Source organism: Bicyclus anynana, chromosome 11, assembly GCF_947172395.1.
Source record: "Bicyclus anynana chromosome 11, ilBicAnyn1.1, whole genome shotgun sequence".
NCBI classification, from domain to species: domain Eukaryota; kingdom Metazoa; phylum Arthropoda; class Insecta; order Lepidoptera; family Nymphalidae; genus Bicyclus; species Bicyclus anynana.
The window spans coordinates 14,441,905-14,730,262 of NC_069093.1; the positions used below are offsets into that span (position 1 = coordinate 14,441,905).

Here is a 288,358-nt window from a genome sequence, read left to right on the forward strand (position 1 = left end):
GATTACATTTTAGGTGCTGATGTTTACTTAGTTATTGTTTAAGTGCATAAGATTTTTTATTTGATAATAAAGACATTTCAACTTGAAACTGTTATTCTTTCTATTGTTTAATTTATTATATACAATTACTTGTTACTAAAATATTGTGCTATTATATTGTTTTTAATATTTTCACAGTTCAGCTTTTGGGGACGGAGTGGTTTTAAAATAAATATTTTTAAAAATCTGTTTAAATTAATTAATTAATCGACAGAGTTTATAAATATCTGTTTAAATTAATTAATTAATCGAAATGGTTTTTAAAAATATTTATTTTAAAGCTATTCCGTCTACAAAAGCTGAACAGTGAAAATTTAAAAACAATATATTAGCTTTGAATTTCCCGCGTTGGCAAATTGTTTCAATGGGGGCATTCCACAGATGGCGGTAATTTTAGTGCCACTTTTTTTGTATGAGGTTGGTATTCTTCTCCTGAGTAAATATGTTCCTTGCTGTGACTCTTCACTCTGTGTCTGTATTTTTTGTAGAATATTTTTAATAATTCTTCGAAATTTTAACCTTTTCATTTCAAGTCAAACATGGATACGGGTAAAAACCTAGAACAACGTACCTATGACGAAGTGGTTAAGAAGTCTACACGCCCAGTTTTAATAGGGCAGTCCAGAAAGATTATTTACAATGTTTACTGTTTCATGAAAAAAGAAGCTGAGAAACAAAACGGTAGAATAAAAATTATATCCAGAACTGCTGAGGCCACGCAAGTAAGTTTCAACACGGTACGCAGAATTATACAGGAATCGAAAATTTCTGACGACTTTAAAACTCCAGGTACAGTTCGAAGATCAGTTAAACCCATCACTGGCTTGAGTCCCTCCAATTTAGAAATGATTACGCAGTGCATCCGTAATTTTCAAAACACTCAAAGTAGTGGGCCCACCATTAGTAAAATAATGTCCAAATTGCCAAATTTTAAAGGATCTGAATCAAGCCTCCGTCGAATATTAAAACAACTTGGATTCAAATGGACTCAGGATAAAAAATGGACTAAAGTAAAAGACACACCTGCTAAGACCAAAGCTGCTAAGACTAAAGCTGCTAAGATCAAAGCTGCTAAGGCAAAAGTTGCTAAGCCAGATCCTGTTTACACGGACATTAAAAGTGTGACAATTAAGAAAGAAGTTGCAGATGTAAAAGTTGACTCTATTGACAATGGACACAACACCAATCTTATTGAGAGTATCTACTTAAAGGTCCCAATTACAGAAGAGACTGAAGTTTATCCAAGTAATGATCATGACTATGTTACAGAATATGGTACCATTAAAAAAGAAATTTAAGATTGTGATAGTCAGTCAGTCCAAGTGCTGTGAGGCAAAGACATTGTATGAATAAGCATAGTAAAAGCATTTTGATGAAGCCAAGCTGACATCAAGCCAGTTGCTGGAAGTTTAGGCTAGCAATATGGATATTTTATTATTCTCCAAGTCTTAGTGTTACAGTTCTTTTCATGTAGGATGGTGCGGGTGACAGTTCGTATCAATCTTGAAAGTTATGCATGTATTATAAACATCATACAGGCGACTGTACCCATGCTATCTGAAAAACACTAGTAAGTGTACAGTGTTAGTTATACATGATATCCGTATTACATAATACAGTGTAAACTATATAATGACACTAATGGGACTGTACAAGTTATTGTTAAATGGAAAGAAGAAAAATGTATGAGTAAAACTTTTTAGTCAGTACACAGTGATTTTCTTTTACTGACCATGTTTACAGTTTGAAAGTTTGTGAGCAACTAATAATATGATAATGTCTTAGGTTCATCAACTTATTAGTCATGGTCAACAACAATGCACACAATTCCAAATTCAAAAAGTACAAAATTCTTAAAAAGATTTTTTTGTACGATGCTGACAGTCAAGTTTATTATTATGAGTTAGTATATAGGGATAAAAGAGCGTACACAGCTGTGTGGTTTTCACTAATTATGGCAACCTAAAAGGTAACAATCTGGTACCCAAGAGATGGTACCAGACAATGTGGACGTCCAACAAAAAGGTGGGAAGACGACGTAAACCTAACCCTGGGGCCATGCTGGACCATAGTTGCGGCCGACAGGGTGCAGTGGAAGTAGCTGGAGGAGGCCTATGTCAGGAGACACTATGAACAGTGGGACATAATATTCAGATCAAACACAACACTCATGTAACAAAACCCTGTTTGAAATGAAAGGCTATTTATTTATTAAAAGGTACTTTTTATTTATTGAGAGTGAGTGTAATGCTCATATCATTGTATGGAAGGCAAGCTAAACCAATCAAAGTCATGTGATGTCTAAACTTTAGTGAGTTTGTTGGTATACCTATAGAGTGAAGTTGCATGGAGATTATACTATATTATAAAAAAAGCCAAGCCCAGCACAAACTAAATACCTACATTAAAAAGTAAGAGTAACTGTTACTGTAAAGTTAATGTTGAACTGGTATAATACCTATATTCTATTTTTTTTTTATTCTAGACTATTTTTAACTAGGTACAGATTCTTTTATACTTTTTTTACTTACTAAAGTAATATATTATTCTACAGAATACAATATTACTTTAGTTACTGCTACCATTATTAGCTACTGTTAATAATGGTAGCATACCTATGACATACCTACATTTTGTTTTGTGTTGGGGTCTGGATTTTTTTTACCAGTGATAATAAAATTCATCTGGCTGAGATTGTTGTGGGGGTCTGTGGGCTACTTCTCACTCTCAAACTACATAGCTTGAATTTTAAGTTTACAATCTCCATATTTTTAAAATAATGTAAAAAAATACAATTGTTTGTACACCTATAGGTACTTTGAAATAATATTAAAACTGGTGTTTAAATATATATTGAAAAATAAACAAAGTATCCTAAAATCTCTGTTATTTTGTTTTATTTAACTCTTATGTGTAAGTGTAAGTAATATTTATGTACCTACATGCATGCATGGCATGCATGTCAATACTCAATATTACTTCCCTAAAGATTAGAGAATCTTTGCCCTACGGCCCAAGGAACACACTTAGGTTAAGGCCTTGCCTTGCCCAAAGAATACAATACTCTTCCCTTTATTACCTTGTGTATCTTAGATAAGTTGCCAAAATCAATAGGCATGCTCAGATACGAATTTTTGATTGGTTCATTCGAAGTGACGTAATTTTCCATGGAAGATGAGAATGAGGAAGTGCGGCAAAATTCAAAAAACTCAGAGTGTGGCAAACCGCTAAAAAGATATCCTGTAACCATGGTGTAACGCGAATACCAGTGTTGACACTTATATTTAGCTTGTAATAATTTATATTTAAAATTAAAAACGAATTTATTAATTTTTCTGTACGTACATAGTACAATTCATTGTTTTTCATTCATAATTCACATTGTTGGGCATGTACAATGAAAATGCGGCAATTGATTTAGAGTTTGAGTCTTAACAGAATTTGATTCAAATACATACGTACCAGTGTACTATGCAATTTCTTCCATGTATTGGTTTTGTGTCAATAAAATTTCTTTATTCTCCAACTCACATAAGTTTTCTAAAGTGTTTTTGACAATATCGACTCCTACGACATCCCCTGTCCTTCTGTTAATAAAAAGAAAATAATAATTAATAATTCTATACTATAGATTGGTTACGTCCTACAAAATCAGCACAGAAAGTGATCATGATCACTGATCCGAACAATAGGCTACAAAATTTCTACCACATTTTTACACATGCACTGAACGTGTTAAAATCATAGAGAAAAATACTTTTTGATTTGTATACCTAAACTTATTCTACTAATCTGTGATTTGTATTTACGACAAAAAAAGTTTGGGAATTTGAAATATAAACGGTTTATTTAAATCAATTTATTAATAATTGTGTAATGGTTATTTAAGAAATTAAAAAAATTTAAAGAAAAGACAAAACACCTTGTTCAGTTGTTCGAAAACACGGATTTTTTAACCTCTGGGGGTAGTTTCAAAATAGCTTTACTATTGAATTTTTTCGCCCTTGCTGCACGCAATACGGTCGCCGATCATTATTCAAAATTATTTCAGTGTAGTGTTAAGTGTAAGATCCCGGCTGGGGATAACTCTAACAATGATAGATTTGTTTATGCCGTTTCGCTCTATTTTCAAACTTAATAACGTGAGCACCGACAACAATGTCTTCCGAATGCATTATATGTTGACAGTCACTATTCTGTTGGTGTTTACTCTGCTCGTCAGCACGAAGCAGTTTTTCGGAGAGCCCATGCACTGTGTAAGCGAAAGCGACAAGGATCATGATAAAGAAGCCATGAACAGTTACTGCTGGATATATGGAACTTATACATTGAAGAGTAGACTCGTTGGTAAGCTATAAACGTATTGTGTCTTTTGATAAAAAGACCTATCGTATTACTTAACTGGATTGTGTACTTTTGCGAAAATTTAAATGTCCAAAATCTAACCTTGTAACAAATGCCAATAGAATTAACTTAAGTAGGTATTTACTCTTAATACTTTCTATTCATATTCGACCATTGTTAGATTCTTATTAGAAATGTTGTACTGACAATATAATAACTGTACTTTGCAGTTAATACAGTTAAGTGACAATGTTAAATAACTGTTACTGGATGGTTTACCAGTTTATAGTTTTTGGTCTTCTTTATCTACATTTGTTAAATACTCATAAGTTATTGTTTCACTGACACCTGATTGTTAATCATTATTTTAAGTGAGATATTACCAAAGCTGAATGCACACACACACATTGCATTGTAGTAAAAAGAGCTTTTATTTTGGGCTTCATCAATCTCATTAAAAAGTCACTCTCAAACTCAATGAGTGCCAAACACAACTTCTTGGCACTCAATCCAAGTAGTTTCATTTGCAAATTCAACCTTAAGCTCAATGCTTAAGGTTGAACTTGCTCTGACTTTGGGATTTTATTGAATATTGGACTATATTTAAAGGTCTTCTAAGTATAATTTTCTTACCAATAAAAACTGTCAAAGCAAAATTGGCCAGTTTTTATGTGAAATTTTCTATACTTATGTGTCCTTTAATTGTTTTTAAGTGAAATTTTCTACATTTATGTGTGTCCTTTTATTATAAGAGGGCAATGTGGGCTGTTAAATAAGTATTCTTAAATCACTATCTACATCTACACTATACACACATCACTACCTAGCCCCAAAGTAAGCATAGACAGTGATAAAGGTATTAAAAAAGCTGATTTCATTATATTTATTTATGTACTAGCAGACGCCTGCGACTTTGTCTGCCCTTAGACCACTTTAATTTAACACCCTTTAGACCTTTACAGTAGTATCACTGTAAAAATGGAGTAACTTCTCCCGTTTTCCCAACATTTCCCTTCACTGCTCTGCTCCTGTTGATTGTAGCGTGATGAAAAGTAATACTGTTACCTGCCCAGGAGTATGAAGTATAATTCTACCAAGTTTTGTTAATATCCGTCGAGTAGTTTTTGTCTCTATAATGCTTGCAATTTTGGCATCAGTATCAATCACTTATCACCCACAGATAGTTATTTTGGAAATATATTTAATGTACCGAATTGACCTCTTTACAGATTTATTATAAGTATATATAAACACACCCAGACACTAAAAAACTCATTATGCTCATCAGATTTATAATATATAGAATAGAGATATTATTTCTCAGCTGTGGATCTCTAAATATGTATCCCTTTAAGCTAAGCCTTTATCCTTTTAATATTTAAAATTTGCCTAAAATGATTTCTTAATTTTTAGGCAAGATAGGCAAGGACATGGCATATGTAGGTGTTGGCCCAGACAAATCCCTAGACGCTGAACAAATAAAGCACACTTACTACCAGTGGGTGTGTTTTGTGTTCTTGGCACAGGCTGCCATGTTCTACACACCGCACTACCTCTGGAAGATTTGGGAAGGTGGACGACTGAAGGCATTAGCATCTGAATTAGGTTTGTTATTTTTGTGTAAAGTATGATGCTAAATATAAATTACAGTCTAACCAATTAATATACATGAAGAGGTTATGGAACTGGCTTCAGATTCTGAGGCTGTGGTTTTATGTCCTGAGTTAGGCTATGAAGTATCTTGGAAATTTTCAGTAAAAGTCTTCTTTTGCCTTGTCATGGGGAGCATGTGTAGCTGTGTGTCCTGGGGCCTTAGCCATGTGGCACATTGATTCCCTTTCTACAAATGCTAACGCTTCGACAACTAACAAAATGTATGGGAAAGACAGATCTAATTGATAACTTGATCACAAGACCTGTTGATGTCATTCCCATACATTTTTTAATTTCCCAAGTGTTAGCGTTTGTAGAAAGATAATCTATGAGCCACTTGGCTACAGGCTGGTCGTTAAAATTATCAAACATCTGATAGTGGTAATGAAAGACCTGCATTTAGTGTAGTGTGGTGGGTTTATGCTACATATACCCTATGAGCTTTGAATCCTCTGCTTTGCAAACAAGTTAATAAGCTTTTAATGTGAGAATCTGTACTGGAATTAGCTGCAAGCTTTCGAGTGCACTTCATAGATGTATAAATGCACTGCTTACCTTTAGGATTATTTACAAACCTGTATTGAAAGGATATTCTACTTTTAATACAATTGGTACATAAACAGAAATATTTATAAACATGGATTAAGATTTAAAGCTCAATTTTGATCAAAGTAAACTAGACCTAATCACTACTACTTAAAGTTCATTTTACTTTGAGGTTTAATATCAACCCACGTTTATAATTAAAATTATTAATGTACCGCTGATAGTGCCAACCCTAGTTGGAAACCTTGTGCACACCATTGACTGCAAGCTCTTGCAAATAAACTTTATACAATAAAATTTCATGGATAATTGTTTCTTGGGCCCACTAGATGCAGTAGTGATCTACCACTGAACAACTTGATGATGCCACAAGATCAATATGATGGCATGACTTACATATTTACAACAGTAATATTTGTTTACAGCTAATCCATTGATATCTAAAGACTGGTCGGATGGCAAGCGCTCCGAGCTGGTCACCTATCTCACCTATACCAATCTCTACACTCACAACATGTATGCTTTGCGGTATGCTTTCTGCGAGCTTCTCAACCTAGTTAATGTGGTAAGAAAATAAATTTTGTTTTTCACTTCAATTTTCCAACTTACTTACTTACTCCAACAATTTTGCCTTATGTTGGAGATCTTAGGTAATCTTAGGATAGTTTTTTATTATTTGGAAGGAGTAGAATCATCAAAAAAATATTACTCTGACTAGTCTTAAAATGGTTTGATTCAAGATGGAAGACATAACAAACCTGTGCTAGAATCGTTATCAACTTATATTTGGCTCACTGCTGAGTTCGAGTCTCCTCACAAAATGAGATGGGTTAGGCCAATAGTCCACCACGCTAGCCCAATGCGGATTGGCAGACTTCACACATGCAAAGAATTAAGAAAATTCCCTGGTATGCAGGTCCTCACATAGGTCAACGTTAGTTTTGTATGGGTGTTCAAACAAAGTTACAAATATCTTTGTTATTTGTGTGTTTATGTTTATAGTTCATTTATTGAAAAATGTCACATTTAGTGTAAGGAAGCTAAAACTGTATGAATTTTCATCTAATTACGATAAAAGATTTTAATAAATTAGTTAACCTTGACCTTGTTTATCCGAATGTATCATAAAAATCAATGTATTCAAACCTAGTCATCATCCCCATTTTCAATTATTTTCAGGTGGGCCAAATATTTTTACTAGATCAGTTTCTGGGTGGAGCTTTTCGTGACTACGGAGCGGCTGTCACAGCATTTACACATGTTCCAAAAGTGCCAAAGGACTTTCTGGACTTTGACGCAGTCAACCCGATGGACAAATACTTCCCCAAGCTCACTAAATGCTGGTTCAGGAGCTATGGGCCTTCTGGAACTCTGCAACTCAAAGATAGACTTTGCATTCTGCCCCTGAACATTGTTAATGAAAAGATTTTTGTATTCCTCTGGTTTTGGCTTGTATTCCTTGCATTTTTATCAACTTTGGCCGTTTTGTACCGTATTCTGATTATATCCATGCCACCCCTGCGTACCCTAATGATTATGGGCCAACTTAGATTTGTTAAGAGGAGAATTATATCGAAAATAGTTTATCGCATCAGCTTCGGTGATTGGTTCATACTTCATTTGCTGGGCAAGAATATGAATCCGCTTCTTTATAAAGAATTGATTATTGAAGTCTCTAAAGAATTAGAAAAGAGACCTAATAATATGATATAACTTTGCTTTCTATGTAAAAAAAAATTATAAAAATTCAAAAGTAAAATATTTTTGAAATATAACTTTAGGTATTTTTGTTTTAAGTATAAAAGTTATATTAATAAGTTATGTATCAAAGTTAAACTTTGTTAAAAGAAATTTATTTGTCTGTGATTATTATGTTTCAAAGGAAGATCTGTTTTAGTTCAAAAAATAAAATTTACTTATGTAAGATATTAGTTAGTTCCTAAATGAATAAAATTAGTTTTGTTTTTGAAACATTGTGATAATTGCTCAAAAAAAGACTGAAAGCAAAGAGTATCACAAATACAAATTAGATCTGTATTTTTATAAACTTTAATCAACAATTTAATTAAAGAAAGCACATGAGGTGTAAAAAAATTCTTTAATTTTTAATTCCATAACTCAAGTAAAAATAGTAAAATTCAGATTATTTCATACCTAACTTATTTTTAAGACTGTTGATTTTTGTAGATTAAAATTGTTGATAGAAGTCTAGAAATTATGCTAAATATTGATCTCATCAGTTCACTCATTCATTTTCAGTATTGAAAAATTTGAGTATTTTGGGAATGGCTGATACTATTCCTACTATATGTAGAATAGTATGTAATACTGAATTATATTATGAAAGTACAAATGTTTAGATCTCAGATGTGTTCACTAATGTAAAGTTTAATTAAGTATTATTAAATGTAAACTATATTACGGTTATTATGCTACAAGTTGTATATATTTAGGTCATAGCTCATTGAACCCACAGTCAATACGTAGATGTGCCTAGATACTATAATACTCCATACATAAGAGCATAATATGCTGACTACAAGAATGCCTCACCTGAGTTCTGACCAACCAAAGGATGGTGAGTCAACCACCAGTGTTAGTGATTGTTTCACATGCAAGGACAACACATAGGCTTTACTAGTTGATGGTTGTTCTGATCAGCCACAGGTCAATCCAAAGAGCTATGACCTTAGGGCCAGTTTCACCACCTTTTGATAAGTGCTGGATAACTTATTCACAAATTTTGATTATACCAGCTCTTACTCTTGATAAAAAATTTATTACTTATTAAATTTTACAAGACTGAAGTTGGGAATTCTCAGTAGTTAGAATTTTTATAAAACAGTTACTGCTATAAGTATACTAAGTACATTAATCATTGTAATGGACCAAGTCCAACTTCATTATTAATAATCTGAACTATTAATTTCTACACATCCTAAGTTGTTATGTAATAATAACTACTCAGTGATTCATAATTATTTAATTACTTAAGAAAAGATGATTTTGTTTTCATTTCTTCTATTATTTTTTAATTTTCTTCTAAATTGCATAGCAAACTAATTCAGTTTGAGATTTAATATTTTTCTATTAAAATTCAGCAATATTTTTACTGTGTTTTATTTTATTACAAAAGTCCTATTCCACCTATATATTACTTAAAATTTACATTAATGTTCATGTTTTACAAGATTCCAAGTGAAACTTACAGGTGCAATTAATGCCTAGCAAAAAATTCATCATAATTGCAAGTAGGGATGCAAATATCTTAATGGTATTAATCATTATTTTACCATGTTTATCTTAATCGAATCCTCTCACCAAAGGATGGCTGGGAGAGATCACTTTAGAGATAAGGCTGCCTTTGCACTCTTCTTATAATATAACTATTCTTATATATTATTATTCAGTTTGGTGCAATAAGGAATATATAAATAAAAGTTACTTCATACGTAGTACTTCAGCACATAAGTGCTGTGTGCAATGTTAAAAATTTGCATACATTACATATAGTATGGAATGCCTGAATGCTTTCTTTCTGTACAGGCTCTTTGTGGTACACAGATAAAATCATGTAAGTTGAACAGTTTATTTATTAAATTAAAATTATTTTATTCTTTAAATCTATACAGGCGTAGCAAACCTTTTTATGCCTAATTTAACATTTAAAGTAAATGATAAAATTTGTTAAGATGATTTGTTACCCCTGTCCCTTAACATTGTCACACAATTATCCTGAACATCCTCTACAACCACAGTGTACACACTCAACAATCCTTCCTTCTTCCAACTTGCTCTTAGGTACTCTACATATACAGTTGGTTGCAAAATTAGTGTCCCTTGTTTGTATACATCTCAGACAACACAAGTTTTCATATCCTGTTTTCTTCCACTTGGCAATAAGATTTGCATCAGCAATTTTCTCATTGAGACAGTATTGGTACAGTTCCCTACTGATAGCTTTTCTTCTGTAGAACAAATCATATATATAACGAGATTTTTGATGGTGTATTTTGAATATTGGCCAAAGAGATTCTTGCTTTCTTTTCCCTTCATGAGGCTCTGTCTCAGCTGGAAATGCATAAAAATAAGGTTATTTATAACTATTATACTGGGATAAAATAATATGGTTGAATTATTACTATTAATACCAGGACTTGTTCCTTATTTTTAAAGTTATTGGGTTCTCTTAACAGAGTTTATCTAGGACAGTATTATCACCTAGCTGCATAGGTGTTTTGAAGGGTCCCAGTGGGGATAACTTTGTGGTCTAATAGTGTTGGAATAGCAACCGTGCACTAGATGTGGTGTTCTCAAACATGTCCCAAGAAGCTACTAGTTACAGGCAACATAGGATCATTGTGTTTGGAAGTCCCACAAAAGTAGACAAAGCAAGAAAGTATACACTTCAGAATTTTTAAAGAATATACATCGAACAAAAATACTAAATAAATACTACAAAATCATGCAGTATAGATACAAGAGCCATGATAGCCCAGTGAATATGACCTCTGCCTCAGATTATGGAGGGCGTGGGTTCAAATCCGGTCTAGGGCATGCACCTCAAACTTTACAGTTGTGTGCATTTTAAGAATTTAAATATCACATGTCTCAAACAGTGAAGGCAAACATTGTGAGGAAACCTGCATACCAGAGAATTTTCTTAATTCTCTGCATGCGTGAAGTCTGCCAATCCGCATTGGGCCAGTGTGGTGGACTAACCCTTCTCATTCTGAGAGGAGATTCGAGCTCAGCAATGAGCCGATAATGATGATGATGATAGATACAAAATACTGTGAAAGGACTCCAAAAGGGTCTCCACTAACTATTATCCTGTGTGATGTAGATGAATACTTGGCATTAATTAACTTGGTCAGTCTCTACAGACAAATTATTGTTACTTAGTAATTGGCGTTAAATAGTCAGAACTTTTGAAGAAAAGGGAGGATACAGATTAATTAAACCATACCTTCACGCATTTTCTGCTCTAGCTCTTCGAGCGTGGGTTCGATCAGCTCCCATCCATCTGGAGGTGGTTTACGGCTTCGGCGGACCTTAGGCATTGCTACACTACTGAAATATAACAACAGGTCGATAAAAAAGCTGTAACTTGTCAGTAATATTGTGTTTTATCAATTATTAACTTACAATTTGCAAAAATGGGAACTACAACTTATTTTATTACAAACTTACCAAGCTTCTGTAATGAGAAAGACCAATTATATGTATTTAACTTTAGTGTAAATAATTTATAATGTATTTTCAATATGTTGTTACTATTTATCAAAAAGCTACAATTTAATATAAAGTATAAACTACAATACAATTTATCTTTGAATACAATACAAATTACAAAATGCAATGCAAAATTGTCAAACTCAAACTGTCAAATGTCAATGTCAAATCATAGACAGAAATTACTCTCCTCTATGGAATAAAGGGCGGAGCAGAGCCATACAGATCATATTTAAATAGTCTATCTGTAGTTTGGCTTATGAAAGTAGATTAAAATCACCCGGCAAATTTAAATTTCGGAGGGCATTCCCAAAATTATAGTGCACCTCAATTTCATACTTACAATTTACAATTTATTTTTTTTATATAGGTAGTAATGTTTTCACGCGTTTACGTTTTGCATTCTAAAGAAAAACTTTAATGGAAAATATTAAGGGCAAATGAGGGGGAAATAATATAATAAGTACAAATTAATTCGTTCAGTGGGATAATATATTACTCTCGTAAATAACCTAAAATGTAAGAGTAATAAATAGAACAAAAATCTGCATAATATCCTGTATATTGTGCAGATTTTCGTTCTATTTATTACTCTTAGATTTTAGGCTATAGACGAGAGTATTCCATTTCCATTCTTGTCCCATAATTAATGGATAAAACGCAACTGGTAGATACACCACCTAATAATCTAAAACTAATTTTATTATTTTCAATAAATCCCTAGGGTGACCAAGTTGTATTTTTTTTTTCGGATTTTTCAAAAATTTTCATCTTGAATCAGATTTTTCAATACGGTAGCTACTGTAATTAAGATTTTAAAGATCTAGTTTTTGTTAAACATTACGAATTAAATTACCAATGTGCTATGATACTACCTTTATAAATATTGTTTTATTTGATTTGTAGAAGAAGCTTTGAGCGCAATAATTATTTTTGTTTCTTCTCATAACAACTGTAACGTACCCCACTTCGGGTTGGTATTGACAATTTCTTTTTGGGGATGAAACCCTAATCTGGACTCGAACCCAGAACCGAACTCAAGATCCGTAATCAACCACTGGACCAACGGAACAGGTATTAGTAACAGGAAGAACAATTTTAGCTTTTGCAATTTATGAGTCAGTATATAAATATACAAAGTTGAACTTTTTATTACAGTGATATGTAATAGTGTCGGTTTTATTTATTACATGATAACTTTTAATAGGTAACTAGCCAGCCAGTCAAATTTTTCTACCAGATAAGTGCCAGATAAGCACAGATTGGTTTCTGGGATTCGAATCCGAAACCTCTGACAATCGATCAACTAGTTTTCACCGCTGCACCACTGGCCGCCCCAAAATGAAACTACGAAGACAATAGATATTTTCATAACTTAGCTCGATCGATTGGCGAATTTTATCCAGTTTTCAATGACCGTCATAATCAGTTTACCTGTGTAGTGTGTATGAATAACGGGGCTACCTACCTATACAGCGTTCAATGTATGTCACGCGTCCCTTTCTCGTTAACGAGTTTAATGTATGTAAGACAGAGACAGGGATACAGCTTTAGTGGAATGCGGAGCGCTCGCGCAAAGGCTCAACACGACGTCACACAAGCAAGCCAGTCTTTCATTCGATCGCGGCAGTGTTGTAGCTGCAACGCACTGCGTCTCGGATTACGAAAATATGTGTTAAAAACCAACAACCACAACAGTGTTTGTTGTTAAGTGTCGGATTGTGTTGTATTGTGTGCAAAGTTTTGTGTTATGAAGCGTAGCTGACGGAGGTTTTGAAGGAAGACCGGGTCTATTTACCTGTAAGTTATACCTACTTATTAAATCTTGGCGTACGTGTTGGTGACGTTGTGGTTTTTGCTCCTGGAAATCCTTGTCTTGGAACTAGTATTTACTAGTCTGGTGTTATCGCAACAGTTTTTATATTCGTCACATGAAACCAGCTAAGAATGTACCGTCAGCGATTGGCACGTTCTCAGGTAGGTATGTCTATAAACTGGATTTTACTGGCAGATATATCGCCTACTTACGAAGTTTAGTTAGAAAATATTTGAAAAATGTAGCGTTGAATTTGTTACGCAAAATATATAGAACTAATTGGGTCAATTCCGTATTTAAGTATATAATTAATTACTGTGTTCGAAATTTAAATAAATGATTAAGTAATTGACCTACCTACCCTCATTTATTGAGATTTAGTTTTGACATAGATTAACTGCATAAGTAGGCCGTACTACCTAAGAATTTATGTAAACGTAGTGTACTCCAAGAATGTAATTAATTAATAGAAACGGTTAAATGGCTCTGATTTGCTGACAATTGCGAACCTGAAGTGCTTAACGGTAACTTAACGCGGATTAAAAGCGATGTCTGAGGTTCGAACTTCACGGTTACTTGAAGAGGGGGATAAGGGGATAATGTTTTCGATTCCGTAAATTTTAAGTCTAAACAATTTTTTTAGATTCAAATTGTAGATAAATGCACTAGGTATATAGAGTACCTACGTACTTCTATGTACATATGGAATAGGTAGGTTACAATGTTTGTGATATTTTTGTACTTAAGTACCTACTAGGTACAATGCAGAATAGTGGTGGGATACTAAACGAAATGTTGCGTATCAATATCAGGTTCTTGTAGCTGTATATTATAATATAGGTAAGTAACATCACAGATAGTTATAATCATATCATAGATAGTAGAAATATGATCCTGTCACGTTTCAAAAATCCGGATTTCCGTTTTGGATCAATTTCGCACTTTTTAAGTAGGTCCCTATTATGCTCAAGACAAGGACGGAAAGCGGGTGACGATTCTAGGGTATTTAATTTTGATTTGATATTCGTATGACATTTAGATTCTGCCGAATGATCAAAGAAATATTGATAAAGGAAAAATTAAATGCTGATTATCTAGTAAAGTACTTTTTCCTTGTCAGTTAATATAATAAATTTAAATAAATTAGTCTGAAATCCAAAAATATCATCATAGAAATAAAATTAATAGCAAAATTTGAATGACGGAAAGACATAGCTCAATCGACAGAAAATTCTGATGAGCGATGTTAGATGAAAGAGGGAGGAATAAGCCTCACTTTATATGATGAAATATACGATTATGAAAATAATAAAAGTAGACCGGTTAATAAAAACACGCCCAAAAGGGTCCACCCCTCGGAGATTAAATAGATAAGAACTAAATAGTTATAAAATGCAAGGCTTAGAAATAAGTTAGTTCTAGTAAGTAGGTACGTCTCTAGATAGAGTGAAATATATCAAGTGTTGGAGGTCATTTAAAACACTCAGAGGTAAGTAACAAGTAACCTAAACATAATATAGCAAAAAGTGATAGTGCGTGTTCCGATTTTAAAAGGACCAACCTGTTTTGTCGAATAACAGTCCATCGAAAATAAAAATAAGAAAATTAGCAAAGCAAAAAGCGACGGAATATTTTTGCGAACCTACTGCGTCGGGTCTAGCTGTTTTTCGAATTATCTAACATTCTAAAAACGAGAATCAAGATTGTTATTTGCCTATTTTCAGCTTAACCACTAAGCCGAATTTTACGAATTATAGCGCAGAGATATAAGTACATACTATTGGGTTTACCTTTCATCTAAGAAATAAATAAAATAAAAAGATCAAAAAGTTAAAAAAACAGTAGCAGGCTAGAGATGATGCATTTAAAATTTGTGTTTACGAGATAAAATCGACTCCTGTTCTGTTCTGTTCTATTCTGTTGTTATAGACGGTTATAATGTTACCCATGTTACCAGAGGCATAATAACAAAATCAAATTAATTAAAGTTTAAACGCTATACAACAAACATATAAACATACATTCATAGACTGCTAAATCGTTCGGTATCAGATCCCTACATGGCATTAGGCGTTTTAATCAAGAAAGAATCGTAATCGAATAAGTTCTTAAGAAGACAATATCGTAGTGTAAAAAAATATCCGGATTTTAAAAAAGAAGCACGATTTTATGTTCATTTTTGATCATCCCATAAAATTTTATATTTTTATAGACCTCAACCAATTGTTTTTACACTGCAATGACCTTCACTGACCACACTACCACTACACAGATGTATGATACCTAACTTAACGTCTACCTACTAATACGTTGACAGCATCCACAGTAATAAAACTTAGCGGGTCACGTTTTTCAATCATTATTCATTCTGCGATAGCTAGGTATGGCTGGAATGTTACCATTGATTCTAATCAACGGTTAAACAGTTAAAGCCTTATAAAAAATGACTAATTATAACGAATATAGAAAGTAGTTTAATTTAACCGCTCAATTGAATATTGTATTTAAATAAATAACTTACCAATTAGATAACTATGTCAAGATATTAATTTTGCTGTCTAGATATTATAATGTAGTCTAGTTTCGAGTCTAATATCGTACAATGGACGATTTGGAAACTATTGGTAAAAGGGTAAAATAAAAATTTTCAGGGTGAACCATAGTCGATGGTCTTGAAATTTCGAAAGTTGTACTTAAATACTTTAAAAGACTCCCAACGCCGACTGTAGATGTAGTCGCCCGAAAAACGTTCTTTACGTTCCTGACGATGACAATGCCAACGGCCGACAACGCTTCCCAGGCAACACAAACAAGCTACACAGCGTCTTCGCCGGCGAATACGAGGTCCCCGGACCCCGATATCTGACGTCACACGGACGTGTGTTTAACCCAAGATTTTGGGGGCGCCCGGATTGATCTCAGAGGAGACGCCCTCATAAAGTCATTCCGCCCATATCTCTGCCTTCGGGCCCCATAAGACGATATTCTACGCTCGCCCAAAACCCCCGGTGACGCCGCCGAGGTCCCATTAAGGAGCCTACAGCACTTACACAATCAGGAAAAGCAAACCGTATGCCTTTACTGTTATTAGCCTATTTAACTACCCACTATAGGGCCAGGCCACCCTTCTCTATGAGACGGATAGATAGGGCGATAATATTTGACTCTTTAATATCATTATCAATGATTATTAATGTAAATATTGAAACTGAGTTAGGGTCCCGGTACTTTGGTTTACCGGGTTGAGAATTTTTACTGAAAATCTTAGAAGAAAGGATAGCTCAGTAACTACTTTAAAGCACAACCATAGACTCGAACGAACCCAGGACTTCGACATCCGAAGCTAACCAACGAGGCGCTAGTTTAGCCTTCATATGAAAGAAAAGGAAACATTAAGTTAACTTTCACGTGATTTAATAATTTTATTATCAGAGTGATTGTGTAACATTTCGTAATTGTACTAATTAATGTCTAACAGCTTATACAAATTGATTAATTAACTTTTAGCGTCTTAATTGCTACTAATCGGCGCGTTAAATAAGTGAGTACGAGGTATCGCCTACAATAGAATTCAACGCGTCAGCAGTCCCTAATCTTGAAAATAATAGTCTTAAGCAATATGTTACAACATTATCTGTAACTTACTCCCGGGTTCTTCTTAAATCAATGTAATATATTAAGATTTGTGCATTAAAGAAAAATATAGATTAATTATATGTCTTGGCGGCGCATTATGAAAATCTCTATTTAAACATATAATATAATGATATTACGTTATACCTACTGTATTCTGCCGTTTTTACTGAACTACGTTCTACGTATTGCGCCTCTCGTCATATCCAATACGATGCTCTAGTAAAGCTGTTTCTACAAAGGCTTCGAAAGATGAAGGCACACAAATAAAGTTGTCTAATTATAATATGCAAAGTGTGTAACTTAACTCAGTTTCGACGTGTATTAATTCATCTATACATGTATTATTATTTATTATATACTAGCGGACGCCTGCGACTCCGCTTGCGTGAAATTCTTCATTTGCAAAACCCGCGGGAACCATGGACGTTTCCAGAATAAAAAGTACCCTATGTTCTGCTCCAAGGTCTAATTTATCTCTGTACCAAATTTCATCTAAATCCGTTTAGTGGTATACCCGTGATAAGGTAACATACATACATAAATAAATAAACAGAATATTTAAAAATATGATGATGCTCTGTGGTTTTCTGTCTACGTTCTGTGGTATGGGTGGTGATAGTGCTGACCTGTAAAACTCGACGATATATTCATAAACAATTTATGTTACTAAAACAAAAACTTTTCGACATTTGACCTAAGGCTACGCAAACCAGAATCCGGGTCAAATAATAAAAAAAAACGAGAAATAAATCTATTCACAATCAAAGATAATTGTATGATTCATCTTCCATTATAACCCTACCCCGACAGCTATGCAAAGGTCACGGCCCACGGCGCACACGCTCACGATAGCTAAGTGGGTAATGAAATTGATGAGGAATGCTATTATTTACTCAGATAAATAATGGCGGAACGATCAAGCAATACCTACCATGATTTGATACTTTCGAGATTCACACTTATTGTATTGTCTGACATTGACATCTAAATAAATGAAAAAGATGAATTAATAATAGAGAGATTTTTGTGCCAGACTTCAAGTACCACAATACTCTGCAAAAACTAGAACTACCTATCTGATATTAAAAAAACCTTTTTTTTATTACTCTGTCATATTAACGGATTTAAATATGATTTAGATTAGGCTTTTTGCATAAATATTTTTATGAAACAGTTATTTTTACGTAAATAATTCCGTAAAGTAAAAATGCGCAGAAAATTTTAGATTTTTGTGCGAAACCGATCTTAGTCTTTTATTTTGAACCTATTATTATGACAGTGACAATATCTCTTGGTATATCTTATTTTCACTAATAAACAACCGAAATAATTTCGTCGTCATCAACCCATATTCGGCTCACTGCTGAGCTCGAGTCTCCTCTCAGAATGAAAGGGGTTAGGCCAATAGTCCACCACGCTGGCCCACTGCGGATTGGCAGACTTCACACACGCAGAGAATTGAGATAATTCTTTGGTATGCAGGTTTCCTCATGATGTTTTCCTTCACCGATTGAGACACGTGATATTTAATTTCTTAAAATGCACACAACTGAAAAGTTGGAGGTGCATGACCCGGACCGGATTCGAACCCACACCCTCCGGAAACGGAGGCAGAGGTCATATCCACTGGGCTATCACAGCTCGAAATAATTTAATAATAGGTACGAAATTATATATTATTATATCAGCTATTTACGAAAAGAACCTCACTAAACTCTTGTCAAAACTGCACGTCTCGTATCTATCTAGCACAAAATGTTTTGTAAATTAATATTATAATTTTTTCCATTATTATTTGCTAAACATTATAATATGCTCAGCACATAAATATAATCGTGCGCAGACATAGATGAGTCATTGAGTTTTTTGCAATTGTATGCAATTAATAAAATCTTTGTACGTTCACCGAGTATCAATGTCAGAATAACAATATATTTAATTATATAAAATCCAGCAGACGCCCCGCTGTTTCACGTAGTTACCGTGGGAATATGCGGATAAAATATACCCTATGCTGCTAATTGAAGATATAGCTTTTTATTGGTATAAATATTTTCCAAATTAGTTCAGTAGATCCTGAGATTACCCCCTACAAACTTACAATACAAACTCTTTCACTTATAAAGAGGTATAAATGAACGTAAGGTAAATTAGTTCAGTAGATCCTGAGATTACCCCCTACAAACTTACAATACAAACTCTTTCATTTATAAAGAGCTAAAGTTTGTAAGGTTGTAGGGTATTTAGTATAGAAATAGTAAAAACATATTATGAACACACTAGCGGACGCCCGCGATTTTTCCCGGGTAGAATTCAGTTTTTCACTAAACCATTTGTTTTTCCGGGATGAAAAGTATGTGCTAATCCATGGTATTTTCTATCTTTGTTTCAAATTTCAGCCAAATCGGTTCAGTAGTAGCGACGTTAAAGAGTAACAAACATCCTACAATATTTATCATTGAGATATTTTAAAAGAGTTACCGATTACACTTTTTGTCAAAAATCAAATATTTTGTTTGTAAACATACAGTTTAGCAATAAACCGTGTAAAACCATAGGTACTGCTAGAATATACTAAGTGTGTGTAGGTACAAATTACTTGAATTTAACTTGTAACATACAACCATTTTCGTAACTTGTAAGTATCTAGGTAGATAGATATTGTTTTATTTAGAATAAATAAATAAATGTATGTTTTTTTTTATCTGTTTATCGTACATACTTAGACGCCCGGAAATTATTTTGTATGTCTTCGTCATCAACCCATATTCGGCTCACTGCTGAGCTCGAGTCTCCTCTCAGAATGAGAGGGGTTAGGCCAATAGTCCACCACGCTGGCCCAATGCGGATTGGCAGACTTCACACACGCAGAGAATGAAGATAATTCTCTGGTATGCAGGTTTCCTCACGATGTTTTCCTTCACCGATTGAGACACGTGATATTTAATTTCTTAAAATGCACACAACTGAAAAGTTGGAGGTGCATGCCCGGGACCGGATTCGAACCCACACCCTCCGGAATCGGAGGCAGAGGTCATATCCACTAGGCTATCACTGCTCATGTATGTATGTACATGTATTTGTATGTCTATATAGTATATATTACTGTAATCAAATCAAGTGCAGTTTTGCATGAGGGTGGCAAAGTGCGTTAAAACTTATTAGTTGGAATTAAATCTAGAATAACAGCTATTAATGATACTTTTTGCCATTCATAATCAATGTAATTCGCACGACAATTTACATACTTTATACTTACATACTTTTCGCAACAAATGAGCAATAAATGCCCTTTATGGTATGCATAGAAAGCTGACGATATACCTATATGGTCGCTTTCTTTCCGTTAATTACTTTGTTTCCAAAGATGCGTTTTACTCGCCAAAAAAAAATCAGTTTGAGGTAAAACGGAGAAGCCATTAGTGCAACGTTGTTGACGTGATGAATTTAGTAGAAAGCGCGCAGCGGCCGATAATAGAAAAGTGTTGTAACGGATTTCTCCGATACTTACGTCCGAGTATGTGCACGCATTTCTTCGAAATTGCCTTTTGATCTCACTTCGCGGTTTCGTTTATCGATAACGACAAGGTTACTAACATCTAACAGGAATAACTTAAAGAAGGGAATGGCATCCAAGGGAATATGAAGGAGTTGAGCGTTGTAATCGTCCTACCCAACAATAGCTGGCCTATTCACTATTTTAGTCTTTATTATCATCATCTCCTTTCCCTTATCCCACTTAAGTGGGGTCGGAAAAATATGTCAATCTTTTCCATTCGTCTTTATTACTCGTCATCTCATCCTCCACTCCCTACACAATATGTCCTCTTTCACACACTCCAGCCATCTCTTCTTTGGCCTTCCTCTCCTCTTATGTCCTACCACTTGCACATTCAACATTTTTTTTTTAGTAATAACTCTCCTCCCTCCGTATCAACCTATTAAAATAAACATCAAATCAATTGACAAAATGTCACCTACATATCCACCAGTAAGCGCCGGATGACATTTGTTATATAAAATCTCAATTACGTATATGACATCTTGCATACGTCAAAGTTTGTGAATAAGGTTTCATTTACACGAGCGGCAGCTGCCGCTATGAACACTTAGCCTACAGGGCGTGCAATTTTTGACGGTAATAATTACCATCAAATATCATCATCAATAACAACCACATAACAAAAAAGCGCAGTGTTGGCCGACCCCCCACCAGGTACCAAGCGTAGGACGATATCAAGCGAGTCGCAGGGATTCGCTGGATGCAGGCGGCTCAGTATCGTGATGTTTGGAAGTCCCTACAAAAGGCCTATGTCCTGCAGTGGACGTCCATCGGCTGATATGATGATGATGATGATGAACAAAAATCACCATGTCAACTGGCCAATGTCATCCACCTACTCACATCATAGCATACGAAATCACATGACTTGAGAATTACTGAAATGACGACCTTCTTGGTTTGTTACATACGAGTAAGGTTGGTCACAGTTAGAGAATTGGCCTGCTGCAAGCGAATTCACTATCTTTGATGTATGCTAGTTACTAGGTAGTTGATATACGAAATTGAGATTTTAAATAGCAAAATGTCATCCGGTGCCTACTGGTGCATATATGGTGGATAATAACGACCAAAATAGTGAATAGGCCAGCAGGAATAGGAATAGGAATAGGCCGTATTTCAAAAACCGTTGGCTCAACTCAAAAGAAAATTCTCATTTGGGTTATTAAGTTAGTAAGGATTTAATAATACCGGCATATGATTTTGACGTTAGCTCAACATTTAGATGGCATAAAACGAGTATTGTAAATTATAATACGTAAATAAAAATTCACATTAATTAACTCCATATTTCCTTATTAATTAAATAAAAATATATATGATAACAATGCAGAACAAATGTAAATGTATTCTCCGTTCGTTCACATAACTGAATGTATGTTTGAATCATGATGAATGATCATTGAAGGAGCTCTTAATGATGTCATCACGTTCGGAGTATCATGTGAGCATGAATAGCATCTTATGTATGCGGATTTACAAAAAGTATTCATAACTTTTAGTCTGTATGTAATGACTAGCGGACGCCCGCGAATTTGTCCGCGTTTTAGTTTTTCACAAAACGCGCGGGAACAAAGGATTTTTCCGGAATTAAAAGTAGCCTTTGTATTTATATTTATCCACAGTAAAGTCTATTTCCATTTCAAATTTAAGCCAAATCGATTCAGTAGTTGCGGCGTTAAAGAGTAACAAACATCCATTTATAATGTTAGTAGGATTTACGAATTGAATTATCCGACCTTCAAGATTTGTTTTGCAGACAGTGAAACTGACTGTTTAATTTATAATAATTATTATCCGTATAATTGTAATTTACAATTTAAACTTAAGTATTTGTAATTACTTTGGGGTATGTAATTAGTAAATCACTAATATCAGTGTTTCGCGGTAGTATTTAATAATGACTAAATATATATACTTAAATATATGTAATTTAAATAATGTTTATGGTGATAAAATATATAGTTAGTTGAACGCAGGCAAAGTTTGTACCTTGTACTACTTGTAAACTAGCAGACGCCTCGTGGCTTTACCCGCGTAGCTCCCATTCCTGATCCCGGGGATAAATGACACTCACAAATAACGTAGCTTTCTAGTGGTAAAAGAATTTTTATAAAATTGGTTTAGTAGATCCAGAGATTACCCCCTATAACACCACAAATGTTATAATATTAGTATAGATTATACATAATATTATTATCTATTATTCTAAACAATTAAAAGCTTAAAGATATTTAATTAAAAAGATTGCCAATTTGAATTGTAATAAAAATATATACATGTTTAGGTATTCACACAAATACCTGTAGAGTACGCAGTGCCGGATTCAGGTAACTTGATGTCAGGTAATTTTCTCGTAAGAATTAACTAGGTGACGGAAATATCGCTGGACATACATAAAAAAACATACATACATACAGCCGAACGTAAAGCCTCCTCCTTTTTGGAAGTCGGTTATTTAATAAGTGCCGTAGGTAGAATATATGCAACGTGAATATAAACGCGCGGCTTTTTGAAATTCCTCTGTGTTTCTTGTGCTTGTTTTCTCCGTAGTCTCTACCCTGCCCTAAACAATTGCATAAATAACTTATATATAAATAATCCATTACTAAAAGGATGAATTTAAAAATATGAAAAGTAATTTAGAAGACTTCTTAACAAAACTTAAAAAAATTTAAGTATAGAAGAAAATCACCTTATCTGTCAAATTGATACATATAAAAGAAATACATAAATAGCAGTTTTAGTATGGCAATAGATTCCTTCACGCTTCAATCCAAATAAAGTAGACAAAATTGGACCTTCATACGTCGGAAGTGACCGCCTTTGTCGAAGTCTTCCTTTACTGTATTTAGATATCGGAGATAATTTTTAACTGAATAGTAATATTTTAAATAGCAAATTAGATAATACATAAATTAAATATCAAGTGTCTCAAATGGTGAAGGAAAAACATCGTGAGGAAACCTGCATACCTGAGAATTTTCTTAATTCTCTGCGTGTGTGACGTCTGCCAATCGGTATTGGGCCAGCGTGGTGGACTATTGGACTAACCCCTCTCATTCTGAGAGGAGACTCGAGCTCGACTCCTCGACTCGAGGTTGAGAATGATAGATAACTATTACTACAAAAACAAGATTCTACATTTACGCAATGCAAAACCAAAATTTCGGTCAGTAAACAAGTTTCTTCGGCAGACGCGCGCCGACTCGTCAATCGTCACATGCGGACGAAATGTCAAACGAAAGCTGCCTGCTTTCTCGCGCTCCATTGACTATCGGCCCAGATGCGTCGCCCGTGTCGCAGCATTCCCGTTGTGTGCAGTGGCGTGCACAAGGTGTTTAAACCAGGGTTTTTTCAAATAAGATATGCTAGCCACAAACGGTCAATTATTCTCACGTTTCTGTAGCACCCACGACTATAATTGATCGTGTGTTGGTCACTGCGTACATGACTTGTATAGTATGCCGCGTGGGTACTGCCGTTTGCTTTTCAGAAACGTAAGAATAATTGACCGTCAATGGCGACCTATAGGTCGTACGTACATACCAAATCTAAACTCGTTTTCCTCAGAAAATGACAATTTTGTTCGTGAATTTGGGTACGATAGTAGTCTTTAAAGAGCCGTGATAGCCCATTGGATAAGACCTCCGCCACCGATTCCGGAGGGCGTGGGTTCGGATCCGGTTCGGGGCACACACCTCCAACTTTTCAGTTGTGTGCATTTTAAGAAATTAAATATCACGAGTCAAAAGGTGAAGGAAAACATCGTGAGGAAACCTGCATAGCAGAGAATTTTCTTAATTATCTGCGTGTGTGAAGTCTGCCAATCCGCATTGGGCCAGCGTGTTGGGCAATCCTTCTCATTCTGAGAGGAGAATCGAGCTCAGCAGTGAGCCGAATAACGAATGAACGAACGATGCCGTTGATAACGAACTAGTCCTTATGTTATGTTAATTAGTCTGAGTTTTGAAATCGCAGACATAAATTTATTTATAAGTAGCGTGGTATTTATAGGCGTAATGTTATTAATAATCATAACTACATAATAACAAATGTTAGGCGTCTGTTTGCTGTAAATTTTAGTTTCATTTCATATGAAAATTGTCACCATTCGTTCGTAATCATTTGAATTTAAATGTGGAAATATTAAAGGGGCCCAATGTAGGAATATTTGAATAAGTAATATGGTAATTGACTATATGAATACAAGATTGAGATTATAGCATTTCCAATTTGTCAAAATATATTAAATAAACTATACACTTTAATACTTAAAATTTCCTTTTCACAAAAGGAAAGCTTAATTTCGTCAAAGATTACGTAATTTAATATTTTTTTTGTAAGTCACCTTTATTAAAATAGGCTGATTTTCAATTGCACATTGAAAATAAAAACCGATCAACTTGAGGACCTCCTACTTTTTCAAGTCGGTTAAAAACACACGCTGTCTCCTTACCATATGAATGACCAAGCATTACTCTGCCGCTATGCGAGTTGGGCTTAAAAACATCGCTAGGTACTAACGATTTCTTCCTTCCACGTCAAAAGTAAGACGTAATATATTTTTATTCAATGTAGAACACAAGGTACAGAGATAACTTATAGCTAGCTAGAGTTATAGCAGAGAGCACCTTGACCGTAGCAGCGGTCGCCGGTCTCGTATCGCTGCCCCGCCATTCACCGTGACGGTACCACCGCCGCAACACTACTATAGCTTGGCAACTTCGTTCGTAACACACCCGGGGGCGTGTAGCGATGAATGAAAAACCGACGACTGATACACCTCACTTCCCCGCACGCACGATTTCAGACCCGCACAATTTTTCCCCCCGTCGCCCGCATATCATGGGAGTGTCATCAACGAACTTGCCAGACAATATACACTCGACCCGTCGTCTGATCTGTGTCTTTTATCCCAAGAACATTAAGGATTAGCGGACGTCAGCGACGCGTGAAATTCTGTTACAAATCCCTCGGGAGCCAAGGATTTTACCAAGGAAAAAAAAGTAGCCTATGTCCTGCTCGGAGAAATTATTTACCTCTCATCAAATCGGTTATTTAGACAGGCTTAATTCTGCATTTATAATATTATCATGGAGGTATGGAAATTGGAGAGGTGAGAAGAACCTCAGTGGCGTGGACAAAATGTTTAAGTAGGGTAGGCACTTTACTTACAAATTGTACTAAATGAAAAATTTCTTCCCCAATACAGTTCTATAAAGAGTCCTCACAAGAGGCGACGTTTTTGCATCTATGAAGTGCAAAAATGCAAGTGTCGATGAGTGGTTTTCCTAACTGATTATTAAAGAAATTACATTTTATTGACAAAATTAACATTTTAAAACTTGTTAACAAAATGTCACCTTTACGATGCAATTTCGTTTTCAACCTGCCGCCCTTTTTGGTCGAAAGTGGGACAGGTAAACTGATCGAGTGAAACCGGAAAAAAAACGTTATTATCATGTCGTTACCAACCCATATTCAGCTCACTGCTGAGCTCGAGTCTCCTCTCAGAATGGCTATTGTCATGTATTGAGACGTAATTTATGTTACTAGACTCCGTATTCTCTATGCTACATTGTGTTTTTTTTAATTTGATGTTAGAAGAAGGCTCGCATGATCGTGAATAAAAAAACTATCGCCAATAATACTAATAAATATTTTCACAGGACAAACTAGGAATAACCTTCAATGTCTTAAGTTCGTCATCCTAAAGTATAACTCGACCATATTTTTGCATATTTTTAGGCATATTTTTGCAATTATAATGATCATCATTGGTTAAGACATGGAGTTTAAATTCACCACACTGCCCCAATGCGGGATGGCGGGCTTAGAGTGAGACATTTGATTGTGTTAACCTATACAGATATTATCACATTTGATGTCTTGACGGGCTCTCCGAAGTATGGGGGTGTTACCAATTTAAGACTGCTTCTGAGATTTTTCGATAGAAAGAAAAATTAAATATGTATAGCCCAAGCCAGGACTCGAACCTAGAACCTGATCAGAAACCACATTGGCTTCACCACTACACTAACAAGACATTTTTGAATTTTAATATTAGTATGCACTTACAAATAAAAATAGAAATAACAACAACAACATACAAGCAGTAAAAGTTATCTAATTAAACGATGTAGAAAGCAAAACAGAATTCATAAATAAAGGCATCCATTTGCCGTCTACCAACTTTATTATCATTTTTTTAAGTGGGATTCTGTAAATAATACATCATATAGCTGAGAAAGTATAACATTAACTATGAAAATACCGTTAGGTATAATTTTGAATAAATACTTATTGACTTTTCACCTTATGTTATATTTTGAGAGAAAATATGTAAAACACCCAAATAGGATGTTAGAGATATATAGTTTTTATTTAGGTTCAAAAATAACGTGGTCTATAAATTATGTAATCTTTATAAATCTCTGTTTACACATATGTGTTTAAGTTTTTAGCAGACCACCTAAAATATAACGGGTAGTAACCTATATATATCTGGAAAACTAATTAAGACAAATAACATTATGAAAATCACGGATTTAGAAACCACAGATTTAGTTTATTGTAGATATTATTGAGCTGCGTTTAAGACCTATTTACGTTAAAGTTGAAAGAGATATCATCTCACTGCAATAGGCTCGCTTGGTTTCGGAATACAAGATTCAAAATGACCTTTTCGAAAAAAATCGTTTTGTTACAGAATATATAATGCCATATCTTTTAAATTTTTGACCAAAATTTCGGACAGGATACGACAATAGTCCAAAGGCCGGGGACCGAACCACGACATCTTGTTATAAGTCCGGCCCTTTACAGTTGAGTTATTAAGGCTTCAATTTTATAATAAGCAATTTAGTAGGCTAGTCGCCACTGCGCACTCTACAGTTCGTTTCAATTTTGAAAGTTTGCCGCAATTTACGACAATAGTACGTATTATGAACGTCATATAGGCGACTGTCACCGGATCCATGCTATCTAAAAATCACTAACTTGTTACACTATCCTTCTTCTTAATGATATGGTAATTATTTGACACGATCAACCTCTTGATCCTCGATCTCAAACAACTCAGTCGGCTCATTAAGCTTTTATAGTCATCATTAAAACTTCGCAAATTAATTACCAGCTCCTTAACAAGCCCCGATTATGCAACTCGATAACACAATGATCTTGCGAGTACTCTTGAATACTTTTACCGGTTCAGAACTACGTAAGACGTTACAATATAATAGAAAAAAGTTACGCATTAACGACCGAATAGAAAGTGCGAGAACATCTGCCATTTTCTAATTTGAATAGTTTTGTCTAACTTTTATAAAATTATAATAGCTGTAATATAATATAATATAAAAAAGTCATAACATATATCTGCAGAAGAATAGTGCAATAAACCGTCTCTAACTATCCGCTAGACGAAGTAATTGCGAGGTGACGACATTTTATTCTCTCTTGTTGATTTACGAGCTTATTAAATCACAATATGTGTAAACTTATAAAGCTGTATTCATTTATGGTATCGCGAAATGAGGTCTGAATTGGTGAAGGCCTTAAGGTTCTTGCTCTTGGACAATAAAAGATTTCAGTAGAATTTGTTTCAAAGACCAAAGATTTTATAGTATAGAATAGATATGTCACTAGCGCGCCGAAACTGAGGCGAACAAAAGTGGCTAATTGCCTTAATTTCATTGAGTCTCATTGTAAACAATGAAAGTTATTTAAACAAATACCTAATATTGCCTATAATGTCGAGTTGTGTGTTCGGAAAGTGTAAAAACTATATAGACACATGAGGCTTTTCACCAATGTTAAGCTTTTATTTAAACTGTATTAAATTTCAAGCTGAACTTGTGCGTATATTTTAATGTTTAATTTTATTTTAACCCACTTAAATAAATTAATTTTTTGCGCATCGTAATACTTACGTAACATCAAACTGGTGTTAAATCATTAATTTATGTAGATAATACATTATAGTGTCAGGTCAAAAGTCATCGACAACGAGAAATATTATCCGATATGCTACATAAATAAAGTAGAACGAAATTTGGAAATTAAGCTAGGTCACATGTTGTATCTCTACAAAGAGATATCTATAGATAGATAGATAGATAGATATATTTACCAACCTCTCTAACATAGTTGCGTTTGTAAAAATTTATAATTCAGAAGTCGTAGATTTGATTCTAAATTTTGGGCCAATTTAGGAATTATAAGGGCAGCTTCAATAAGCTGAAGGAATAGTAGTTAGAATAGCAAATTTTGAAATATATACATCCTATTTCTGCATAATATATTTCTATCTTTACGAACTTTAAAATGAATGCAAACACTTATATTCATTTCTAGCTGGCGCCGCGCGGTTTCACCCGCGTGGTTCCCGTACCCGTAGGAATGTGGGGATAATATATAGCCTTCCCCGATAAATGGGCTATCTAACACTGAAAGAATTTTTCAAATCGGAACAGTAGTTCCTGAGATTACCGCGTTCAATCAAACAAACAAACAAACTCTTCAGCTTTACAATATAAGTATAGATACATAGTTTAATAGAAAGGTGCATATTGTTCCGCAGTTCCTAAGAATTGTTAAGTATATAATACAGTAGGTATAGAATGAGGATGGAGGGCGCGACAAACAACTTTCTTTCTTGGCACATACTCGTACGAGACTCAGTTCGCGGAATATAAAGAAATACACCTTGTTTGATGATTATATTCGTAGGGCTGTCAACTTTGTTTGTGATTAAATTAACTATTACCATCCGCTAGTGATTAAAACATTAATTAATACGCGTCTGGCAAAATGCACGCGTGGATTTCGGTTTTTGAAAACCCTAGACCCGAGCCTTTTGTTAAACGGAATTGTTACAAGATTAATAACGCTATGAAAATGGCATACAATCTTTTTTGTAGTTCCAGTGATTAGTGTCAACAAATAGTCATGCTATAGCTTGAGATCCCACCCCATTTGAAACAACATGAAATCTCCATTTGGGAGCTATTATCCCTAAGCAGGGCGTCACCAAGAGATTAATACATCTCATACAATCTAATTCTAATAAAGTACTAATATTATAAAGAGGAAAGATTTGTTTGTATGTTTTGAATAGGCTCTGGAATTACTGAACCGATTTCAAAAATTCTTTCACCGATGGGAAGCTACACTATCCCCGAGTGCTTTAGGCTATATCCGTTTTTATCTCTGTATTCCTACGGAAACGGGAATCACGCGGGTGGAACCGCGCGTCTGCTAATACAATAAATAGCAGTACCTATCACCCCACCAAGCATTCATACTAAAACATAACTTACAACCTTACAATGCCCTGCGTCCGTCTGCTTCAAGCAAAGTCCACACACCGGTTGTTCAAACTTTACACACGTGTGACAAACTCTTACTGGAAATTCAAACGTACTTTCGTTGCGAACAATGAGAATAACGCTGTTCTTGTATTCTTTACGCAACTGTCCTTCCGGAATGAGGTTTTGTTGCCGCGTCGTATGAAAGCATGTTTCTGGTACATCTTCACTTTGTCGTAAGTTGTAACATAAACTAACAGTGTATTTCGTAGACGTTGTAGAGGCACCCCCAGGGGATCACACACCCGCGAGAGATTAAATTCGACACTCAGCGGCTGAATGATTAGTTTGTAATACACCTTAAACGTAGATTTTTCTAAAAATTGACCTCATGAGATCTCCGTATATTATGTTCTAATTTATGGCCAATTTATTGGGCCCGAGTTTGTATGGTGACTAACAACTTACGCCTAGATTCGTTAAACTGCCAATTTCATATAGGTTTGCCGCACATATAATAATATTGTTGACTAGCCTACGCCTCGCGGTTTCGCCCGCGTAGTTCCCGTTCCTATGAGAACACGGGGATAAAATATAGCCTATGACACTCACAAACAACGTGCCTTTCTAGTGGTAAAAGAATTTTTAAAATCGGTTCCGTACATCCAGAGTTTTACCCCCTACCACAAACTTTACACCTTTATAGTAGGTAGTATCAGTAAATTAGGTGTAGTCCACGTTTTTTTTTATTCTTTACAAGTTAGTTAGCCCTTGACTACAATCTCACCTGATCAAATCAAAAATCATTTATTTCAAGTAGGCTCAGTTTACAAGCACTTTTGACACGTCAGTTGACTATTTGTAAAGATTCTACCACCGGTTCGGAAGGCAGGTTCTGCTGAGAAGATGGTAAGTGATGATGCAGTCTAAGATGGAAGCGGGCTAACTTGTTAGGAGGAGAATGAAAAGCCACACCCCTTTCGGTTTCTACGCGACATCGTACCGGAACGCTAAATCATTTGGCGGTACGTCTTTGCCGGTAGGGTGGTAACTAGCCACGGCCGAAGCCTCCCACCAGCCAGACCTGGACCAATTAAGAAAATCTCAATGTGCCCTGCGGATCGAACCCAGGATCTCCGTTTTGTAGATCCACCGCGCATATCACGGAGGCCGTTAAAGTAATAAGCCGAACAGCAATATAACAGTTTTATTGTTACCTTGTTGTCCTTTTATTGCAAATATTATCTTGTGGGTGAGCAGGGAATTTTAAGGTCAACGTCATATTTAAATTTGTTTTCTTTAGAATACTGTGTTCAGTAAATAGATAATGTCACTCTTCATTTACTGCACAATTCAGTGTTACAAAAAGAATCTCGAGTTTAATAGCACACGGCCAGAGGCGTGAAGTGTGTGAACATGATTTTACAAAAAGCCCGTAGAGGTTAACACAGATTTGTTTCGTTCAAAACCGTAAACCTTGAGTTATGACAACACAGTAAAAGTCACCTTGGTAATGTATAACAGCTATTTAAACAGCTGATCTTTTATATTTTAAGCATATTTTATGTTTAACTACCAGATGTCAACGACTTTTTCTATTTTTTGTTGATATGACTTCTGTTTTCTTTTAGGCTATTTAAGTATTTTGTCTGATCTATAATTAAATCTATAATTTGCCTCGGGAAAATAACATGAAAGAACGTTAAGTATTTCCTATTGATGTATTTTCTACACATATTATTACTAATAAACTATTTAATAATAATTTATTATTAATGTCTATTGTATTCATTGAGCAAATCAAGATGAATATGTATTAATGTAACTTGCATATTTTTCAGACGTGTTATCTGCAATTTCATCTGCTACAGCTTATGAAACTATTGTTTTGACGTGACAACGTCTTATAATTCGATGGAGCCGGCTGCACATTCGAAAAAGATGGCGTCATACATCGTTCCCTTGCTCTAGGGTTGCCAACTTTTTTTACAAGAAATAAAGTATATTCTGGTCTTTGAAGATTATTAAACAGTATTTTAGAAAAACAAACATTTTCTTTTGAAAATGCAACCATTCCATCAGTATTTTCTTATGACGTTGCCACGTTCAACTATCGTCAGTAAACCGACTTTACAGACAAAAGATTTTTTTCTTATTCGAATGTAAAATGCCAATAGCCTACCACGCTGGCCCAATGCGGATTGGCAGACTTCACACACGCAGATAATTAACAACATTCTCTGGTATGCAGGTTTCGTCTCGATGTTTTTCCTTTGAGACGCGTGATATTTAATATCTCAAAATATACATAACTGAAAAGTTGGAGGAGGATTCGAACTCACACTTTCCGGAATCGGAGGCAGAGGTCATATCCACTTTGCTATATCTCGCTATATAGCTCGCTTTTCTTATACTGACTAATAAATAAATAAAAGGCATACAACTCAAGGATTATAGTGAATTATCAATAGCTTACTACACATGTGCAAATATTCCGATGTGTGTAGGATGTGCCGGGAAACAATGGACGTGGGAGCGTCGCGACAATGCGCCGTTAATATTGTACGTATATTACAACTATGGTCTATAGCTCGACGTCTAATATCGTTACTATTGTTCCTTAACAGTTTGGGTGATAGAAACTTTATTTTTGGCTGGTGGGAGGCTTCGGCCGTGGCTAGTTACCACCCTACCGGCAAAGACGTACCGTCAAGCGATTTAGCGTTCCGGTACGATGCCGTGTAGAAACCGAAAGGGGTGTGGATTTTCATCCTCCTCCTAACAAGTTAGCCCGCTTCCATCTAAGACTACATTATCACTTACCATCAGGTGAGATTGTAGTCAAGAGCTAACTTGTACATATACTAATATTATAAAGAGGAAAGATTTGATTGTTTGTTTGTTTGCATTGAATAGGCTCTGAAAGTACTCTGTACTACCTAAAAGTGAATAATCCTTACACTGTTGGGTGTAAGGATTATTCACAGATGAGTAGCTATACTATCCCAGAGCTTTGCTTTACGCTATATTTCCTCCCCGTATTCCTTATTAGCTTTAGCAATTATCATCTTCTTTTTGAATCTTTTGTCAGATTGGAAATATCTTAAATAGTTTTTGAGATATAAGTGAAAATCCAAACCCTTTTTTTATTTTTAGTTAACTGTTTTTTACTTATGCAATGGCGATTTTGGCCATTCTATTTATTCAAAAACTATCCACATGTGATTCCGAATCGAATGATACCTCAACCATTGTTTTAAGAGAAGAAAAAAAAGTTTTGACTTAAACGGCAACTACCCTTATACTTGATAGTTAAATGATGTATAATATAAATTAACAATTTCGTTTTTTTAACAAGATACTCCGAATTACGCACACTACGGTAGCGGTAGTCGTGCAATCAGAACCATAGACAAAATAATTAATTTTACAAGCCGATGTGGCAACGGTTCCGCAACTGATGCCTGGTTAGAACTGGTTGTGTCGCATTGACATTACTGGAGTGCCATTGCGAAACCAGAGTACACTTAGAACGTGTATACACTGAGAATTCGCGTCAAAGAGACTGACTCAGACCTTCGAATATTCCAACAGAGCTCGGCGTCCGCTAATATACGCGTCTCTTGAGGATTAGTAAGTGCTAAATGACGCAATAAGGACTAAGGCACGCGTTTTTTTAAAAAGAATTTTGGCCATATCTTTTAAAAATATGACCAATATTTCTATTGGAACCAGTCGGGAAAGACTGTATTAGGAGTAGATACGACTATAGAGCAACGAGGCGGGGATCGAACCACCAACCCTCGGTGATGAGTCTGACCGCACTTTCCGTTGAGCTATTGAGGCTCTATGTCACCCAGAGTAAGCACTTGCTCCAAAATTGGCGGTGTTGGTTGTAATGGCGTGCCTTGAGGAGCACGTAAATCACTATAATATTATCTCCAGCGTACATGGTTAAACTCAACATGAGATTGGCCCCTATTCATCATCATCATCATTTCACTGCAAGACATAGGCCTTTTGTAGAGACTTCCAAACATCACGATACTGTGCCACCTGCATCCAGCGAATCCCTGCGACTCGCTTGATGTCGTCAGTCCACCTGGTGGCGGGTCGAACACTGCGCTTACTAGTGTGGGGTTGCCATTCCAGCACTTTGGGACCCCAACTTCCATCAGTTCTTCGAATGGCCCCATTTGGCCCATGAGATTATTTTTTACCATAAATCCACGTTAACAACAAACCTTTCCTATGTTTTTAAATGTTATATACGAAATCGTAAATTTTCACAAAATGCAGGAAAATTATAACCGTTTGTCGGCATCATGGTCTAGCTATGAGTCTAGACTGGTAACTCTGTCGTGGTCGAAATCAAATCTCGTCAGCTTCACGGTTAATTTCGGCCACGCGTCGAGCTATAACGGGCCATTCACGTTACTGCACAGTAAAAACTCGCCTTTGTCGTCCGAAGAATCGGAAATAATTTAATTTAGACAACGGTATATTAGCTTTTTTGTCCATTTAGTTTTCAAACCATTTTTGTTACTATATTTTACTGATATGATACTCTCCATGAATTAGGGCGATACCAATTTCAAATGGCCTATAACTTTTTTACGAATCACGAACCATCTAGTTTTAGAATCAACAATACAATCTTGAAAAAAATAAGTTATTGAAATGGTTAGGACGATGGGTGTGAAGCTTGGAGTTTTAAAACTTAAAAGAGTTTAAGCTTTTGAGGGTGTAAATAAACTAGATATTATGCATAATACTGATTAATTTTATATTTTCTACAAAACTTAAAATAGTTCGTGTCATTTTGGTACTAATAGGTACAAGTAACAAATAACACTAATTGATAAACACTAAAAGGTAACAATTTCCCTAATTTCTTGATTCACATTCATATTTGAACATTGTAGAGTGAACTCCGGTTTGGACGTAGACACGTAATATTCTTGTGGGGTCTGGGTAGCGTTGCTATTTGTATTATTCAAAATAAACTATTTGTTCGTCCCTTTTTTGAGAGAAATAAAATAAAAATTAAAGAATTCAACTATTTATTCATTATTAGTAGACGCCCGCGGCATCGTCAGTTCAGTTTTTCACGAATCCTGCGGGAACCATGGCCTTTTCCGAATATCTAAAGTAGCCTATGTGTTAATCTAGAGTAAAATCTATTTCCATTCCAAATTTCAGCTAAATGGCTTCAATACCTGCAGCGGAGGAACAAACGTATACACAAATTGTCGCCTTTATAATGTTAATGTGACAAGATTTATTAACTACTAGCTGACGCCACGCGGTTTCACCCGCATGGCCCCCGTTGGAATACGGGAATAATATATAGCCTTCCTCGATATAAGGGCTATCTAACACTGAAAGATTTTTTCAAATCGGACCAGTAGTTCCTGAGATTAGGGCATTCAAATAAACAAACTCTTCAGCTTTATAATATTAGTTGTTCGTAAATATCAAATTATTCGGAGTTCGAAAATTCCTCAATTTTGGTGGGTACTTTTGTCGCCGATTTTGAGGGTATTCTACAGACTGCCTCACCGCGCTCGGAGCTGTGAGCGCCCGGCCGTCAGTCGCTCGCGAATTGTATTGTGGACCTTTCGCCTATTCGTCGGACAATTTTTCGCTTCGTATTCGCTGCCCGTTTATTCGGAACGGGCGATCAATTCGGGTGATAATAATCTTTTTTATTTATTATTTGACTTTGTTCGATATCGTGATAAAAAGACACGGTGTAGAAAGGCCGCGGCCAAGTGCGTGTGCGCGTCATCACCCACGTGTCGGCGTGGGAGCTGGACTCCAGCAGCTGGGCAGCAGCAGATCATCGAAAGGTAGGTGGTTTGTTTGAATTACCCTTCGTATCGGTGATAGGAGCCTGCCCATTAGAATGAAGGAAACCTTCGAATAAACTCCTTCCACCAGCACCCTACATTCGTTACGTAAAATACAGTCCACTAAAATCACTCCCCGGGGGAATCTCCCCCACATTTATTGGCCTTCGTAGCCAGATATTAAGTTTTCTTTATTCTGTTTAATCGAAACACCCCGCCATACACGTATTTTCTTATATTTTATAACCTAAAATCATTGCAATCGGAATTCGAATGACGCCATACCTATTGTTTCATTCTTTGTTCGTTCTTCGCATTCAAAGTTAAATTATACAGGTCAAGTTCTAGATGATCCATTTATTTCGTTAAAAACTGCATAATACAATAATAATAATTAGTGCCGCGTATATTTCGTTACTCATAAATAATAGGTAATATACTCATTCTAATAACTTAAGTATTCGTAAAAGTGATAATTTTTATTACGAAGTGAGTTACCTACCTACCTTACTAATTTTCGTTAGTTTCGCCAGTTATTATTCGTTCCGTTCGTATTATTTTATCTTAAATATATCGTAATTGTTTGTAATTGTTCTTTATACCTACTCGAGGTGTATTGAATTAGTTCATTTTAGTTCGTTTTAGTTTTGAGAGTTCGTTGAGTGAAGTAAGTTCGATCGGATTCATGTAGCATTTATACCATACGATACGATTACGACTCACGACATTGTTCGAAAATTTATGTTAATTTTTCATTTTGTTTTTTTTATATTTGAGTTTTGTGTTTTCGTGTAGTAAGCCTTTCCGTAGTGGGCACGGCAGTGAATACGCCAAGTTCGGTCAATAAAAAAAATATATATTTTTTTTTTTATTTATAGTTTATTAATTATTTTACAATATGACGGAATCAACTGAGCACGCTGCTTTAATGCATCGCAGAGGTTGCATCGAGCGCGAATTGAATACTATAATTGAGTTAGGTATGGAGGTAAACTCAGATGTTAATTCTTATCGAAAATTTATGGTTTCTTGTATGGGACTCGTTCGTATACAGGACCAATTTGAACAAATTCAATCGTCTATTGAAACTTTGGAGTTGGAAAGTACAAAGGTTTTGAAACCTGAACACAGCAATATTCGTTCGACTTTTAATGACTTAATTAGAGAAATTATGAGTATTAAATTCGGTTTAGAGGAATCTACTTCCGAACCAAAACCGGAAGTAAATCAAAATTTAAATTCAAACTATACTGCAGTAAAATTACCGCCTTTATCGGTACCACCTTTTTCCGGTGATTATAAAGAGTGGAATTCTTTTAGTGATTTGTTCTTATCATTAATCGATCGCAATAAAGATCTTTCAGATGTAGCTAAATTTCAATATTTATTATCGTACGTTCGTGGTGATGCTAGTAAATTGTTAAAAGGAATGTCGATTACCAGTAGTAATTATAGAAAAGCATGGGGCATTTTAGAATATAATTATAAAAATGAACGATTAATAGCAATGCAGCATATGGACGCTTTATATAAACTTCCAAATTTAAATTCACCGTCCGCCTCCGGACTACGCACTATTCTTAGTGGGTTCTTAGAAAACATCGGTGCCTTAGATTCTATGGGTTTCCCTATTGAGGAGTGGGACTTCGTGTTATTTCACATGTTGTATAGAAAGTTGGATCAAGATACGCGACTTAATTTTGATAAATCTATTGCAACAAATCAAGTACCTCGCTTTAGTGAACTCCAAGAATTTTTAAATCGCGAAATAATCGCTTGGGAAAGTTCAAGGTCAACATTACGTTCAACATCACGTTTTGATTCAACGCGTTTTTCAATAAATCAAGATACAACTCGTGCTAAGTCCTCATTTGTCACTTCTCCGGAATCTAATACTTCAAATAATTTTAAATCAAAATCTGGTAATTCGGTCCAGTCAAATTCGACATGCGTGCTGTGTAAACGTGGTTCGCATTCTTTATTTTCGTGTAATTCGTTCAAGCAGAAAAAACCCTACGACCGTTTTAGATTCGCAAAAGAAAATGGTCTCTGTTTGAAATGTCTTAAGCCCATGCATGATTTTATAGACGCATGCGCAAAAATTCGTTGTTCAGTGTGTGATGCTTCTCATCATTGTTCCATGTTACATTTCGCAAATAATTCAAAAACTACATCCGAAGATCTATCGAAATCGGAACTACCCTCAAATGAGTCAACGAATGTCGTCTCTTTGTATTCGACAGATGTCACTTCAAATCACAGTATGGTCTTAATTTCAACTGCTGTAATTTTAATTCGCGATTCTTCAGGCAAATTTATTCGTGCTCGAGCTCTTATTGATCCAGGTTCTGAAGCTTCTTTTATTACTGAAGATCTGGTTACTCGTCTTGGTTTAACTCGTCGTAAGTTAGGTACACCTATTCAAGGAATCGGTGATTTGACTACTTGTTCAAAGGGATTCGTTACGACCGTAGTTAAATCACACACCGCTTCAGGATTAGAATTTACTCTTCGCGCATTAATTCTAAAAAATATAACATCCGCTAAACCGTCAAATTTTATTGAGACAAAATCGTGGTCTCATATAAAACATTTACATTTAGCGGATCCAAATTTCAATTCGCCTTCATCTGTTGAAATCTTGCTCGGAGGAGATGTCTATGATGATATTTTCGTCGGAGAAATTATTCGTGGGCCTATTGGTACACCAATAGCCATTTCTAGTTCGCTTGGTTGGCTTCTTATCGGAAAAGTTGACCTTAAATTCGTTCGTAATCATGATTTGCATAAAATGATTTCGTCTTTCGTCGTCTCAGATCAAGAAAACAGTCTTGATAATTTAATTCGTAAATTCTGGGAAATAGAGTCTGTTCCAGAAAAAGTAGTCCTATCGCCTGATGATCAGCGATGTGAAGAAATATTCGTTCAGTCTCACAAGCGCTTGACATGTGGTAGGTTCATCGTATCACTTCCATTTCGGGAAGGGGAACCATCACTTGGTGATTCGCGTTCGATAGCGATGAAACGCTTACTTTCGATGGAGCGTCGTTTTGCTCGAGATGATCAGTTTCGTAATTTATATTTCGATTTTATGGAAGATTATCTTAAATCTGGCCATATGGAACTTGTCCAAAGTGATATTCGACAGCCCCACTATTTCATACCTCACCATGGAGTTGTGAGGCCTTCTAGCTCAACAACTAAACTGAGGGTTGTTTTCGATGCATCGGCTGCGACTCACCAAGGATCGTTAAATGATACTCAACTGATAGGTCCGAAGTTGCAGAACGATGTTGGAGAACTGCTTTGTGGCTTTCGTTTTCATAAAGTCGCCTTTACTGCTGATATACGTCAAATGTATAGACAAATTCTCGTAGATGAAAAACATCAAAATTATCAGCTAATATTATGGCGTACAGACCCTTCCGTTGAGCCTCAAGTTTTTAGACTGAAAACAGTGACTTACGGGCTCTCGTCGTCACCGTTTTTAGCGATTCGTGTTCTTCAGCAACTAGCTATCGATCATCAATCCGAATTTCCGGAAGCTGCTGAAGTTATTCGTCACTCTACTTATATGGATGATGTTTTAAGTGGTTCTGATTCGGTGGAATCCGCTATTCATCTCCAAAATCAACTTTTTGAACTTCTAAAAAGAGGTGGATTTGAACTTCGTAAGTGGTGCTTGAACAGCCCCTTGTTTTTACAACGTCTTTCTGATGAAGTAAAGGAGGTGGAGTCTTCAACAGTTTCCCTTGATGAAGACAGTTCAATTAAAGTTTTAGGCCTAGCGTGGCAGCCCCTGAAGGATGTGTTTGTATATCACGTAGAGCCTCTGCACGACAAAGTAACAAAACGTGTAATTTTGTCCGAAATTGCTCGCATTTTTGATCCTGTCGGGTTTCTAAGTCCAGTCATTGTTGCTGCCAAGATTCTTATTCAAGAACTTTGGTTAGCAGGTGTTGACTGGGATGCAGAGGTTCCAATTCACATTCAACGTAAGTGGCTTCGTATAGTTTCAGAATTTCCAAAACTATCCACCATCCACATTCCTCGTTTCGTTCCATCCTCGACTGATTGTTGTGTTGAGCTTCATGGATTTTGTGATAGCTCAGAAGCTGCTTACGCAGCAGTTATATATATTAGAGTTGTACATCCAGATCAAAATGTATCTGTATATATTATATCAGGCAAATCTCGTGTAGTTCCTTTGAAAAGATTATCTTTGCCGAGGTTAGAACTATGCGCTGCAAATTTCTTACCTTCGTTGTTTAAATTTATTCGTAAGTCGATAAAGTCCAAGGTGCCAATCGCTCGGGAGGTAGCTTGGACCGATTCAAGTTTCGTTTTATGTTCGTTACGGGCTGCTCCCCATAAATGGTCTACATATGTAGCAAATCGCGTCGTTTCGATTCTTAATATAGTCTCTCCAGATAAATGGAGACACGTTCGTTCATTTGATAACCCAGCGGATTTTGCGTCGGAAATTAAAATTTACAAACTGTGGTGGTTCGGACCACAGAGGTTGTCGCGTTGGCAGTTTATTCAAAATTTAATTCAAATTCACTGGAAGCAATGGCACATCCAATACTTGCATACGTTTCGAAAGCGAAGTAAATGGACTGAGAACATCGAGAATCTTCAAATCGGTACACTAGTTCATATAAATTATCCAAACGTACCTCCATTACAATGGAAGTTAGGCCGGGTTCATAAAGTGAATCCTAAAGATGGTGTCATTCGTTCCGTCACTGTTAAAACTGAATACGGTTTCTTGAAACGACCAGTTCATAGGTTGTCTCCGTTACCTATATCATATTCAGATTAATTCCATTAGTTTACTTAATTAGCTTCATAGTTTTAGATTCATATTCGTTCTTATTTCGATTTCTTATAAAATTCAGTTTCTATTTTCCTATAATTATTTTAATTTTTTTTTCTTCAATTTCATTCATTATTAAGCTGGGTTAAAATTCCATTTTAACGGTGGGCGGTGTTCGTAAATATCAAATTATTCGGAGTTCGAAAATTCCTCAATTTTGGTGGGTACTTTTGTCGCCGATTTTGAGGGTATTCTACAGACTGCCTCACCGCGCTCGGAGCTGTGAGCGCCCGGCCGTCAGTCGCTCGCGAATTGTATTGTGGACCTTTCGCCTATTCGTCGGACATTTTTTCGCTTCGTATTCGCTGCCCGTTTATTCGGAACGGGCGATCAATTCGGGTGATAATAATCTTTTTTATTTATTATTTGACTTTGTTCGATATCGTGATAAAAAGACACGGTGTAGAAAGGCCGCGGCCAAGTGCGTGTGCGCGTCATCACCCACGTGTCGGCGTGGGAGCTGGACTCCAGCAGCTGGGCAGCAGCAGATCATCGAAAGGTAGGTGGTTTGTTTGAATTACCCTTCGTATCGGTGATAGGAGCCTGCCCATTAGAATGAAGGAAACCTTCGAATAAACTCCTTCCACCAGCACCCTACATTCGTTACGTAAAATACAGTCCACTAAAATCACTCCCCGGGGGAATCTCCCCCACATTAGTATTGATTATCTACATAATTAGGGAGTACGTAATAATTACAACTACAAATTAGCTCATAATATCCGTATAACTAGATACAATTGAGCGGGTTACGAAGCAGTGGGTCGGAAATCAAGCGCTTTCCTGTTCGGCGACAAACCATTGTTCGTTGCGCGACGATTTTCCGCCATATTAACCCGCCCATTGTAATAAATCACTTTATTAATTCGCTCCACGTTCAAGCTAAACATTCACACACTTCTAAGGCCAATTTAAAACCTTCCCGATTAAGACAATCGCCTCACCTACAATGGTGATAATTTGATTGCAAATAAAATCCCAAACGTATAACATCAATGGCTAAACTCATTAGACTATACTAAAGTGACAAAACTAAATGTTGTTCCCTCCTTATCTACGGGGAACATCCCGAACGGGATAAAACTACCCGTACTTTAGGAATTTGTATGCCAAATAAATGGTTACCATCCTATTACCTCAATACAACCAACATTTATAAGTTCTATGCTTCAATTCACCCCTTTCCCTTGTCGGTCTAGGGCTAATTCCGCATATTCCAAATCAAGTAATTTTCAACTGTCTAATTGGTGGAATAAACACATCCCTTCCGATAAACTTAAGATGTTAGTAAAAGTACAGCGAAAAACAAGTCGGATGAATGAAAAAAAAACAGCCTGCAAAAAATTATTAAAAAAAAAATGGCAAATTTATTTTTTATTTTTTTTAACCGACTTCCAAAATGGAGGAGGTTCTACATTCGGCTGTATGTATGTTTTCTTTTTTATGTATGTCCAGCGATAATTCCGTCAATTATGGACCGATTGGCACCGCCTTCAAACTGATCAGAAGGTAGCACATAGGTAGGATGTTATTTTTTGCTTTTTAGTTAAAGTTATTTTTTGGTTGGAAGTCGGTTGAATTTTTTTTATTAAAATTTTTATTCTTTACAAGTTAGCCCTTGACTACAATCTCACCTGTTGGTAAGTGATGGTGCAATCTAAGATAGAAGCGGGCTAACTTGTTAGGAGGATGAAAATCCACACCCCTTTCGGTTTCTACACGACATCGCACCGGAAGGCTAAAACTCTTGTCGGTAAGTCTTTGTCGGTAGGGTGGTAACTAGCCACGGCCGTAGCCTCCCACCAGCCAGACCAATTAATTAAGAAAACTTCAATCGGCCCACCCAGGACCACCGCGCACACTACTGCGCCACGGAGGTACTTTTTAACCGACTTCCAAAAAGGAGGAGGTTCTACGTTCGGCTGTATGTATGTTTTTTTTTCGTTTCGAAGGGTTTAATTCCAGAGTGGTCCCATTTTTTTCATGTCAGGATCTGATGATGGCATCCTGGAGAAATCGAGGGGAACTTTCGAAAATCGTAGGGACGGCTAGTACGTTTGTTAATGTTTCCATAAGGTATTTTAAACCACTACAATTTTATGAAGGTCTGGAGTTGGTCTGATGATGGAGCCGAAACACAGACGATGGAACTCGTCAACGATTTACAGCAGGTACCTTTTGTTTGGGCTTGATTTATTTGTATTGATGAGAACTTTCCACCTAGATGGGTTGTGACTGTATTAAGGGTCTGATGACGAAGACGAAGGACAGTTAAGAGAACTCCTCAACGGTTCACAGTAGCTACCTTGTGTTTGGACTTGATAAATTTGTATTGATGAGAACTTTCCATCTGGATAGGTTGTGACTGTATTAGGGGTCTGGTGACGAAGATGAAGGAGAGTTAAGGGAACTCCTCGACGGTTCCTTGACCTTGTGTTTGGACTTGATTGGATGTGAACTTTCCAACCATATGGATTGTGACTGCATAGGGGGTCTGGTGATGAAGACGGAGGACAGTCACTTTACACGTTTTTCTGAATATTCATATTACGAGTGGATAAAGGGGGAGTGAAATTTTGTATATGAGTTAAGGTAGTATTTTTAAAATTGGGATTGTAGGACTAGATACTTATCATAAGAAACGTTTCAACTAATTGCTTATTAATTTTTGTTCACACTCAGTAGGTGTGCTAACACTAAAAATTAAAAAATAAAAATTTTAATAAAAAAAATTCAACCGACTTCCAACTGAAAAATTAACCTACGTAAACTAAAAAGCAAAAAATAACATCTTACCTATGTGCTACCTTCTGATCAGTTTGAAGGCGGTGCCAATCCAGTGTAATGTTTTAATTAAAGCCGTTTCTGAAAGAACCACAGAAACTTTGTAATTTAAACGGCTTTAATTAAAACATCACTGGCTTGGCACCGCCTTCAAACTGATCAGAAGGTAGCACATAGGTAAGATGTTATTTTTTGCTTTTTAGTTTACGTAGGTTAATTTTTCAGTTGGAAGTCGGTTGAATTTTTTTTATTAAAATTTTTATCAAATATCTCATTGGTGGAATAAACACATCCATTCGATAAACTTAAGATGAAAGAAAAAGTCCAAAGAGTGAAAAACAAGTCAGATGAATGAAAAACAAAACGGAACAACAAAAAGAATGAAAAAAAAATTTAGCCAAATAATTTACGTATACTACCACATTGCATTATTTAATAGCAGAATGTTTGTTTTTTTTTAGTTTAATTTTTAATGTAAGATGTACATTATATATCTAAAAGATGTAGCGCTAAGTTACAAGCCACTTAAAATTTAAAATCAAGGTTTAACATTTTTGTTCGTGTTGCGCAAAAAGTCGACTTATATAACAGCAGAGTGCTCGGATGTTTATTATTATTTAACAGCGCTCGTCCGCAAAGATCCACCGCAGTGACCTTTGTGTTGCGTAGCTGAAGTACGAGTATGCTTGTCAAATTGTACTTCCTTGACCAATTTTCTTGACATTCCATTGAATTTAGCGGTTATTCTATAAGTTAAAAACCTGGAAAACATGTTCAGTTACTTTCTACAATTTGAGATTTTTTAGGTCAAGAACATATTATTAATCGTAGAGATGTCTTATATTGATTTTTTTACGGCCTCCGTGGCGTCTTGGGTTCAATCACCGGCTGGGCCCATTAAGGTTTTCTTAATTGGTCCAGGTCTGGCTGGTGGGAGGTTCCGGCCGTGGCTAGTCACCACCCTACGGACAAAGACGTACCGATTTAGCGTTCCGGTACGATGTCGTGTAGAAACCGAAAGGAGTGTGGATTTCATCCTACTCCCAACAAGTTAGCCCGTTTCTTTCTTAGTTTGCATCATCACTTACCATCAGGTGAGATTGTAGTCAAGGGCTAGCTTGTAGAGAATAATAAAAAAATAAAAACATTTATTTCTCCAGATGAAAACCGTCTGTTGTAAAATACTTCCCGTGACTTCGTCCGCTCTTAGACCTCTTTAATCCGACCTTGTTGCAAAACCCGGTCGTAGTGGACGTATACTAACTATAAACTGCCTCGCTGCCAATTTTCATCTTTGTACATCAAGCTGTTTTTGATATTTCGTGATGAACTTTCGCTTTTTTATATTCAGATAGATAAGTTTAGACCGCGCCAAACTTTGAGTATGTTTTGACCACGAGGCTATAGCTGCGCGTATCCCATATAAAGGGTTCATACAATACTTGCATATAGAGTAAAGTATCTGAAGAATTTTCTATACTGTATTAGAATATAATAGAATAAGTATTATCTTGTTCTCGTTAACAACCATTTTGTAAAGAAAACTCTGTTGGTTGCAAATAAATAAACATCCTGTGCAATAGAAAAGGTTGTTAAACTGCGACTTGCAAGTTACAAAGATCTTGATAAAAAAGCTTGTCACGATGAACGTGCGAAGAGAATTAACAACAGACTTTTCTATGACTGGATATTCAAGCTCACTGAAATAATGACTCAGTAGATTTTTTTACTGTATGCTTTCCCGTAGGAAAAAAGGCAAAGGCATTACTCCGTACAGCCATGTCTTGACTCAGTAGAAATGGTAGTTGAAAAAAAGTGCACGACTAAAGAATGTGACAGTTACATGCAAAACTATGATAATAAGCGACACACATTCGAACCTTTCAGGTATAGCAAAGGTCAAGAAATACACAAGGCAACTATTACAAATAACCAAGTCTCTATTATGTTAGTGTTAAAGTTGAAAATGCTGCAAAAAATGACGAGTATTTACATTAGTTGCGTATCGTACTATCTTCATTGTTCCGTTGACACCGATCCAAGCTCTGGCCCCGATCCCACACTGAAGACTCTCTTATGCAACTATATTATTCTCACCCACTACATATTGTTGATTTTTTAATTGCACCTATAATTATAACAGATTGAGCGCTTTGTTTTTTTTAAATTGCTCAAAACTCACACTAAAAACATTTTTTTACACACATGGGCTTATATCGCACACACGTCAATTCAGTGGCGTATAAGGGCTTTAACTATGGAACGCATTATACGAACAAATTGTACAAAATGGAAAATTCCTTCTTCAAATAACAACTTTATAATGAGTTCTTTTGAGTAGCAGTGCAGTGCATTTTTGCATCTACGAAATGCATACAACTGTACATTACATAAGTTATGGTAAAAATATTTCTTATTCTTATACTAACTAATAATCACAGCAAGACCGAGGTAAAATTAAATAAGATTTTACCTCAAAATAAACAACAGCAAAATAAGTAAATTTTATCTAAATTTATTTTAAAATGATACTAAGATTTTAATGGAGTAATCTATTAAAATATACTTATATTCAGACTTCACACACGCAGATAATTAAGAAAATTCTCTGGTGCAAAGAAAATGCAGGTTTCCTCACGATGATTTTTTTTCACTGTTTGAGACACGTGATATTTGATTTTTTTAAATGCACACAACTGATAAGTTGGAGGTGCATGCCCCGGACCGGATTAGAACCCACACATATCCACTGGGCTATCACGGCTATAAATGCAATTGTACTCGTATAATAAAACTTATGTGGGCTATCGTAAAAAAGCTTACTACAATATCATTGGAATAACTTTTTTTACATGGAAATAGAAGTGAGGATTAAAATAGTGAGTCATTAGATTAACTACAACTCAACTTTAATTAACTGCTGTTTTCACTTTCGATTTTTATGAACAACTCCGCTAATCGGTTTAGGCAAATTTAACGGTTATTACATGGTTGTATAGTTGCCTAATAGTAATTACTCGTGGATATATCTGCACGTCATTTTTCATTTGTGAAGGCTGTTTAAGGCTGTATTTAAATTCTGATATTTATTATTTAGTTCTCACGTTGACGTGAACTTGTTGCAAAATAAATCACGGAGAATTTGTTGCAAAATAGAAATATAGAGCGAATGAAAATTGGCTCGAAAATTCGACAATATTTAGATATCTAATTACAATTGAATTTTGTCTAATATACATTATCTCGAGTTCCTATTCTTTTTCTACAGATACACATAAAATTTAATTGTCTGTATGTGATTTCAAAATAACTCTGTTGTCTCAAGTGTAGTTAATTACACGAAATTAAAACATAAACAAACATTTATTTTGGATAGAAGCAGGCGTTACTTTGCGGAAGTTCATTATGATTATATAATGGTTTACTTTATTTTACTATACTCCGCGAAAAGCCGACGAACCCATGCGACAATGTCACCCAAGTCCGACAAAATACTGGTGATGTTGACTGTACAATCTCCTGAGGATGCTCCGGTTTCGGGGTGAAAAGCACGTATTTTGTATTCAATCGTCCTTCATTTTTCAAGTGACATGGTACGTGTTCTAAAAAAAATACTAAAAATAATGTCGTTCAAGATTTTTTAAAACTCTACCCCTAAAGAGTTAAAAAGGGGTTGACGTATACATATTAAGTATATAAAACATGCAAAAATAAATATGATGCGGACGCAGTTGCGATCGTTTATTTGTATAATAATATAGATATAAGTATAAACATTATTAAAATACATACACTAAAGAAAAGGTTATAGATTATAGAAATAAAAATTTAGTTCATATCATTTTTGTAACTGAAGATACTTTTTGCCTTCTTGGCAATCATCATAATAAACATCGATAACGGAGAAAATATATCAAAAGTAGAGACTGCGGCTGATACGCACTCAGCCGTGAAACAACTGAATGAGCTTCACTGTGTAGTAAACACTCACAGCGGGTATCAGAATCTATGCCCGATTTTGTTTTTCAATATAATCCTCACCAGCACTAATTATGGCTTAGCAAACTACCGTTACAGGAAAATGTATTTTGGGGGCATAAACATTTATATAAAGCTCGAAAAGATGTTTAAATCGTAACGCACAAAAATTAACCAAAGTAAAAAGCATCGCTTTAGCAATAGTATAGGGTTTTTCAGATAGCATGGGTACCGTACCCATGCTATCTGAAAAACCCTATAGTTAGACAGTTCGTATCACTCATGAAAGTTTGCCGCAATTCACGATAATAGTAAGTATTATGAACGTCATAAGGCAACTGTCACCGTACCCATGCTATTTTAAAAACACTTTAGTGTCACAGTGGTATGGGTCACTGGGGAATGTTCGTATCTTAAAGTATAGGCACAAAATAAAATCAAACTAAAAAAAATTGTCAAGACAAAAATTGCTAGAATTTTCACCAACAAAAATAAACCTGTTGTTTTTGTTTTTTTTCATAAACCTGTTCATTTGTATTAACCTTTTTATGTCATTCCACTCCTAGATTTTTATTTGACTAGTTAATGTCCACGATTTCGTCCGCGTGAATTTGGCATTTTGACTATACTTACCGCGGAAACTCCTTGAGGGATCCTTCTATTTGGTTGTATTATATCTTCTATGTTTATGATTGTTTTGGTTGCTAGTAAATAGTTCATATCCATACATGCAATGTTCAGATCTTGAAACCATGAACCTAAAGTAATTCTATAGTAGTGAGAATAATTTCAATGGTAATTCGAGGCGGATTATGCTGCTGATTGGTAGCGGATTAAACGAAAGAACTATGTTCATACTTTCGAACACTAGTAATATTATAAAACGCGAAAGTTTGTATGGATGTATGTTTGTTTGGATGTTTGTTACTCTTTAATAATAATTAACGCCGCTACTACTGAAGCGATTAGGCTGAAATTTGGAATGGATATATATTTTACTCTGGATTAACACCTAGGCTAAAAAAACTCCACGGATTCCCGAGATTTGCGAAAACCTGATGATTTTGATGGTATGAATGTTTGTTGCTCTTTCACGCCTCGGCTGCTGAACCAAATCATCTGAAATTTGAAGTTAAGATGGATTGTAATCTGGATTAACGCGGGATTTGTGAAAAACTGAATTCCATGCGGACAAAGTCGCGGGCATTCGCTAGTTATTATATATGGCGAAGGACGCTATATTAATAAAATCTGTTAATCTATACAAAGTATACCATTGTTGTATTGATAAGGTCCTTAACCAAACGACACGAACTCGTAATGTATTCCGAACGCTGCACGCGTTTAGAAAGCCTTTCTTAGCACGTACGTTGAATACAAATGCAATTATAACCCGTCCCAACAAAAAGACGACGTTACTCTACCGAACCTTGAACTACATTGGTGCTTTCTTATTCGTCACTATTATCTATTTGTATTCATTAAAAGTGCGTCCACAGTTCCCTTTTGCCGGACGGAAGCGTCCGTTGCGATTGTTTACCGGATTCAATGAACTTTTTGTGGGTCGTTTTAGAATCGAGAGAACTGTTTTTACTTTTAAATATTAATGATGTTAAGGTCAATAAGCTTCGGAAATATGCAATGGCCGGTGTGTATTTAGAAATTCGCTGACTTTTATTGCCATTTTTAAATGGGGATATGGGAAAATATGACAGAAATTTGTTAGAGCCTAGCCTTGAATGCTTGCATGGAGAACATATTTTATAATTTATGCAGTGGAGACAGTTTTAAACCAATTTAAAAGGCAAGCACTTTTAAATTAGTTGAGAATAATTGAGTTTCAATTACAGTTATAACTTTATCTTAAAAATCAACACGTTTTTATTGCTTCGTTAAATAAGTTCATTTGAAAGTAAGGAGATAATACATGACCTTATAAAATACGTCAGTTACGCAAATAATATAATATTATTTAGTGTCATAATATTCTATAGATAGATAGCTATTGCCTATTAAAATCTATATATGTTTTAAAAAACTTTGTTTACACAAGTGACTAAATAATAATTAATTAAATTTGTGTTTTACAAAACGATAAGTAATATTATTTTTCTTAATATCTACTAATGTTATATAAATAACATTGGCCTCTTATAATAAAAAGATGCACAATCATGTAGAAAATTTCACTTAAAACTGACCAATTTTGCTTTAACAATTTTAGAATTATTGTTAAGAAATCCCAAATTCAGAGCAAATTCAACTTTAAGAATTGAGTGCCAAGAAGTTGTGTTTGGCATTCATTGAGTGGGGACGTTATTTGGTCACTGATTGTGCATCCACTTGTTAATAGAAGATCGATGATAAAGTAAAGTTTGTGGTGTTGTGGGGGGTAACTACAGAATCTCTGGATCTTTTACCGATAGAAAGCCACGTTTTGTAAGTGTCTACTACTACTACATTTTATCCACGAATTCCCACAGGAACGGGAACTGGGAACTGCGCGTGTGAAACCACGTGACGCCGGCTATTTAGCTATATCATTTAAATGTTTCGGTGGATCTAAGCTTTTAATTTGATATTGGGCTGTCCAAATCAAAAACCATATAGCCATAGAAGTGCAGAAAATTCTGATATATCACAATATTATACAAAAATGCACCCTACCGTTTATCCTCTTTTAAAGGTAATGAAGCGGAAATCCTCTACGCTAAAATTGAACATGTTGCCGAGAGTAACGCGTCGATTAGACACCGTGTCGCATAGACCGTGTCTGGCCTTTCACAATATCTCGCTCTACAAAATACCTAATCACAGAGTTTGATATAGAAATAACAGCTATACGTCAAAAATTCTCGTTATCGCATACGTGTTTTATCACGAAGTTTTGCTTAGTTGCATTTTCTTTGAATGCAACGCCGAAACCATCGATTGCGTTCCTGTTGTTTGTAAATCATTGTTTTGTTTCGATATGACCGCTGGGGCAATGTGTCGGTATATAACAAGGCCGTGGAGGTAAAGGGGCATCTTATATCGGTCACACATGGCGGTGACAACCCACTTGGTGTTTATAACGGGCTTGCTTTGCGTAAGTATTTTTTTTAAATGTTTTTTTTTTAATATAGGTCTATGCTTAAAGCCTTATTGATGCGTTCATAGTTGGGTATAAGCTTGGTTCTGTGTGCAGGTATGAAACTGTTTGGATTGATTTGTAGATCTCTGTAAATAAATTTGAATTTAACTGTGAACGCATGAGTAGCGAGCTTCCCTCTCATTCTGAGAGAAGACTCGTGCTCAATAGTGAGCCGAATATCGGTTGTTAATGATGATACTAATGTTATAAACAGGTGAATTTTGTGAGGTTCTAGGATGATCTCTGAATGTCATCATCATCATCGTCACTATCAACCCATATTCGGCTCACTGTCGAGCACGAGTCTCCTCTCAGAGAGGGGTTAGGATAATAGTTCACCAAGCTAGCCCAATTCAGATTGGCAGACTTCACATATATAGATAATTAAGAGAATTCTTAAGAATGCAGGTTTTTCCTCACGATGTTTTCCTTCACCGTTTTGAGACACGTGATATTTATTTTGAAATGCATGAGAACTGAAAAGTTGGAGTTGCATGCCTGGACCGGATTCGAATCTACGCCCTTCTAATCAGATGTCATATCCACTAGGCTATCACGGCTATAAATATAGGATGTACATAAAGTATTAGTTATTGGCTGATCGCTTTTGTAAATTGGCCTCAGAAAGTTAACATTGAATGTTACGTATGTAACACGTACAAGTATTCGGCCTTGCATCTATCCACTATACGTTTCACAGAGGATATAGCTGTTAAATAAGCGATTAGCCTTATTTATTAATTATTACGTATGGATCTATCGGATGTAACGTAGTATTAGGGAATGTTAATATTATCCTGCATTACACTAACACTTAAACGCAAAATGCAATAATTATATTATAAATTTATAAAACTTGTGTCTCAAACGGTGAAGGAAAAACATCGTGATACCTAAGAATTTTCTTAATTATCTGCGTGTTTTGAAGTCTGCCAATCCGCATTGGGCCAGCGTGGTGGATACCCTGACCTCTCTCATTCTGAGAGGAGACTCGAGCTTAGCAGTGAGCCGAATATGGGTTGATAATGATGATGATGATTTTGGTATATCAGTATCTTATAAAAACGTCTTATCATAGCTTCAACGTCATAGCTTCTTCGGCTACAGATTTAAATCTAGTCCCCATATTTATAAACATAGATTGATATAAAACTCAATTTTCTCCAAAGTAAAATGGACCTAATTACTACTATTTAAAGTTCACGATACTTTTTTAGCAGTTAAAATACTACACTCGTAATCCTGGGTACCTATCGAAGTTCGTAAACTTATTTCTCAACCTCACCTGACATAACCTCTTTCCGGTTATGTCAGTGTACCGATCAGACCATACGATCAATAGAATACGAAGAACACCTGTTTGCACACACACACTTACAAACTAACTATCACGAGTAGATCTTCAGCGTCGAATGTTAGACTCCGTTCCACGAAACAAGTCCCGTAGATGCGGCGCTAACGTCTTAATGGCGGTCTTATTGTCATTTGTGTAAGGCGCTTTAAATTTTCGCCGCGGGATATTTTCGTGGCGCGGTGTCTAGTCTGAAGATGACAATGGCTGCCATTTTTGGTAGACATTGTTTGTTACATGATTCATATTGTTGCACCTTCAAATTAACGATTGTATTGACATTGATGAGTAGGTGTAGTGGAAAGATGCCAACAAAATAATGTAATTATTGTGCGATTTTAAACTGATACGTGTGTTAAAGATTTAATGTATAATGTAATGTGTATAAGTATATAAGTTATATTTAAATGTAATACAATAACGTACGCTTACTTTGATGCTAGATAGTGATGTGTGTATTGTTTAAGTATAATTATTATTAATTAAGCGGACGAACGCGACTTCATCCCTTAGATTTTATTTTAGCCCTTAGACCTCTTTAATCCAGCCCTTAAAAGCAGTATCGCTGTAAAAATGGAGTATCTTCTCCCGTTTTCCCAATATTTCTCTTCACTGCTCTGCTCCTATTGACCGTAGCGTGATGAAAAGTAAACTATAACCTGCCAAGGAGTATGGAGAATAATTGTACCAAGTTTCGTTAAAAATCCGTCGAGTAGTTTTTGTTTCTATAACGAACATACAGACAGACAAAAACTTTACTGATTGCATTTTTGGCATCAGTAACGATCACTAATCACCTCCTGAGAGTTACTTTGGAAATATATTTCATGTACACCTTATGAATACACCACATGAATGGATCTCTCTACATCATCATCATCATCATCATTATCAGCCGATGGACGTCCACTGCTGGACATAGACCTCTTGCATAGACTTCCAAACAAAACGGTCTCGAGCCACGAGTATCCAGCGGCTCCCTGCAACCCGCTCGATATCTTCGGTCCACCTAGTAGGGGGTCGACCAACACAGCACCACCTCTCTACAGCTTTATTATAATTATAGATTTTGTCGTGATTTAATGTTATGTTTTGGTTCCAGTCGGCTGTCCAGGGCCAGTATTATGCGTCGTCATACCCGTCGTCCTACCCGTGCAACTGCGTAGCGCCGCCCGCGCCCGCCAGCCCCATCTACATATCGCTGCCCACCCCCGCGCCGATATGCGTCTCCCCACCCCCGCTGCCGCCTTTGATGATAGAGGTGCCTTTACCGCCACCGATAACAATATCACCTCCACCGTTACCTCCTATGTGTGTGACTCCTCCGCCTTTAGCTCCGATCACGGTGACACCTCCGCCGTCACCCCCCATGTGTGTTAACCCACCCCCTCTGCCGCCCATGTGTGTCACCCCACCCGCTCCTCCGTTGATGTATGTGAATCCTCCGACTCCCGATGCGATTCTTATCGAACTACCGTGTCCGGGTCCTATTATGATAGAGCTGCCGCCCATCATGGTTCAGCCGCCCGCGCCGCCGCCGGTGATGGTGCAGCCGCCCCCGCTTCCCCCAATACCTGTGCAACCCCCGGCGCCCGCGCCGATGATGATCCAACCGCCCCAGCCTCCCCCGATGTACATCCAACCGCCATCTCCTTGTCCTATCACAATCCAGCCTCCTTGCCCGGAGTCTATCTACGTGCAACCACCTCCCCCGGGTCCTCTGACCGTGCAACCACCCCCGTTGCCTCCAATTTGTGTCCAACCCCCTCCCCCACCTCCGCTCTGCATCCAGCCTCCCCCGCCGGAACCGTTCTGTCTTCAGCCGCCCCCGCCGCCGCCGATCTGCTTCGCCCCAAACCCCTGCCCAGCGCCGACCTGTGGCTGCGGGGTACCTCCGACGGCGTTGGTCGCACCGATATATTTATAGTACAATAGAACTAATATAATTACAATTATTAATAGACAGAATTAAAATGTTGTTTAATTGAACTATGTATTTTTATTTTCACCAACACCTCAACACCTTGTCGAATCTTTTTTAATACAAATATTTTGGTAGGTACATGTAAAAAAATAACTTGAAATGATAATTAAATATAACATAATATTATGATAAAATTTGAAATTAAACTGTAGGATTATTTTGATTACTTCAGTCATAGAATCCGTACAACTTGGATGTATCCCTGGTGTTTATTAGTTTAAGCTTATGATTTAGTTAGTATTATTTAAAAAAAACAGGGAAATTTTTCTATACATACATTATGCTGCTGACCTCTGAGCCCTGAGGTGAAAACTCAAGTCTTGTTGAGAAGGCCTATTATAGGGCTATATTCTTATCAGCACCGAAAAGCACTCGTATGAAGATGACGCTTTGTTAAGGAATTATGTCTAGTACGTAGTACTCGTAATATGGGATATATTTTACGAGTTTTCACGTTATGAGCCCAACTTTTGTCGAATTGTGACCCTTCGCCCATTAACCAGAGATCTAATTGTTAACCTATTTCATTATTATACTGGTTATTCACTTCGATAACACCGGTAAAACAACACTCGAACTAAAACAAAATATATCGATGGTGACTCTATAAATTAGCAGTAGTACTGCGGGCGACGGGAGGGGAAGAACTGCACGGGTATGAACTCGTGCGCTCGGAGCATCGCTACTCCCTCCCGGGCCCGCGGACTATCGGGGGTATTACGAACGATTTTGCCAAGCTATAGTACCTAATACATGACTGGCCGAGTCTTCTCTGTCATTATGTATGTGTTTCAAGAGTTATGTTTGTCCTTCAGCATGGCGGGGCTCGCGGAGTGGTCGGAGGGCGCGGCGGTGTGGTTCCAGCCGGCCGGCGCGCCCGCCCCGCTGCCCGGCGAGCTGGTGGAGCTGCACCGCGCCGCCAAGGTGCTGCTCGTCAGCGCTGTCGTCAACGGCCAGGTAATACTCCTTCAGCACCGCGGGGCTCGCAGTGGTAACTTATACACCACTAGCTGACGCCGTGCGGTTTCACCCGCGTGGTGTGCCCGTTCCCGTAGGAATACGGGGATAATATATAGCCTATAACCTTCCCCGATAAATGGGCTATCTAACACTGAAAGAATTTTCCAAATCGGACCAGTACTTCCTGAGATTAGCGCGTTCAATCAAACAAACAAACAAACAAACTCTTCAGCTTTATAATATTAGTATAGATAACTAAGGTATATTAGTATAGCTTTTTTTTTATTCTTTACAAGTTAGCCCTTGACTACAATCTCACCTGATGGTAAGTGATGCTGCAGTCTAAGATGGGAGCGGGCTAACTTGTTAGGAGGAGGATGAAAATCCACACCCCTTTCGGTTTCTACACGGCATCGCACCGGAACGCTAAATCGTTAGGCGGTACGTCTTTGCTAACTGACTGGTGGTAACTAGCCACGGCCGAAGCCTCCCACCAGCCAAAAGCTATTAGGATGAGTTAGCCTAAGATTCTTATTGTATCTTATTGTACCTACTCTCTTTCACAGTTACGTACTATTTAGAAAATTGCGCTGCCTTATGATTATTTAAAAACTACGGACACAGGAGTAAATGGTCATCATCATCCGTTGGACGTCCACAGCTGGACACAGGCCTCTTGCATGGACTTCCAAACAAAACGGTCTCTAACCGCGAACATCCAGCGGCTCCCTTCAAGCCGCTTGATTTCCTCGGTCCACCTAGTGGGGGGTCTACCACCACTGCGCTTTCCGGTGCGGGGTCGCCATTCCAGCACCTTAGGACCCTAACGTCCATCGGCTCTTCGAACTATGCGCCCTGCCCATTGCCACTTCAGCTTCGCGACTCGCTAAGCTAAATCAGTGACATTGGTTCTTCTGCGAGTCTCCTCATTTTTGATTCGATCACGCAAAGAGCCTCCAAGCATAGCTCTATCGCCCGCTGAGTGACTTTGAGCCTTTTAGGAGTAAATGGTGTGACAGCAATATTACGTTATAATATGAAATTATACAATAATTAAACAATAATTCCATTACGTGAATACGTGACTTTTAAAATCAATAAAGAAAGTAAGTTAATCAAACATTTCTCAAGTGATCGCCATAAGCATTAAGATGCGTTTATAATGGTGCTAATATACTATGTGACGGGGATATTTGTTAACTAGCATTTACTAATGGTTACCTAACTAATATTACCAGAATTCTTTTGCAATTATTATTTACAATATGTTAATTTCAATACTTTAGGTGGGTTTTGTTTTAGTTTTAGATAGGGCAAAAGATAAAGGAGTGATAACAGAAACAAAGGGTTTCAGGACTCATCACCGCATTATTGGTATTTCCTAGACAAGTTAAATATTATAAAGAGGTAAAGTTTGTGGTAATCTATGGATCTACTAAACCGATTTTGAAAGTTCTTTTACTACTAGAAAGCCAAGTTCATCGTGAATGTCATAGGCTATATTTTATCCCCGTATTTTCACTGAAACGGGAACTACGCGGGTGAAAATGCTGGGCGACGACAATTAATAAGTATAAATATTGTTACATACCTTATGTTTAGTGCAAGGGAACGAAACTTCAGTACATTGACTTTTGGACATATGAGATTATGCGGAAATAAATTAGTAGGTGCAGACTGTAAGCGTTTCACAATTTCAACTAAGTTCTACATAGTAAATTGGACTGGTGGTGTATTACAACCAAGGTACGATTTAGTGGTCCTGAGTTCGATCCCGGGTATCAAGAGAAAAACATTTTTGTCTTTTTTTTTTGTTTTCTCAATTCAAATAGTTGAAAAATCAAAAATCATTTAAAATTGCAGTTGACTTTAATACAAAAATATTCGTATGCGGATATAATGTCGCTGCTATGTCCAACGTTTTAACATGTAGATTCACTTCTCCTTGAAGTATTATATTCTATAGTTTAGTGTGTACGCGGGCTGGCTAGTTTGGCGCGTAACGCAAGAGCGTAGCGCAGGAATGTCGCTAGAGAGTTGAGTCCGACATTTTCCGCGCGCCACGAGCCGCTGGCTTGATGTCTCCACATTTTACAGCCCATTCATCTTTATTACGATACTTTTTAAACCTCGCAAGAAAGCTCAGCTGGCGATAGAGCGAACTATGCGTGGAGTATCATCATTAACAACCCATATTTGGCTTACTTTTGAGCACGGGTCTCCTCACTATATCATTTATCATCATTATCAACCCATTATCGGCTCACTGTTGAGCTCGAGTCTCTTTGAGGGGTTTGGTCAATAGTCAACCACGCTAGCCAAGTGCGGATTTTCTTAATTCTCTACGTGTGTGACACGCAGAGAATTAAGAAAATTCTCTGGTATTGAAACACGTGATATTTAATACATATTTAATGTGGGCGTTTACTAGTTTAATAATAAAATGTAAACACACAATATATGGCCATATAAATTGTTAGAATTCGCAACGTTTCGTGTATTGGCTGCCTGTTCTTGGTGCGTAACTCAACCACGCAAGGTCGCGCCTCAGGAATGTCGATAGAGAATTGAGCACCAACTACAAAAGAACTTAACTGCTTGGTAAAATATCATTGTCTACTTTGACTCAAAACGCATATTAGAATAAGTAAACTGTGATTTATATTGTAGCTAGCTGCGCCCTGCGGTACAACCCGCGAAATACGTACATACACGTAATTGTGTTAATTACGTGGTATTATCTAGTATCATCATTTTGAATTTCAGCAAATCGGTTAAGTAGTTGCGACGTTAAAGAGTAATAAACATCCATACAAACTTTCTCGTTTTTAATAATAATAATAATAATATCTTTAATAATAATACACATACACATATTAGTAGGACAATAATAAAATAATTACTAAATGTTTGTAGAGAAGGTCGCTATAAGGTTGTTTAACGCCGTGCCCTGTGAGCAGGGTTCAGAATCATTTGTTAGGCTCAATAGCTCAACGGTAAGAGCGGTCGGACTCATCACCGAGGGGTGGTGGTTCAATCCTCACCCCGTTGGTCTATTGTCGTACCCACTCCTAGCACATCACTAGCACTAGTCACTAGTCTATCCCGACTAGTTGGAGGGGAATGGGAATATTGGTCATATTTAATACATATGGCAAATATTCTCTTACTAAAAAAAAAATTGTCCGGTCAGCTAAAATTGTGAACGCGACATTGCAACGGCAGCGTACGAAGTTAGTTGTGGGCAGCATGCATGTCTAAATGTGAAAAGCGAGAGCAAGTACAATTTAAAAATAAAGTAACTTTATTATACCTAAATTTTGTTTTTTACTACCTGGTAAATTTATACTCGCACATCTGTATTTTTCTTAATAAAACTCTTTAATTATGATACCTATAATAGGGATAATGACTGTTTTTTAAATTGTATATAAATTAAGAGTATGCTAATAGTAAAGCAATTTTGTAAAAGGAACAGGGTATCTGCGATCATTACTTTCGGAGCTACAGGGATTTAAAGGGTCAGATTTGCGGCGCTGCCGCGGATCCCTGAAAAACGCCCCATACAAAATGGCACGAACTAATGACGTCGTAGATAATGTAATGATCGTTAGATTTGTATGTGCGTTCAAACAAAATTACTAATATCTTTGTTATTTGTGCGTTTATGTTTATAGTTCACATATTAAAAAATGTCACATTTAATGTAAAGAAGCTAAAACTGTATAAATTTTCATCTAATTACGATAAAAGATTTTTAATACATTTTGAAATTTTATAATCTCATTTATTTTGCAAATATCCAGACAATCTTTGCTTTTTATGTATAAATTAGTTAACATTGAACCTATTTACCGGAATGTATAATAAAAATCAATATATTCAAACCTAGTCATCATCATTTGTTGTCCTTTTATGGCGGCTGGGAAAGTTGGTAACCCTGCTTGTGTGTGCATATGCACTCCCGAGGCACAGCCGTCCTAAAAAACCGATAATAATGATGACGACATTTATATCTTGCGTAATAAAAATATTACTATTTAGATAAAAAACAGTTTGCCCGGGCAAATTCCAGTTTATTACACTTTAGTCACAGTATAACCAGTAGGTTGACTTCATACTAGAGGTCGAAACGCGAGCTATACCTACGCACCCCGAACGTTTTTTACTATTTGGTCACCTAGTGTGGTGGTAATACCTAGATGGCATCACCAAAATAAATATATGAAGGTCCTTCAATCATTGATCAGTATCAGCCTTATTTAAATCTACCAATCAAAAAACAACACGCATTTTATTGATCACTTCCTATTTTACTACAATTTACAACGTATTTTATTTGTCTATTTAAAAAAAAAAGTGTATTTACAATCACAAAACTAAATGGAAACACAAAGTTGGCAAATGTAATTAAAATGCTGGAGCCGGGCAGCCCTATCACATGTTTACGTGCCGCGTGGCTGTAGGTATTTATTTCAAAAATACGGCCGAGTTACTATACTGCTTTTTATATCTACTGTGCTTTAGTGGTCTAATTTATGAACCCTTCATAACATTTTCCAATTTTGTAACTTATACAGATAACATAGACCCGCTAATTACATTTACTAGCTAATCATTAAATTCTACTTAGTAATAATACTTAGAAAGTGCAGTCGGTAGCAGGACGGGTGCCGTTAACCCAAGCCTGTTGTTGCTCACCTTACTTAGTTATATGTGGCCAGCGGTTAGTTGCAGTGCAAGGTGCTTTGCGGTTACATCACGAGCTTTTACTACTAATTCATTACGAGTACTATTTAATTGAAAATATCGGGTTTCTGTGCAAAACTTCGTTTCAAAAAAAAAGACGTGAAAAGTGTGATGTGACATTCAAATTAAATGAGGAATTTAACTGGAGTGCAAGGGAGTCTAATAGCTGATTTGCTCATTATGGTACTTTCAATAAATTAGATGCTGTGTAGTGAATAGATCGGAATTCTGTAAACAACATAAAAGATTGAACAAAAAGTGCAATGTGACATTAAATTCGTCTGCATTCAAAAGCGCGGGTGGATTAAATTAACTACTTTGGGTACATGGGAGTTAAATAGCTAACTTGCTCATTATGGTATTTCTTTCATTGAATTAGATCAATGTTGTTGAGTGAATATTCGAAATTCTGTGTAAACAGAACACAAAGCACTTAAACTGCGCTTGTTTTAAACATCAAATCAGTAAAATATTTGAACGAAAAAAGTGCAATGTTACATTTTAAACTGTCGCCCCAGACCGCGAATGAGGAATTTAACGTAAATAATTTAACTTTGGGTGCAAAGTAGTTACACTAACTTGCTCGTTGTGGTAATTCTTTCATCGAATTGTTTCATTATGGTGAAGTGAATTGGAATTCTGTGCAAAACATCGAATAATAAAAAATAGAACAGAAAGTGCGATATGTTATTCGACATTCAAAACCGCGAATGAGGAACTACTTTGGGTAGAAAGGGTCAAAAAGGTGTCTTGCTAGTTATGATATTTTCATTAAATTAGATAAATAATGTGAAGCATTTTAGTCATATTTTATGTTTGAATGCTTCATATAGGTATAGAAGTCATCGCAAATTATGGAATTGTGAAAATATCCATTACGTATATATTTGTTCGGAATGAAAAGCAGGTGGAAAGTTATGTCTGCTAAAATGATTCAGTTACAGCAACAAAATAATTAGCGACTGACGCTTGTGAAAAAAGTATACATTCCGACGTGATCTATGTGAGACGCTCGTTACGTTCACTTTCACACAATTCGCAATATTTCAGATGTGAAATGAATGTTGCATCTTAAAAAACTGCATTGAAATTCTTTGTATGAAGTTGTACAACCGCGCTAGGCCAAAATTCTGAATCTATATATATAGAAATGAATTGTTGTTCGTTAGTCTCGCTAAAACTCGAAAACGGCTGAACGGATTTATCTTATAAAAGTAAGTAAGACTTAGTTGACGAATAAAGATTTTTTCATTTTTCATTTCATTTTCATCTTATCTTGGTCTTGAAATGTCCGTGGAGGTATAGGGAAGGTTTAAAAGGTGAGAAAAATTAGAATAATTGCCGGGAAAACCATAGAAACAACCCTTTTCTATTTCCCATACAAACGTTTAAGAGTCAAGGGGTAGGGTATGGTAAGGGTAGAGTAGTGTAGAGTAGGGATAGGGAAGAAGTGCACATAAGTCAAAGCGAAGCTTGACCGGGTCCACTAGTTAGGAATAAAGACAATAACCTAACAAAGCGCTGTGCTTGTGACACACAATTCTACATTAGTAGTCTAATATTTTAGTGAATCATTGATTTGTTTTGCTAATTTAAGACTACTGACTAAGTTAAATCTTCGTGATTGTACGTTGTATAGGGGTCACCGTCCTCCATCTTTTTATTCAAAAAACTAATATTAAAAGCCGTTATATATAAGTAAAATTAATTACTTACTGTTATTGTTTGGTTTTTGAGACACCTACACATTTGAAAGCTTATGTCCTAAAGAGGTTAGAGTATAGATTATAGTTGTCACTTGCCTTGATTCCAATGGGGTCGAAATTTAGACTTCGTTGACTCAAATTTTTGTATAAATTTCTTTCCCCGAAAGTTCTATCTCAACCAATTTGGTAATCCGTGTTGTATTCACCATGAGCCTTCATAAAACGCTGCTGTATTTATTTGCGATTTTCGCTAAAATTTTACAATTAAAAAACGCAATTTTCTACATTGCAAAAACTAATTCAGATATCTTTGATAATACGAGTAAGATACCTGTCTTTTCCTTCTAAGATACTTGTTGGACATTCTGACATATTGACTGCCAAATCCGATGCGTGTACGCTTCGCACCCACGCCCCGCTCTTCTCCCGAATCATCACCAGAATACGTCACTCCATCAGCAATACGGAGACAGAAGAGAAAGAACCCAAACACAATGGTAACACCGATTCTGAAGCGAAGCACGCGATCGAAATACGGAAGCAGGAAGAAGCGGCGACAGCTGTCAATCCCACTTCTGAGAGACATGTGCTTGGATGTTTTGATGTGTAATGTACGTGTGATATTAACTTAACCTAACCTAACCTAATGTAATAGGTATAAAATAGAATTTTATTGATAAGATTTATCCAATAATTAATAGAATACATAGAAGCGTGCTAGAGGATGTTGTACAACAGTGGACAATAACGGCTTTGGAAATTTCGGTAAAAAAATTAGTTTAGTCTAAAAGGTTGAATAAAGTTTAAATTAAAAGTATTTGATACTTACTAGATTTTGTTTGAAATGAATGGCCATTTGGTAAAATGGCTTTTATTTGGTGGTTATCTCGGTATAAAGTAGCATAAGATTCATCTAATGTTAAAAGATTACCGTTGCCTATAAACATGTAAGTAAAAAGACTAGAGGTTAGATTACTGTTAAATGCGGTATAGGACGAACGGAATTTAGCTTATTATGAAACTACCCTAGAAAATGTGCTTTTAAAAATCACAGATTTACTGACGTACATCAATACATATACGCCTTCAACCTCCTTTTTGAATTTGGTTAATAAACAAAGCCTTAATGAAAGCTCCGTCTAATGTCTATAGCAACAATACCTAGAGGGTCACATAACAGTACCTGTAGATGAAATTATAACTGCTTAGCATTACCTATTCACTTGACCGAGTGCTGTGCCGCAATGTAGTAACGACCACAAATTATAAGTTGCAGGATTTATTACATCACCACTTTAGCGAACACATCGACACTGGTGCAATCCATTACCTTTTATGCATTAGTTTATAAATATAATTGAGGAAGACGGTGCGCATCGGAATGTAAAATGCAAAATGAGAACGACTCCGACAGCGAAATCCTTTTAGTTGTGAGCTTGATGGACTGATACAATTGTGTGACTTAAACTTAATGTAAATAGACGGAGACTTTGCTAATAACTGATTATTTACATCACTGTATCATAAAGTTGCATGCTACGAGTATGTTTCAACTCGTCATTATTAAATAAGCATTATTACTATGCAATGCGATTCGACACGCTCTATTGATATTCTTTAGACAAATTAGAAAAGTAGTCAGAAAGATCTGTGCATTTTAAACTTCATCACTGTACTTTCAAATAGCCTATTCATTTAAGTCTTTATTATCAATCTATTAAAATATACATCAAATCAATTGACAAAATGTCATCTACATACTGTATGATATCCATCAGTAAGCACCGGATGACATTTATTATATAGAATCTCAATTTCGTATATGTAGCATACGTCAAAGATAGTGTATTGGACAGCTGAGTTGGTATCAACGTTTCACACAAAACGACCGTTGAATTGTTTTATTCAACGAGCCCTCGTGCACTCAGGACAAATTAAAACTTGTCAAGTATTTGGTATGTGCATGAATTCACAACACGCTATCGGACCTTCTCGGACCAAGGCTCGTTTGGAACCCTCGTAACTTTAATTTTTATGTTTTCGACTAATTATTATCACCATTGTCTAATAATATTAATACTTGACGTTTAGAAAGTGCTTGTAAATTGAGTCTAATTAAAATAATTTATGAATTGTGACTTGACTTTTCTGAGGTCGAGCAATTAACGTCTATCGTTTTCCATTAGTCTCAGTAGTGTGGCACTAAGTTATGTTATGTCATACGCAAGTACGGGACGTAATAATTTTCCATCTGGCTGCAGTTTGGTGCCAGACGCCGGCGTTGTTTCGTTATTCCACAACTAAGTCACTGGGTATTACGTTACGCTGTTATAAGTTATTGTTATAACATCGGTTTCAGGATTATTTTTAATATTTTCTAATGTAATTGCAATTGAAAAATATATAATACCGTACTATAATCATAGAGACGTGATAGTCCAGTGGATATAACCTCTGCCTTCGATTCAAAGGGCGTAGGTTCGAATCCTGTCCGCGGCTTGTATCTCCAACTTTTCAGTTATGTGCATTTAAAGAAGTTAAATCACTTCACTCAAACGATGAAGGAAAAACATCGTGAAGAAAGAAGCATACCTGATAATTTTCTTAATTCCGATTCCGATTTAGATTTTTTTTGAAGCCGAATATTGTATTAATGATTAGTATAATCATTGCCTCATTGTTTTCGAGGTTATGGGCCCTAGCGTGTGTACTCGATTCAGAGAGGTTGTATAAAATAAGTGATATTTAATGACAGCCACTGACGATCAAGTAATTTCACATGGCTGCAACCGATAAAACTGTTCGTGTGTTGGTCGCGATGTGCATGACATCAAGTCGATCGCTACTCACACACGATCAGTTTTGTCGAACAAAGCGCTGCAGGCATGTGGACTTTTCGGATGGTGAGTGGCTAGCATTAAGATAGGCTGATACATGTTTTTGTAAAATATAAAACTATGTTTTTATACTCGGATAAGTAGATATGTTAATTTATACCATAAACTAAATGAATAAAATTTAAAGAGACAACTTATAACATACATACAGTAGGTAACTGTCATGCATACTTCGTTAATAACATAGCTACGCAGTAAAAGAGAATCTCCTTTGTCCAAGCCTGTATAATAAATATTAAATAATATGAACCTTAATATCGTAAAGGGTCAAATAAGGTATAATAAGCAGAAAGTCGTCAAACATGTACAAAATATTCCGGTGATACCGGTTGACGCTGTATGAATATGTACCTATGTGGGTAAGTCAATAGGAATATTTACTAATTTATAAATGCAATACACTGGATTCAGTACAAAATACTAAGTAGGTACCTACCCTACATTTTTTATTACATATTGTTTAAAATATATCAATCATAAATTAGGTATACTAAGTGAACTGACACCCAAATACACAAATTCACTCATTGGAATGTTGCATAAGTTATACTTTTAATTAGAGAAAGGAAGAAGTAGGTACATAAGTCATTTTAACTTGATTCATATGTATTAGTGTTACGGTCTTCCTTGTTCAAGCATACACCGAGTATTTTTTTGTCTTTAACCCGAAATACCACTTAATGTACCCAATGTCTATAATCGATTAGTGTTATTATAAAAAAAATTGGTTGTTTGTAAAGTCGGTTTACAGAGAACGTGACAACGTCATAAGAAAACTGATGGAATGGTTGCATTTTTCAATAGAAAATGTTCGTTTCTCTAAAATACTGTTTATTAATCTTCATAGGCCAGAATATACTTTATTTCTTGTAAAAATGTTGGCAACCCTAGAGCGAGGGAACGAAGCACGACGTCATCATTTTTCGAGTGTGCAGCCGGCTCCAACGAATTATAAGACGTTGTTACGTCAAAAAACAAAGTACAATTCAAAGAGTTACAATTAACGCGGCCACGTATACGGTGTATAATTGGATTAGCTTTAGAGAATACAAATAAAGAAATAAATGAGCTATTTTGTCTTTTCCAGCCCCAAACCTTCGCCCTACAAATGGGTAACGGCGAAGAGGAAGGGGACCCAGTATGGCCGCGCGAGGAGCTCGGTCCCACCGGCGTGGAAGACATGACGCGCCTCCACGACCTGCACGAAGCCGCCCTGCTCTGGAACCTCAAGCTCAGATACGAACAAGGCCTCATATACACTTACGCGGGCTCCATCCTCGTAGCCGTCAATCCTTACAGGCCAGTGGATGCGCTATACGGCCTACAAACCGCCAGAAGGTGAGAAAATTGTTGTGTAACTCTATGACTATTGTGAGACACGCTTAAGTATTTATAAACGTGAAACCGGTCATGCAATCAACACTGCATGATGAGTTATGATTACGAGTCTGGAAACTAGTTAAGTAAATGATGTAAATAATTCAAAAATGAACTCACGTATTACTAAATAGTAAATACTAGTTTAAGAGAGTGTTTTTGTGCATTTTAGGTATCACGCAGCTGAGGCATTAGGGGACCTGCCTCCACATCTTTTCGCGATAGCAGCGGCCGCGCGAAGCTCCCTGCCGTATCCTCAAGCCATTCTGATTTCCGGGGAGTCGGGGGCTGGCAAAACGGAGTCCACCAAGCTGGCCGTCCAATTCCTGGCCGCAGTGGCGCCCGCTCCGCCTGGCAGAGCACCCGTTTCTGAACAGATTCTCGAGGCCGCACCCCTACTCGAGGCGTTCGGTAACGCCAGAACACCAAAAAATCATAACTCTAGTCGATTCGGTAAATTACTGGAACTTTACTTTAAAGATGGCGCACTAGCCGGTGCGAGGGTCGCACATTATTTATTAGAGAAATCCCGCATAGTCACCCAATCGCCCGGTGAACGGAATTATCACGTGTTTTATGAACTCTTAGCGGGGTTGGATGAAGAGCAAAGGAAATCTAGAGGCTTATTGACGGCCGAACATTATTTTTATTTAAATCAAGGCGGAGACTCCGGCGGCGCCGGCGCAGGGGCTGATTGGTCAGCGTTGTGCGGTGCTATGCAAGTTCTCGGCATTGGAGACGCCGAACGCGAGGATATTATAAAGGTTTTAGCGGCGGTTTTACATTTAGGTAACGTTTATTTTCATAGAAGACAGTTGAGACACGGACAAGAAGGTGTTCAACTAGGTGGCGGCGCGGAAGTGCGATGGGCGGCACATTTACTCAAAGTACCTGCAGAAGAGTTGGCTAGAGCACTCACAACGAGAGTGACAGCAGCGCGAGCGGAGCGCATGCGGTCTCCGCTGCCGATAGACCAAGCGTTAGACGCAAGAGACGCTTTCGCTAAAGCGCTTTACTCCTCCCTATTCAGCTGGCTAGTCCTTCGAATAAATTCGATAGTCCACCGAGCTGGATTACACGATGCTCACCGAATATCTCTCCTCGATATCTTCGGATTCGAAGACTTGGAAGAGAATTCCTTCGAGCAACTATGTATAAATTACGCTAACGAAACTCTACAGCATTATTTCAATAAGCATATTTTTAAATTGGAGCAGCAAGAATACCAAAAAGAGAGGTTGGAGTGGTCCAACCTCACGTGGAACGATAACTCACCAGGTTCGTATCTATTGCTTTTTTTGTCGCTTTTCCGCATCCCGACTGGAGACTGCACAGACAGAACTGCGCAGTCTACGACCGAGTATGTGGGGCTTATTCGTTTCTGTTGCTGTCTTATTAAATGTATTGTTTGTTTGCGTGTGTTTTTGACGTCTACGTTTATCTTTTAGTAATACAACTCCTAAGCAAGAAGCCCGTGGGTATCCTGCATCTGCTGGATGACGAGAGCAACTTCCCGCGGGCGTCCGACGTGTCGTTCCTTGAAAAGTGCCATTACAATCACGCTCTCAACGAATTGTACTCTAGACCTAGATTAGGAGCAAATGAGTTCGGGGTAAGTTTACCGATAAATAAAAAAACATACATACATCCGAACGTAGAACTTGCTCCATTTAAGAAATTGTTAAAAAGGAACTATATTAGTAATAGGTACGTGAATTATAGATTTCATGAACTACTTTTTATGTCGCATCTAGACCCTTTACACGAGTTGCGTTTTGTAATGTACTCCTGTAGATGTTTGCAACCTTATGGAGTGTTTTCAGTATTGGGCCCTGGACTAGTTTTATCAGGCTCTGACTAAAAAAATATAAGAATCGCTATCAGTGATCAGCACTGCATTATAAATTAAACCTATCTATATCGAGGTAACATTAAAAATAATTAACCGACTTCATTTTTCCCTTTAGATCAAACATTACGCCGGGCAAGTTTGGTACAACGTCGAAGGGTTCCTCGACAAGAACCGTGACGCCCTTCGAGCTGATGTGCTAGAACTGTTATGTAGTAGCGAAGTACCTCTGGTGGCAGAGATGTCGGCACAGCTCCGCGCGCAGCACGATATGAACAAAACCCTTCCCAGGGGAGCTAACGGAAGATTTGTCACTATGAAGCCCAGGACACCTACTGTTGCAGCCAGGTACTTATTATGTAGTGTGTCCAGACAATATGCTATAGACGGAATAGTAATATTAGTTTGCTAAAAGACTGGTTATCTTAGACTGATTACCTCTTAGGTCATTGATATTTTCAGTCGTCAAACCTTTCTTGGTTTCTGCATGAAACAAACGTTCATATATTTAAGAAACCAAGGCATAATTGAAATTAAATTGTTTGCTTTTAAAAAACTTTTTTAACCTAAATCGTATTTATTTTGGTTAGATACCAAAAGGTTTTAAAAAATTATTGGCGAATTTGAAACAATCAAATTGTTAATTAAAACTATATTATTTAGAAACGCATTTCTTGTGTGTTACACAGCATTTCTAAGGTCAGGATTGCCATTAAAGCTATGAATTACTTAGTATGCGAGGTAACAGTACTTGGCATTTGCATGCTTTATCGAGTCCTGCATACCTTTGTCTTCCATAAATAAACTTCTTTGCATTACCGTTTGTAAACGTAAAAGTAAAATTATATTCTTCTGACGAATGATGAAAATTATTATTATTATTATTCGTGATAAACTCATAAACTACTGATATGATATATAGATTGAGTCTCCCAAGTGTTTGTAAAAGTTGGAACATGGATATTCAGCATACTTTTGATAATAAGACTAGTACCTCCGTTTTACATGCCCATATCAAGCTTACATTTTACTCCTCAATTTCTCTGTACTGATGCATTTTTTGACTTTTCATTTGGACTTTTTCCCATAAATATGTATTCCTTATTTTATTCATCCTAGTCACAGTTTACTGATAAGTGTTTCTTTCCTTACAGATTTTCCGACAGTCTTCACCAACTACTGGAGTCCATGTCTCGTTGCAACCCATGGTTCGTGCGCTGCATCAAGCCCAACACAGACAAGACGGCGATGAAGTTCGACATGCCGTGTGTACTGGCACAGCTTCGATATACCGGCATGCTTGACACCATCAAGATAAGGCAGATGGGCTACCCTATACGGATACCCTTCCAGAGCTTCGTGGACAGATATCGGTAAGGATTAAGACTGATGACATAGTTAATAAAATTGTTTCTAATTCGTTTTTGGTGCAGTTGATGTGATTTCTATAGGGATAATTTTGTAATATTTATAAGCAATTTTTATTACAAATATATTTACGTTTTCAGATACTTGTTGAAGTCCATGCCGCCTCGATCCACCCCCTATAGAGAGATATGCAACACTATACTTACCGAGATGCCACCTACGGGAGCCGGTATGTATCTGATTATAATCGCTTGCAAAATCACTTCCAAAATGGGCGAAATGGGATGAGAGGGTACACTGATTCATATATGTAAAAAGATAAGTGTATGTATAGTTAAACCCTTAGGATGTCGGAAATAGGTTTACTAATAATAGGATTAGATAGGTGGCAAGAAAAAATACTGGCAAGTAGTATTATTATACCACAGTTATAAAAAGAGATAGATACCATAGTGTCTAAGACTTCATTCAAATGATTGGGGTTAGTAATAAATCGTGTATTGGTTATGGTAATGAACTATTGCTCATTCATAGAACGCCTACATGTTAGTAAAACGTAATTAGCTGTCGAGGAAATCCGATCTCTTTAATGAATAACGCCTACTGTTCATTGTAGAAAATACAATGGAATGACTTACCTATCCATAATGCTAAATAACTATGTTCTGATTTGTTTTTAGGGTACTGAACGTACGAAGTTTAATAATATTTTGTGGTTTTTTAATGTGGTCATTATTCCCCATTCTCCTCGAACAGTGAAAAGTTTGTACTAGGAATAGAACGACAAGGGTTGGTATCAAAGCCTCATCTCAGTTAGACTCAGGCTTCTGAGGCGTCAAAAAGAAAATAATTAAAAATGTTTGTCACACTAACTCCTAGTACAAGTTTTTTGTTTTGTTTGAAAGGGAAAGGTAAATTGGTCATGCTAAAACCATGGCTTCTTCTTTCCTAGGCCTTTTCCACACTTGGCCACTTATATGTAAATAAAGAAAAAACATAGCTAATACTCATATTCTTTAAAAAAAAACACTTGTTGCACTATAATACTGGAATACCACTAAACTGAATTACACCTTACATGTTTGTGGCACTAGTAACCATAGAAACTAACTGTATGTATGAGTTACTGTTCCAAAATAAACAGAATGATTTATAGAAGTTACAAATGAAACCCTTTAGATAAGATTATCTTATCTAGAACATAATTACATATTATATGATATCTTCGACATAATGACCTAAACAATTACTCTATCGAAATAATTTTGATAGAAATTATCGAAAGGTTCTATTATAGATCTCTTATCAGAGTAAATTATTTTCTTCATTCTCGGCTCAGTCGCGAAGCAATAGGCAATCAAAAATGTTTAAACTCATGAAGAAAATGAAATGGAAAAATGTTAAGAAGCACACTAGTGATTATAAAGCAATGGTGTTGAGTGAGTAAATTTTTTTTAGATATTTTAAATTTAGATGACGTGTCACCATCATCATGTGTTACCAGAATCGTAACTGTAGTATGAGATATTTATACAACTCTACAGCGTTAGTTTCGATTTCGTTACTATCTCTCTCTTTCTAACTGAAAAAGTTTAGATAGTAGATGTTATAAAATCGTTTCAGAATAGCGCTATTGAAAAATTTCAAATTAAGAATGTCAAGCGAAGCTTTGAAAATGTCCATATTACCTACTACCACTACTAACATACACACAGGCCAAAATACCTTTTCCGAGCGGCCCTCTAAGCCCAGGGCTGACTATCAGAGGACGTTCTCAGAGAGTCGGTGCTTCCATCTCTTAGACTGCTTCAGCTTTCGGGGCCCATCAGGCGATGCTTCTGCGCTCGTCCGAAACCGCTGAGGTCCCATTAAGAGATAAAATTACTAATAACAGAGCTAGTTAATTTATCTAGTTCTGTTGAGGGGCTTGCAACGACTCTAAGACATGACGATGTTTCTAATAAAGCGTTTTGGGTGCTTTTCCAGTGGGTGCAGACTTCCAGCTGGGTGCGGCGCGGGTGTTCGTGCGTGAGGCGCTACACCGCGCGCTGGAGCGAGGTCGAGCTGACAAGCTGCGCGCCGCCGCCACGCTGTTGCAGGCGCAGATTAGGGGATACTTGGCCAGGTGATTGATTGACTGATTGACTAAGTTATGAAATTTCCCTGAAGCCTCAAATGCACTACTCGCAGTGGCGTGCACAAGGCTTTTACTAAGCGTAGCCACAGGTACAATATATATAGGTAATAGGTATGCAAAATGAAAAGTTCCTTCTTCAATTTAAGTATAACAGGTTCGTATTCTTAATGACTCCACCTGGATAGGCAGTGCATTTTTACATATATGAAGTGCACGCCACTGACTGCTCGCCTCGACGCTTCGAAGTCGTGAAGTGAGCCGAGTAGTATAGTGAGGCGCTTCGTGTTCGAACCTCGGATCACTTTGTGTCCTTTGATTCGGTCAAAAACGACGACAATTAGAAGTTTAGCGAGGCAGGCGAAGTCTGTGAATACACTACTTTATTCAACCAACAACGCGAACAGTATAACACAGCTAAATTCTTTAAATTTGGTACTAGTTACTCCTATTGTGATGTCTCGTTTATTAATAAGGACTTTTAACGGAGGAGAAATTTGTGTAAATAATTTTAATTTGTATTGTATTGTGTGACAGGAAACACTACCAGCAAATGCGCGAGAGCGCCGTCCGCATCCAGTCGTGGTGGAAGGGCGCGCGCGAGCGGCAGCGCTTTGTTGCGGTGCGGCGCGGCATAGTGCGCGCGCAGGCGCTGGTGCGCGGCCGGCGGGCGCGCGCACGCACCCGCGCTATGAAGGAGCAGATGAGGAGGCGGCTGGAAGCGCAGAAAGCGGCCGCCAAGTAAGCTATATCATCATTAGCTCTCCTCCTCTTTTTATTATTATTCCGAGGGTCGTGACCCCTACCACTAACTTGATTGTTGACGATTTCGCGAAATGTGTCATGCTTTCCTGTTTCTATGTTGTGTTATTTTTCACTGTTTGTGAATACTGAATCCAGTGTAGTTGACGTGTTCAAATTATTACTTATTTATTTTCATAACATCTATTTGTTCTTTTCAGACGGCGAGCGGCAGAACAAAAGGCCAAAGCAGAAAGTCTACAGGTGTTAGAAGTACCGGCCGAGTTAGCTTTCATATTATCCAAGATCGACGAGTGGCAACCACCACACACCGATAAGAACATTTCTAAAGTAAGACTAGATTTATGACACATAGATAGTGTGCAGGAATCGTAAACCGTTTTATGTGCCCCGAAGTGGGAGCCCTCAACGCATCGACGCATCAACGCTACGATAAGTACGCTTGTGTGCGTATCCTCGAGTGAAATTAGCTTATCTCTTACATATTCACAGAAGTGGCTTACGTTAGAGTGAAAAATTGTTAGATGTTGCGGGTCTAAAGGTTATTAGTCTAAGGACATTGTATTGAGACGAGTACTGCGATATTTTCTCATTTCCATGAGCTATTGAAGTAGTAAATAAAACGTAACTACTTACTGAGTACTAGTGGAAAGCTACATTGGCAGCAAGTAACGTAAGCTATTTAAGTCCCTGTATTCCCACGGCAGTGAGTACTACGCTAGTGTAACTGTAGGGCGTCCGCTGGAACGTAATTCGTATTATGCGAAATGCTATCGCCTTTAACAGAGTGACACATATTATTAGACTATGTTACTCGCTGATAATGTGGTTTTCCATTTGAGAATTTTTAAAAATAGGTTTAGATGTCTACGCGTGAAAGTATATCAAAGAAATTTACATTTATAATATTAGTTAGGAATTAATGATTCTCTCTTTCCCTTTCTCTCTTTCTGATAGAAATCTCTTAGAATCTTAGTTTATGGCGTTTTCTAACCGACTATACTTGCAGGTGTCGGGCGAGGTGCACGCAGAAGAGGAGCGTATTCAGCTGCCGAGGGACTTGCAGCAGTTCGCCTTCTCCAAGTTCAGTTCCGTGTACTTCGCGGACGGCGGCCAGCTCAGCCCTAAGAAGCACCCCATCACTAAACCCTTCCTGTCCAAAGCTGCGGTTCGGTGAGGGTTATTTTATTCATCATCATCAGTTTGTTTTAATGGTCCACTGCATGGCCCAGTGCTTTTTTCTTATGAGAGGGGATTTGGATCATGACCATGTTTAACGCGGGTAGCTTAAAAATAATAATATTTTACTTTCTTCAGCAGAAGTTTGGCTTTCAAAAGATAGTAGGTGTTTAAATCAAGTCCCTAGGCTGTAATAATCATTGATCTAATATTACTCTTAGTTATAGGGTAAATAATGTCTGAATAAAAGATCAGGGTTTCGAAGTGACTCACCACGTTGCTCCCAATGTCTGTTGATCGAGGGATAATGTTTGACACGATAATAATAATTTTATGGTATTGCTGAAATGTTTGTGGGCTCTTCTTAGATAAAAGGCGTGTTTGGAACCCCAACACAGTTTAACAGTGGAGATACTGAATCTTTATTCAATACATACTCATATTGTTTGACTTCATTGTTTTAACTCATAAATTGAGTTGAGAACGCTATAAAAAGTAGAACCCAAGAAAATAACGGTTTTGAAATGTTTTAGGGATCAAGACTTCAATGATGCTGTCGCAGTTTTTAAATTGATTTTGAGATGGTGCGACGAGTCCGCTGCTGGGAACGAAGCCCGACAAAAGGTATAACGTAAAAGATCAAAAAGAAATGATATCACACTAAATACATTTTCATGTATACGCCTAATAACAAGGCAAATACATATTCCTCTAACTGTCGAAAAGTTGACTGGTCTCATGGTCATGGAGAGCCTTTCTTTTACACCCTTATTGGAAATTGTAGAACCGACTACGCCAAACATTGTAAGTTTGTAGATAACTTAAAAAAGTTAAAGTTGATAGCACAACTACAGCCCGCCTAATTGTAACCGAAAAACCATCGTCTCTATCGGACAGCTCTTGGTTGCATGTTGTAAGAAACCCAGAGCGATCGTTTCTGTTACTGAACTGTGTTAGGCGATGTATTTCCATTAGTTGGGCAATCTGCTTATCCCATAAATTTCTAACATCATCATATCAGCCATTGAACGTCCACTGCAGGACATAGGCCTCTTATAGGGACTACCAAACATCACGATCTTGAGCCGCCTGCATCAAGCGAATCCCTGCGACTTGCTTGATGTCGTCAGACCCTGCGCTGCGCTTTCTAGTGCGGGGTCGGGGGTGCAGCAATGGCGACCCCGCATAAATTACTAATGTAAGAGAATCATTGTCTAAATATGACTTTTGTTCCAGGTGTTAGCAGACTACATAGCGTCGCGTGGTCTGTCGTCCCGCGGTCTCCGGGACGAGATCCTGGTGCAGCTGTGCAACCAGGCGGGCGGGGACGCGGGGCCGCGGGTCATGAAGCTGCTGGCTCACTGCCTCGCTGCCTTCCAACCTGGACCTGCCTTGCACAAGTATGTACCCTTAGATGATGGCATAGCCTCCAGTAGGTTTAATATTCCCGCCACGAGATATCTCGTAACAAGTGACAGGCATATTGTAAACTCTTACGTTGCGATTGAACTAAAGAGTGAGCGATATTATCTATTCCGTCAATATATTTATGCAAGAAACGTATTTGACTTTCATTTAATCGTAGATTTGTTTAATAACAAACAAGAACCAGAATTTGTAGCATTTTAGTTTGCGTAGTTCATTGGTTCATATCCGGCTCGAAGGACTATGTGGACTGTATTTGCTGTAGGAGGGAAACAATGCTATGAGAATTAAAGTTTGCTGTGTTGCCAGTATATTTTTACTTATCTACACTAGTATTATTAAGAGGAAAGATTTGTATTTTTTATGTAACGAATAAACTCAAAACTAGTGTACCTATTTGAAAATATCTTTAATTAATAGAAATGTACATTAAAAGGCTATATTTTATTATGGGAAAGAGAATTTTGCGAGTTTCTGCTAGTTTATAATATTTTAATGTTAAGCCCAACACAGAACGTGTCGTAACTACTAAATGAATATTGCCAGGTACCTAGTCCGGCTGGTATCGGAGCGCACGAGCGGGTCGGAGCGCGCGCGCCTGCTGCGGTTGCTGTGCGGCGCAGAGGCGGCCGCCGCGAGGGTGTCCACAGTGCCGCGCCGCGCTCCGCCCACCACGCTAGAGTGGCGCGCCGCTGCGGATGGCGCGCGCCCTGCTTTGCCGCTCAGATTATATGACGGTAGGTAATTAAGTTTGACTACAGCTTGTTAACAAAAATTCGTAGAAGGTAGGAAATTTACGTGTTAATGTTATTTCCTATTTAAACATTTCTTTAAATTTATTACATTATACATACATTCGTATGATGAAACCAGGTCAAATTTTAGTTTTATAAATTGACTAACTATGTCAACTATAGTTTTATAAATTGACTAACTATGTCAACTATTATGTGATCATCGAGTAGCGCCAGTGGACGCCCGCGGCTTTTTCCGGTCTTAGACTGCTTTAATCCGGCCTTACTAAAAACTATCTCCCTGTCAAATTTCAGCTTTGTTAAAGCTTTCAAGCTGTTCAAGATTTTGTGATGAATGACCTTTCGCTTTTATATATTAAGATCAGAGGACTTTTTTGGGCTTTTCCTTTGTGAGAAATAAAAACATTGTTCATTGTGACAGACACGGTGCACTCGGTGTGCGTGGAGTCGTGGACGACGTGCGAGCGCGCCGCCGCCAGCGCGCTGGCCGCCGCCGGTGTCTCGCGCAACGCCAGCGGCTGGTCGCTCACCCTCGAACACAACGGACAGCTGACTGGTACGTCATTGCTTCATATCTTTAACCGATTACGCAGCACATGCAATAGAAGACAGAAAAAAAAAATGTTTTTTCTTTTGGAGTTTACTCGTTGAGAATCGATTTTTCATAAATATAGCCCCGGTATGGGCAGTAAAATTCGATGAACGAATGATAGCGTTACGTTTTTCTGCGCAACCTATTCTGCGCACCTTTTACCGAGCGCTGTTGGCGGGCGCGCACGCCGCGGCCTTCTGCTCCTCGGTTGTGCAACTTTCACTTTTCAGGCGTAAGTATTGAGACACACATAACGTATGCTGCGGGGCAACATACACCTATTTAGACAGTCGATCTGAAACAGTAAACTCCATTCGTGCGTCGGAGAGCTCATACACACTTCTTTTTTAAATTGTGTCGCACTTCACATATTTTGTTTTTTTTTTCACGTTTTTCCGACCTTGTGTAACGTTTTGTAGAAGAATAATTCCCAAGAGTAATTTACCGTTATGTAAGTGTGGACGAAAACATCCCAGCGACGTCTATTGTAGTTCTGATGCGTCAACCACCTGAGCAATTAAATACCAAGACTCAAGTATCAACATCAAACAACACTCTGTCAATATCACAAGCTTGAAAAGGTACCAGCTGAGCATTGTACTGCATGAAACAAGCAAAATGCTGGGACCATGCGACACTGATTTTGAGCTGTTAAAAAAGTTGAATAATTTTCCCACTTTCGCCACATTTTTCATTGCTACTTCGTTTCTATCGGTCATAACGTTATACTATGTAGCCTTTCTCGATGAATGGACTATTTCGAAAAATGAAAAGAATTTTTCAATTCCAACCAGTAAATTCTGAAATTAGCGCCTTTAACCAACCAACCAACCAACCAACAAACAAATAAACAAACTCAGTATCAGTTCTTATTCTTTACAAGTTTGCCCCTCACTACAATCTCACTTGATAGTTTAAGTAATGATGCAATCTAAAACGGAAGCGTGCTAACTTGTTAGGAGTAGGATGAAAAACCACACCCCTTTCAGCTCAGCTTTCGGTTTCTACACGACATAGTACCAAAACGCTAAATCGTATTAAGGAAACCTCAATCGGCCCAGCCGGGGATTGAACTCTCCTCCGACCTCAGTCTTTTTTTTTTTTTAAAGAATATTAGCCATTTTTTTATAATATGATCAATTCCCCTCCAACTAGTCGGAAAGACTGTGCTAGTGGGTACGACAATAGACCAACGGGGCTAGTATTGAACCACCACCTCTCGGTGATGATGCCAACCGCTCTTACCGTTGAGCTATTGAGGTCTTGTGATTCCACCGCGCATAGCACTGCGCCACGAAGGCTGTCAAAGGATTGAATTCTGTTACCAGAATGGGCGGGCTGCGAGTACGCGCTGGACGCGGTGGGCGAGGTGGAGACGTGGGCGGCGCTGGCGGGCGCGCGCAGCGAGCCGCTGCGGGCCTCCGCCGCGCGCCTGCCGCCGCCCGCGCCGCCGCCGCGCGCCTCCTCCGCCGACACCGAGCGCACCTTGAGGCCACAGGTAAACAATCACTATTTATTTCATCTTTTTTTTTTTTTGGAAACTCTGGTTTACATCAAGCGAATCGCAGGAATTCGCTGGATACGGGCGGCTCAGGATCATGATGTTCGAAGTCCCTTTTTTTATTCTCTAAAAGTTAGCTTGACTACAATCTCACCGGATGGTAAGTGATGATGCAGTCAAAGATGGAAGCGGGCTAACTTGTTAGGAGGAGGATGCACATCCATTTTTGGTTTCTACACGACATCGTACCGGAACGCTAAATCGCTTGGCGGTACGTCTTTGTTGGTAGGGTGGTAACTAGCCACGGCTGAAGCCTCCCACCAGCCAGACCTGGACCAATTAAGAAAATCTCAATCGGCCCAGCCGGGGATCGAACCCAGGACCTCCGTCTTGTAAATCCACCGCGCATACCACTGCGCCACGGAGGTCGTCATATATAATATCACGCAACTATACACATACAATACTTGTCTCATAATTAAAAAAGTCATGACCTACACTCCTACCACTACATTCTACAATAACATTTAAGCATAGAACTAACAAACTCAATCTCAGGAATAAATATAAAATCAATATTTGGCGACCACAGACAAAAACCTATGGAAATAAAAACATGTTATGTGAGGGTGCTCAGTTATATAACAATTTGCCAAACTCTATTAAGGAGTTAAACAACATAAAAGCATTCAAGACATCGATTAAATCCTACATCTTCACAAACTTAGACAAAATTTTGAAAAAACAATGTAATTAAAATTTTGTTACAATAATGCATGCTGTCTGCAAAAATGACGATATGTTAACTCTAAGTTAAGTGAACAGTACGTTCTTTTTTGGAGAAATAAATGTCTTTAAACCGATTTTTACTACTTTTTCATGGTATTTTTTTTTTATTTATTTATTAGGGAAAACAAACAGCTGTAACTTATCTAAAGTAGATAGATTAACTTAACTATCTATAATATATAAATATCTATTACGATCTGTCAGTAATATAAAATATTGTCACAGGTTCCGCCACCAGAACCACCAAAGTCACGTTCGCCGAGTATACAACGAATACTCCAAGAGTCCATTGACGAGAACATGTCGGATTACAACTGGAAGATGGAAACGCCATCCGAAAGTACGTGGAAAGAGCCAGAAGAATCCCGCACGCTGACAAAACAGAATGACTACTCCAGGAAAATATCTCACGATATCTTATCGCGGGAATCGGCGTTGAACGAGCGGTACTTCGAACAGACGTCAGACAAAGTGCGGAGTAGATCGTTAGACAATTTGTTAGGTGATAACCCTGCGCCGCAACCGACGAAGCTGGCTGATTTAGGGTTGTCACAATCACGGCTCAATGATAGATACCATTCCGTGGAAAGACTGGGTGGCGCCCCTAGCGTGACCAGTAGCAAAGGAATGGAGCCGGAATACGGGCAGCGTCAGATGCCCTCGCGGTACATAAAGTCGCAATATGCTGGAAAGCGGGCCCCGGCAGGCTCGCAGTCCAGTCGAGCTTATATCGAGAAAAGTTCGGAGTTTGGCGGTGTTCGGTGAGTAGCTTATTATTATTTTAATTAATTAACGACAATGAGCACAGCCCGAAGAGCCAATGGACGATGGGGTCCCAAGGTGCTGCTGTTGCGCTATGGCGACCAATCATCGGAAAGCGCAGAGTTGGTCGACCCCATACTGGGCGGACTGACGACATCGACCTGGTTGCAGACCTGGTGCAGAGAGCCGTTGGATGCTGATGACCAGGGTGTTTGGAAGTTCAAACAGACAGAGGTTGTTGTGCAGCAGTAGATATCCATCGGCTGATAATGATGATGATGTATCATGATGATTTGATTAAATTAGGAAACGATAGTTTTAAGTGTAAAATGTTTAAAATTAGGGAATACAATATGTTTTTTCTGTCACAGATCATCAGCAATGTCGGACACGTCAGAAGCTCCGAGCTTAGCGTCCCACGTACGTCGCGTTCGCGTGCCGAGCCAAGCGTCCGATGTCGACCAGTTCCTCGACGACCTGTTCTCGCCCGTCCTCGACCCGAACATCGACGAGCTCTCCGACGCACGCTCCCTCGCCGCCAGCATCAAAGGCGGCAAAGGCTACGCCGACTTTATAGACGACGTCCTCAGCTGTTCCTACAACGAACAGATAGAAGCTTTAAACAACCCTGAAAGGATGTCGCGACTCATCAAAGGCGGCGGACAGGAAGACGCCAAAACCACTAGCAGTAGTAGAAAAGAGTCAAACGTTGATTCCGTCGATGACTACATAACAAATCTTTTTGATCCCATATTTATGAATGATAGTCTGAAGAGGTTAACGGATGGCGAAGGCCTTTCTGGTGCCATAAAAGGCGGGGGCGCGACACCACGGACGTCGGGAGCGAACACTTCTGCGCTCAGCTTTGGCGCTATATCGCTGCCACCGTCGATGCCAGCGATGCCGGCCACTCCCGAGGCGTTAGCTGCTGCGTTAGGTCTTCACTTACCTCCCCCGGGCACAGTCGATATAAACGCTTACCACCAAAACTTACAACGGGCTTTTCTGCAAAATGCGATGGCTCAAAATCTTCAAATCCAACAACAGCTTTTGGCTCAAAATCAGGCTTTACAAACCCTATTGGCCGGTCAAGTTGTGGAATCCACTGATTCGGCGCCGACGTCACCGGTCCGCTCGTCGACCGTCGTGCACGCTCAGATACATTCACCTCCGAGAAACTCTGTCGTCAAATCCAGAAGAGAATCGAACGAAAGTTCGTCCACGGGAGCACCGCCCCCTCCTCCGCCGCCGATGCCTCCGCCGCTGCACGCCATGGATCCCTCTGAAGTTCGTCCTTTCATGGATCCGTACGGTCGCGCTAAGACGGTTCGGATAGGAAAATGGAGGTGGCCGCCGCCCAAAGACGCAGTCGGACAAGAACAACCGCAGGATTTTACCAAATTCAAAATGCGTCAAATACAAAGGAGGATCACTCCGCAGGCGCAATCCAATGGCATCGAACACGAGCCGCCGCGAGGACGCTCCCGCTCCGAGGCGTCCCCTGGTATTGATTGGGAAGAGTTCGAAGTCGACGGCCATATCCCGGCATCGAGAGAGCCACCTTCGCAAAGAACGGCGCGGCGAAGTTTTGAAATAGGAGCCCAAAGACCTTCCCCGGGTAGCGTCGGTAAACTCAAACTCAGCTCTGAAATGCGACAGCGCTTAGAACGGGTCACAGCCAATCATTCAGTCAGGAGCACATCGTCAGCAGCCGAGACTCCTCGCACGGTCAACAAATTGGAGGATACGAGAAAGTTGATGCTCGAACGTCAACTCGGCGGAGTAATGAGATGGGACGCTCCCCCTCCGCCTCTGCCTCCCGCGCCCCCCGGCCCGGCGCCGCCGCCGCCCATGACTCCCCCGTCACCCCCCGACAAGCCCGCCCCACCGCCGCCTAGTCAAGTCCCCGACGCTTCCTCTACGTTCGCCCAGTTACGTCGCGACAGAGACACATTTGGCGTGCATCAAAACAGAGAAGCTGACGATCGGCACGCATTCCTCGCCAACTGGAGCTCGAGAAGAAAAGACGAAAACGAATCGTCCCAGGGCGATGATCTAGCGTCTCGATTCTTGACTTCAGACCGTCGAGAACGACGGGTCAAAGATGACTGGGGAGAAGAGTCAGAGGGTAGAAGTTACAACGGCGATAAAGGGCCACTCAGTCGAGACGAGTGGGACTCGGAGTCCACGTTGGACAACAGACGCGATATGCGCGACAACTATTCCGGCAGAGAAGCTTCGGAAATATACGAGATCCATCCTACGAGAGCTGAAAGGAGAAAAGAGGAAAACGATATCGAAGACAACTATGAACGGAAACGTTCGTCCGTGTTTGACGATTTCGAGAGATACGACGGTAGGAAGAACTCCAGGGATATGTTAGTGGGTCGGGCGAGGGAGAGCCCGCGCTCTGAAGTGAGCGACAGGCGGTACTCGCCAGATGACGCAGACACGCTGAAGAGGACCGAGCGGCCGACGTTCAAGACGCACATGGCTCAAAAGGAACGAGACAAGAAGCTGGAGGCAGAGAGACGGCAGTCAGTTTCCACACATGTCACTGATAGAACGGAGCACATTGAACGTGAGTATTCAGAAACATTTATTATGACCACCCAACAAAATTATTTGCGTGTCTTGATAGAATTTCAAGCGATTTTAAGATTAAACAATGTAGTCAGCAACTACTAAATGAGAAGCAAACAATTAATATTATTCATTATATATAATTCAACGAGTTGCGAAGCTGAAGTGGCAATGGGCGGGGCACATAGTTCGAAGAGCCGATGGACGTTGGGGTCCCAAAGTGCTGGAATGGCGACCCCGCACTAGTAAGCGCAGTGTTGGCCGACCCCCCACCAGGTGGACTGACGACATCAAGCGAGTCGCAGGGATTCGCTGGATGCAGATGGCTCAGTATCGTGATGTTTGGAAGTCCCTACAAAAGGCCTATGTCCTGCAGTGGAAGTCCATCGGCTGATATGATGATGATGATGATGATGATGATGATGATGATGATGATGATGATGATGATGATGATGATGATGATGATTATATATAATAAATTATTATAATTGTATAAAAAATATTATTTAAACGGGTACATACTACGATAAAAAATATTTTTAATGTCGATATTTAAATAAGTTTAAAATCATTAATATTATTCAACTGTGCAACACACAAATTTTTCATTCACTAGTCACTTTAGTGAGGAAAATGGAAAATAGTACAGATTGATATCCAATGTATTGTTTCAGGTGATGCTCCCGCGCCAGCAGCGTTCCTACCGTCGGATCGCTCATTCCTCACATACTCACGAGTACCTTGGAAACTACGAGTGAGGAAAGAAGTCTTTACACCATTAGAGACGTATAATGATCCTGCCATACTTGACTTGCTGTATGCACAGGTAAGATACTGTTTATCTTTTATCTATACTCATAACAAACCATTGACCACCTAGGTATGTCATACAAGTTTTATTTTGATTCATTATTGGTTAGGGAAGATTCTTGTAACACAAAAATAATTTTAAAAATGTTAAAATCATGTATCAAATCAAATATACAAATAAAAACCAGCTGACTTAAGAAACTCCTCCTTTTTTAAGTGGGTTAAAGCCGAACATCGTGATAGCCCAGTGCAGTGGATATGACCTATGCCTCCGATTCCGTAGGGGGTGTGTTCGAATCCGATCCGGGGCATGGACTTCCAACTTTTCAGTTGTGTGCATTATAAGAAATTAAATATCACGTGTCTCAAACGGTGATGATGAGTTTATGATATTGAAAACCGAACATTCTCCAACAGATTGTGCACGATATAACATCAACCACGCCGTCGCTGCGTATCAGTACGTCGGAGCGTCGCGCGGGCGGCGCGTGGCTGCGCGCGCAGAGCGGGCCGGCCCGCGCGCACACCAAGCGGCAGGCGGTGGAGATGGCGCGCGAATGGCCGTTCTACTTCGCGCGGCTGTTCTCGGCGCGCGTCCCGCCGGGCGAGAACGCTGTGCTTGCTGTGTCGCATACCGCTGTTACTATTGGCGTCAAAGGTTAGTGCTTTATAGGGAAGTGGGCTTTAAGCTCGCTGTATGTGTGACGGTTTGTATCTCGGTTGAGACAGTTTTAGAAGTATTGTTTGACATAAAGTACTACTAGCGGAGGCATTTGTTGGCATCATCGACTGTCAACGTTCTGAACCCGTTCTGTATGCAATGATCTTAAGACGTCGAACAGACTACTTTAGTATTTTAGTCAAGTACGAACAACTTTTGACGGTAAATTTAAAAATTGTTTGAACTCGACTAAAATACTAAAGTAGTCCGAACTAGGCCTTAGTCAAACAGTTGCGGGCGGTAATTTTAATTTTAATTTATCGAATAATTATTATCACTATTATTTTAAGTTGAATATTACCTGACGTTTCGAAAGAGCTTGTAAACTAAGTCTATTTAAAATAAATGAATTTTGAATTTCTTTTGACTTTTTGTTTAGTACTGAGTTGAAGGTACTACCGCAAAATTATTTCGGTTGCCAATCAACATGGTTGTCTAGAATATTGTAGGCATTAAATCCAGGCTTTATATCACCGTCTTAAAAAGCAGATACTTCCAAAGAGCTGTTTCAAGATTGTTATAATCATAATTCATTTTATTACTTACGTTGCTGCTTTCTTCTGGCAAGGCATCCTGTCTTGAAGAAAGAAAGCAGAGTTGTTTGTTTTCATGTACCCTGTACCTTTGGCATATACAAGTTCCTTGGTTCGTTTAGTTGAATCCTAGTGTCATCCCCCAGGTCCGTCAGGGCTGATGACCCGTCGCTCGATACCGCTGGGCGGGCTGCGCGCGACGGCGCCGGCGCCCGCCACGCTGCAACTGACGCCGGCGCGCGACGCGCCCGTCACGCTGCAAGTGCCGCTCGCCCACCACGCTCACGCGCTCATCGCTGAGTTCGTACTGCAGTACTCGCAGGTATGTGCATTTACAGGTTGCTGAGAAGAAGAAGAAGAAATACTTTATTGCACACAAAAATACAATTATTAATTAAAACATTAAAAAGATAATTTAAACTTAGCATGCAAAGGCGGCCTTATTATTATAAGTAATCTCTACCAGGCAACCCCTGACGAGAGTTGATTAAATAAGCTGATTTATATTGAAATGAAATGAACTTTAATTGCCTTAATTACACTTAATAAACATACAGGATGGACATACAAAATATAAAGTCACAGTGTATTGCCATATAAATGGCGCGCAAATTTTACAATTTATATAATTGTTTGAGTATATATTACTTACCCACAATCATACATTTGTTTTTAATAAGTAATACAATTTAAATTTGAAATATGCATAAAATTATACATGTCAAAACGAAATTTAGTATACGTCAGAGTACATAAAACACGATAAATAATAATTAAAAAATAGAATAATTATAGATTAAAAAAAGTCAAGCATTACTCGTAATATTAGAATGTCAGACAATGATTATAATTTATTAGCAAGAAATTCATGTACTGAATAAAATGTTTCACTACACAGCCAGCGAAAGAGATTGGTTTTAAAATTGCGAGTACTTAAATCTTAATTGCGAGACTTAAATCAACTCAGTTTAATATTAAAAATATTAAACTGAATTGATTTAAGCCGCTTCAAGCCAGTTGCAAGGAGACATAAGATGCAGGTGTCTTTTTTGACTAAACTTTTCTGACTATTGTATTTATTATTAGTGTTTAATTTTAACTATTTTTCACTTAAAAGCCCTGACAGCAAAGTGCACATGAGTTCTGCCTTCGATTCGAAGGGTGTAGAATCCGGTCCGGGACATACACCTCCAACTTTTCAGTTATGTGCATCTTAAGAAATTAAATATCACTTGTCTCAAACAGTGAAGAACAAACATCGTGAGGAAAACTGCATATTGTGCTACAATGTTTTCAATTTTATATGTGTGTTAAATCTGTCAATCGCATTGGGCCAGCTTGGTGGACTATTTGCCTAATCCCTCTCATTCTGAGAGGAGACTTGTGTTCAACAGTGAGCCGAATATGGGTTGTTAATGATGATGAAGATTCTTCACTTACTAATTAACAGTCTTTCTGACCATCTGCAGATGAACGAGATAATTCATCAAATTTATAAAACAAGAGCGAATATTCTTTAAAAAATCTACCTACATATAAGTTTTAAATCGATTCCTTTTTCGTTAGTCCCACTACAACTCAACAGCAGCAATATGTATATTCTTTTGTATTTCTTGCACAAACTATAAGGAAAAGGACAACAGGCAAAAAACCATAAGTTTATAACAAAATTACCAAGAAATATAAATATAGATATCAGTGGCGGAGAGTCCATACAGGCTAATTCCCGCCGGGTTACCTTTTAAAAATCCATACATACATATTCATTATTGTAATAATGAATATACAATATGTATAGATGTATGACAAATCGAAGTTTGTATCAAGAGGTATGAATTTCCTTTTTTTTGGGACGGCTTGTCTTAGTCAAAATTCTATCCTTCGCCACTGATAGATATGTATGTGGGTCGAAAAGAAAACATCCTTTTTAGAATTCGGTCATGGATTACATAATAGATGGAAATACTTTATGAACTTACATAAAGTATTACAAGAATTTTTACATTTAAATAGGAATTCCTTCTATTGCAATCACATTACAGCACTAAACTAATTTACAACTTGGCTCCAATGATAATTTTATACTATAGATCGGTTACGTCCCTACAAAATTACTGCAAAAAGTGATCCGAATAATACGGCTACAATAGCGAGCCAGCGAGCACATATGCACAATTTTGTTTTGAATATATTTCTGTATATATTGTTTTTACACTTCCTGAACACACAACTCGACATTGTAGACGATATTTAGGTATTATTTGTATAAATAACGTTCGTTGTTGACCACAACTAACATTGAATTGTGTATAAATTTCCTCTTTTGAGCGCCTCATTTTTCATGCGCTAGTAACACATCTAACAGTATTTGATATCATTGCTTGGCTCTATGAGCATGTCCAACAAAACAAAATAAAGTTATTTCAACGATGATTCAGCTGAATAGAGTGAGCGGAGTGTTTGGTTAAATATTAAAATTGATATTTCCTACTTCCGAAGTTACTTAATACATTCGATAAGTTATGTAGCATGACAGGCGTTATTTTGTTTGTAAAGTTTTGTTAACGAAATTAATTTATTTATATAAGTAGCTCAATATGAGTTTTCTTATGTTTGTGATCTCACTGTTATTAGCCAGTTTATAGAACCCATTACAGTTCTAGCCTCTTTATAGGAGAGAATAGAGCTTAGAACCACAACGCTGCTTCAATGCGAGTTGGCGGGCTTAAACTGGCTTTTTACCCAGTGCAAGGTCCAGTCCCCATATTATAATCTAATATATAAAATTCTCGTGTCACAGTTTTCGTTGCCATACTCCTCCGAAACAGCTTGACCGATTTTGATGAAATTTTTTGTGTTTATCCGGTATCTATGAGAATAGGCCAACATCTATTTTTTATACCCCTAAGGGTAGGGTAGGGGTAGGGTAGAGGTAGTTGAAAGTTTACATCGAGATACACGCGGACGAAGTCGCGGGCGTCCGCTAGTATTATCTAATTATAGCCTAATACAATTATATTTACACTAGTTCCCGTAGGAATACGGGGATAATATATAATTCTTATTCCTATATCCTTCCTCGATAAATAGGCTATCTAACACTAAAAGATTTTTTCAAATCGGACTCGAAGTTCCTGAGATTAGCGCGTTCAAACAAACAAACTCTTCAGCTTTATTATATTATTATAGATATGAAAAGGTCTTAAGGTGGAGAAAAATGAATTCCATTTGTAATCGACAGAATTTCAATATGTTTAACTATATCATCTGGTGACGAAGATGAAGGAGAGTTAAGGTAACTCCTCGACGGTTCACAGTAGCTACCTTTGTTGGGACTTTATGAATTTGTATTGCTGAGAACTTTCCACCTAGATGGGTTGTGACTGAATTAAGGGTCTGGTATTGAAGACGAAGGACAATGAAGAGAACTTCTCGAAGGTTATTAGTATCAGTTTTGGTTACACTCAGTAGGTGTGCTAACACTAAAAATTAAAAATCAGTTTGAAGGCGGTGCCAAGCCTTCCGCCTTCAAACTGATTAGAAGGTAGCACATAGGTAAGATGTTATTTTTTGCTTTTTAGTTTAGGCTAATTTTTGAGTTGGAAGTCGGTTGAATTTTTTTATTAAAATTTTTTAAAGTGCACACAACTGAAAAGTTGGAGTTGCATGCGGATTCTAACCGACACTATTCGGAATCGGAGGCAGAGGTCATATCCACTGGGCTATCACGGCTCTCTAACTATGGGTAGGTACTTATAATAACAAAAATGTACAATTATTAGGTGTTATTTGTATGTTCGACTTCACTTTTGAAAGCACAAGTTAACTACGTATTATGAAACAAAACAGGATCGGTAGGTAATAAAGAATATATTACCGAGTACTTTTACGATGTTATAGCTATTTAGGTTGTTACGCAAGTAAAGTGGTACATATAAAGATGTCTCTTCGTTTCATATATAAAAGGAAACTAAGTACAGTCGGATGCATTCCGAACACAATACAAGATTTTAGGTATCAGCGGTGACCCCAGAGGCGCGTTGGTTTTAGTAGTGTTAGCCGCACCTTATTTCGGAGACGTCATAAAAATTGTATCCAACTATACCAATACCTTTTCGAATTAAAGAATTACATAATATTGTTCTCCCGACCGAGTTTCGGCTACAGCATCCAATGTGATGTTGAGACTGGCCATAGCAGAAGTTATTGTAGTGCACCAGTATGTTTGGAAGCACTGGTGCACTCTCTTTGATCTCATAGTCTAATTGTAGGTACCTAACTAGGGTTTACCGAGATCAAAGTAAGACAGATCAAAGACGACCGCTTCAGTGCTTTCTCAGGCAAGGAGGTTTCTACTTCCATTATTTGCCATTTTTTCCAACTCAAAGCTCCTACTGAGAAATTCTTGAAAGAAAAACTTATCATTCATCATCATTATCAGCCGATAGACGTCCACAGCTGGGCATAGGCCCCTTGCATGGACTTTCAAGAACATCGGTCTCGAGCCGTTAGCATCTAGCGGCTCCCTGCAACCCGCTTGATATCCTCGGTTCACCTAGTTGGGGGTTGACCAACACTGCGCTTTCCTTTGCGGGGTCGCCATTCTAGCAATATGGGACCCCAACGTCCAGTTGTTATAATTTTTACAGAGGAGTCATGGTAAATTGGTAGAGTCAATTAAAAATATAGGAAGCGAAAGTCATAGTAATTATATCCTTGATTTACACATGAATTAATACATGTTCCGGGAAAATCCACGTGATTTGTAAAGAACAAAGTTTCACGCGAATAGAGATGCGGTCATCTATTGGTTTTTTAAAATTGTAAAAATTTTCGCATTTTAATACAGCAAATATTGATTATTTAATGTAAGACAACATATATTTACTAATACTTAGTCATTCGAGAATACCAATAAATTTCGTAATTTAGCTTTAAGAACGTCAGCACTTATTCTTCTTTTTATTTACTTTTATATTCTATTTTCTATTCAATTTAAGGTAGGTAGGTATTCAATATGTTTTTTCTATGAAAACAGAACTGCTTTCTGTAAGATTTGCCAGTTCAAACAACCACCTTTTAAAGGTGCTTGGAAATTGATTTTACTTCATCATCATCATCATATCAGCCGATGGACGTCCACTGCAGGACGTAGGCCTTTTGTAAGGACTTCCAAACATCACGATACTGAGCCACCTGCATCCAACGAATCCCTGCGACTCGCTTGATGTCGTCAGTCTACCTGGTGGGGGGTCGGCCAACACTGCGCTTGATAATGCGGGGTCCTACTTAGGTAAAAGAAACTAATTTGAATTTTGGATTTCAAATGCACAGTTTCGTGACTCTTAACTGTAAACGCAAACTTTGGTCCTCCTTATTAGCATAGCGAAACTAACATTACACTAAACATTTGTGACAGAAAATATTCTAGAAATTCTCGTATCGCCATAATTTGCAATTCAATCGTACAGTTAATTAGTACGTAATTGGTACAGTTACATTAACAAGGCGCTGGGTACGGACGCTCAGCGGGCGTGACTGCGGCGTGCCATACACAGCCGTAGTATATCAAATCTTTGCAAAGACTAGAGTAAAAATAGACGCACCACTGGTTAACAAACTCTTGAAAAAATAACGACATATAGTTACATCACATCACACTAACATTATAAAGGCGAAAGTTTGTTTGTAAGTGTGTATGTTTGTTCCTCCTTTGCGCTGCGGCTACTGAAGCGAGTTGGCTGAAATTTGGAATGGTAAAAGATTTTTTTTTTTTGGATTAACACATACAATTTCCTTAGCGCATTCTCTTATTCTTCCACTCTTAGACTATGCCGACTCTTCCTATCCTGACTTGTCTGAAGAACAGCTCAACAAACTTGAGCGTCTTCAGAATATGTGTATTAGATTCATCTTCTGTTTACGCAAGTTTGATCACATATCTGAATATCGTGCTCGTCTGAAATGGCTTCCTATCAGACAACGTCGTAAACTGCATATTCTGTCTCTTTTATACTCCATCCTTTATCATCCTTGCACTCCTTCTTATTTAAAACAGAAATTTTCTTTTCATGGCTCAAATACTGAGCGCCAAAATTTGAGAGCTTGTACAAACAGTCGGTTGCATGTTCCTCCTAGCCACACTAAGTTCTATAATAAGTCATTTACACGTACATCAATTACTCTCTGGAATGGTCTTCCTTATGAAATACGTAATTCAAAGACACTGGGAACTTTTAAAAGTCGTTTATTCAAATATTACCTGTATAGTTGTAATTCGTAGGTTCTTTATAATTATTACTCAGGTATATTTATATATTTATTTTATTATATATTTATTTATTTATTTTATTATATATTATGTATATTTTATATTTATACATGTATTATATATAAATATACTATTTTAATTATTATATATATATTTTTTTTGTTGCACTATCCCGCATTTAATTACATTAATTCCTTTATCCAAAGGTTGTCTGGTAGATATTGCTATAAGCAATAAGACCGCCTTTGCACATACTTGTTTTCTATGTTTTCCTTTGTTATTGTTTTTGTTTTATTTTGTGCAATAAAGTATAAATAAATAAAAATAAAATAAATACTGTTCGTCCTGAATATACCCATGGTTCCCGCGGGATTTGTGAAAAACTGAATTGCACACGGAAGAAGTCGCGGGCGTCCGCTAATACCTACATAATAATAATAGTTCTCATTCACAGGTAATTCATAGAAAAAGGTGTAGGTAACATTGTAGAGTAAGGGGAACGAACAGTTTTTCGCAGAGAATAGCAGTATTTGCTAAAAACCATTTTATTGCATTTTTAATTAGTTATTGAAGTTATAAATAGAGCACGAATTCACCGTGGTTTTGAATCGTCCCAGCTTTAATATGTATCTCTATTTTCGAATAGTCTTTGGACTTAATTTAAAAATTAATAGTTTAGTGCATAAATAACAGAAGAGATTGCAATCGCTGTTTTCTGTTGCGTAACTTATCAAGTTGCATTTTCTACTTAACATTGTGGAGTTAATTATTTTGCATATTGACAGATATCTTAACATCTGTATTTTTAACTGATTCATAATTAACTAATTACCAACCTAGTAATAACTTCACATTACTATAATCGCACAGCCTATAAAGGCCGGAAATAAAACAATTCACGATTTTATTCTTTCTGATTTGATGAAACATGCCATTTTCCAAGACAAGTAGATTATTAGAGTAGGTAGGTATAGATAGATAAATAAATAGATAGATATACTTTATTTGCACATTTTAATGACAATAACAAGATAAATAAAAACATAAAGAAGAGATCGGCATACAAAAGACGGCCTTATCGCTGACTATCCGACACGACGCCCCGCGGTTTCAAGCGCGTAGTTTCCGTCCCCGTGAGAATACGGGGATAAAATATAGCCTATGACATTCAACAATAACGTTGCTTTCTATTTGCAAAAGAATATTCAAAATCGGTTCAGTAGATCCAGGGATTATCCCCTACAACCTCACAAACAATACCTCTTTATAATATTACTATAGATTACAATACAATATATAAATTACCATTTACGAATTTTACTGTTATTCCACGCTTGTAAATCTAAGTAAATAAATAACTAATAATGTGAATAAATAATATGAAACGGCAGTAATAACTGAGGACAGTTTTTACTCAGAGCTTGTTCTCTCTTATTTCCTCATAGTATCACTACGCTGTCAGCTCAAAGTAATTGATTATCTCAGTGGGTAGTTATTTCTCTATCCCTAATATATAAAATTCTCGTGTCGCGGTGTTCGAACTTGAACTCCTCCGAAACGACTCGACCCATTTTTGTGATCCTTAGCGTGATTGTCGGCCAGGGTGGAGAATCGGCCAACATCTATTTTTCATCCCCCTAAATGTTAAGGGTAGTCCACCCCTAAATTTTTTTTTTATATTTTTTAGGCAAAATTTTTTGTTTTTATTTTTTTATGACACAGCATACAAAAATACATACAACCCTAAATTTTCACCCCTCTACGATCAACCCTTATATTTTATTTGTTAATTAAAAACTATAATTTTTTTGGTAAAATTTTTTTTTTTTTTGATGACTTACAATAAAAAATCTCATAATACTTTCAATTTTTCACCCCTCTACGATCAACCCCTATTTTTTATTTGTTAATTATAAACTTTAATTTTTTGCCAAAAACCCTAAAATAGCCCTTTTCTTTTTCCCATACAAATGATTTGTAACTAAAACGTAGTCAATTTGAGCTTTATTGTTATTGTATAAAGTTCATATTAATAATAATTAGAAAACGGGGTAGGGGTAGGGTAGTGGTAGGGTAGGGGTAGGGTAGGGTAGGGGTAGGGTAGGGTAGGGTAGGGGTAGGGTAGGGGTAGGGTTGGGGTAGGGTAGGGTAGGAGTAGGGTAGAGGTAGGGTAGGGGTAGAGTAGTGGTAGGGTAGGGGTAGGGTAGGGGTAGTTGAAAGTTTACATCGAGTTTCACGCGGACGAAGTCGCGGGCATCCGCTAGTACATTTATATTATAGATTTTATACAAAGATGGCTGCAAATTGAGGAGCGAACTGTTATCAGATTTGATGCGCCAATTTAATAGTGTTCTTGAACGTAAATAAAGGCTTCCGTTAACAACCGTTACGCTGACCGACGAGCGACGAGTCTAGTCGCCCCCCGATCTGGATGCCTGCGTCGTGCGCGGGTTTCTGAACCGAATGGCTGACCATAGACAAGCGCGAACAATAACATTGAAGAGTTCTTTTTTTTTAAACCGTTATTTTGTTTTGAATGCTTGAAAGTATATCAATTCTATACTACTATTAATATGCTAACAGCTAAACAATAGACTGCCTTCTTGGTGAAGTGGTTAGTCTATATTCGGATTGCGTTGTCCCGGGTTCGAGTCGTGGATCGGCTGTTAAATATTGCGCTTTTCTTTCTAGTTTCTTTAAATTATCAGTATAATTTCTCAACCTGAAATTAGCTAATTGATGATGCTAGGCCCCTTACCTCATTATCATTGACATCTTTGATCTTTCATCATCATCATTATCAACCTATAGTCGGCTCACTGCTGAGCCGAGTCTCCTCTCAAAATGAGAGGGGTTAGGCCAATAGTCTACCACGCTGGCCCAATGCGGATTGGTAGACTTCACACACGCAGATAATTAAGAAATAAATGATGATCTTTAAATAGTCAAAATCATTTTCATCTTAAGTCCCCCAAGCAGTAGCGTAGTGGGTCCAGTGGCGTGCATCAGGTTTTTAAGTAGGGTATGCACTATAAGTATAAATTGGAAAATTCCTTGTCCAACTATGTGTTCTGTGGTCCAACATAGGTTTGTTTTGAGTCCTTAGGGTGATGTGGGCCATTAAAATGGACTGATAATGACGTAGATATAAAATTATAATAATATTTCCCGAAATATAAACAGTTGCTAACAAATACATTTCAATAATTAAAAAATATAAGTAAAAGTACACATTTACGAAAAAAAATTTTTTTTTTTTAGCGGCACTATAACTAGTGTCTCTTATTTCGTAGATATATAGTTACATATAAAAAAATGCAATATGTAACTGAATAATTAGTGTGCCTATGTGCGTAGTATTTGAAAGTACTCGCAGAAGACTTATTAAAAATATATTAACATAAATATTATGTTAGCACTTTCCCTTGAAAACTGGAGCATTTTGTTAATGAACAAACCTCCATAGGCAATTTCACTACGACTATGTATAATAAAAAGCAAGTAGACCAGCAAATCATAATATTTTAATATATCTAACACTAGATTGGTATCAGACTTTGTCCTCATAGTTTCACCAATAATAATCGTTATCAACCCATATTCAACTCACTGCTGAGCTCGAGTCTCCTCTCAGAATGAGAGGGGTTAGGCCAATAGTCCACCACGTTGGCCCAATGCGGATTGGCAGACTTCACACACGCAGGGAATTAAGAAAATTCTCTGGTATGCAGGTTTCCTCACTATGTTTTCCTTCACCGTTTGAGACACATGATATTTAATTTCTTAAAATGCACACAACTGGAAAGTTGGAGGTGCATGCCCTGGGTCGGATTCGAACCCACACCCTCCGGAATTGGAGGTAGAGGTCATATCCACTAGGCTATCACGCTCATTAATACTATCTTGGATTTCTTAATTTGTTACACTAAACCCACCAACCTATCATGATGAAGCGTGGTGATTCTAAGCTCCAATCACCGCATGTGTACAGGCCCGCGTCCTGCTGGGACATTACTTAGCTGATGATAATGACGTCATGACCCTAAGTTATACTTTAATGCTAAAGCCATCAAATATACATTAAACAGGGTCACACACAAGCAAATAAACGCCTACCTTCCCTTACATAACGCAGTCGAGCATCCGCATTATGAAGGGAACTGAGGAAATATGCAATAACAGTGAATGTTCGTTAACAGTTTAACGGTGGGGCCATAAACTTAACGCTTGTAAAATATAGTAGGTTCTTACCTACTATATTTTACAAGCGATAAGTTCCGCAAACGCTCAAGCGGTAGCAATAGCGGTTGTGCGATTTTTCAAGTAGTTTTTGTCGAAAATTTTGATTAACTTTCCGGTACTTAACAATTAATATAAATCAGCATTTTGCTCAGTTGTCATGCTTGTTGATTCAAATCTTATTTACCTTTGTAATATAAAAAATCTCGTGTCACAGTCCATGATCTCACTTCTCATAAACGGCTCGACTGTATGAATGTAGGCGTGAGAATAGGTCGTAAAGCATTTTCACCCTAATTTTTCGTGATGACAGAAAAAGGTTTAACGGGTCAGCTAACATATAAAAAGTGTTAGGCGACTTATGGACAAATTAACTTATATTATCAATATCAGTTCTAATATTTTATAGCAGTAAGTAACTAAGGAGTAATTTGTAATACAATAACGACAAACATCCCTATCTATTGTAACTGTTTTGTAGGACTGAAAGGAAATGAGAATACCTATGAATAATAATAAATAATGTGAGGGTGCTCAGTTATATAACAATCTGCCAAACTCCATTAAGGAGTTAAACAACATAAAAGCATTCAAGAAATCGATTAAATCCTACATCCTCACAAACTTGGACAAAATATTGAAAAAACAATGTAATTAAAATTTTGTTACAATAATGCATGCTGTCTGCAAAAATGACGATATGTTAACTCTAAGTTAAGTGAACAGTACATTCTTTTTTTGGAGAAATAAATATCTTTAAACCGAATAAACATACGCTGGCGATAACGAACATTGCTGTGGCCCTTCGTATTCTCGTTATTATGCCTATTGACATTTGGAAAAGGTAATTTCCGTCAACAGTTTATTTAGTGAATCGAGATGGTAATTTAGGTCAACGATTCTGTCCATTCGTGTTTATTTATTGTTCACAAAATTTGATTATAATTTCAATAATTTAAATTATAGATGCGTATGTATGTACTAAGGTAAAGATATACAATGGGGATGATGACTAGGTTTAAATATATTGATTTTTATGATACACTAGCGGACGCCCGCGACTTCGTCCGCGTAAATTTCGATGTCAACTTTACTACTACCCCTACCCTACTCTACCACTACCCCATAATCGCAAATCTTATCTCCATAAAATCCTTGTGATTATTAAATAATTTATTTTAATAAGGATTAAAGTTTAGTTGTATAAATAATGACGTAAACCTAAGTATATAAAATTAATAATTTTTAAAACACAAAAGGTACTATATCTGCTAATATATAGAAGATAGATATATGGTGTCGCGGACGTTTTTGTAGAACTTTTAAAGATACATAAAGTCTCTATACATTAATTTCAATTTTACACAATAGTTAAGGCAGCGCATGCGAATAAGTATGTTTAAGAGGATTTTCAGTCCGACCTGTATGACAAAAACTGTGATAACTCGGCTAATATATATGATACCAATATAAAATATAGCCTACTAGCGGACGCCCGCGACTTCGTCCGCGTAAATTTCGATGACAACTTTACTACTACCCCTACCCTACCCTACCCCTACCCCTACCCTACCACTACCCCAACCCTACCCTACCCAACCCCTACATCTACCCCACCCCTACCCCCACCCTACCCCTACCCTACCCCAAACCTACCCCTACCCTACCCCTACCTTACCTACACCCTACCCCCATCCTACCCCTACCCTTCCCGTACCCTATCCCTTTCCTACCCCTATCCCACCCGTACCCCTATCTCACGCCTATCCTACCCCTACCCTACTACTTCCCTATCCTACCCGTACCTCTACCCTACCACTACCCTACCTCTACCCCTACCCTACCACTACCCTAAACCCGGCCCTAAACCTACCCTACCCTGTAACTTCTCTATCTTACTCCTACCCTAAGCAAAATCGGTCAAGTCATTCAAGAGTGGTGGTATGACCAAGAGAAATAGAGACTTCTATGCTAATAATATAAAGAGGTAAAGTTCGTGTGGTTGTAGGAGGTAATCTCTGGATCTACTGGACCGATTTAGAAAATTGTTTTAACAATAGAAAGCTACGTTATTTGCGAGTGTTATAGGCTATCTTTGATCCCCATATTCACACGGGAACGGGAACTACGTAAATGAAAGCGCCGGGCGTCATATAGCGGAATTTCTGCGTCTTTTAGAAATTTTGTATTATCTCCGAAACTATTTAAGTAATTAACATACTGTAAAGGGCAAATCTTATCTCCATAATATTCTTGTGATTATAAAATAATTTATTTTAATAAGGATTAAAGTTTAGTTGTATAAATAATGACGTAAACCTAAGTATATAAAATTAATAATTTTTAAAACACAAGAGGTACTATATCTGCTAATATATAGAAGATAGATATATGGTGTCGCGGACTTTTTTGTAGAACTTTTAAAGATACATAAAGTCTTCATACATTAATTTCAATTTTACACAATAGTTAAGGCAGCGCATGCGAATAAGTCTGTTTAAGAGGATTTTCAGTCCGACCTGTATGACAAAAACTGTGATAACTCGGCTAATATATATGATACCAATATAAAATATAGCCTATAGCACTCCCCGATAATGTAGAATTCTACTGGTGAAAGAATTTTTGAAATCGGACCAGTAGTTCCGAAGATTACCCCATTTAAAAAATGTGACAAACTTACAAACTTACAAACTTTACCTCTTTATAATATAGCCTATAGCACTCCCCGATAATGTAGCATTCTACTGGTGAAAGAAATTTTAAAATCGGACCAGTAGTTCCGAAGATTACCCCATTTAAAAAATGTGACAAACTTACAAACTTTACCTCTTTATAATATTAGTATAGATATAGATAAAGTTCGTGTGGTTGTAGGAGGTAATCTCTGGATCTACTGGACCGATTTGGAAAATTGTTTTACCAATAGAAAGCTACGTTATTTGCGAGTGTCATAGGCTATGTTTGATCCCCATATTCACACGGGAACGGGAACTACGTAAATGAAAGCGCCGGGCGTCATATAGCGGAATTTCTGCGTCTTTTAGAAAATTATGTATTATCTCCGAAACTATTTAAGTAATTAACATACTGTAAAGGGCAAATCTTATCTCCATAAAATCCTTGTGATTATTAAATAATTTATTTTAATAAGGATTAAAGTTTAGTATTATAAATAATGACGTAAACCTAAGTATATAAAATTAATAATTTTTAAAACACAAAAGGTACTATATCTGCTAATATATAGAAGATAGATATATGGTGTCGCGGACGTTTTTGTAGAACTTTTAAAGATACATAAAGTCTCCATACATTAATTTCAATTTTACACAATGGTTAACGCAGCGCATGCGAATAAGTCTGTTTAAAAGGTTTTTAGTCCGACCTGTATGACAAAAACTGTGATAACTCGGCTAATATATATGACACCAATATAAAATATAGCCTATAGCACTCCCCGATAATGTAGCATTCTACTGGTGAAAGAAATTTTAAAATCGGACCAGTAGTTCCGAAGATTACCCCATTTAAAAAATGTGACAAACTTACAAACTTACAAACTTTACCTCTTTATAATATTAGTATAGATAGATATAGATTCAGGTAAATAAGGTCAACGTTAACTAATTTTTACATAAAACACAAAGATTGTCTGGATATTTGCAAAATAAATGAGATTATAAAATTTCAAAATCTTTTATCGTAATTAGATAAAAATTCATACAGTTTTATCTTACTTACATTAAATGTGACATTTTTAATATATTATAATAACTATAAACATAAACGCACAAATAACAAAGATATTAGTAATTTTGTTTGAACGCCCATACAAATCTAACGATGATTATATACCTACGATGTCATTAATTCTTACCATTTTGTATGGGGTATCACTATCAATATCACGCCTGGTGGTAATTATTTGCGAGTATTTTCTTATGCAAGATTTATTCAAAGTGCAAGTGATAACCAGATACGACGGCTTAGTGTGCTGGGTTGCTGCTGAAATTGTCATGCTCGGAATTATTCATGGCATACTTCACAACCCACAAAATAATCAACTAGTATAATTAGCTAAATTAGCTAATAACCTAGTCATAAATCAACGGCAGAGTTGTACAAATATAGTAATTAAAGCACTCATTAAATCCCATACGCACAAATGTCAACACAATGCCATTATAGAAAAGCCTTTCCATACCCCATGGCGCGACGTCCGCGCGCGCGCAGTCGACCCGTGACCGCGCACTCGCGCGCACCATGCCTCGCCCGCGCCTGTCCGTCGCGATGCGAGACAACTGGCGCCATCTGCAACGGGTGTACGGCTTGGAAGTCGAGGATGACTTCTCTCCCCCTCGCCGCGCTCCCAGCTTGGACTCCTTGATAAACTCCTCGGAAGGAGCCGGCTCTAGCGCCGACGCCTCCGCTCCCGAAGACTCCGATTCTGGAGCGGACACCCGCGACCCCGATCCCGTCCGCCGGAATAAAGCCGATCGTAAAAAGTGCCCGCAAAGTTTCTCGTCCTCCTCCAGTGGTCATATGGAGACTATACACGAGGAAACCACGGAACCCAAAGTGTCTGTTAAGGAGATTCTCGCACGGTTCGAGAATTTGACGGAAAAGATTGACGTACAGGTAAAGTGATCTGTTTATGATTGGGTTAATTTGAACCGAAAAGTGAATAATTCTTTTTCATCCTAGTGGTGGTTGTTGGATGGATGGATGTATAAAAACAAGTGTTTCATAAAATGTTACATCTCAGGATTCTAACCGTGTTTCAAATCTACAGCAGTAAAAAACCATGAAATGAAAACTAATGGAGGTCTATTAAGGATATTAATAATATTGTACACCTTTCTATACGCTAAATTAAAACAGTTTATGACAAATATATAATTATGCAAAATAACTAGACAAAGCTTTCCGGTCGTACAAGAATTTATCAAAAAAGAGACAAGTTGTTCAACTAAATTAGGTTAATTATTATCAACAATTGTGCTGTGAAATTCGAATTTTCGCGGTGATTTAATCTTTGGTATTTGTCATCTTCACTTCCGAGTCACAGAAACGGATGACTTAAACATAGCTTTCTTTATTCGTCATGACTTACCTTTAGTTGAATCTCAAGTCAGGACGGTCTCACCTGACAATAATTCATCTATACCAATATTATAAAGAGGAAAGATTTTTCCTCTTTATAATATTGGTATTGGTATTGGATTGATTGTTTGCACTGAATAGGCTCTGTAACTACTGAACCAACTTGTAAAATTCTTTCACTGCCGGGAAGCTACACTATCCCCGAGTGCTATAGGCGATATTTTATTCCCGTATTCCTACGGGAACGGGAACCACGCGGGTGAAACCGCGCAACGTCTGTAATAATATACATTAATATCTATATACAACACAATATCAAGGTATTAGCACCCTCGCCTAGAAGGGTTGTGGTTGATCAATTCTTACCCACACTTGTTTCATTCAGGCTTTCGCTTGTTGATTATGTTTTTGTGAAAACAAAAAACAACAATAAACCCACACTGGTTATTAATTTTCATTTGTCAATATTAAACAAAATTACGCCATGTTTTTTTTTCAATACTTAGCATATACTATAGCACCAAATATTGAAAGTCACATAAGAATTTCGTGCCTGATAAAAACTGTCCACCAAGTTATCGCGATCTTTTCATTTAGTAATGACAATGCAACATGCATTATATTATCAGTGTTATGTTATTCTTTACGTTTACATCATCTCTGCAACATCGATTGCATGAATAAAATTCTGAAGAAAAATAAATAATTAAGCCTTTTTCATGTCAAAAAATATTCATTTCACTTTCCTTTTCGACGTTCTCAATTCTCAAGTGCTGTTGCTTTGTCTTTAATGCCATCGATCTACTATACCTATTCCTGTTTTTATAGCGATTTAGGATTTAATATTATACTAGCGGATACCCGCGACTTCGTCCGCGTGAAATTTAGCTTTTCACAAAGCCCTCAGGAACCATGATTTTTTACGAGATAAAAAGTAGCCTATGTGTTAATCCAAAGTAAAATCTATCTTCATTCCAAATCGGTTTAGTGGTTGTGGCGATATAGAGTAACAGACATCCAAACAAACATCCATACAAACTTTCGCGCGTCTAATGTTAGTAGGATACGTTACCTTACATTTACCAGCAGATGCCTACGACTTTGTCCGCCTCGAATACGGTATTTTTAGATAACGTTTGTGCCCTGAGTACCTAATTACATAAGGTTTTATTATGATCTTCGTACATCTCAACGTAATAATTAAACAAGCATATTAGAATATGATTAATCTACCTGCTTTATGTATTCTGTACATTGTGTCAGAGACTATTAAAGAGGCAATTAAATGCAATTACGTTATCGGAGGATGCTGCAATGATGTTTATGTAAGACACGCAGTTTGCTGTTTGTTTTAATTCCATTCTTCATTTAACTAAAATACCCATAGACTATGATATAATATATTTGAGTTAGAGTAACTAACATTATAGTTTACATAGCTAGAATAATACGACAAAAGTGTAAAAGTAAAATAATAATGGACTTCACTTATTTATATTTAAAAAAGAGCGCCCGCCTCTGACTAACACTGGCAGTTGATCATGTTACGAGTATGTGCTCATATTTCCGAATTTTATTATTGATCCGAATTAGTATAATGATAAAAATCTAATTATATGCAAAGACGATGACATATTTTCAACCTACTCATATTTACTACTCTGTTACTCAGAGAATAATTGATTTATTTTGCTATTTCGAATCCAAGCAGTTCAACATCATTCAAATACGAACAAATAACATCCTTAGCATCCATTAATGAATATGTAATGTTTATTTGGCTGAAGTGAATATGGTAGAATGTAGAGTCAATATCTCCTCTGGGTGACGTTGATTCTTGGACAGTTTTGGAAAATATGAGTAATAAAATTAATAAATTATTAACTATTTAATACCTGATATATCTTCATGTTTCCAAAAAATCTGTGCCAAATATAAATGCACCTCCTGATCGTATTTTGAAGCACAACTGGCAATAGCACGATTTTGTCGGGTGAGAGACGCACTAGTCCATTCAACAACTTCTAACGCCGTCTAAAAAGCTCTAGCACAGAGCGAGTTACAACAGTTATATTCACATATCATCATAATCCTTAACAACCCATAATCAGTCCACTATAGAGCACGAGTCTCCTTTCAGAAAGAGTAGATGTAGGCCTTATTTCACCACGCTAGCCCAATGCGGATTGGCAGCCTTCGCACACGTCGAGAATGAAGAAAATTCTTAGGTATGCAAGTTTCCTCACAATGTTTTTCCTTCACCGTTTTTTCGAATTGGCCGTCCAAAAACGTAGTTATCTCAATTTGCCAATTTTTTTAGTTGAAACATTTTTGCTGTAGGGGTGCCATACCAATTTGATGAGCAGTAGTAACTAATGTCCTCTACAAACGCTTACCGCTCCCTGCAAACGTCAATTATTCAAACATTATTACGGCGCACCTGCTTTGACGCGTACGATGCGCGTGGACATGACCCTTCACTGGTCAAGGCGTACTGCTTTTTGCTGCGACGCTGTGTTAACTTGAGTATCCTTAAATTTAACATTTACTAGGTTTTTTCCTGTAATTTTAACCATTATCATCATCAACTGCCTTTGTTACTTTATTGTCTACAGTTACTACCATATTTCATACTATAAGAAAAAACCTGGCTGAGTTTGTTGTGGGCTCTACTCGGACCAAGGCGCGTTTGGAAATTTAATTTTAAGTTTTCGACCAATTATTATCTCCGATAGCTTATAATATTAATCCTTGCCTTTTGAAAGTGCTTGTAAACTAAGCCTAATTGAAATTAATGAATAGTGACAATTGACAATATAGATATGTTACGTGCCTACTAAATTACCGCAAAAATTGATCCGAATTTAGCTACTCCACTGAGCGCACGCATGCAAAATTTTGTGTTTACTTACATTATATATTTATGTATATATAGTTTTAACTTCCTAAACACACAACTCGTCATTGAAGATAATATTTAGGTATTATTTGTTTAAATAACTTTATTTGTTTATTATGCGACTAGAAGAAATAAAGACAGTTAAGCACTTTTGCTCGCCTAGTTTCGATGCGCTAGTGACATGTATTATAGTATAAAATCTTTGATTGTTGCTCATTTTCCTTCTTCTAGGAGTAAGGAATAGAAAGTATTGAGATATATATACTCTTTTATAGCCTTACCATATAAAATTTACTGGCCTACAGATTTCCTCTCGTAAAAAATATCTTTACATAATAAAGATACGTTTGCTCTCAATACAGTTAGCTAATACTTGTACTACGCAGGCCTACTTCCAGGTTTTTTAAAGTGCATCAGTTTTATAACGTTGTGGCATTGCCAGCATTCTGAGTAAAACATGTGTTACCAACAATGGTTATAGGAAACGGTGTCTTAATAATAACACGCGCGGAAAGTGGAAAAAAAAGAAAAACACATCACCCGTCACACACAATGTGTTCAGAGAAAGTTTCCTTTAATATTCATGTAACAACGCTTAAAATAAGAAGATTTGCCGCTAAATTACTGCGGAGTCCGGTTACCTAAACAGTGCGTTGGTGTTTAATTGAATTTTTATGGCATGTATGTATTTTAATTTACAAACCATATTCTTAAAATTTTTGCTTATCATTCGGTATTGTTTGTATTGGTAGAACAAAGCACGTTTTTTTCCTTGTTTTTATTTGTTTTGGATTGTGGTTGACTACAATGATGTGCTCTAAGATGCGGGATGAACTAAATTGCCTATTCACTTACCTTGAAGGTATTTATGTTGTAGGTACGTGGTAGGAAAAAAAAGACCTCCGGGAGGGCATTCCATGCTTTAGCTGATGTTGGGATGAGAAACGAAATGCTTAGTGCGTGTCAACTGGGTGTCAACCAAAAACCATCCTTTACGGCGTGTTCTATTATCTACTAGGTGTCTTCTTGCGCATTATTGTTAAATTTTATGTTAAGTGCTTTTTGATTTTGATTTAATTGAACTAAACTACTAAATCTAGTATAGATAATCCATAGTAAAACATCGTTGAATGTCCGTTTAGTTCAGTAGCGAGCGAAGGTCGCGTTTCGGTCAGCCATTGTGATGCTATCAATGGCTGATACACCGATGTGCCGCGCGCGACAATCGCGCGGGAATCGGACCGTGCTTCCGTTTCCTAATGTCATGACGCGGCTCCGTGTGAACGAGTACCATGTTTTGCACCTTTTCGGTAAATGCTGGTCATTCGGCGAATTTTCAAACTTGGAACACGAAATTTAACCTAATAAAAAAAAAGTATAATTGTAATCACACTAATATTATAAAGCCGAATCCGGATTCCTTTCATATCCTAATGTTTCCCTATCTTTTACTTTAGCTCAGAATTATGGTTAATCTGTGGAAAGCCAAAGAGAAGAGAAAAAAAAAGCCCAGAGTTTGTGTGTGTAAGTGTGTATTTTTGTTCCTTCTTTGTGCTGCGGCTACTGAAGCGATTTGTCTGAAATTTGGAATGGAAATAGATTTTACTCTGGATTAACACATAGGCTACTTTCATCCCGGAAAATTCGGATCCCGCGGAATTTGTGAAAAACTGTAAATTGAATTCAGTATTTCACAAATTCCACGGGAACCCCGGGCGTTTACTAGTAATTTAAAAAATAAAGTATGAAACATAGTATGAAGTTAAATGAAGGTCTATTTCCAACGCCCAAAATTTAAAATGGAACATTGCTCGAAAAAAAAAGTCGTGCTTTAAAAACACTGTCTTGTGATTTGGAAAGCATTTGTTGTATTTAAAGGTTATTTAAAGTCCGTAAAAAAACTCTTGTGCGAATGAGGGCTTAGAGTGCGAAGTGCGCACGTCAACAGACCTTTTTAGCTAAATTGACATGTTACGTAAGCCCTCATTCGCACGAGAGATTTTTTAACGGACGTTAAAAAAGTGTTCAAATACAATTTAATATAAAAAAACTCTCGTGTAAATGATGGCTATTTGAATTAATGAAACTTGAAGTCGCGTACTTCGTTTGTATATTTATTAGAGTATGTCAGCAGTTATTATCAGCGGTAAAACTAAAAAAGTGTTACTATCAGATACAGAGCACCGTTACATCGATTAAGAGCGAAATGCAAGCGAAATGAGAGATCAATTACTGACGTACTCACAACCAGAGGCGATTGGTGTCGCGAACAGTACACTGCAAATATTGTGGTTTCAGATCATGAGAGCGTCGAGCGACGTGCTCGTGCGAAACTAATTTTGACGCAAATTGCTTTCTGTTAAACAATAAATAATTAGTTATAAATATGTATATATATATATATCGACATTTTATTGTGATTTCAAAACGTAAATAAACACCAGTCTTGTGACCGCAACTTCTTAAGCGTGGTAGCTTATCAAAGGACTGGATACTAGCAAATTGTTTTTATTAACTTAACCAAAAAAAATTGGTAAAATATGTAAAGGGTACATCTCGAGCGGGAGGGGAGGGTTCGCAGATGCACTTCGCTAGGGGACATACTTAGGCATTATAAAATATGGTGCCTAATTATGTCCCTTATGTGTAGGTAAGTTTATTTTATATAATAAATTAACATAATTGTGAACTCGCCGTCCGTTCGTCCGTAAGTCTCGCCGTCCGTCCGTCCGTAAAAACGTTAAGTTTATAAGGATGGCTTTTTATGTACCTAATTATATAACACTTTTTTGTATTTTGTACAATAAAATTAAAAAAAAAAGCTTTAAAAACACACACACTAAACACTTTAGGGGTAAAACTTTTAAATACTCTTCTTTCTTACTAACTATGTAACTTACTTATACCATAGTTTAAAAAAAAAAGTATGGTAGAGAAACCAAGGTGTTTAAGAACTCATTCTCCAATAGTTTGCGTCTTACAAAATAAAAATAAACTGCAAATCCAGGAAGCTTTTTGACGGCCTCCTTGGCGAAGTAGTATGATTTACAAAACGGAGGTCCTGGGTTCGATCCCCGGCTGGGCAGATTGAGATTTTCTTAATTGGTCCAGGTCTGGCTGGTGGGAGGCTTCGGCCGTGGCTACCACCCTACCGGTAAAGACGTACCGCCAAGCGATTTAGCGTTCCGGTACGATGCCGTGTAGAAACCGAAAGGGATATGGATTTTTATCCTCCTCCTAACAAGTTAGCCCGCTTCCATCTAAGACTACATCATCACTTACCATCAGGTGAGATTGTAGTCAAGGGCTAACTTGCACTGCTTGCGCATGTTTACATAGTTCAATCCACACGCGCCTCCGCGAAGGGCGAGCATGCCATAACGCCAGCCACACACGGTCAAGTATTCGTCAAGTCCGCAGCGCGCTTAGATGGTAAAATGAAAAATATCGATTTACAGGTATAGTTATTGTTTCAATATATTTTTTCACTAACATCCCTAAGCACGCTGCAGACTTGACGGTAAACTTTACCGTATGTGACTAGCGTAATATCGTTTAGATTGTGTAACTTTCAATAAAATGCACACACACGCACACATCGACTTACATACACACTCTTACGCTCATACACTTACATTCAACTTGCGAATTTTTAAATAAATTTTGTACTATTTTTCTTATATGTGATTAACTTAATAATATTTTTCTATTTACAATCATTTCTTTTAAAAAATATTTTTCATTTTCACTTGTTATACCTACTTAATATTGCAACCAACTTTCTTTGTAACTGTATGTGGCCTTATTATTGTTTATTTTATATTTTTTGTACATATTTTGTTAAAAATGCTGTTAGTTACAAATAAATAAAATACTCAAACACGCGTCACGAAGCCACCTGTCACGCTTATGAACTACGATGAAGCTATTTGTGTTGGGTGACCGGGCGTGCTTGTTGCGTTTCCTGCATGGTCACATGTTATAGTTAACATATTTCTGTCCATATAACTGTTTATATGTGTCATATGTTTTGTTGTAATAATGCTTAGTTGATAACTGGAAAACCATCGCTCAGACTCACTTCGCAGAATATAAGAAAGAATTTGTTTCTTGCTATGTTATAAGCGACACGGCACAATATATTTTTCACATGAAAATAGGTAGTTTAACATCGCTACCATATGTTTCACACTGAAAGGCGGCGAAATAAGCATGGCTGTTCTGGACGAATTCTATCACAAAGACTACTTAAATAAACTACTACTTGAATAAATCGAGTTCCAAGATCCTTACACTCAAAAAAAAAAGATTCCGATGAATTGATAACCTTCTCCTTTTTTTGAAGTCGGTTAAAAATAATAAATATATCTACACATATCTATACTTCTATACTAATAAATAAAGCTGAAGAGTTATGTTTGATTGAACGCGCTAATCTCAGGAACTACTCTAGTCTCTAGTCTGATTTGAAAAATTCTTTCAGTGTTAGATACCCCGTTTATCGAGGAAGGCTATATGCTATATATTATCCCCGTTCCGACGGAAACGGGAACCACGCGGGTAAAACCGCGCAGCGTCAGCTAGTCTGGTATATCTGAGGTGAGATACCTAAGGGAGTGATATTAATCATCCCTAGATTCTCTTCCAATTGACCACTTTACCTTATTAGGTAAAATACCTTATTTTCTCGGTATTATACAAGCGAATCTCTAAAAACCTGGTAGCTGATTCAATAATAAGCATCGTGCACGAAAGTGAGCAGTCACGGTCTCTTTGGCGTGGCAATTAGCTGAACTGAAATTGTCAATTACTGGCGCCCTCGTGTGTGTACGTCATTACTTCCGAACGTTATGTTCTGTTCGACTGCGGAAATTACGAGAAAGTTCTATTGGCTTTGCGAGGGGGGTTTTACCAACCTGTTTATAAGTTGGTTAGTAATCGCGACTTCTATTCCCAGCTTCGAAGGGTTTAGAATTTTTAAATTGGGTGATGATCCTTGCGATTTGAAAGTCGTCGTTGACATACGTTTTCGTTGGTGCGTTATTCCATGTTTTGGCTGGTGGGTGTCTTCGGCCGTGGCTAGTTACCACCGGGATGATCCGTCATAGAAATCAACAAATTTCTTTTGTCACTCACCTAATCAAATCAAAGTATTTCCTAGCAATATCAAAGTACTTATTTTTAGAGCGTGGTGGGGCTTGGCTTCTTCGCTGTTCTTAATTTATACTATCTAAAGGTACTAATATTATAAAGAGGAAAGATTTAATTGTTTGTTTGTATGTTTTGAATAGGCTCTGGAACTACTGAACTGATTTGAAAAATTCTTACACTGTTGGGAAGCTACACTATTACATCTCCGAATGCTACAGGATTTATGCCGTTCCCGAATTCCCGCGGGAGACATTTGAGCAAGCAGTTCCCACCCAAGCAGATTGCTTGGGAACTCAAATGTCTCACAGCAGGAGGGTTGATTTTTTTATAAATTTTTGTATTTTATAAACATTGTTAAAAAGTAAAAAAAGGGCAAACAATAGATGAAAGACTAAAAAAATTATGTGATGAAAATAAAAATATAAAAATAAATATGATGAATAATTGTAGACAAAGTCGCGAGCATTAAAATATAATAATCTCATAAACCTGCAACCATAGATTGTGGGTAACAAGGCCAGCGACAATAAAGACAGGCAGTAGAACTATATCGCTGAATGCACTTACGTGCTCCGTGCGCGTACCAACGTCTTCCGTTCACAACAATGGCGGCTAAACAATAATCGTCTGATCGATATCAACACGTTTACAAGATGGCGGATAGCTTAATCGCGAATCTGTTAGATTTAAAATTATGAACTCACTCGTTTAGGTATCTACCTCAACCAACATGTTGCTTTCGTTTTAATCAAAGATCTAAAGATCTAAGATGGTATTCGTCATTTTATAAAGCTGAAGTTTTTTTTAGCATATACCTTACCTACCTACCTTAGGTAAGTACAGTAGGCAAATATGGACTTTTGACCATCGTGACTATGGGAGTAGAAGTGTTGACTCGCTTTAAGAAGACCCTCCTTAATGCCAGTTTAATTATGTATTTTATATATTTTGTGTATATTTTGTATATAATATTTTATAAATCATGTGAAATGTGTGTTATTTACACATAAATAAAATACGCAATAATAAAAAGTATATAAATATCACGTGTCTCAAACGGTGAAGGAAAAACATTGTGAAGAAACCTGCATACCAGAGAATTTTCTTAATTCTCTACGTGTGTGAAGTCTGCCAATCCGCATTGGGCCAGCGTGGTGGACTATTGGCCTAACCCCTCTCATTCTAAGATTATACTCGAGCTCAGCTGTGAGCCGAATATGGGTTAATAATGCTAAAAAAAATACCTACATCAAAATTATTTTTATGCCAAATTTCATTCAAAACGGTTTAGCGGTTTAGTCATGAAAAGGTAACAGACAAGACAGACGTACTTATAATATATGGATAATTTACATAATACCTAACAGAAGAACCAGTCTCTATAAGCTAACGATGACTATGTGAAAATAAATAGCATGACAGTTCTAACAATAGATACTTACAACACAATACTATACTTACATCTAATTGTTCAATAAAATATGTATTTAACTATTACAACCATGTTTTCTGCTATATGTCCAAAGGGCCTAGTGGCAGTTTGATACTGTCACTATCGTGTTAACGTAAACGCGAATTTCTAAAGAAATTGGAACAACGCCATCTAGAGGCACTACTGCACAACAATTTCATATAAATTCGCGTTTACGTTAACGCGATAGTAACAGTATAAAAATATTGAAAACTTCCACTAGGCACACTGTTGAATATCTTGTCGAACGCTTGCGATTTCGTCCACTTTTCAATAAAACAAAACCATAATATATGTTGTTGCTATTGTCTAAATAAAGAGAAAGACTTTTCCGATTTAATTTTAATATTAGTACAAAGTTAAATTTAGAAGCAAAATTAGATAACTTTTCTTGGAAAAATGCATAGTTTGTCAATTTCCTCTTTATATAAGTCTGCACCTTCTACGTATATCCCACGGAAATAAAAAAGACTACGCAAGTTTCTCAATCGATGACAATGCGCTTGCACACTCGCTTTCTTTATTCCAAGTACAGATGATGTTCTATTTTCGGAAGATGGTTTAGGTTTGGAGTTTGGTTGTAGCTTTGGACATGTTCTAGAGTTGCTCTATTTTTATTTAAAAGTTAATATTGTACATGTGCATGTAGTATGTGACGACATGTCAAAAAATATTTCAGAAAATAACAAAAGTAGGTGTTTTTATCTCCTTTATTTATAAGACTTAGTTCATTTATTAGGCGTGAATGAAGGTAGACATTTAAAATGTATCAGGGTTTCTCAAAGTGAGGTACGCGAACCCCTAGGAGTTCGCCATTCGACGGCAGGGGGTTCGCGACAAGATTTGCGTAACGGTGGCGTGATAACTGATACCGAGTCAGAATTAGGGTTAAAATTGTTCAAAATTACTTCTAACATCGAATCCATTTGCGACAAGAAACAAGACATTTCCTTTGGTACTTTATGTGTGACCTTTTATTTAAATAAAAACCTTATTTTGTTCAACAGTCAATTTTTTTTTATTTGGGGGGGAAGTGTTTCATTTGTTAATGAGGGGTCCGCTGTCACTTGGAAATTTTAACAGGGGTTCGTGGAACCGAAAGTTTGAGAAACCCTGATCTATATAAATCAAAACTCATTTATTTCAATAATGCTTAGTTACAAGCACTTTCGAAAAATCAGGTAATAATGTTATTAGTTATTAGTGATAACTTTATAGGTACTTATGTGAAAACCAAAGGTCACTCATCATAAAGTATCGCAAACCGTTTGACGTACAAAAATGTAGCTGACGTCCGCTAAGAACGGATTATGCGACAGGGCCGGATTAAGGAGGTCTAGGGCGGACGAAGTCGCGAGCATCCGCTAATAGATAACGATTGCTTTACTATAAAAATCGAAGAAGTAAATGTCCCGTGTATAATGTTTGATGTGTGTGCAATTCTCACTACAGTTGTAACGGTCAGTAAACGCGCAGTGTGATCGCTTGCACGTGGCGGCAGAACCTATCATCTTGCTCTGGAACAGTTGTCGCTAATGTGTTAAGATATTACTCTATCAATTGTAATTGACGATTATCCTAGCTATGAGTATGATCTAGCGATTATTTATTGTTCAAATATAAATCTAAATAGGTGGAGCTCAATAGGTTAAAAGGCCGAATTTAACACCGAGATTTTGCCGAGGTATAAATACAATTTTTTTCTAAAAAACCGGTGGGTCCCAAAGGCAGAAGGATCGAAACTCTCGCTGACTCCGCGAGGTTCCATTAAGGTGAAAGGTGCGCAGAATAGGATGCGCACAAAACCGTAACGCTGATATTCGTTCATCGAATTTTACTGCCCACATTTTTTTCACACCGGAAGCTGTAATGAAATGAAAAATCGATTCAAAAAGTAAATCCCAAAAAAAACAATTAAAAAAACATGAATAATAAATGTACCGACTAAACTAAAAAGCTAAAAATAATAACATATTACCTCTAATAATAACATTCTACCTGCTGATCAGTTTGAAGGTGGTGCTAACCCTATGATCGATACTAACATAAACAATAATTTTAGGTCTTGTATATATATACTCGCCGAGTATACCTAGGACACACAGTCTAGTTAGGTAGGTCCAATTTCGAGAAAGAAGTGAATCTTTGTTCAGTTTGTACTCACACACCTAGTAAAGCCACGTTCGCACTACAGACCTTACAGCAAAAACAATCACAAAAAAAGATGATAATTCGATTCATGCGTTTTATTGAATTTATGTACCTACTAGAAGATGCTCGGCGCTTTCATTCGCGTAGTTCCCGTTCCCATGGGAATACAGGAATAAAATATATACTATAACGCTCAGAAATACTCTGGTACTATCTGGTACAGAATTCTACTGGTAAAAGAGTTTTCAAAATCGGTTCAGTAGATACAGAGATTACTCCTTACAATATCACGATAACATAAACTCACAAAGTTTACCACTTTATAATATTAGTATAGATTTACGACTATATGTACGTGGTATATATTTATTTTAGGTCATATCGTGACCTGAACAACTTGTTATGATAGTTATCGTACTATTAGCATCTCTACGACACTCGTCTAACGGCCTCTATCTAGAGACATTTATAGTAAACTGTACTAGAAGACAGAGTTAAACATTATGTTATTTATTATATAGGTTTTTTCTTTAAATCTACTCCATTGGAGCAGTATACAGAAGAAAATAAGGCTAAGTATACACGTATTTAAAAAAAGGTTTTTTAAAGGTTTTATTTAACTTGTATATGTTATTGTGTTCTTTGAACTCAATTTTGAAGTAGATATCTTCAACCGATTGCGTTGTTGGCGGAATAGTTATTTTAATGCATTTCTACAATATGGAAATTTATCAAATGAAAGGGCTTATTAAGAGTAAGAGAACAGACCTAGCCAGCGATAACTAAAAAATAAAAAATAAATTAAAAGATTAAAAGCAAAAAACTTTTATAAAAAAAGGTTTTATTTAAACGCTCTTATAAGAACAAAAATATTTTTTTTCTTTAAAAATTTTAACTATCAACTTATAACCTCATGATACACATTTTTATGATAATAAAAGTAAAGTAATAAAAGTATACTCTTAGTTATCTAGTTCAATCAAATAAATTTATACTAATATAATAAAGCTGAAGAGTTTGTTTGTTTGTTTGTTTGATTGAACGCGCTAATCTCAGGAACTGGTCCGATTTGAAAAAATCTTTCTGTGTTAGATAGCCCATTTGTCGAGAAAGGCTATAGGCTATATATTATACCCATATTCCTACGGAAACGGGAACCACGCGGGTAAAACCGCGCGGCGTCAGCTAGCATAGAATAAGTTGTAAAAAAAGTTCTAAGTAACAAAAAAAATTCAATTCCATTGAATCATTAAACACGAACGGTATACTCATATAATGTGCCGAGTATTCGCGATTAATCGGAGCGAATGGATACTGCATAAATATTTATTGAAAAAAAATGGAAAAAAGTCGCCCAAGCGCGTCGGGCCAGCGCATACCGTCGACGCGCATCGCGGCGCGACCGCGCTGCAACTGCATCGAGAGAAATATTTTTATTCGATTTTCAAATTTTCTCAACCTTCCTCCGAATTCAAACGATAGAACACGATTTTAAAACGACGAAACTTGTAATTCGACTCGATTCGACGCGATTAGCGATTTTTTTGTTGCGTAATGTACGGAGAGTGAAGTGTTTTCGGTAAAATGGAAAACATTTACGGTGTTATACGGACGTTGAGCAGAAAAACACTGAAACGAAAGCCACAGGTAATTTGAAAACTGTAAACATTCGAGATGCATAAAAAAGGAAAATCAATACATGCTTTTTTATGGCAAAGCCGTTACAAATTCAAATATTCAGTCCATATCATTTGTCAATGTGTGGTTATTACATTTTTTATTTGCCTAGCCTAGACTATAACTATATACTATGGCCATAAAGCTTACAGTATGTAACTAAACCCATTAAGTGTAATGTATGTTGAATCTCTTTTATTATTCGGGTGACACAGATCACATTTTATGCAACAAAAAATAAATATTTGGGATGTTAATTACTGACAATTGTTACTGAAAATGTTCATATTAAAACTAGCGGACGCCCGCGACTTCGTCCGCGTGGAAATCAATGTGAACTTTCAAGCCCTATTTTACCACTTTAATTTCATTATTCGTATTTTTTATGATTTTGAAATGAAACAAATTTTTAAAACTAACTCTAAAAATTAAGGACTTTCCATACAAACTTTCAACCCCTATTTCATCCCCTTCTTATTTTATTTTCGCATTTAAAAGTATCTTATAACCTTTATGGTCTTAAACCGTGCCAAGTTTCATTTGAATTCATTCAGTAGTTTCAGCGTGATGCCCGAATAACAAAAAAAATCATATTATAAGTATAGATGGCGCTGGCGTCCTTTATGCCACGGTAACGTTTGGTGTTACAAATGGTATAAGTAAAATCTCAAATTGCGAATAAATGTATAGAATTCGACCAGTTTTATTATAAGTATAGATATCAATCAAGTTATTGAAAAATCTCAGCTTTTTGTTTTTTATTAGTAAAATAAATTGGAAATCAAGTATAAGTGTAGTAGTAGTAATTTGGTCGTTCAGACAAATCTTCAAGAGTTATCTACGAGTTTCAGGATATTATGTAACTTGTCATAATATGTTTAGTAGAATAGACTTTAACGCGCTTAGAGCTCGTTTTTTTGTCAATGTTTTTTATTCAACTTAACTTGACATAAATGTTACCGTAAGCAGCTAAACTACATTGCCTAAGCTTATTATTAGGATTATTTCTAGTGAATGTACGTCTGTCGTAGCTACCAAAAAAACCATCAAAATTATTATCTTGTGTAGTACCAGTATGTTACAACAAACATTTTGGTACTAATTTTACTTAGTGATGAAAGACGAGTTAGGTGTAAATCAAAAACTAAAGATATTTTGGGGATTTACTGCTCATCTATTGGGCCCCCCAATACAGGGCCTCTTCAAGACACGCTACGCCACTGCTGTCTGACCACTTTATAGCTCTTACACCATATAAGCTCGTTAACACATTTCACCGTTTCCATAATAAAGAAAAACAATGAAATGAAAATATGTGGGTCGATTATAAATTTATTTAAGTGCATCACGCTTTCATGCGCGGCTCGCTGCGCCGAATGCCATAGACAATAATTACTTTTAATATCACTCCAATAATAGACAATTACCACAGATAATCCTTTATTGCAATGCTGATTAATTTAAAATTGTTATTTATTGGGGACCTTCGCATATGTGTATTCCTATTGAATAAATCAATAAGACTTTTATATTTTTATGATTAGCGGACGCCCGTAACTTTGTCGGCGTAGAATTCAGTTTTTCATAAATCCCGCGGGAACTATGATTTTTTTCGCTATAAAAAATAGTCTTGTGTGTTAATCCAGGCTATAATCTATGTATATTTCAAATTTGAGTTAATTCGGTTCAGTATTAGTCGCGGCGTGAAAGAGCAACAAACATTCATACCATCACAATCATCAGTTTTTTACAAATCTCGGGTTACCATTGATATTTTTGGGACAAAGACACAAAGATTTTACTCTGGATTAACACATAGTAGCCTATGTGTTAAACCAGAGTAAAATCTATTTCCATTCCAAATTTCAGTCAAATCGGTTTAGTAGTTGCGGCGTTTAAGGGTTACAAACATCTAAACATACAAACTTTCACATTTATAATATAAGTAGGATTGCAGAAAAGAAATACTGGTATCTTTTAATATAAGAGTAACATAACAACATCAACGTGATAGTTAATATTTTACTAAGTACTATATTTTAAATGACGAAATTTCTCATTTGTTACAGATACAACCAAAACCGACTACCAACGGCGTGACAAATTCTAGAGAAAAGATAACAGAGAGAGAATCAAGGGATCTGCGAGACTCGCGAGACTCTAGGGAGTCAAGAGAATCCAGAGAGTCGAGAGAATCGAGAGAGTCGCGGGAATCGCGAGACTCTCGTGAAATAAGAGAGCTTAGAGAATCTAGAGATGAAATCGAAGTGGAAATTCGGGACAGAAGAGGACAGACGTCATCACCGGTGCCGAGAGAACGAGAGAGAGATCGAGACAGAGAAAGGGAAAGAGAACGGGAGATGCGGGATGAAAGGAGAGAGCAGTCAACTCCACAGCACGACGGCAGACATCCCCTACTTCAGTTTGCAGTCGATCATTTTAGACAAAGCCCAGAGTAAGTACTAGAGTTAAGTTTTATATTACTATTGGCTCCTGATAATTTTATGTTGGCAATACCGAACATCACTCTTGCATTAGAAATGCTCGTGTAACTTTATCAGGCGCTTGGAAACACTTAGCCAAAACCACGGTAAGGTAACTTTGAAAAATAAAACTGGGATAAATATGGTTTATCCCAGTTTTATTTTAATGAAGATGCTCGTATAATGTATATATTTATTATTACTAGTTACCCTAACGTCTCTAATTGAACAAAAATAATTTATTTTTTGCATACACAAAACAGATACTTAGTAAAGTACTTAAGTGTACCTACCTACATTTATATGTATATCCAGAACGCGCTGATAAACAATTAACAAGTATATTTAGGATACTTAATAGACCTATATTTTTGTTTTACTTATTAAAAAAGATAATTATCCCTGTATTAGTTAATAGGTATTCAATAGTCTATCGGATGAGGAACCTTACAGTTTTTATAAGTCCGACCCTTAGTCCGCGGAGACTACATTATTCATAGCAAGTAATACTGCTATGAATAATGACATTGCTTAGGCATGAGTGGCCCCATTTATTCGTCTAATTAAATTAAAATAATTAACATTCCGAATATTATTATTATTCCAAAATTAAAACTAATTCACAGCTCACAGTTAGCCAATACGCAATTTAGCAATGATGAAGAAGGGTCGGAACCTAGATTCGAACAGACATAATCCATTGTTATATCACATGATGTGGCCACTGAGCGGTGCATTGTTTGTTGTAGGAGAATTGCGTGCCGAATCCACGCGGAATTATATTGCGCATGCTAACTATGAAAGCGTTATTAGACAAGTTTATCATATTTATGGCTTGCTATCTTTTTCCTGTTTGAAAGGGTTAATATAATTTCAGCGGAACATCCTGTATCTCATAGCAAATCAAAATGAATTTTGCAATGATTGTTATTTTTATTATTCTTTATTTTATGATTAATTAATCGACGCCTTGGATTCACCCGTGAGAATACGGGGATATAGCCTATCATTCCATATTCGGCTCACTGCTGAGCACGAGTCTCCTCTCAGAATGAGAGGGGTTAGGCCAACAGTCCACCCCGCTGGCCCAATGCGGATTGGCAGACTTCACACACGCAGAGAATTAAGAATCGGAGGCAGAGGTCATATCCTCTGGGCTATCACGGCTTTGTTTACCTATGACACTCACAAATAACGCAATTTTCTAATGGTAAAGACAATAAAAAGTTAATACTGTAGCCAGGATTGTCTCCATGGCTCATCATCATTACCAAAAATATATAAAAGATAAATAATAAAAATTGTACAGCCGTGCAAAACTAAACCATTCTAAGATTAGATGACGCATTTGTACATAATATAAATAACAAGGCAAGTTCAATATTAATTTGAAAAAAAAACATACATTGCTACAGCCGAACATAGAACCTCCTCCTTATTGAAATTCAGTTAAAATATAACGACAAGAGAGATAGGAAGAGGTAAAGTTTGTGGTGTTGTAGGGGATATATCTCTGGATCTACTGATCTGATTTCAAAAATTCTTTTTACGTTAGAAAGCCACGTTATTTGTGAGTGTCGTAGGCTATATTTGATCCCCGTATTCTCACGGGAACGGGAACAACGCGAGAAAACCGCAGAACGTCGGCTAGGAGGGTTAGCGACCAGGTTCGCTATCACATATCACTAATATTATAAAGGCGAAAGTTTGTGTGTAAGTATGTTTGTTCCTCCTTCGCGCTGCGGCTACTGAAGTGATTTGACTAAAATTTGCGTAGGCTACTTTTTATCCCGGAAAAATCAAGGGTTCCAGCGGGATTTGTGAAAAATGGAATTCCGGAAAAAGTCGCGGGCGTCCGATAGTAAATAATAAATAATATCAACTTTAGAGTTTACTCAAGGTACAACAAAGCTAAGTTACTTCTTGAGAACTTTTACTCAATCAACTTGCCGAAAGTGGAAAGCTCCGATCTAGGACACGATAGATAATAACAATGCCAGTGAAAATGTGCGCGTTCGGTTATAGTGAAATATCGGGAAACTCGCGTGCCGGTTGTACCCGGAATTGTTTACTATGCGTGAATAATTTGCTGTAATAGGTACTTTACATTCCTTTGCTGGCATCTTCGCTGTATCTTCATTTTTTTTTCGTTTAACGTAGTATTTCAGAATTACTGGCTATAAAAAAGACAGTTTGTTGAATATGTGCAAGCAGATAGCCCAGCGGATATGACCTCTGCCTGGGGCATGCATACCAACTATTCAGTTATGTGCATTTAAAAAAAAAATAATATCACGGGTCATCGAGATATCAAAACATCGAGAGGAAACATGCATACCTGAGAATTTTCTTAATTCTTAACGCATTAGGCCAGCGTGGTAGACTACACTGACTTCTACTGAACAGTGATTCGAATATGGGTTGTTAATGATGAATGTTCCTTTTTTTCCGCGCTTCCTTATTGGTCCAGTGGTTAGACTGTTTGGCTTTGGATTGTGAAATCCTGGTTTCGAGTCCTGGGTCGAGTTACACACGGTAAAGGTTAGGAGTCACATAGAGGGTGATGGAACAAGCTATGCTCGGAGTATCTCTGCGTCATCGAATCAGAAATGGGGAGATCCGCAGAATCCAAATTAACGACGTATCTCAAAGAGTCGCGAAGCTGAAGTAGCAGTGGGCGGGGCGCATACAAAACGCATGTGTTGATCCCAAGGTGGACTGTTTACATCAAGCGAGTCGCAGGGATTCGCTGGATTCGGGCGGCTCAGGATCATGATGTTGGAAGTCCCTACAAAAGGCCTATGTCCTGAAGTGGACGTCCATCGGCCAATATGACGATAATGTATACAGAGTGTAGCTTATGATTTCTTAATTTACATTACCCGTGTACATACAGAGCGTGATCTAACGCACAGATAGAACAGTTCCACTGTTTCTTCACATTGTTCTGTAGCGATAAAAAGCGTGTAGCATTGTATTTGCATTCAATAAACACACTGTTCTAGGAATACCAACTACTCCTATTTCAGTAATTATATAACTAGGGTTGCCATTTTCCATCGTTATTTCATTTTTATGTAATAATTATATCGTATACCTCAATAGCGTAACTATAATAAACTTTCGAGAGATCTTAAAAAAATCCCAAGTTGAGAAAGTTAAAAATTTCAGTTTCAATGTTTAACGATTTTTTTAATGTTTTTTAGTTTGACACGTGTATAATAAGTTTTTGTGTTTTTTAGTTTGACACGTGTACATAATTTATTATTGTGTATTTTTCCTATTAAGATGTTGACTCTTTGTATTTATAGCAGTTACATAGAGCTTTTTATTTCATGAAAACTTTCCAACGTTATGAATGTGACTGATAAGTTTACTTGGAAGTTCTTATCGGAATTAGGATAAATTTTTGCCAAATTCAAAAATTTATGGTAAACTTTGCTAAAAAAACATTTCAAGCAACTTGAGCAACTCCTCCTCTTTGAAGTCGCTTAAAAATTTATCGAGTACCTTAAACTCTTGGTTTATAATAAAACTATTTATTTTACTTGAACATAAATACACATTTTTAATATAAATTTTATAATATTGTTGTAACTGTGAAGGAAAAATTCGATTGATATTGTTTATCCGTATTTGTTTTACAATACTTCAATTAATTTATACCTACTTCAATTAATAATAAATTTCAAAAAATATTCCATATATTTTGTTTCATTTCGCGAAACTAGGTTTCGTTACGTTTATAGTTTATAGAGTTGTAGCTCGTATTATAAAATAACTATGTTGGAATGGAATGGAATATCTATTGGGCAATTTGCCGCATACTGTGCGTAGGTATATTATAATATGTTCTTATGTACTAATTTCCACATTGCAGTCATTATTAAGTACCTATTCACTATTGTTTTACATGTGGGCTAAAATGATGAGTTAAGCAAAATGGGAAATTTTGCATTTTACATCATTAAATTCTTTATTTGTACATGACTAAAAATTACGTAAAAATAAAATAAATCAAGTAAACGAGCTATAAAAGGAGGATACTGAAAAGCGGCGTTATAATTCTCAGCGATTTTCGTCACACCATACTCGTACGAGTATATCTAATGTCAGCCACTGACGATCAAGTAATCTCACATGCCTGCAACGCTTGACAGCCGATAAAACTGATCGTGTGTTGGTGCTGCAGACATGTGAGACTACTTGATTGTCAGAGGCTGACATAATGAGGAAAAATTTGAAAGCTAACTTTGTAGAACAATGTATAAATCCGAAACTTAATATGCTTTCTTAACTTTTATTTCTTTGACTAAACTTAATGGTACTTATTTGCGTATGCGTTGGTAACTAGCCACGGCCGAAGTCATCATACATCGGACTAGACGAGAGCTTAATTTGTAAATATAAATTTTAGGTAGGTACAAGTAATGAACGCGCGTTAGTAATCAAACTCAGCAATTCTTGGGCATCATAATTATCAACCCATGTTCGGCTAACTGCTGAGCTCGAGTCTCCTCTCAGAATGAGAGGGGTTAGGTCAATAGTGCAAATTCTCTGGTATACAGGTTTCCTCACGATGTTTTTCCTTCACAGTTTGAGACACGTGTTCTTTAATTTCTTAAAATGCACACAACTGAAAAGTTGGAGGTGCATGCCCCGGAACGGATTCGAATCCACACCCTCCGGAATCGGAGGCAGAGGTCATGTCCACTGGGCTATCAAGGCTCTTAGCAATTCTTAGGCATAAAGCAAGCCAATTTGTATTGAGTCCTGAAAGTAGTATAGCCCTTATTGTCGTTTTTAAACGCGTTACTTTGATTCTTGGTTTGGTTGGCGTCTTGGTTGCTTTTATTTAATATTTATTTATTTATTTAATACACTTTATTTGTACACCACAAAAATAAAAGAAAACAAGCAAAACAGAAACACAAGAAAAAGTAGAATACAAAAGGCGGCCTTATCGCTTAGTAGCGATCTCTTCCAGGCAACCTTAGGCTTAGGAACTTATTAGGACAACTGTAGGTGGTGTGTACGTAATAATATTGTACATATACATACATACAAATAACTAAACACTAATACATAAACCATAATACACAAATTATATAATAATTATAAATATCATAAAATAAACTAATATATAAATATATCATTATGTCGTATGATAAATATTCTAATAAAATAAAATATGTAACTAGTGACTAAGATAATATGTTGTCTTAACGGATTTTTTAAACATATCAAGGGATTTGGATTTCCGAATGTCGACTGGGAGTGCATTCCATAGCTTAACAGCACGAACAACAAATGAACACTTATAAAATTTACTCCTATGGAAAGGCATACACAGAGTAAGAGCACGACATGTTCTTAGCTCTGATTGCACTCCCAGAAATGTGAATTTCTCCTTAAGATAAGGAGGATATTTTGGATTAAAGAGCACACAGTACAGAAGAGAAAGTACATGCTTTTACTCGTACGAAGGAGATTTTAGTGACTAATTTATAATACTTATAATTAAATAACATTTACGTCTCATTTTGAGGTGGATCCTTTTTTATAACTATTATAATTTCGACCATGGACTTCTACAATATTTTTATAGTGATAATTCTATTTGTTGAATTTTGAAGATTTTTTTAAAGATCTAAATTAATTTTTTCAAGTATCTTGCACGTCTCCGCCTTCTGTGCCTGCAGTTAAATATTTGAATTATCATAATTTATTCGATTGTTAAAAGTTCAATGTTAAAAGTGTCTGAATAGACAATTGATTGAGAATTGCAACTAAAATCTATTAGAAGTTAATTAGGTATCCACCTTACATCCCACGTAAAATTGTCGACTGTCACGCCTTCGTGCCTTTGTAAGTAAATATATTTTGGTAATGTAATGTTCATCATATTATAAAAGCAACGATATTTTATACTATAGACATGTTACGTGCCTTCAAAATCACCGATAAAAATAGTTCGATTTTAGCTACTCTATATAAACATACAGCATATATATAGCTACACGCATAATTTTGCATGTGTGTTTACTTATACATAAACATTATATATTTATAGTTAACCACATCCTGAATATATTATATTTATATATATATTATATATACAATATTTAGGTATTATTTGTCTAAATAACTTTCGTTGTTTACTATGCGACTCAATGAAATTAAGACAATTATCAATGAAATTAAGACAATTAGCCACTTTTGTTCGCTTCCGTTTCGACGCGCTAGTGACATATCTAATAGTATAAAATCTTTGTACCTATATAAGTGAATATTAAATGTCAGTCTGTTAATTCAGGATAACCGTGTTTTCTCTAGTGCCTATAGTTATTTATACGAAACCAAAACACTAACAAGCTTTTTTTATTTTTATCTGATTGTCTTTCTATTTGTCCGAGCTAATCTTTAGAACGGATAAACTGATTTTAGTGGGACCTTCACTGGAAGATAGCGCAACATATTATAGGCTACTCATTATCCCGAAAAGTCCATGGTTCCCGCGGGATTTTTACTTCAATTGCAACAAAATATTTTATGACTTACACATGTTTTTTATTAGGGTGTCCATTACAATCTACATACGTTAAGTAGATTTATTTAAATTAACAAAACATCACATAAGTTTTAATGTAGATTATATAACACGTGAATTTTTCTAATTTTGGCAAAACAATGCCTCGTAAAAAGTTTCTGAAAAAAAAAGTACACAGCCCTAGCCAGTCGAGCTGGGAACTCCGGTCGCGCGGAACGCGTTCAGAGTTGTCGTGGGAGGTCGCGCAGAAGATCGGTCGGCCATGCCGTGTGTTGCCGCGTCGCGCTTGACGCATAGAATGCAAGTATCTGTCAAATACTCACATACAGATTCCTCCGAGGTCTATCAAGGATCTATTGTCCTTTGTTTTTTTTTCCAATTTGTCGATCAGGCAAAGATCGGTGTCCATACAGCCTGTGAATATTGAACTCATGTGTTATCCTTCTTTTGAAAAATTAGGCTAATGCAAATGACGTTAGTTTTCGTTGGTATTGTTTTTTTTAAAACGCTGCATCCATTCAGTAGTGTAAATGTTCAAACGTGTATTTTCGATAGTGGAAGAAATTATTGAAGAAAAATGTATTTTTTTTTTCTTTGAGAGGTACATTAAGTAATATTGTAAGTACCTAAAGATAATCTAAGTGAAGAGTGTATTGTTTATTTATGTACCTACTTCATGTGAATTTACGCGTCTACGTAACATCAAAGTTATGTATACTTTGTCTTAACGGTAACGTATCTTATCCACTCGGAATCATAATATTTTATATTATTTATTTGTATAATTTCCAAAGTATCTCATTTATATTCGTCGTTCTTATTATTATAATGTATGTTATTAGAGAGTATAGTAAAACACGCAAGAGAAGATCTTGTATCAGTGAAAATATCTATCGCTTATTCTGCATCGATGTTTTAAAAATCGACAGTGTAAGTGTCAAATACGTGTAAGTACTTGTATTAGATCTATCTCTCTCTAACACTATACTATAGATAAAGAGAAATAGAGACGAATTCGAAATTCAAACTATCTGATGATAACATTGTTACAGAGAAGCGCTACCATCGCGCAAGGCATAAAAAATAGCAATTGCACGGCGCATTATATTGCTCATGCAATAACTGTCTGTTGATCGTTATTGTAGTAGAATTGAAGTTAATGTATCATTATTACAGTTAGCAGGTATCTAAACAAAATATAACAATTATATTTTATTGTTGTTGTTATAGTGTTAATGATTATATATGTATATAAAAAAATGTATCTTCGAAATGTATGTACGTGTATGCCCAAAATTTTCGAAGGACACCATTTTTTTTTATAGTAGGTATAAATACCGACCGGGTGATGCCCGATTTTATGAATTTGCTGAAACTTAGTATCGTACTAAGAGACCATAATACGAAGAATTTTATAGACTTTTTGTCGCGTAAATAATATCAGAAGGGGGTGAAAAGTTTGTATGGAAAATCCTTTATTTTTCAAGTTACATTTGTAAAAATTGGTATGTGTACTACCAGAAAAATACCAAAAGAAATCAAGATTTTTCAAAATTCAATTCAGTCATGTTTTGAGTTATATTTTTAGCGTTTTAAACAAAACATAATACACCCTTACATAAATGTAAAAATTACGTGTTTACGTGAGATTATGTATAGTTTCGGACACGAATCAATACAAACTGGCTGCTACACCGTTCATAAATTGTAACAAAAATGAAATGGATGTTATTTAATTAACGAGTTTCACATAATTTAAAAAAAAAGTACATTAATAAGGTAAATGTTATGATTAACGGCTTCCGAGCAACGAACGCGCGATTACGTTGGCGCCTGTGCGCAAAAACCATGATCATACTTTCGTTAGATAATCCAACTTTAGTTGGCGCCGGCCAGCATGCATGTTTATCTTGTGACGGTTCCAATCCAACGTCCATATTAATGTCACCATCATTATCAACCCATGCTGCTTTGCAACTGCTGAGCTCGAGTCTCCTCTCAGAATGAGAGAGGTTAGGCCAATATTCCACCACGCTGACCCAATGCGGTATGGCAGACTTCACACACGCAGAGAATTAAGAAAATTCTCTGGTATACAGGTTTCCTTACGATGTTTTTCCTTCACCGTTTGAGACACGTGATATTTAATTTCTTAAAATGCATAACTGAAAAGTTTGAGGTGCATACAATGGACCAAATTCGAACCCACACCCTCCGGAACCGGAAGCAGAGGCATTCACCGGGCTATTAATATATTTTAATGTAAAGCTGTATTCAAAAGCTTTGAAAAATTATTGTTTATTCAAATACGAGTGCGTTTGGGTTAGATTGCAATAGCTTTGGAAAGAGTAATTCTTTAAACATTTGTGTGTAGTTATTATTAGTTTCCGAGCAATGATTGTTTTCATTACGTTTTTGATTTATTTTCCTTTTGATGAACAAATGTAAAAACTGGTAAGTACCTATTTTTTTAATTTGCTGCATATTTTATGTATGGACGAAATTCTGATAGACACGGTGTCTACGGACTAAAGAAATAAATGTTTTTATAAAATATTAAATAATTCATAACTGTCGCAAAACCGGACCGATTGTATTGAACTTGGTCACCGACCAAGTTGGCACGTCTGTATGCATTAAAATGCAAAACTATTCGTGACTCCATTCCGTTTGGATACTTTCGCTGATTGGCGCGAACTGCGTTCAGTATCGAATCGGCGGTCCAAACAAAATGTCGGTTCACACCGAAGTGCAAAATGACATGTCGGGCGACAGTTTGTCAGAAGCTGGCGACGCCGACGCCGACGCTGACGACAGTGACGACATCAACAAGTACCTGTGAGGTTCTTTTTATGTTCACTTTGCTTTTTTATGGCGGTATTTTAAGTGTCGCGATTGGTTTTTGTGAAGTGGTCGGTTTGTTGAGCAAATATCGTCTCTCGAAGTTTTACAGTATCTCTAACGTAGAACTTTATGTATATTCAATGACTAACCGACTCTCCTATTTCACTCGCACAGTTTTAATTCCCGTGGGAATACAGTGATAAAATATAGCCTATGTTGGACGCTGACAGTTGTTTTCCATTGGTATTTTTTTAATACCGGTCCCATAGTTTTGAAGTCTTAACAACCAAAAAAAAAATGAAATTTGTACGTATTTGTTTTTAATTTAGATTAAATAATATTAGCTTAGAAAAATAAAATACTTGATTGTTATTAAAAACTTTACTATTAGATATTGTCGAATCAACATGTAAACATACATGTATGTTTTTTCTTGAAAAATAAAAAAAAATATCATTATTTCAGTGCATACCCATCAGCGAGCAATCGCAATAGTCATCATATAGTTACATAATAAAAAGAAAATAAAATGGATCACTTATTGTACTCCACAGTCGAAAGCCTCTTAATTTGAATAAATTCACTTCATTCAATTTATAAATAACAAAGACACTTTCTTTTTTTTAATTTTTGTATCATAATGTGCATTGTTTAATGTCCATTTATTCGCACTTCGGTGATTTGCGCAGATTCTTGAACTGTCACTGCTATCGCGCTTAAGTACTTATTTTTTTAAAGAATATATTCTTATGCCATATCACGTATACTAAATATCACGTGTCTCAAACGGTGAAGGAAAACATCGTGAGGAAACCTGCATACCAGAGAATTTCTTGATTCTCTGCGTGTGTGAAGTCTGCCAATCCGCATTGGGCCAGCGTGGTGGACTATTGGCCTAAACCCCTCTCATTCTGAGAGGGGACTCGAGCTCAGCAGTGAGCCGTATATGGGTTGATAACGACGACGATATGCCATATCTTTTAAATATGACCAATAATGCCGTTCCCTTACAATTAGTCGGAAAAGGCTGTGTTATGAGTGGGTACGACAATAGTCCAGCGGCCGGTGATCGAATCACCACCCCTCAGTGATAAGTCCGGCCCCTTTACCTCTGAGCTATTGAGGCTTTTCATTATTTAAGTATGTATTGAAATACCTTATCCTACAAATATTATAAACACGAAAGTTTGTATGGATGTATGTTTGTTTGTATGATTGTTACTCTTTAACGCCGCTGTTACTGAAGCGATTTGGCTAAAATTTGGAATGGAAATAGATATTACTCTTGGATTATCCCGAAAAAATCCATGGATTCCCGAGATTTGCGAAACCCTGGTGATTTTGATAGTATGAATGTTTGTTACTCTTTCACGCTCCGGCTACTGAACCAAATCACCTGAAATTTGGAGTAGATATAGATTATAGTCTGGATTAACACATAGGCTACTTTTCATTCCGAATAAATCCATGGATTCCCGAGATTTGCGAAAAACTGAATTCCACGCAGACGAAGTCGTAGGCGTCCGCTAGTAGTGTATAAGTGTTTACACGGTTTCATTCGCGTAGTTACCGTTCCCGTCAGAAAACGGGGATAAAATATAGCTTATGCCACTCACAAATAACGAACCTTTCTAGTGGTAAAAGAATTATCAAAATCGGTTCAGAGATTACCCCCTAGAATACCACAAACAATCTTTATAATATTAGTATAGACATACTCGTATTTGTACGTAAATGTGGCACAAAACGGGCACAGCTAAATGTACTATAAGTACATTACTACTTAAGTATTGCAACTTATGAGTACTACAAGTAACTATCACTAGTTGTATAGTAGTACTTATAGTAGTAACCCAAGAGCCTGGAATGCGCTCCGTTGACATTGAGGCAGGGACCGAATCTGTGACCTTTCCATTCAAAGACCACTCTCTTGACCATGCCACGACCGATAATTCTATACATCTATACCTAAGCAATAGCTTAGTTAAATATATTATTTCTCGGACTAAGGCGCGTTTGGAACCCTCGTAACTAACTATCACCGTTATCTAATAACATTACCTGTAATTTCAAAATTGCTTGTAAACTAAGCCTAATCCTTAGTAAATAAATAATTTAGTAATAAAAAAAAATTTGGGGTTTGTAAATTGGGGTATTACTTGTGTTTAATCTTTGTATTTATAAAGTTGCTGGTAAAAATGTATGAGAGGTGCTGAATTTTCAATACAAGAAAAACATTTACACTCATATATAAGTACTATAAGCGGACCCGGTCATGCTGCGCTTTGACTCATTCCCTACCCCTATCCTACTCTACTTCCACCCTACACCTACCCTACCCTACCCTACTCCTACCCTACTCGTATTTTCTCGGAAAAAGTCTGATAAAATAGAGTTCAACGCACATTTTGTAAATGTGCGTTCTGTCGAATCCGAAACGAATCAAATGAAGATTTTTTTATTACTTAAATGGAATTTTTGTTCCAAAATGTAGACGTGTTATTTATCTATATCTTGTATCTGACACCGGTTTTACAATTCAAGACCATGTATTACAGGTTGCGATGTAATACAAGTTTATTTTTCCAAAAATATCTTGCCCGGTATTTTTATAAGTTTTGTACATTCAGTGCGTTATCAACTTATCTACCTGACAAGTGAAGAAAGCGACTCCTTTATTGCATAGTCATCAAATATGCCACATATTTGCTACTATATTTGTACAGTGAAAAATACTTGATGAAATAAATGACTTTTTGACTAGAAAAGAATAAATCAGCCTTTCTACTAGTTACGGTACCCTCACTTTGTTTTCATTGTGATATGACAATGATCATGACATTCAATTTATAATTTATATACATGTATATTGGAAATTTAACTATGTATATTGAATAAATGAATAAAAATTTCACTTTTTTAGCCGAACCTTGGAAAATTATTAGGTCGAAATGTTTTTTTTTATAATTTTCGGGATCCTAGCCCCTAAGCGTCAGCCGCCATTTTGAAAACGCAGCTGGAAATTATTTTTCGACTCAATTGGCCATAACATACAACTCGCAACATTTTAATTCTATAAATTCATGTCGTAAAATCAAAAACGTAAAAATTAAAAATCAAAAACTGTGTCGATCATTTGAAATATTGATCGGGCTGATCTATACCTATCGCCCTTAACCATCAAGCTACTCAGGTATTGTAGCGTATCGGGCATGTTTGCCGACGCCAGAATACCAGATTATTTCGCTATCGTGAGATCGCGAATTGCGTCTTTTTGGTCCCGTATCCCGGAATTGTCGTAATGAAATCCTCAATGTATGCTCCGAGTATCCTGAAAACCTTATTCTAAAATATTGGCTTACCGTGCATCGCGACAGGAACAAGAAATAATAAAAAAAAATGTTTGCTCTCAGAAATGTCTATAGATTTATTATTTAATTGTTATATTTAATTATTATCTGTACTTATTTATGTATATTTTAAATAGGTGTATAACCTGAAGTAAATAAATTATTATTATTGTACATATGCTCAATGGAAGTGCACTATTTGTTAGTGCATTTCCATTGAGCCTATTGAGCAAGTGTTCTATTGTAGCAACTTTTTGACGGCCTCCGTGGCGCAGTGGTATGTGCGGTGGATTTACAAAACGGAGGTCCTGGGTTCGATCCCCGGCTGGGCAGATTGAGATTTTCTTAATTTGTCCAGGTCTGGCTGGTGGGAGGCTTCGGCCGTGGCTAGTTACCACCCTACCGGCAAAGACGTACCGCCAAGCGATTTAGCGTTCCGGTACGATGCCGTGTAGAAACCGAAAGGGGTGTGGATTTTCATCCTCCTCCTAACAAGTTAGCCCGCTTCCATCTTAGACTGCATCATTACTTACCATCAGATGAGATTGTAGTCAAGGGATAACTTGTAAATAATAATAAAAAAAAAAAAAAAAAACTTAACAGTTAACACCCTTCCGCCAGTCGAGTGCTCATTTGAACACAAATCGGTTACGCCTTGTAAATGCTAAACATAAGCGAAGTACTGTCAACAACTAAATGTTCTACGAACAATCGAACATCAACACATTATTGTATTTTTGATGAAGTAGGTTTACAACTATGGTTAAATATGGAGGTACTCGCAAGCACAAGTTATACTTAAAATATATTTATACCCTATTTTTTTTTATTAACGCTCAAGTTTTTCGAATTTAATTTTTTGAATCTATTTATCTGCCTGGTTTAACCCCACGTTATAGGAAAACGTATGGCTTAAACCCAACACGATCCAATGCGGGTTGACGGTGTTAGTGGAATAATCCTGTAACGAACCCCACGCTTGACTTGTTCCCCGATTCACGGGGGGAGAATTTCTTGGAAGAAAAAAAGCTCGATCTTTCGTAGCCCAAACCAGGACTCGAACCCAGTACCTCGGGGAACACGATCTGTTAGTGGTCGGCAAATAATTTAACACTATCACCTTAAGCCCGCCAATTTGCATAGAAGCAGCGTGGCGGATACTGCCAAGGGGGCCTGGCCCAGTAATAAGGCCGTTAAAATAGGCTGATGATGAATCATGTAAACATATAACTGATTGTACTTGCTCCCACAAACAAAAGAAAAGTTACCTATAAAATACTAGCGGACGCCCGCGACTTCGGCCGCCCTTGACCTCTTTAATCCAGCCCTTACAGTAGTATCGCTGTAAAAATCGAGTAACTTCTTCCGTTTTCCCAACATTTCCCTTCACTGCTCTGCTCCTAGTGATCGTAGCCTGCCCAGGAGTATGATGAATAATAGTTCCAAGTTTCGTTAAAATTCGTCGAGTAGTTTTTGTTTTTATAACGAACATACAGACAGACAGACAAAAAATTTACTAATTGCATTTTTGACATCAGTATCGATCACTAATCACCCGCTGGTAGTTATTTTGGAAATATATTTTATGTACAGAATTGAACTCTACAGATTTATTATAAGTATAGATCGATCGTAATGCTTATTCTCACTCATTACAGAAATATAAGTAGGTACACATTATAAGCATTTCAAATAGATTAACTGTACTCAACAAGTTTTGTTCCCGCGTGTACCTACAAACTCTTTGTGTCGTACGCCCGCGGTACAGTCGGCTCATTTTAATTGTCGTGAATATAATGACACAACAACACAACAACACGGATATAATGGCTAATTGTTCGCGGGCTCACGATGTAACCCACTACATAATCATTATTGTTGAAACGCGGAAAACTGCCGCTTTGGTGATATTTACGCGTGGGTTGTTACTAAAACATAAGCGCCTTTGTTGATATTAGGCTAACTCGAATAAGTTTATTTAGTTAAATCGCTCTGAAATATATTCAGATTATAGACCGTGGGAATTTTATTCGTTTTTGGCTAGTGAGAGGCTTTGGTCATGGCTAGGTAAAGACGTACCGCCAAACCGGACCCCCGTATTGTAAATCCACGGAGGCCTTCAAATAAAAATGTTATTGTTATGAAATAATACTTCATCTCATGAGGCTTTGGTCATGGCTAGGTAAAGACGTACCGCCAAACCGGGCCCCCGTATTGGAAATCCACGGAGGCCTTCAAATAAAAATGTTATTGTTATGAAATAATACTTCATCTCATTTTGCGAAGTAGGTATATTGTCCCAGTATCTATCAGAATCGTGGATTTTCTTTTGTTTTAATTTACTATTTTTTTTCAAGAATATTCGTGAATGACGTTTGAAATAAAATAAAAATAACCAAATTAGATGATGACAAAAATGAAAAATCACTGCCAATTGATGAAGTGGGCTGTATTTTGAATCATGTTTTATACTAGCGGACGCCTGCGACTTCGTCTGCGTGAAACCCTACTACTACGCCTATCCCTACTCTACCCTACCCCTACCTTACTCCTACCCTACCCCTACCCTACCCCTATCCTACTACCCCTATGGTAGGGACCATGCGACGGCGACGGAAGCTTAAAAAATGGAGTAACTTCTCTCGTTTTCTTAACATTTCCCTTCACTGCTCTGCTCCTATTGATTGTAGCGTGATGAAAAGTATACTGTAACCTGCCCAGGAGTATGAAGAATAATTGTACCAAGTTTCGTTAAAATCCGTCGAGTAGTTTTTGTTTCTATAAAGAACATACAGACAGACAGATAGACAAAAATTTTACTGATTGCATTTTTGCCATCAGTATCGACCACTAATCACCCCCTGATAGTTATTTTGGAAATATATGTAAACATGTACAGAATTGACCTCTCTACAGATTTATTATAAGTATAGATAGATTACCCTGGAACTGCAACCCTGCATAGCCACTAAAAATATTTATGACACTTATGACACTGTTGACTATTACTGCAATCACGAGTAAAAATTCATCCTAACATTACCCTTACTGTAATCACGGGAAAATATTCATGAAAGTGTAGACTTACTGTGGCTATTAAGAAAAACAAAAGCATGTTATTATGTTATGGACACTTCAGTTAACAGTTATCCACTTGCTAGTAGAACACTGCGAGGTAGAAGATGACACTCAATTTCAGCAAGTCACCAAGTAGTTTATGATTAGGTATTTAATCGGCGCGCGAGCATTGGGATGATAACGCGGAATATGACATTCGAAAGCTAGTTATTTAACTGGGCGCGTTGAGTAACCTCTTCAACACTTTTGCTTATTTATTATACTTTTTAAACCTTTTATGATTTCTAAATTTCGCACTTTTACTCCATCTTGTAGGGCCGATTTACGTTTATTTGAGCTCTACGGTTACGACGGTTTCTACGATTCAAAGAATGTTCTTTTTGTCTAGAGATAATGAATTTTAATAAATTTTTGACGGCCTCTGTGGCGCAGTGGTATGCGCGGTAGATTTACAAAACGGAGGTCCTGGGTTCGATCCCCGGCTGGGCAAATTGCGACTTTCTTAATTGGTCCAGGTCTGGCTGGTGGGAGGCTTCGGTCGTGGCTAGTCACCACCCTACCGGCAAAGACGTACCGCCAAGCGATTTAGCGTTCCGGTACGATGCCGTGTAGAAACCGAAAGGGGTGTGGATTTTCATCCTCCTCCAAACTAGTTAGCCCGCTTCCATCTTAGACTGCATCATCACTTACCATCAGGTGTGATTGTAGTCAAGGGCTAACTTGTAAAGAATGAAAAAAAAAATAGATATATATATTATACATTGTGCGTGTGTACATCAACATGCGTTACTAATAAAGCTACGCTTTCGTTTTGACTAACTCAATTATCCTAATTTAACTATATTTATACCAGTCGAAATTAAGCTATCCCTTATAAAATGTTATAAACAAAGCAGAGCTACTTGTATTTTCCGTAATTAGGGTAATTTAAACAATTGTGGTCCAACAATTCACATTGTCTCTAACTCTTTGCTCTGTTTAGAATTGTTCAGCTAGGTTACTATAATTTGAACAAATTTAACGCTAAAAGCTCTTTTGGGAATCACGAAACTTAGTAGAGCACTTTGCGTCAAAAAATATTTAAAACTACATTTCTTTATATTCTTTACAAGTTAGCCATTGACTTTACTTGTTGCCTGATGTTAGTAAACAATGTATCTAAACAATGTATCTAAATCAATGTAGTAAACTGCGCCATATATTATTATTATTATTTATTATTCAACAAACAACACATTGAAATTAAGCCTAACCATAGTGCAACACAAACCACAGTTAGTTTTACTGTGCACTGGTTATTATTGCATACAATAAATACAATATTTAGGAACAAACAGAACATTATTAACAAACAGAAGAGGATAAATACCAAGAATAATCATTATAGGGTAGTTAAAAAAAAGTGTGAGTGAACCGGTGATATATATGATCAACAAATTTGTCAAAAATCACAGACCACCTACTAAAATAATCCTAGATAAGAATCAAATATTCGTGTGACGAACGTGTGACGATAACTTTCCCATCCTGATGAATCAATACGTTTATAGGTATACATATAAATAAAACTGCCTGTCTGTGGTTTCAAAATAACTGTGTATTTAACACGATACTTACTAAAACATAATCTAGCGTTTTTAATTTTTTTGTGTATCTGTCTGTCTTTCTGTCTGTTATCTCAAGAATGGCTGAACCTATTTTAATGGCACTCACTGGCAGATAGAGGAGGTTATGGAGCGAAATATAGGCTACTTTTTATCCCGAAAAAATATATGCTTTCCCCGGGTGTTGTGAAAAGAGAATTTCACACGTATTAAGTCGCGGGCGTCCGCTAGTTTATAAAAATTCACTAATTGATACGCTGTACGATCGATCAATTGTCTATATTCTATATAATTAGTTATATTTTGCAAGGAAAATATTCCATGCACCTAACTGCAAACACGTGCATTTGATACGGATGATTTAACACAATCTCTTTTACAGCCAAACTTTCAACAGAAGGTGGAAAATTTAGATCATTATAAGACAACTAGGTACCTATCTGATATTCCTACTCCATATATAGGATACTCATTATTGAAACACGATGTAAACTTTTGATTAATTTTCTAATATTTCTATTTATATAATCATGACGGTGAATTATTCGTTTTCTCTTTGAATTTAGGAGCAAAACATAATTCTCTAATTTTGTGCAGTTTTGCTTAGTTTTTGTTTTGCGCAAATACAAAAGAAATTATTTGCATGCATCTATGATGCCTTTCAATCTCTTTTTATTTCAATAACATAGATTAGCTGACATAAGAATATCATAATACGCGTTTCGTTGTCTTGTCTATCTTTATCGTTATCATCAGGGCGGCCCGTTCGCCGTACATACGGCAGCAGGCGCTCCAGGCGCCAAATCCTAGAGGGCGCCTATATGGTAATTTATTGTCTTTATTTTGTGTGCGCGGGCGCCATCACTTCGCCATCCGGTGTCCGGGAGTATGGTTTTAGAAGTTATCGATATTCTATTACCTACTTCTAAAATCCTAGTCGACCGTAAACGGTATTGCGCCTGGTTTTCTATTGGTCACTGCAGAGTATGGTCGAGATCTTCGCGTTCCATACTTACTTTGGACTCACAATTGGCACATATAATTATTATTAGGAGCTTAGAGCAAAGGTGTCATAATCGGATCTCGCTCCATTCTAAAATTTACTTCGGGCCGGCGCTGATTACCATCATCGTTCGAGAAATTGGCTTTAATTTATAAAACTCCTTATCTCACAGATTAGAAATACTAAAAGCCGACTCGTCGCTCAAGAGCAAGGCGAAGCGCAACGAATGGACATGGAAGGCGCAGACGGACGTGGTGAAGTGGCAGGCGACGCCGCTGCGCGCGCCGCTGCTGCGCCTGCCAGCGGCTCTGGCACCGCCTGCGCTGGAGTGCTTCACCTGCGTCCACGCCTACTGCGGCGACCTGCAGCCCGCTGAGAGGGCCATGCATCAGGATATGACTGAAGTTAAATGCGTTTACACCGTCCTTATGGTAAGAACTAACTTGGGATTTAAAAAAATCATAAACGTCTGTCTCTAAGAGCATTTATTTATGAGAAAACAAGTATAACTGTTTTTTTGTGAGTCTGCTAATCGCCAGAATGTAGATTTCATTGTAGACATTAAAATTCATATTCTTTTCTAGGCTTGATTAGGACTATTACTTAAAAACTTATACAAATCTGAAGATTTTGTGTTATAACTGCGATCTCTTTCCGAAAGAAGATTACTGAAAAACAGAAACAAATCTGGCAAGAAATTTGACAGTTAGCTTCAATTCAAAGGTCAATCTTTGCCAAAATACTTAATCTCAAATGCATAGAGACGACTCTTTCAGAAGCACAAAATCTGAATTGTGTTAAGTGCTAACCAAGTAAAACTATAAGATCTACCTTCTATGTTATCCAAGTGATGTTCTCTCGCATGTCCCCAGCACTGCCACTCAGTACCGGAGCTGCGCGATGAGGTGTACTGTCAGCTGATGAAGCAGACGACGTCCAACCGCTCCGCCACTCAAGACTCGTGCCAACGCGCCTGGCGGCTCATGTCGATACTCGCTTCGTACTTTACCTGCTCAGATACTCTTAGGTACGTATTCTTTGGATTTGTAATCGATTTATTAGATTCGTTCCTTAAGTCTGCCGCATTGGAGCAGCATCGTAGTTAAATACCAAATCCACTTTATAAACGAGCTTTCCAGTGGGCAACTAGACCGATTAAAGACGTTCCTATTTTTAATCTGATCTTATTTGACAACTGATATAGCCTATGAATGATAACATTAATCAGTAAAATGCGCCCATAAAAATAATTTTAACGTTAAAATTATTTCATTCTATCTGTTTTTAAGAAGGACGATTGGATAAGATAAGTCAATGTAAATGTTTAAAAGTAAGCATCTAAAAAGTAGAGAAATAAATCTGATAAAGATCACAAGGTCTACTTTTTTACTTTTCTAAGTCAGGACAGGACAAGGAAGGAGTTTCTCAAGGAGCTCTTTGCAGGAAGTGTCTAACATAATACCTTATTTCTAGGCCGTTCCTCGTAGAATACCTATCAGCGGCCGCGGCGGACAGGCGGAGACCCTGCCAGGGCACGGCTGCCGTGTGTCTCGCCAACTTCAGGAAGACGTTGCGGTGTGGGGGAAGGAAGAATGTACCCAGTGTCGAAGAGGTAAGATTTAGTCCTCACAACCTATGGGCCATAGAGACTTTCTTGAGGCTAAATGGGAATAGGGATTCTTCATTCTGGCAACTAAATTAAAAATGGGTTTACTTACTTTGTGTACCTACGTCAAACACCGACTGTGATGTTTCTTTTGATATTGGCTAAATACGATTGAGAAAGTAGGTAGGTAGATATAGTTTGTAAAGAAGGCTAAAACTCGAAAATTGTATAAACGGAATTTATCAGAAACACTTTTTGTATTGTCTTTTTGCATTTTGAAAGTAGATGCAAAGTCTGTTTTTCAAATACTTTTTTAACATCCTATCTTAAGTCGATCAAGGTTAAACTGTTTTGTTTACTTTTCGCTCTTTTTATTTGGATACAGAGCTTTGTTAGTGAACGAGATCTTGGCTTGGTTTTTGTATCGACTTTCCTTCATAGATTACATTGCATAACTGTGCAAGACTCTTGATTGCTAGATTCTATTCAGGAACTCCTATTATCTGATTTACGCAACTGTCAATACATTTTGACACTACGACGATTTGATCACTGCTTAGTAATCTAACTTTCATAGAATGTATTTGGAAATAGCTTGTACAAGATAATTATATGTAAATAGACTTGACGAGTCATCCATCTAAAGTGAGACTAAATTTAGAGTAAAGAAAACATAACAGCTTTTATTAATGCTTAACCAACTTTGAATGCATTAAAAAGTTTAAAATTCATCTGATCTGAACTCGAGGCCTATACCAAAGATTACTGTGGCCTATACCCACAGACCACCTACTAGGTAGTCCGTGCCTATACCTCAGTGTACAAAAACAGTACTCACCCGGGCCTAATGCGCAGTTCGCCATGATGCAACTTCAGAGCGGTTGAGTTGCTTAGCTTATATTAGGCACTATAGCACTGCAGATATTAGGTAATCTTTTTCTTTGAGTACCGACTAACTACGGTTGGCAGTCAGTTTTGTAAACCCCTCTCAATCTTTCGCGAGGCGAAGTAGTTGAGCGGCGCTCGCGATCCCGGCCTGCTGTCTGTTCCTCAAACAAGACTTCTGCGACCATCGCTTCCACCGGCAACTATTCCCATCAAGATGAGCTGTAGGAGCTCGTATCTCTCGTGCATGTGTCCCAGATAAGCAACGTTTCTCATCATGACGGTCTGCAAAAGTTCCCGCTTCTGATTGACCCGTCAGAACTTCGACATTTATCACTTTATGAGTACAACTTATGGCCACCATGCGTATTTCACATCCGTTTAGAAGTACAGATTATAATAATAATAACGTATGTCAGGTGACGGCGGTGTCGGCGGGAAGGTCCGCGCGGCGGCAACTGTACAGGCTGCCCGGCGGCGCCGAGCGCGTCGTCAACACGCGCTGCGCCACTGTCGTACAGGACATCGTCAACGAGCTGTGCGAACTGGTAAGCGAACTGCGATCACAACATCCGTCCGTATAATTAAGCTGAATTGCCTGCCAGAAAGAGATGCCAGTTCGAAAGAGGAAGGTTCTGGAATTTGAAAAAAGAAAGTGCACTTTAAACGGCTGCAGTAAAACTTTCTTCAAGAATAAAAAACAGAGTGCCATCTATGCATCGCAACAGGTTTGCAGGCAGGCAGTGTACATAAAGGGATTGTTTCAAAGTTGTCTGAGAACGCCATCTACTGGTCGTTTGAAATAATAAACCTTGTTTCACTGTGCCTGTAGATGGCAGCATGCATCTTAAAAGCCCGTTTACACTTTTCATAATGATTCACTAACTCATCCCCCAAGTCAAGTGCGTAAAGAAGTTTTACTTCAAAAATAATATAAATAAATACTGTTTATTTTCAGATCGGAGTCACGAGCGAGGCGGAGCGCGCCGAGTTCTCGTTGTACTGCATTGTGGCGGGCGACGCGCTCACCATGCCGCTGGCGGGCGACGAGTACGTGCTGGACGTGACGACGGAGCTGCAGCGCGCGCACCACCCCTTCTACCTCATCTTCTGCCGCTCCGTGTGGCACCACCCGCTGCGCGCCGACGCGCCGCCGCTCTACACCGAAGTGCTGTTCAACCAGGTGCGTCTCCAGCTGTGACTGCCGAGTGGAGCTGTAAACTGCGGTGGTTATGATCATCAGCAGATGGATGTCCATTGGACACAGACCTCTTGCAAGGACATCATTCATACATCACTGTCCATAGCTGCTTGTGTCCACCAGCTCTCTGCAACTCGTCTATCTACTTTAGTATTTCTTCACTTCACTTAAAGTTTCAAATCTGATGTTTGTTCAAGTTTTAACGAGAATAATCTACTGAAAAATACATGACAAGAATCTGTACAATCCTTTTAATTCAAACAAAATCAATATCAAAACAATGGTGTATACGAAAACAAATAGCTTCCTAAAAACCTTTTCCCCAAACATTTAATATTTAACATCACAAACTTTTCGTAATCAAATCTTCATTTATCGAATTTAAAATTCACAGGTGGCGCCTGATTACCTCGAAGGGCTACTGCTAGTGTTGCCCGGAGGCAACGCCCCGGCCGCTGGAGTGCTGCGGGACGCTGCCCTGGTGGCAGCACTACTCCACCGAGCTGCCGGACTACCGGACGCGCCTCACCCCAGGGACCTGAAGTTCCTCCTCCCCAAGCCGCTGCTGGCGCTGAGGGAGCCCCGGCCGGCGAAGTGGGCCTCCTGGGTGTCTGCGGAGTGGCCCACTGTGCGGACCGTCACCCCGGCCGCAGCTAAATCCAAAGTTTTACAGGTACACGTGTTGCTTACATTAGTTAAGAATATGATAGCCAACTCAAGGAATTTCTATTAATCGTTAAAACATAGACGCTTAAAAGACATAGAGGGAGAAAGAGTTTCATCTTGAATATCCCGAATCCTAAGGCATGTCTATAAATTGTTCTCAAGAGTCATTATCATTTGTATCGCTCAGACTTACGACTACTTCTAGCCTCTTGAACAAATCTCCGTACCGAAAAGCACATTATTGGTGATCAACACATTAAGTCAACTACTATCAGAAACTTCCGAAATAATTGCAGAGAGAGATTGCGGGATGCAGGAATTCAAGACCGTGATGCCTTCTTGCTAGAGACCATTCATTGACTTTTATAGTGATTAAAACTAACTAGAAATAAACTAGAAAAATATTTTTTAACTCAGTACAAAAGGGATACCTCTTAAATGCTATTTTTATCTTTAGATTATACTGTTTTTTTTTCTTTTTATGGTTATATTAGTTTAATTCTGTTCATAATGTAATTGTGTGATAGATCCACATCTATATTTTCAAACGCAAATCTAAAACAGTTTTCTCCCTAATTTAGTCTAATTAACCTATTTATTATTCTTTTAATTCTTTTTATGTATCTATTCGAGTGCTAAATTACGCATGTTGAGGTAACCTATAAGTGGGTCTATGACACAACAACTTCACTAATCTATGTTTTTGTAAAACTCAATTTTAATTGTCATAACCTGTTGGTACCCTATAAAATAAATAAATAAAATAAATAAATAAACGTTCCTCTGTTGTGGAACAGGTGCTCTCCCGCTGGCCACTGTTCGGCTCGTCGTTCTTCGCGGTGCGGCGAGTGGGCGGCGCGGGCGAGTGGCGCGAGCACGTGCTGGCGCTCAACCGGCGCGGCGTGCACCTGCTGCACCCCGCCACGCACGACACCGACGCGCACTGGCCCTATGCGGAGCTCATCTCTACCAGGAAGGTGAACATCTGCACTTAAAAATATAATCGGATGATGCGTGCTGCCATCTATGGGAGTCATCTCCTCCCGAGAGCGTCGAGTGGGGGCTCGAGGCTTAGCTTCCTTGCCCGAGTAAGACGCGGGGGAACTTGCTCCTCCGGTGACTTCGGCTGAGACATCTTGACCTATGAGTCGAATTTTGATTATTTATTCATTATTGTCCTTCAGCGGGCGATGTCTTGTCCGGTGTTTGCGTCATTGATATCGTCGTCTCTGTAGTTACCTCCTTCCCTAGAAATCTATGGGCATAGTGAAACTGTGTTTGATATTTTAAACTACCAGTAGATGACGTTCTTAAAGAACTTTGAAACAATCCCTCTCTGTACACTTCGAGAACCTGTACCCATGCAGTTTTTTTTATTTTTGAAAGACGTCTTACTTCAGTCGTGGTCTACACACGCACAACCGCTTTTTTCTTTTCCTCTTTTTCTCTCGCTTTTAGCAGTTACCCCTAGCTCTGCTAATCTTGCTCACGGGACAGCATACGTATGATTAGACTTTTTTCAATATCGTTACCTCGTAGCCTCGTACATAGAACCGGTGTCCTTGTACTCGCCCAAGGGCACCAGGACTGTTGGCCGTGGTCGGTAGTCAGTGTGGTGTGTCGGCAGGTGCGGTCGGAGGACGGCACGCTGTTCCTGGACGTGAAGTGCGGCTCGCTGCTGCAGCAGAGGGTGACGCGGCTGCAGGCGGAGCAGGCGCACGAGGTGGCGCGCCTCATCCGGCAGTACATCGCGCTGCAGCGGGACCAGCGCGACCAGCGACTCGACACAGGTACCCCCACCGAACAAACGTGATACCGTTTCTAGCACAGAACAGACAGCGCTAAAAGCTAACGCTTTTAGCAATAGAAGTAGCAAGGGGCGTGGCCCGCTTACACTCGGATATGCGGAACTTCGCAAGTGTATCCGCGCATGTGTTAGTCTTGTTTTGTTTACCAAAATTGTATTTTGTTCTGTGGCAAAAGGAATAAATAATATTCAACTCTAAAGTAAGGGTAACATATTTCTTTTTTCACTAAATATTAAACAGCCAATTACGTGAAGAGTATATCAGTGTGATAAGTATTTATACACTATATGTGTTTGTTTAGGCCACACCCCCGGGTACACTGGTTTCAATACAAATAATTGGGACTTTATAAATCTAGTTACCTCATATACCTGTGGTTTATAGTGTACCATAAGCAATGACATATATTGTACCTACCCTCAGACTAATTACATAAGGACTTGTATTGCACCAACATTTTTTTATTAAAATACAAATGTTAATAAAAATATGATATGGATATTTAAACTATCTAATTTGAACTCAAAAAAAGATAAATATTTTTTTACGATGCCCCGCTTTCGACGAGAGTCCCGCTTTTTTTTACTCAAAAAATACCTAAATTCCGACCTTGGTAAACAAAATTCATAGGCATATGACTTTATCTTTATTTTTCTTTATTTATATATAATTATTTTTCTTTTTCAGCTTTTAGCAGCCAGTGAACGGAGCCCACCTCGACCAATGGACTCAATCTAATGTGTACCACACAAGTACCTTAAGTAATGTTGACACATCAATAAAGTCCGTCCTTTCTGATCTGATTGTGGAAATATGTACTTAAATGTGTTAAGTTTACATTAAGTGTGAAAAGAGATTAAAATGAGAATAGGACTGCTGTAAGATTTAAAAAAATATATGTTTAAGAATATTTTTTCTATTTCTATTTTCATTTTAGTCGTGTTATTGGAATGTTGTAGAAATTTTTAATCCACTAAGTTAGTCTAACCCTACATACGAATACATATTATAATATATTTTTCTTAAAATCGTGGGATCAAATTAGGCTCAACCTAGTTAAAGAATAATTCTAAAAATGTCGAATATATTTACTTCAAGTATAGATTTATTGACGTTTTACTTTTATAAATGCTCAATTTACTTGATACCACGAGCTGAGGAAGTTCTTTTTAAACTCTCTTAGTTATAAAAAAATCTTTTTATTTCAGTCTGGACTTTGTGCTTCACAAAGTACTTATACTACAGCCCTACTCGATGAGTACTGTTTACCAATAAACAAATTGAAAATGAGGGTATAAATCGCTAGTCATTTCACACTTATAATAATTATAATTAACTTGTTCTTAAATTAATGAAAATAAATTCGAATAAACAGCTTAAAACAATTAAATATATTTAATATGTTATTTTGTATAACATTTTATAAACAAACAATACATAATTTAAAATAAATAAGTTATGAAATGACATGTGATTTCTACCTTCATTTGTTTGTTGGTAAACTGTACCTTACACATCGAGTATGGCTGTAGTATTATTAACATTATATTATAAATATGTATATTCGACATACACGTTTATAATATTTTTAAAGTAATAATAATGAAGTATATAAATATTAATTATAATATACACAATCATTCCAATAAAGAAATACCTAATATATAAGTAGAAATAAAATAACAAAAATTTTGTTGATTGAATTAATATTATTTTCATATTCAATCAATAACATTTAATATTAATAACTAAAAATAATGTAATTTGTCTAGTTTATCTACCAATTATGTTATTAAAAAGTCTTCCTTCGTGTATGGAACAAGGTGCTATATTTAGATATGAACTTTAATGAACCAGGGGCTCTGTTTTTATATTTTTTCTATTGTATTGTACAAAATATATTACAGTTAATTCAAACAGATACAGGAATTTCAAATAATAATTGGTTAGCAATGTTTAAAAATTTTAAAAAAATTGATTATAGTATTCAAAGTATAAAAAGATGCAAAAGAAGCACGCCAAATAGGTGTAGGTATTGTACTAATATTTTGGGTGCGCTTGGTTGGACGGCTCGCGGTATCTAGCTAAATATGATTCCCTGTTTCCAAAATATGTATACCAATTTGGAATATTTATAAAAAAGAAATTGATTATACCGTGTCCAATTTTTTAGGAATGCCCCTGGGACATGTTTTTAGAATAAAATATTAAAATGCATAAATCTATACCTACTATTTATACAAATGTATTTTATCTAATTTCCCAAAGACCACGGCGGTCGGAGTCATGTTTATTTGCGTACTTAAATAATAAAATGAGTTATTTAGTTGTCATGTAATATATTTAATGAAGCGATGTATGAATATATTGTAGATACAAATAAAATTTTATTTTTCAAATGCACTCTTTTATTTATACCCATTTTTGTACTCTTGTGAAAACTAAATTGCACCCGAAAGACGAAAGAAGATAAGTATTTTATAACAATTTTCTACAATTGGACAGGACAGGTCACTATGATATAAAATTAATGTTACCTATAAAAAAGACAGATATATAACCTACCAAACACCAATATACATAAGTGTTCTAGACTCCATAAATGATAGACATAGGTACTCATATAAATATAGTGTTCGTCATACTTTACATACCAACAACAAGGTATATTTTTAGTCCTTACCTTAAAAGGTGAACCATTATGCAATACAAACTAAATTTCTTTGTAATCTCAATGTCATGGTTACTTACTCGCGACGTGTTAAAGAAACAATAATAAGTTGGAGTTATTTGACAACCTCTAAACGCAGCGGTGCGAATATCTGAGTGGTTCCGTATTCAACTGTTTTTTTTGGTCCAGTAGGCAGTAGGTACTCCAGTGAAAAGCCCATATGACTCCGGTTCACGAGGTTATTTCGAATTTTGATTCGAATTCTATGTTGGAAGTACTAAGCTTTTCAGCAAAATTAATTAATAGTCCATAGGGTAGGCAGTGCTTTTTGCATCTATGAAGTGCACGCCACTGTGTCACGGTCTAACAACTAATCATTTATCATTCATCATTATCAACCCATATTCGGCTCACTGCTGAGCTCGAGTCTCCTCTCAGAATAAGAGGAGTTAGGCCAATAGTCTACCTCGCTGGACCAATGCAGGTTAGCAGACTTCACACATGCAGAGAATTAAGAAAAATCTCTGGTATGCAGGTTTCCTCACGATGTTTTCCTTCATCGTTTGAGACACGTGATATTCAATTTCTTAAGTTGCACACAACTGAAAAGTTGAAGGTGCATGCCCCGGACCGGATTCGAACTTACGCCCTCCAGAATCAAAGGCAGAGGTCATATCCACTGAGCTATCACGGTATTATCTAACTAATAGCGGTTGTTAATTAAAAATCACCCTCAACCCACATTGGGGCAGTGTGATTGAGGCCTAGGGTCTAAGTTGCATATCACCAACCAAAACGCTGATAATAATGATACTTAATGATGACCATGCCGTCAAATACAATTTGCAAGTGGCTCGAATGGTAGCTCTCGAAAACTAGTAAGTAGAACCTTGAAAGTCACATATATCTTGGGTAACATAACTACAATGGGTGAACATAACTACATTATACATACGTAGGTAATAAAACCACCGTGTTAGCCTAGTGGATATGACCTCTGCCTCCGATTCTGGAGGGTGTGGGTTCGAATCCTGTCCGGAGCATGCACCTCCAACTTTTCAGTTGTGTGCATTTTTAAAAAATAATTATCACGTGTCTCAAACGGTGAAGGAAAACATCGTGAGGAAACCTGCATATCAGAGAATTTTCTTAATTATCTACGTGTGTGAAGTCTGCCAATCCGCATTGGGCCAGCGTGGTGGACTATTGGCCTAACACTTTTCTTTCTGAGAGGAGACTCGAGCTCAGCAGTGAGCCGAAATGGGTTGATAACGTAAGGTAATAAAAGATTCCGAATATTTCATTTTGACGTCGTTTAAAAATACATACATACCCGAACATAGTACTTTCCCTTGGAAGTCAGTTAAAAATAGCATAGCTATTTTTAGCAAGGTTCTTTACTGTTTATAATACGTTGCATGTAAAAAGTGTTTTCCAAGAAGTATGAACGAGCAACAACCCTGTGAGGAAGCGGTAGCCGATGCGCGAAGGCTGCGGCGGTTCTCACGCGGTGAAGACTGTCCTTTGTCTCCGCGAGACGGTCGCTGACGCCCGCAAGGCTGTTAGAGCTGACCCCGTGGAAAACTATCGACCATGCTAAAATTACATAAAGTAAAAAATCGCTAATTAAGTAGGTAAGTATAGGTACTAGCGAAGCCTGAAATTTTCTAGCGGGTAAACCCGTTCATGCGTTTTTTAGTCTAAATGAGTTTTTGGTCAGCAAAAGACTCATTTAGACTGAAAAACCGTACTCAGGTACGTTAAAAACGGTCGTGAAAGGTAACCTGATAGGAATCGGGTTGTTAGGAACCATCGCCTCCGATAGGTTGACCTATGCACAAAAATACGGACGAACGAGTAGGTACCTAAAAATTACACTTTGAGGACATTACAATCACGTACAAAATTTTGAATTATTTGACATATCTATTGTACTTACTTACTTACTGGTGCATGCGTTCAACACTTTGTTTTATTTCATTATAGTCCAACCTGCATGCCGGGATCTATACCAGGTAACTCAGTTTAAAAAGTGGTACACTTACGTATAGGTACGGTACACACTTTAATAGCAGTAAGGCTTTTTGTTACAGAACTCGTTCGGGGAAGTAAGTACAATACTATCTATTCTATTCTCTATAGAGTCGACTAGCTGACGCCGCGCGGTTTCACTCGCGTGGTTCCCGTTCCCGTAGGGATACAGGGATAATATATAGCATGTAGCCTTCCTCGATAAATGGGCTATCTAACACTGAAATAATTTTTCAAATCAGACCAGTAGTTCCTGAGATTAGCGCGTTCAATCAAACAAACAAACTCTTCAGCTTTATAATATTAGTATAGAAGTATAGATGATTGATCAGAACACAGAAATGCTGCCATATGCAGCATTTCTGTGTTCTGATCAATATCAATTTGTGTATCAATGATACGGGGCCCCCGGGCTACAGGCACAGTACAAAAAAAGTATACTGTGCTACAGGGGCCCTTTGCGTGTGAGAGCAAAAATAAGGTTTCTCCATAGTTAAGCGTGCACCCAAAAGTTGGAAACATCCTACGTAGGTTAAGTCACACTGTCATATTTATTCTAAGCGAGCATTTTTGTTTCTTTTGTGAACAATCTTCACATTAAGCCCCCCAACTAGAAAGAAAGAAAAGAAAGAAAGAAAAAATCTTTATTACAGCATTATGCCACACAACACAATATGCTCATAATATCATATAATGCTAACAAATAATATTGTCATATTAAATAATATGACAGGACAATATTCTGCGATGTGTGACTAATTATGATGCAGGGACCCTCCAAGGCACACTACGCTACTGTTCCGATCTAATAAAGCGAGGCTGCCGACCGAACACCTATGCCACATACTCTGCCTATGCTTCATGCTGATGGACACAGGCCACAGGGTAGCACTTTATAGCACTTAGGTACCTATTCCTTACGTGAACTGTATAAACGCGATGATATTCCACTTACCGTGGGCCATCTACTTGGGGATTGTTCAGCCAATTCAAAAAAGTAAACTATAACCTACTATAAAAATATTTCCGTAGATACATTTTAAAAACCGCCAAATCCAATTAATTAGATATGTTAAGTCATGTCTAATTATGAATCACCGACATTACTGATTTCCCAGTAAGCAAGTACACAATTATTAACTTAAAACCCATTATTATGTATGAATGTGCCGTGTTTACCAGCTCGGCCACAAGGCTGGACGCGCGTGAGAAACATACGACATCGGCTACACTTAGATGTCGCATTTAGATTAACTTTACATTTTATTGTTACCATGTACTCCCGTGATAGCCCAACGGGCAGTGGATATTACCTCTGCCTCCAATTCCGGAGGGTGTAGGTTCGAATCCGGTTCGGGGCATGCACCTCCAATTTTTCAGTTATGTGCATTTTCAGAAATTAATTATCACGTGCCTCAAACGGTAATGGAAAACATCGTGAGGAAACCTGCGTACCTGAGATTTTTCTTAATTCTCTACGTGTGTGAAATCTGCCAATCCGCATTTTGCCAGCGTGGTGGACTATTGGCCTTATCCCTCTCATTCTGAGCGGAGACTCGTGCTCAGCAGTGAGCCGAATATGGATTGATAATGATGATGAGTAGTAAGCCAGACGACTTACGGCAACTAAAGCCCCAATAGCTCAACAGTAAAGGGGTGGCCAAACCTAAGAGTCTTTTAGTTCGATCCCCGCCCTCTACTGCTAGACTATTGTCGTAGGCGCTTAATGTGGCAAATATTAAAATAAAAAAATATATTAAAAAAAAAAATTAAAATAAACTGACTCGTTGGTTCACTTATTCGTTAGTTTAGGGTCATGAGATCTTGCAGGGTTCGGCCTGGGTCCCTAGCTTTAATTCCTTCAGAGAATAGAAATTCAGTAGCTGCCCGTAGTTGGAAAATTGGAGAATTTTCACCCCTTTGCATTCGAGAGCAGAGCTAAAAAGTAAGCAAAAGCTATCCTGGATATATCCTCTCCTATAATGTGAGAAGCCTGGCCCTCTAAAGTGTTTTGCAGATAGCATGGGTAGGATGTCAGTCACATACAGCGCCGGTCCGAAGTAAATTTTAAAATGGAGCGAGATCCAATTATGGCGCCTAATTTTATGCAGATACATATACCAAATTATGAGTGTAACGTAAGAATGGAACGCGAAATCTTGACCATACTCTGGGATGACCAATTGAAAATCAGACGCAGTAACGTCTACGGTTGACTAGGATTATCACTTAGGCGCTCTCTAGGATTTGGCGCCTGGAGCGACTGCTCCGTTCGCCGTATACACGGGCCGGCCCTGGTCACGTATGTGACGTTCATAATACATAGGTACTATTATCGTGAATCGCGGCAAACTTTCAAGAGTGAAACGAACTGTCGCCCGCACCATCCTACATGATACGAAGTGTAGTGAGCCGTAACATTGGCTGCTAATCATGATGCACACGAACAGAGCAAATCAAAAGCTACAAAATCTTGTAAAAATCGAAGGACATAACACCACACACTCCGGCAGGTGAAATTGCGGCCTTAAATACAAAGTACCAAACCTACTGAGGTAAGTTTAACCTTAAGAGTTATTCGTTAATTGATCTACAACGTGTAGGCACTGCAGGTTATGAAGGCACGCGTTCATCTTGGCGGTCTGTTTGATTAGCACTTTGTGACGAACGCTTGGAATTCGTTCATCAAATATTGAGTAGGAGTAAGTTAACAAGTTGGCAGTAAAAACTGGCGTAACTATGCTGACCATCCACCACCATCTACTGATTGCATTTTTGGCATCAGTATCGATCACTAATCACCCCCTGATTGTTATTTTGGAAATATATTTCATGTAGCTACAGAATAAAATAAATCTGTAGAGAGGTCAACCTCTACAGATTTATTTTAAGTAATAGATAGATGTAGTTATATAAGTAAGTATATGAAAAACAGTGTTTTTGGAAGGTAGGTCTCCTTAAGGTTTGTGGCAATAATTCCGTTATGATCTCTATAAAAAATATTTAATGATATTCTGCCGAGGAAAATATTTAAAAAATCCGTTCTATAATCTATAATCTATATCGAAATATTACCTATTAATGATTAAGAAGAGGCAGACAAGGGTAAACACTACACAATAAGCACTGCTCTACTGAATGCATGTTTATTAGATTTCGATTAACTAAAGTTACTACCAGGTAAAATGCAGGAAAAATGCAACGGACCGCCAGTCCGTAGTAATTTAATAATTTAAAAAAAAAATACGTGAGTTGTTCTGGGGCCCCATCCAATGCAATCGCCGCGGGCCATGGTATAGTTACGTCACAGAGTACTGCCAAATAGTAAGGTCGCCTTAAAATTGATTTTGAAGTCGACTCAAACCAATGCCAGCCCTATTATTGAGCTCTATCGAGTAATATTATGTTGCTGACATAGTAATCTCAATAGTTATGTACTTGTACGTAGATAATAAATAGCTATGTACGTCCGTATATTGTCACGACTCATTATTTTCAAATTAACTCTAATCTTCCACTTAAGATCAACGAACTTCCTTCATGGCAGGCGCAGAAAATAAAATGGGATGTTTAAAATCCATGACACTCGATTCTTTTGTCTTTTAACATTAATGAGTTACTGAACAATTTTGATTGGTCGGTATTTCCAAACATTACAAGCTAAGTAATTAAAACGCAAATGAAATAATTTTGTGAAAACAAAAAAATATATGATAATATATCCTAATTATTAATCTGCGAAATCTTATGGGAACCGTCGACAATGACAGCTTGTTCAAAGTTGAATCACATTAATGAATCATCTAAGTACTTAATCAAAATTATCATAAGAATAGATGCGTTAGAGATGCCTGGTTGATCCAGCGATTAGCCTATGTGGCTTCGGATCAAGAGGTCTTGATTTCGAGTCCGATAAAATAACCGTGATTTAAAAAAAAAACAATTGAAATGTCTCCAAAGGTGGTGGTGTTACAACCCTTTTGATGGCTAACCGTCAGCAATGATATGATGATGTTTTATCATATCATCGCTTAACCTTAAATTGACATTCTATATCACCCTAACCGCAACCGTCGCAAACTGCTTTTAGAGCAATGTTATTTTTACATTATATGTTTAGGTATATGTATAGGCGAGCGCTGGGCTGCAATAATGACAGAAAGCGATGATGTAGCCTATGGTGGAACCCATTTGCCTAGAATATGCCTATTCACTCTTGACTTGTAGATACCCATGTTGTAGGTGGTAGGGAAAACGGAAGCTGGAAAGGCATTCCATAACTTCGTAGTACACTGATAATGTTGATTTACCGTACTTACCTAAGCGAAAGAGCGTATTTTACGATAATTACAATTATATTTTCGAGAATATTAAAATTATATAACGAACCCTTTGTCTAATAAAATAACCAGTAGGTAGGTGTTTTTTGTAAACATTAAAATAAATAAAAATAGAAATGGCATTAAAAAAATTTAATTACGTTTTCTTAGTTACCTAAATTTTAAAATCAAGTTATAAATATTTTACTCAAACCCTTTAAAGGTTTACAATTGCAATACTAAAAAATAAGTATACAAAGTTCGATCATTTCTACAACTATTTTCGATTATTTCTGTAACATTAATTAAGTAAGTATTCGTATATCGAGGTATATCTACACTCTATGTAGTAAGTAGGCACTAATAGTGTTCTTGAACAAAACGCCATAAATTAATTATGACACCGAGGCTATGGCAGTTATAAATATAATACATTTGGTCAAACATTTATTATGCGAGTATGTAACGTACAAAACCGGAAAACGTATTAACGCGAGCGATACTCCGCTCCATTACACAGTCGGTCGCATTAATTGCACACCACTCATTAATCACGACACATCAAGTTCGCAACGATGACCTAATGTCATCGGTCATTAGAGTAATATCCATGTAATATCATTGTGTCGGACTGTGCCGCGGAGTCCGTATTTGTCTGGTCTTGTCCGGCCATCTCCCAGCAGTGTACTGCACGTAGCCACGATCGCTCGGAGTGCCTGACGCTCTGCCCTCTGCGTCAGCTCCCTCCCTATCTTTTTCCTCTATTGGCTCCATTGGAAACAAAGCGGGAGTCTCAGACCGCTTGGATCTGTTCGAACCGCGCAAATAATCTTCGAGCTGCTGAATTGTTGGCGTTGGAACTGTCTTCGCCCTCGTAGGCGATTTAGACTTCGACCTCTTCTGCTCGTAGCTCGGTGAGACGTCGTCGTACAAGTTCGTTGTTTTTGCTGTCTTAACTTTAGAAAACACCGGCGTCTGCAACTCTGGCAAATAATCCTCTTTAACTGACAACCTGCCGTGGACATTTTCGTAGTAATCTTGTAAATATTTCTCGTTAAACTTAGCGAGTTCTTGTTCGTAATGAAATTTGTCCGGTACAGACAAAGGGTCGGAAAGACGCACATAATTTCCTGCCTCAATGCCGCTACGTAAGGATCCAAACTTCGATTTTTCCAAATCTCTTTCGATTGGAAGATCATCTAGTTTTATTTGGTTCTTGGGTTCATCAAATAAATCATCTATTATTGTGTCCTTGTCTTTCATTTTGGTAAAATCCAAGTCTTTAGGTCTTTCGGGTTTTTGGACGCCGTTCTGTTTGCCATTCGGTACGTGTCCGTTTTGTTTTCCATTCTGCAGGTGTCCATTCTGTTTGCCGTCCACTACATCTACTGGTGCAGGTGGTACTACCTGGGGAACAATTGAGACTTTCTTCTCTGGTTTAGGCGAGGAGAATGTCTGGTCGGTCTGTGAAGGGCGACTGGCTGTGTAGATTCTGGGGCCCATGAGATCGATGAGGAATAGGGCAGCGACGACCAATGAGAACGAACCAAGCACAGATGCATTCACTATCAAGTTATGTGGGACTGAGTCTAGAGAAGCTAGCTCTAAACCACCTGTGAAATAAAAATTTCTTTGTTAGGTATTGCAAGAAATCGAATCAAACTTATCCTCGTAATAACGATGAATTAAATTTGATACGGCGTTATTATTTTAGGATTACTGTGCTGATTATAATCTGACCACTTACCCAAAACAATAAAGAAGATGATTCCAAAGCCAAGTAGGACGCTCTCAAGAATCCGTCGCCCTTTCGGTATCTCGTAGAACACCCTGCCCAATATTAGCGCGAATGTTATGATCACGTAACCTGGGAACATAATACAAAATACATTATAATTTTCAACCGACAAAAAACAAAGAGATTTTTTTTTATGTATGTGTAATTTTTTACTGACTAGACCGGTTTTGATATTCTTTTTTAATTAGAATAGGTATATTTTATTAATTACCTATCATTAAATAGTTATAACGGGAAGTTAAGTATCTATACTTATTTCAATTTGATGATTATAATGTATTTGAAGTCTGCCAACCCGCATTAGGCCAGCGTGGTGAACTATTAAGTTCACCCAATGCGGGTAATGGCCCAATATTCATTCATTATTTGAGGGGTTTAGGCCAGTGCCTATAAACCTTTTAGCAGACTCAACAACCAAAATAAGACCCTAGAAAGGAAGACAATGACCTTGAGTGGAGTCACGCAGTTGTGAACGATGTGTGTAGGGTTAAAGGATCCTTTGATAGTCGACAAACACTCCCCTTTTCCACTCAAGTCACTCTCCCCGCCTATCCCAAATAACCCATAAAGAATTACACAGCCAGAGATATGAACGGCTCGAACGCCACGAGCACACTGAAGCCGTCCGTACCGCAAGTCGTTGCAACGCGGCGATAACAACCCCCTCGAATGATGACAGGTAGTTAAGGATATTAAGTAATCGTAATTCGAAGTTATATTGTAAGCAATAACTCAACGGTAAAGGGGTTCGGACTCGTGGTCAAGACGACCGAAGAGTCGTCCTTCGATGCCCGCCCACTCCTAAGTCCTAACACAGTCTTTTCAGACTAGTTGGAGGGTAATGGGAATATTTATGTGTCGTAGCTCGACACGCGCCTCGCGACCAGAATGTCACACAGAACTCACCTCCGTACACGGCGTCGGCGAACGCGCCGCCGATGTTGTCCCACGTGACGGACGTGAGCAGAGACCACTCGCGCGACAGCTTCTGCAGCAGCAGCGCCAGCCGCACCTCGTCGTCGCTCGACACGCGCTTCGTGACCAGGCATGCCACGCAGAGTAGCTGCACGTTACCAAAACTGATTCTTTACAAAGTTACCTGACGTCATTGACACAATTAGTAGGGGAGCCTAAAGCGGCGTGGGGACTGATTAGACTTGATAGAATGGATGAAGGAAGAATAAATTGGCTATACTTTTCGTTTTCAGCGGTGGCAAAGAATACTACAGACTATACCTAAAGACAATTTTTATAACATCGGCTTACTGAAATCGTCAGAAAATATTGGCGATTATTTCCTTCATAATATAAAAAATTAACCGAGCTAGTGTCTTGAAAACAGAAATACAAGGGTTTTATTTTGTAACTTTGGAACCCTTCCATTCCCTTACGTTACGCTTGAACCGTCAGATTTCGAAATGCACACCTTTTAGCTACATATCCTTATCTGACGTGCTGGTTGAGTAGTAGGTATTTCTGAGGCTAGTTTTTTTTGTTGCCCTAAACGTACCTACCCAGTACCCACCAATATTAAACAATATTAAGGGCGAATAGGTAGGTACTTGGTAGGAGTACTCAGCAACGTGCAAGGTATAGGTTAGGTACTCCATTATGTTCTTCTGTCGCTCTAGCCCTAGTAAATCCAAAAATCCCCTCTTCGTTTCCCCTCTTTACTAGAGACTAACACACAAACCTCAAATACTTGTAAAGTTTTCACTGTTTCAGGTTGCTACCTTATTGAGAAGATTGAAAACTCATTCATAACAGAAAAGCACCTGCAACAGTGACTATGATGGCTCAACTAAAACTGATGAGTCAGATTAAGGAAGTGGGTAATAAAATCGGTATCAGCATTTACTTATAGGTTGGTATAAATTGCAATTAAAAATTGATTTGATGACATAAATAAAGTAATAAGATTGTAAACATTTATAAATATTCTACGAACCATAATATTACCTATTGTACATAAAATATACTTATAGATAGGTATTTATTTATAAATTTGCATCGCACGCAAGGTTGCCTTGTATATGTTTGTACCTATAGTCTACCTATATGTAAACTATAAAGTCGTACGACTATTTATCTAATACTATTATTACCCGACTACGGCGCAGGCAAAAGAAAGGGGATTACCGGCAAACAATGTATATTTGTATAATGTATGTATGTATGTACTCATACGTATGTATGTTTGAACGTAGTCAAAAACGTGTCAAAAAGTGCGTAATAATGCCCCGGGTGATAAAGGCTATAGGTATAAAGTTCAGCAAAATTTTGTACAGCGGAATATAAACCTCAAATTCTAACTTCAAAAAAAATTTTACTGAGATAATCATCAAGTGTTTAATATCAAAAGAAAGGTCTTAGTGAGCACATCCTACTAATATTATAGACGCAAAAGCTTGTATGAATGTTTGTTTGGATGTTTGTTACTCTTTAACGCCGGTACTACTGAAGCGATTTGGCTGAAATTTGGAACGGAAATAGATTTTACTCTGGATTAACACTTTTTATCCTGAAAAATCCATGATTTCCCGAGATTTTCGAAAACTGATGATTTTGATGATATGAATGTAAACTCTTTCACGCCTCGATTACTGAACCGAATTAGCTAAAATTTGGTATTGAGATATATTATAGCATGGATTAACACATAGGCCACTTTTTATCCCGGAAAAATCCATGGTTCAAGAGGGATTTGTGAAAAACTAAATTCCACGCGCCAAATCGCGGGCGTTCTCTAGTTACATATTCTCGTATGTACGTAAAATCATACAGTTTTAGTCAAAATATATTTTAAAAATGCGGTCTTACAGTTCGCGCGGACGGCGGTCCAGTAGTTTCATATCAGAATGCGACGATGCAGATATTGCACGGTTAGTGTGACTGATTGGAAAACGCTAACTGAAAAGTTGACTTTTAAGGTTCAAAACGTGATGCATTTCTAGTAATGAAAAACAAATTAAAAAATAATGTATTTCAATTTTCAAGTAGGCTTTGTTTACAAGCACTTTTGAGTTTTGATAGGCTTACTTTACAAGCACTTTTGATAATAGCCTATAAAAGCTCAACCCACAAAAGAGTCGACTCTATCTCAATGTAGAATCCTTAAAGTCCATCCGCAGTCCTACATTGAATTCAATGGCCGATAATTGTGTGCTAATAGGCCCAAGCTCATAAGGCAACAGTTAAGACTTAGTGCTTCAACAATGCGAGGAGCGAAACAATGGGCTGGCTATTTGTCAGCAGTTAGCACTTAGCACGCATAGCCCTAAACCTTCGGAGCTACGACCTCTCGGCCGATTGCGTTGCGTCATTGTCCACCGTGGGAAGTGGCTGAGGACAAATTGTGTGTTGATTGAAGGAAATATTTACTATACAAATACTTGCGTAAAAAACATATTTATGCAAAATTTGTATTCTTATGTATCTCTGTACACAGACGAATTACTCTATGTCTCTGTAAGATGTCCTTCAAGATTTTATTTTTGGGGTAGATATAGGTGGCTAAAATACGTTATTGGGGACCTAGGTGTATTATCTACATAACCTATGCATTGCCACAACTTGCGAAATCATTTGACCCCGACTTACAGGGATAAAGTCTGTGGAACCGTAGTTTCTAAACGATACCTAGAACCGATTATAATGCAGATTTTTTAGTTTGAAAGCTGAGTTTTTCAAAATAATTCTTTCTTATTTTAAGCAAACCCATCCACAGCTGAACAATGCAACAGCCGGCACATTAACAAAGTAGTTAGGGTTTATCCACTTTGAGAATAAAATCTGATGCTTGTTAAATCAACGAGTACCTATAAAAAGTCCGACTCATCAATAGCGTGACAAAGTTAATGCAAGGTCTATTTTTTGTTGAGATCAATATAACCTATACACATTATAAACAACCGATATTTAAGTGCCATTAGCTCCAAAACTGTTTAAACAAAAAAAAATCGTGTGCGTCGCGGGACGCTTTTCAGACTTGATGACTTAAGCCTGTTGCCGTATGCGTGAGAGAAAGAAAAGCCAGAAGCGGTTTGCCGTCCCTATCACGTCAATATTCTCATTTCTTCGCCCAATGAAACTAAATAGGCTAGCAGACGATAATATGGATAGAAGCTAAAAGACATTTTGCCGTCTACTCCTAAATACTATAGTTAATATGTACCTATTTATTGTGCAGCACTTCGGTCTGTAAATAAAGTTTAGAGCAGCCCATTGGATATTACCTCTGCCTTCGATTCCGGAAGGTATGGGTTCGAATCCGGTCCGGGGCAAACACCTCCAACTTATCAGTTTCAGCACGTGTCTCAAACGGTTAAGAAAAAACATCGTGAGGAAACCTGCATACCAGAGAATTTTCTTAATTGTCTGCGTATGTGAAGTCTGCCAATCCGCGTTGGGCCAGTGCAGCGTGGTGGACTATTGGCCTAACCCCTCTCATTCTGAGAGGAGACTCGAGATCAGCAGTGAGCCGAATAGGATTGCCAGACTTCACACACGTAGATAATCGAGAAAATTCTCAGGTAGGTATTGCAGATTTCCTCACGATAGTTTTCCTTCACCGTTTGAGACACGTAATATTTAAATGCACATAACTGAAATTTGGAGGTACCTATGCCTCGGACCGGATCTTTGCCCTCCGGAATCGGAGGCAGAGGTCATTTCCACTGGGCTATCACGAAAGATTATTATATTAATGCAAATATCTACAGCAACCTGTATAAAAGTTGAATCGATCGAATGTATTGAAAATAATTAATAAAAATTCGGACAACCGGTGAGGTAACCGCTAAGCCACAACTCGTAACATATTGTGAAATAACATTTAGCAATACGCTGCCGCTAATGTCAACAGAGGACCGCGGGCTAGCGCTCCAACATTTTTTAACCATTTAGGTATGTAAGTACTCATAATATTGAGATAAAGTTTACATGTTGTTATTCCCTTTGATCGATGTTTTTATCTCGTCAAAATTTATCTTATTTTATCTCTACTATAATAAAATTGCAATTGTTTCGTCTCTGTGCTCACGCCTAACACCAACACTGTAGTCTGCCAAGTTCGTTGATAACACTCTCATGATATGCGGTCGACGGGCGGAAAAACTGCGCTGGTGTGAAATCGTGCGTGCGGGGATCGTGGGTTTTTTATTCATCGCTACACGCTCCCCGCCCCGCGCGCAATCATATTGCCAAGCTCCATAGCATGTAGTTTCGTAATAGAAGATACGAAAGAGACTTTCATGGCAGAATTATATTTGTCTGACGTGTCAATGATCAAAACAACGACATGTCACAACACATAAGAGTGTAAACGTTGCCATACAAAATTTAATATTGATTCTGTTCTGATGCGTCACGACACGACACGTCAGACAAATGTAAATCTGGCTTAACTCATGAGAGATGTTTGATTAAAATCGGTCAAGTCACGCTAAAGAGCGCTTGTATAAGACAAAATAAAACCTGACCGTGAACATCCATAACAGTTTATTTGTATACAAATTATTGAGTTAATTATTATTGGCATACATTACTAAGTTATGATAATACACTCAACCAATATAGATGAAACAAATGCCAATGTTTTCTAATGAAAAAATATTCTCGATACAAATACTAATGAAAAATTCATCACCTACTTATCAGTCAAGAATGTAGTTTATAGTACATACGATTACCATAGCACCTGCAACTATACAAGGAAAATGCACTAGGTCGCTGGAACCTAGCTATAGATATATCTAACTATTCTATAGTAAACGAAAGCAAAAGTGCACTTAACGACCTGTTAAGTCATAAAATCAGTGAACAAGTAGCAGAACCGTAGTATACTTACAAACTCCACTATCTTTAGGGCGACCCACTTGTCACAAAGCGCCATCGCACGATAAGCTAGCGATTACACAACACAACTTAGACACAGTATTTAGGTATACACCGTTTGCACGATCCCTTATTTTTGTGTATCCCGAAATCTAAAACTAGTGATTTGCCACACAATTTTACGAGTACATTTACAGACGAAAATTACTTGCTCTACTGCTGTTTTTAAACGCTCCCGAAAATTCCTAGTTTCACCACACCAGAACAACCTAAGAAACAGGATCGCGACAGCTAACTACAATTTTAAATCATAGGGAAATTGATTATTTCAGTTAAATTTTAACAAGCATCAAAACTTAGATATTTTCAAGTTGTAAGGTTCATTCAAGAACTTAGTATTTACATGTTCGAGCCTAAGGACGGATATAATTTGAATTTCCATTATTAGTCATAGTTTCCCATATATGTAGATCCCTATAAGATCGTCGCACATGCTATCCGACCATTTGTATTTAACGACCGTACGACATTTACGACACGGACACGACACGACACAAGCTCGGGAGGCGTTCGCGCACATCAAGCGCACACTTTTGTTTGATACAAACAGGTATTTTCACGCGCTTCTACCTTCTACGTGTGACATTGAACGAAAACATAGCAGACGCCTACTCGCCGCTCAGCTGTGTGGCGCAACACAAAATATAAACATGTGTACCGTTATCAACGAAAATCTGTTTGTAATTTTAAATTAACAGCTTTTCTCTAAAAGCCTATAAGAAGGTAGATGCTATTTCTGTCTTATCGGAATAAAGTTGCTAGTCGCTCCTTTTTACCAGACTATGGCGAAGCTACAAGGGTAATGATTTTGTAATCACGGCTATGCCATGATCTATGCATGTCTCTATTTAGATCTGAGAAATATCGTTCTTTTTAGACCCCTTTCTAGTCGGGTTATAGTTTTTATTTTTTACATCAACTATCTACCAGTGAAAGTTCAGTCAATATCGGTCCAGCAGTTTCAGTGAATAGAGATTAGCCGGAACAAAGAAGTCCCGCGTAGGTGCCATTTCTGTCATATCGGAATAAAGTTGCTAAAATCGCTCCTTTTTACATCATCTATCTGTCAGAGAAAATTCAGTCAATATCGATCCAGCAGTTTCAGAGATTAGCCGGAACAAACAGACTAAAGAAGCCCCGCGTAAATGCCATTTGTCATATATGAATAAAGTTGCCCAAGTCACTCCTTATATCATCTATCGGCTAGTGAAAATTGAGTCAAAATCGGTCCCGCAATTTCAGAGATTAGCTGGAAACGAACAAACTAAAGAAACTCCGCGTAGATCCCATTTCTTTCATATCGGAATAAAGTTGCCCTATTTTTTCCTAAAATATTCACTAGCAGACACCCAGCGTAGTTTGTTCCAGTAGATCCAGAGTTTACCCCCTTAGACTCAATAAATATAATATAACGCCTCAATAGCTAAACGGTAAGAGCGGTCGGACTCTTCACTAAGGGTGGTGGTTCGATCCTCAGCCAGTTGGTCTATTGTCGTACCCACTCCTAATACAGTCATTCGCGACTAATTGGAGGGGAATGGGAATATTGGTCATATTAAAAAAAATACTACAAAGACACCAAAATAATACAAAAAAAAATATATACGAGAATGAATGCAAGATGTTACACCTAAATCCAAGGTTAGTGGATTAGTATTAGTAATAGTTAGTAAGCAAACATTTGGGTGGGTGGGTAAAATAGATTAAAAAATGAAACAGTGTTAAATCATTATACTTAAATTTATTAATCAACCAAGCTGGCATGCTAATGCTAATTAAAATCCTCATAAAACGCCATTAAAACAAACACTCATGCATTGTAGCGAAATAAAATGCATTTTAGCACAAGTGATACAAAGTACTTTTTAAATAGATATTTCATAATATGCCTTCATTTCATAAGCTAGGAAAACGGTTCGAAATTGATTGAAATAGTAAGATAGGTAAATCGTGATTCAATATGCTTATTCATATATTATTAAATATAATATATGTGAAGATTTCGTTGAAAAAACATCAAAAAGTTTAGATTGTTGGCAATCTCAGGCAACAGCTAGCCATTTTCATTACTTAATTCATATCAATAAAGGTTAAAATAATTATAGATTGGTGCTTAAATATACCGATACTAGCTTAACAAAGGCTTCGAATTTCAAAATTAATTCATTCATTTGAATTGATTCCTTATTAATTTTAAATTAAATGTCAAGCATTTAAAATCATTAACTGAAACAAAAATTGAGCAAAAGAGACATTGTGAAAAAATAATTTGATAAAAGGTGAAAAAATAAAAAAAAACAAATTCACAATGTGAGAAGACAGCTAAAACTCAATTATTATGAATACAGTTCCTATTTCATTGCATTTAAATAAAACTTATTTCATTTACTTTACGAAAATTACAATCTTCTCACAATTTCATGAAACCCTATTCAGTTAAAACACTTAATTAGGTTTATACAGGGTGCCTCGGAATTAATTGATAAAACTGACACTCACTTATCTTATTGGTTAGTTTTGAAAAAAAAACCCGTAGGATGACAAAGTTATACTCTTTTTTGTTACAAAATAGACAGATATTGTTTAAACATTTTAGAGAAAAAAAGTTCGAATGTGTACACTATTTTTTTTCCTATTATGAAAATTCACCATACATTTTTACCAACAACTTTGGAATTACAATGAGCAGACGCACGTTTTAAGCTAATTTACAAACCTCAATAGGTGTTTTAAAATGATGGTCCACTTCAGTTTCATGCATTTTTTATACTTTTTATTAATCGGGTCATTATACAGGCTAAATATTGTTTAAAAAAATAGTATCATAAGACATTAGTAATTCAATCTGCAATATTTAAAAATAACAACAAAATCTTTTGAATAATAGTTACAGCGTTAAAAAAACCGGTTGAAGATAAAAAAATTGGAAAAATCCGAAAAAAAGTATAACACGGTCACCATACAATTATTTTTTTCTTCAAACTAAACAAATTGGTGGTGTATCTCCCGCTTATTAACTACGGGACACTATGTATATAGTTTTTTTTAATTCATATTAAATGGGAAAACAATCTATCATATCGTATGCACCCTTAACTGTATTATTAAATAATAAGTCGCCATGTAAATTCAATATACATGAATTTTATGTATATTGAATTTACATGGCGACTTTTGTTGTTTAAACATTGTTAGTGATTAAGTTTAAAAATTGCTTGTACTTTATGTTATTTTATTTGGATTGGAGATAAACAGGCTTATTATTATTATATTATAATACACCAAAAACCTGCAATGGCCAGACACGCCTAATTTTAGGGAGGCTAGGAAGTTTGTCAGCCTAATCCTACCATAGATAAGTGGGTACGGGCCCTGGAGCCATGTGGCACGTCGATTCTCTTTCTACAAACGCTAATGCTTCGAAAGTTAAAAAAAAATATTAATAAAAAATATGGGAAAAATGTGATCAGTTGCCATTCCGATGCATTTGGTAGTTTTCAAAGCGTTTGGCGAAGAATCGACGTACCACATTGCTACCAACCCAGTAACCAATTATGCTGTATTGACCATAACTTTGAAAGGTTTCAAGGCTCGAGATCCCTAATTATTTATTGTCCAAGAATTGAAACAAGACATTGTCTGCAGGATATAATAGTCTCTTGTCGTCACACTGTTAGCTTCGTGGCAAACCATCGCTAGCGACCTTTAAAGTTATTTTTAACGGTGTTTTCAAAGGATTGCCGCGAAGCGAACTGGCGGTTGGGGGACATGATTTCTCATATTGTGCTAAGGATTTGAAAAACATACTTTAAATTTGGATGTTTGAGGATTTGGATCCTTGAAACTTCCTTGGCCTCCGAAATTCTACAATTATGGGGCATCATACTTACCTATGGTAGAAACACGGGCTGACAAACTTTCAGCCATCCTAAAATGAGATATGTCTGGGCACCGCAGACCTCAGTCATTAATAGAGATTCTCAATTTGGCTCAATTCTCAGTTTCTTGTCTAAACTAAGAGAAACAATCGAGCTATCAAAATAGTTTAGTATAAAAAATTAGAATAAAAACTCAGAATGTCTCTGATGCTCTTCTCAAAATCTTAATCCCATTTAATAGGCTAAAACTATCATTAAATAATAATAATAAAATGAATATTAGTATGTTAAAAGTGGACTCTTAGCCTCTTAGAGAGTCTCAAAGTATTTGCACATTGATGCCAAGGCAGAATATATTTTTATAAAATGTTTCCAAAAGTAGAAAGCCCAGGTACAAAAATAACCGAATTTTGGTTCAGTTCAGTTCACAATTTGAATACTTTTAGATGTTTTGTGATGATTGAACATTCTTGGCAGCAATGTGCAACAATTATACAACTACATAGGTAAAGTAAATAAAAACAATGTAATTTTACGTGCAACACAATCACCCAATGTGCAAAAAAGTTAGAGTATTAAAATGCAGCAGGCCACAGTATTCCTTAAATATGTCTTGTAACTTGAAAAAAAAAAACATACATACAGCCGAACGTAGAACCTTTTCCTTTTTAGAAGTTGGTTAAAATATAATCGACACACCCATGCCAATACCAGTACAGTACCTACTTGTATGTATATATATGTTAGGGTGTCCCTTATTTTTCAAAGTTTTAAATTTGTAACGCATAGGTCCTAGTTTTGTTCATTTGCCTCTAAAACACTCGAAAATATTTTTTTTACCTTAATTGAAGAACGGTAACCCGTGCCGACTTGCATCGAAACATGTTCATACATAGTAGCGGTAAGTACTCGCGGTATTTGTCATTTGTTGTCAATTATTCTGGCGATTAACACGTATTGTTTTACATTTAAAAGATGGCAGTGGATTTAAGAAGTGACACAAAATGTATTATCATAGTTAGTGACGCGAATTATCAAATAACAGGCGCAAAGTTACCGTCAAATCGTCAAGTTCTAGCAGTACTTTTTATTAACATTCGCGAAGTGAAATGGTCTGTTAGTGAAAGCGTTAATCTCGTCATTCGGAAGTGTACTGTGAATTGAAAAAAAGCTAGAATCCCTACCAGAGCTATACCTAACTGGGTAAAAAACCTTGTTGATCTTCACCATGCTTGGTTTGCTTTGACTATTTGACATAGCGCACGCTGATGCTTTAGAACGGATTAAAATTAAAGAAGACAAAATATTTTTACAAAAACAATGAGAACCAGGGCATCCAGGATGTTTAGCGAGTGTAGACGAAAAGTTGGCCGAAAAAGAAGAAAGGACAAGACAAAGCAAATTAAATGAAGAGAAAAAAAGATGTGAGCAAATGTTGGGTTCATCGTCATCAGTTAGAACGCAACATGTTATTCAAGCTGAGGGACATCAAGAACAACTTACCAGCTTTAATGAAAGTTTTGAGAACCACTTGGCGTTCACCTCTCAAACGGTAAGTTCAGAAACTACTTCAAAAAGAGGAAGGAAAGACTTCATCACGCCTAAGTTAGTTTAGCAGGTTTAGATAGATGTCAATTAAGCATAAGGGATTCTGTCTATATACTTCAGGCTGTGGTAGAAGCACTAGATCTTGGCTGTGATGATTACCCGACAAACATGTCGTCTATTTAACGTATTCGCACACAGGGTCGAAAGGATAGAGCGGAATCTATTAAATCCGATTTTCAGAATAAAAAGCTTGAAATGATGACCGTTTACTGGGATGGGAAATTATTACCTGAACTTGACGTAAGAAGTTCTAAAGAAGAAAGCCTGCCAATTTTAAAATCGTTTGGAGAAATATAAAAATTGTTAATACTGTCTTATTTATTATTGCAGGAAAATCATTAAGTGATTTTGTGTCTGTCAAGAGCACAAATTTATTTAGTCTATTAAAAATTGATAAGGCGTTCCTCCAGACACCCATTTCTATATGGGATGAAGTGTGGGATGGGATGTTAGCTATACAGAAGCAAAAAGGTAAGTGCTTTCTTTAAGGGCTGTTAATGATACGGCTATAAAGAGCTTTAAAACTTAGTTGTGTTCAGGAGCATAGAACTCTGTATCCGGACTATAAAAAGAGACTAATCCTAAAAAACTATCCTGCCTGATCTGTAATTTTATCTTTTAATAAATATTTTATAGAAAATTGATTATTTCAATTTATTTAGTTATTTATATAACGAAAAGGGTCAAAAACCGCAACTTTTTAAATCTTCCGGGCCCTGTCGGCACGGGTTAACGTTGACGTAGGAAGATTAAATTTTGTATTTAAGTTAGTCTAGGTAGTCTAAAAAGAAATAGGGGGTATGCGTTTTATTATCTAAAAAAAAAATTTTTTTGCTCATATAAGGGACACCCTAATATATGTATTCTGTGTCAGTACCCAGATAAAATTAGTCCATCGTTTCCTACTCTATATTTTAACTTCTGTTAAGTCATCGAATTGGTGAAATGATGACATGATTCTTTTCATGTAATAATAAATAAAAAAAAATAAAAAAGAACTCACATGATATCTGATGGAATATGCTCAAATAGTTTCGAACCAATAAACGGTTCTTAATCATGAGCTTGTTCATGCAAGGAGACTGAAAACAAAACGAACTGAAACAATTTTTTTTTTGAATTTCCACCCACGTGTAAGAGTATACAAGCATGCAGACAATTTTGAGAATATACTGCGGCCCCTTACTGTCCTAGCGTTCACTCCTCGTCCTTAGGGGGCAGAAGGAAATCGTAATGCGGGTACTTAGTGGTCCACGGGTTGAAGTCCTGGGGCGGAGTCCCGGCGGAGGTCCCCGCGGGCGGGTCCGGCGCAGCCCACACGTTGTAGTTGGAGCCCGAAGTGCTCGGCGACGGCGTGGACGACGCGTGAGAATCCGCGTCGTACGGTTGAGCGAACCATCTGTGGACAATAGGGAATGATGACAGTTTTTTAAATCCTACTATCCTACTCCTACTAGTATTAACACGAAAGTTTGTATGGATGTTTGGATGTATGTTTGTTACACTTTAACGCCGCTACTACTGAAGCGATTTGGCTGAAATTTGGAATGGAAATAGATTTTACTCTGGATTGACACATAGGCTACTTTTTATCCCGAAAAAATACATGGTTTCCGAGATTTAGGAAAACTGATGATTTTGATGATATGAATGTTTCTTACTCTAATATGCCTCGAATTAGCTGAAATTTGGTATTAAGATATATTATAGCCTGGATTAACACATAGGCTACTTTTTATCCCGGTAAAAATCCATGGGATTCCGAGGGATTTGTGAAAAACTAAATTCCACGCGGATGAAGTCGCGAGCGTCCGCTAGTTGAATATAAATTAGGAGTATGCTAATAGTATTTTGTAAAAAATTTTAATGAAAAAAATTCAACCGACTTCCAACTCAAAAAATAACTTGTGTTGTTTTAATTAAATACGTTTAAACTACAAAATTTCTGTGGTTATTCCAGAAACAGCTTTAATTAAAACACGACACTGGCTTGGCACCGCCTTCAAACTGATCAGAAGGTAGCACATAGGTAGGATGTTATTTTTTGCTTTTTAGTTAAAGTTATTTTTTGAGTTGGAAGTCGGTTGAATTTTTTTTATACAAAATTATCAAGTCCAAACACAAGGTAGCTACTGTGAGCCGTCGAGGAGTTCTCTTCACTGTGCTTCGTCTTCATCACCAGACCCTTAATACAGTCGCAATCCATCTACGTGGAAAATTCTCATCAATACAAATTTATCAAGTCCAAACACAAGGTAGCTACTGTGAACCGTCGAGGAGTTCTCTTCACTGTCCCTCGTCTTCATCACCAGACCCTTAATACAGTCACAACCCATATAGGTGGAAAGTACTCATCAATACAAATTAATCACGCCCAAACAAAAGGTGACTGCTGTAAATCCTTGACGAATTCCATCGTCTGTGAACATGATCATCTTGAATTTTCAAAATCGGTCCATAATTGACGGAATTATCGCTGGACATACATAAAAAAAAAAAAAAACATACATACATACAGCCGAACGTAGAACCTCCTCCTTTTTGGAAGTCAGTTAAAAAGTAACAGGTTATCTGCGATCATTACTTTCGGAGCTACAGGGAGGGTCAGATTTGCGGCGCTGCCGCGGATCCCTGAAATACGCCCTATACAAACAAAATGGTACGATTTAATGACGTTGTAGCTCATAATGATCGTTAGATTTGAATGGGCGTTCAAACAAAATTACTAACTAATATGTTTGTTATTTGTGCGTTAATTTATTGAAAAATGTCACATTTAATTTAAGAAAGCTAAAACTTTATGAATTTCCTTCTAATTACGAAAAAAGATTTTTAATCGATTTTGAAATTATATAATCTTTTTACTTTGCAAATATCCAGACAATCTTTGCTTTTTATGTACAAATTAGTTAGCATTGACCTTATTTACCCGAATGTATCATAAAAATCAATATATCCAAACCTAGTCATCATCCCCATCATTTGGGCGTGAAAACGTGTCTTATCGCCAACCGCCAACTCACCCGTTACCGCTGGTCGAGGCCTCAGCGATGGCCGCAATGACGGCGTTGCGCTGCGCCGTCTGGATCAAGCGCAGGCGCCGCTCCTGCTCGTGCGCGCCCGGCGGCGCCGCCGGCTCGTCCGCGTGCCGCAGTTCCACGCCGCCGTCGGGCGTCCAGCGACCGGTCTGCGCTTACAACATAACTAACTAAACAACATGCAGCTAACGGAATGCCATAATTATTATTATGGTCTATTTTATCCCATTCTATACAGCATAGGTTCCCAAGCTCGACGATGGGTCAATGTTTTATGAATGTATGTACAATAATTTCTTTCATTAATAACATGATGTTTTAAAAAAATTGTACCTCAGTGAAATGTACAATCATTTTAAAAATTTGTTCACCTATGGAGGATTGTATGAAAACATAGGTTTCCGGGAGGAGAAGCAACGTGTCGCCAATGCATCGTTCTCGCTCGTAATATGTGCTCACCGAGCGGTCCATTCGCCGTCCGCGCGTGGTTATGCAGAGAGTGTATGCCCATAGAAAATAGGCAAGTTGACATTTTATTTTAATAGTCTTAAATAGTTCATCATCGTTCTACTAGATTGAAAAAAAAATCATATATTTTTCGGCTATGGTAAGGCCGTGGCTAGTTGCCACCCTACCGACAAAGACGCAAAGATTACAGTGTATTATTGGTAACAAAGACGTACCGCCAAGCGATTTAGCTTAGCGTTCCGGTGCGATTGTCGTTTAGAAACCGAAAGAGGGTGTGGAGTGAATTTTGAATTTTCATCTTCCTCCTAAGAAATTAGCCCGTTTCCATCTAAGGTTGCAACATCACTGACCATTGTAGTGATTGTAGTCAACGGCTAACTTGTAAAGAATATAAAAAGAAACGAATCTCACCTCGCGATACTGGCGCATCATCTGCGGCGACTGTGGCAGCGACCAGTCGACGGCGGGGCGCGCGCCGCCGCCCCACGTGGCCGTGGCGGCCGCGACCAGCGTCTTGCGCGCCATGGCGGCGCCGCGGTGCGAGTGGTACTCCACGATGGCGGCGCACGAGGCGGCCGTGCGGCGGATGCGGACCTCCTTCACGTCGTCCGTCAGCGCGTACAGCAAGCTCACGATATCCGCCGACGGCATCGTCGCCGGGATCCGCGATATGAATATGCGGCAGTTGTTGATCGACGGGCACACACCTACACAAGTGAAACAAGTGAAGACATTTATTTTTGTACTAATACAAACAAACTCGGTAAAGTAAGCACGTATTTGTACAATCTCTGCTACTAGTATCGTGTCGATAAGTGTAATCGCAGCAAAATTTACTAACAAAAATATACCTAATTAGAAAACGTGTGTGTCAACTCCGACGCACGAACGGAGTTTACTCTTTCCGATCGACTGGCTAAATACCTGAAAGTAAAAGGTGCGCAACCGAGGAGCAGCAGGCCGCGGCGTGCGCGCCCGCTAACAGCGCGCGGTGGAAGGTGCGCAGAATAGGTTGCGCTCAAAAACGTAACGCTGTCATTCGTTCATCGAATTTTACTGTCCATATTTTTTTCATACCGGGGGCTACAGGTAGGTATATAAAAACTCCAAAAATATTGAAAAAAAACCAACAAATTGAAAATGTACCCCTACCTAAATGCCAGGACGGTCTGATCATGTAGTTGTTGAACAGACGTATAGCGTTGCAGGCTCCGGTTTCCGTAGTATACATCGCGAAAGCGTACCTGAGAAAGGTCAACAATATTGGACTGATAAGCTAAGTACTAAAATGTTATATACAACTCGTGCGAATTATCTTGACACCTCGGATGACGCTTTCTTATGCCTCATTCGCATGGAATGGATTTAAAGGACGTAATAAAGCGTTCAAATACAACAAATGCATTCTCAAGTATATACGAGTATCCACACATCGTTTTTAAAACACGACGCTTTTTTATTGAGCATTGTTGCATTTTCAATTTTGGGCGTTGGAAATAGACCACGAATTTAAATTTAGAACGTTAATAAAAGCGCCAACGTGTTTTAACGTATTGCTTTTTTAACTCTCGTGCGAATTTTTGACGGCCTCCGTGGCGCAGTGGTATGCGCGGTGGATTTACAAAACGGAGGTCCTGGGTTCGATCCCCGGCTGGTCAGATTGAGATTTTCTTAAATGGCCCAGGTCTGGCTGGTGGGAGGCTTCGACCGTGGCTAGTTACCACCCTACCGACAAAGACGTACCGCCAAGCGATTTAGCGTTCCGGTACGATGCCGTGTAGAAACCGAAAGACTATATCATCACTTACTATCAGGCGAGATTGTAATCAAGGGCTAACTTGTAAACAATAAAAAAAAAAGACTTACGGTATCCATTGAGTGCAAAAATAGTTTTGATTTATTAGTGTTCAATCGAACTTTCGGTTTCGGAAAAGGGTCCGCTGTAGTTAATAGTGTATACTTAGCAGGTAATATTAGTTTATAGTAGTTTAATATATAGTTGGTAATTTAGTATAGTATTTTAATAAACTGCGTCCATCGCTGCCAAACGCACACAAATCGGTGGATTTGTTCCAGACTGATCAAATTTAGGTTTTCTTTCGTACGAAAAAATTACCACATGTGGAAGTTTCGGTTTAGGCCGAAAACACTAAGACTGATGCCGAAATACGGTTTCGGTTTCGGCCAAGCAATTTTAATAACTACGATAACGGTAGGTACTAAGCGCCCTGGCGCGGCGATGCGGCGGGAGAGTAGAGTTTGGAGTCACGTGTCAAGTTAATTCGCACGAGTTATACAAGGTGGTTTTACAACCTGAGCCATGGCGGGCGCTTAATATGGCCTCCTTGTCAACCAGGCGTCGCCTCAACTATGACTGGCGTATGCCTATAGCATTTAAACCACATCACGTAAAGAGATGCCAAATGCCAGTTCGTCGCAATGAGTTGATAGTGAAACGATATGTGTGCTGCGGCCTGTGGCTCTGAACCAACGAAACGAGTAAGATAAGTTCAGCTAACCAACTAACCAACGGTGTCTACTACTTACGTGATTAATGATAAAGTATATTGGTGGAAATGATGTTTCCATCATTATAATCATTAATCACGTAGTTATGTAAAGAGTTCAATTGTAAATTATAATACTGTATGACTTTTTCATTTCAAAAGAGCAACTGTTGAGTTTCTTGCTGGTATCTTCTCAGCAGAACCTGCCTTCCGAACCGGTGGTAGAATCTTTACAAATAGTCAACTGACGTGTCAATAGCGCTAGTAAATTGAGCCTACTTGAAATAAATGAATTTTGATTTTGATTTTGAGTACACGCGTGGGTAAGTTATTATTTATTCAAAAGTCAAATTATTATGTTAAACAGGTTTCAAAGATTCGAGATGCAGCAATAAAATATTATTTTTACAGTTATATCAGCTGTACAACCGTAATATAATATTTTTACAAAGCTTTTTTACATCTACAATAAATAAAAATAAATCGCCTAATGTTTTTTTAAGCGCAAAAACTAGAGGACGTCTCGAACCCAGTAGAGTCGAGCTGGCTTTAACTTCTTCACAATTTTCTTTTTCCATACAAAACAGAAACGATTTCTTACTTCCCTAGGTCACGTTATAGGTAACTAACTTGAAAACCACGGATTTGTTTGTTTTGATTTGCAAAAGATTCATACAGAACTAGAAAATTGCGCAGAATACTGGAAAATTTCATAAAACTTAGCGACTATTTTATTATTTATTTTTTTATAAATACAGTGTGTTGTAGGAAATACCGTCCGGCCCTTAAGGGTGTACTTAGGTATCGTGTATACATTATTTTTATGCAGTCCTTATTTTAAAAGAAATACATTTTTTTTCCCTGCACGAAATTAACATAAAAAAATGCAAAGTTATAAAAACTTACATGGCAACACAAAAGTTGAGATAGGTTAATTTATTATTAGTAGGCATTACTACAAAATAAAAACGCCGCCATCTATGTTTGTGCTGCGTTTACACGTTTCTATTCAAAGCGGTATTGAATGGGCAAGTAAACACACAAGTACACACAACAAGGTGATGGGTTTGTCAAGGAGCTTTATCATCTTGTGTTTCAAAGACAGTGGGCGCCGAAAACGATGGTACCTACTACCTACTCTTTACGATATGCGGCACGGCATTGTCAAAAGGCTTTCAATTTTGCCGACTTTTGTGCCACAGGTGTGTAGGTAGGAGGTAATAATCTAGATATACGTACCACGATTGATAGTACAGTGTTGTCACTTTTTTAATTTTCCAAGTTTTGGGACAATTTATGTTTAAAATTAGATACTTTATTATCACGATAAAAATGCTTAATTATTGAATAATATTTTTTTAAATATTTTTTCTGTTTATAATATTATAATGCTTACACGCACATTTTGGATCGGACGGTATTTTTAAAACACACTGTATTTGGTACTCAATCACAGTTAAATAGGCTGAACTGACTGGACGAAATTTAGTACAGCGATCAACTCATATTTAAATAAAAATAATTAATGTATGAAAAGTGTTGCTTAGCGCAAATCTCGAGAACGTCTCCACAGATTGGTTATGTTTTTTAAATATTCCTTGAAGTATGACGATGGTTTTTACGGAGTTTTTAAGGTTAGAGGTAGGGTAGGGTAGGGCATGGTAGGGGTAGGGGTAGAGCCTAGAGGTAGGGTAAGGTAGAGTAGAGGTAGGGATAGAAGGTAGGGGTAGAGGCAGGGTAGGGTAGGGATAGGGAACAAGTGCAGTCAAAGCGAAGTATGATCGGGTCCGCTAGTACTAGTATAGATTAGCATAGAAGTATACAATACAGTGATATCTCACCCGCGATTCCAGCCGGAGAAGTTGATCATGAGGCGGAACTCGTAGAGCTCGCCCGCGCGCTGCAACAGTGGCACCAGCGTGTCCTCGAAGCAGTCCTGCGGGATACGCCCGATGAACACCTGCCGACAAGGGCGCATCAAACTATTGAAAACATCAAATAGAAAGCCGAAAGCGTCCGCTATCATCAACATCATTAATAAACGCTGGACGTCCACTCCTGGACATATACTTTCAAACACAACAGTCTACTATTGCCTTCTTCTTGGTAGGGTAGGGTCCCTTACCGGCAAAGACGTCATTCGTCATCAACCCATATTCGGCTCACTGCTGAGCTCGAGTCTCCTCTCAGAATGAGAGGGATAAAGCCAATAGTCCACCACGCTGGCCCAATGCGGATTGGCAGACTTCACGAATTAAGATAATTCTCTGGTATGCAGGTTTCCTCACGATGTTTTCCTTTACCGATTGAGACACGTGATATTTAATTTCTTAAAATGCACACAACTGAAAAGTTAGAGGTGCATGCCCCGGACTGGATTCGAACCCACACCCTCCGGAATCGGAGGCAGAGGTCATATTCACTGGGCTATCACGGCTCAAACGTAGCAAACGGCAAAGACGTACATACTACTTAAAGACGTACTAACTTGTTAGAAGGAGGATGAAAATCCACACCTCTATCGGTTTTACCGGAACGCTAAATCGCTTGGAGGTACGTCTTTGTCGGTAGGGTGGTAACTAGCCACGGCCGCAGCCTCCCACCAGACAGACCTGAACCAATTAAGAAATCATCAATAGGCCCAGCCGGGAATCGAACCCAGGACCTCTGTCATATAAATCCACCGCGCATACCACTGGGGCACTGAGGCTGTCAAACCAACGCTGCAGGCACACGAAATTATTGGGTGGTGAGTGGCTAGCATTACAAAGCCGACGCAGAGCGGCCTGCAGCACATCTAAATAGAGAAGCGAAAAAAATAGGCAGTAGGTATGCCACGACCGTCGACGATAGGATAGACCAAAATCCAAACACACAGATTAAAGAATAATAGGCAGATAGACCGCACGAAACACGATGGTGTCGTAGCCGCTCCAAATACAAAACTCAAGAACGAATATTCTCGAGTCAGTACTCAGTAGGACACAAAGCGCCGCATCAGTAATTTTCAATATTATTCAAGAAAAATGGCGTAAGTTTTAAAATATTTAAAAAATGTTTACAAAAACTAAAGAAATAAGATGGAGTATTTTTTTATTGACTATTATATTAATTTACGTACCTAATTGTTGATAGTGTTAAATTTTGAAATAAAAGTTATTTATGAAAAATGTTCGTTAAATGTGGATGTCAAATTGTCAGAAAGACGCGTGACGTTTTTTTTTTATGGATTTTACCGGCTTCACCACGCTGCTTGTAAAGACTCATTCTGGACCATCTTTATTCTGTGCATAATAGATACCTACCTATTTAGTGTCGGACCCAACTAACAACTTTTGGTTTCGGCCAAGCTTCCGCGAAAAACTACAGCTGAAACCGAAACTGAATTCGCGACGTGGTACGATGCAAATTGCAAACTTAAATTCGGAACATCGTTTGTGAAGAATCGACGACGCGCAATGAAAATTTTTAAATATCGAATGTAGCGACGCGACGCCGCGACGCTTCGGCAGCGCTGGGCGCGTCACCCCGCGCGCCTTTCTTCCACCCGCGGCGCGCCGACCGTCGCCCATCGCGGCGTCTCCTCACGTCTCGATGTTCGCGTACGAGGAGTTAAGTATTTAAACATTACCTAAGTTCTACATGCGGGTAAGCTACGCGCAGGTTGAACATAGGTATTGTTTAATTCCCGAGATGTTACAAGATCTGGCTATACAGTACGAACAATTTTTTAATTTACCGCCCAAAAATCGTTCGTACTCGACTACTAAGTAGTCAGAACTAGGCCTACAAGCTAGCTATAGCTAGTAGTCTAGCACTACCCAAGACTTCTTTGGCATGAAATTTATTTTTACACAAATCCTGCGGCAACCATGGTCTTTCCGGGGTAAAGAGAAGGATTTAAGTTGCTCAGTGACCTCATTTATCTTACAGTGAAAGTTACTTTAAGAAAGCCCGGACAAACAGACAGACATTAAGTGTTTTGAAATCACCGACAGACACTTGAATTTTGTTGATATGTATTGAATAGTGGTGGAACTATTTAGTTATTTTGAATGAAATAAAAGTAGGTACACTTTAGAAAATAAAAATGGCGGATAACGCAATGAGTAGGTATAGAGTCGTCGAGTTAGCGCTAAACAACCTATCGAAACAGGAGATTTATTTATGTAGAACTTTAATAACTAAATAAGTAGGTATGTAAATAAATGTACTTTAAAGGTACCTACCTCACAATTTCTGGAAGGTTGTGGACCATACCATGCGTGGGGTGCCCGTCTAAAAATCCTCTGCCCATTTACTTGCGTTAATGTGTAAAGAGTATTTTCCGTTAGAGACAATAATTTTGTAAATAATTCTATTTGATTTACTTCACTTGATAAATTAATAGACGGCATTTTTATTTAGATTTTAAATTAATTTAATCTTAGAATAAATAACTATAATAATCCGCGGGGAGCCCTTAATCCGAACGTCCTCAACGAGCGAACTTCCTAGAAATAATAAAATCAAAATTCAAAATGGCGCAATAAAAAATACCAACAAAATGGCGTATAAATGCTAAATAATCATGACCTTGAAAAGAAATTATAATAAATAAAGTCAACTGATTAGCTGTTTTAGCAAAATTTACATTAAACAAATTTCTTTTATCTTTATAAATTACTTTTAAATATATAAAATAATAATACAAATCCATTTTAAACTCAATTATGAGGAGTTTGCTTTTAAAATTCAGAGAAATTTCTTGAAAAAGTGTCTTAAAACGGAAGTTCAACAATATTACTTGTTACTGTTCTCTGTTCAAAATTTTAAATTTTAGCATTTCCAAGAATCGCGAGAATCAAGGTTCCTCGATGAAAGGTCAAAAACCACAAGTAATTTTATGTTGAAAGCGTTGAAAGATACAAAACTTGAGAAAACTTCAATACTTATTTTCTATTTCAGATGCCTAGATGTTATTAATGGTCTAAGCTACATGCACATGATTTTTTTACATTCACCATTTTTGTGTAGGTATCTACATATTATTAGGAGCAAATGGGAGAGGCGCCATAAAATTTACTTGTATATAATCATTTTCAACCGACTTCAAAAAAAAGGAGGAGGTTTCTCAATTCGACCGTATACCTATAATATATATATTTTTTTATGTGTGTTCGCGCATAACTTCGTCATTTCTTTACTCACATACCTAGGAACCTTTGTTAATATATCTAATACCTACTTAACTTATAAATAGGGACAGTTTGTGGTGTGGCTAGGCTACGAGGTAATCTCTGAATCTACTAAACCAATTTTGAAAATTCTTTTACCACTAGAATGCCACGTTATTTGTGAGTGTCATAGACTATATTATTTTACCCCCGCATTCTCACGGTATCGGAAACAACACTACGAGGGTGAAACCGCAGAGCGACGACTAGTACATTATACATAGTTTTATCAAAGGCATCCAAGGTACCTGCTATACCAGCATAATATTATATAATGATTAAAATAGGTAGGTATTGAAATGCTGTATATAACAGAAAAGATATATTCGTAATATATTTATTCTATATTAAAGATTTTATGGAAAAAGCAACTTCATTGATAATTTTTTTAAATGACTTTCAAAGTTTTAACCACAATTAGGGTGACCATGCTCTCAAGTGTTAAAAAAATACCAGATTCTATTTTGTTAGAGCTTTTTCTGCTAATTTGACTGGTGTCGAGACTATTTTTTAATTGTATTCTTAAAATATAAATACGTCGAGTTTTCGGATTCATTCTCAAAATTTGTTGCATGGTGAAAAATCCTAATTTTTTCTGATTCATACTTTTCAAAACATTTGTACTAATTGCTGTAATAGCTTCTAATTGTATGGAACTTATTTGTTGACTTGATATACCTGAAATAAAATTTATATTTATTTAATTTTGTCAATGCATTTAAGTATTTAGATAATTGTAAGATTACATTGATATACATACTGCAGAATAGCTTAATTATTTCACTAATTATACCACTATTAGCTTACTCTCTAAGAACAACTAGACTGTGTTTGAAGACTTTAATTAACGTGAATAATAACAGGACTCAGTCCTATAAGAAATTTAGACATGGGCGTAGTGAGGTACGGATGAAGGAGGTGGCCAGCAGATCCCTAGACGAGCCATTGGGGAGCTCCATAGCTTGCGATGGAAATGTAGCGGGTTGGAACTTGGAAGATGTGTATGAAAAAGGAGACCATTGGGTCCATACGTGCAATGCGAATCCTGGCTTATAATGGCTATGCCCTTGAATATAGCAAGTTTTGAACAAAATTGACTCGTGCCAATCTAGACTTACAATATACTTTGTTCTTTAGGTTGGTATAATAAAATAAAATAGGAATTACGAATTCAAATTATTAATAAACTATTCAAGCCTTACAATTAAATAAGATATTCAATCGGCCAACTTCATGTGATGACCATTTATATGGTTCTCCATAGGCGTCGGGATGAGTAGCAATATCATAAAGAGCCTGCAACACATAATATTTTTTTTTTTACTTTCTAGATATTTATCTTCTAATAATAAGTATTTTACCTGTTGTATACAAAAAATACCTTAGTCTGTTCCACGCTACATCTATCTAGCTTACTCAATACATCAAACGTAAGTTCTTTAAATGTATCTGGTGCTATTCTTTTTAGATCATGTGTAGGAAATGCGCATATCAAATATCCTAATTCATTTATATGCGAAGCAGTTCTATACCAATCATTGCCATAATACCGTCTGTATGCAGCAGCTAATATTCCGAACTGAATTTAAAACTTATTATTATTATATTTATTAGTTGTTATAATATCGTATTGAATAAACCCATTAAATATTCAATATACCAAATCAATCTTTTATGATACATTTTATAGGTGATAACATTTTTGTTTATTGTGACGAACCTTTCTATTGGTTATAGGGACATAACGTTTTGAAAAATAGTTAAATACAGATGAGTCTCCAAAATCAGCATAATACAAATCTTCTTCTGGTATAACATTTAACAACCGTTCAAATGCTAAAAATTCTCGGCCCTGTAGAAATGCTGCAGTTTTGCCATCTAAAAATACATTTACAATAAATAACAGAAAACATCTGTTTCAAAGTATTTTAGTTAAACTACTTAAGGTTTTTGAAATTAAAAATCCATTTTTACCAGTGATAATATCCCACGCTAGCAAAGCTCTAGATCTAGGTATGTGATCCTTTTTAATTGTTGTTAATAAATGTAAAATTGTTTCAGAGTCTAATCTCAAAAATGAACTGTGAGGTCCAAAGAAGATAATATCCATTGAATTGTCCGTTTTTACTCTATTATCCATTTCGTCATAAAATTCATCGTAAATAATATCATCTACAATAAAAGTGTAATTTGTATTTGTGCTTAAACTTAAAGCAAACATTTCAAGTAGAGTGTGAAATATCTAAAGGTAAGTACTGTAATAATTATATAATATCAGAAAGCTCAGAAAAGGACTAATTTTAATTAATTTTGTTTAGGTACTTCTTTTTAAAAAATAGGAAGACCCCAAAGAAATAACTAAAAAACGACGATATTTTATGCTAGATATGTTACATGCCTTTAAAGTCACTACAAAAAAATATCTGTATTTAGCTACTCCACACAGCGCACACTTCCCGAACACACAACACGACATTGTAGAAGATGCTCGTATTTAGGTATTATTTGTTTAAATATAACTTTCGTTATGTACTATGTGATTAAATGAAATTAAGACAATTAGCCACCTTTGTTCGCCTCTGTTTCAATGCGCTAGTGACATATCTAATGGTATAAAACCTTTGCTAAAAAAATAAAAAATATTGGTAGTGGAAACGTGTTTTTTATTAGATGCACGAAGATATTGTTTAAGCTAATTATATCTTTAAAACATTTATTTCACCTACCTGATTCAGTAATAGCGATCATGGAATTTTTTTCATCTTCATAGTGCATTTCCAACTCCTCTAATGACTTGGTTTGCCTTTCTTGCGAGAAAACACAAACACTACAAAAATAACTAAATTATTTAGGAATTGTTTTACGGTAATTACTAGTGCAAGTTTAATTTAGAGCTAATACCATTTTATAAAGATTAATGAATAAAACCCTTTCTTATTCATCGTGAGAATATTTTTATTGATCGATTGAACGTCACCCATAATCTCGTTGGTTGCAATGCGTTAACGCCCAATTGACCAACTGCCTCGTTTGCCCAATAGTTAACCTACTTGTCTTTGGATCACGGGGTTCTGGGTTCAACTTCTGGGTCGGGCTTTTCTTTCTTCATTTAATTAATATTTTTTTTTTTGTAAATTCTCAGTCCGTAGTTGAGAAGTTGGTTGTGCCTTGTAGATCATGTTAGGACGTCGGTCCCGGTCATAATGATTAATATCTAATAGTGGTTGTTAAACAATTTAAAATTATCACCTTAGGCTACCAACCCGCAATAGAGGAGCGTAGTACCCCACTATTATAAGGAGAAGTCTCATAGGCGACGCCCTTAGAGAGCCGTTCCGTCCTTTATCTTTATTACAGCCTTCGGGTCTCATTAGGCGATGCTTCTGCGGTCGCCCAAACCCCCCGGTGACGCCGTAGTGGTCCCGCATGGAGCCATCGGCACTTACTCAACACGAAAAAAAAAAATTATAAGGAGGGAGGCATGGCCTTATAGTGGGTCTTTTAAATAATCTGATAATGAAAAGAGTGACGCACCATTCTGTCACCTGTACTAATTAAAAAATTTCTTAGCATGTTCGTTTCTATAAAACCATCATAACTTTAATTTGTTTTTCGACTTTAACTATCTACATCATAACAAAACCTGACGTTTTTAAAGAACTTGTACATAACGCCTACTTGAAATAAATGAATTTTGACTTTGACTTGGGCTTCCCTAGCTTTTATAATGGAAGGTAATTCTTACAATATTGAAGACTAGCGGACGCCCGCGACCACGTCTGCGTGAAACTCGATGTAAACTTTCAACTACCCCTATCCTATCTCCACCTACCCCTTTTTCGAATTACCCGAGCAATTTTTTTAAATTTTTTCTGTCATAAAACCTTCTCCTGACAATAGCAAACACATAAAAAAAGAAAAATAGTTAAATCGGTCCATGTGTCCACGCGTGATGGCGTGACCAAAGGATATATGGATTGATTTTTATATTTATAGATAAACAAATAATGGAATTAAAGACAAAATTGTTTATGTGTGCACTCAGTTGTGTAGCCTATTAAATTATTCGGATCACTTGTTGCGGTGATTTTGTAGGGACGTAACCAATTTATAGTATAAAATTATTATTTATATTAGTATAACTTTGGTGTTTCTATACCATGTTATATGATTCTTTTTTTATTGGATAGGTAATAATGTTAACTTTTTTTAATTAGGGATGAGTGAGAGTGTTATAAACGTAAGAGCAGACAAATATAATCAAGCTCCGAATTGCTAAGCTATCGGGAGTTACACGTGTTATTGCAAGTCATCCATATCCATAAAAGCTAGACTGCTGTTATGTTTTTAGATGTGTAATTTTACACATCTAAAAAACATAATACTTAGTGATTGTTATAAGTCAAAAATATTTATTTAACGCAATGGATTTTTACAAGCTTTTCCTAAGGTTTAGCCAACATTTGTTATGTAAATTTTGTATTGTAATTTAATTTAATTTATAATATACGTATTGCTAGGAACAAGGAGGCGATATTTTATTAAATTATGCTGCCGAATTTTAGCCTATAATTTTATTCTTTATGCAGATTTTTTATATTATAAGGATCCGCTGCTTTAACAGCTGCATGGCCACCACATTTTGATTTTGAAACTGTGGCTCGAATTTGACAGTGACATTGCTAAATTTTCAAGTATTTTGTTTGCATTTGCACATGTGTCACTGTCATTTGACAACAGTCAACGAATTAATAACCTAAACTTTTATTGCTTTTAGTTTTAATCAATTCCATTTGAATACAATTTTATCAATTTATGCAATAATTAGATCTAAGCATTGTAAAGAGATGACATTTTTGTGCTAAAATATTTATATAAGAAGTAAGTTAAATTTTGTTGGTTAACCGTTTTTCGAAACCATGGGTATTTTGGAAAAGATTTCCGAAATCGAAAAGGAAATAGCGAGAACTCAGAAAAATAAAGGTAATTTTCTTTTTAAGATACATTTTCCGCTTGAATTATTAATAATAATAGTATTACACTGTTCATATTATCATAGTGTCAATTCTATATAAATATTAGAAAACACAATTCGGCATTTTTAAGTGTTGAGATTCTTATTGGCTCTTCCCAGTGGATTCTACCTTACGTTAGAATCTTGTAAAGTTACCTTATAAAGTCACTAATTAGAGCCGCAATAGCTCAATGGTAAGAGCGGTCGGACTCATCAACAAGAGGTTGTGGTTCCATACCCGCCCCGTTGGTCTATTGTCGTACCCACTCCTAATACCTCCTAGTTCTTATTTAAAGTTGCCTCCATAATGCTGTGACTTGGCATTTTTTTTTGGTGACCTGGTGCTGGGTCACAACCCACCTGATGGGTAACGCTGAACTAGACCTACTACAAACCTTGTGCACACCACTGAAATGGATATTGAGTTTTCATTATATGAATATGACTTATGTAGTCTTAATGAGATTGCTGTATAATAATTTTGTGTACTCCTGAATTCACATCTAGTAATAATTACTGTATTTATTTCAGCAACTGAGTATCATTTGGGTCTATTGAAAGCAAAGTTAGCAAAATACAGGTCTCAGCTCCTTGAACCTTCCAAGAAGGGTGGTGACAAGGGGGAAGGTTTTGATGTGTTGAAGTCTGGTGATGCCAGAGTTGCTCTTATAGGATTCCCTTCAGTTGGTAAGGTAAGTGCAGAGCGTGTGTTTGCAATTCTGAAGCCAAAAATGTTTTTGTCTGTGGATATTTTAGCTATCCAGGCATTACACTGAAACTACTAAATGAATTTAAATGAAACTTGGCACAATTTGAGACTATTTTACGAAAAAGGTTTTAAGATACTTTTTGTCATGAAAATTGAATCACATGGGTGTGAAACAGGGATTGAAAGTTTGTGTGGAAAGTCCTTACGTTTTCTAGTTACATTTGTAAAAATTGGTACCAAAAAAATACTAAAAATGATGTTATATGAGATTTTGTGTGGATTAAAGTTATTTTTAAATACCAAGTCTTTAGTCTGTATTAAAGGTAAAGACAGACACAAACTGCCTTATTTATAAACATCAATTAGAATTTCAAAACTCAAATTTCTTCAAAGTAAAGTAAACTTTAAACAGTTTTGATTAGATTGATTTTGATTAGTATCTACTTTAACAACAATTGAGGTTTAAATCTTAATGTTAATGAATATAGAGAAAAGTGTCTATCTCTGTAATAGAAGATTAATTAAATATACAAACAAAGCCACATTTGCATTTTTAATATTAATTGTTATCAATTCTATTGAAGTAAATTACAATGATGCTATGTATTCCAGTCTACCCTCTTGTCTACATTGACACACACACACTCAGAGGCAGCGAGCTACGAGTTCACAACTCTGACATGTATTCCCGGAGTCATAGAGTACCGAGGTGCCAACATACAACTGCTCGATCTTCCTGGAATTATTGAGGGTGCCGCACAGGGAAAGGGTAGAGGACGACAGGTAATTTGTTTAAATTTGCTTAATCTCGTACTTTCGACTTGTATTCACAAAGAACAGAAACAGAAAACTTCGTTTTGTATGTTTTTTTTCTTCTGGGCTTATCTGCAATCAATAACATAACTAAGCAAATGTGTTCTGTGGTAACTTCTTATATAGAAAGTAGTTTATTCATGAAAATTTTTGATAGTATATTTAGGGTGGGATTTTAATTTTTTTTTTACAAAATTATAAATGTTTATACTTTGTTTCATTGACTAATCTTATATCTTATACTCATATTATAAATAGGTAAAATAAATATTTTTGTATGTAACAAAAAGACTCTGATTACTGGACTGATTTGTAAAATTCTTTCACCTATTGAAAGCAATATTATCAGGGAGTTACATAGGCAATATTTATCCCTATATTGCCACAGGAATGAGAACTATGAAATCTGCAGTTCTGTTAGTTGTGTTTAAGAAAAACTTCCAATCCAATCCAATATAACTGTCTCCTAGTTTGATGTAGCCAAGTCGTCTATTTATAAAATAATTGATGTTTTTCAGGTGATAGCAGTAGCGCGCACCGCCGACCTGGTGCTGATGATGCTGGATGCCACCAAGCCCTACGTGCACCGCCAGCTGCTGGAGCGTGAGCTGGAGAGTGTGGGCATCAGACTGAACAAGAACAAGCCCAATATATACTTCAAGGTAAGGTGACAGCAGTAGCGCGCACCGCCGACCTGGTGCTGATGATGCTGGACGCCACCAAGCCCTACGTGCACCGCCAGCTGCTGGAGCGCGAGCTGGAGAGTGTGGGCATCAGACTGAACAAGAACAAGCCCAATATATACTTCAAGGTAAGGTGACAGCAGTAGCGCGCACCGACGACCTGGTGCTGATGATGCTGGACGCCACCAAGCCCTACGTGCACCGCCAGCTGCTGGAGCGCGAGCTGGAGAGTGTGGGCATCAGACTGAACAAGAACAAAATTATAAACGAAGGTAGAAAATCTATCTTCAATTTTAATTTGTATCTTAACAAACATTCTACACTAAGTTTGGCTATTGTTAGTAATTACTAAGCCACGTGATTTCAAATTCACCATTTATTCATTACTATTGCTATTTATTTAATGTGGGTATCATAAAGTTGGTAGTAAATATTGCCCAGTTGACATTAAGATTTTTGTTAACAATGGGCTTTATGGAACACGTGGTTACACACACAAATATGGTTGTTATTGATTTGATGGTGGCTAAGTCCCTCAATGTTAGTCAATAGGCCGGCTGGTGCAGATGCTGTATGCTCTGGATGCTATGTACTACCAGTTCATTTAATCTAATAAAAAATTGTGTATGAGAGCCATTAAAATTGGATATGAGAGCCATCAAATAATACTGTTTAAAATTTATTTTAATTTTTCAGCAAAAGAAAGGCGGCGGATTATCTTTCAACTCAACATGTCAACTGACGAAGGTGGATGAGAAGATGGTGCAAATGATTTTACATGAATACAAAATATTCAATGCTGAGGTAATCTATACTTCTACACTAATATTATACAGAGGTAAAGTTTGTGGTAAAACTCAGGCTGTATGGTAAACAATCTTTTCCTGTCCCCTTTGTTTTGTTATGCATAAATTAAGATTAATTAAAAATGTACAACATTGAAGCAAATTTACTAGTAGTCTTAGTAGTAAGTAGTAACTAGTAGACAAATTCATGGGGAAAATTGTCTTTACGAGGAAAACGAGCTTAGAGTAGTAGAGTATATCTTACATTAATCTAGAAGTTGTTTACTTGTTTTTTACACAATTCAACAACACAAAAAGGTATTTTTACAACTATGAAACATTGATTATATAGAGACAGTCTTTACAATCGCATTAGATCATTGATCATATGACAGAACGTCTAGCGAGGCAGGTCTTTATGTAATTAGTCTGAAGTCAGAATTAACTAGAAGTTAACGCACCACTGACAAACTTTGCACTTTGCACTCTCAACATCATCCCTGACAAGATTTGATTGTATGTTTGAGTGAACTTACAAAGGTTGGCCAATGGGCCATTTGTTATGGTATTTGAAATAAGTTTTTGGTTTTAATTTTTAATTTTTGTGATTATTATTTTTTTTTTGTTAAGGGCCACGCTAATAAATTGTTAGTGTAAGTTTGAAATCATACTTTCCTACTAATATTAATTTTATAAAGAATTATAAAATGTTTGCTATTCTTTAACGCCGCAACTATTGAACCTATTTGGCTGAAATTTAAAACGAAGATAAATGATACCCTGGATTAACACAGGCTACTTTCATCCCGGAAAAATCGACAGTTCCTGCGGGATTTGTGAAAAACTGAATTCCGTGTCCGCTAGTGAATGAATAAAAAAAATAGGCCACGTGTTCCCGCAGGTGCTGTTCCGCGAGGACTGCACGGCCGACGAGCTGATCGACGTGATCCTCGGCAATCGCGTGTACCTGCCGTGCCTTTACGTGTACAACAAGATCGACCAGATCTCCATACAGGAGGTGGACAGGATAGCGCGCCAGCCGCACTCCGTTGTTGTCAGGTACAGCCTCAGACCAATTATAGAAGTACCTGTATCGCACTCATAGTCACGAACAAAATTGTCTGTCATTTTCTGAGGAAATTGAGCTTAGATTTGGTATATATTTTATACTAAACTAGAAGTTTTTGCCCGTTTTTTACACCATTCAACTACACAGAAAGGTATTTTTACGGAGCTCTTTAACCGACTAACACGATTACAACTATTTACATCGATACTACAGAGACAGTTTTTATAATCACATTAGATCGTTGATCATATACTTTGACAGAAAAGTAACGTCAAGCGAGGCAGGTCCTGTACAATAATTGGTCTGAGGGTACAGCTAAATCTCTCTACAACTTGCTTAAGGACCTTAGCCTCTTTAGAACAGCAACAAGTTCTATATTACAGCGGGTATCTAAAGCTCTAGTAGGATCTTACTGTTGGCGCTCGCATTCTGTGGCAGTGTCACTCAATATGTGCCTTTCTCCGTCGTAACTGACATTACATCTAATTATTGGTCTGTGAACTATTAATCTGTGCTGATGTGGTTTTGTCTTGTATTGTAAAAAAATGAATCTCTGAACTATGAGTACTTGTAAAAATCTAAAAAAAAATTATTAAAATAGGTGATTTAGATTTTTTACAAGTGTTTAATCTACTTTTGGTACATTAAAGATTACGGTTTTTTTACAATACAAGACGGAAACCAAAGTTTATAAAAATCGTTACAGTGGTTTTACCGTGAAAATTTAACTTTCACATTTGTACATTATATTCTTTAAAAAAATATTATAAACATTTTTTTTTCAGTTGTAACATGAAACTAAACCTGGACTTCCTGCTGGAGACACTGTGGGAGTACCTCGCCCTCATCAGAGTCTACACCAAGAAGCCCGGACAACCGCCCGACTTTGACGACGGACTTATTCTGAGAAAGGTAAGCATTTTGGGTATTAAATATCTCTATATCTATAGATATCAACGTTTATTGATTGGTGTATCAACAAACCAATAAAAGAATTGCGCTGAAATTCGGCAGTTGAAAAAGTGGCGGATTTCAGTTTGATAAATGTTAAATTCAATTGATTGATTGATCAATAAAATCATCTACTCGTCCCTCAGACCAATTATTGTATAGGACCTGCCTCGCTAGATGTTACATTTCTGTCAAAGTATATGATCAACGATCTAATGCGATTATAAAAACTGTCTCTATAGAATCGATGTTAAATAGTTGTAATCGTGTTCGTCGGTTAAAGAGCTCCGTAAAAATACCTTTTTGTGTAATTGAATTGTGTAAAAAACGGGCAAAAACTTCTAGTTTAGTGTAAGGTATATACAAAATCTAAGCTCGTTTTCCTCAGAAAATGACAACAATTTTGTTCGTGACTATGAGTGCGATACAGGTCCTTCTATAATTGGTCTGAGACTCGTCCCCATTCTGCTTAGGCCATTACACTGTTGTAACACGTGTACATGACGGTAGTATAGTCCCCGCCAAACGAAAAGTCCGCTCTGAAGTTGCGACATGGCAAACTGCGCAGATATAATAGTCCTATTGCACATTCACACTACATGGTCAAACAAGACAAGTTTCTCGGGATATTTTTTTTTTCTTTTTCTCTGGGTTTATCTGCGATCAGTAAGAACTATAAGCAGTTAAGTTCTATGATAACTTCGCTTTTCGAGTGTATTCCCCAGTGAGAACATCTCCTCATTGTTTTTATAATAATATGTCTAAATAATGTGCTTTCTTTTAAGCCTGCTCTGATGTGTCCTGTGAATCAGTTTTGAAGCCAGAACATTTGGATGACTCATCAGTCGTGTTTTATACTTTTGCGAGACTCTGTCAATCTCTTCGTAGACAGTTTCCACCTTTTGTTGCTCATGAATCTCGTTATTCTTTATAAACCACGGAACACCACAGATCCTTCTCAAAATTAAGTTTTGGGTCCTTTGCAGGATGGATATGTTAGAGTTACTGGAACTTCCCCATAGCCCGATGCCATACATCCAGACCGGCTTCAATATTACCTTATATAGCAAGAGTTTTGACGGCCTCCGTGGCGCAGTGGTATGCGCGGTGGATTTACAAAACGGAGGTCCTAGGTTCGATCCCCGGCTGGGCATATTGAGATTTTCTTAATTAGCCCAGGTCTGGCTGGTGGGAGGCTTCGGCCGTGGCTAGTTACCACCCTACCGGCAAAGACGTACCGCCAAGCGATTTAGGGTTCCGGTACGAAGCCGTGTAGAAACCGAAAGGGGTGTGGATTTTCATCCTCCTCCTAACAAGTTAGCCCGCTTCCATCTTAGACTGCATCATCACCTTCCATCGGGTGAGATTGTAGTCAAGGGCTAACTTGTAAAGAATAAAAAAAAAAAAAAAGTTTGTTATCAATGGATAGTTTGCTATTCCGGCCTGCTATCCAGTGTATGTTCTCGGGATATTTAAAGGTGTTTTTGTTTGTCAGGGTGTCACGATAGAGCACGTTTGCCACTCCATCCACCGCACGCTGGCGGGCGCGCTCAAGTACGCGCTGGTGTGGGGCACCAGCACCAAGTACTCGCCGCAGCGCGTCGGCGTCGCCCACTCCGTGCACGACCAGGACGTGGTGCAGCTCATCAAGAAGTAGTCCCCCCCACCCCATCCCATCCACCGCACGCTGGCGGGCGCGCTCAAGTACGTGCTGGTGTGGGGTATCACCCCAGACCAATTATAGAAGGACCTGTATCGCACTCATAGTCGCAAACAAAATTGTCTGTCATTTTCTGAGGAAAACGAGCTTATATTTGGTATATATCTTATACTAAACTAGAAGTTTTTGTCCGTTTTTTACATCATTCAACTACATAAAAAGGTATTTTTACGGAGCTCTTTAACAGACGAACACGATTACAACTATTTAACATCGATACTATAGAGACAGCTTTTATTATCGTATTAGATCATTGAGTTTACTTTGACAGAAAAGTAACACCTAGCGAGGCAGATCCTATACAATAGTTGGTCTGAGGGTATCACACCCCATCCTATCCTATCCCATTCACCATAGAAATATTCATAACAAAACAATAAAAATGAGGTGTACATGGAGATTTGTCTGTGTACATGTGATGTGACAACACTTGAACTGTATCTTTTTGCAGGAGCCTACACAAAAGGGGGGTTCTGCGTACTTTAATGTTTGTAAGTTATTAGCAACGCGCAGCATAAAGTGCGGTATGACCGTCAGCTGTCAGCGCTATGATAAAGTCTATGTTACACTAAACGCAGAACTCAGAACGTCTGAACTGCCTGCGTGGGCACACATCCCTCTAAAATTAAAAAAAAAACTTGATCCCTGACTGTTTTCTCGAGACAAGAGAAAGACATTGTCGACCAATATCATCGAAAACGTAACTCTTTCGTTGTGTTAAAATTCAAGATATTTTAGATTCTGTTGCTATTGGTCGACAATGTCCTTTTTTGTTACATACCTTGCAGCGCGCAACCTAGGCCTACTTACATGTTACATGCAGCCTACGGTGGGACGATTTTGGATAGGCCTATCATGCGACATAAATCAAAGAAATTGTAATAATTTTAACTATTGTAAATTATAATGTGATTTTAAAAAAAGCAGATTTCTTTATTGGATCTTCTATACAGAACCTGCCTTCAAAACCAAAAAAGGTCATCTGATAATTTTTACGAACAGTCAAATAACAAAGAACCTACTTGATTTAAATTAATTTTGATTTTGTTTGATGACCCACGACATAATATCTCATGGAGACAAAATGACATTGTCGACCAAGAACGCCGAATCGGGAATATCGCTCTATCGTTGCGGTAGGACAAAAAAACGATATTTCCGGCTCGGCTGCTTCTCGTCTACTGTACAGTTGCATGTTGGGCCTATTAGAAGATGCCTATTTTTTCCTAATTTAAAGATTATTGACATTACATGTAGTAGGGGAAACAACTTGATAGGTATTCCATCATTTTATACCACCCAACAACTGTTATATCAGGCAATATTTTTTTTATACCTAGTTTGTCAAGTTAGCTTTTTCTTTTGTCTACATCGACCTCTTATAATAAAAGGACGCACAATCATGTAGAAAACATCACTTAAGAACTGGCCAATTTTGCTTTGACAGTTTTAGAATTATTGGTAAAGAAAATTATACCTAAAAAATAATATATAGTCCAATATTCAATAAAATCCCAAATTCAACCTTAAAGATTGAGTTTAAGGTTGAATTTGCAAATGCGACTACTTAAATTGAGTGCCAAGAAGTTGTGTTTGGCACTCATTGAGTGGTGACGCTTTTTGGTCGCTGATTGTGCATCCACTTTTTAATAGGAGATTGATGTTTGTCTATCTAATTTTTCAGTTGAAAATGTATAAAATATGCATTATGTTATTTTGTTTATACATATGTAAAGCTTTGCTTTTACATAACACTGTATATTATAATTATCTATTGGAATTGATAATGTGGTTTTCATTATTCTTGTTACTGGCTGAAATATGCCGGCTTCCATACAAAGTTGAAATGTTTTTTTGAACTATATATGCATACACAGATCTTATAAAAGTAAAGGATTTTAGAAATATAAAACTGCGCTAAAATTCGTAAATATTTATTCACATTGAAACATAATAAAAACAATGAGAAATGCTTTACACTTTAGAACCACTGTCTATAAACAATCACCTAAAGGTAAATGCAAATGGTGACTGTAGGAAGTTAATTGCTTTATTTTACAATGCTAATGGATCTTTAGTTCATTTAATTAAAATAATGATATTACTTTATAACTGCACAGATTTAAAATTTTCAATTTAATATTTCATACCCTAGTATGAAGCTCTGTGCACGCCATGTCACGAGGTAAAGAGTAACAGAACAAAATCGTTTATGTAATTTTTAACACATACAACATACAAATAATACACATAAATAATCTTTGAAACTACCAAACTGATTTTCATGATTTATGGAAATAAACTGCATTTTCCAATTCCAATGAACTGCTGCTGCAGTTCAGCAGTGCATCATCATATGGCAGTGAGACGAGAGATTTCACAGTTTAATCTTTTTTGGTTTTTTCTGAGGCTAAATCCTTGACTAGCCTACTGGGGAGGCACTAGACATACAAATTGGACAATTTCTTCATTAATACAGCCGTGTGAATGAGTCCTTAGACATATAGAGGCTGTACAAGTGCCTATCCTGGCGACTCTGTACGAACCTTCTGTAATAACTGCCTACCCTTATTAAAAACCTTGTGCACGCCACTTACAATGCAAATTTCAATACGTTCCATCACCACATGCTCTAGTTATTTCAAATAAATACATAATTTTGATATACATTAAGCTTATTCTAAAATTTGACTATTGAGGTTGTTCTGTAGCTGCTAATATATCCGCCTCAGAGGAAGCGAGTGCCCAGCGGTGTTCAGTAATCTCCAGAGCCTCCCACTCTGCTTTGAAGGCAGCCTTTGAGTCTGGTGGCATTGCCATCGCTGGCCCTGCCATCTGTTCCTGCATCACCTTCGACTGGTCTGCAGCTGAAATATATCAATTATCATGTTATTGACTGCATGTAGTGTGTTAGTAACCTGGTCTATAATAGCCTGGCCCGTACATAGTACCATTTTATCAAAGACGTACCGCCAAGCAATTTAATTTTCAATCTCCTACTAACAAGTTAGACCGCTTCCATCTTAGATAACATCATCACTTACCATCAGGTGAGATTGTAGTCAAGGGCAAACTTGTAAAAAAAAATTTGGTGTACAAACTATACCAATATGAGAATTCAGACCTCCCAAAGTAGGTCAATATTGCTGAGCCAATCAAGCCAGCATACATTCTTAATTATATTTTTACAATGAATGGTTTCTTACCATTATTTTCTCCCAAAACCAGAGTATAGATAGTACGCAGACCAAACACATTGAGGAAGTACCATGAAGCCGAGGATACCCAGGAGGCATCCAAGTATGCCAGCTCTACTCCTCTCTGCAGCATGGGTTTGAAGCGCAGGGTCAATGGGAAGGGAACCTTGGCTGAAATAATAAGCATAACAAGTGAATAGTGGTTTTAGTAATATAATAAAGAGGAAAGATTTGATTGTTTGTTTGTATTAAATAGGCTCTGAAAATACTTGACTGATTTAAAAAATTCTCACACCATAGAATCCTACATTTGTAAAAATTTGTGTGTGTGGGCGTACCAGAAAAGTAGTAAAAGCAACTTTGGTGCAATATAAATTGTTCATGTTTTAAATTTTTGTAAAATTTACTTTACAAAAATTTACTATTTATTATATCTATATATAAAACATGAGAAAAAATTAAAAGAAGGTGGTGAAAATATAGGAATAGAAATTTCACATTGACTTTCACGAAGAAAAGTTGCGGGTGCCCGCTAGTTGAAAATATTGCTCTCTTTCATCCAATCTCAAGGTAAGATATATTGGTAAACAATTACTTGTCTCACATCACAAAGTATCTTGTGGAGTGTTTCCTAGACCTACTGATAAGAGCAACCAATTCATAAAATGTTGCATTTTGTCAAAGCATAAGCAGTTTATCATCATCATATCAGCCGATAGACGTCCATTGCAGGCATAGGCCTTCCAAAAATCACGATCCTGAATCAAATTCCTGCGACTCACTTGATGTTGTCAGTCCACCTGGTGGGCAGCCCACCAACACAGCGTTTACTAGTCTGCCATTCCAGCACCTAGGGACCCCAGCATCCAATAGGTCTATCACGAACCGATAAGCAGTTGGTTAAATATATTTGTAGACCTCACTTGTTAGGAAGCCGCTAAACATCCAGTTGATCCAGCCACCAATAACTATCATGGGCAACACATTGGTCACATTACCCTTCAACATGTCTGTCATCATGCCGGGATCTGTCATAGGATTCTGAAAATAATAAAAATTTCAAGTTAAAGTTTCTAAATATGATTCTGATTATGGAAGACAACTCTTGAGGTCTCAATCCATATTTGCATAAGCAATGACATAATAAATACGGATTGACAACTATTATATTACTTGAAATAAGTAGGTACTATATGTCTACCTACCTACTTTGAGAGATGTGATAGCCTAGTGGATCAACCTCTGCCTTCGATTTGAAGGCTGTAGGTACAGATCCGATCCTGCATGCATCTCCAATGTATTTTATGAAATTGAATATCATGTGTTTCAAACAGTGCAAGAAAAACATCATGAGGAAATGTGCATTTTCCTTCCTTACCTGAGAATTTTCTTAGTTATTCTCTATTTGTGTGAAGTCTGCCAATCCACATTTGGCCAGCATTGTGGACTAAGGCCTCTCATACTGGGAGGAGACTCATGCTCAACAGTGAGCCGACAGTGACCAGTGAGAGTGAATGTTAATGATGTTATGCCTACCTGTGATATAGCCTATAGTAAAAGCTCACTACAACACTCCTTCCTCATATCATAAATCATTTATTGCCAGAATGTGATCATATACAGATATTGTTACATTTCAATGTTCATACACAATCTGCCTCATAGCCGTGCAAGCCGAGTACATTATAATAATTTTATTTAGTAATATTAAAATTGTCAATTATTTACAATGTCATTTCATAGAACAAAAATAATAAAATAAGATTAAACCAAGGGTCAAAACATTAGGTATTCATTCATTCATAGGAGTGGACATGAAGTTTAGACCCACTGCTTCAGTTGCTGGGCAAATAATTTGCAGAACAAATACAAAACAGATTTACAGAACAGACTGATATATTATATTATAGCGGTATTCGAGTAGATAAAAGATGTTCAAAACAATTAGAGGAAGTACCTGGGAAGCGGCCACTCTTTTCTGCACTTTAAAATAGCCAGTGTCTTCATTGTTGAACCAGTGCCGCCGCATCGCAAATGACTGTCGAGGCAAATATTTGCCATTCTCACGGAGTAATCGTGCTCTTATCATCACCTGACTGAAAAGGTTGCAAGGGTGATTTATGTGTAAGTAATAAGTTCTATAAGTTAAATTATCAAATTAACATAAATTTACAAAGTAGAGTCTTGACATGTTAATATATACCTGTCTTGCACTTGCAGTAGTTCAATTTTCTTCTGGGAAGATAGTATGATCGATACATAATGCCTTACAATCCCAACCAAGAATGTGATGATAACTATGGGTAAAAACACCCATAACCGAATGTTAGGGTCCAATAACAACTCTGCCATGGTTTATCACTATAGCAGATATGTTGTGATAATTGTTTATTATGCGTCGGGTGGCCGGTGAAATATGTAAGATATTTGTAAAATAGGTTAAATCATTAATTAATTAAATATCACATATTTTAAAAATTCACTAAACCCACAGCAAAAACCAAAGACAACTGACATTGACAAAGACATTGACAGGCGACACCTCCTTTTGGTTGACACTGACAGAATAAATAAATTTAAAAACTAGAATTCAGAGCCTTAAAGACAATTTTACAAAAAAAAACCTTATGCATAGTCTGTGTCACAGACATACCATAGAGTTATAAACAAAAATATTTATGTATTACCTATGGTTATAAGATTTGAATGAATTTCTTTTGTATTCTTTTGTGATTATTTTGGTGAAAGTTATCTGAAAAGCTACATTTATTTATTTCTTTTTAGTTATTATATGAAATCAATATAATTAAGTATTAGAAGGTTTGCAAGATTAATACTGAATATGCCTCGTGGGAAAATTAAAACTATTTCAGCAAGCCGAAGCGCCAATAATAAAATAAAAAACAGTCCTGATGACTTTGCCGCAGAATCTAAAGATAATGGTATTTCCGATTTAAATAAATTTAAGTTTGAGAAAAAGCCTCATGTGAAAATAGAGTTTGAAAAGGACTCTCCCAATAAAGAGGTATGTAAATATTTCATTCTGGGTAAGTAGGTATTGTACATTAATTATTATTATTTAAATATTAAATGTACCCCATTCCTGTCCGTAATTTCAAAACAACCTTGTTTTATCAAGTTGTTTATTTAGATGATACCAAAACAATCAATTATGTTTGGTTTATGATCATCTTTGGAAATGCTGGATTGATTTTAATGAGACTTTCAATGGTTATTAAGCAGCATAATATAGGCTACTTTTTATCCCATTAAAATACATGTTTACTGCAGGGAAAAACTGAATTTCCAGTCAAATGAAAGATGTTACTTCTCTTTGTTTTTTCTTCCCATTGTTTATTGCTGTTGCTGCCGCATAATATTGAATTTTTTTGTTAAAATTTCTGTCTAATGCTATACTGTTCATGTATCAGAAACTTTGCTCAGATTAGTTGGCATCGGAGAAATTTTATGCAGCTTAAACTATGTAGCAAAAGTAAGATAGGTCTGTAATTATTCTTATTAGAAAACAGATGCATCTGTTCACTAATAGTTTACTGTTAGCTATATTTTTTTTTATTTTACAGGAGAGCAAAGGTCTGTGGGAACCTAACAATTGGAAAGACTTTCTAATTAATTTAAGAAATATGCGATCTAATAATGATGCTCCGGTAGACTCCATGGGTTGTCATATGTGTATGGATGAAGATGCTCCTCCGAAGGTACTAGTAGTACTAGTTTGCCAATATAGTTCTTCTTGTTCTTTCCTGGGCCTTTTCTGCACTTGGCCATTTGTGGTTGGCTGTTGTATGTAGGTCCCTTTGGTGCTGGTCCCCCCCGGAGTCACTCCAACCAGCTGAGCTCGCTCCAGAAGCTTAGCAGGCCACTCAGGTTGCCGAACGCCTCATTGAGTGTTGCTGGGGATCCAATGTGTGCCGCGCGTTGTTCAGATGCACCTCTGCATCTAAGCATACCATGTGCATCTAAGCATAACATGTATCAGGGTTTCCTTTTCCCCCATGCATGCTCTGCACAGCCACTTACTACTTGTTGGACTATTGGCCTAATGGTAATAATTCAACCTTAAACTCAATCCTTAATGTTGAATTTTCTCTGAAGTTAAGATTTTTTGAATATTGGACAATATTTAAAGGCCTTTAGGTATAATTTTCTTTACCAATAATTCTAAAACTGTCATAGCACAATTGGCCAGTTTTAATGGAATTTTCTACATGACTGTGCTTCCTTTTATTATAAGAGGTCAATGGTTGCTACTGATGCAAATTACAGGCACTATGAGTCATTAAGTACTAGTAAGAGACTTATGGCAGCACATCGTAGGAAGTGATGCCTCCATGCATTAAGTAGAACAATAGAGCACTATTATCATCATCATCATCATTATCAACCCATATTTGGCTCACTGCTGAGATTATTATTATACTATATTATATTTCTACTGAGATTATTATTATACTATATTATATTTCTACTCAATGTCAGGTGAATTACATCCTAATCTACCAACTATTTAAAAAAAAATCATTACAGGTCATAAGATATCAAAGTCTGATATCACTGATGTTGTCCAGTCAGACAAAGGATCAGGTGACATTTGCAGCAATTGAACGCCTCCGGGCAAAGGGGCTCACTGTGGACTCTGTGCTAAATATGTCTGATGAAGAGTTAGGCAAACTGATATATCCTGTTGGCTTTTGGAAGGTTCTTTTGTTTTTTTACATTAATTTTTGAAGTTTTCAGAAGTTAGAGCAGCCCAATTAAAATGACATAATACTTGATGTTCCATGGACTTTATGAATTTCTTTATTGTAGTGATAAATTTGAATACTTTTGTTAACAGACCAAAGTGAAATATATAAAGAAAACAACACAGACATTGAAAGATCAGTATGATGGCGACATACCTGATTCTGTTGAGAAACTTTGCAAGTTGACTGGTGTTGGACCAAAGATGGCACACATTTGTATGAAAGTTGCTTGGAATAAAGTCACTGGAATTGGTAAGTTACTTGTGAATGGTTGTAGTAGCAATTCTTTGGCATACAGTCCTCAAGTTATCAAAGAATCATCACAATTGGATGATTTGGTTTAAATGAATAAAAGACCAATTTATGGAAAATATTTTAGTTACCTGAACACTAAACCGCTTGGCGGTAGGTCTTTTATGGAGCTGTGGTAACTAGCCACAGCCGAAGCCTCCCAGCTAACCGTACCTAACCATAGTCAGCCCAGCCGGGGATCAAACCTATGACCTCCGTCTTGTAAATCTATTGTGCATACCACTGGAGGCTGTCAAAATATATTGTATGTGTGCATATCTGCATTGAAAATTACAATTTTAATATAACTATGTTCTTGTGTTTTTAAAATGCAATAAAATATTTGCAGGTGTAGATACCCACGTTCACAGGATCAGCAACAGGATAGGCTGGCTTAAAAAACCCACTGCCACACCGGAAGACACTCGCAAAGCACTGGAAGCCTGGCTACCATTTGAATTATGGAGTGAAGTAAACCACTTAATGGTTGGCTTTGGACAAACAATTTGTTTACCAGTGGGCCCTATGTGCCATGAATGCTTAAATAATGATATCTGCCCTTCTAGCGAAAAAGGGAGGAAATCACCTAATAAAAAATCACCTAGGAAAGTTGAAAAATCACCTAGGAAAGCAGAAAATCTTAATTTAGATGATGCATCAACTGTTATAGAATTAAAAACAAACAGTGAAATAAATCTGTTAAGTAATAAAGCACTGAAATATCCAAATAAGAAATCACCAATAAAGAAAGAGATCAAAGATGAAAATTCTAGTAAAAAATTAGAAGTAACTGGTAGCAATTTACTAACTCTATCAAATGATACAGAGATTAAACCTCCAAACAAAAAATCCCCTAGGCAAGTGAAAAAAGAGGTTAAAGTTGAAAATGTTGATTTAATTGATGTATCAAATAATACAGTAAAAGATAAGACAACAAAAAGAATTAATAAACAAGCAGCTATGTCGAGTAAAATTAAGGTAGAAGAGGAAAATGTAGATAATAAAACATGTAATACAGGTATTGAAATATTGGAAATAGACAGTGAAATAAATTCTGGAAGTAAAATACTCAAACCTGGAAACTTAAATAAAAAAAGGAAGTCTCCTAGAACAACCAATAAAAATGCTTCCGCTGAAAAAAAATCTAAAAAGAAGAAATAATTTGCAAAGTACTGTTTTCTAAATTTTGTGTGTCAGGATCAGGTGTGAATAATTCATTGTTAATTAATATTAATTGCATATGTAAGTTTAAAGTTTGCTTAATAAAATGATTAATATGTTGAAACTTTGTTTAATTTCATTACAAAATGTTGTAGAAACAAATTGCCAATGAAAACTTATAATACAACTGATACTAAAGTAGGGTAATTTTCAATCATTGATATGCTAGTCCTTTAAAGAAAAGAAAATATTGGTTATACAAGTACATGAACCATTTTTATTACTGTCCTAATGTGCATCTTTAGGTAAATCCATTGAATATAATAACTTTATCATAGAATATAATTATTTTATTTAATAAAACATACAGTCGTTAGTGTTTCTTTCTATGATTTTTCTTCTTAGATTTCTCTTTTCTCTGATCATTTTTTACTTTCTTTTTCTGTGTTTTCTTGTTTTGTATTCTATCTAACTTAGACTTCATTTGGAACACTTTACTTTTCTGTAATTTCTTAGTAGCCTGTCTTTTTAATATTTTTTTTACTTCTTTCTTTGATTTCAAATCTTTATCTTCATTATCTGAATCTGCCTTCTCAGAATCACTTTCTTCATTTGTATTCATACCTTGTATTTCATTTGAATCATCTTTTATTTTATCTTGTTTTTTCTGCACATTTACTTTTGGTCTATTTTCTCCAATAACAATATCTTTTTTTTGCAATGTATCTGATGAGAGTTCAACAATTTTCACATTAACATCTTCATCCTCATATTCTTCTTGGAGCAATTGTTCTATATCTGGAATAGGGCGGCTAGACACCACAAGCTTTTTGTAGGACTCCTTGTTCTGAAAGATTGAAATTAAACACTTAACAAGATTATGTTATAAGGATGATGTTACAAATAATGAAGATTGGGTACCATTTCAGACACATTTTGGAGGAGTATTGGGAGATTGGCATTTTTAAAGTTAAATAGGAAAGTAAGCAGTGCATACATATGAAATTTATTAGGGTACATCTTACAGTATTTTAGAATCTAACTGTTGTGAGAAATCCTGACTTTGGACTAAACTTATGGTTTATACACACAAACACTCTTAATAAAAAAAACCTGATTCATAAAATATTTAGAATACTCGGTGCATGCAATCATCAATGCACCTGCTTGCATTTAGGACAAATTATGATGGTTGCTTACTTGAAGATTTGACATTTTCGGTATGGAAATTTAGTTTATTTGCACTCATCTTAAACCATAACCATAAGATCTACCTACCTAACTAATACTGGGTTTCAGGCTAGATTCTATAAAAAATAATTTTGATACAGAGCCCCTCCAAGGCACGCTACACTGCTATTACCAAACCACCTAATGATGCAATCTAAGGTAGTATTTAGGTCAGTGACCAAATATTTAGCTGTAAAATAAACTCAATATCGCTAAATATAAGTATATAACTAGCTGACGCACTGCGGTTTCCTCAGGGTATTTCCAGTCCCCGTGAGATTATGGGAATAAAATATAGCCTATGACACTCCCAACTTTTGTGGCTTTCAAGTGAATTTTCATAATTGGTTCAATCCAGAGATTACCCCCTACAACACCACAAAGTTTATCTCTATAAAATAATTATAGTAATAGTAAATAGTATAGTATATATTATATATAAGCTAATAAGCTCCTTAAATGCATACTTAAGCTCAATAGTAGGTAACTAAGAAACAAAATTCAACCAATGAGCAACTAAGTAAGAACAATAACGAAATGTTACCTCTTGTTTTATTCGTCGTTTTTCTTCTTTCAACATTCGTTGCAGCTCCTCTTGTGCCTTCTTTTTTCTCTCTAATTTTCTTTTCCGGAAACCACACAGGAAATCCCTAAAATTATTAGTAAATATGAATTTATTCTCCGTCACGTCACGTTTTTATTTGTAACGTGTACACTTACTTTCGCTTGGCTTCGTCAAAAACTAAATTAATTTTGCGCTTTCTTTCGGTATTTTTCTTACGGCTCTTACCCATTTTCTATTTAAATTCTATTCAAACTAATATTAATTAAATTTATTTAAACGAAATATCAAATAAACAAAAACACATGTGATTGACAAGACAATGACAATTGACAAGTGACCATAGTAAATTCTCCGGAATTCTCTTTGGTTAACCTTAAAACTCGGCAAACACTGCCTGCTTACTGCCTTAGACCATTAATAAGAATGGACTTGTTTCGCAACCAAAAAACGACAGACTTTTTTGTTGGTGAATTACCAACAAAAAAGTCTGTCGTTTTTTGAGGAGGACGAGGTAAACTCACACATCGAAAACATTTAACACCATTATGTATATTCTGTGTCCATACACTACACACAACTATAAATTTTATTAGGTATTTAAATCTACCAATAAAAAAACAACACACATTTTATTGATCCACTTCCTATTTTACTACAATTTACAAAGTATTTTATTTGTTTACATAAAAAAAGTATATTTACAATCACAAAACTAAATGGAAACACAAAGTTGGCCTATCACAAGTTTACGTACCACGCGGCTGTAGGTATTTATTTCAAAAATACGGCCGAGTTACAATATTGCTTGTATATATTTTTACTGTGACATTGCTTAGACTATCCACAGATTAAATACATAGAATATTCGATTACTGATCGATGTTTGGCTGTTTCGTCAAAAGAATCGATTCTTTTTATAAATTGTCTTCATTAAAAATTTGTTAAAATTAAGGTTTAAATACTTTCAAATGAAACGTTACTCCATCTTTTACTAATCTACAAGATTTTGGCCGTTTTTTATGCTATTTAACTACACAAACCGGCATTTTTAGGGAGCTCTTTACACGACGAAAACGATTATAACAATGAAACATCGATTCTGTAGCAACAGTTTTTATAAACGCGTTATATCATAGATTTTTGATCTTTGCCAGAGGGGTAACGGTAGCGAGGCAAGTCCTGTTATTAATGGTCTAACATCATGAAGCAATACAAACATACAAATCAAACTTTCATTTGACGTTTGTGACACAAACAACCTCTACGCACAGACAATAAAAGTCGTACCCAGTCATACCCTTTGACACCTCTATGTATCTAAGGTCGTACCTATCTCATCAAAATATTTAATACTTTGTTTTAGTTATTAATAATTAAATTAAATACATCTACGGGCAATTGTTTTATAATTTATTTAATGTCACTGATCTCTAACTGAGGCACATCTTTATTATTGATTGATTTTGATAAGCTTTACTTTAATTTACCAAGACAGGTGTTTTTTTTTATATAGATTTGTAATCATCTAAGTTGTATATTAAATTATAATTGAATGAAGAAATGTACTTGTTTATGCAAATTTCTAAAGGACAATTTGGTCTTGATTTCTTTTTAATAAGTATACTTTTTAAAAAGAAATTTCGATAATTTTATTATTATTATTTTCTATTGATCTAGAAACAGGTGAAAATGGGTGGAAATAAATATCATATTATTATTGAGACGAACGAAGCATATTTCATTACAGAAAATGATAGATTATCGCAGTTAAAATGGTTAAAGTAAAATAATACTAAAAGCCGAAAGAGCTTTGAGTAATTCTTGTATTTTTAATTCTAAATTTTTTGGCTCCAAATCAAGAATTTTGAATACTCTCTTATGATTGGCGCATATGACGCACATACCCATTAACTTTTTTTTTTTCGCCATTTTCCTCCAATCAGCACGCAAGTGCACAATAAAGACGGACTCATCCGCAGCATGGCTGTCAGTATATATTTGAAACTTGGACGATGCGCTTCCTCTCGTCACGTTGGTTTTTTTTGTTTGTGCATTTTGTCAAAAATGTTATCGTGTGTGAATTTGAGTGGTTTGATGAAATATGGAAATATTTCGGTGCTGTGACGTGATATGTGTCTTGTTACGCAAGGTGAGGTTAACAATTAATTGATTTGCCGTATTTTTGGTACGAAATTTATAAATGTTCTGTCAACTTGAAAATATCAGGAAGAATATTTGAATAGAGACCCATTAAATTCAAATCCGTGTGTTTGATATCGTTATCGATAATGAAAATTGCTGCAATGAGTTGTATTGGAATCGGGGAAAACTATTTTTTGGTAATCAATACTGCTATGTAGAACTATAGAACCATATGTTAACACGCGAGAGCGGCTCATGTTACGCATACCGTTAGAATTCTATTTCATTTCTCTCGAATCTGTTGAATAATAGGTTATTAATCGCATTCTATGAATTCGTCTACTGCAACAGACAGTATCGAAATACGACCCTCATGATTGAAAAAAAATCGATTGCGGCCGTGCGATGTTTCGAGCTTGCGCATTTAAAGAATTAGATAAAAAATGTTTATAAATGTCATAGCTTTTCTTTGCAGTACACAGTACACACCTAACATAACAGTCTATTAAGTGTGACGTATGAATAAAAGTAATAGTAGTGGGCTTCATTAGTCTTGTTATACATAAACCTTGATACTTTCTATTTTAGTCGCCAAAAAATTACGAGTCCAATAAACAATGTTACATCCAGGTAATACACATCTCTAGTAAATTTAAATTTGGAACATATTTCCACAAAAAAGAAACAAAATAACATGGAAATGAAAATGACTAGAGTTTCTAATTAAAAAGTTATCTACATTTAAATTTAGAACACTGAGATTGTTTAACTGTTCTGAGTTCTGTGGATGTATGTACTTTGTAACTTTATATATTTAGGCAGAGTTCATTCTGATCAACTGCTATGTGTGTTACAATAAAGTTACAATTTTATAAACAAAATTGATTGCAGTAAGCAGAACTCAGAACAACTGGACTCTTGTTCTGTGTGTGGGTTCTAAAGGCTATACAACTAAACAGTAAACTTAATTTTAATAAACATAAAATGCAACGTTATTGATACAAACTTATTCTGAAACTCCCATCAGTGGTCTCAAACATACCACTCACTCATTCCAAGAAATAAATTCTATTGAATTACCACCCAATTCACCAGATCTTACCTTATACATATTTGTAAATTATGGCAACAATTTCTTACTGTACTTACATGTCCTTTTATCTAAAATATAGAGCTAGTTAGAGGCTGATATATGAATCCCTTTAAGGGCCAGCAATACATTAGCAAAAACTCCTGTACGGCAAATGATAATGAAAGGTCTAATCATTTAGCATAAAATGATTATACTTAAGCCATACTAGATATGTACTGTTTACCAACAAACAAATTAAAAAACTAATTTGTTCTTAAGTTAATGAACATACATGAGAACTGGCATTCCTGCCCAAATACCAATAACAACATGCAATGTACCATTGGATAGGATTTTTCATGTACTTTAGTTAATAAGGTCAAAAGCTCCTAATTACTGTGTGGAAAAAGTTATGGCTCAAAGAAAACAGCAATATTTTTCTTTAAAAATCCTCAAAATGGTTTAACAAGCATTATGTTATATCTCGGTTACAGGCAAAAATGTCAACCCGTTCAATATAAAAAATATATTTCTCTATATTCACAAAAATATAATTATATAAAATGTTAGTTTCAACTTTCAGTCATAACTAATAGTGATTTATTTTTCTTTAAAGCATGAGCATGTTAAAACATGTTCCCTGACTTTATTTCATTGGGCATTTTTATGTAAATAAAGTATGACTTTTCGCCATAACTTTTTTCACACAGCACTCGGGTAAGTACTTCCTGCCATAACAAAAGTTAAAAGTATATAAAAAATCTATCCAATAATATATTGCATATTTTTATTGGTTTTTATGCAGGCTCCCATACATTTGCGCTGGTTTTCCTTTGATAATAAGCTTGGGACAGTTAGATATAGTTAATATATTTGAAATAAGATCCTATAAAAAAATTTAAAACAAATAAATTATGGAATGACATGCATTTTCTACCTGCATTTCTAATTTCTTTGTTGGTAAACAGTGCACATTGAGTGTGGCTTTAGTATAGTATATCTATTAGCTAAACTAAACTTAGCATGCTGACCAAACAATGTATCTCATAAAGAGAAATATACAAATGTCAACCAGTAGAGGTGCAAACAGAAATATTGCTATATCTTTCATTGTGCTGGAACAAAAGAGATGGGACTGAGACTACTCTACTGCCATTGGTCGACATTTTGTCTATTTTCATTTTGTATGAGTATGTTGAATAAACAAATATTCCACTCAGATTAGTGCAATACCATCTTAGATGTCATGAATAATAATCTACTATGAATAACAAACAAAGATTGTCTGGATGTTTGATGCAAAGTAAAAATCTTTTTACTGTAATTAGATGAAAAATCATACATTTTTATCTTACTTATATTAAACTTGAATGAACTATAAACATAAACGCACAAATAACAAAGATATTTGTGATTTTGTTTGAACGCTCATACAAATTTTTTTCCTTATGTCTGATATTAATGAAAATAAACCCATACTACAGCCTTTCTTGATGAGTACTGTTTACCAACAAACTAATTAAAAATTAGGGTATAAATCACTAGTCATTTCACAACTAATAATAATTATAATTAACTTGTTGTTATATTAATGAAAATAAATTTGGTTAATAAGCTTAGAAAAATTAGTTATGGTTAGTATATTTTTTAGAACATTTTATAAACAAACCATAAATAATTTTAAATAAATAAGTTATCAAATGACATACGTTTTCTACATTCATTTCTAATTTCTTTGTTGGTAAACAGTACTCATCAAGAAAGGCTGTAGTAGATGTTTTTATCATAAGAAAGTCCTATCCTAGTCCTGGGATACCATCACTTCACAGGCAAGCATGAGGTTATGTTGTATTGTTAGTGCGGGTTGACAGTTTTAGTGTGATAACCCTGTAAAGAACACCATCAGATATTAAAGATGATGATTGTACCCCACGCTTGACTTGTTCCTGGATTCGTCATTATCAATTCATATTCGACTCACTGCTGAGCTCAAATCTCCTCTCATAATGAGAAGGGTTAGGCCAATAGTCCATCACACTGGCCCAATGCGGGTTGGCAGATTTCACACATGCAGAGAATTAAGAAAATTCTCTTGTGTGCAGGTTTCCTCACGATGTTTTCCTTCACCATTGGAGACATGTAATATTTAATTTCTTATAATACACACAACTGAAAAGTTGGAGGTGCATGCTCCGGATCGAACCCACACCCTCCGGAATCGGAGGCAGAGGTCATGTCCACGGGGCTATCACGGCTCACAAACATATACTGAGATTTATTGCACTTTAGCGTGGGTATTAAGCCGCGCGTACACTAACGCAGACACGGTTCGGCACGGCTCTCGTCTCTATGAAATACAGCCCTGTGATTGGTTAGACGTAGCACGCAGGTTTAAAATTATTCACGCATTAGGGTTTTACTCCATAAGAGCCACGGTACCTGACTTGCACCGGCTCGCTTAATAGATTTTGAGTGTGGTGATCCAGTGACTACGGAGTTTAATGTTTATAAATATAATTTAAACCGCATGAGCTGAGTCTGTGCGGTTCAAGTGCCGGGTGGCTCTAATGGGCTAGGACCTTGAGTGCGATGCGCACAACGTATGCGCGGTTTGACGCAAATTCAATTTTTGATTTTTGACTTTTATAATCAGTTTACACACGGGAATGGGGCAAACCGGACGGTGCCACCACCATTGTAAAAGTTGCGAACATCATAAATAGAGGCCAATTTAGAGGCAAGTACACTGCTTCTTCTTAGCATCCTGAAGGTATTGTGAATCATCAGCGTCACAACTTACAAACTTATTAGGTAGCCCAGGTTTGAGTCAAATTTAATTGAACCCAGGATCTTGCGTTATAAAGAAAAGCCTGACATAAATGGTGTCTTAGTTTAAATAAATCTAGCTACTAATTTTAATGCTTGAATATTATTTTGGTTAACTGAAAAAACAGATGTGATCTCCTGCATATGAAATTTTCCTAAACTTTTGAGATGATTTATTTCAAGTAGGCTTTTTTAAGCGCGCTTGTGAAACGCCAAGTTTGCCTATTTATAACGACTCTTACTTCCGCTTATGGCAGGTTCTGCTGAGAATAGCCGGTAAAAAACTCCACAGTTGTTCCTCTAAAAATTAATATTTACTGTGTGAACGTGAAGATGAAAGCTGATCCTAGGCTGCAAGCAATCTTTGTTATTAAATAGATACGAGTAAATTAAATTAAAGATTTAAACATTATTTTTACTTCTCTTGTTAAAAAAGTTCGTCATTGTATCGAAGCATAATATAATAATTGACGGCCTCCGTGGCGCAGCGGTATGCGCGGTGGATTTATAAAACGGATGTCCTGGGTTCGATCCCCGGCTGGGCCGACTGGGCCGATTGGTCCAGGTCTGGCTAGTGGGTGGCTTCAGCCGTGGGTAGTTACCACCCTACCGGCAAAGACGTACTGCCAAGCGATTTAGCGTTCCTTTACGATGTCTAGGACTTGTAAAGAATTAAAAAAAATTAGCTTTAGTGATTTTATAAAAACGAAAAAGTCTTAGAATAATATGCCTAAATACCCTCAGTTTCTATTTATCTACCACGTATGGAAATGGGTTTTTCAAAGTACTCTTAACTTTTGTTTTATTAAAGTTTCGAGTCGAGTGTCTTTAAATTTAGACCACACAAAACGAGTAAGTGATGATGCATTCGGCAACAAGTATGAATGTACATTACAAAATAGTTGTATCTGGGGCCGAGATAACAACTATAATAACCTCCGATAACCCCATGAAATTAAGTATTTGAGTCAGTGTCGCAACAGGCTGATAAGTTTACGATTATTACATCAACTTGGCGTTTTTACCAGGTTAGATTGAAACCAAAGGGCAGCATTATTTTAGCAGACCATGTAGGTATGTGATGATGTGTTTGTATCCACAATTCCAGACACTGACGATTAACTAATTTCACATGCCTGCTGCGCTAACGGCTTGACAACCGATCAAACTGATCGTGTGTTGGTCGCTATCGGCATGACGTTTTTTTTTTCTTTTTTGTTTTATTATTTACAAGTTAGCCCTTGACTACAATCTCACCTGATGGTAAGTGATGATGCAGTCTAAGATGGAAGCGAGGAGGCGGGATGTTAAATTTAATATGTGTATAAATTACTGAGCCGATTGTGATGAATATAGATGTTATTATATTTGTTATTGTAGTTAAATATATTACATACATATAATATACATACTTCGTTATCAATCCATATTCGGCTCACTGCTTAGCTCGAGCCTCCTCTCAGAATACGTGGGGTTAGGCCAATCGTCCACCACGCTGCTGGCCCAATGCTGATTGGCAGACTTCGCACACGCAGAGAATTAAAAAAAGGTTTTCCTTCACCGTTCGGGACACGTGATATTTAAATAAAATGCACACAACTGAAAACTTGGAGGTGCTTGCCCCGGACCGGATTCGGACCCACACCCTCCTGAATCTGAGGCAGAGGTCATATCCACTGGGCTACGTACATACTTACATACATACATATAAATTAAGCTCGAAAAACATAACCCTTCTTGCAGTAGGGTAATAATAAATGATATCAAAGCCAAGACGTAGTACTATAGATTTCTCGTCAACAAAATCAAAATCGAAAGTGTGCCGCCAGCACTAGCGCGCCGAGATAACACGTTTGTTGACCTCAAATCGTTGCTGACGCTTCAAGAATAGGTTATCAGAGACATCTGCGCGATCTATCAAGATTACCATGTTATAGGTGGAGCTGCCGACGCGTGTTCTCAAACTGTTTGCTTTTTAACACTTTACTACACAACTTTAACACATTTATGAAAAGAAGACTTATATTATGTTTGAGTGTCTGCGAATATCTCAAAATATTACAGTTTTTATTTTACAGAATTTATATTCCTGTTATTTGAATACAAATAACTGTTATTCTATTAATTCTAAGAAGATTTTTGTATACAATTTGAAGACGGGTCTTATTGATTTAAAAAAACTTATTGGTTTTATAGCTGGGACAACAGCCCATAAGTTTTTTTTTGGTTTGGTTTAACAACGTGATTTAAACGGTCATAAAAACTGTAGTGATGACAACCGTAATGACTATGATAATATTAACTTTTTCGTCTGTGGTGCCGTATTCTATAGGTAGATAGATTTTCTTAATACATAGGTAGGTTCTACTGGATACTAGACGCAACTAACAATTATGCTTCGTAATCGTAATATATTTCTATAACACTAAATTAAATCTACTCTTAAAAACAGATACGTAGTTAAAAAGGCCTATTAGCTAAATAACTTATTCTAAAAAATCCACGTTTTTGGTTTTTGAGATATTGTCTTCCTAACTTCATTATAATAGGTATTATATATGCTAAAGCATGTCATTTGCGAATAAGTTTTATATCGATTAGTCATTTAGCAAAAAATGATAATTCTGAAAAAATGTAATCCTGGATAGAGTCCTGGATACCATTTACCTACTTACAGTTTTGGTTACAAAAGGAGTCACTGAGAATGATCTAAATACATTTTTTTTGTTTCAGGTGGACTCTTAGAAAATCGGCGTTGATATCAAATCAACAAAATGACGTCTCGGTAAGTATTACGGCCATGAATAATACTCGTGTCATCATAAAACTACGACCTACGACACACTTAATACATACATATCTAAGTAATGTTAAATGGGTTTCAATTCCCTAGTTTTTTAAATATTTTGGTGGTCCAAATAATAAATAAATATATCAGAGAAAAAAAAAATGGCCCACTGGTGGGTTAGGCCTATCATTATAAGTATAGGAGACGGTATTTGGTTCCACCACGCTGCTTCAATAGGGTGCAATGATAATGCTTGACTTCGTAACAATCAGCAGTGTTAGCAGTAGCTATAATGACTCGCACTGACGCCTCCCTAGTGTTTACAAGTTTCTCGATTACAGGTGGTATTAACATTATTAAGGTAATTGTAGAGGGGATGTATCAGTGTTGGTATAAATAAGAGGGTATTTAATGACTTGAGATCAGTTGTTTGTTAGGCAGCGTAATTGCCGTCACGCTGCTAGTTGCGTTAGGATACGTTTGTGCAATAAAGTTTTGTGTTGTAATTATTGTTTATCATAAATTGTTCAGTGTGGGCATGGAGAACATGTCGAGAAGGGAAGGTGAGTGTTGGCTAGTCTGAAGGGATCTCTTAAACCTACTCTCAAGGTCACAAGTCCTGGGACCTGCTCGAGGTGTTTCCTCTACCACAAAATAATGGTACAATTATTGTCGCTGTAACTGTCACATTAGGTTTGATGGTGTAACCATCAACTTCCTACTCGTAACTCCAATTTGCTACATGTTACTGAGAATTTCTTAAAAGAAAAAAGCTATATATGTCAAAATTCGACCGACGACTCGAACCCAGGCCCTCACTACAACCGTTTACATGTATTTCAATAACACAGACTTATTATGGTAGATTGGAAATGTGCGATTGCATGACAAATGAATGGTGCTCTTTTAAATTCAATAATATAAGCGAATTACCATTACAAAGGGCGGCCTTATCGGTGTACAAAGATCTCTTCCAGGCAACCTTCGACTCTCTGAAAAGGATCTTTTAACCTTGTAAAGGATATATTTTATTTAAAGCATATACAACAACACCCATACATTCTCATTCAGACTATTTTTATGGGAACTCCGTGGGAATACGTAGAGACTTCCTTGAATTGTCTAGTCTCTCGTGTTCCTTGTATTTAGTTGATATTGCATACCCTTATCAAAAATCTGTGCACGCCACTAACGTCCGCTAATTCCACTGTTATTTTATCCTCCATATGCTATTATTACAATGATACAAATGCCTGCGCGTAAAACTAAATTGCTACAAATAGCACATGAAAAATAATTGCTAGGTCAGTTACCAATTAGTAAATTAGCTACATACGTAGGTACGGATTAAGGGCAATTACTTTCAGCAGTTAAAACAATTTTGCTGATTTATCTACGAAGATATTGCAGTTGACGGCCGATTGGTGTACTCTGCTTATTCAAGCATCTAAGGGCTTGATTCCCAAATTTGTAATTTGTATTGTCCTAATTATTTTTATTAACAACTAGCTGACGTCGCGCGGTTTCAGCCACGTGGTTCCCGTTCCCGTAGAAATACGGGGATAAAATATAACCTTATAGCCTTCCTCGATAAATGATCTATTGAATGCTGAAAGAATTTTTCAAATCGGAGCAGTAGTTCCTAAGATTAGCGCGTTCAACAAACAAACAAACTCTTTGTAAAGAATAAAAAAAGCCTCTGTAATACACCGTTAGAATGTACTGATAAAAATGATAACAATCTGCTTGTTTGTGAAACCATTGAACGGATCAACCTAGAGGATAACAAGGTTCTTACGAGTAGCTATGTATGGCAAAAATAAGCTGATGATGTCTCCTTTTGTTCAATAAGATAAAAGGAATTTGTGACATAAAATATCATTGACTAAGGGAGAGGGGGGGGGGGATTTCCAAAATTTCGTCATTCTAGCTATATCATTGATTGGGGGGGGATTTCCAAAATATTACATGTTGTTGCTATTTTATTTTTAGTTCAAACTTGATCACATGATAATGCTTCTAATTGCGTGAATTTATCTCGTTAATTACAATTTGACGTATTCTTATTGTACAATGTACATTTTTAACAAGATTATGGTAATTATTGAATCTGTTATCTTTATTTTTAGGAAGCGTGAATTAGTACAAACCATTGCAATTTCAGAGAACCTATAAAATTCACATACTAGGTATAGGGAAGTTACCGACATTTATTTGAATTTTACTCGATACGCCCCGTCGACCTATAATAATAATTAACCATTCATCACTTCCGTTCAGCATCAATGTATTAAAATATATTAATTAACTTTTCTCTAGTCTCTCCTTGATATCATGTGTTGTAAAGCTGAATTTCGGATATAGTGGGAGAAGCCTAAAATCGTCATACTCAAAATTCAACTTTCTCGGTTTATTTGCATTTCTAAGCCGCAATTTCAGACAACGACTGTAGTTCCAATTGTAAAATAGTCTTAATTGGGCCAGGCCTGAGTGGTGGGAGGCTTCGGTCGTGGTTAGTTACCACTGTACCGGAAAAGACGTACCGCCAAGCGATTTAGCGTTCCGGTACGATGCCGTGTGGAAACCGAAAGGGGTGTGGTATTTCATCCTCCTTCTAACAAGTTAGCCTGCTTCCATCTTAGATTGCATCTTCACTTACCATCAGGTGAGATTGCAGTCAAGGACTAGCTTGTAAAGAATAAAAATAAAAAAAGTACCTACTCATGGATGTTTTGACAGTAGATTCATTATAATGTCAGGAGTTTTCTTGGCTTTGAATTGTTATGAGTAATAGCTTACGCTTCGGGTGATGAACATTGGCGTATCAGGGATTATTTCCTAGGGTGGGCCTGGCCTCTAGCATCATCTCTCTCTCCGCTTCGTGTTCCTCATTACTGAGGGTCGTGACCCCTATCACACATTCACGACTTTTCCCGCACGACGTCACGCCATGCGCCTCGGCTATTTCGCGAGAGCTTCATGTACTTTTGTATCGAGAGTGGTGCGGATTTGATCTGACCAACAGATCGGGCTACGTCCTCGAGGTCTCTTCCCTTCCACTTTGCCAATGACAACAAGTTTCTCTAAGGTTTCTTCTTCTCTCCTGGCAATGTAACCGAAGTACTCGAGGATCCTCTGAAGACAGGTGGTGGAAAGTCTTTTCGAGATGTTGAGTTGTTTCAACGCCGATGCATTGGTCCTATGCGCTGTTCACGGAATACGGAGCATTATTCGCCAGCACCACATCTCGAAGGCGTGATCTGCGTCTGTGCGATGCCGATCAGCTGATTTGATAGTCCATGTCAGCTGCATTTGTGAATATTGGAAAGATTAGAGTCCGGACAAGACGCACTTTGGTGTTTATAGAGATGTTCCTGTCCTTCCAAATTTTATACAAATGCCAGCATCATGATGATGTTGAAATAGCGATATGACGCGGGTGTTCAGTGTAGTGTGGTTGCAGGCTGGACCGGCTGTTCGTGCTGCTGGAGGCAGGCTCGGGGGCGGCGACGCGGCGCGCGGCGGCGCTGCAGCTGGGCGAGGTGCAGCGCGCGCACCCCGAGGAGCTGCACCGCCTGCTGGCGCGCCTCATGAAGCACCTGCGCGCCGCCGCCTGGGAGACCAGGGTCGCGGCCACGCAGGTAACCACGCCACCTATCAGTTGTTGTCTTAAGCTTGCGTTGCAGAGAATCGCTAGTAATTTTTTTTTTAGATTACATTACAGAGTACAAAGATTTCTGAAATCTTGGCTTCGTGAAGTCAAACAAAAATATATTGTAATGTAAATACACTTATTTAACATACAATCTATTACAAAAGTAATTTTAATTGTATTATAGAATGTTATTTATTATATTTATAGCCAATTTATAGCCAAGATTTCAGAAATCTTGGCTTCGTGAAGTCAAACAATAATATATTGTAATGTAAATACGCTTATTTAACATACAATCTATTACAAAAGTAATTTTAATTGTATTATAGAATGTTATTTATTATATTTATAGCCAATTTATAGCCAAGATTTCAGAAATCTTGGCTTCGTGAAGTCAAACAAAAATATATTGTAATGTAAATACACTTATTTAACATACAATCTATTACAAAAGTAATTTTAATTGTGTTATAGAATGTTATTTATTATATTTATCTTGTTGTAGGCTGTGGAGGCAATATTATCAAAAGTACCCGAGTGGCATCCACCGCCGTTTACTGCCAAAGGTAACTGTAATTTAAGTATACTAATATGTTAATTACTATTAATTATATGTACGAGTAACCTGTATTGTCAGTGAAAGAACAAAACATGAGCGGAAGACGGAACAAGAGAAGTGTGTGCTTTGTAGAAGAGAATTGTACCAAGTGAATGACAAGAGATTGCAAGACGTCATCATATTGCGTGAATACGGTGAAAATACGATAATGACGACAACCCACCACCTCCCATGGCCCTTTCAACCTCTCGGTAATTTGGACCGAATCGAGGGTGGGCGAACACGGTACTTGCTCTTTACTTGTTCCCGGGACGCCTTCTTGACTCCCTGCAAGTTATTTTCTCTTTTCGCTCCTTGTCCCTTGATACTCACTCTCCCCCTTCTGGGGCTGGACGACACGACATAACTGGGGTTAAAATACGATAGACGAGATATAAAATTTAAGCCTCAAGCACTCCAAGGTAAAGGGGCCGGACTCACGCCGAGAAGTCATGGCTTCGTTTCCTGCCCGCTGGTCTATTGTCGTACCCAATTATAGCAATCATTCCGAGTAATTTTAGGGGAATAGGACTTGTCATATTAAAAAAAAACCTTACCAACTAAGCGAGGTGTCTTAGAAATGGGAATGGTACCTAACAGTCAAACGGGCGGGCCCAGGATTAGAATGGATTTCACAGAAATCAGAAGCAGAGAGCCGTGATAGCCCAGAGTTGACCTCTGCGTCCGATTCCGGAGCGTGTTAGCTCGAATCCGGTCCGGGGCACGCACCTTCAACTTTTCAGTTGTGTGCATTTTAAGAAATTAAATATCACGCGTCTCAAACGGTGAAAGAAAAACATCGTGAGGAAACATGCATACCTGAGAATTTTCTTAATTATCTGCGTGTGTGTCAATCCGAATTGGGCCAGCGTGATGGACTATTGGCCTAACCCCTCTCATTCTGAGAGGAGACTCGAGCTCAGCAGTAAGCTGAATATGGGTTGATAATGATGATGAAGCCTAATAATACAAGCTATATTAATCTTGCAACGGAAAAATCCATTCCACGTATCGACACCAACAATTTGTAACAATGGTTCTTCTCAGCCTTTCGAACCGGTGGCAGAATCTTTACAAATAGTCAACTGACTTATCAAAAGTGCTTGTAAACTGAGCCTACTTGAAATAAATAAATTTTGAATCTAAAATATTACGTTAACTCGAATTTTGGCGTTTATTTATATAAAATTTCTTAAATGAGGATTTTTATGTGATGATAAAATCTTGAAGAAATATGTTATCGTATTTTCCTTTACAATTTTTATAAGCCTCTACTGTAAAGTACGCTTTTATAGTCTTATCAGTTACCTACGAGTAACTATGCAGATTAAGGTCCCAATTAAGAGTGAAAAATTTTCCTATCAGGAAAATTGTATATCGAAGTTTATTCAATGTCTTAAAGTAGACCGACTTGAGAGTGGCCTAGATCTAAAATAGCGGAGATATTAGTCGACCTTGCCACTTAGTCAAACCGCCACAATGGTTTAATAGATCCATTTTCTTTAATTTGAGTTCAAGACATCTTTTATTTTAACCCCCCAACGACAAAAAGACAATAATATTGTAACTATGTGTATCTCACTCTGTATATTGCATCGTACTTTCAAAACGTAATGGACAGATTTGGTCTCGGTTTTTGGGGTTCCGAAACTCAATAGGAATGAACCCTATTTATATACCCAAATAACCCTTATAGGATCACTTGGTTGTCAGTCAAGAACCTATACTTCAGGAAATGAGAAAAAGGGTCCTGAGTATATGATATGAATTTCATTCATATTCATTCATTTCAAGACGGCCTCCGTGGCGCAGTGGTATGCGCGGTGGATTTACAAGCCGGAGGTCCTGGGTTCGATCCCCGGCTGGGCAGATTGAGATTTTCTTAATTTGTCCAGGTCTGGCTGGTGAAAGGCTTCGGCCGTGGCTAGTTACCACCCTACCGGCAAAGACGTACCGCCAAGCGATTTAGCGTTCCGGTACGATGCCGTGTAGAAACTGAAAGGGGTGTGAATTTTCATCCTCCTCCTAACAAGTTAGCCCGCTTCCATCTTAGACTGCATCATCACTTAACATCAGGTGAGATTGTAGTCAAGGGCTAACTTGTAAAGAATAAAAAAAAAAAATCACACATTTGCGTAATGAGATACATTAAATATTGAAATTGGTGAAATAGTCTTATTTCACCAATTTCAATATTGTAACTATGCAGTACTTTACGAGCAAATTTGTTATAAATTATTTATTTGCTTTCTCGGTTCAATTGTCATTAATTCAACAGCAAAACAAAATTATGTAATCTGATCTGTTGTTGGAAAACTGAGGGAAAAAACGTTCATTAGGGAAATTCAACGCATTTTTTCTGAAGAAAAGGACCATGCTAAAAATGTCAACAAAGGAAATATTTGAACATTTTTAAGGAATCTCAACGTGACAAAGCTTTTATTCGCTCAACGAAAATTGTAGAGCGAAATTTTGGATTGTGAAATTTTTAATTTATTCGTTCTTGGCTTCGTCTTGTCGTGTCGTCGTGCATGTTTCTTTTGATTTTATAAATTTTTGGGGGTGAAATAACCCCCCTCCATTGAGCACCGTGTATTAGTAGTGTCGACATTTTGAGGTCGTGAGGTACAAGTAAAACACCCTGCCACGATTTAGCCACAACCCCTTTGTCGTATTGGATGTCTACTTCTGGACATACGCCTTCTACGTGGACCCCTGCAACGTGTATCATATCACCGTGAGGGGTCGAATAACACTGCACTTTATACATTTTGGTGTTCAAATGAGCACTTTTGAACACTTTGGTGTTCAAATGAGCACTTTTGAACACTAATATCATCGTCATTATCTCAGCCGATGAACGTCCACTGCAGGACAGAGACCTTTTGTAGGGACTTCCAAACATCATGATCCTGAGTCGCCTGCATCCAGGGAATCCCTGCGACTCGAACGCTAACATGATTACATCCATTTGTACAGGAAACTAGGACGCTCAATCTAACCCGAATATCCTCACGCAACCGTTAATAAGTCTAGGTACCAATGTAACAATAACAAAGAATAACATTATAGATTGCCTTTATCAAGTAATGGAATAAAATTAATTAATACCAATGATTACTATGTTAGGCTAGGTTGCTGAACTAAGCGCCATAAATAAATTTGGTGTTTACTGATTAAAAACAATACTAGTTTATAGTAAATACACTATAAGTAATTATGTCAATGATATGCATATTATGTAAAATATCAATTTTATGAATTACAAATAGTTTAAATAGATATAAAGACCCATAGTACACAAAAATATACTTACTAGTTACCCGGTCAGGCTCCGTTTTGACTCATTCCATCCTACCCCTATTCTATTCTATTCCTACTCTACACCTACCCTACCCCTATCCTACACTTACTCTACCCCTATCCGAGACCTACTCTAAGCCGTCAAGAGCTATGGGTAAAATTAACTTGTACCTCTTCTAAGTGAGCCCTCTTCTATCTTAGACTACATCATCTCATAACATCAGATGATCGCAGTCAAGGGCTAACTTGTCGGAGAATAATAAAAAAAAAGAAAATATAGTTCATTTTTTCCCGGCATTTTTTTACGTTTAAACAGAATTGACGATGTTTAAGCACAGAAATAAGTAGAAGAATGGATTTCGAAGAATAAGTGTGTATTTCGTTGGTTGAAAAAAATTTAAATGAAACGAAAATTTATTTCAGTGTAACGTGTAGGTACATGGCGTTTGTGTAGACATTTAGGTGAATAAAATTCACGTTGTTTGGCGTAGACCTTGAATTTTTTATGTCTTGCGTCTGGCTATTAAAATGCAGAAAACAGCAAGTGTATTTGAAATTTATAGTGATATCGCAAACACTTCAGTATTGTTTTATATGGCTTGGTACGTTCAATGTAAAATAAGTCTTATTCCTTTGTCAACAGAAGAGGAATTGGAACAAGATGACATTGGGCGGCTGAGGTGCGAGTCGTTCGATATAGAGCAAGTTCTAGAACATGGCGCACACCTCATGGGCTCGGAGGGGCACGAGTATGACCTGGAGGAGGAAGCGCTTTCAGCTACAGGTAAAGGAGATGCTTTTAAAAGTTTCAGGAATGCTTTGTACGATGTATTACAGTTGTATCTTACAGGGCTTACCACAACCTTTTACAAAACCATCATGATATCTGTTCATCTTATTTATGGGCGTAAATAATGTTACCTAAGTATGTGGTAGTAATTCGGTGAATAAAATGGTCGATGTCATCCAAAATTGCTATCCATTGACAATCCAATAAGCTCATGATCTTTTTATCGGATGTCCTGCTTTAGCGCTGCAAGCGGGTGAATTTATTGGACGCTGAGTGGCTAGCATAAGGGTACGAAATGTCAAACGTAATGGAATCGCTACGGATTTAAGAGCTTGTGGTAAGGCTCAGGAATCACGAATGGACCTGTATTTGTGATAGGTACTTAAATTGGTTCCGTTTCACATTTCAGTGTGTGTATTTCACTCCGGACAGCGAGTTGTAGTCGATCAACTAAAAACCTCTATTCAAATCGCAACGACTACTGTGGAACCCTACACTGATCTGCTTGCACGTGGCATGAAATACACTTGAGCCGTTTATTGTATTTTTTTTTCGCGATAAACGATATTCTATGCTCTTCTAGAATTCCCCATTTATCCATATCTATGTAAAAAAATCGGTGCAGTAGATTAGCCGACAACAAAACAATTTAGAGTGGCTTAATGTAGTATGCATAAGTTAACAAGTATCAAGTGGGTATAGTTGACACATCCGTTATAGTAAAACTTTGATAGTAGTAATTCCCTGAACGAGCCACAAAGATCTCTGCTACTAAACATAGGTTAGTTATAGGTTTTGCACTAAGGGAACACTAATTGAAGGCAATTGTTATCAATTTCTTCAATTATCTCTGTTAACGTATCGCGTTAGTGGTTACGTACACTATAACCATCCGTAGGTATTGCACGTGCGTATTGCGTATGAGCCAAGCAATTAGTGGCAATGAGAAAATAAATAAATAGATCGTAAGTTAACACTATTGAACTTTAAAACTGCAACGGCACACGCAGAGCATTCGTGGTATTAGGGCCGGTGTTCACCTGACATTGCGAAACGAAGCTTCACTGCTTTCTCAGACCAAATACCGATGGACTTGTATCGTACCCAAAATCACCAACAAAGTTGTCTATCGTGTTTTGAGGGGGACGAGATATTGTTTTATAGGTTTATATTGTTTAGTTCAATAATTTTCACCTTCCGATTCCTTGGTGCCATATTATAAAACTTAAGAATATACGTGAGTCCCATAATTTGAATCTATTCCAGCGGCAAGAAATATTTTGAATGGCTAGTATGTCAACTTTTTACAAAGTTGACATACTAGCCATTCACATGGTAAATAAAACTAAAGCTTGAAATTAAGTAATATGATAACTTAATCACCGAAAACATAGATTTTTTTTGATTCTATAATTTTTTTTGAACATTATCAGCCTATTTTACGGCCTAGTACTGGTCCCGGGCCTCCCTCTCTATAGGAGAGAGTATATGGTAGTAGTAGTAAAGTAGACGCACGCTGCTCCAATACGGGTTGGCAAGATATGACTTCATTTAAAAAACATGCGATACGCTTTTCCCCGCCAGATATGCCCCGGCCCTTACAGATATGGCACAGAAAACATACGTACAAGTATATGTGTCATCTACGCCTCCGCTCTGTCTATACCTACTTATGAGTACCGCGGATTCCTGTGACCTCAGACCAATTACCTGCCATAGTACCTGCCTCGCTAGACGTCACCCCTCTGTCAAAATGTACATGATCAATGATCAAGATTCATGATCTAACGTTTTCATACAAATTGCGTCTATAGAATATATGTTAAATAGTAGTGTGTAGTGTAAGGACACAGGATATATTTATTGGTGTCAAATATTTTCGATGTGTGAGCGTACCTCGTCCCCCTCAAAAAACGACAGATAATTTTGTTGGTGAATTTGAATGCGATACAAGTCCTACAGGTAATTTGTCTATGACGTATGCACATCGACCGCAACTCCAGTCCTCGCGACGCCTCTTGTCGTGGTACATTACACGTGTCAGTGAACACGACTGTATTTGAATTAACTTCACTCGACACCTTAACACATTCACATTTCACACTTTGTGCTTCTGTGTTTAATGAAGTGGAAGATGTGACGTCGCACTGATTAGTCGTTGAAAGTGACATCTTGCTTTCATCATAGACAATAACTTTACATAATAGGTACTAGCAGACGCGCCGCAGTTTCACCCGTGGCACAGTGGTATGCGCAGTGGATTCACAAGACGGAGGTCTTGGGTTCGAGTTCTGGGTGGCTAGGTCTGGCTGGTTACCACCCTACCGACAAAGACGTACCGCCAAGCGATATAGCGTTCCGGTACGATGTCGTGTATAGAAACCGAAACGGGTGTGAATTTTCATCCTCCTCATAACAAGTTAGCCCGCTTCTATCTAAGACAGCATCATCACTTACCATTAGCTGAGATTGTGGTCAAGGGCTAACTTGTAAAGAATTAAAAAAGGAATAACAGTAAATCATCGGTCCGAGCCCATAATACATTCAGATGATTGTTCTACTTATGCTCAGACTGAAACTTATGTATAGGTAATTACTTGATAGATCTTAATAGATCTCCATCAAGTCCAACCGGCTAATTAGTGTGCTAGTTGACGTATACGAAATTGAGATTTTATATAACAAATGTCTTCCGGTGCCTACTGGTGGATATCATACAGTAGGTAGATGACATTTCTCAACTGATTTGATATTTATTTTAATAGGTTGTTAATACATATCAAAATAGTGACTAAGCAGTCCGAGTGGGTCGTTCAAAGAGAGTCAGGCGAAGCCGTAGAGTGTCTCTAACAGACTAGCCAGCCCCTTTAGCCAAGTGGCACGTCGATTCTCTTTCTACGATCGCAAACGCTTCGAAAACTTGTAAAATGTATGGGAATGACAGATCTTGATCACGTGACCTGTTAATAGCAAATGGTATTCCCATACATTTTTCTAGTTTTCAAAGCGTTTGCGATCGTAGAAAAAGAATCGACGTGCCACTTGGCATAGGGGCAGGGGTCAAAATGTTGGGATCACCTTCACTTCAAATAGATCTATATTGGAAACAAAGGCACGTAGGCACGAATCGTACAGACTACAGAGGTCGACTGCGACTCCTGTACATTGACCGCTAATATACATAATTATGTACATATTGCGATGTAGCGTATCCTATCAATAGCAATATCTATGTGCACACACTTGCTGTCAAATATTTTCAATGTGTGAGTGTACAACGTCGTACACACGTCAATCCTCATGTAATAGGGAATACATATAGGGTATATAAATTAAGAGTATGCTAATAGTAAAGCAATTTTCTAAAAGTAACAGGGTATCTGCGATCATTACTTTCGGAGTTACAGGGATTTAAAGAGTCAAATTTGCGGCGCTGCCGCGGATCCCTGAAAAACGCTCCATACAAAATGGCACGAACTAGTGACGTCGTTGGCTCGCTGATCGTTAGATTTGTATGGGCGTTCAAACAAAATCACTAATATCTTTGTTATTTGTGTGTTTATGTTTATAGTTCATTTATTGAAAAATGTCACATTTAATGTAAGGAAGCTAAAGCTGTATGAATCTTTATCTAATTACGATTAAAAAAATTGATAGATTTTGAAATTTTATAATCCTTTTTATTTTGCAAATATCCAAACATTCTCTGTTTTTTTGTATAAATTAGTTAACATTGACCTTATTTACCCGAATGTATCATAAAAATCAATTTATTCAAACCTAGTCATCATCCCCATTACTTGTCCTGAATGAGCAGTTCATGCATAACCAAAAGTATTGACTAGAAATTGAAATTATAAATACTAAAGTAAGCCTGTCTTTCTGTTTGTTACCATTTCGCGGCTAAACCGCTGAAACGATTTAGATGAATTTTGGTGCAGTATTTAATGGAATCTCGGTGCGAATCAAGCTAATTTCCGTGATTTTTGTATTTTTTTTCTCCGAGATATGTCAGGCCAGGCCACTAAAACAATACGTTATAAGGCTTTTTAGAAAATAATAGTAGCCAGGAGTTGAGAAAATGGCGGTGTTACTCGTAGTACAGCCGCGTGTCTCGGAGAGCACGTAAAGCTGTTCTGCGTCTGATCTTTCACCGGTCGTGTCGGTCTGCCGTCCCATACGACTATGAGAGTGAGCGAATAGAGAGTGTACGCCTGTGCTTCTGCACACACTTGTGCATTGTAATATCTCCTGCTTATAGTTATATGGTTAGTGGGAGGCTTCGGCCGTGGCTAGTTACCACCCTACCGGCAAAGACGTACCGCCAAGCGATTTAGCGTTCCGGTACGATGCCGTGTAGAAACCGAAAGGGGTGTGGATTTTCATCCTCCTCCTAACAAGTTAGCCCACTTCCATCTTAGACTGCATCATCACTTACCATCAGGTGAGATTGTAGTCTAGGGCTAACTTGTAAAGAATAAAAAAAAAATAGTTTCAACACGAGATTGGCCGCCGTGGTTGAAAAGTTCAGTCGGGAGCAGTATTATGATATAAAAAAGTTCTGCGGTCTATTTTGAATGTGATACATTACCAATAACTTTTCAAAAATAAAATTCACATTTTGTTTCCTAATCTGTGCTATAGCTTGACAAGTTCGTTCGTAACATTCCCGATGGTACGCGCGGGCCGGGGTTGTGTAGCGATGAATGAAAAACCCACGACTGATGCACCTCACTTTCCCGCACGCACCATTTCACATCTGAGCAGTCTTTCCCCCCTGTCGCCCACATATCATGGGAATCGTACGTGTGTAGTGTCCGTCAGTTTTAATTGTACAGTTTTTCGAATTTGATTGAAATTTCAATTAGGTAAAACTGAACGTCTATAGCGCGGGGCGAGTACTTAGGTAAATTATTACATACACGCGTGCATAGAGTACCACACCTATTATTGTCAACTGCGCCGTTATTGGGTTTCATGTCTTTATGAACTATATTTATGCATTATTTATCATCAAAAGGTCTCTGATCTGTCTGTCTGAGCTAACTGTAACAAGCGACACAAAAGTTTCTCCATATGAATACAAGTATGGTAAACATTAAGATTGAATTGAAACTGGATTTTAAACTCCTTTCTCTCGTAATATCAAACATTAATTTGATACATTTACTGTATTTTATTGTGCAATTAATTTATATAAACGTTCTATAAGGGGAACGGAAACGTATTCGATAATATATGATTGTTTGGTGTCATTATCATCATCATTATTAGTCTATTTTAGACTTAGTCACTATAGGCGATAGAATATATTGTAGATTTTAGATCCATCACGCTGGTACAATGCAGTTTGGGGGCTTAGGGTGATATTGATGAATTCTTTAATAGCATTTGTAAACGGCGGCATAACATGCTCTCGTTGGCACGGTGGTATTACACACCCTAACCCCCTAAGACATCGTTTCCCAACCTGTGGTCCGCGGACTCCTGGTGGTCCGCGAGTATGTGTATGGGGGACCGCGGTGTCATCTCTGGACCATAATAAATGGTAATATCTCGTAATCGCTACGCTTACTTAAGCGACCAGATTTTTTTCTTTTCAGATGAGAGACTAACTAACACAGATATTAGAAATGGCATATGTTTTTTTTTATTTTGTTTACCTCAAGGAGTACAAAAGGGATACCTCTTAAATGTTATTTTATCTTTTGTTTATACTGTGTTTTTTATGTTTATTTTATTTTAGTTTAATTATGTTCATAATGTAATTGTGTGATAGATCCATATCTATATTTATAAACGCAATTCTAAAACAGTTTTTCCCTAATTAGTCTAATTAACCTATTTATTATTCTTTTAATGTATCTATTCGAGTACTAAATTACGCATGTTGAGGTAACCTATAAGTGGGTCTATGACAGAACAACTTGACTAATCCATGTTTTGTAAAACTCAATTTTAATTGTCATTAACCTGTTGGTACCCTATAAAAATAAATAAATAAATATTATTCTGTTGGCAGACATGAAGGATCGCTTGGTGAGGCAGCGTCAGCAGTTGAACTCCCGACTGGGACTGGACGTGGCATCCTCGCTGGGCGTGGACATCAGCGCTGTGTACAGCAATGAAGACTTGCTCCCCGTCAGAGCCGCCAAGACGGAGGGCACCAGAGTGAGTTTACGAGTATATTGATGTTACTAGTCGACGTCCCGCAGTTTCACCCGCGTAATTCATACTACTTTCCTTTTAATTTGTTTTCAAAAACAGAGATTTTTTTTTTTACAAGTTAGCCCTTGCCTACAATCTCACCTGATGGTAAGTGATGATGCAATCTAAGATGATCGGGCTAACTTGTTAGGAGGAGGATGAAAATCCACACCCCTTTCGGTTTCTACACGACATCGTGCCGGAACGCTAAATCGCGGTACGTCTTTGCCAGTAGGGTGGTAACTAGCCACGGCCGAAGCCTCCCACCAGCCAGATCTGGACCAATTAAGAAAACCTCACTTTCGTTTGTTGGAGTAGGCCCACTTTAATCTTGTCAATTAAATTCGATAACTCACTGAAAATTTTCGTTTGTTGGAGTAGACCCACTTTAATCTTGTCAATTAAATTCGATAACTCACTGAAAATTTTCGTTTGTTGGAGTAGACCCACTTTAATCTTGTCAATTAAATTCGCGTTATCCTATTTCACCTGGTAGATGTAGCCAATAGGTAGGTAGGCGTCCACATTTTTGCATCGTAAATATATTACATCACATCAAACGGATTTTTTTACACCGCCAGCAGCAATCGCGATTTAGCGTTGCAAGTTGCAACTACCAGCAATACGATTGCCGACGCCACTCGTAATGACTTTGCAATGACGCTATACGCTAGACGTATTCGTACTTCGAAAGGTCATTCCACACATTAAAATATAATTATCAACGTTTAATGTCCATAGAGACCAGTGCAAGAGCTGATGTCCAAAGGGCTCAGTTCCCGCGAGATGAACCTGGCGAAGCGTAAAGCGCGCGCCGCGTTCAGCAAGCAGAAGTCGCGCGACTGCGACGACGCGTCCGCGCCGCACACGCCGACCACGCCCACCGCGCCCGTCAGCTCCGCGCCGCCCGCGCTCGTGCTCGCACCGCTGGAGCCTGAGAGGAAGAAGATCAAGCTGGAGCCGCCTGACGAACAGCTGCGTGAGTTTATTTACGGGCTTAGCAATTATTAGACATTTAGTCCTTTAGAACTTGGCGGTACATAGGACCAAAACATACTTCTTCCAAGCGGATCGTGGATTGCGTGCTTAGAACCTAGCGGTGCATAGGGCCGAAACACACTTCTTCTAGATGGACTGCGTATTGAGCGTTATCCAGAACAGACTGTTAGCTTCTAATGCTCCAATGCATCGTTTCCATGTTGCCTTTGGCCTACCACGTCTTCTCCTGCTTCCATTATGATTTATTTATAGGGTACCAACAGGTTATGACAATTAAAATTGAGTTTTACAAAACATGGATTAGTCAAGTTGTTCTGTCATAGACCCACTTATAGGTTACCTCAACATGCGTAATTTAGTACTCGAATAGAAACATTAAAAGAATAATAAATAGGTTAATTAGACTAAGTAATTTGAGAAAAAACTGATTTAGAATTGCGTTTATAAATATAGATATGGATCTATCACACCACTGAAAGGACTCCTGTGCAAAACGAGATGATTGGCGTAAAAATTGCCGTATGCAGTTCGGATTTAGCAATGAGCATTATTCAAATACTTGGTGATCGACCTCGCAGCATCAAGGTGCAATTTTCTTGGGAGTATAGCACGCATGAGTATAGCACGTAGATGAGCTCGTGGTTTTCCAGAGAATTGTTTTTATCAATTGACAAAAAAGTTGTCTAGGAATCTTCTTTAATGCTCTCCCCCATGTCGTCTGTTAGTGTGTGTCTACCATTAGACTATAATAGTTAATTAGACTTTTTTGTGAGACTAAATAGTAGCTTATGTGGGCAGCGGACATGTCGTGCGGCGGGTGCGCGGTGCCGGGGCGCGACGGGTCGTGGGGCGAAGGCGCGCGCTGGCCGCTGCACGCGTGGTGCGGCGCGCTGCAGGCGCAGCTGGTGAGCGCGGCGTGGGAGGCGCGCCACGGCGCCGCCAGCGCGCTGCGCGAGCTGCTGCGCGCGCCGCTCGCCGCCTCCGCCGGACACCGCGCCGGCATGACGCCGCAGCAGGTATAGCTCGACCCTCCTACGGCCCTGCAAACAATGGCAGTGGGGCAGTAAGCCCGATACGAACTTTTAGTCGGGTCTTGTTACTGCTCCATTAGCTTCGACCTATGAGCATCGCTCCAGGACGCTCCTGCCCTTGCAAACTCCGGGAGTTTGCTGTAATTGGTTTGGATGGTCTCTCTGTCTTCACAAATTATTATTAATTCACCAAGATATGATAATTTAATATGACACAATGTCTTCCTCAGATGGAGGATGCGCACCAGGAGTGGCTGGAGGACATGGCGCTGAGACTACTGTGTGTGCTCGCCTTGGACAGATTCGGTGACTTCGTATCGGATCAGGTGTGTGGCTGTTTTGTTCTGTTCTTTTGGGATCCACATTTGCAGTGACTACCGAACCGATTCAAACCGACTGAATACTAGCGGCGATGAGTCCATATAGGCCGATTCCCGCCTGGTTACCTTTTAAAAAGCATAATTTTTAGATTTATGAATTTATGAGAAGCCGGAGTTCGTATCAAGCGGCATGAATTTCCTTTTCTTTGGGACGGGTTATCTTCGTCAAAATTTCATCCTTCGCCACTGCTGACTACAGAAAGATGAATGTTTGAAAAGAGCTTATAAACTGAAGCTATTGACGTACCCAGGTGGTGGCGCCGGTGCGCGAGACGTGCGCGCAGACGCTGGGCGTGGCGCTGGCGCAGCTGCGCGCGGCGCGCGTGCGGCTGGTGGCCGAGCGCGTGGCGACGCTCGCGCGGCAGGCGCAGTGGGAGGCGCGCCACGGGGCGCTGCTCGCCTTCAAGTACTTGCTGGCGGCTAGACAGGTTATCATCATCATCATCATCATTAACAACCTTTGTTGACCTTTGGACTTGTATCACACTCAAATTCACCAACAAAAAGTTTTGAGGGCGACGAGCTAAACTCACACATCCAAATATTTACCCCAATATATTTTGAGTATTTACACTGAGAATTAATATTGCAGTCTAAGGATTCATTGTACGGGTGCCGAGTCCATCACGTGGTAGAGAGAAAATCTCCGAGAGTCTTGGACTTGTGACCAAAGGACATAGCTCTCCACTGTGTCCTTTGGTCTTCTCCGCTCGCGTTGTTCTCTCTGCCTAGCCAAATTTGATAAGATGCTATTAGAGCAAAACGACTGTAAATTGTAATTTTAACACAATGAAACATCATCATCATCATAATATACTTTTAACAAAGGGATATCATCTAACATTGCTGGCAACATAACGTTTCTATGGTTACGTAGTTACCTAATAAATTATTCAACAGGAATTGGCAGTAGAATGTGGAGCCCTAGAATACCTCATGGCAGGGCTGGAAGATGGGGCGGAGGACGTGTCAGGGGTGGCGGCGGGAGCCCTGGCGCCGGCGGCGGCTGCGCTGGCGGCGGCGCGACCCGAGAGGCTGGCGCGGCTGGCGGCGCGCCTGTGGCAGCTACTGCGCGACCAGGACGACCTCGCTACTCCGGCCAACGCCTACATGGCGCTCTTGGCGGCGCTGATGGCCTTGCCTGCTGCTGCCACTAAATTACAGTATGTTTTCATTCCCTTTATTGAATAAACAATGCTGTGGTGATTTGGAAGATTAACAGGAAGCCTGTCTACTAATGGATGATAGGTTGATGATGATGATGAATAAACTAAAGTCAACGTCAAAATTCATATATTTCAAGTAGGCATAGTTCTCAAGTACTTTTACAATGTCAGATTGTGTTGCGAGATATTGGTGAAAATTAAAGCGAAAACTTAAAATTAAAGTTATAGAGGGTTCCAAACGCACTGGTCCGAGAGCCCACAACAAACTCAGCCAGAGTTAATATAACCGTCTCTACCTTCAGCATACTTTGAAAATACCGTGGAAGCCAAGGAAATGGAAATTGCCGGTTTACGCAAATTAACTCATGTATCATAAAATTCAGATAAATGGTTTTTAAACATATTTAATTTTCATGTACAAGTATATCCACCAACTATAATAGCACAAAATCTATACTAATATTATAAAGCTGAAGAGTTTGTTTGTTTGTTTGTTTGTTTGATTGAACGCGATAATCTCAGGAACTACTGGTCCGATTTGAAAAATTCGTTCAGTGTTAGATAGCCCATTTATCGAGGAAGGCTATAGGCTATAAATTATTTCCGTATTCCTACGGGAACGGGAACCACGCGGGTGAAACCGCGCGGCGGCAGCTAGTATTATATATTTTGAGTTCAAAATTGATTTATCTATTTAAATTAAATTGATCTTTTCGTTCACAGCCCCATCGACTTGACTGACGTCCTCCCACGATTGTGGCCATACCTCGACCATTCCGCCAGTTCTGTGCGAAAGGCGACGTTACAAACCCTTCGCACCCTCACTAAACCGCTAGTTACCTCAGATATCAACGGCAAGACCAACAGTAACAATAACATAGAAAGTGATACAAAAGTGAACAGTGAAAGTGAAGTGATGACCAACGGTGAAGTTAGTCAATACCTGATGTGGACGGCGGAGTTGCTGCAAGTGACGATGCGACACATATACCAAAGGGTGCTTTTTGAGCATGTTCCTGAAATACAAGAAATCGCTGTGCAGGTGAGACCTTCGACATTTCCATTTTACGGTGCGAGAGGATTATCAGCAAAATCTCTCTGTAACTTGCTATATTGGAAAGGGTATCCAAAGTTGCTTTAGTAGGGTCTTACCAAATTTGGTTAGGCAGGGAGAACAACACGAGTGGAGAAGGGGAGTGTTTGTTAACTGTCAAGGACATCCTTAACCCTACTGCTCTTAACCCAACTCTGCTCAGGTTTTTCTCTCTGCCAAATGATGGACCCGACACCCACACAGTCAATATATGGAATGCTAAGATTCGTGTTGTCTACTCTAACTGTTCTATAGTCAGACCGAATTTTTTAAGCTTTGTCTGCGCTAAAGAGGGATCGTTATCATCATTACTAGCATTTAATTTTCCCATTCAAGACCAGTGCTACCTCCTTGTTGAATGAAGATGATAATGTGAAGGTTAGGTCACACTACGTTATGGGTTGGCGGCCTGAGGGCAATAATGTTTAATTCTTTAACAGTCCTTATTATCAGATGTTAAGTATAGTGACTCGGACTGATGGTTATTGGCTTAACATGCTCTCTGAGGCAAAGCGGTGTCAATTGTCGATCAACGGCGAAATTTTAAAATTATTTTTGTAGCAATGCAACAAAAGAGAAAGTGATATGTACGACAAAAGTAAACTATTATCACGTGACGCACATCTTATGCCTACTTATTTTATATACCTATCTTATTCACCGTTCCAGGTGTGGCAGAACCTCTTGCGGCACGCGCCGCTCGGCACCATCCTGGTGGCGGCGTGCCCCATGCTGGCGCTGTGGCTGTGTCTCGCCATGCAGCCCGCGCGCCTGCCGCTCGAGGCGTCGCTGCTGCTCAACCCGCCGCCGACCGAGCAGAAGGTACACTCAGCAACGATACACATTCTGGTGGCGGCGTGCCCCATGCTAGCGCTGTGGCTGTGTCTCGCCATGCAGCCCGCGCGCCTGCCGCTCGAGGCATACCTAGTGCGACTAACAATTGCCGATGTTAAAGGATTTATAATGCTGCGTGAAAACCGCAAAAGACCTTAAAGACAGTGCCGCCGACTTGTGTATCGAATTTAGTAGGTATTAAACAACTGAATTTCTGAAACTAGGTCAAAGTTCATTAACTTCATACTTACGAAACAGAATGAAAAAGGATGTTTAAATTTTTTCATCAATTTTAGTTTCTTTTTTGGCTAGCGTGTGAATTTGCTTGAGCTCATTTTTAATATAACTAAGCGATTCCTTGTATCTGACACATAAATGTCGCGGTGGCTTATAGACGCAGCCAAGGACACGGTGTATAGTCGTATATGTATTGACTATGTTTGTGTGCGTCAGGAGCGGCGCAATCGCGCGGGAGCGGGCGCGAGTGCGGAAGCGGGCGTTGAGGGCGAGCCGCGGCCCGGTCAGAAGTGGTATTTGGGCGGCAGCGAGTCGCAGCCCGCCGCGCTCAGGGACGCCGCCGTCACGCGCGCGAGGTGTCTCGCCGCAGAAATATTAGGTGAGCGAGACATGGACCTCTTATAATAAAATGACTCACAATCCTGTAAATTAATAAAACCTGGCCGTTTTTGCCTTGACAGGTTTTGAATTATTGGTAAATAAAATTATACCTAAAGGCCTTTAAATATAGTCCAATATCCAATAAAATCCCAAATTCAGAGCAAATTCAACCTTAAGGATTGAGCTTAAGGTTGAATTTGCAAATGCGACTACTTCAATTGAGTGCCAAGAAGTTGTGTTTGGCACTCATTGAGTGGGCACGTTTTTTGGTCGCTGATTGTACATCTAGACTATGTAGACTATGTAGATATCCTCCTGGATCCTGCAATAGCGAGACATATGGACTGCGGTTCCAGTTGAAAATTAGCGCTGCATGATCTATTTTTAAAAGGTCATGTAGATTTATGCTGCGCTGGTTCTATTTTCTAGGTTATATTTATACCACACTTCACAGGGTATTGTCCTGGAAGGACATCTGAGAGATGTAATGTGTTCTGTATACCTAATATATTAAGAATAAGAATTAAGGGAATTTTTCGTTTTTTTCTTACTTACCTTATTTATTTGTCTATTGTCCTTACTTACCTTATTTATTTGTTATTAGAGTAAGCACTTCGATGGTTTGGAAGGTTTCAAGGGTCCAGACCCTCGACCGTCGAAGTATAAAACTTTTTTTTGTATATTTTCCTCAGCATAATATCAGAAATCATGTCCCCAATCGCCACTAATTTAGCTTCGCGGCAACACTTGAAAAACACCGTTATAGATTATTTTTTAATAGTTTATGGTCTCTAGTGAATGGTTTCTATAAAGCTGAAGTGTTTAGTGACTGGAGGAATGAGATATTTTTAAGATATTCTGAAGAAAATATTAAATACAGTACTGTAAAGTTTGCAATTGTTGCAGGTTATCTATCGTGTTATCTAGTCCAGCCGGCACCCGGCATAGAATATAAAGCTGAAGACGAGAGTCCTATTGACTGTTACATTAAGGTATATTTTTTCCGCCTTTTTTGTTTTATAATGTTCAATACTTTGTTGGTCAATGTTTTGAAACATTGTCAAAGGACATGTCCCAATTTTGTATGTAGGCTGGGCCTTTATTCCGAGTGTTAACTAAGCAGAACAAATATTTTTTTTCTTAAAAGAACATAAAATATAGGGCTTAAAACCCAAAATAAAAAAATTTTTGGAACCTGCATTTTTTTTTATTAATTAAATAAAATGTATTTTCTTTCATTAGCTAACAACATTAATTAAGATTTTTTATCATGGCAGCATGCTTGTAACTGACACCCTGATAGTTTGTCAGTGATCTTCGCGTAGTAGCGTTCGTTTATGGCGTTTTAAAGCAATTAAGGGATTTTTTTGATTAATACTTCTTTGTCTACGATTTCCAGGTGTTTTTATTGACTGTTTTGAACACTTTTACTGTATTGTCTATGTTTAATTTGTTTGTATTTTGGGACATGTCCATATTTATTTCTCAGGAGTCAGGAGCAGTCCCGATAGAGGTCCAATTCTTACATAGCTTTACAAAATGAATGTAACAGTATCTTTTCCAAAACTTATCTGTCCTATTCTGTTCGAAATAATACCCAAATAAAAACCTTTTTTTTTTATTCTTTACAAGTTAGCCCTTGACTACAATCTCACCTAATGGTAAGTGATGATGCAGTCTAAGATGGAAGCGGACTAACTAGTTAGGAGGAGGATGAAAATCCACACCCCTTTCGGTTTCTACACGGCATCGTACCGGAACGCTAAATCGCTTGGCGGTACGTCTAAACCTGATGGTTGAATGTGTGGTAGGCCTGTTGCGTATGTAGCGAGCTTTATTTAATACTCGTCGTTTTAACTTTTGAGGGCCATGTGGCGCAGTGGTATACGCGGTAGATTTACAAGACGGAGGTCCTGGGTTCAATCTCCGGCTGGACCAATTGAGGTTTTCTAAATTGGCCGAGGTCTGGCTGGTAAGAGGCTTCGACTGTGGCTAGTTACCACCCTACCGGCAAAGACGTACTGCCAAGCGATTTTGCGTTCCGGTATGATGTCCTCCTCCTAACAAGTTAACCCGCTTCCATCTTAGATTGCATCATCACTTACCATCAGGTGAGATTGTAGACAAGGACTAACTTGTAAATGAAAAAAAATTCTGGTTCCAATACCATGTTTCCACATGATGTTGTGTGCAGGTTATGGTGGTATACTTGCGGTCGGGCAGCGCGCTGCAGAGGCTGGTGGCGAGCCTCGTGATCTCGTCGTGGGCGCGCCACACCGTGCAGTACGGCCTCTACCCACCATGCATAGTCACTGATGTATGATGGGTTTAGTACAGTGACATGATTGATTGAAATTCAAAGGGAGTTGAAGAGCTGCTTCTCCTAAAGATACCAGAAATTGTTGCCAAATGTAAAACAACCAAAGTAGGCTATCCAACCACCTTTCAGTTGGCTTGGATTGCTAAATCTTGCAATCTAAAGTTTTAAATTTTTAGGGTTCCATAGTCAAACGAGGAACCATAACAGTTTCGACATATTTTACTATCACTACTAGAAAGCTATGATTTAGCGCGATTTTGTACATTTAAAATGTTTTTACGGTATCTTCTCTACAAAGTGGGGACGAATTCTTTTTTAACCGTTTTTTATGAGGTATTGTTTGATAGGTCTTTAAAGTGTTGCGATGTCAAATGGAAATTACTTCTTTCAATTTGCAGTATTTATAGCTTGGCAAGTTCATTCGTTACACTTCTTCACTTCACCTTCCGCGCGGGCCTGAAGGCGTGTAGCGATAAATGAAAAACCCTGACTGACGCATGCTGCTCTAATCAGCATGGCAGGCCTTTAAAAATGGCTAATATGATGAATGAATATGACGATAATAGAATAAAGGCTTTTTATTTTTTATTATTTTATATTACTTTGAAAGCTAATGACACCAAAATTAAAAATACATCAAAAGGGATTTCACATATGGATACTTAATTACAGAATAAAATACAACAAGAATCGGATAGTAAACATACGGAAGAGAAGAAAGACGAGCAACCAAGTGAATTGGCTAAAATGGTGCCTCCCCTACTCATCACGACCTTGCACACGTCGCTCAACCAGTCTCTTTATTACGACGAGGTCGCTCTCAACTGCAATAGGTGAGTTGATGTCTTCGTTCACACCTAACTAAAAGCTACTTTACTTTATATAGATACGCTATCCTACTAATATTATAAACGCGAAAGTTTGTATGGATGTTTGGATGTATGTATGTTTGGATGTTTGTTACTCTTTAACGCCGCTACTGCTGAAGCGATTTGGCTTAAATTTAGAACGGAAATGGATTTTACTCTGAATTAACATATAGGCTAATTTTTATCCCGAAAAAATTCGTGGTTTTCCGAGATTTGCGAAAACTGATGATTTTAATGATATGAATGTTTGTTACTCTTTCACGCCTCGACTACTTAACCGAATTAGCTGAAATTTGGTATTGAGATATATTATAGCATGGATTAACACAAAGGCTACTTTTTACCCCGGAAAAATCCATGGTTCCCGAGGGATTTGTGAAAAACAATTCCACGACGAAGTCGCGGGCGTCCGCTAGTATGCTTATAATCCGCAGACCAACCAAAGTCATTGACATAGCTCAGCGAGTCGCAAAGCTGAAGTTGCAATGGGCAAATAGTTCCAAGAGCTGATGGACATTGGGGTCCCAAGGTATTGGAATGGCGACCCACAACGAAAATCGCAGTGTCGGTCGACCCCCCACTAGGTGGACCGAAGACATCAGTGAATTACAGGAAGCCGCTGGATGCTGGCGGCTTGAGACTGTTGTGTTTGGAAGTCCATGCAAGAAGCCTAATGTCCAGCAGTGGACGTCCATCGGCTGACGTATACCGCTTGCACACACTTGCACCATCCGTCCGAGGTAGTCTGCGCCGATGGCTAGGCCTTCTAGTATCGTTAAGTGTGGCGGAGTTCGCGTTGAGCTGGCGAGTTCCGTACACTGCGTCATAAACATAGTTTGTCTATTTGAATCTGTACGGCTTTTGTTATAATGGTAAATAGACAAGCATTTGACTGTAAAAAAGATAGATTTATTATTCGATTTCTGGGAACTTTCAATTAATACTAATTTGTTATTATAGGATACTGCAGGAAGCACGCGATCTGTTAGCCATGATGAAGCATTACAAGCTGCCAGTTGATAGCGAGGAGTTTAACAACATTGTGAGGCTGGAGCAGGTATATACACTTACATTATGGTGATGGCTATGAATTTATTATCACATTATCACATTAATATTATAAAGGCGAAAGTTTGTGTGTGTATGTTTGTTCCTCCTTTGTGCTGCGGCTACTGAAGCGATTTGGGCGAAATTTGAAATGGAAATAGATTTTACTCAGGATTAACACATAGGCTACTTTTCATCCGGGAAAATACCATAATTCACGCGGGATTGAAAAAACTGAAATACACGCTAGCGGAGTCGAGAGCGTCCGCGAGTCTTCTATAATTATTAAATCCGAAACATTATGCAAAAGTTAGGATGTGTGGATATTTATTATCACACCAGTATGGCCAGGGTCAAATTATATGTTTTTAAATTTCAGTTTGTGAAAATTTAACATTGTGGGGGTATATAAGAGTGAAGTTAGAAGAGCCAGAGATTACCAAGCGTCACATATAAAAGCGATTAAACGGAAAAAAGTCTGTGCGAATCTGTATGCCAACCTCTATTCAGCCCCCTTAGCCAAGTGGCACGTCAATTCTCTTTCTACGGTCGCTAACGCTTCGAGAACTAGAAAGATGTATGGGAATGACATTTGCTATCGACAGATCACGTAATCAAGATCAGTCCTTCCTATACATTTTTCTAATTTTCGAAGCGTTAGCGACCGTAGAAAGAGAATTGACGTGCCACTTGGCTAGGGAGGCAGGGCTTTCTTAAGCTACTCTTTTACATATCGCGCCAAGTTTTATTGCTAGTTCTACTTAACTTCTATTCAGGGCTTTCTTAAGCTATCATACATAATACATACATACATTTTACATATCATGCATTCCTTTTTAATGTCGTATTCCAATTTTGCCTATGAGTTTTCCTTGTCAGCGTTGTCCGCTAGTAATAAACACATTAACAAACCCAGGTGTCAGCGATGACGGCCGCGACGCAGCCGCTGGTGGCCGCTATGAAGGCGAAGCGCGCGGCGCCGTCGCTGGAGGAGCGGCGCGCCGCGCTTCACTCCGCCGTCGCCAACTGCACGCTCGAGCAGGCCACGCTCAACATCTCGTACGTACTTCGGGAACATATCACATATAGGGGATTCGTACCCTTGAGGTTTCACCCTATTACTAAGATATGGCTGGTGGGAGGCTTCGGCCGTGGCTAGTTACCACCCTACCGGCAAAGACGTACCGCCAAGCGATTTAGCGTTCCGGTACGATGCCGTGTAGAAACCGAAAGGGGTGAGGATTTTCATCCTCCTCCTAACAAGTTAGCCCGCTTCCATCTTAGACTGCATCATAACTTACCATTAGGTGATATTGTAGTCAAGAGCTAACTTGTCAAGAATAAAAAAAAAAACCATCGATTCTATAGACGCAGTTTGCATGAACACGTTTGATCATGATCAAATAATTTTGACAAGATGGATAACCTATATCCTATATCGGTCTTATAGAGGATAATTGGTCTGAGACCGTGATTGATAATGATGTATTTTTGTTGATGCTAGAGAACAAATACTGAAAAACAGTAAAAATTAAATATTTTAACAAACTTGATTTCTTGCCGTTTTTATAAATAATGGTAATTGGTACGGAACCTTCATGCGTGAGTCCGCTTCGCTCTTGGCCGGCTTATTGTAACACGAAAGGCTGCGTCACTGTCATGTCGCCACCATCGCTCTCCGTCTACAGTCTGTCCAAACATTTACTTGTGTGTTGAACAACGCCAGTCACAAATACAAACAACATGAGTTGTCTTCTTACACCGAACCTGCGTTCTGTACGCGAATGTTTTTTTTTTTAAGTAATATTTTTTTTAATATAGCGTGCAAGCAGCTTTAAGCAGTGCGGTGGCGCAACTGGCCGCACTTCCTGAACGGCTCAACCCGGTAGTGCGGCCGCTCATGGAGAGCATCAAGAAGGAGGCCTCCGAGGAGTTGCAGCGGGCATCAGCGCGCACGTTGGCGGCTTTACTGGCTCAACTAGTTGACAGGCAGTCGGGCCCTAACAACAAAGTGCTGGTCAACCTGAAGGCCTTTCTTAGGTAAGTCAGAGGCAGTTTTAAAATGCTATTTAAAATTTCAAGAATGAAAACTTAGTCATATTATGCATTAGCGGACAACTAAGCAAAGGCTGAAGCCTTCCACCAGATCAGACCTCAGCCAATTTATAAAGTAGCGGACGCCCGCGACTTCGTCCGCCCTTAGACCTCTTTAATCCAGCCCTTACAGTAGTAAAAATGGAGTAACTTCTCCAGTTTTCTAAAGATTTCCCTTCACTGCTCTGCTCCTATTGATTGGAGAATGAAGAATAATTGTTCCAAGTTTCGTTAAAATCAGTCGAGTAGTTTTTACTAGCGGAAAGTTCTATAACGAACATACAGACAGACACAAATTTTACTGACTGCATTTTTGGCATCAGTATCGATCACTAATCACTCCCTAATAGTTATTGTGGAAATATATTACATGTACAGTATTGACCTCTCTACAGATTTATTGTAAGTACATATAGATAAAAGACCCAGTTGGAAATCCAACCCAAGATACCTCTGTTGAGAATCACGTTACTATCAATTCCATTAGAAGGATTTCCAAAATATAAACATAGATTAAGATTACGTGTGTTTTATACCAGATGCGACCCCGAGTACACGCCGCGTATATCGCTAGAGAACGCGCAGGACGCCAACGGCGACTCCGGCAGCGGCGACAGCGGCGCCGAGAGCAAGGCGGAGACACTTTCTAGTCATGGACCCACCCGTGAGTGCTAGATGATCTTACTTACTTGTTAGTTGTTCATCACCATGAGCGTCTACCCATCATTAGCTACTGGACATTCTTGAAACACGATTTCTTAGTTACATGGACGTGAATTTGGAGAAGAGTCACAGGGCATAAGAATTATATTCAGATTGATCGCCTTTAGACCGGAACCCAGCAACGCGAACGCTGCTTGACGGTAGCAAAAACTGTACTTTCTCCGGATGAGTTACATCACAGACTAAATTTCCTTAATGTCCATAATAATAAATTCCCCAGTGGATAAATTCGACGGCATCATAACCCTGCGCGAGCAACACCGCAGCGCGGAGCGGGTGGTGCCGCGCCGAGGCCGGCCGCCGGCGCACTCGCAGCAGCAGCAGCACGAGCTCAGCGTCGAACTGTTCCCGCACGAGGACGAGGTGAGCGAGTATTGCATCATCACAACTCTGCGCGAGCAACACCGCAGCGCGGAGCGGGTGGTGCCGCGCCGAGGCCGGCCGCCGGCGCACTCGCAGCAGCAGCAGCACGAGCTCAGCGTCGAACTGTTCCCGCACGAGGACGAGGTGAGCGAGTATTGCATCATCACAACTCTGCGCGAGCAACACCGCAGCGCGGAGCGGGTGGTGCCGCGCCGAGGCCGGCCGCCGGCGCACTCGCAGCAGCAGCAGCACGAGCTCAGCGTCGAACTGTTCCCGCACGAGGACGAGGTGAGCGAGTATTGCATCATCACAACTCTGCGCGAGCAACACCGCAGCGCGGAGCGGGTGGTGCCGCGCCGAGGCCGGCCGCCGGCGCACTCGCAGCAGCAGCAGCACGAGCTCAGCGTCGAACTGTTCCCGCACGAGGACGAGGTGAGCGAGTATTGCATCATCACAACTCTGCGCGAGCAACACCGCAGCGCGGAGCGGGTGGTGCCGCGCCGAGGCCGGCCGCCGGCGCACTCGCAGCAGCAGCAGCACGAGCTCAGCGTCGAACTGTTCCCGCACGAGGACGAGGTGAGCGAGTATTGCATCATCACAACTTTTTTAAATTAGAATTAGAAAAAATTCTAAAAGCATTGGAATAACCAATGACATATTATACTCATTTTATAGGATGAGACAATATGTAACGCAAGAGCAAATAATACCTTTTTAATGTTAATGCAGCAAATGCAGCATCAGAACCATAACCAAAAATTTTAGTATGAGTACATCTTGTAAAACATGTATCAATTACTTACATTTTATAAAAATCATTTTTATTGTTTTGTTTTGTTTTTAAAATTCATCAAATCATAATTTTTTTTTTAAATTTAATATCGTTTACTTTATGCACAGGCTCGTAAGTTGCTTAGGATCCAAAGAAGAGGCGCTACGATGGCGTTGACGAGTCTGACAGAGTATTTTGGAGACCAACTGCCGGAGAAATTGACAAAGATGTGGGAGTTTATCACTCAACCTTTCGAGAAAGTAATGACTGACAATGGTTAGTACATTTTTTATTACATAATAAACAAGTATATTTTGTATATTAGTTAATTTTTGATTTTACTGGCTCGCTGAGGCTGCACTATCATTGAATCCGTCGATTCTTTTTTTTTTCCAAATTATTTTTGGATACTTTGCGTGTTCAGTACATGCTTTAGTGGCAAAAATATGTAATCTATTATATATTTATTAACAGATAATTAATTACACCCGCCTTTTCATTGCCGTTGGAATAAAATAGCTTATGTAACTTGGTGAAAATATAGTTTTATATTGGTAAAATAATTTACAAATAGGTTTAGTAATCGTAGATCCAGAGATTAACTCGCAAACTTAACCTACCTCTTTAAGTATAGATTAATTGTTAAATTTTTTGGAATTCAAGAATTTATTGAATTTTTATTTTTGAAAATTTATACATGATCTAGTAATAACTTAACAGCAATTAAAAACATTGCCAACCCTTTCTCCTCCAACTATGCGAAAAGCCCTTGCTGGGACTTGTGTATGAATAGTCCAACAGAATCAGTGACTTCGTCGTTAAGTTCGGCCCCATTATCCATGGAGCTGGAATTATAAAAAAAAATTTAAAAACATACGCCTCGAATTGAGATACTCCTCCTTTTTTTGAATTCGGTTAAAAATGAGTATTTTTTTATTTATCCGTAGAATTGGAATCTCTAGAAGAGGAAGCAGCTGAGGAGTTAATATCCCGGTTGCAAGTGGTGGAAGCAGTGGCATCGTCCGTGGGCAAGGGTCTGTGGGCGACGCTGCTGGGTGGAATCAGCGCGTGCGCGGCGCTCACCAGAGCCAAGTACACCGCGCTGAGGCACATGGCGGCGCGCGGGCTCGCTGCGCTGGCGGCGAGGGACCCGCATCCGGTTATGGACACTTTGGTTCATGAGGTAAGTGCATACTATTACGGATTGTGGAATATCTGCAAATGAATGTAATTCGTGTTGGCAGTTGATCGAAGCGCTCTTGAACTCGTGTGAATGTAAAGTGCTGTTGAACTCGTGTGAATGTAAAGCGCTGTTGAACTCATGTGAATGTAAAGTGCTGTTGTACTCGTGTGAATGTAAAGTGCTGTTGAATTTAGGTGAATGTAATGCGCTGTTGAACTCATGTGAATGTAAAATGCTGTTGAACTTGTGTGAATGTAAAGCGCTGTTGAACTCGTGTGAATGTAAAGTGCTGTTGAATTTAAGTGAATGTAAGGTGCTGTTGAACTCATGTGAATGTAAAGCGCTGTTGAGTTCATGTGAATGTAAAGCGCTGTTGAACTCATATGAATGTAAAATGCTGTTGAGTTCATGTGAATGAAATGCGCTGTTGAACTCATGTGAATGTAAAATGCTGTTGAACTTGTGTGAATGTAAAGCGCTGTTGAACTCGTGTGAATGTAAAGCACTGTTGAATTAATGTGAATATAAAGTGCTGTTGAACTCGTGTGAATGTAAAGTGCTGTTGAATTTAGTTGAATGTAAAGTGCTGTTGAACTCATGTAAATGTAAAGCGCTGTTGAGTTCATGTGAATGTAAAGTGTTGTTAAATTCGTGTGAATGTAAAGCGTTTTTGAGCTCGTGTGAATGTAAAGCGCTGTTGAACTCGTGTGAATGTAAAGTGCTGTTGAACTCGTGTGAATGTAAAGCACTGTCGAATTAATGTGAATGTAAAGCGCTGCTGAGTTCATGTCAATGTAAAGCGCTGTTGAGTTCATGTGAATGTAAAGCGCTGTTCAACTCATGTGAATGTAAAATGCTGTTGAATTTGGGTGAATGTAAAGCGCTGTTGAGCTCATGTGAATGTAATTCGTGTCTGCAGTTGATCGAAGCGCTGTCGGAGATAAGCAACGACCGCGTGCGCTGCGGCGCGGCAGAGTCGCTGGCGCGGATGGTGGATGCGCTGCAGCTGCAACTCGTGCCCTACATCGTGCTGCTCGTCGTGCCTTTGCTAGGTATGGCTGGACACTTTGTTTTTCTTTTTTTTTTATTCTTTACAAGTTAGCCCTTAACTACAATCTCACCTGATGGTAAGTGATGATGCAGTCTAAGATGGAAGCGGGCTAACTTGTTATGAGGAGGATGAAAATCCACACTCCTTTCGGTTTCTACACGACATCGTACCGAATGCTAAATCGCTTGGCGGTACGTCTTTGTCGGTAGGGTGGTAACTAGCCACGGCCGAAGCCTCCCACCAGCCAAACTTTCTATAAGAAATTTTGACCATAAGGTGGTTGACCCTATTCATATTTAATGTAAACAACATTGAATTCGAATGAGCGTTCGAAATATGTGTATTCAAAAAATATTATAAAACCTTATAAATCCTTCCGAATAGAACCAATCCTCACAAGTGGGGAATGGTCCAAAATATGATGCTGGACAGGACAATGGGCTGATATAGTCTAATAACTAAACCTGGTGTAATCAGGGCGCATGAGCGACCACAACGAGTCGGTGCGCATGATGTCGACGCGCTGCTTCGCCACGCTCATCCAGCTGATGCCGCTGGACGGCGCCGTGCCCGAGCCGGCCGGCCTCTCGCAGGACATGCGCGAGCGGAAGGCGAGGGATAAACATTTCCTAGAACAGCTCTTCAACCCCAAGTCCATCAAAGACTATAAGATACCCGTCCCTGTGTCTGCCGAATTGAGGAGCTACCAACAGGTGAGTTTAAATTGATACTGAAATTAATTTTATTCATTACAGTAAGTTAAGAAAGTGTAAGGGGTGCCTTATTTGTGTGTTGCGTTGTCGCGTGATGCCACACCTGTTTTGCGACAACTTTGCAGTGCAATAGGACAATGCGCGCATCCAGTTAGTCTCAAGAACGGGTCGAAACAAGTGAAACTCTGTCCGAAGCTCCATTGAAACGTCGCTGCGACAGCGAAATGCTTCAATGTGTGTCATCTGTACTTCTATACTAATATTATGAAGAGGTAAAGTTTGTGGTGCTATAAGGGTAATCTCTGGATTTACTAAACCGATTTGAAAAATATTTTACCACTATAATGCCACGTTATTTGTGATTGTCGTAGCCAAATTTTATCTACGCATTGTCACGGGAACGGGAATTACGCAGGTGTCTTCGTGGGGTGTCGGATAGTATGAAACATATGAAAAACGATGCAGCGTCGACGCTGCGACGTCGCAACGGAACGCAACGCACTAATGGAGCATCGCTTTAACAAATATGGGATTGTTTTCACCTACAGGCGGGTGTGAACTGGTTACGCTTCTTGAACGAGTACAAGCTGCATGGCGTATTATGCGACGACATGGGGCTGGGCAAGACGCTGCAGTCCATCGTGGTGGTCGCCGGCTCCCACTACGAGCGCAAGCTGCGCCGCGAGCCCTCCATGCCGTCGCTGGTTGTGTGTCCGCCGACGCTCACTGGTGAGTGCAGCTGCACAAGGCGTTCATTCATTCACACAGTTCATTCGTTAGACATCATAAAAAACTTTAAATTTTAGAATTTAACCATATTCTCTACATACTACGACCTAATATCACGTGAGTTTTAGCCGTGTTTCATAATCAATTAATATAAAAAACTTAGTCCGTAATATTTAGAAGGCCGCCATATAGTATTTAGAGAGACGTCACTTGAATTTTCGAGTTACTCCCAGCTAGCCCTTTCATTCGATACCCAGTATGGGTATCGAATGAAGGGGCTTGAAGATAAACATAAAAATATTTGGTCCCATTATTTAGAAGGCCGCCATATTTGAATTAGAGTGAGGTCACTTTGATTATTTTCAAGTTACTCTCAGCAAGCCCTTTCATTCGATACCCATATTGTAGGAGTGCATAAAAAACTTAGTTCACAATATTTAGAAAGTCTCAATATTGAATATTGAGTGACGTTACAGTATTTTTCGAGTTATACTCAGCAAGCCCTTTCATGTGATACCCATATTGTAGGAGTGTATTAAGAATACTCGTAATGTCTGCCATCTTGGTTATTCACCTTATTGTTTTAAAATGAAGTCACACAGCTAACCATGCATTCTCATCCCTATTAAATGTGTGTACAAAATTTCTTCACAATAAAACCCTAAAAAACTTTTTAAAAAAGACTTTTTAAAAAGCTAGTCTTATATTAGAGAAGATTCTGAAATAGATTTAGACTCAAGAGCTTGGTTTTTTAGCCTACAAGTGGCTTTAAAACAAAGAGAGTATTAAAATAACAGCTGAAAGAGTTGAGTTTTTTGGAACATAACCATTTACCATATCTTTCCGCAGGTCATTGGGTGTTCGAAGTAAACAAATTCATATCGACCAAATACCTCAACCCCCTCCAGTACGTGGGCCCGCCCGCCGAGCGAGAGCGACTCCGCACCCACGTACACTTCTACAACCTCGTCGTTGCCTCATATGACATCGTGCGCAAGGACATAGACTTCTTCAGCAGCATCAAGTGGAACTACTGCGTGCTAGACGAAGGGCACGTCATAAAGAACGGCAAGACGAAAGCTTTCAAGGCCATCAAGCAGATCGTTGCTAACCATCGGTTGATACTCTCTGGAACGCCCATTCAGGTTTGTGTTGTAGGCTAATTTATACAATTTAAATGTGCCGTAATTATTTCTGCTTTTGTACATTTTACTAAGATAAGATCACTAGGTCCGCTGCTCAGCGTTATTAACTTTCAGACTTATTTACAAAATTTTGTAGGTACTTACTTTATTTGATATCAACAATTTCGTGGGAATAATCAAGGCGGGCGTTTGATTCTTTTCCTGAAGTCTCGAAACCCCCTGTTTTATAGCCGGCGAGTTTTTGGACCGCTCGAAGCAGCTTACTATAAGAGCGAACCGAAGTAACATCGAAGTGAAGCCAGCTATCCCTTTGCACTATGTTTACCTACGTCATTCGAAATCCTCGAACCCTTATTTAAATTATCATAATTTGTATTGACATCCATCAGAACAACGTGCTGGAGCTGTGGTCGCTGTTCGACTTCCTGATGCCGGGGCTGCTGGGCACCGAGCGCCAGTTCACGGCGCGCTACTCGCGGCCCATCCTCGCCGCCCGTGACCCGCGCGCGCCGCCGCACCACCTGCAGGCGGGCGCGCTGGCCTGCGAGGCGCTGCACAGACAGGTGCGTGATGTTCAGCACCACGTGCTCGCTGCTCCACTTCCTGATGCCGGGGCTGCTGGGCACCGAGCGCCAGTTCACGGCGCGCTACTCGCGGCCCATCCTCGCCGCCCGCGACCCGCGCGCGCCGCCGCACCACCTGCAGGCGGGCGCGCTGGCCTGCGAGGCGCTGCACAGACAGGTGCGTGATGTTCAGCACCACGTGCTCGCTGCTCCACTTCCTGATGCCGGGGCTGCTGGGCACCGAGCGCCAGTTCACGGCGCGCTACTCGCGGCCCATCCTCGCCGCCCGCGACCCGCGCGCGCCGCCGCACCACCTGCAGGCGGGCGCGCTGGCCTGCGAGGCGCTGCACAGACAGGTGCGTGATGTTCAGCACCACGTGCTCGCTGCTCCACTTCCTGATGCCGGGGCTGCTGGGCACCGAGCGCCAGTTCACGGCGCGCTACTCGCGGCCCATCCTCGCCGCCCGCGACCCGCGCGCGCCGCCGCACCACCTGCAGGCGGGCGCGCTGGCCTGCGAGGCGCTGCACAGACAGGTGCGTGATGTTCAGCACCACGTGCTCGCTGCTCCACTTCCTGATGCCGGGGCTGCTGGGCACCGAGCGCCAGTTCACGGCGCGCTACTCGCGGCCCATCCTCGCCGCCCGCGACCCGCGCGCGCCGCCGCACCACCTGCAGGCGGGCGCGCTGGCCTGCGAGGCGCTGCACAGACAGGTGCGTGATGTTCAGCACCACGTGCTCGCTGCTCCACTTCCTGATGCCGGGGCTGCTGGGCACCGAGCGCCAGTTCACGGCGCGCTACTCGCGGCCCATCCTCGCCGCCCGCGACCCGCGCGCGCCGCCGCACTACCTGCAGGCGGGCGCGCTGGCCTGCGAGGCGCTGCACAGACAGGTGCGTGATGTTCAGCACCACGTGCTCGCTGCTCCACTTCCTGATGCCGGGGCTGCTGTTCACCACCACGTGCTGCAGCTGTGCTCGCTGTTCTGGCGGGGTTTCGATGGACCTCCACAAACGGCCAGGGGTCCATAGCTAGCCTAAGGGTTCCGTCGAAGCAAGGACCTGTTTCACAGCGTGCCGACTTGCCTCAATTAATTATTACGATTATTCACAAACAAGTAAATTGATCTCGACTTACCCAGTAGGATACCCGAACGCCACGTCGATGGTCGCTAGCCGAAGGTGCCTAGAAGGTATAGTAGGTGTATGGAAATAGTGTGATGTCAGTTAGAGTAGATCTTGTGTCCTCTAGGTTACAAAACCACGGCGGAACAATATGCCAAAGACACCAAACGCCACAAAGAACCGCGTGCGCTCGATGGTACTCACTCACTACAAAAACCGCCACAAAATACGCGGTCACAATCGTATAACAAAATAGTTCAATTCGCGATGATCGCAAGTCAAGAAGATCGAGCGTGCGCTACGCTTCAAACCCCTTACGAGAGTAAATTTCGGTTAACCGGCGTGCGCTTCGCGTTAACTTCAACAAACAACGCAATTATCCCCGCGACACAAATTAGGCACTGGTTGCCTTCGCGGATTTACAATCAAAACAAGGCGACAGTAACAACACCTGGCACGCCGCGCTCCGGCCCCTCAAGCGACGTGGGCTTACTTCAAACTCAAGTTAGCGTCTGTGTGGCGCGTCTCCCGATTCCATTGAACGAATTGAGCCATGCGCAGGCGACCGGTGAGCGAAAACGAGCTGTTCAATTCGGTCGCGACACTAGAACGTATATAGCTAGCGGGCGGCTGCTCCACTTGCTGATGCCATATGTTACTCCCGTCGTGCAGGTGCTGCCGTTCCTGCTGCGGCGCGTGAAGGAGGACGTGCTGCGGGAGCTGCCGCCCAAGATCACGCAGGACTACTACTGCGAGCTGAGCCCGCTGCAGCGCCGCCTCTACGAGCACTTCTCGCGCGAGCACATGCCGCAGGACATCGAGTCGTCGCGCACGCACGTGTTCCAGGTAACCGCCACCCCTACCCTTGGAGCTTGATGAACATGACCATTTATTAACTGCACTTTGTTCACAATTAAAAACATTAAAAATTATGCCCTAAGATATTGAAGGGCATGTCCCAAAATGGGCCTTCATTATTTATAATTTATTAGCAGGTCGATTGTATTTTTACGGATAGAAGCGACAAATTGCTGTTGAGAAAATATTTTTTTATAATTTTTGGTACCCGCATAAGGCGGGTTTAAATTTTTTTTTATTTTGGGTTTTAAGCCCTATATTTTATGTTATTTTAAGTTAAAAATATTTTTTCTGCTTAGTTGACACTCAGTATAAAGGCCCAGCCTCCATACAAAATTGGGACATGTCCTTTAGATTAATTTGATGAAAAACATTTCTCCGAATCATTTCACCGCGGCTAGTTGCCTCGTATGGTGACAGAAGAGCTGGCTCATTTTTCGCGCAAAGGATCAGCCTGGCTGTTCAACGCGGAAATGCATTCAGTATTTTTAACACCTTTTCACGTGGTCATGATTTGTATAGTTAGAAGTTCATTATTGTGAACTTTTTTGATGAATACTTATTTAGATAAAGATAATAAATAAATAAATAAATATACTTAAACAATACACATCACTATCTAGCCCTAAAATAAGCATACAGAGTAGCTTGTGTTATGGGTACTAAGATAGTTGATATTATAATATTCATATACATTTATATACTACATATAAATACTTATATAATGTATAAATACATACATACACTGGAAAACACCCATGCTCATCACACAAATATTTTCCAGTTGTGGGAATCGAACCCACGACCGTGGATGCAGAAAGCAGGGTCACTACCCACTGCGCCACGCGGCCGTCAAGATTATTATTATTATAGGTGAAGATTGTTTAATCGAATCTTATGTCGCTGTTATCAGGCTCTCCACTACTTGCAAAACGTGTGCAACCACCCCAAGCTGGTGCTGGTGGCCGAGCACCCGGAGGCGGCGCGCGTCGCCAAGCAGCTCGCCGCGCACAACTCCTCGCTGGACGACATCGAGCACGGCGCCAAGCTGCCTGCGCTTAAGTGAGCCTGCACTTTGTTCACTATTTTTAGGAATCAATTGCAGGCAGGGCTAAACTGCAGATGATAAGATGCCCCAGGACATGTGTACCTGGACGCAGGGTTAAGGTAACCTTTCATCATCTCCTTACCCTTATCCCACTTAAGTGGGGTCGGAAAAATATGTGAATCTTTTCCATTCGTCTCTATTACTCGTCAACTCATCATCCACTGCTTTTACACACATGTCCTCTTTCACACACTCCAACCATCGTTTCTTTGGCCTTCCTCTCCTCTTATGTCCTTCCACTTGTACATTCAACATTTTTCTAGTAATATGACTTTCCTCTCTACTCATTACATGTTACCAAGCTAATCTTCTACTCCTCTATTTTTCTGTCACTGGCGCCACCTTCAGACATCCTCTTGTATACTCATTCCTTATTTTATCTATTTTTGTCACACCCCACATACAGCTCAACATACGCATTTCGTTCACATGCATTCGTTTACTATCTGTCCCTTTCACCGCCCAACATTCTGATCCATACAGCACAGCACACACAGCACCGATTAAGGTAACCATTATGGTACTAAAATTCTCACTACGGCTTGTCGCTTTTTCTCTTGTTAATTACTATAAAACAACTTACAAAGAATAACACATTAAAATATCATTGAACAGTAAAACTTAAAAGACATTATTTTATTGCGTGGCTATAAATTACAACCTTTATCCGCATATTACCGCGCGTTTTAGTAAATCAGATGAGAGCTGCTCAACACAATCAACGATAGAGCAATTTCATTCGCTTTACCACACAGCAAAACTGGGCATATGCACTCATGAATCATGACACAAGCATCCTAATTACGAGTATTATGATCATCATCCTGATTTTGACGTCCTCCGTGGCGCAGTGGTATGCGTGGTGGATTTACAAGACGGAGTTCCTGGGTTCGATCACCAGCTTGGTCGATTGAGGTTTCTTAATTAGTCCAGATCTGGAAAGTGGGGGGGCTTCGCCAAGCAATTTAGCGTTCCGGTATGATGTTATGTAGAAACCGAAAGGGGTGTGGATTTTCATCCTGTTAACAAGTTCCATCTTAGGACCCACTTCCATCTTAGATTGCAACATCACTTACCATCAGGTGAGATGGAGGGTTAGCTTGTAGAGAATAAAAATAATCATTTGTTATATAGACAACTGCTACTGGACTGCGGAATTGGCACCTCCCCGCCCGCCGGCGACGCCGTGGCCGTGGTCTCGCAGCACCGCGCGCTGATCTTCTGCCAGCTCAAGAAGATGCTGGACATCGTGGAGAAGGACCTGCTGCAGAAGCACCTGCCGTCGGTCAGCTACCTGCGGCTCGACGGCAGCGTGCCGCCGCACCAGCGCCACTCCATCGTGACGCGGTTCAACACCGACGTGTCCATTGATGTGCTCCTGCTCACTACTGCTGTGAGTGAACTTTTATTTTCATCCATCATCATTTAATAGTCGTTGAGGTTCTGGATTGTACAGTTGCGTCATCATATATTCGATTCAGCCATTCCAAAGATTGCTAGTTTGTGTTTTGGTTTCATATAAATACCCATAAGCACAGACAGACTTTTATTCATTAACTAGCGGACGTGTAGGTAACTAGTAAAAATCAATGTAAACTTTCAACCCCTATTTCATCACTTTAGGGGTCTAATTTTAAAAATTCTTAAATCACATTATATTTCGTATTTTTTTAATGATTTACTAACAAATTTTAAAAATTGTTAACTCTAAAGGACTTTCCATACAAACTTTCATCCCCTATTTTATCCCCATAAGGGTGGAATTTATTAAAATCCTTTTTTAGAGGTGCGTACTTTATAGTAGCTTTGTGCATGCAAAGTTTCAGCCCGATCCGATCCGTTCAGTGGTTTGGGCTGTGTGTTGATAGATCACTTTGAGTTGTATATATTTAGATATTAATGATAATCGTTTCCAGGTGGGCGGGCTGGGGCTGAACCTGACAGGCGCGGACACGGTGATCTTCGTGGAGCACGACTGGAACCCCATGAAGGACCTGCAGGCCATGGACCGCGCGCACCGCATCGGGCAGAAGCGCGTTGTCAATGTCTATCGCCTCATCACGCGCGACACGCTGGAGGAGAAGATCATGGGGTGAGCTCATCGTCAGCTACATAGTGATGGTCTTCAACCGAATCTATGGTCAATGAAAAACTCGGGCTGTATTGGTCAAAGATCTTTGCTTGTCCCCGGGGGATAAATTAAAGATTAAATAAAAAAGTCCAAAATTATATGGAGCTCAGAATCAGTCAACCGACAACCAGCAATAGAAATGCAACACTAATATGGGTTAAAATGTCGGATTGGTGACGTTTTCAATGCAGTAGTCGATTTGACGTTTGCTGTCAATTGTCATGTCATAGTTGCTTTAAGGGCGCCATGTTGGTATACTCAAAAACTTAATTTTATTTAGTTAAATTTAAATTAAATTTTGATAAAATCCTTGGATTTTTAAATTTTAATGATACGGGGTACAAGAGTGGACCTGACATTTCAGGTCCACTCTTGTACCATGGTCAATTGACTATCTCCTTTCGTAAAACGTTGTAGCAAACTTTTTTGATAAAGTAATGATTTCATTATTTAATAAAAAAAATGACACGCTGTAGAAGTTCATGTTTTAATGATAACTATGCTTCTAAAGGAAATAAGAAAAGTAACTAGATTCATATTTTTTTTAATTGAAAAGGGAGATATATTGAATGAGAAAACTTCTGTGGTATTACCCTTAGTCCGTATTTACCCTTTAGTCAATAGTATGATCTGTATATATTGTTAGTTAGTAAAAACTTATGTGTTGCCTTTTCTAGGTTACAAAAATTCAAACTGATGACCGCGAACACGGTTATCAGCAGCGAGAATGCGGCCATGGAGACCATGGGCACCGACCAGCTGCTGGACCTGTTCCAGACTTCACCGGGCCCCTCCACCAGCAGCTCCCAACAGCAGCCGCCCAAGTCGGTCATCAACAACCTTCCAGATCTATGGGATGACAAACAGTATGAAGAAGAATACGACATGAGCACTTTTGTCAAGAGTCTCAAGAAAATGAAGGCTTGAACTTCCTCAGGAGCATCACAAGGAAGTCTTGAGTAACCTTTCCCGCCACTGTAATAAGAACCTGATATGGTTAGGTATATTTTGTCAAGAACCTCGAGAGAATGACGACGAAATCATCCCTGCAGCGTCAGTCAAGTCAGGCATAAGCAACATTTTTATTCAGAACCTTAAGAAAATTAAGGCTTAAAGCAGCAACATCAGTCATCATGAACAACCTCCCAGACCCCTGGGATGACAAACTGTATAAAGAAGAATATGACATGAGCACTTTTGTTAATAACCTGAATAAGAAAATGAAGGCTTCCCAGCTGCATCAGCTAAGTCAGTCATAAGCAACCTTTTGTTCTCTGGGATACTAATATTAGTTTGAGATAGCATTTTTGTTCATCACAAAAGTATCAGTCAAGTACTTGTAAGTCATGACCAAACTTCACAACCTGTGGAATGTTAAAGAGTATGAAAAACATCATCATTATCAACAACCCATATTCGGCACACTGTTGAGCACGAGTCTCCTCTCAAAATGAGAGCGGTTAGGCTAATAGTCCGCCACGCTGGCCCAGTGCGGATTGGCAGACTTCACACACATAAAGAATTCAGAAAATTCTCAGGTAATAAAAAACTTAGTCATTACCAAAGCTACGCTCTTTACTATATACAATAAGCGAATCAATAACTTAGCAAAATCATGTACTATAGAGACTGTATCTGTAATACTTTTTGTTACTATTTTAGTTCTTTTTCTTCTACACCCATGTGAAACTAGTTGTTATACCAATTTATTCATAATTGAGAAAATTTACGAAAAAGAAATTAAAGTTCATTTGAATAACATAAATTAATATATAACTTGACTCCATATAAATGTGAGTACTAGATGATTATTATTTCATTCTACATTTACGTTAAATTCAATTTGAACAGAGATGACCAACCTTTCTATATATATATAATGTTTTTAGTACAAACTACATATTTATATTATTCATTCTATCTAAATATAAGCTGCAAAAATTATTAAAAAACTAATTTAATGCCTTATTTATTTCATATCATAATGCCAAAGGTTCGTCATCCCTGCTATGTCAAAGTGAAGTGACATGTTTAGTAGTTGTTTAAATTTTTAGGGCATAGTAAAATGGCCAGTGAGGCGAAGTTAATGTAGTAACTAATTGTAAACCTTAGAAACATGAGGATAACTAATAATACTGTAATAAAAGTGTAATATTTTCTCTACGCGTATCTCAAAGTGCCCCAAACGTTGCCTCATTTAGAGTTTGACGGCCTCCGTGAGGTCCTTGAGGCCGATTGAGGTTTTCCTAATTGGTCCAGGTCTGGTTAGTGGGAGTCTTCGGCCGTGGCTAGTTACGACCCTACCGGCAAATACAATTCAGACGTCGAGTGGAAGTCGAAAGGTGTGTGGATTTTCATCCTCCTCCTAACAAGTTAGCCCGCTTCCATCTTAGACTGCATCATCACTTACCATCGGGTGAGATTGTAATCAAGGGCTAACTTGTAAATAATAAAATAAAGACATACTATCCAAATCTCTCTAGCGACTTATAGATTACTTACTTTTATAGATTATTTTTTAGAAAAAGCGACTAAAACCACTGTACTTTTATAAATTATTAGTTATTCTTATGTATTATTAGTAGTATAATAAGAATAAGAAAATTTGATATAACTATAGATTTCAATATAAATTAATCTCAAGAAGTGTGAATTGTTAACATAGACCAAACAATAAGAAAACAAATTATCCGGTCACAGGACTGTTTGTTTAAGTGTTATTTGGTTATTTGACGTTTGACGCTATTTGATAGGCCAAAACTACTTTTATCATGCCTAGTTATGTATTAAATAGGTATGTATAGTATCACAAACTTATCTGCTCAGCCTAATTACATATGGACTAGTATCGCACCCAATTTCACGAACATAATTGTCTGTCATTTTTGAAGAAAACTAGCTTAGATTCGGTATTTAAACTAAACTAGAAGTTGTTGACTGTTTGTTACACAATTCAACTACACAACCAGGTATTTTAACACGTTCATTGCCACACCACGCGATGTCGTGTGAAGCGGCCTTTTACGCTGTGCCCGGTAAAGCGACATCGCGTGGTGAATATCAATCAACATAGAAAATCGGCCATTTATGTAATTCCAAGATTTTGGCTTGACAATGAACGTGTTAACGGAGCTCTTTATCCGACGAACGATTATGAAACATTGATTCTGTAGATTCTGTAGAGACAGTTTTTATAATCGGATTTGATGGTTGATAATGTACTTTGACAAAAAAGTAACGTCTAACGAGGCAGGTCCTTGTGTAATTAGTCTGAGCTTGTCTGGCCCAGTGAAGATGTCACTTTTGTCGCACTTTTTGTTATTTTCACGACCGCTGCGACGTGAGTTCCTATTACTCTTTGCGCTAGGTCCAGTTTTGGCCACTGGGTCCGATGATGTTAGACGAAAAAAGAGGTAGATAGGTTGCAAACCTGAGCTCAGTCGCTGCCTGTCGTCGAGCCGTTGACAACGCCGCTGAAACATTTTTTGTGTGCCAGTTGTAAACATTGAATGTGGTTTATGTAACCTATCTACCTCTTTTTTCTTCTAATGTCATTGACCGGGTCAGATAAGTTTGTGGCACTGTACATAGATTTCATTGTGCAAATTACATCACAATTTCTAAACCACTGAGATTTTTAAACTAGATTTTTTTTAATGCTTTTAATATTCTAGATATTGTCCATAGGCTGCAGCTTATTGCCAGTTTTTTAAGTTATTAATTTTAAGTTGAGTCTTTGTAAGCATCTCGGTAGCTTTTATAGCTTTAAGGGCAATGACATCTTGGTTCGATGTTTCACTTTGTCATAAATATATGTTTATGCTTGAAACTTTCTAGGCTTACAATTTTCAAGAAAAGCTTTGTAACGCATAGTGAACATAAACAATTGTAAAATACTATATGTAAAAACTAAAATACTCTGTGGCACAGAATGCGTCTGGTACAATCTATCGATACAGTAATAATTATTCTTTTTCTACGCCCATTGCGTAATTTGCTAAATTTTTTGGAATTATTTTTTTTAAATGAAAATGAAATTTATTCATTTTACACATTACATTAAATAATAGGACTGAGAGCTCCTTTTAAGTAAATACCTGTGTCAGAAGGTCTCAAAAAATAAAAATCAAATGAAATTTGGAGCTAATGATTGTATCTCGCATATACTGTGACATTTTGATGCACTGTAAGACTTCATACAAAATATTTTGTAAATAAGATTGTTAAATCTGTAGAGGCTTACACTGTGATGGAGCGACGGAAAGATTTCCTTTAAAAAATAATATAATACATAGATAATTCCTTATTTTTTATTCCTAATTTTAAGTAACACAATAATTCTAACGCCTTTCATTACAAGTCAATTAGTGTTTGGATAATAATCTTCATTCTATATACTATTTATATTGTAAAATGCATATTATACACTGTGGTACTGATACTGAATCTTATAATAACGCTTTATGAATCATAAAATTAAATTCGCCATTAGAAAAGGATTCAATTAATTTGTGGGTTGTTTATATTATTTATACGTGCGTACATAATGTTTACTACATATTAATTAATGAAGTTGACGTGCAGCAAATGATGGTTAATCTGAATGCACCCTTACTTGAATCACATTCACCCCATATTAAAATTTAAATCTCGATTTTTTCTGAGTAAAGTGAATCTTATCACTACCCTTTAAAGTTCACTTTACCTTAAAGAAATCCTTATCCATGTTTATTATTAGGCGGTTAAAGTATAATTGTAAGTTGAACCACCATTATAAGTTAAATTAAAACAATGCGCTTGTTTGTATTTGTTAAATTTCTAGCTAAAATACTTTTAACTAGAAATTAAAAAGATAGCCTCCTAAAACACTAAAATTTAAATAGAAAATTACATTCATTCAATTCTAAAAAAATGTAGTTCAACTTAGAAAGTATTCCTATTACTATATAACTATACTATTAATTAATATATTTTTAAAATACTTGCGAATATTATTTAAAATATAAAAAAGATAGCATATAATGTTAAAAATGATTTACAAAATACATTAAAAACATTTTATTTTTAACTTGAAACATCTTTTACCTGCGTTTATCTGAAACAATTATTTTAAATAAGGATAAAGAAGTTTAAGGTATTTATTTTATTTACACAATTGATTGTTTTAATAAAATAGTACACTACAGTTATTTCTTCAGTAGAGAATGCGACAGAATTTTTAAAAGAAAAACTAAGAAAATTTCTTTTATCCCAATTTTAATGATTGCTTATATTAAAGTTTAGAATGTTAAGTTGAAGTCATATTGCTTAGTCATTTTCGTAGTTTTAGGCGCTAAATGTAACGTGTTGATATGTATTATGTTTTTTTTTTCTTTATTTGGATTTTTTCAGTCACATGATGCGTTTGGAGTAAGACTCATCAATGCTCACGCAAAAATATCTGAATGATTTCGTTTGTGGTTTATTTCAATAAATATTATGACGTATAGACTGTAGGTATATATATTTTGATGTTTTTATATTTTATTTATGTCATATATTTTTTAACTGCCCGCTCAATTAAGTATGACTAAAATCTGTACTCTTATTAAAACTAACAATGGCTCAGTATAAGTATACGAACAAATTGTATTGCATCACTAACTCTTTTACTTGAAATTATTTTTAAATTAAAACTGTTTTCATCTTTTGTCTACGTAATTAATGGGTTTGTTTGTTCGATTACATATTTAGTGGTAATCTATAAGTTTGTTTGTTTTTTTTATCAATAGCTTCATAATTTAGGTTGTTTTCATTGATTATTATGTAATACATAGATTTAAATCTTATGATATGTATGTTTTGTATACCTGTATTTTAATGTAATAAAGAAGTTAAGTAAAGAAGTTGTTTGAATTTAACAACATTATTGTGTTGCTCATAGAGTAAAGAGCCTGTTGATATTAATATACCTACCCAGATTTTTTTGTTAAACTACTAGCGAACCCGGTCAATCTTCAGTTTGACTTATGTGCGCTTCTTCTCTACGCATTTCCTAATTAGACAATTAATTTTAAATAGGCACTAGAGTTTGGCTAATGAAAGTAGAGACTGAAATCGCCCGCCAAATTAAAGAAATTGAAGTAAATTCTCAAAATCATAGTGGAAATATTGGAATAACTGAGCATAATACTTATAATATAAGTTTTTTATTTGTTTCAATGATTTTATAAATTTGGCGAGCGATTTCAGTGTACTTTTATTAGCCAAACAATTAATATTATTAAATACTATGGGGAAATAGTTCAGATAAACAACTAGTTTTCTTTTCCTCATGTTTGAAATGAAAATTAGAGTGCATAAATAACAGTATTTAGACTCTGGACCTGTCCTGTTTCGCACCAACAAAAAGTCGGTCTTTTTTTTGTGGGGGAGGGGGTAAACTCACACATCGAAAATATTGGACTCCATACACTACACACAACTATAAGTTTGACTCGCAATACACACGCGCGTAATTTTTACACAGCCTATCAAACACGTCGCATAATACTATCCACAGAAGATATACATAGAATACTCGATTCCTTGATCGATTATTTGCTATTCGGTCAAGAGAATCTATGTTTTTATTACAAATTTGATAAAATTAAGGTAGAAATATTTACAAATGAAACGTTACTTCGTTTTTGGCTGTTTGTTATGCCATTCAACTACACAAACCAGCATTTTTAGGGAGCTCTTTACACGGCGAAAGCGATTACAACAATGAAACATCGGTTAATGCAACAGTTTTTATAAACGTGTTAGATCATTGATTTTTGATCTTTACCAGTGGGATAACGGTTAGCGGGGCAGGTCCTGTTATTAATGGTCGAAGCGTATTACGGCTTTAAGCATTACTTCTGTTAACAGACTAAGTTTAGCAGCGTGAAATGGAACACTCATTAGTTATGTAGATCAGGCGCTAGGTGGCGCCATAGTCGATCAACACCATGGCGTAAGCGACGTCAACTGAGTGTGGATAAATTTTTGTTTTCAACGTAAATACTCTTGTTTCATGTTTGTTTATAAGTGAAAAGACTCTACAAAAACTTACTGAAAGTGTCGGGTATATAATTAGTGTGGAGGCAATTACGCGAAAGTTAAAAGTTTGGTGATAAAAAGTTATAACGAACTCTGGGATCAGTTGAGAATTCAGGTGTCAACGAGGTAAGAATCTGAAGCTTATTCCAAGATTATGACTTCTAAAATTAACACTTTACGCGTAAAAGCACGCTTAACCGATCTTGAACTTAATAATTATAAGCATTCGTGTCGATTGCGGATGCACGTAAACAGGTAATAGTTAAAAATAAATAAGTGTAAGGTTATGTCTTGTTCTGTAGAATATCTATTAGCTTTAGATGTTGTATTTATATCGTTTTGTTATTTTGATTAGTAAAAGTAAAGTTCTTTAAAGATAATAGCGCTGGGCAAGTTGTTTTTATTTCTTCTAGTTTTGATGTTGTTTACTTAGTGCTAACAAAAGTTTGAAAATGGGGGCAAATAATTTTTTGGCTATTCTTTAATAAATATTTTTTTATATCATGGTTATTGAGCTAGTGAATGATTTATCAATATTTGGAACCGTTTCTTTATTGTTATTTGCAATTAATTTAATTTAGTGAATTTTTAATTAGAAATGTTATTGAAAAATTTGTAATAATAGCATTTCTTACTTAACTATAAATAAATAAATAAACTTCTTGACAATATTTTGCTTTCAAACTAAAGCCAACCAACAAACATTAGCTTTTTTATATAAAAATAGCAAGCTTATTATAACTATGTACTGTCAAAGTAAAAATCAATTCATAATATATGTTTGGTAAAAAAATATTTTTATTAGGTTTGGTCAAAGAAAATAAGGTTTAACATTATGTTATGTATTTATTTAAAATAGGAAGGTACAGTATTTTGCAGTATATTAGAATATCAGGTGCGCTGACTCAATACTATTGGGTTAAGATACTCAATGACATGCTGTCGACAATGTCCTTTCCTTTTTATGACATTATGTCATCGATGATACGCTTACTTTGTGTGTGTTGGGTGAAAGTAGTTCTGAAGAAAATATGTTCTGCTACATTACATGGCTTATTTCTATATTACAATGTGTATCCAGGACTGTTCTGGTGGGATTTTGCCAGGTTTGGCTGGGCGGTGTAACTTGAGCTGAGAAGGAAAGTGTTTGAAAAACTAGTTTGAAAGGATATCTTTATTTATGTCACATGTCCAGGACTTTGCTTAAGGTTCCTGCAACTCGAAGGTTTTTTGATAACATTATTGGTGGGAATTGTTAAACCTAATAGGCTTTCTTTCAATAGGTGTGTTTTGCCATTTAAATTTGCTTTTGATGTCAACCTGTCTCCGATGATGTCATTTAAAAGTTATCTAGTTTCCAATATATGGAGCTACAGAGGCAGGTAAATTAGTTGTCATATTATATTTTTATTGGCCCACATGGTACAAAAAAGTACTGCCAACCCTGAGAACTATTTTTTTATTTTGTTATTCTTTACAACGTCTGTCAAGATGTGATACCTCGTAACTAACAATTTACTCAGTTTGCACGTACAAGCTATCACATCTAAACCAACAACAAGTTAGTCTTGACTACAATCACACCTGATGGTACAATCTAAGATGAAAGCGGGCTAGCTTTTAAGGAGTAGGATGAAAATCCATACCTTTTTTTGAAAGATAAGAAAATATTTCATATATTCATTTTCATCCTGACCCTGGAATAACACCCATTATTTTATGATCTGAAGCTTCAAGCTCACCACTAGACGAACAAGCAGCTCTTTAACTTGATTGCCTGGAAATCAGTTTTTTATATATCTTTCTATTATTCATCTGCTATTTTCCTTAAATTTATCCTTTGATCAGCATCATCATCATCATCATCATCATCATCAACAGCCGCAACTCACTGAGTTATGTTAGTGGTTTATCTGCGGATCTTCTCATTTCTGATTCGATCACACTGAAACTCCAAGCATAGCCCGCTCCAACACACACTGAATGATTTTGAGCCTTTTAAGCCTAATGTGTTAAAATATATATTTTACAATGATTTAACTTGTTTATTGTTACCTATTGATCAGGAATTACTTATTTTTTACTTACTGCTATTTTCAAAAGTCGGTTTTGCCTTGGTTGTTAGATTTATGGCATGTGGCAGAGAGAAAACTCTGAGACACACAATGACAAAGATATTAAATTATATAATATAAAAATGGTAAAAAGTACACACTGATGTATTCTGAATTTAGAGGAGAGTTGGCTAAGCAGAATCTTGTTTTTAAATAATCATTTTCGACTCAATGTTGAGCACGAGTCTCTTCTCAGAATAAGAGCTGAGGCCAGTAGCCCACCACACTGGCCCAATGCGGATTGGCAGACTTCGCACATGTAGAAAGTTAAGAAAATTCTCAGGTAGGTATGCAGGTTTCCTAACAATGTTTTTTCTTCACTGTTTGAGACACGTGGTATTTAATTTCTTAAAACGCACACAACTGAAAAATTGGAAGTGCATGCCCCGAACCGGATTCGTACCTACGCCCTCAGAATCGAAAGCAGAGGGGCTCCACTGACTATCACGGCAAAGATAATTATTATTTTTATTTAAAAACTAGCTGACCCAACAAATGTTGTTTCTTAGAAGTGTGAAAAATAGACTCCGCGCCACGAAAGAAGTCTCGCGGCTAAAACCCGAACTAAAATTTACAGCGCCTTACACAAGTGACAATACATTAGCGCCGCGTCTACGGGATGTGTTCCGTGACGCGGAGTCTAGATGTTGGCTGACAGTCGGACCTCGACATGATTTTTATAAAAATTGGTCCAGCCATTTTAGAGGAGTTTTGAAACAAACATTCTGACACAGACACAGTGTGTAGGTATATTAGATGTGGATTCCAGGAAAAGGAAATTAAGATTAGGCCTAAACCCCATTTTCCCCAATTTTTATTTTATAGTAAGAAGATGATGGGTTAATGGGGTGACAATTAAACACCTATATAGGTATATCACGAGCCGTGATAGCCCAGTGGATATGACCTCTGCCTCCGATTCCGGAGGGTGTAGGTTCGAATCCGGTCTGGGGCATGCACCTCCAACTTTTCAGTTTTGTGCATTTTAAGAAATTAAATATCACGTGTCTCAATCGGTGAAGGAAAACATCGTGAGGAAACCTGCATACCAGAGAATTTTCTTAATTCTCTGCGTGTGTGTAGTCTGCCAATCCGCATTGGGCCAGCGTGGTGGACTATTGGCCTAACCCCTCTCATTCTGAGAGGAGACTCGAGCTCAGCAGTGAGCCGAATATGGGTTGATGACGACGATAGGTATATCAATTTCATAATTTTCCAATCCAAAGTATGTAATAGAAACAGTATTTCCCATTTTGCAGAGCAGTAGAAACTTTAAAAAGGCAGATGTGTGATCGATCCTTTCTCTTTATATCTGGGTTTTTTTTTTAAAAAGAGGTTTGCAACAATCAATTCCCTTTGTGAGCGACATCAATGGGAGCGGTCGCTGTGTACCTATCCTTTGATCTCGCCGCCCTCTGAAGATGCGACACTGCGCTAATACCGGCCGCGCGGCGCGCAAGGGCGCAAGCGACACGCAAGCTGCTGAATGTTATGTAAAAAATAACCCCTTTACGATGTGTAATAGAGGTTTTATTATCACAAGAATACCAGTGTGATATCGCACGATACTGTGATATTTGTAACTGGCCTCTTGGATGTAAATGTTAATTACTATTTTTATTTTTATTTTTATTATACGTTTTAATTGAGTTATTAACTTTTATTATGCATTACCTGATGCAGTGAACTTTTTAAATATCACTGTTCACACAAGAACAAATACATATTCCAAACCAATAATTAAATTTCAAACTTCGATTTCGGAACGAAATAAAAAATACCAATCAAGTTGAGAACCTCCTCGTTTTTGTCGGTTAAAAAATAAATATTTTTAATTGTATATACATATTGTACATATAATATCCAAATTTGTGAAAACGTTCTCGAGTTTTGGCGGGACCAATAACAATAACAATCGTTAGATTCATCATCATCATCATCATCATCATCATCATCATCAATTAAATATTAAAAATAGATACACATATAAGAATTTTAAATAGGCCCACCCACTCGATAAACATAAACTTATCGACTCGATAATGAACAAGATACGCGCGAAAAACATAACCCTTCTTTTGTTGGGTAATTAATCCTTCACGACTTCTTTTACGATTTTTCTTGCTTTTTCGGGTGAAAGGTGCTTTTTCTGGTAAAGTAGTCTAGAATACTTCTTACATACTTAATTCCTCAAAGCTAGGAGTAAGCTTCAGTTACATACGGCGAGTTTTTCGAATGCCAGTTATTTTGTAGACATTAATGCCAAACCGACACTATAACATCGGTACAGTACAGCATAGAACAGACCTATGCGCGTCCAGTGCGTCGCGGTAATTATCGGTAACATAATTTAATTTTACGTTAGAAAACATACATACAGCCGAACGTAGAACCTCCTCCTTTTTGGAAGTCGGTTAATAAAATCCGTTCATTGCGATCCGTACGATGCAGATCAGTGGACGCACTTGTATGACTTTCCATACAAAGAATACTAAAATACGGTTGATACGATGCGTACGGCGCGGATCTGTGGACGCCTACCATAATAGTGATCATAACATACAACCTTTCTTACACACAACTACAGCCTTTCTTACACACAACTACAGCCTTTCTTGATGAGTACTGTTTACGAACAAACAAATTAAAAATGAGGGTATAAATCACTAGTCATTTCACACCTAATAATATTTATAATGAACTTGTTTTTGAGTAAATGAAAATAAATTTGATTAATAAGCTTAGAACAATTAGATATGGTTAATATACTTTATATAACATTTTATAAACAAATCATTCATAATTTAAAATAAATAAGTTATGAAATGACATGCGTTTTCTACCTTCATTTCTAATTTATTTGTTGGTAAACAGAATTCATCAAGAAAGGTTGTAGTATAAGTCCGCTAACCCGCGTGTTTACTCTTCTTTATGCAAAGGTGGAAGGCCTGTCGCTACAGTGGACTTTTACAAGTAGATACAGAAAATATATAAAAAATGGTAAATACCATATTTTTGCACTATATTCAATATATTGCAATCGCAAGGAAACTCGAGAAAAAAAATAATTAAAAGCCAGTGGCAACTGTTAGGACGTTTCAGTAATGAGACAAAGGAGTCGGATTGCAAAGGGGACGATCACAGAGCAGAGTGGGATTCATAGCTTTGTCGTCTAAGTGGGACTTACTGTCCTACGACTTGCGGAGCGGAGCGAAAAGAGCCAAGCTTACGTTTTTTTACAATGCACGAATTATCTTGTCTGAGTACCGCCAATGACTACCGAGGCGCAGGCTGTGTGCACAAACTTACAAGAACTCTCGAATTAGTCTATGGAATGGTGAATCAATATCAAATCTTTAGTTATTTCAAGTAGGCTTGTATATATTTCAGGATTTTTTGAAAAAAAAAAATCAATTCTATTAGCGATTGGCGATTCTATCAGAAGGCAGATACTACCGAGAAGAGCGTTAATAAACTCAGCATTTACTTCTTTATAGTTGATTTTTACAAAATTTCTGAACAATATTAGAACAATAAGAAAAAAGCTCGTTGATATTATCGATAAAAACATATCAAACAAAATATACTATACGTGTTTTTTAATTTTATTAAATACAGTAAATATAATACAATGTTAAAATTTAAAAATTCTATCTAGCTATATGATACAATAGTATAATATATAAACGAATACGAAATGTAGTAAATTCTATGCAAATTTACCGCACACCGCACAATTTGCGTAATGGAAAAATTAACTGAATGTGCACTACGAAATAAAACTTAAAATTATTGCGATTGAAAAATATGGTAAACCGATCGATTATAATAATTCATCACTTCAAAAATAATAATCAAAAATAATAACTTGCAAAGTATCTGAGAAATCAATTTGAAGATTTTATCATAGAACCACGATCGAACCACGCAGGAGAAGTCTACCCAAATACCCGTGCACTTTGGTTCTTTAGCTCACGTATTCAGCCGATCAACATCGAAATCTTTCCAACTGTAGGCTGCTGAGAATATCTTGCCCAATTTTGTACATACAGTGAGAGCCGTGACAGCCCAGTGGATATGACCTCTGCCTCCGATTCCGGAGGGTGCCGTGTGAGTTCGAATCCGGTCCGGGGCATGCACTTCCAACTTTTCAGTTGTGTAATAAGAAATTAAATATAACGTGTCTCAAACGGTGAAAGAAAAACATCGTGAGTGAACCTGCATACCAGAGATTTTTCTTAACTCATACATCATCATGCATACCAGAGATTTTTCTTAATTTGTGAAGTCTGCCAATCCGGCCAATCCGCATTGGGCCAGCGTGGTGGACTATTAGCCTAACTCCTCTCATTCTGAGAGAAGACTCGAGCTCAGCAGTGAGACGATTACTGGTTGATAATGATGATGAATGAAGACTGTCTCTATCTCTCTCCTTTTCTCTGCTAAATATCTAATTGTTTTTTTTTTATTTTAGTATGAAATTGAAGAATTGAACTTATGTGCCGAAAATAGGCTACTTTTTATCCCGGGAAAATCTATGGTCCCCGCGGGAGTTTGTTAAAACAAACTGACTTTCACGCGCTGAATTAAGATAAGTTAGTTGTTTAATAAGAAGTAGACATTAAAACGTATATGGATTTATATGGCTATAAGGTCTATATCCCCTACGTGGGACATAAAAAAGGCCGTATATTTACTTTATAAAATGTTACGTATATTTCTTTTACAACTGACCACGTAATTTGCTTAATGGGAAAATCAACACTCGAACAAAAACGTCGCGCTGTGCTGAATTGAAAAGATCTCGCATCGCTCGCGTAATGTAACGACAATTCCACAAACTCGTTAAGCAAATAGTTTACGTTATGTAGGCAAAAAGCTTTTAGTTTTACAGCACAAGTGAAATGTGACTTACGCGTTTATGAAAAAAAATCTTACTATCACGATTTATTGGTCCAATTGGTCTGAAATAAAGGGCTTAATTTTTGAAGCTTTGACTTCAATTGATGATTTTGGTTCTATTTGTATATCTGATGATTAACGAATATATTGCACAATCTACATTTAATATTAAATGTAAGGCTACGTAAAAATATACTTAATTTATTAACTATAACCAAACAAATAAAAAAAATATTTCAGCCAAGCAGTTCTCAAGTTTTTGCGAAAAAAAGAGACTTTTATATATTATTTTTCATGTTCGACTGATTCACTAAATTACAAATCTATATCTATATCTGTAATAATATAATAAAGAGGTAAAGTTAGTGGTGTTGTAGGCGAATCTCTGGATCTATTGAAACATTTTTGAAAATTCTTTTACCACTAGAAAGACACGTTTTTGTGAGTGTCATCATAGGCTATATTTTATCCCCGTATTCTTACGGGTACGGGATCTACGCGGGTGAAACCGCGGCGCGTCTGGTATTGTTCATCAGTTTTAGATCATCATTTCACCACGGGCCAGCAAAGTGATTCGAAATTATGTACTTATGCAACGTCGTTATTAAGGATGATATATTCATTTAGAACATACAAACTTATGTTGGAATTTTCGCATCCGTTGATCCTATCCGAACTTCCCCAATCCTCTAATATAAAAGTTGATGCGAACTCGATATGCGGGCTTCCTCACGTACCTAATCCATCGACTTGGACAACTCTCAGCGCTCCGCAGAACTGGGCCTGACGCAAACAGAAACTTTTCGCTATGTCTCGAGAAAGGGTTTCGCTAATGCAATTCGGTAATGGCATGATAGCTAAATGCGGGCGAGATATTTGCTTACCGGTGAAACTTTATTTTTTGTATAAATATTTCTACCAAAACTCATGTCTTTTTGATTGAACTATAAATATTATAATGAATAGCTACCTGTATATATAGTACACACACAATAATATAACGACATTGTACACTGACCGACCGAACACAATGCTGTCTACTTTTTATCGCGAAAAATAATGAGGATAAGAAAAGGTAAATTAAAAGTTCGTATGAATCCCTTTAGTTTTCAATGTCCCTCTACAAATATTGTTACGGTATATGCATAAAAGGGCCGTTATAGCCCAGTGGATATGACCTCTGCCTTCGATTCCGGGAGGCGTGGGTTCGAATCTGGTCCGGGGCATTCACCTTCAACTTTTCAGTCGTGTGCATTTTTAGAAATTAAATATCATGTCTCAAACGGTGAAGGAAATAATATCGTAAATAAACCTGCATACCAGAGAATTCTCTGCGTGTGTGAAGTCTGCCAATTCGCATTGCGCCTGCGTGGTGGACTATTGGCCTAACCCCCTTTCATTCTGAGAGGAGACCCACGCTCAACAGTGAGCCGAATATGGGTTGTTAATGATGATATGTATAAATACAAAACATAAAAGTGTGACTTGTGTCTAGATTTTTTTAAATTTTAATTTTAAATGTGCGATGAAAGTATGCATATCTATATAATTTTTATATTGCAATATATCGATTAAATTATAAAATCTCTCTGCCAGTGCCAATTTTAGTTTCTAAATATATAGCTATAAACCCTTTACCAATAATAATAACCCAGAGGCTGTATATCGATGTTCTCGTAAATCGTAATACAATATCAGGTATTCGTTAAACGTCAATCGCAGTCGAGATACGATGAAACGACGCCAGGTCGCCCAGGCCGGGGCGGGCGAATTAGCTCCACAATTAATGGGCACCTGGTCCGCTACTAATCGACCGATAGAATTAAATGAACGGTCTGCACTAATTGTCTGGTAAGACAAAGGGGCAAACACTTGCCTTTGAGACCGATGTCTAGTGTCACTCGAGGCGTAGCCGTGCGCTCCTCTATACAGCAGGATACTTGATATCGAATCTACGTGGACGATTGTTTGTTGATATGCTATCGGCAAACATGGCCTCCCCTTAAGAGCTTTGATGTTTGTCGTACTGTCGGGATTAATTAACAATAACTGACAGTAGGATTATAATCTATCTACCTATAGGTATTAATATTATAAATCGCAAGAGTTTGTAACTTTGTTTATGAGTAAACGCGCTTATGTTTGGAACTACCAGTCGAATTGTTATAATTATTTTTGTATATGATATACTAGCGGACGCCGGCGACTTCGTCCGCATGAAACTCGATGTAAACTTTCAACTACCCCTACCCTACCCCTAACTTTCAACTACCCCTAGCGTTCTGGTACGACACGGAGTAGAAACCTTCATAGGCATGGGTAATATAAACTTGTACCTCTTCCAAGTTAGCCCGCTTCCATATATGAACTTGTCATAAAATTAAAAAAAATTATAGCAACACTCATGAGTGTACTTTAAGGGTTAGGGTTTTCTCAAGCATTTGCTCGGAATATCTTTTGTTTACGTTAACTTAGAAGTTTGATTTTTTTAACACCTTTCAGCTTCATAGGACTGTTGACTAGTTTATACGGTTTTATTTTCAACTCGATACCTCCACGCGTTCCGGAGAAAAAGTCTTGACTGACGCACAACTTATTGATCCAAGAGTTCTGTACCCTTTTGAGTATGGAACTTTAAAAATATATTCGAACCAATGCAATCAGATGCAAATACATACATTTTAAGGTACGTAACTTTAATAATCTTTTTAAAAATAAAAATGGACTTCATGAAACGACTTCAAAGAGACGTATTTCAGTTATTTGATTTTAACACAAAATTACTAAACCGATTTTCTTTCTGTCAAAAATTGGTTAATAAATGACGAAGTTATAAGGTAACAAACATTAAAAAAAAAACAACCTCCTTCTTCTTTTGAAGTCAATTGATAATATTATATTCGCAAATACATACCTATAATAGTAGAATTTGTGACTCTCTCGACTCACTTGTAGGGTTCTTAGACGTTGAATATCCACATGCCCTAGACCAAGGAACATATTTACTCAGGAGAAGAATACCAACCTCATACAAAAAAAGTGGCACTAAAATTACCGCCATCTGTGGAATGCCCCCATTGAAACAATTTGCCAACGCGGGAAATTCAAAGCTAATATATTGTTTTTAAATTTTCACAGTTCAGCTTTTGTAGACGGAATAGCTTTAAAATAAATATTTTTAAAAACCATTTCGATTAATTAATTAATTTAAACAGATATTTATAAACTCTGTCGATTAATTATATAATTTAAACAGATTTTTAAAAATATTTATTTTAAAACCACTCCGTCCCCAAAAGCTGAACTGTGAAAATATTAAAAACAATATAATAGCACAATATTTTAGTAACAAGTAATTGTATATAATAAATTAAACAATAGAAAGAATAACAGTTTCAAGTTGAAATGTCTTTATTATCAAATAAATATGTTATGCACTTAATCAATTACTAAGTAAACATCAGCACCTTAAATATAATCTACGTATATTCATTTTGCTTCTAAAACTAAATTTTATCTTTAAAGTAAAATGAAAACCAAAATAAAAATATATCTATGCATCAATTGGGTATTTGACTTCACTGAGATATTTGGGAAAATCAAGTCAATTATAACTTAACCAATTCATACATAAAAATATAGATTGTCGGGATATTTGTACATATGATAAACTATGCAAACGTCACGCAGTTTCATCAGCGTAGTTCTCGTTCCCGAGGGAATACAGAGATAACAATTATGGCCTAATCCATGATTATAATGCTGTAAGAAATTTTTAAATCAGCAAAGTAGTTTCAGAGCCTATTCAATGCGAACAAACAAATAATCAAATTCTTCCTCTTTCTAATTAGTATAAATTTCATAAACAATAAAATTATTAGAATTTGGCTATAATGAAAGTAGAAACTGAAATCACCCGCCAAATTTTAAAAAATTGGAGTAAATTCTCAAAATTATAGTGCAAATATTGGAATAACTGAGTTTAACACTTATAGTATAGGTAATAATGTATTCACAAAGAAAAACTAATTTAAATAAATTATGAAAACGCATGTGATTTTTAAATTTGGCGGGCAATTTCAGTCTCTACTTTCATTAGCCAAACTTTACAACCTAATGCGATAACATAATATTACTTTTAGGCGAATCAATAGAGCATTTACCTTCTACCTCCTCAGAAACAGCTCTGATTTTGATGATTTTTTTTGTTCAGTTTGTTTCTTCATATTATTTGAAATCAGAAACCTTTTGGAGTGAGGAGGGAACGATTTATACTATTTAACAATAGTTATGCTATTTATATAATAAATAATTAAAAAATAAACACTACCGACTTCAAAAACACAAAGTTATGCAGTAAACTAATAAGCTGAAGAAAACATTATAATATTTTCTATCTATTGATTACTTTGAAGCCGGTGCCAATTGTACAATTAATGGGTAGGCAATCAATCGTACCGTTTTTTCCACCTTAAGGATTCGAATTGTTTTCCGAAATTTATATGGGACCTACTTCGAAATAAACCCTTTACAAAAAGTAAAGAATTTTCAAAATCGGCCCACTCAGTAAAAAGTTACGCATAGTTTAATTACAATTAATGGGAAAACAATTAATCATCTTCTATTTTCCTACTATTAGGTTTGAAATTGTTTTCCAACATTTTATGAGACTTTTAGGAATATACCCTTTCTATCAAAAAAAGAATAATCAAAATCGAACCACCCAATAAAAAGTTATGCTTGGTTTTACATTAAAATGAATGAGAAAACAATCAATCATCGCACATTTAGGATTGGAATTGTTTTTTAAAATTTATATGGGAGCTTTACAATCTATAAAGAATTTACGAAATCGGACCACTTCGTAATAAGTTACGCATAGTTTTACAATACAATTAATGGGAAAATAACCAGTCATCTTCGTTTTTTTAAAATTTATAATGATTTGGGACCATTGTCGGAATATACCCTTTCTATTTAAAACAAAGTTATTCAAATCGGAATTCGAAGACATCCTTGGTTTTAAACTAAAATAATCAAGAATTATCAAAATCGGACTACTCATGTTAACAGTTATGCTTGGTTTTACATTACGAAAACAGGGGATGATTGATTGTTTAACCATTAAGTTTAGTATACAACCGATCGGTTGTATACTAAAATTAATGGTTAAATATAATGAATATATAAATGGTTAAATAGGTCGGACCGGTCCGATTTTGATAATACTTTTTTATTATAAAGGGTTCATTCCGAAGATAGTCTTTTAAACATATGAAAAAGCAATTCGAACCCTATAGCTAGTAAACAATAGATAACTAATTGTCGGCCCATTAATTGGACCATTGGCACCGCCTTCAAAGTGATCAATAGATATAAAATATTATAATATTTTCTTTCGTTTGTTAGTTTTCTGCATAAGTTTGTATTTTTGAAGTCGGTTGTATTTAAAAAAAAAAAATATATATGTACAAATAGCATAGATATTTTTTAACAATTTAAATAATTTCGTCCACCAAAACATTTCTGATTTTAAATAACAAAAAACATGACTTTAAAAAAAATCATCAAAGTCGGAGCTGTTTCTGAGGACTTCCAGCATATGCTTGTTTTATTTATTATTTGATTCCATTATTTCTTTCATAAAAACGTGACATTTTTCATTATGAGAATTATGTACAGACATAAAGAGACGAATTTTAGTATTCCAAAGAATCATGGTGCAGGTGCCTGGTCCATTGATTATATTTGTTACATCAATTGTTGTGACCTGTAATAGAAAATTTCATTTAACATGACTTTTTAAAATGCACTGAAAATAAATATTTACATAATTATATATAATAAGAATTCCTATTCTCATCAGGGACATATCAAATTTTTAGTCTATTTTCTGCTCCATTTACAAAAAATCATTTTAGGAAGCTCAGCTGTAACCTTGAAAAGTATAGAAATATGGATAATTTGTTACATTATTTACAAGCGGACGCCCGCTACTTCGTCTATGTGGAATTCAGTTTTTCACAAACTTGCACACAAACTTAAAGAGAAATTATAATGTGTTTACTTCAGTTTTTAAAAACAAAACTGTAAGTGTATCTAGGAAACATGTAGTTCATTGTTATTAAGCAGGTCAAAACTACCTTGTTGGTTCAGTAGTAGTAGCCCATGTGTTTTGGATCACGAGATCCTGGTTCTATCTTTAAGAGATACTGAGTTTTTGCTTCTGCTAACAAATTCTTAGTCTGGAGTTGGGAAGTTGGTGGTGTCACACCCCCGTGCCTCAGAGAGCATGTTAAGCCGTCGAACCCGGTCTTTATCATTAACATTTCTGATAGTGATCATTAATCAATCTAATAATATCAACCTAAGCCGGATGAATAAAGCAAGTTACCTTGTGCTATTTTGCAAAATTGCCAGCAGCAACGTGGCTGCAGTAGTGTGGCTCGGGATGGGTACAGCTAGATCTTCATCTTTTATTTCTATCTCATGATATTTAACAATATATCTTCATTTTACAGCACCTGCAAAAATAAATCAGAAGTTATACATTTTACATAATTATTATTGCATGCACTGCACCTGCAAAAATAAATAAGAAGTATACATTTATGGGCAGGCAGCAGCGATACCGGTGCGAGAAGTCTAGGCCTGCGAATGACCAACCCGCATGCCCAGCGTGGTCATTTATGGGCATTACCTTGCAATGTATAGTACAACACAACAAGATCCATGCAAGAGACCTATGTCCAGCAGTGGACGTCTATCGGCTGATAAGGTATACATTTTACATAATTATTATTGTTACCAGTTAAGAGGATAATCCCAGAGGATGTTGCTATTTCGTGATCTAAACCAGACATTTTCCTTTAGCATAGTACTTGTGCTTACTGTCCCGTGGGAGACTCACATTCCAAAGGACCACAGTATAAAACTGATAAATGTTATGACCTAACAAATGAACTAACTAAAATGGCTATATGGTAAGTCTGTACGCCGTAGAGAGGTGCGAGAGGATTACCAGCAAAATCTCTCTATAATTTGCTTAGAGACCTTGGTCTCTCTAGAAGTGCAGATTTGGCTTACCAAATTTGGCAGACCTTACTACGCAGGGAGAACAACACGAGCAGAGAAGGGGAGTGTTAATCAATTGTCAAGGAATTCTTTAACCTTACGTCCATTGATCACAAGTCCAAGCTCTGCTCAGCGTTTTTCTCTCTGCCACGTGATGGACACCCACATGGTGAATCCATGAATTGGTAAGATATTTGTCTCAAAAAAAAATCATGTTGTACACTAAAATAATTTAGTTGAGTAGGTTGAGGCAAGCAACAATGACCGCGTGAAATACAGTTTTTCACAAATCTCCCTTGATTTTTTCAGGAATTAAAGTTAATTTTAGTGAAATTTATCAATAATTTTTTCAAGTGATTATAGTTATATACACAATACTAAAATGCAAACAAGGTCTTTTAAATTTTTCGTCTGTCTGTGTTTGTCTCGGATAATCTTTGGAACGGCTGAACCGATTTTAATTGGACTTTCATTGGAAGATAGAGGAAGTTATTGAGCAATATTTAGGCTACTTTTTATCCCAGAAACATGGTTCCCGCTGGATGTTCAAAAACTGAACATCACACGGTTGAAATCGCGGGCGTCCGCTAGTATTATAATATTGGTTAGCCAATGTGGTTTTGGATAACGAGGTCGTGGCTTCGAATCCTGGGTCAGGCTATCAGATACTGAGTTTTTCTTTCTTCCAAGAAATTTACAATTCTCAGCCTGGAGTTGGTAAGTTGTTTGTATTACACTCCCGTGCCTCGTCCAGGTCATTATCATTAACATCTGATAGTGATCCACAATGAATTACACTTTATCACCCTTAGCTCACCAACCTTTATTGTAGCAGTGTGGTGGGTCTAAGCTCCATAACCCCTTTTCTATAAGGTCTGGCCCTGTAGTGTCGTTAAAATAGGCTGATAATGATGATGAAGCAGGTTACCTTGTGCTATTTTGCAAACATGCCAGTAGCAACTGTGTGGCTCAGCACTGGCACAGCTAGACCTTCATCTTCTATTTTGCTACACCTGAAAAATTAAACATAAAGAATAAATTTTATGTATTTTCACCAGTTAAAAACGATTTTTTTTTTATTCTTTACATGTTAGCCCTTGACTACAATCTCACCTGATGGTAAGTGATGATGCAGTCTAAGATGGAAGCGGGCTAACTTGTTAGGAGGAGGATGAAAATCCACACCCCTTACGGTTTCTACACGGCATCGTACCGGAACGCTAAATCGCTTGGCGGTACGTCTTTGCCGGTAGGGTTGTAACTAGCCACGGCCGAAGCCTCCCACCAGCCAGACCTGGACAAATTAAGAAAATCTCAATCTGCCCAGCCGGGGATAGAACCCAGGACCTCCATCTTGTAAATCCACCGCGCATACCACTGCGCCACGGAGGCCGTCAAATAAAAACTAAAAGAATTTTATTAAGTGAAAAATGTGAAGAATAGATTATGAAAAAAAAACATAGACTCGAATTGAGAACCTCCTTCTTTTTTTGGAGTCGGTTAAAAAAGTGAAATAGGCTGATAATGATGATGAAGCAGGTTACCTTGTGCTATTTTGCAAACATGCCAGTAGCAACTGCGTGGCTCAGCACTGGCACAGCTAGACCTTCATCTTCTATTTTGCTACACCTGAAAAAATTAATTTTATGTATTTTCACCAGTTAAAAAACAAATAAAAACTAAAAGAATTTTATTAAGTGAAAAATGTGAAGAATAGATTATGAAAAAAAAACATAGACTCGAATTGAGAACCTCCTTCTTTTTTTGGAGTCAGTTAAAAAAGTGAAATAGGCTGATAATGATGATGAAGCAGGTTACCTTGTGCTATTTTGCAAACATGCCAGTAGCAACTGTGTGGCTCAGCACTGGCACAGCTAGACCTTCATCTTCTATTTTGCTACACCTGAAAAATTAAACATAAAGAATTAATTTTATGTATTTTCACCAGTTAAAAAACAAATAAAAACTAAAAGAATTTTATTAAGTGAAAAATGTGAAGAATAGATTATGAAAAAAAAACATAGACTCGAATTGAGAACCTCCTTCTTTTTTTGAAGTAGGTTAAAAATGTGAAAAAAATTCAGTTAAATTCTCATCTTGGAGTTGGGAAGCCTTTAATCCCGATTATTATCATTAGCATCAGATAGTGGTTATTAATTAATTGAACATTATCACCCTAAGCCCTCCAACAGCATTGGAGCAGTGTGGTGGGTCTCAGCTCCATAATCACTTTTCTATAAGGCCTGGCCCTGTAATGCCGTTAAAATAGGTTGATAATAACGATGAAGCAGGTTACCTTGTGCTATTTTGCAAACATGCCAGCAGCAACTGTGTGGCTCAGCACTGACTGGCACAGCTAGACCTTCATCTTCTATTTTGCTACACCTGAAAAATTAAACATAAAGAATAAATTTTATGTATATTCACCAGTTAAAAAACAAATAAAAACTAAAAGAATTTTATTAAGTGGAAAAAGTGAAGAATAGATTATGAAAATAAAAACATAGAAGTCGGTTAAAAATAATTCAGTTAAATTCTCATCTCGGAGTTTGGAAGCCTTCAATCCCGATTATTATCATTAGCACCAGATAGTGGTTGTTAATTAATTGAACATTATCACCCTAAGCCCACCAACAGCATTGGAGCAGTGTGGTGGGTCTCAGCTACATAATCACTTTTCTATAAGGCCTGTCCCTGTAATGCCGTTAAAATAGGCTGATAATGATGATGAAGCAGGTTACCTTGTGCTATTTTGCAAACATGCCAGTAGCAACTGTGTGGCTCAGCACTGGCACAGCTAGACCTTCATCTTCTATTTTGCTACACCTGAAAAATTAAACATAAAGAATAAATTTTATATATTTTCACCAGTTAAAAAACAAATAAAAACTAAAAAAAATTTATTAAGTGGAAAAAGTGAAGAATAGATTATGAAAATAAAAACATAGAAGTCTGTTAAAAATAATTCAGTTAAATTCTCATCTTGGAGTTTGGAAGCCTTCAATCCCGATTATTATCATTAGCATCAGATAGTGGTTATTAATTAATTGAACATTTTCACCCTAAGCCCACCAACAGCATTGGAGCAGTGTGGTGGGTCTCAGCTCCATAATCACTTTTCTATAAGGCCTGGCCCTGTAATGCCGTTAAAATAGGTTGATAATAACGATGAAGCAGGTTACCTTGTGCTATTTTGCAAACATGCCAGCAGCAACTGTGTGGCTCAGCACTGACTGGCACAGCTAGACCTTCATCTTCTATTTTGCTACACCTGAAAAATTAAACATAAAGAATAAATTTTATGTATTTTCACCAGTTAAAAAACAAATAAAAACTAAAAGAATTTTATTAAGTGAAAAATGTGAAGAATAGATTATGAAAAAAAAAACATAGACTCGAATTGAGAACCTCCTTCTTTTTTAAAATCGGTTAAAAATGAAAAAAAAAAATTCAGTCAAATTCTCATCTTGGAGTTGGGAAGCCGATAGCAAAATTTCACATATTTTCACCAGGTTAAAAACAAACAAAACTAAAATTAAGTGAAAAATGTGAAGAATAGATTATGAAAAATGTAAAAAAATTTCAGTTAAATTCTCATCCTGAAGTTGGGAAACCTTTAATCCCGATTATTAACATTAGCATCAGATAGTGGTAATTAATTAATTGAACATTATCACCCTAAGCCCACCAACAGCATTGGAGCAGTGTGGTGGGTCTCAGCTCCATACCTCCTCTACTATATGGAGACAATGATGAATGATGGATGTGTAGGATTAAAATAGCTTCTATGAAACATAACCTATTTTAACATACCTATTGCCTGGTTTCCATCTGTTAATGCTATATTTGCTAAGCATTGTGTGTTAATATTATTTTATTCTATTGTCTTCTTTTAAATTATCTTCTTGAAATTTCTTAGTCTGGCTTGCAAGTAATGCTAAATTTGGGCTCATTTTTTGTGAGTTTGTTGGTACTGAACTTCTGCGAACATTGTTTATTTTTCAAAGCTTTGATTGCTTTTTGAGACATTGTGTAAATATTTTTTATATTAAAAACCGTCGTCATGCGGGTAAAATTCATGTGAAGAAGCAGGATTGCTGAAAGCATTAGGTATATATTTTAATTTTAATACATAATAAACTCTTATTTATCTCTCTCTCTCTCTCTCTCTCTCTAACTGCTTTATTGGTTCAGTGTAACTATCATGAAATTCTGAGTTTGAGTCCTGGGTTGGTCTATGAAATATTGAGCATTTCCTTCTTTCAAGAAACTCACAATAAAAATCTACACTAATATGTATTCAACCCATTTTGAAATTAAATGTCTTAAATGGTGAAGCAATTTTCTTCACAATGTTATGTGAAGAAACCTGCATAACTGAGAATTTTCTTAATTGTCTAGGTGTGTGAAGTCTGCCAATCCGCATTGGGCCAGCATGGAGGACTAAGGCCTAACCCCTCTCGTCCTGAGAAGTGACTCGTGCTCAACAATGAGCCGAAAATGGGTTGTTAATCTATATCTATACTAATATTATAAAGAGGTAAAGTTAGTAAGTTTGTCACATTTTTTAAATGGAGTAATCTTCGGAACTACTGGTCTGATTTCAAAAATTCTTTCACCAGTAGAATGCTACATTATCGGGAAGTGCTATAGGCTATATTTTATATTAGCATGATATATATTCGCCGAGTTAACACAGTTTTTGTCATACAGGTCGGACCGAAAATCCTCTTAAGCAGACTTATTCGCATGCGCTGCCTTAACCATTGTGTAAAATTGAAATTAATGTATGGAGGCTTTATGTATCTTTAAAAGTTCTACAAAAAGTCCGCGACATCATATATCTATCTTCTATATATTAGCAGATATAGTACCTTTTGTGTTTTAAAAATTATAAATTTTATATACTTAGGTTTGCGTCATTATTTATGCTACTTAACTTAAACTCTTATCAAAATAAATTATTTAATAATCACAAGGATATTATGGAGATAAGATTTGCCCTTTATAGTATGTTAATTAGTTAAATAGTTTCGGAGATAATACAAAATTTCTCAAAGACGCAGAAATTCCGCTACATGACGCCCCGCGCTTTCAATTACGTGGTTCCCGTTCCTGTGCGAATATGGGAATCAAACAGCCTATGACACTCGCAAATAACGTAGCTTTCTATTGGTAAAACAATCTTTCAAATCGGCCCAGTACATCCAAAGATTATAATTTTAGCATAGAAGTCTCTATTTTTCTTTGTCATCGCACCACGCTAATAGGGCTGGACCGATTTTGCTAAGGGTAGGGGTAAGGTAGGGAAGGTATAGGGTAGGGTAGGGTAGGGGTTGTGTAAGGGTAGGGTAGGGGTAGGGGTAAAGGTAGGGTAGGGGTAGGGAAAGGGAAGATTACGGGTAGGGTAGGGTACGGGTAGGGTAGGGGTAGGATACAGTTAGGGTACGGGCAGGGTAGGAGTAGGGTAGAGGTAGGAGATCGATACTGAAGCCTATTTTCTATTTTTTGTCTGTCTGTTTGCCTTTTTTTGACCGGGCATCACCCTGAAACTACAGAATGACTTCAAATACTTAAGACGATTTGAGACCATAATACGTAGAAGGATAATAGGATACTTTTTCAGAATTCAGAAAAAAAAGGAAAACAAAATCAGAATTGGGTGAAGTAGGGGTAGAAAGTTTGTACGGAAAGTCCTTAATTTTTTTAGGTACAAGGTATAAGTTATAAAACTTGCAAAATAGAATGTGAAATAGGGGCTGAAAGTTGACATCGATTTTTACGCGGACGAAGTCGCGGGCGTCCGCTAGTATGTATTATAAAGAGGTAAAGTTAGTGGTGTTCTAGCAGGTTAACTCTGGATCTACTGAACTAATTTTGAAAATTCTTTTACCACTAGAAAGCCAAGTTATTTTTGAGTATCATAGGCTATATTTTATCCGCGTATTCTCAAACTGCAGAAAGTTGGTTAATATTTATATTAACACATTACACACATTACTAACTAGTCTCAAAGTAAGCTTAGCTTGTGTTATGGGTAGTAAAAGCTCAACTGAATGAGGAATGTTCATAAATAAATTATATATACTTTATAAACTCCAAGCCCACCAACCGATACTGATGAATGAAGGATTAGTAGGATTAAGTAGCATCTACAGGAGATGTGCTCGGGAGTATTTCCCATAACTCTAGAGTAGCTCCAAGTTCTATAAGGAAAATTAATTTAAAATGTCTAAGGAACATGTGTATTAAAAAACTTTAATAAAAACAAGTCAACCGACTTCAAAAACATACTTACTAAACTAAAAAACGAAAAATAACAATATACTAAGTTCTATATATCATATTATGTTCTAACTGATGATCAGTTTGAAGGTGGTGCTAGCCCAATGATGTATTAATTCAAGCCATGTAAGAATATCATAAATATTTAGGTTTTTCTGACAGTGTTTTTTCATGTAGTTCTTTCAGTAACAGCTTAAATTAAAACAACACCGGTTTAGCACAGCCTTCAAACTGATCATCAGTTAGAACATAATATGATATGAACTTAGTATAATATTATTTTTCGCTTTTTAGTTTAGCCAGTATGTTTTATGTTTTTGAAGTTGGTTGAATTTCTTTTATTAAAATTTTTTATTTTTCCATTTTTAGTGAAATCATCCTAGATATTGATCTAGCGCCAAAGGTATGTTGCTATGAGTCGTGATAAAACATTGTATTTGATTGCGTCTGACTTAGAATCAAACAAATTACTACTGTGAACCATCGAGGAGTTCCCTTAACTGTCTTCATTACCAGACCCCTAATACAGTCACAACCCATCTAGGTGGAAAGTTCTCATCAATACAAATTTATCAACACATGGTAGCTACTGTGAACCGTTGAGGAGTTCTCTTAACTGTCCTTCGTCTTCATCACCAGACCCCTAATACAGTCAAAACCCATCTAGGTGGAAAGTTCTCCTCAATATAAACTAGTAGCTAAGGTAGCTCCTATAAGTGGACTTGTCAACACCTTGAATTTATGAGAAATAGTCCCCACATAGACACTGAAATACATCTATGCATGGTGTTATATCCCTATATCTCAGAGAGTATGATATGCTATATATCCCAGTCATTATCATTAACACTTGATAGTGATCCTTTTATAATTTAACTTTATTATCCCAAGCCTATCAACCCACATTAGAGCAGTGTGCATTTTACAGTAGGTGTTTAACTTAACTTCTTATTCTCTCTCTCTCTTCTTCTTACAGGCAAAACATCTCGTCTTTTTTAAAAATGTAGATGACAAACCATTCATAGTTCAATGTAAAATTTATTCTAAAAGTCCAATAGTCTAATCATTGATTATCTGGACATTACTGAAATAAAGAGAGTGAATAAATTTAATTAAAAATACATAAACATACTACGCATGAAGAGACAGATGAATATCTTAGCATTCCGTGCAGGTGCCAGGTCCATCGCCTGGTAGAGAGAAATACTCCGAGCAGAGTCCTGGAGTTGTGACTGCAGGATGTAGGGTTAAGAAATTCCTTGACAATTGATTAAACTCCCCTACTTGTGTTGTTCTCCCTGCTTAGTCAAATTTGGTAAGATCCTACTAAGAGCAGCTTTGGATACTTATTCTTCTTTCTCTCTTTCTTCTACATAGAAGTTGCTGCAGTCCTAAAGATGCCAAGGTCTTTAAACAAGTTATAGAAAGATTTTGTTGGTAATCCTCTTGCACCTACTTCTACAGCAGACATACTAACCACATAGCCATTTTTACTTAGTTCATTTGTTATTATTATTTATTACAAAACCTTGACAAGAACCAGGTGAGAAATATAACTAAAATGTCCGGAGGCAATCTGATGATAGAACAGAAACACAGATGAGGGAATTCCTCAACTGTTCACAGAAGCTACATTGTCAAAAAGAAAAAAAAAGTAAAATGTGCAAAGCTTAGGTCTTATAGCTAAAAGCTATTTCTTTCAAGCAAACTTCAATGAAAAATGTAGCTTATTATTGGCAAAAGCTTTTATAGATCAAGGCAAGAAAAATATTGCCGAAATGGCCTCCGTAGCACAGTGGATTAACTACGCAAAAGTCCTGGGTTCTATCCCCGGCTGGGCCGATTGAAGTTTTCTTTCTGGTCTATGTCTGGCTGGCTAGTTAATACCCTACTGGCAAGCGATTTAGTGTTCCGGTGAGATATTATGTAGAAACAGAAATGTGTGTGGATTTTCATCCTTTGCCTAACTAGTTATCTCGCTTCCATCTTAGATTGCATCATCACTTATCATCTTATTCTATAATTATGTCAAAGAACAGATTTTTGTACAAAGTAAACTAACATACTCTTCATTAGTCTGCCTAGTGCCTAACATAATTATAAAAACTTGTAATTATAGTTTCAAATTAACAAATTGTTCTGGTTCATCATTACATAATTATAAACTACTTATTATAGATTCAAAAATAAAACTCAAATTTTACTCTACCTGCCTTTAGTACATATACCTGTGGTTTAATATTGAACAGTGGTATAGTAAAAAATTTACTTCTGGTAACAGATACTTTCAAATTAGTTCATGGAATTTGCTTTTCTCAGATGTTTATTTTCATTACCATTTCATAATTAACCTTATGTTGCTCCAGATTAAGCTACCTGTGATAACCAAATGAAAATCTGTTTAGTAGATCCAGAGAAGTAAACATTCAGACTGCTGCAGGTCAGACAGTTATTTGGGGTGCATTGCATCTACAAACCATAATGTGTAAACCCAGCATAATTGTATAATTAAGCACAAGTTTCATAAGAATTAGTAGGATTTTAATAATTCCCATATCTTGAGAAGACTACTAAGAAACCTAATTAACTAACTAATGTAATCATTATCTGATCAATAGCTATTATTAAAGTATTTTATTATTAGCTAAAACTTAAAGTAGGTACATACCGGAGACTAAATTTGTAGAATCAAATTTCGGTAATCTCTGTAGGGTCTTCTCTGGATCATCGGCAGGCGAAGAAACACACTCAAAGCATTTTCTTTTGTTCTTCTTCATAGTTATAGAGACACTTGAACTAACAAAGTCTTAAAACATAATGAAAAACCACAACACTCAGATGAAACGTAAAAGACTTATAGATCTTCTCAACATCAAGAATGGCAAGGATATTACACAGCAGGTTGCTTCAATCCAATCCATGAAGAGATCTTCATAAATATTAACAAGCCGTGGCAAACATTTATTTTATTGTTCGTGAATTTGTGTTTTAAAATATTTGGTGAAATGACGCCATTTTCATTTTATAACATTTTTATTTTTTATTAAGTAATTGGGGTTGCCACACTTCGTTTAGAAAATCTTACATATGCGTTACTAAAACAATATTCAACGAGAGTGTCTCTCTATATTTTTGTAGAAGAAAAGTATTTATTCAGTTATTAAAGTCATATTTAAATCTAAAAATGTATTAGATTTATCAAAATATTATGTCAGGCGTGAGCTACTAACGATAATAATATTGCTACAACTACCAGACGGTAGAACCGTATGGATGATGACACCACAGGTCTAGCCCCCGTAGGTATAACCAAACTTTGTTCGAGAGTTGACCCGGCCTGCCCTAGACATTGTTTGCAGTAACGATGCGGCCGCATTGCTAGCTCAACGCAATTACGATGCTCAGTCGCAATCTTCATTAGCAGCGCCTGCCCACCGGTTCCGATGGCATCGAGCGTTGCCGATTGCCATCTTGTAACAAGACACTGGACACGATAATTGATGCAATGCAACTATACTTTTCGGGTGCCAATTAAGTGTCTGGATCGCAATGGATACATTTCCAATTCGTTTCAATGTGAAGTCATTCGCAGAAAAGGGAAATGTTGTATGTTTTTTTTTCTGTTCGAGGAAAATGGTTAGGTTTTGGATGTATACACTACATACATAGGTAACAGGATAAGTGCGTTTGTGTGTGTATAATAGAACGTCAGCACAGCAGAAATTTTTGTTAACTTATTTAGAGACAAGGAGACGCCGTGCGGTTTAACCCGCATGGTTCCCGTTCCCGTAGGAATACGGGGATAATATATAGCCTATAGCTTTCCTCGATATATGGTATCTATAGCTATCTAACACTGAAAGAATTTTTCAAATCGGACCAGTAGTTCCTGAGATTAGCGCGTTCAAACAAACAAACTCTTCAGCTTTATAATATTAGTATACGAGTAGATCTACGGGGGGACATTTATCATACAAATGAAAATTATTTACAGATTACTAACCACCTGTTTTTTAACTGTTGCTTAATTATTAGTTATACAACTTAACAGCCACAGTGTCCTCCAAATTGCGTGTTACATTATCTCGTTCCGACGGCGAGGCTCAGAAATGTTTGTTACCTGGTAACCCAGTTACCTACCAGAATCAAGAATTTTCGTAAATAAAATGTTGAGCGTTTCATCAAGATGAAGCTACTCACGGAAAATTAACTTGATAGTAATAAATTTTATACATAGATCCATCTTTTGTAAAAGATGGATCTATGTATAAAATATTACATTTATTTAAAATATTATTATTTATTTTTATTTAAAGGAGCTCAGTCTATTTCGGATTATGTCGTTCCGTAAAACAACCTTTATATTAAAAATATCTTTAACTTAATTAAACTTCCTTATACATTTTTTGTACCTACCAGCGCCCTGGCTTCTGAGGATAGGCCAGGGCACTATTACAGCGGCCCACCTCTCTGAGTGTTAATAGAGACAAACAGTTGAGTTGTTTAAAATAACAGTTGACGAAAAGTTTCATCCATATGAGTATATCAATGATTAAGCTATGTTTAAGCTAATTTCGTAACTTTCAAGACAAACAGTCGACTTGTGTTTTGTCAAACGTCTCCTTGATTTTGTACGTAATATGATCAGAAATACCTATAAATTAAATTATAAACGTCATAATTATTATTATCATTTAAATTGATTGTTCGTGGAAATTACATAATATCTGTTATCGCCGTTTAGTGTCGGAAATAGTAGTCTGTGACGGATATGACGTCGCACGATCTCGTGTTGGGTGTTGGCTTCAGTGTGCTCGTGGCGTTCGAACCGTCCACATCTATTGTTGTGTAATTCTTTATGGGTTACTTGGAATAGGCGGGGAGAGTGACTTGAGTGGAAAAGGGAAGTGTTTGATATCAGTAAAAGGCGCCTTTAACCCTACACACATCGTTCACAAGTACGTGACTCCACTCAAGATCATTCTCTTCCATTCTAGGGACTTATTTTGGTTACAGTTTGATTTGTTAATTAAGTTGTCCTGACAAGTGTTGTGAATCATAACCTTTGTTCTACATAAGTTTTCTTATATTTGTAATCACCTTTTGAACCCTATAATATATCTATAACTATCTTTCATCATCATCCATCATCATCATCATCATCATTACTACCCACATTCTGGTTATACTGTTGAGCACGAGTCTCCTCTCAGATTGGAAGGGGTTAGGCTAATAGTCCACCACGCTGACGAATTGCGGATTGGCAGACTTCATACATGTAGAGAATTAAGTCGGGTATGCAGGTTTCCACGAAGTTTTTCATTCACCGTTTGAGACACGTGATAAATGATGGTGAAAATATATTTATTTTTAAAATTCACATAACCGAAAACTACACCATCCGAATCGAAGGCAGAGGTCATATCCACTGGGCTATCACGGATCTTTTCTCTCTATTAACATTCTATATATTATTATGTAGAACAAACTACTAAAGTACAAACGGATGCAGTTTTAATAAAAGGCTTACAGTAGATTTAGATAGATTTAGGGTTTTATACGAGTAGCTTAAACACTCGAATATGACAGTCAAAATAACTTAAAAGTATGAGTCACCAATATGATAAAAACGTCGCCACGTGTTCCACACTTGAGTGTATCGTTAGGTGTAAGGTGGAGCTGCCGAGTTTGTGATAACGAGCACTTTAAAATATCTCGCTGCAATGATACACTCGTATTTGACTATTTCATATGACGACTAGCTGACCTGGCGAACGTTGTTCAGCTATATGCATTTACTAGCTGACGCCGTGCGGTTCCAACCGCGTGGTTATCGTTCCTATAGGAATACGGGGATAATATATATAGCCTTTAGCCTTCCTCGATAAATGGGCTATCTAACACTGAAAGAATTTTTCAAATATTATAAAGCTAAAGAGTTTGTTTGTTTGATTGATTGATAGAACGCGCTAATCTCAGGAACTACGGGTCCGATTTGTAAAATTCTTTCAATGTTAGATAGCCCATTTATTGTTGAGGAGGCCTATATACAATAATCCTCGTGTTCCTACGGGAACGGAAACCACGCGGTTGAAACCGCACGGCGTCAGCTAGTTACTTATAAACTAGGCTATACCTGGCTATACAATGGCGAGGCCGGTACAGACAGGCATAGCACACGCGCCATCCTCGCGTATCGGGATCAGGCCGGGTGCAAGATGTAACGTAAAGTGGTCATTATCGCGCCCTCCGCGCGTCGGCTGACGGCTCTCCGACACCTCGCTAACGATATTCAAGTGCGGCAGCCGGCGACTTTGTGCCGCACGTACCCGAACTACGGAGGATGATATGCTTCTCAAGTGTTTGCGTGCTTTGGGTTTGAGCTCCGCTAGGTGTTTCTTCTTGCAGATCGTGATTGCTCGTTTGACTATTGATTAGCCAAATCTTTTAGTGTGACTAATATTTCGCTTTCTCTGTCAAGTTGGTACTTAATAGATAAGTCTGTCCACAATAGTCATCCGAACCCGCCGGGGATTGAACCCAGGAGATTTGTCTTTTAAATCCATCGCGCACACCAATGCGCCACGGAGGCCGTCAAAAATAATATAAAATCAATTTTGAATTTGTCTATCCACTCCTTAAATAACACCTTTCAAATCAATATCTGACGCTGACGCCAGGCGGTTTCACCCGCGTGGATCCCGTTCCCGTGTGAATACGGTGATAATATATAGCCTATAGCGTCCTTCGATAAATAGGCTTGCTATCTAACACTGAAATAATTTTTCAAATCGGACCAGTAGTAAATGAGATTAGCGCGTTTAATCAAACAAACTCTTCAGCTTTATAATATTAGTATAGTATAGATTGTAATTTAGATAATTTTACAGTCTCGCAAAGATGATAATTTTAACTTTTACTGGAAAAAACCGAAACCCTTTTAGGATCACTTCGTTGTCCGTCTGTATCAAGCTGAAATTCATATCAAATTACAAGCAGCCATCTGCTTGATCTGTCAGTTATTACCTATACTATAAAAATAACTAAAGCTTAATCAAATAACAAAGATAGTATGGCTCACCCCGACCGAAAACCCTGTGCACTCCCTGACGTTGATCTATATGTGTTTAAAATGGAGTGTGCCATGAAACTATTAAGCACTAGCTCTCACTAAATCACTAGCTATCATATAAAAACTTACAAAGCAAAAGTCCGGAAGGCGCGGCGCTCGTCCAAATACGGGAGTCATTGATTAATTGCTATCACTAGTAGATACGGTAAGGGTCGCGGCAAACGGATTAACGGTCCGACATGGTGATAATATAAGGAATACCTGCCTGATTTTGTGTTTTCAAATCAATAATAATTGACGCCATAACATTAAAAAAATATATTCTATGTTATGAATTAAGTATTTAGTTAATTCATTTGTATGAATATTAGTGAAAATCGTTTTGATTTTAAACAAACAGATATTGAATAATTACGTATTAATTTGTATATTTGAGTTTAATTTAATAATTTATAACGTTGTACGATTATGAGTGAATGAAAAACAATCAATTTTTAATGATTTGATTGCACTTCAATTCACACAATTAGTCGTACCTACTTGACGGTTAAAGCAAATAATAGTTACACTAAAGTAATTAAAATTCATATAAAGTAATAAAAATTCATTATTACTTATAATAGTAGTAATTATTTTCGAACAATTTCATTATGACGTCTAAATTGCCAGCAGCAGTTTTAATTGCAGGATCAAAAAAAACACGCGACGTTTAATAATTTCCAGTGTGACACACCTTTAGCGGGCGGCGCGGGGAGGTGGGAGTGTCGGCTCGGTCAAAGGGCCCTTTGATGTTTGCCGCCGGCTTAATGCACCGCCCGCGGGCCCCGCTCCGCTCATCATTAGCAATTTCCCCGTAATTTGTTATCTTTACCGCTATTTATTTGTACAATTTCACGCTCGGTTCGACGTTTCGCACCTCCGCCTCGGCCGCGGCCGGGCCCGCTCCACTCGTTATGGTCTCGATGGTTTTTTGTCCCACCCGGTTGAGATTCGGTTGACGGTTACATCATAATAAGTGGGATAATCGGTGGTAATTGTGCTAAGTTCAACTTGAACTCCGTATTCTTGATAATAATGGGCAGATCTTCGTCAACACTTTTGAATCGTTATGTCATGATTTAATGATGATAGTTAAAGTCGAAAACTTAAAATTGAAATTACGAGGATTCCAAAGCGCCTTAGTCCGAAAAGACCCACAACAGACTCAGCCCAGGTTTTTTTTTTATTATTGCTATCTCCTAAAGTCTCCATAATCCAAACACCATAATTACCTACAAAGTTACTTTTGGTAGAAGTATGGGCTGACAAACTTTCAGCTTTTTTAAATGGTAAACATAAATTCATTTGGCACTCGTAAAGTACAAACGACTCGTCAGTATGTTGGAACAGACCTAGTTCTGTTTCAGAGGAAATCGAACGAAAATTAGACTTTGAAGTCAATATGGCGGCGAGGTCGTCAGTCGTCCTCTAATGGGGAATGTAGTGAAATCAATCGAGGCTCGCGAAAGGCGTGAGAGCGCGCCGAGATCAAAGCTGACGAGCACGAGCCGACAGGGCTGCCGTGTTGGCGACATATTATTATTTTTAATGGCCTTATACCTATGTACCTGTAGCCATCTATGTATGTACCTAAGTGTATTTTTAATTGGATTTTTGTAGCGAAACTTCTTTAGGTGCGCCTGGTTTCTGTTGACTCTGAAATATGTAACGGTAGTTAAAATTCATGTAAAGTAATACATTACTAATATTACACGTGCAAAAATAAGTTTGTAAGTCCACAGAACCAATTCGGATGAAGTGATAACCGGGAGCTTGGAACAGAACAGGCAGTACTTTTTAGGGTTCCGTAGCCAAATGGCAAAAACGGAACTCTTATAGATTCGTCATGTCTGTCTGTCTGTCCGTCCATATGTCACAGCCACTTTTTTCCGAAACTATAAGAGTTAATGTATGAAACTAGGCGAGTAGCTGTATTCCGTGAACCGTATTAAGATTTTCATACAAAAATATATGAAAAAAAATAGTTTCAGTTTTTGTATGGGGGACATACTAAAAACTGAAACTCAAAATACATACCTAAACAGATAAAAATTCTGTGAGATTGTAGGGGATAATCTCTAGGTCTACTAAATCGATTTTGTAAATTATTACACCGATAGAAAGCCACGTCATTTGTGAGTGTCATACGCTGTATTTTATCCCCATATTCTCACGGGAAAGCGAACTTGATTTGCAAATTATTCAAGCTAGCTGACACACAAAATTGAATTTTTAATCTACACATGTTAGTATTTGAAGGCTTTTTGAACGAAACTTTTGAACTAGCTCTGACTGAACGAATAGTACGAATAGTTAGTCAGACTCGTCAAAGAAGGGGGAATTTCAAAAAAAGTTCGCCCCCACCACGTATCGCCGATAGATCAAAGCGGTTTGCGTTTCCATTCCCTTTACTATACTTACTCATGGTTATGAATACAACGATCAATGGGTTAAGATTGATTGAGTAACACATATCCAAAGATCTAAATAAACATATTTATCAAGTGGGCTACGTAGATTTAGTAGTAGACCTACATGATGGAGCTCATCCTAGAAAGTGCTACCGTCATGCTTTCTAATAATAACCAGTTAATCGTTCAATAGGTTAAGATTAATAAATTTATTTTTGCACACGGCTTTTTCATATTTGAGTATAGTAGAGCTTTTCGTGGAAGATCTTATTTAGGGAAGTGTTACCGCCATAGATCTGTGGGAAGCAGCTTTGCTGTGTTGTCGATGTCGAAGAAAAAATATGCCTTGTTGTATGCTTAAGCTGCCTTAATAGTCTATACTAATATTATAAAGAGGTAAAGTTTGTAACAATTTCTGTAAGGGGTAATCTTCGGAACTACTGTTCCGATTTAAAAAATTTTTTCACCAGTTGAATGCTACGTTATCGAGGAGTGTTATAGGCTTATATTTTATATTTCTATCATATATAACTACTGAGTTATCACGGGTTTTCTCGTATACTATAAGACAGTTGTTTTTGTATCATAATTTTTGGTACTACATTTTTATTTTGTGGTTGTATTTTGCGGTTTGATCGAAACACGAGTAAATAAAGATAAAACGCCGGAGAACATCTTTATTTGAATACGATACGAGCGATACTAGTGTATCAACACAAACAAAATACCTGCGCGTTGGAAATGAACAAACAAAAGTGGCAAAAACGACTTTATCAGGAGCGGATGGCGCCGTGAGAGCTTTGAGGTTACCGTCAAAGGCTCGCACGGTTAGATCATAACGATTGTCGGTTGTTTACACGCGCACAAGCGATTTATTATGTTTGAGTTGCGACTGGGAACTTCGAGCGCAAACCTAACCAGTAACCTATTCACACAAAACGCCCCTGTGTACCATATCATGGTGCTGACTGCTGAGCATATACTGTGTGTATGTGCATTTTATTATGTGTATTTTCCATATCATGTTCCACGATTGCTATGGTACACAGCTTTGATATGACCAATGCTACCGAATTACTGACTACTGACACATACGCAGTGGCGTGTACAAGGTGTTTGACTACCTGCTAGGAGGGTTATGCACTGTATGTACAATTTCTACAAAATGGAAAATTCCTTCTTTATTGCAGATTAATAAGTAGGCACAACATTTTTGCACCTATGGAGTGCACGCCACTGCTGACATACATATGTAATATCGTTTATATGTAATTCTAATTCCATTATTAGCGGTTTGTCTAAGATCCGAATTAGGTAACACCTCACCTATTATGGATGAAAAGTATTTTATATTAAATTAAGTATGTCAATAAATATATTAGCAATAGCACATAATTTTTCAGTCCAGATACTATTTTTTTGTAACCTAGTGTGGTGTGCTACAATTACGTCAATACGGTTTTATTCATACACATGCTATGAAGCCTTAAGTTCCATGGTAAAGGGGATTCGATACCGAGAGGTCATAGATTCGATCCCCACTGGACTTCACAAACAGTCTTCCCGACTAATTCGATACGGAGAGATCATGGGTTCGATCACCGCACGCTGGATATGGCGTATACCTACCCATAACATTCTCCCTCTTCTGAAAAGAAGTTGAATGGGAATATAGATCATATTTAAAAATATATGGTTTTAAAAATAAATCCCTGGATGAGATGTCACAAAGAGGCACTCTGTCACTACTAGTTGTTGCGCAAACCTATAACTATTTCAACAACGTATTTCCGATAACAACTTGAATTTGATACAACTAGTTTGACAGTTCCATGAATGGTTATTAACTTGAATGCTTCGTGGAAAGCAGCATGACATACGAGATATTCGCAGTATATGTAGCTGCACTCGCTCGCAGGCATCTACAGCCCGCCGCAATACTTATCGGCGATGTAGAGTCCGGAAGCCCACCTCGGTGCGCACGACGTCCGCAAGTCACGAGTGATAGCGATTTCCCACTGTAATATATTCCCTGTAATCATCATATTCCTCTTGTCTATAGGATAAAATAAGTTATAGAATAAACCTTCACTATGCTTCAATGTAATGGTTATTTATTTATTCTGTATTAGTATCAGATGTTTAGCCGGCACTCTTATCTTAACGTAATCTCAGAATCACAAGGGATTGTTACCTGTTATTATCTTCTAATGTAAATTACAGGAACGAACAATATTTTAATTTACGATGTTTTTTACCTGTTCTACGCACCGTGTATTGAATCTGTTCAGCTTGTACTTACTCATTATTCCTAGTACAGACTGCACGAGTGCTCGCTTTGTAAAATACATTGCTCCCATAACACCGTTCACTACAATACCCACTTTGGTTACCCACCTTAATATACGCCCACTGAAAAAGCGAATTACAATTTAAAACTATTTACTTTCTATTGAAACGCCGATATTCAGAATAACGTGTTTGGCAAAGTTTTCGTACATCAAACCTAGAAACACAGTAAAATAAACACCTTTAAGGCCTAAACAAGCGCCTAATCCTAATCATTGTTTCCATCATGATTGCAAGCGCAAGCGTATTCATCAAAAAAAATATTAATAAATCGCGTCCGTTTGTGTCCTAGACCAAAGTATCCGGCCCATTGTCGCCTACCTCTATCGCTGGATTCCTTTTTACACAGGGCCTTTGACGCCGCCAGCCGAGCTTTGTTTGCTAGAAGATCAGAATGAGACCGGGATCGGCCTAACGCGTGCCTCCGTTTGTGGTGGCCGATCGATTATTGTTTGTGGAGTCTCGCAGCGCGGCGGATGCTCTTTGCTTCTCTTTAACTTGTTGTTGATTGAAATCTGGAGGTAGCGCTTTGATGGAGACGTCGCGACGTCTCTTGATTTGTCGCGTTACAAATGTTCACGTATTTTCTTTACGATCATATTTTATTATGGTTAGGTAGAGAAGGTATGTCGCGGATACTGGAGAGTCTTCATCAAATGGAGAAGGTTTTTTAACTATCTCACACGAAATTTTCCTTTGTCAAGCTATCTTTTGAGTATTTCTATTACAGTTCGTGCGCTATAGCATGGTGCGGGTGACAGTTCGTTTCACACTTGAAAGTTTGTCGTTCTTCACGATAATGGTATCTACGTATTATGAATGTCATAAGACAACTGTCACCCGCACCATGCTACAGCGTACATAGTATAATTGTTTAATGTCAATATAATAACCGAAATATGGCTAAGAAATAGAGTCGTTTCTGCTAAGTTCTTTGAAACAAATTGTAATGAAATCCATCTTGTTCATAATAACTTAAAACAATACAGTGTTCTAATAGTAAGTTTTATTTAGCTTTTTTCTGATGGTAGAAGTAGACGTGGTCGATAATTATTCGATAAAAATGAAAAAATTACAAATGCCAAATACAAATGCAAATAAAACTCAGATCGTTTAAATTAAAGGTATTCCTAGCAATGCGTACGATGTAAGAAAATTGCAGCATCCCAGGGAAAAGCCATTTTGAATATCAAAACTACTCGTATCAACAAAATATTTAGAAAGCCGCGTCTAGTTAAATTTCATTTAGTAATTGAGCAAACTTTAGCCGCGACTGATGGCGATTCCCGTTGACAATGCAATTTTGGTTAATTCGATCGCGAGCCGCGGCGCGGCGCGCTCTGGCGGACGAATATTAAACTAATTATGAACAAACCGCCGCCCCGGGCCGGCATAACCGTGCAACTCCATTAGCTCTGTTGTCCAACTACCTTCCGCTATCGGTGCTCGGCCGCCCACTCTAAACTTTCAACGTGGCATTATACTTTGTCCGGCGCGTTACTCCGCGCGTTTTTCTAGTAACAGGGCTCTAGTGACGGAATTCGTCCGGTGTTGTACTACCGCCAAGCTTATTTATATCGCCAAACATTGCTGTGTTGTAAAGAGTATCGTTGTATATACGTTGTAAAATATAGGCATATGGGGCTTAACACATAACACTACTACGAGATAATAGGCGTAACACTAACACCTAACACCTAGAGTTGACGGGCATAACCGCAATGAAGGTGATGTCGGACTCGTATTTCCTGCACTGCAAAATGTAAGCCTGTTAATGCTGATGGTTTTTCACTGCTCTGATCCACGTCGTCCCGTCTCTCGTCTCGTATTATGAAAAGGTCAGTAACAAGGTTCCCCGTCCTGATATGTCCATCCAGACATTGAAAACAAATGAAGCTAAGTGAAAAACATACTTGAAGTGAATCTTCACTGTTTGGAAGAACTGGTAAAGAAGGCAACCTATATAAAAGGACATTAATGTTTAGCTCTCAAAGGATCTTTGGGATTCGACCTTTTAATATTGTCTCACATACCAATATCATTTGTCATGACATTAAGCACCGAAAAGAGAGAATATGGCAAAAATTAATAACAGGGCGATGACGCTTTTGTCTTTTTTTCTCACAAGTCACAATCAATTCTTTGTATTAGCTAGATTCCGCCGGCGCCGCCCGCGTCTCCGATAACGCCAATATTCATCACGCCAGGGCTGCCGTTTTGTCATCTTTGTTTGCTCAACAAGGTTATTCGCTAACTCGGTGTCTTTCCAACGATAAAGTCAACTAAGTATGTTTGACATTAACAGTTAACACGTTGTTCATTGAGCATATATTATTTTCTATGACAACCCTTTTTTAGATAAAATAAATGTAACGTTTCAATATAGGTATATATATTCAAAACATGTATAGATAACTTTTCATTTCTTTGTCCATGTAAAGAAACAAACTATTTTATACTATTAGATGTCTTACGTGCCTACGAAATCACCGCATAAGGTGATCCGAATTTAGCTGCTCCATTGAGCGCACACAAGCACAATTTTGTGTTTAATTACATTATATATTTATGTAAGTATATACTTCCTGAATCCACAGCTCAATATTGTAGACAATATTTCTGTGTAATTTGTTTAAATAACTTTTTTTTTAATCTTGATTTTTTGCGATTATATGAAATTAAGACAATTAACCACCTTGTTCGCCTCAGTTTTGACTCGCTAGTGTCATATCTAATAGGATAAAATCTTTGAATTAAACTGTATATATTACATAGTAATGTAAGTAGTGTGTGTACATATAGTATTATTGTATTCTGTGTATCACAATAAATAATAATTAATATTGATCTATTAGTAAGTACTTATCTAAACTAATTTTATGTGGTTACTAGCGGACGCCCGCGACTTCGTCCGCGTGAAACTCGATGTAACTACCTCTACCCTACCCTTACCCTACCCCTACCCTACCCTACCCTACCCTACCCTACCCTACCCTACCCTACCCTACCATGCCCTTACCCTACCTCTACCCTACGTTGAAATTTTTCCTGAATTTTCTTTGCTATAAACCTCACGGAGCCCGAGACCTTTTCAACGAATGCAAAACCGTGGAAATCGGTTCGTGCGTTCTGGAGTTATACCGTCAGGAAGGAAAACCCGACTTATTTTTTTATAAAAAGTATCCTATGTCCTTCTCCTGGCTCTAAACTACCTCCCTGCCAATTTTCAGCTAAATCGGTTCAGCCGTTCTTGAGTTATAAGTGGAGTAACTAACACGACTTTCTTTTATATACATATATTTTTTTTATAGATCATCTCGTTACCATCAAGAGGTCTGTGTTTGTAAAAGCTATCCTTTTGAACACGTGTATTATGTACGTAGTAGGCACATTCGTGGTATAGTACGCGGAACGTTTTACGCGATATTTTAGGAACAATGTTGCTTACTTATGCATAATGTTTTTTAATTCACCCACATCTTGCGTACAAAAAGGCTTTAAGGGCGAACGATAATGTATTCATTTAAACATCGCAACCCTGAACCAGTTGTGTTCGGCGCGTCTCAAAGGAGAATTTATTATTTAAAGTGAAAGTTATTGAGTTTCGCTAAGGTTAAGTGAGCCTTTTGACTTGCTTTGCCTATCGAGGGGGTGCGGGTGTGAGGGAACGGTGTCAGCTTCCTCTTTATATGACTCGCAGTATCTACAAATTACCTCATATTAAATTGTCGAAAGGAAAATTTAATTGGAACCTTTCGAGTGATACTTGACGGAACGCAATGTGTTTGAACTTTGACAATTTTTATTTTTGTACCGAAAAGCAATTTGGATATCTCCTATTCGCTTAATATATTATTATTCGTTCCAAAATGTGTGAAAGTTGTCATCGAACCTGGTGCGGAAATTGCTTAAAAGTTAAGTTAAATAAGATTGTTGTGCGCCGCCTTTAAGGGGCCTACAGTTTTTTTTTTATTTATAGGTTAAAAAACTGTAGGCAACCAAAGAAACTAGTGACTGTTTTCTACGCGGATGGCTAGAGGTTACAAAGAATCTTATGTTATTTTTGCTAAACATTTTTCTGCTTAGGTATAGTCAAGCGCAGGCGTATTTAGTACCTTAAAATGAATATACTACACTAGTAGACGCCGCGCGGTTTCACCCGCGTAGTTCCCGTAGGAAGGCGGGGATAAAATATAGCCTACAGCCATCCGCGATAAATGGGCTATTTACCACTGAAAGAATTTTTCAAATCGGACCAGTAGTTCCTGAGATTAGCGCGTTCAATCAAACAAACAAACAAGTGCCAGTAAAATTTTAAATAAATTAATATTGATTATTTTTCAATTCAATATGCATTTAATACTCGTATATTGAGAAAGTGAACCTTTGTAGATTCTCTATATTAATTTGTTCAAAATAGCTTCCCAAATTGCCTTCAGTGTGTGATGAGCAAGTTAGATTAGTTCGAGAGTAGTTCACGATCACAACGTTTCTGGGTTACTCTGTCTTTTACATGTAACTTGGAACGTTGTCTACTAAATGATGAAATTAATATGTTTTAGAACTTAAACTATCGTGAGTGTTATTCATATTAATTGATTATGAAACACGGCTAAAACTCACATCCAAACTTTGGATCGTGCCGCGATGAAGAACCAGCTCATGACTAAGGGCCCCGTATGGGTTCGAAACTAGTCGGGCATACTCCGACGTAATATCACGTGAGTTTTAGCCGTGTTTCATAATCAATTAATATGAATAACACTCACGATAG

At 37.4% G+C, this 288,358-nt stretch overlaps 11 protein-coding genes and 1 long non-coding RNA gene across 25 annotated transcripts; 6 read left to right on the forward strand and 6 right to left on the reverse strand.

The window, feature by feature from the left end:
- Positions 1-3,838: 3,838 nt before the first annotated feature.
- Positions 3,839-8,357, forward strand: LOC112046509 (innexin inx2). Its single transcript, XM_024083146.2, has 4 exons — positions 3,839-4,386; positions 5,797-5,988; positions 7,008-7,147; positions 7,762-8,357. Exons 1-4 carry the CDS (start codon positions 4,134-4,136, stop codon positions 8,293-8,295), a joined length of 1,119 nt encoding a protein of 372 aa, XP_023938914.1. The 5' UTR covers positions 3,839-4,133; the 3' UTR covers positions 8,296-8,357.
- A 1,800-nt stretch (positions 8,358-10,157) lies between these two features.
- LOC112046510 (protein BUD31 homolog) lies at positions 10,158-11,967 on the reverse strand. 2 transcript variants are annotated; one of them, XM_052884377.1, is made up of 3 exons: positions 11,776-11,967; positions 11,552-11,652; positions 10,158-10,653 (listed from the first exon to the last, which is right to left on the reverse strand). In XM_052884377.1, exons 2-3 carry the CDS (start codon positions 11,643-11,645, stop codon positions 10,313-10,315), a joined length of 435 nt encoding a protein of 144 aa, XP_052740337.1. In that variant the 5' UTR covers positions 11,646-11,652; positions 11,776-11,967; the 3' UTR covers positions 10,158-10,312. The 2 variants fall into 2 exon arrangements, with proteins under 2 accessions (XP_052740337.1, XP_023938915.1); XM_024083147.2 differs by having other exon boundaries at positions 11,552-11,655; positions 11,776-11,965.
- A 1,457-nt stretch (positions 11,968-13,424) lies between these two features.
- Positions 13,425-141,997, forward strand: LOC112046503 (unconventional myosin-XV). Of its 2 annotated transcripts, XM_052884379.1 has the most exons (32): positions 13,425-13,617; positions 54,919-55,060; positions 65,503-65,753; positions 65,965-67,070; positions 67,241-67,404; positions 67,760-67,989; positions 68,796-69,014; positions 69,150-69,238; positions 70,996-71,134; positions 71,681-71,884; positions 72,106-72,235; positions 72,915-73,078; positions 73,618-73,708; positions 74,321-74,484; positions 75,056-75,246; positions 75,686-75,820; positions 77,185-77,354; positions 78,372-78,907; positions 79,280-81,489; positions 82,166-82,317; positions 82,719-82,959; positions 83,702-83,877; positions 114,590-114,975; positions 133,605-133,863; positions 134,305-134,459; positions 134,906-135,044; positions 136,343-136,471; positions 136,882-137,106; positions 137,519-137,797; positions 138,588-138,767; positions 139,418-139,580; positions 140,286-141,997. In XM_052884379.1, exons 2-32 carry the CDS (start codon positions 54,920-54,922, stop codon positions 140,300-140,302), a joined length of 8,835 nt encoding a protein of 2,944 aa, XP_052740339.1. In that variant the 5' UTR covers positions 13,425-13,617; position 54,919; the 3' UTR covers positions 140,303-141,997. The 2 variants fall into 2 exon arrangements, with proteins under 2 accessions (XP_052740339.1, XP_052740338.1); XM_052884378.1 differs by lacking the exons at positions 13,425-13,617; positions 54,919-55,060 and adding an exon at positions 61,584-62,129.
- On the forward strand, positions 49,901-54,108 carry LOC128198515 (uncharacterized). The gene is made up of 2 exons (XM_052884380.1): positions 49,901-50,723; positions 53,222-54,108. The coding sequence occupies exons 1-2, from the start codon at positions 50,679-50,681 to the stop codon at positions 54,044-54,046; spliced, it is 870 nt and encodes a 289-aa protein (XP_052740340.1). The 5' UTR covers positions 49,901-50,678; the 3' UTR covers positions 54,047-54,108.
- A 6,760-nt stretch (positions 141,998-148,757) lies between the features above and the next one.
- LOC112055297 (uncharacterized) lies at positions 148,758-156,853 on the reverse strand. The gene is made up of 4 exons (XM_024095331.2): positions 156,266-156,853; positions 151,324-151,480; positions 150,367-150,486; positions 148,758-150,232 (listed from the first exon to the last, which is right to left on the reverse strand). Exons 1-4 carry the CDS (start codon positions 156,308-156,310, stop codon positions 149,238-149,240), a joined length of 1,317 nt encoding a protein of 438 aa, XP_023951099.2. The 5' UTR covers positions 156,311-156,853; the 3' UTR covers positions 148,758-149,237.
- A 6,142-nt stretch (positions 156,854-162,995) lies between these two features.
- On the reverse strand, positions 162,996-176,136 carry LOC112056477 (uncharacterized). The gene is made up of 12 exons (XM_052884444.1): positions 176,093-176,136; positions 175,754-175,854; positions 175,002-175,199; positions 174,748-174,905; positions 174,409-174,606; positions 174,230-174,323; positions 173,440-173,705; positions 169,653-169,771; positions 166,457-166,548; positions 165,716-166,011; positions 164,822-164,985; positions 162,996-163,197 (listed from the first exon to the last, which is right to left on the reverse strand). Exons 1-12 carry the CDS (start codon positions 176,134-176,136, stop codon positions 162,996-162,998), a joined length of 1,932 nt encoding a protein of 643 aa, XP_052740404.1.
- A 1,602-nt stretch (positions 176,137-177,738) lies between these two features.
- LOC112056473 (developmentally-regulated GTP-binding protein 2) lies at positions 177,739-186,558 on the forward strand. The gene is made up of 8 exons (XM_024096908.2): positions 177,739-178,010; positions 178,573-178,733; positions 179,363-179,533; positions 180,082-180,225; positions 180,943-181,050; positions 181,933-182,090; positions 182,886-183,012; positions 184,547-186,558. Exons 1-8 carry the CDS (start codon positions 177,947-177,949, stop codon positions 184,706-184,708), a joined length of 1,095 nt encoding a protein of 364 aa, XP_023952676.1. The 5' UTR covers positions 177,739-177,946; the 3' UTR covers positions 184,709-186,558.
- A 131-nt stretch (positions 186,559-186,689) lies between these two features.
- LOC112056474 (ER membrane protein complex subunit 3) lies at positions 186,690-190,476 on the reverse strand. Its single transcript, XM_024096910.2, has 5 exons — positions 190,172-190,476; positions 189,926-190,064; positions 188,892-189,009; positions 187,978-188,139; positions 186,690-187,638 (listed from the first exon to the last, which is right to left on the reverse strand). Exons 1-5 carry the CDS (start codon positions 190,318-190,320, stop codon positions 187,463-187,465), a joined length of 744 nt encoding a protein of 247 aa, XP_023952678.1. The 5' UTR covers positions 190,321-190,476; the 3' UTR covers positions 186,690-187,462.
- Positions 190,477-190,648: 172 nt separating this feature from the next.
- On the forward strand, positions 190,649-194,310 carry LOC112056475 (endonuclease III-like protein 1). 2 transcript variants are annotated; one of them, XM_024096911.2, is made up of 5 exons: positions 190,650-190,993; positions 191,553-191,687; positions 192,517-192,687; positions 192,827-192,986; positions 193,375-194,310. In XM_024096911.2, exons 1-5 carry the CDS (start codon positions 190,811-190,813, stop codon positions 194,184-194,186), a joined length of 1,461 nt encoding a protein of 486 aa, XP_023952679.2. In that variant the 5' UTR covers positions 190,650-190,810; the 3' UTR covers positions 194,187-194,310. The 2 variants fall into 2 exon arrangements, with proteins under 2 accessions (XP_023952680.2, XP_023952679.2); XM_024096912.2 differs by lacking the exon at positions 192,517-192,687 and having other exon boundaries at positions 190,649-190,993.
- Positions 194,301-196,314, reverse strand: LOC112056476 (nucleolar protein 12). Its single transcript, XM_024096913.2, has 3 exons — positions 196,137-196,314; positions 195,961-196,066; positions 194,301-195,033 (listed from the first exon to the last, which is right to left on the reverse strand). The coding sequence occupies exons 1-3, from the start codon at positions 196,208-196,210 to the stop codon at positions 194,560-194,562; spliced, it is 654 nt and encodes a 217-aa protein (XP_023952681.1). The 5' UTR covers positions 196,211-196,314; the 3' UTR covers positions 194,301-194,559.
- Positions 196,315-197,929: 1,615 nt separating this feature from the next.
- On the forward strand, positions 197,930-250,058 carry LOC112048458 (TATA-binding protein-associated factor 172). The gene is made up of 34 exons (XM_052884507.1): positions 197,930-198,130; positions 204,755-204,806; positions 208,273-208,450; positions 208,970-209,030; positions 213,009-213,149; positions 219,178-219,326; positions 220,104-220,341; positions 221,160-221,377; positions 221,623-221,718; positions 222,024-222,200; positions 222,673-222,935; positions 223,662-223,980; positions 224,701-224,853; positions 225,319-225,481; positions 226,390-226,475; positions 227,678-227,800; positions 228,476-228,636; positions 229,633-229,729; positions 230,636-230,778; positions 231,541-231,759; positions 232,353-232,477; positions 232,757-233,475; positions 233,800-233,947; positions 234,619-234,854; positions 235,774-235,906; positions 236,383-236,618; positions 237,167-237,347; positions 238,197-238,492; positions 238,882-239,055; positions 240,849-241,022; positions 241,948-242,096; positions 243,277-243,535; positions 244,059-244,234; positions 244,951-250,058. Exons 2-34 carry the CDS (start codon positions 204,796-204,798, stop codon positions 245,198-245,200), a joined length of 6,252 nt encoding a protein of 2,083 aa, XP_052740467.1. The 5' UTR covers positions 197,930-198,130; positions 204,755-204,795; the 3' UTR covers positions 245,201-250,058.
- An 11,546-nt stretch (positions 250,059-261,604) lies between these two features.
- Positions 261,605-275,303, reverse strand: LOC112056338 (uncharacterized). Of its 11 annotated transcripts, none has more exons than XR_008251195.1 (11): positions 273,923-274,231; positions 272,659-272,797; positions 269,242-269,525; positions 268,611-268,699; positions 268,170-268,254; positions 267,725-267,813; positions 267,247-267,331; positions 266,973-267,057; positions 266,357-266,441; positions 264,749-264,878; positions 261,605-264,124 (listed from the first exon to the last, which is right to left on the reverse strand). It is a non-coding gene; the product is annotated as an uncharacterized LOC112056338 (long non-coding RNA). The 11 variants fall into 11 exon arrangements; XR_008251196.1 differs by lacking the exon at positions 268,611-268,699 and adding an exon at positions 274,382-275,303 and having other exon boundaries at positions 261,606-264,124; positions 273,923-274,089; XR_008251202.1 differs by lacking the exons at positions 268,611-268,699; positions 273,923-274,231 and adding an exon at positions 274,382-275,301 and having other exon boundaries at positions 261,606-264,124.
- Positions 275,304-288,358: the final 13,055 nt, after the last annotated feature.

Excerpts from the sequence above, each read along its gene's own strand:
- LOC112046503 (XM_052884378.1), top strand. The coding sequence starts at position 61,908 with ATGCGTGTACGCTTCGCACCCACGCCCCGCTCTTCTCCCGAATCATCA. Across the intron at positions 67,405-67,759 it reads TAGGAGCAAATGAGTTCGGG|ATCAAACATTACGCCGGGCA; the intron begins GTAAGTTTACCG and ends TTTTCCCTTTAG. Across the intron at positions 114,976-133,604 it reads CATTTTAGACAAAGCCCAGA|ATTAGAAATACTAAAAGCCG; the intron begins GTAAGTACTAGA and ends CTTATCTCACAG.
- LOC112056474 (XM_024096910.2), bottom strand. The coding sequence starts at position 190,320 with ATGGCAGAGTTGTTATTGGACCCTAACATTCGGTTATGGGTGTTTTTA. Across the intron at positions 190,065-190,171 it reads CTACTGCAAGTGCAAGACAG|TCAGGTGATGATAAGAGCAC; the intron begins GTATATATTAAC and ends CAACCTTTTCAG. Across the intron at positions 187,639-187,977 it reads GGTTTTGGGAGAAAATAATG|CTGCAGACCAGTCGAAGGTG; the intron begins GTAAGAAACCAT and ends GATATATTTCAG.
- LOC112056473 (XM_024096908.2), top strand. The coding sequence starts at position 177,947 with ATGGGTATTTTGGAAAAGATTTCCGAAATCGAAAAGGAAATAGCGAGA. Across the intron at positions 178,734-179,362 it reads GATTCCCTTCAGTTGGTAAG|TCTACCCTCTTGTCTACATT; the intron begins GTAAGTGCAGAG and ends TATGTATTCCAG. Across the intron at positions 182,091-182,885 it reads CCGCACTCCGTTGTTGTCAG|TTGTAACATGAAACTAAACC; the intron begins GTACAGCCTCAG and ends TTTTTTTTTCAG.
- LOC112046509 (XM_024083146.2), top strand. The coding sequence starts at position 4,134 with ATGATAGATTTGTTTATGCCGTTTCGCTCTATTTTCAAACTTAATAAC. Across the intron at positions 5,989-7,007 it reads GGCATTAGCATCTGAATTAG|CTAATCCATTGATATCTAAA; the intron begins GTTTGTTATTTT and ends ATTTGTTTACAG. Across the intron at positions 7,148-7,761 it reads TTCTCAACCTAGTTAATGTG|GTGGGCCAAATATTTTTACT; the intron begins GTAAGAAAATAA and ends AATTATTTTCAG.
- LOC128198515 (XM_052884380.1), top strand. The coding sequence starts at position 50,679 with ATGGCGGTGACAACCCACTTGGTGTTTATAACGGGCTTGCTTTGC. Across the intron at positions 50,724-53,221 it reads TTATAACGGGCTTGCTTTGC|TCGGCTGTCCAGGGCCAGTA; the intron begins GTAAGTATTTTT and ends TTTTGGTTCCAG.
- LOC112056476 (XM_024096913.2), bottom strand. The coding sequence starts at position 196,210 with ATGGGTAAGAGCCGTAAGAAAAATACCGAAAGAAAGCGCAAAATTAAT. Across the intron at positions 196,067-196,136 it reads TTTGACGAAGCCAAGCGAAA|GGATTTCCTGTGTGGTTTCC; the intron begins GTAAGTGTACAC and ends TAATAATTTTAG. Across the intron at positions 195,034-195,960 it reads AACGACGAATAAAACAAGAG|AACAAGGAGTCCTACAAAAA; the intron begins GTAACATTTCGT and ends TCAATCTTTCAG.
- LOC112056475 (XM_024096911.2), top strand. The coding sequence starts at position 190,811 with ATGCCTCGTGGGAAAATTAAAACTATTTCAGCAAGCCGAAGCGCCAAT. Across the intron at positions 191,688-192,516 it reads ATGAAGATGCTCCTCCGAAG|GTCATAAGATATCAAAGTCT; the intron begins GTACTAGTAGTA and ends AAATCATTACAG. Across the intron at positions 192,688-192,826 it reads ATCCTGTTGGCTTTTGGAAG|ACCAAAGTGAAATATATAAA; the intron begins GTTCTTTTGTTT and ends TTTTGTTAACAG.
- LOC112048458 (XM_052884507.1), top strand. Across the intron at positions 230,779-231,540 it reads CAGGCCACGCTCAACATCTC|CGTGCAAGCAGCTTTAAGCA; the intron begins GTACGTACTTCG and ends TTTTTAATATAG. Across the intron at positions 233,948-234,618 it reads GAAAGTAATGACTGACAATG|AATTGGAATCTCTAGAAGAG; the intron begins GTTAGTACATTT and ends ATTTATCCGTAG.
- LOC112046510 (XM_052884377.1), bottom strand. The coding sequence starts at position 11,645 with ATGCCTAAGGTCCGCCGAAGCCGTAAACCACCTCCAGATGGATGGGAG. Across the intron at positions 10,654-11,551 it reads AGAGCAGAAAATGCGTGAAG|CTGAGACAGAGCCTCATGAA; the intron begins GTATGGTTTAAT and ends ATGCATTTCCAG.
- LOC112056477 (XM_052884444.1), bottom strand. The coding sequence starts at position 176,136 with ATGAAGAAAGAAAAGCCCGACCCAGAAGTTGAACCCAGAACCCC. Across the intron at positions 174,906-175,001 it reads AGCGTGGGATATTATCACTG|ATGGCAAAACTGCAGCATTT; the intron begins GTAAAAATGGAT and ends ATGTATTTTTAG. Across the intron at positions 164,986-165,715 it reads TGATGCGCCAGTATCGCGAG|ACCGGTCGCTGGACGCCCGA; the intron begins GTGAGATTCGTT and ends TTGTAAGCGCAG.
- LOC112055297 (XM_024095331.2), bottom strand. The coding sequence starts at position 156,310 with ATGGCGCTTTGTGACAAGTGGGTCGCCCTAAAGATAGTGGAGTTT. Across the intron at positions 150,487-151,323 it reads CGCCGACGCCGTGTACGGAG|GTTACGTGATCATAACATTC; the intron begins GTGAGTTCTGTG and ends TTATGTTCCCAG. Across the intron at positions 150,233-150,366 it reads CATCTTCTTTATTGTTTTGG|GTGGTTTAGAGCTAGCTTCT; the intron begins GTAAGTGGTCAG and ends TTTATTTCACAG.